We start from the raw sequence: 286163 nt of genomic DNA on the forward strand, positions 1-286163 counted from the left end.
AAAAGAGCCTTTAAGTAATTACCTTTAGGGCTGCATTAGAAATGAAATGCGTGATCCCAAATTGAACATTGCAAGATACAGCTGTGCTCTTTTGAGTGCCATCAAAGCCCCCCCCAACCGTGACTCCCCCCTTTCTCTGCCTTTCTCTGTATACCTCCTCCTGCTTCCCTTTTGCCTCCTCTCTCCTTGCATTCCAGCTCTGAAGTCAAACTCTGGCTGCAAAAGACAACACTAGTCAGCCATGTGGCAATAAGCTACCTAAATGATCACAGTACTCAGATTCCAATTTCAATTTTCTGTTAGAGCTCTAGAAGCATTTATTTGTACAGGGAAAGACGAACACAGTAAGAAGTGTTTTGCTTTGAGGAATCACATTAAATAAAACAAAACTTTTGCTTGAAGTTTCAGGAAAACTGAAATCTAAAGTGAGAAAATTTAGCAGTGGTGAAAGAACAGCTCAGAAAACCCCCATGGAATCCCTCAGTGTCAGCTATAAGACCTGACTGTACGGACATTGCAGGGAAATTATCAGCTTCTGGTTCGTATCTGCGCTTCTCAGACTTCAGTCGCTCAAGACACTCCTTTGGGTGTCTCAGAAGTGTTCGAATGGGGACAAAAAGTGCAAGAACAGCTTGAAAATGCAGAAACATGAAGGGTCTTGACACTGAGTTGCTGGCAGAGGCTGCGTAGCATGTATACTAAGTTAGCTGCATTTTTTTCCTTTAGAAGTAAATACTGGGAATAACCAGTGTTAGAAGTTAGGTTGAATATCTTTTAGCAGCGTTTCTTGGGCTGATTCATCTCCTTGTCATAGTCAGTCTAGAACATCAGGAGAGAAACTGATGCCACACTGATGTAAAATAGTTCAATAGACAAATCAGACCCTATTTGGAGGCACACAGAGCCTATTTAGCAGTCCTTCATCAGGACTTATGCAGGAAGTGCTGGTTCTGCCCAGTCTAAGATCAGGATCAGACCCATAAGTTAGTTGAAACAAAATTATACTTGTTAATGATGCTGCTGTTTGTCCAGCATCATCCAGCAAAGTCCCTTTGCCTGTACTACTCTATTGCAGCAAAATAGGAATAACATCTTTTATTCAAATATATAGTTTACTTTCAACTCAAGCTTGAGGGTTTATTTCCTGCCTGTAGAATACAGCAGTTGCTTATCTGAAATCTGATAGAACTACAAAATATTCACTTCTAATATCCTGTGAGCTTTTGTATGAAGTGAGTAATTGCTACAAGTCATCAATCAGCCTGGAAAGGATCCTTGTGCTAGTTGGTTTTGCTTTCCCATTGCCATAGTCAGTTTCCTCCTGATTGCCTGATAATTTGTCTTCTGTGGAGTTTCAGGAGCAACAATCTCAGACAGACTTACACAGAAAACTTAGCTGTCGCAAAGCAAAACAGTACCTGGCAGGACTTACTGCTTTTACAAACAATGACAACAGCTGAGCTTCCAGTCTGTCATCTGAGTGCTTTAGGAGGAACATGTAAACAGACACCTGACATTTCCCTCTTTGCTGCTTCCGCCAGATGAGAGTAATTCTCTACCTTTCCAGCTGCTCTAATCATTCCAGGCCCAGTGACTGGCCTCCAACAAGCTGAAAAGGACCATATGGAGTCTGGTTTTACTCCTTGAGGACTTGCTTTTATCAACCTCCTCTTGAACTGTGAAGGAGAGAGAATCACCAGACAGGTCAACCTTGATCTTGGTTTCAGTGGCCATCACAGTAATTCCTCAGTGAACGAGAAAACTAAGGCAAACAGGTAGTACAGCACAAGGGTGACCATACTTTCAGCTTGAATAGCTTCCTGGCTGTAAAAACATAATAACTGAGCAGGCTGATGAGGGAACACACAGATCTACAATGTGAAAACAAACCATGCAAAGGTGACTCTCACAAATTATTCACTTTATAAAAAAGGCCTGGTTCTAATTCACTCAAAACAGGAGCATGCAGAACGACCAGCAGGTCACAATCATCAGGCAAGACCATTAAGGAAGCATTAAAAACTAATTATTAGGTTCATCCAAATAGTAATAATTAAATTTGAATCAATCTGTGAGCAATGAATAAAATGCAAAATAATTAAAATAGCAGTTAAATGTGAATTTGACTGCACCTTACCATTTAAAACATGTTTCTCAGATTACTGTTAAAAGGACATTCACCCATGCTACATTCTTAATGAGTACGTGCAATGTTACATGGTGGTTGTTACCAAGCCAAGGGATTTGGCAATCCTGGATGTTAAGCTGTAATGCAACTCCTGTCTGGCAGAACAGAGTCGAATTGCACCTCCACTCACACAGGCTCAGCCTGAGACTTGTGAATGTGTATTTAATATTTAATCATTGACCATTTAGCACAACATACCACTTAAAAAGTACTACCAAAATAAATATATTTAGCATAGCTTTGGGAATCCTAAGACACTTGGCAATAATTTACAGTTTATAATTTCAAAATCTCAAAATACTTCCCAAACATGTAACCATACATGGAAGCTAAGGATTAATACTTGGTTCACAAGTGATAGGGCCATTAGAATTTCACAGGGATGTGATTGTAGAGTAAGGGTTAGACTCTCAGTACCAATGAAAATAGTTGAATTACTCATTGGCTTTGTGCTGATGTGGGAGAAGGGCGCACAGATGACTACAAAGCAGCTCTACTGGAGAGGCAGTAACTTTTAGGAAAAGGTAGCAAACAGGTGGGCAACAGTAACCTCCAAATGTCTGTAAGCATCACATCCACTCAAGCTGAAAGTGTATTTTTCCATTACCTAAACATAAATAAATCTGTTTCTGATATATGGCTACCTATGAGAGCTCCACCCTTCCCCACCTATTTTATTTTTTATTGTGCTTTTGGATTATCAACAGATGTAATTTTCAGTGCTGAGTCTCCAAAAAGGTTTGAGCCAATATTTCTCTGAATTATTTACAGGCATGGAATAAGAGGTATCTATAAAACTTGAAACTGCAATGAGCTTTTCTAGAAATGCACCTCATGACAAGAAAGATATAATAATAGACTCTGTTTTGTTCTTCGCAGCAAATTATTGCTTTTTCCTGCTTTCGGTGCCCTTCTGTATTTCCTGATTCTCAGCAGACTTCACAAGAATGACTGAATTGTTTTTTTCAGATGGGTATCTGTAAAAAGGTTCTTAACAGTCCACTATACCTATGTAGAGATTAAACCAGCAAATCAGTAATATTCTCATCTTCCTGAGAAAAGGAGTTACAGTTTTTCATTAAGCACATTGACTGGTGTTCTGAATGGGATTGGTTTTTTAAATTTTTTTTTTAATCACATGTTGTTTTCAGATTAGATTCAAGCATCAAATATTCCTTTATGTGCAATCTAATGGGAAAAAAACCCCAACAAACAGCAATGGAGCACTGTTCAAAAATTTCTCAGTTAGATTTGAACAAAACAAGTCAGGAACCAGAGCAGAATAGTTAGATTGGCACACTGTACCCAGGCTAGATAGCCCTGCTGATCTACTTCCAAAGTGAGTATTTTCGTGCCGTATGAACGTACAAGAGCATATAAACATATAGAGCATATTAAACACATAATTTAATATGTCTGAGGATGTTTCAAAGTTCATGAGATGAGCAATGAGCCAATGTAGGTTCATTTGTAGGTGAACTTGCCAGTTGCTAATGGCATACTCAGGCTGATTAAAGCCTTGCAATGTCAGATCTAAGATATTTCTTCAAGTATGAAGGTCTGATTCATTTCTCATCTGGAGACACCTGGGATTCATAAGGTAGATCCTTCACGGACAACGTCAGTAGACCTGAACTGAGAACTTGATATGATCACTTCACATGGCAGAGGCCCTTTTCTCCCAAACTGTGCAAGTTTTCCTTGCTTTCAGGATATTCTCTTAGTGTGGGTCTGCATTTGCACAGAAACCTTTACAAGAGCAGCCTCAACATCACCACTTAAGGGGAACAGGCCGACTGGCTGACAGAGATGGAATTTACCTTTCCCATGCTGCTGTGTGGTGGCCTCTTTGTAGTCTGGTCTGTTTAAGGGCAGTGACTCCATGGCTTTGTGAGGATGCAGACTATTGTTGGAAGCAAATATCAGATTCCTTTTTAGCTTTTTATTCCAGTTTCATGTTCGGCCAAATGCATGGAGGTTTCTGTCTTGTTTCTAATCATCAGTTTGTATGCTTTACTTGACAGATTATTTTTTTAAAATTCTCTGTACCATACTCTAAGGGTGATATTAAAATGTCAGGCAATGAATTAAACCCATGCTTCCACAGACTTTCTAGAGCTCTGGTTATTGAGAAGGAAGAAGGAAGCATGCAAATTGGTAACAAATGAAAATGGGAAAGAACATAGCAATAAACCCAAAGCAAAGTTAGGCCCCATTGCTAAAAACTAAGGTTTAGTCTGTCTAAAAATTAAGTTAACATGGTGCTAAGGCAGTATATCCATGTCCCATGGAAAGAATCCCATTAACTTTCATCCATTCACACCTGTGGAAAAAAAATGTGGTCAAAGCAAGGATGAAAGAGGTTGGTTTGCCAGTAAAGTTAGTTTTGCCAGATATTATTTTCAATATAGTTCCAGATTACCTGAAAGCCTGGCATATTTTGCTAAGAGAACCTGGCTGCATATTTCTTGCTTGTAACACTAATGCCTTTGTTTAGAGGTGGTCCTGAACTAAAAGTCCTGATTTAAACCTTCTGAATTCTGAAGTGTTCACAGTTGATCTCCAGATGTTCAGGCTTGCATTCATACTGGGTCTGTGCTTTTTATAGGCTGTTTCTGATCAGTTATTCATTAGCAAAAATGCAGGAATCCAGTCTCGTCTGAGCTGACCTGAAAACTCCTATTAACACAGAAGAGCTTGAGTAATGACTTATTAGTAATGAACTTAAGGAGTTCCCTTTATAGGGAACAAACACAAAGGAAGAATATGTACTGTAATGATGAGGCCTTTCTTCCTCCAGAAGGAGAATGTAGAGAAGCTGTGGCATTATTCTGTCTAAAGAGCTTTTTCTCGCCACTTTGGCCTGCAGTAGTCTGTCACATTCTTCATTAATAAAATCCATTATCAGCATGATTTCTCAGGCTCACAGGCAAAATGAAAAACAATGAGAATTTCATCTAAACCTGATTGAAAGTAGTAGATTATTGAACTACCTCTGATTTTAATGAGCATTTAAATCTCTGGTATAACACTGTTGGCAACTTCAACAATCAATTCCCCAGCTGTATAGGAAAGCCTCTGCCAGTCAGATAAGTGGAGAGCTTCATAAACTCATGCAGTTCAACATCAGATGTCATTAAGTTGACTAGAGTCACGCATCTGAGACTGCTGTACCTTCAGGCTATTCATTTAAATCCATTTAGTTTATTTTCTCTGTGAAAATCTTTACATATAAGCTGCAAGTCCAGCCTGAATCAGACCACATAAAGGTACAAAGTGCTTTTATCACTGGTCAACATAAAGGCTAAGATGTTTTATTCCTTCTTCACCACATTGGAAATCATTTATTACCTGAGGACATCACAGGCACTCTGGAATGAAATACACTGAGGATGCAATGAAGACATGTTTCTGCAGACTTCACTGATGCTGTGCACTTAAACTCTGAACCAGCATTTCCGGGGTTCTCCATAGTCACAGGTTGACCAACACCAGAAAGAAGATCAGCTTTTAAGTCCGTTCACAGTCAGATAATCCTTTTGATGCAACTTTGGACTTGATTGTGAATGGGAACAAATCCCATGGGGGTAGGGAAAACACAGCTGAGCTTAAATAGAGTTCAAGAGCCATTAATGCCTATTGGTGCACTCCGGGCCCAGACAATTGAGAAACAGTTGCAAATCCTGCTCTAAGTTACCTATCTGAAGACAATTAAGGATTCTTTCCTTACAAGACTTATTGATTTGTGCATGTATATCAAAGTTGTAAGATATGCTCCAAGCAAGGCCTTGACCCACTTGTTGAAGAAGTAATTCTAACTGCAAACTGACCTAAATGTGACACTTTCCACATAGCAGAGATTAGTGGCACAATTCACATACATCTGGAGCTGTTTCACTATTCTACATGCCCTAGCACTCCAGTTTTAACAGTAGTGTGAAAAGCATGGCCTATCTGAAACCTGTCTAGAACAGAGCAATTTTGCAGTGTCACCTTTATAATTCCAGTAAAAGTCATTTGAATGAGCCACATTCTGGCACCTTGTCTTGTCTGGAAGCATGGTACTCTTATCAGTGGAGGAATCTGTCAGAAGCATTGTGATCTCCTTGAAATTTCAACTATATGCTGGGATGTAGAGCCTACAAATTGTAATAGGATCACAGAATCACAGACTGGTTGAGGCTGGAAGGGACCTCTGGAGGTCATCTGGGCCAACCCCTGCTCAGGCAGGAACACCTAGAGCCAGCTGCCCAGGACCATGTCCAGGTGGCTTTTGAATATTGCCAAGGATGGAGACTCCACAACCTCCCTGGGCAACCTGTGCCAGTGCTCAGTCACCCTCAGGGTGAAAAAGTGTTTCCTGGTGTTTGAGGGAACCTCCTGTGTTTCAGTTTGTGCCCATTGCCTGTGGTCCTGGCACTGGGCACCACTGAGAAGAGCCTGGCTCCATCTTCTTTGCAGCCTCCCTTCAGGTATTTATACACACTGATGAGATCCTCCCTGAGCCTTCTCTTCTCCAGGCTGAACAGTCCCAGCTCGCTCAGCCTTTCCTCACAGGAGAGATGTTCCCGTCCTTTCATTGTCTTCGTGGCCCTTTGTTGGACTCTCTCCAGAATGTCCATGCCTCTGTTGTACTGGGGAGCCCAGGCTGGACACAGCACTCCAGGTGTGGCCTCACCAGTGCCGAGCAGAGGGGAAGGATCCCCTCCCTCGACCTGCTGGCAACGCTTTGCCTCATGCAGGCCAGGATACCATTAGCCTTCATTGCGGCAAGGGGAGGTTGCTGGCTCCTGTTCAACTTGGTGTCCACCAGGACCCCCAGGTTCTTTTCTGCAAGCTGAAAAGATATTCCCGTATGTGTAGTGAATCTCTTTGCAGTACTATGAAATTAGAAAGTCTTTTTGTGCACCACGATCAACTCCTTAGTTTCCTATTAAGACAAAAGCATATGCCTGTTAACTGAAGTGCATTGCTTGCTGTGCAGTGAATACCTCACTTGTAACACAAACTGACTCACTATGTGATTGAGTTAATTTATGTTTCATACACAGCTGACTGCAGTCCATATGCATCTTGAGCTCTGTACTCTCCACTGCTGTTAGAAAGGAGTCTGTGTGCAGGAATAGGCAAAGGATGGGGCAAGAATCCCACAAAGGTTCAATCAAATAATAGCACATCATCAAATGTGGATATGGAGCTATTTCTCTGAATTGTACATCAGTCTACATATTGAATTTGCATCGTAATTGTCATTGTTCAGTGGACCTTTTTTTCAACAAATAAGAACAATGTAGATTTCAAGAGATGAATTGAAACAGAGAATATTCCTATTTACCCCAACCTTGAATCACCTACTTACTTTGCAAGGTCTTTGCTACAGAGAACATCATTCTTTCACATGTAAACAAAGCGCAGTATGCCAGCACTTTCTGGGGTGTTGGCATACTTTACTGTGTGCATCTTAATAACATTTAGCGCTTAAGTAGCTCTTTCCAGCTCTGGTCAGGAAGTACTTTTCCGTGTTGTTGGTGGGGAAACTGAAGCACAGAGAGCTTAATAGCCATCCAGAATGCCACAGGAGGATAGGATGCAGCTGAGCCAGGAATATGTGCTGGTGTGTTTAAAGCTAAAGTGTTTTATCTTACAACTGGAAAGATCTACAAGAAGGCATAACCACTCTTCAACCATAGTAATTCAATAGCAGTCAGTTGCATTTCTGTGTCATACTAACAGCCCAATGGTCTATACTGCCTCATTCTATCCTTATAAAGAAATGTTTTTCTAGTTTAGAAGTGACCATGGAAGCAGGAGACATATTTAGCTGCAAAAAGGGCATTTCTACCTGTATATTTTTAGTCATTAGCTAGCATTTCTCACAGTGAGTTCACAAGTCAGTGGAAGAGACCTCTTTCAAGTTTGCCCTCATGAACCATCACTGTTGGATGGAAGAGCTAGTGCAGGACTTGTCTGACAGCATTACTATGTTAAAGCAGACAAAAGAGAAGCTTGACCACTTTATTTTCTTAGTGAGAAAGGCATGATCCAAATTATGTACCTGTGCTTCATAGGTTTTATGAAGGTTTTATTCCTGTTGTCTCTGTAGCAGGCAGGTGCAAGAGCTTTCAGCTGCATGTGTAGTGGTTTGACCCTTTGTCCCACATGAAATTCTTTATAATTCAGTTTCCTTGGTTTGATTTTACTCCCTTGACTAAGGAAAAGAGTTTTGTGGTTTGTTATGAAATTGTCTGAGCCAATAGCAACAATGTGCAGATTCTCCCCATAATTCTTCCTGCTGGCAGCTTCCCCCCCACTCCCTGCCTGACTATGCTTTCTGGGCTACACACTATCTGGAGGAGGTATTCAGATATTACGGCAATGAGTTCCATGCCCCAGCCACCCATAGCTGCTTAAGTTACCCAGAGGCTGGGAACACGCAAACATCGTTCATCACGGCATGAATCAGGCTGAAGTCATAGGTGTCATGACAGGAGCTCTGGCATGTTCCCAATGTAACTTATTTTGCTTGCTTTGCTTCCAAATTCTCATTGCATGCCAATGAGAATTTAAATCTTCAAATTTGTCATGCACTTAATCTTTCCTTAGAATTAGCAGAAGTGCAAGATGCAGAATAAGAATTCCAGGAATAAAACACTTTTGTTTTCTCGCAACTTTTAATGTTTAATTGTCCCTGGCTCCAGTCTATTTGGAAGACATATTAATGGATAAGGTCTGCAGGTAGTAGAAACATGAGCTGTGAATTGCTTTCTGCAGCTGAGACATAAGTTAGCTGTACATGCTCCAACTTTGATTACCCTATCCTCCTTTCTCCAACCTGCCTTCTCTGCCTCCAGCATCTGGCGCACTTTGTCATTAACTAGGACCAAGGAGACCTTGATTTCAATATGTGTCTGAACAGTGACTAACACACTGAACCTGATTATGGCCTTTAGGCTCTGCTGCAGTTATAATTAATGTGATGAAATAGTTGAACTGAAGTTAGTGGTGAAATGAATTCAAAATACAGAACTATTAGCCAAGGGCTGATGGACAACTCATTTGTAAGAAGGACCACAAAGCCTCTGGTGCTGCAACATCAAGGCAACTTGACAAGCCTGGTTACTGAGTTTTCTTTGTGTGTTAAAACAATGTCCAAACCCAGTGTTTCCTAAAGGTAATTGCCTTTAGTTTTAAGTGAAGATTTGCCATAGATTAAAAATTGAATTAAATAACACTTTTAATGAGATAAAGATCTGAGGACAAGTAAAGTTGTATTTATACTTATCACTACCTAATATAGACCTGCGTTATGGGGTTGTGTTCTGATCCCTTTGCTCTAATCAGGTGGGCTATTCCCAAAACAACATACTCCCAAAACAACGTACTCCTCAATATGAACAAAAATGGCACAATTTCCCATAGGTGCTTGGTGCTAAAATCCCAGGACTGGGACTACAACCTATATTTAGACTACACGCTTTGTTGTCTGAATTCAGGAAAGTAATAAGTAATTCAGACCATCATACATTTAGTGCTGCTAGGACACTGAAGCGTGTGAAGTCAATGGAAAAAAGTAAGTAGGAACTCAGACTCATGTTTTGGATTCTTAGCTGAGATTTCATAGTTCTTTCCTCTTCACTGGAGGTACAGGACCTCAGGTTATGACAGGCTAAGGGTGGTCTGAATGACTTAAACACTGTCTCCTGAAATTAGCCATATTTTTTCCGTAACAACTCAAACTAATAATATATGGGAAGGAAAAGGCTTTTACAATGTCACTCACTGCTAAATGAGTGAGTGACATTTTACCCACTACTAAGATACAGTCTCTGGGAAAGCAAAAGCTGTACTTCATGATACTTTTAAATCTCTGGTTTTGCTCCAAGACAGATACTTTGGCAGTAGCTCACAGCAACAAATTCAGCTGGAGTGCAGTGAACAGGTTACCCATCCTAATTCTCACAGGCAAGCAACTTCTTTGGAAGCACAGATGGGAACTAAAAAACATGTGCTCTGTTTGGCCTATAAAACAGACCAGGAAAGAGATTTAGTCTGTTGACTTAGGATTCAGGATGTCTTTTGTGGGACCAGAAAACTGACAAGACGACATGGCATGCAGATGATCAACATAAATCAGAAAAACACACTCATTTCTGAATGACAACAGTTCAAAACACATGACTAGGGTCTTGGGCATGATTTACATGGACCATCTGAGCACCCAGGTCATACTCCTTACAAGGCATTTAATCTGAGAGCAGCTTTGGTTCTAATGGCAGACTGTTCATAGAATTACAGTTAATGTGATTTGTCCTGGCTCACCAATATGCCATGAAAGCAAAGCTTTCTAAGTGCATGAGGTTTAATTAAGAATGAAAACATGTACTAGGGGAAATATTTGTTACCATCACTCTCTTTTTCTGTACTTATTCTCACCAAATTTTCTCCATGTTGAATACTATTTCTGCTGTAACCCCAGCTGCCCAATGTCCTTCTGTACTGCACAAGATAGTTGGTAGACATGGAAGCAGCTGTACAAATGATGCAGGCACAGTCCTCTCCTAGCTCTGAAGAGGGAATACATTTCACTGTTGGCTAGTACAGACTAAAAGAGGACATAGATGGAGAGCAAAGGAGTATGTTCAGACAGACAATCAGCTATTGCTCTGGGCAGCATCTATCAGGACGTATGGGAGACCTAGGGTTATAAGCACTGTAGGACAGCTTTTGTGAATGGGGCACCGGTACTGTTATTGTTTGTATGAGTCCAAATATGACTTGGACTTTACCCAGAAAGGATTTGCATTCCTCTGTTCTAATGCCAGGTTTTATAAGGCAGCTGCATAAGTATACAAGTGCAAATATGCGTGCTCAGCTTTACCCTGCTGTAAATCTCAGATTTCCCCGGGAAACTGATTTCAATGCACTTCTATTTAACATGTATAAATTGGCTAATTGCGTGTAAGTGAGATTATGTGCAAATATTACCTGTGGAAGCAATAGAGACCATCATAAAAGGTGTTTCTTACTGTAACTCTAGGCTAGCAACTCATTTTTGTATAATTAGAATATATTTCCAATAGCATGTGTGATTGGCTGAGAATCTGCCTAATTGGAGTTTCCCATATTTATGGCAGAAGTGGGTTTCTTCTCACTTTTACCATTTTAAACTACACTGTTATGAGCTTTATTCATAATTTCATTCAGAACTACCTCTTTCATTTAATTTAATTTAAATAAAGCACAAACTCTTAAGAAAAAAACATTTTTTCTTTGTAAGAAAGAGCATCTTCAGAGCATCTTCATTTGCATCCTGACCTTTTCTGCCTGTTCTTCTTTGAAGAATCTTGTTTCATTTAAAAAATGAAAGCAAAAACCAGAAGAAAGCTGCTTTCACATTATTTCATACATAGGCTGATTTCCAGGCAGTCATTCCAGATGCATAATGACTGTTCCATCTGTGAGAATCAGAATCATTTATTCAGAGGAGAGCATGTAGCCCAAGTACAAGAAGTGCTATAGAAAACCAAATTTCATTCTGTTTTATAAACACTCCTGAATATTCATGACTTTTTTAAAATGGAAAAATAAAACCTGAGGGCATAAAATTTGAGCTGAAGGGTGGTGAAGAAATCAAGCAGTAGAAGTCCCTCTACTGCAGTGCACTAAACTGGACTCAAATTGATTTGATTACTCTGAGAACATCAAATCATCAAAACATAGTGATGCTATTGCTTTCATAATACTAGAGATGAACCCAACCCATGGCCTTGAGCATATACTTGAGATTTGAAGCTATTAAAACCCCATATCTGATATGTCCCTAAAAATGTGTAGAGGATATAATTTGTTTCCTCAAGATCGGTCATTACAACCAGAAGCTGCAGAACAATGTTTTGTTTTGAAAAAGCAAAAAGAATTTCAAGGTACAGCAACCACTCCTGGCAACAGCTGTGACCTGTTGATGGGGATGGGGTTTGGTTGTCTAAAGATCTTGCACTGTAATTCTGGCTTTGCCTTTTTTTCTTGTGAATAATAATAATAGCAGTTGCTTCAGAGATTTTCTGGAACGTTTAGGGTAAGTGGCCACTACAAACTATTTGTGTTATTTTATAGTGAAGGCAGAATATATGGGATTTTAATTTAGATTAGCGGCTCAAGTTCATGTTCACAGATAAGACTGAAGTTCTATGACCTACTCAAAATACCTGTACACTGGTTAGTGTGGGTGAAACCCAATGAAGAGAATGGCTGATTTTCAAGTATAAGCATGCATCCCCTAATGTTTAACATAGGTGAAACGGTATGTCCTGGAGCACTGGACAAAATGGCATAGTTAAGCTTCACTGAGCAGAGCTAAGCTAAGGGGGCGGACAGGTGACATAGGGTATCTCTACTCTAGCATTTTAGTTCAGGTCAGGAGGGCACTTTTGAAGCAAAATTCCCAATCATTTCCACTTAGGGCACTTGGATCACGTTGCAAAGCACCAGGACACAAAAGAAAAGCTTTCGTTTCCTGCCTCCTCATAGCTTTGGATTCTAAAAACTGAATTATCCACAAACTGAGTGCTCCTAAAGGAGTCCTGCTTTCCTCTAGAACTGCCTGGGCATTTGCAGCAAAGACTACTGTTTTGCACTTCAAGAACTTGAGAACATTTGGTAAGAAAGTCAGCAAAACCTCAGCATCTCTTGCTGTATTAGCTGTGAGCTGCTGGCACTGTTCAGTATCATGTGCTGTGTTGCTGCTGAAACCAGAGGTGCTCAGTGAATGGATTAGAAAGCAACAATCAGTAACTTATAGCAGGCACTGATTTCTGAGTTATGAAATGTGTAAATATTAATAGAATTAATATTTGCTTACAACCCAGCAAACAGCAAAGATTGCACAAGGCAGTACTTGAAGTGAAAGGAAGAATTGTCTCCCAGCTCAGCAGGAGCTAGGCTGCTGCCAGGCTTAGGAGACGGGACCAAAGCAGGGGTTGCTGGATCAGTGGAATGTGGGAGCTGGGACCAGCTGCCTCTCACAGAAGTAAAATCTTGCTTCTGGCTTCTTCTGACTTCTTGCTTTGGGATGGGTTGAAACAACAAGTGATAAGAATCATCTAGGCATGCTAGGGAGCATATACATGGTAAAGAAGTTGGTTCAGTGGTGGACAGCTGTGAGTTACAGCTGGTAATACTGTATTTAGATAGGGACATCTTGAAATGTACTCACAAAAGCTTTAGCAAGGGAAAAGAACCAAGGGAATTGTGCACTGAAGAAATGCATCACTTTGGGACAGAGAAAGCCTTGAAGTAATGCAGATGTGGGTAGCTGACATTGGAATTGTCATCTGTTTTGTAAGGGATGTTGAAGGCAAAGGGGCCTAGGAGAGCCCCTAGTGCCAGATGCCTGTTGATGTGTGCAAATCAAGGGTAAATGTCCCTTTTACATATATTACTGTAGACCAGCCTCGTAGTTTCTGATCTGCAGTGGTATTTAGGAAAATGACCAGGAGCAGGAGTCTGCGTACACCTTGTCTATATGCTGTACACCAACCCTCGGTCAGGGGAAATCAGCATAGCTATGTAACGCATTAACCTTACTCCTGTGCTTACTGTCTCAAGGACTAGGAAACACAAGCAGCATAGGAAGTGTGTTTATACAAATACTTGTTATGAATGGAAAACAACTCTTAACACTTCTGTCCTGTTCTAATGGATAGCGCACTATGATTATCTTAATGTTCTCTCCTTTGAGGACCTAATTACTTGTGTATAACACGTTCATTTGAGGACTTAATTTGCTTTTAGATTCCGGTGATGGGAGCAACATTTCTGAAGGCACCTTCCAGAGAGACTTAGGTTTCAACCTTCCCAAGATGTTGGCATAATTATGTTTTTCTGCCCATAAAAATGGAAGGAGCTTTTACAGGTCTCTGCAGCTAATCTATGCAGCTATTGTGAAATGTCCATACATGAGGATATTTTCTGGGGTGATTCTTCTCCAGGGTTCCTTGCAGATGCTTCTAACTAAGCAAAGTGACTGGGCCCAAATTACTTCATCTCAATTCAGGGGCAATTCTCCTGGTTCTCCGGAGTGTGAGAGTTTAGACTTGACTTGTTCGAACTCTTATTTTTTTATTCCAGTAGTGTTGACACAAGCCCTGTAGCCTGTCTAGCAACAGGGACAGAGCACAAATAACAAACAGTTTCTGCTTGTAAAGAGACTCACACATCCAACAAAGGAAAAACGATCAATGACCATTTAGATGTTTCTGACTGAACAAGATGTCTTTAAATTAAGTCTTACTACTTCTCATATGAGACTTGAAAATAAGAACACTCTGACTTCCTAATTTAGCCACTAAACAGCAGAGAAAGAAGTTTTATTGGGTTGTTTGGCCAGGTGACAGGCCTTGTACTTCCACCAGGGTGCTTTGTCAGGGAAGCATTTTTCCTTAGGGTATCTGTCACAGTGAACAAACTACCTTTAGGGGAGCCTAAGGACTGAGGAGAAAACTAAAATACTCAATTGGTGACCTTGTAATTAAGCAGCAGTTGATGATAATTCTCAGATTATTATCTTGGTTCAAGGAACTCATTAGTTTTGTAACTAATTGCTGGTGCAAGGGACAGAGCACAGTCACACAGCTGGAGGCACAGAGAGGGTAGAACTGGGGCAGCCTGGTTTTAGATCAGCATCAACTGGGTCACTGTTAAGCGTAATCAGATCTAATTGCGAGTAATCACTGAAAAAGACAGTCTCATTCCCCTTTCTTCCTATCCATACCATATTCTTGCTTGCATAAATTGTAGGGACTGCTCAGTCACAGTTGATTTAGTTCAGCATACTGATCAGGTGGATCAAGAAGGGTCAGAACTTCTTGGCACAGGGCTAGACATTCCCAGGACAAAGACTGAAATAGTTACTCTGCCTTCATCCTGATGTAATAAGAACTGTTTCTCAGTGCAAGTAATTCTAGGATTGCAACAAATTGTGCTGTTGATCTTTGCTTATTTTATCAAGGGCAGGGGCTACTGTTATCTGCTTATTTAGAAAAGAAAGATCCCAAATATTTATTTAATTACAGCTTGCCAGAGAGAATCCCAGGGCCTCTGGGGCCACTCTGTGACATTGTTCTTCACAGGATGCCTCCAGGTAGAACTGGAACACAATTAACTCTATCCCAGCCAAAACCAGGACAACAACTCAATTATGTTTAACTATGATGAGGTAGTGAAGTGTGTAGTAAATGTTGTTGTTTCATTAGCAGCTCTGCATTTAATTTAGATACTTATTTCTGCACAAATGAGAAAATGTTGCACTTTCTGATGATAGCACTACCCCATGTAATAATTATGGTTTGTACCCCAAGCCAGACACTCTGACAGTGTGGGCCCACCCTGCAAAGCACTCAACCCCTGAGGTAGGGAGGGGAAGACTAAATGAAATTGATGTATTGGGAGCACGTCTCAGACAGCCATTAGGTGTTTGTTGGCAGAAGGAAATACCTTTTCTGATTCTCTCTTTGGCATAGGTCACAGTACCTGCAGGCAGTTTGTAGCAAGACTTCTGCCCGCTCTCTCTTCCTCCTCATCCACAGACAATGTGATGACCAAGCAAGGCCAGTGACTGTTGAACCAGAACTCTGTATTGGAAGGAGACAGTTACCTTTCAAACTGCAATGCCTTTTCTTTTTCTGTCCTTGGATTGGTTTGGGAGCTCCCTCTTCCAGCTGATAAAATTCCTCTTGAAGCTGTTGTATCAGGCATCTGAAAACATCATACCAATTACCTGAGTGCTGTTTTTTTAGCAATCATTGTTTTATCAGAAGAAAATCTAAATTATTTTCATGCACTGCTCTTTCTGCTTTGATAACAACATGCTATTTGCAATTGTAGGGTGGTTCAAACAAAGAATTTCTGAGAGCAGAAAGATTTTTGCATACAGTTTGTATCTTACAGAAGCTAGACAAAAGAAGCAGCCTAAATCCCTAAACAGGGTAGATCACAATAAGGAGAAATTATTTGTGATAAGTCACTGCTGCATCCCAGCTACTTCTACACTGACAACTCCAAAGAACTATTCACATTGCTTTCAGGGATGTTCCTGAGATCTTAGAGACTGGCACAACATGAGGAGCTATCTTCATGATGGTTTTTGAGTGAACTGGTTGACTTTTAGCCTTCCCTAACATTGGCATAGCTCCCTGGAAGTCACCAGACAGCCACAGAAGGACACACGGTGTGTGGCCTGTTGTGGCTTGGAAATGATGACCAAGACTGACTGACTGCTTTGTCATGTGCCACACTGTTATTTATGTACACTAGCCATGCTCCCGTGCATGGTGCTGTACCAACGTGTAAAACAGTATCACTAGGAAAATGTTAGCTGTAACACTTTATACAAGCTTAACTTCTCTCCCAGAGGTAGCTGTGGTCTTTCTTTGTGTCTAATTTATGTCCTAGTTTACCAGCTTGTTCTTCTCTCAGTCATGGCTCTTGGACACAGAAAGGAAAATCTCAGCTTTGCAGTAACTTTGTTATGTGAAATCTACCACTAAGCAATAAAACAGTACTTTCCACTTTCTTCTCCAATGGGTCAAATGCCTGTTTCTTTTAGGTTTTAATTAAAAGTTCCTTTATTAATCAAGTTGTTAATGTGTGCTGCTGTTGATAATTGTCGAGCAGAGGATGGTGGGCATAGGAATTCACTTGTGTGTAGGGAGATTACAAAACAATTTGTAGGGAAGCCACTGGGAACCTTAGCACCTCATAGCGCACATGTTTGTCGTACAGTACTGTCTTAGACCAGTGGTCCATCAAATTCAATCCCTTGCCTCCAGCACTGCACAAGATGTGCTGGTGTACTTTATTTACTCTGTTCAAAAACATTAAGACTCTTCAACAAAAATGTCTTACAAGAGATAAATGAAAACAACCATAGTGGAAATACATGAGAACATATATTTCCTTCCCACTCATATGGAATTCTCTAGTCAACAGACTTACTAAAAACTCCTCTTCATCCCAATGCCTGTCCTCCAACCCTCTTGAACATCTGTTAAAACAGATGTCTCTTGGACCATACCCAGCCAGAGAAGCAGACTGTGGTCCCAAAGACTGGGCATATTTCAAAGGTGAACATGCTGTGAATATCCTGGGGGTGGGCTTCTCTCTTCCATTTTTATCCTATAAGTGATGGTAGTTGTAGTGAAGTAATATAGGGAGAGAAGTGACTTCTTAACGGGGATGGAAGATGTAAGTTGAGCTTTATATATCAAAGTCTTACTCTTACAGTACTTATATACTCACACAGTGAAATAGGAAATGGTGGAACTATATGCTATCCACTCACATTGTGTGGCTTGTGTTTTCAGCAGGGCTTCATCCAATCATTTTTTGCTTGGGTGTCTCGTTATAGCTACTGGTTCTGACCTGAAATAAACCATATGCACTAGTATTAGGAATTAAAAGCCTTAAAAAACTCTCTTGGACCTGCTACTCATTTGAGCCACAAAAGGGGAGCTGCCAAGTTGCTCTCATAAATATCAAAAAGTTAAATCTGGTATGGAAATAGGAGCCAGAGTGATTAAAAATTGATTTGCAAAGCAAGGATTACAAACTTGTTTGTTTTCTCACACCTGCTCTCCACTTCAGCAGTACAATAAAGCAAGGCATATCTGATGCACCTTTCTCCTAATTGGATAATGTACTCAAGGGAATATGATCAACTGAGGCTTTTAAGATCACACCACCATTTGCCCAATTATACCTAATGACAACACATTGTTCCTGCAAAATGTGTCTTTATTCCTTGGTAGGTTACATTTCCTTTCAGCCTTTTACCTATTGATCCAGCAGTACCTCATGTAGAACAAACTTCTTTGTTGGCAAGTCTTGTTTATGAGACCAGAAAAACCTTTTATGTCATCTTCTCAATGTCTGACCAAGTCAGTGAGAGAAAAAGCTTGTTGTATGGAGCATGACAAATTTTAGCTATCTTTGTAAAACAAAGCAATTAGCAGAATGTCTGTATGGTTTGGGCTGTACAGATAATTTATGTTCTGTGTTCACTATTTCTTTGTGTACTTGCTGCTTTGATTTCATAAAGCATCTTCAACTATGTGAAGAAGGTGCCTGCACTACATAGCACTTAGAGTAAATGATAGTTTTAATCTTGGACTCCAAGTGGGTATATACTCACTTCATTACAGAAAATGAGATGTTTGCTGAGCAAAGCTGCAGCCTCATGAAGCTTGAAGCATATTTACTTCACTTTTTGTGGGGGTGGAAGGGCTTCAAGAAAGCTGGTGAAATGATATATCCCTAAATAAAACATTTTTGTGTCTGTCTTCTCTGAGCATTCATGACTACAAGTACAGGCTGATGAGTAAGGGCAGGGTTGGATTCTGATTGCTCTTACAAATTGACTCCCTAGTTATTTTTACTAGCTGTAAATTGCAACAGAATAAATACTTTTTTACAAATGCAGAACCATTTTATAACTTCATAGTTGTCACGCTAGCTCACTACAGTCATTCAGCATGTTCTAGTGGGGTTAACCTCAACCCCCTGCTCTGGTCTCCAGACCCTTGCCTAAATTTAAAAAATGCATTCTTGCCCTTTCCAAAAGTAATCCTGATTTTTGCCCAACCCTTCCTGCAATGTAGTTCCATTGCCAAGTGAATAGTTTCATTATTGGCCAGCACACTACTTATGTTTTCAGTAGTTCCCCCTAGACCCTGCTATGGAGTATGAGCATTCCTGTGTCACCCACATGTTGCCCCTCCTGTCCCTTTTCCCAGCTCTCCCCATGGGATAGCTGGAGCTGGTTCTATTGACTTGAGTGATTTTATTAGGTCTCTTATTGAATTAAATGAACTTCAAGACTGAACAACACATCCAGCCAGTAGGTCTTATAGTCAGATAAGTTATTTCTCAGAGCCTGTACTGGTATAATTGAGATCAGTGTCTGGCCTAGTGGGACTTATGGCTGCTCAGAATGAGCTCTGGTAGGAACTGTTTTTGGAGGAGTGGGTAGCAGTTCTGACTGTGCCATGCATGCATTAATTCCTAACTACTTCACCTCAAGCAGCCCAGCACACGTGCCACTTTATCAGGCTTTGAATGTACTCTGCAGTGTAGGCTGGCATGTGCAAATGTCTCACAAGCCTTGCTCAAGATCCTGTAGGAGCTCATTGACAGAGTGGATTAATGTCAAACAGCAATGCCCTTCAGTCAAAATCGCCCTTTGCTACTTATATACTGAGCTGATAGAAAGAAAAAAATAAATTGAAGAAGAGTTATTTTATTTAATGACAATTCACCTCCTCCAGCACAAATAGAAATCATAGATTTTATTGCTGCTTTTGGCTTGTAGCTGTGTTTGCATTTTCTCATTTCTTATTACACACGTGGATCTAGAACAAAAGGCCTGATGAACCTAAATTTCTCAGGATGTGGCCACTGAATAGGTAATCATACACTACTCAATTGAGTCTTTAAAATTTGCAACCTCATCATTATTGTTGTCCTTCCTTCTAGCATTTCTCCTGAGTGCTCCCTGTACAGTGGGCTCCTTCCTCTAAGAACATTCAGTTTTGTTCTCACAAAGGTTCTGACCAGTAAATTGAGCTGGGGGAGTATACATGGGCTTTGTACTTCCCTTGTGAAGCCTGAAAGCAGTGAGTCTCTGAGAAACGCAACTGAGTACACTGTGCTCACCTGCTTGAATCCATTTTGTTTCCTCCACAAACTTCATTTTCTGCATGCATCCTCAGGACGATGGCAAACCTGGCAAGTTTTACTTACATTGAAAAATGGAAACATGTTTTTTCTCTCCCAGTGTATGAGAACTGGGAGTTTAGCACTCTGTCACAAAGAGAGAAACTCATTATGCTACCAAATCATTCCTCCCAAGCTGTCTGTCCAAGTATTGATCGCTTGTTCCTAAGTAAGTAAACCCTGCAGTTGGTCATAATTATTCTGGGACATCTCATTCCAGTGACTGGATCAATAATGTCTTTCATGGCCTCCTGCTGTGTGTTCCTGTCATGCCTCGGCACCTCTGCATCACCTGCTGTTCATCAGGAGCCAAATGAAATAATTTGCCATGGTGGTGAGAATGCTGTCGGCCACTTCACACTCATTTAGGTCTCAGCCAGGACACAACATGAAGCCTTGAATGTACAGCATTTGTAATGAATGCCAGTATTGACTTCACACTGTCCCATACATTGAGGCTAGATTTCCCCTTGATGTCACGTTAAGTCAGGCATAATGCCTATAGGATGCTTGTCATGAACCTGCCTTTGAGCAGGGATAAATATCCAAGTTCCCCTTTTCATCCAGAGGCTCAGAGTAAACCTGTCAGGGAGCAGCAAGGCCAGGGGCTCACTGAGGGATGGAGAACCAGGAGGAGAGTGGCAACAAGGCCAGCAGGGCAGCGGCCTCACTGACCAAGGCTCACACGGCAGTACCCGAGTGCAGCAAGCAGGGCTGGCCTGAGGATGGCAGCCAGGGTGAACCAGATCATCAGTTTGTGGTGATAAGGTCAAGCCAGGAACTCAATCCACAGGCCAGGGTCAGGACCAGGTCCAGTGACGGTGACCAGGGTCAGACACAGTCCAGTGATTGCCAGGCAGGTCCATAGTGACAAGGTGGGTTTGAGGTGAAGCTGGGAAGTCAATCCATCGTCAGGATCCAGATCAATGAGGCACAGCTATGAAAGAGCGAGAAACTGTACACTTTCAACGTAGCTCAGGCAGGGACTGAAGGCCCAAGTGTGAGCCAAAATGGGGCTCCTGGGCCTGTGGGCAGGGATATGGGCGGAAGCTGCAGGTGAGGCTGTTCAGGGCCATTAAGGCCTATTAGTGCACTCAGGACCCTGACAAAACTTTTCCATTATATTCAAAGCAATCAGTTTTGCAGCCTGTTCTTCTGCTGAATTTCCTTGATCTTTTCCACTGCTGTTGCTGCAGGGTACGTTTTGCACAAGAGCCTTGGCCCTCTGTGTTTCCAGCTGCACAAGGGTAATGGAAGAATCTGCATGCCCAGCCTTGTGGTGTGCCAGGGAGCTTCAGGTCAACACTTCCCTCTACTAATGTTCTTGGTGTCCTTCCTGCTTCAGCTCTCTCTGTCCTCTGAGAACAGCCCTGGATCCAAATCTGAGAGCAGACCCTGATGCAAACCCAAGAGTCCCTCTGCCACCAGCTAGTCTCCCAAGTCTTCCTCCATTCTCTGGATCTTCTGGCTGTAGTACCCAGCTAACCCAGCATCCTGGCCCAGGGCTGCTGTGTCCCTTTTGTCCCACTTACCTTCTTGCTCTTCTTTCTCATAGCTATTATTTCTGCTTTTTTCTCAGCTTTTCTTTGATTATTGACCTGACTCTACTGTCTTCTCCCACTGTAAGTTAAAATCTTTCTTTGATGATTTGTGATTAATGTTTTTCTCTTGAGTGTCAGGGCCCTGCAGGCACTATAGGCCTTAACGGCCCTGAACAGCCTGACCTGGGCCCTCCACCCAAACCCCCTGCCTATGGGCACAGGGGCTCCGTTTAGGCAGGCCTGGCGTACTGGCCTTCAGTTCAGCCATAGACCTCCTTGGTCCAGACCCTGATCTGACTGGCTTCTCAGCCTGCCGTGTTGCCGTGGCCCTGCCTGGCAATCACTGGACCTGGCCTTGACTTGTGGATAGACTTCCTACCTTGACCTTGGAGCTGCCTCATCACTACAGATTTGTCTGGTGATCTGGACTCTTGGTAGGACCTGGACACAACCTCTGGGCCTCTCCTGTTTGTCTTGCTCAGGTACTGGGGGGTGGGCCCTGGCCTTTGGAGGCCTCTGCCCTGCCAACTGTGTTACTGTGTTCGGCTCCTGGCTCTCCATCCTTTAGTGAGCAGCCAGCCCGTGCTGCTCCCTGGCAGTGACTCAGTAAAGCTTTTACTCTTTTTCCCCTTTTCCTGCCTTCTCCTATTATAAAACATGCTGCTTAGGGATGGGGCGAGGTCTGAGCAGTAAGATAATTTTAAAGCTGCAGTTGCAAAACAGAGTGGTGCTCTGTCACCAATCTAACTTACCCAGAGAGTTAGACATGTGCTAATCTTAAATTATTTCTGAATCTTTCTGATAGACAAGGCCAGTTGTGTGTTTGTTATGCACAAACCTTGGTAATTAAAAAATTGCCAAACAAGCGTGTGGGTTTCTAAGCCCAAAGAGAGCTTCTTAGGTTTCTCAGGGATGTGGTCTCTTTATTTTTATACTGCTTTGGTGATAAAAATCCCATCTCTTGTTCAGAGGTGGTTATAGAGAAACCAGCTATATTTGCTATAAATTTCTGTTAGATCTAGTATAACTATATCCCCATGAAAGTTTATATTAGATAACTGCTGATGCCTCCCACCAGCTTCAATGTTTTTAGCACTCTTACACACCTGGAGACTAAGAAATATTTGGATCTGCCGTAGAAGTGTAAACGCATAAGTCTGTAATGGTAGTGCAGAAAAAAGCTTTATAGAAAGCATTATAAATTAAATTTTAAAATGCATCCTGCCCCATAATCTCTTAGTCATCATCACTTGAAAGAAAAGCTGCATTCTTCGATCATAGCATGGAGCATGAAAGAAATAGGCCACAATAAGATTTTGTTCTGAGGGAAGGATGCTTGGTAGAAATTTGATCTGCCAGCACTTTGCTGATCATATGTGACCACCAAATTTTTTGTCTGCATTGGTTTAATGCATGCATGTGGGATTTCTGGTCTCATTAAAAATGAGGCCCTGCAGTTTTTTGGTGTCCATCCCTTCCACTCATGATCTCAAACACAACTACAGCTAGCTGCTTCTGTAATTCTTTGGGGAGGAGTAAAGTTTAACTTCAGAGAATGGAAATACCAGTGTGTCCTGGTTTTGGCTGGGATAGAGTTAATTTTCTTCCTAGTAGTTGGTATAGTGCTGTGTTTTGGATTTAGTATGAGAATAATGTGATGACACACTGATGTTTCAGTTGTTGCTGAGCAGTGCTTACACTGGTCAAGGACCTTTCAGCTCCCCATGCTCTGCCGGGTGCACAAGAAGCTGGGAGGGGGCACAGACAAACTGGCCCAAGCGCTATTCCATACCATATGATGTCATGCTCAGTATAGAAACTGGGGGAGTTGGCCGGGGACAGCGATCGCCGCTCGGGGACGGGCTGGGCATTGGGCGGTGGGTGGTGAGCAGTTGCAGCACTTGGTTTTTCCCTGGGTTTTGTTCCTCTCTTTCTCTTTTGTTGTTTCCCTTTTCATTACAATTTTTTTCCCAATTATTAAACTGTTCTTGTCTCAACCCCCGAGTTTTCTTACTTTTGCTCTTCTGATTCTCTCCCCCATCCCACTGCGGGGAGGGTGAGCGAGCGGCTGGGTGGTGCTTAGTTGCCAACTGAAGCCAAACCGCGACACAGTGACGATCTGCTAAGGAAATGTACAGCACAGTGACCCATTCAACTTACACCCAAACAGCTGTTGTTCTGAATATATTTCCCCTGCATACATACACGTTCTCATGGCATTCATTAGCCTTCTTACTAATGTGGGCTGGACTGTAACAGACAAGGTATCAGCAGCACCTCATTATAGGCAGTTTTCTGGCTGCTTCCAGTCTGCCCAGGTACTCAGAGTGGACTTCAGGGAACAGGTCTCTTGCATGATAATCCTGCTTGCAAAGAGCTAGTGCTCGAATTGCAGCACACTCCTTAAGCTCTGACTGATTTCTGTGAAATAAAATGGCAAGGGCAGAAGCCTGTGTTTCTCTTCCTCCAAAATGAACCATTTTGGCAATCTCCTGTTGCTCAGTGATCGTCTTGCTAGGGACAGTGTCAGTTTGGTGCATGCAGCTCTTCCCAGGACCAGTGACAAGACTAGGTAGGAGTCAGCCAGCTATCAAAGACTGACAAAGCCTGACATAAAGCAATAGACAGCTTCCCTGCAAATGTCTCTCATTTTCCCGTGGGGTGGGGATTCACATAGAACTCATGTATGTTGGATTTTTGTCAGGTGGTCCCTCAATGACACAATCCCACAAACCCTTTCCTACATGAGACTGCTGCTTTCTATCCCATCTGAGTGTTTTATTTTCTCTTAAATTAAGTAAAGTCAAACTGTCCCACTGCAGTAGCACTGGGAATGCTCTTTAACAGCTCCTTAATGATCTTGGTCCCTACAGGATATATTTCATGTCTGACCCATTAGGCATTTTTGTATTTCTAATGTTGATACAAAAATATTTGAATATTTTATCTTTTCCAAAGGGTCAGTCACATCTGCTGTGGGCCCTGGGATATGTAGCTTATAGTATTGTCCCAGGAAATAAAGTCATGTTCTGTCCCTAGGTGAAAAACTGTTAGAGACGGGAAACAATGTGCTGGAGGTTCTGGTTTTCCCAGAGTCAAGCTTAAGTCAGATAAGGCAATAGGCAAGACATTACTACATTTGAATGTAGAACCGAGGTTTATTACAGTTCAAGGCAGCTCGAAAGAAGCAGTTTGGTTTGCACTTAATTTTATCCAGTGAGTATTTTTTATGACTAGCTCAAAACCCTATTCCATTATATGGCGAGGGCAGAATTCTAGTTACAAAAATGCTTTTGTCCTGTTTTGTGCTTTGCTTTATTACATGAACAATTTTAATTATATTTCCTTACATCTATTCCATAGTTACACTACAAATCTAGAGTAAGACGTCCTTCTTATAAATTCAGCCACAGAATAGAAAGTCAAATGGGATTATTGTGATCCCTTTTTCTTACTTCCTGCATAAAGGCCTTCATCTTTGATTCAGGTCCTGTAAATGTCGTTACAATGCCATGCCCATTACAAGCTGATGGTTCTTGCATCTAATGTGTAACGCAGGGAGTACCTGGTCATTCTCTTGCTGTAATAATGATATGACAGCTTAGAGAGCTGTTAAGACTCATGATTTTCCCTGCCTATATGAACTGGGCAGGTATCAAAATTAAAATCGCATTCTGGTCACCTAGATAGGCTAGTCTCTTGCTGTTACATTTCCAATTACTATGTTCATCTTCCAGTTTTCTTTCTATGCCCAAAATGATCACATGGAAAGGAATTTGGGACTAGCAGAAAGTGGACTGAGATTCAAAGAGGAAATGCCAAATAATGTACCCTTTCTAATTTGCATAATGCAAATATTTGAAAAGTGGGGGAAATACTAAATTAGCAGGAGGTTTACTGGAGGAGTGCAAGATAATGTTAGACTGCAAACAGTGACAATGAACTATAACTTAGAGACGCTGAGAGTAACACATTGTTAAGTAAGGATTACTTGGGTAATTAAAAGCAACTTAGTTACCTAGTTTTTAAAATCTTATGCCTCCTAGAGTTTCAGGCAGCCTCTTCATGTTTTGACTGCCTGGATGGGATACTTGGATCCTGTATTTTAGAACAGAAAAACCTACTCATAACAGTAAAGTTATGTGACTTGATTTCCCACTTCATCAAACTTGTGCTTTTTATGAGCCATGTGTAAGCAATTCAGAGGCTGCAGCTCATCTGTGATGGGCAACTAATGAACAGAACACACAAGGATGTAGCTGCTTTGCATTAGGGGCATTGAGCATCAGCTCAATGACATGAGAATTTAAAATCAGGCCATACACACCAGCAAGCTTAAAGGTGATGGGAGCTGGTGTAATGTAACTGTTCTTATTGACCTGTTTGTTTTGACACGTACAGATAATTTCCATTGAATGCTTTCCATTTAGATTTGATCTTGTTGGGCCCCCTTCAAGTGATAGGGTGTAAGGTGTGGTGAGCTACACTGGTCGCGGGGAAAAGTGTAAGGCTCAGAGTATGGGCAGGCAAGTGAGTTACCCAAAGAGGCTAAGGTATGCTGGCTGTTCAGTGAGTACATGTGTTTTCTGTAGTTTGTTCCTCTCCCACTGAGAGACCCATTACTTGTATGTGCCACAGGGCAAATAAACACGTGCAGGCTTCTAGCACAGAGTGCTTGACCCTGCGAGTTCACTGCCTGACTCACTTCACGGTCCTTTACACAGCACAACTGAATTGACCCCACAGGGCCTGGTCTTCCATCCAGTTATGTAGACTTTGCAGCTGAATTTGATCCGCTTTGACTAGGCTTGCACCCAAGTACTGAAGCGGGAATTGGAGTCTGACGCAGTGTCTACATGACAGACTTCTGTGCAGCTCTGCTTGTGCAGGGTGTGAAGAAAGGTCATTTCTGCCTGGCCTTGCGGCACCAACAGAAACCTCTGGAGCTCTAGCAGTGTACCTTATTTTATTCAGGTTTACAGTAGCTTTTTAAAATAAATTTAAACAAAACTACAAGAAGTTCTCTTAGCTGTATTACAAATGAGTAGTCTTCCTATGCTAGTAAAGTACTTCTAATGAACACAGAGCAAAAATTTTAAGGTATACTTTAAAAAAATTGCAAGTGGATTTGTATTACATGACTTACCTGTGAGTCAAGAATTGAGCTTGACCCAACACATTGTTCCCATCCTCTGTTCTTATGATGTTATTTTACTGCAAGCTTAATTCCACACTGGTTAATGAATTGGAGTACGTCAAAGGTAATTTTAGGTTAATGCACGGGGATTGAACTACATAATATTGCATAGCCTTTGTGTAGCAGTCTGAATAGAAGCCTGTTAAGTGCTCTAAAACGTGGTGCATCCCTAGATGCTGTAAACTGAGTGAGGTTGAAAATGCGGTGGACAGCTCTTAAAATGAGAATTCTGAGCACTTCTTTATTTAGCCTAGAAATGGAACTGTCACAGCCCTTTTTCATGCTGTTGGACCAACCACTGGTGTTTCTGCAAAGCCTTTATATGAGGATCTTGTCTTTTACAAAAACAACTTTTGTTATTGCTACTTGGAAACACAGAAAACTGAGTTACAGCAAGGTACCGTGACCTCAGTCCTATCTGTAGAATGTAATTTTAATTCTGGATTAAAATATCCCAAATTCAGATGTTTCCATCCAGATCTGAACTCATCACTGCATTGGGTTTGCATAGCAAGGTTTTGGTCGTGGGGGGGCTACAGGGGTGGCTTCTTCAGACACCAAAGTTAGTGAAGGAGGAGGGGGAGGAGGTGCTCCAGGCACTGGAGCAGAGATTCCCCTGCAGCTCCTGGTGAAGACCATGGTGAGGCAGGCTGTCCCTGAAGCCCATGGAGGTTAACGGTGGAGCAGATATCCACCTGCAGCCCGTGGAGGTTAATGGTGGAGCAGATATCCACCTGCAGCCCACGGAGGCCCACGGTGGAGCAGATATCCACCTGCAGCCCATAGAGGGTCCCACACCAGAGCAGGTGGATGCCTGAAGGAGGCTCTGACCCCATGGGAAGCCCATGCTGGAGCAGGCTCCTGGCAGGACCTGTGGCCCCATGGAGAGAGGAGCCCAGGCTGGAGCAGGTTTGCTGGCAGGGCTTGTGACCCCACGGGGGACCCACGCTGGAGCAGTCTGTTCCTGAAGGACTGCACCCCGTGGAAGGGACCCACACTGGAGCGGTTCATGAAGAACTGCAGCCCGTGGGAAGGACTCGCGCTGGAGCAGCTCGTGGAGGACTGTCTCCATGGGAGGGACCCCGCGCTGGAGCAGGGGAGGAGTGCGAGGAGTCCTGCCCTGAGGAGGAAGGAGCGGCAGAGACAAGGAGTGATGAACTGACCGCAACCTCCATTCCCCATCCCCTGCGCTGCTGGGGGGAGGAGGTGGAGAAATGGGAGTGAAGTTGAGCCTGGGAAGAAAGGAGAGGTGGGGGAAGGTGGGTTTTTAGTTTTTATTTCTCATTATCCTACTCTGATTTGATTGGCAATAAATTAAGCTGATTTCCCCAAGTCAAGTCTTTTTGCCCCTGATGGTAATTGGTGAGTGATCTCTTGCTGTCCTTATCTCGACCCAGGAGCCTTTTGTTATGTTTTCTCTCCCCTGTCCAGCTGAGGAGGGCAGTGACAGAGCAGCTTTGGTGGGCACCTGGTCTCCAGCCAGGGTCAACCCACCACAGTCACAAAGTCCAGCATCAGTTGCTCACCTCAGACCATCTTTCAGTTCACTGATACTCTACACTTCAGGGCACACAGTGTGCATAATGCTGTTCTCAAGGCAGTCTCATTCCCTTGTTCTCTCTCATGCACACAGTTGAAACGGAAGACAGAAAAAAAGAGCAGAAAACAAGGACTTCCTGCATTCTTGCATTTCTTTTTTTCCCAGACTGATTTGTGCTTCTAGGCAGACTGTGAATATTCAGCTCACACAGTACAGCCAAAGCAGAGCCTACACCCAGCAGTCTCTTGAAAATGAAGATAATATGCTCTATACAAGTCTGTACTTCACAGTCTGTTCCCTGAACCAGCTCATGTGGCCTGAATAACTCAAAGGCCTGCAGTTTCCACATTTCAGCTGCATCCCAGTGGCAGCTGCATTTTACTGGATAAAAAGTTCTTGGGTATTTCAGCTGAAGTTTGCAAAGAACTTTATGGGGAAAAAATGATGCAGAAATGTATTTGTGAATTAATAATAGGTTTGTTTACTGATTTCTAACTGACCTGAATCTCTCCGTGTTTCCTGAATCCATCTTAGCACTAAATTGGTTTGAATAAAACCCCATTTTTACTAACCCACTCTTGTCTGTGTCAGTAATCCAGTGTTACAAGCTTAGCTCCTTATACAGCCTTTACATGAACATGAAGTGTGAGGCAGGAAAAACCTTTAGATGGCCAGAGCAGCTGCTAACAAGACATTGCAAACAGGCAGTGAAGTCCCCATGGTCCCAGACAAGGATGAACACAATTGCTCTGAATGATGCAGTGCTGTTGGATATGTTTACAAGAGTTCAGGCTAATGAGCTGTGTGTTAACATTTGATTAATTGTCACTGGTCATGAGGTAGCCGAGTACGGCATCAGAGGAGCGGTATGAACGCTAGGGACAGAAGCATGAACAGTGCCTACCCACTCCTTTCCCTTAGAGAGGGACACCATGTGCCCGAGCCACTCTGAGTCAGATGCTGTCATTTATTCCACCTGAAGATCTGGCCCGTGTGGAACCCCGTAACCTCTGCTATGATACAGTTGTGTTGTGTGCCTCCCCCCGCAAATAGTGACCTGCTCTCAAGGTTTCATTAGTCCACCACCTCCGCAGTTCAGGCATTCTTCCCATTTTATACAACAGAAGGATTAAACCATTTATCTCTTGATTATCAGACATGAGTTCAACACAACAAAGTTTGAGTTAAAAATGCAAAACCAAGGACAAGTGCAGTAGCAGTGTGAAATAAAAATGGTGGAAATGTCCAGAATGGCTATAGATCAGATAATAGCTTGTTTTTTTACAGGAAATAGTACTGCATCCACTTCAAGTCCAGGGTACAGGTCTGTAGTAAGCAATAAAGGAGCAATATGATATTCTAGCCCAGACACTAGATATGAAACATAGGTTTCCGCCTTAATTTGAGTGTGCGCTCTTCCTGGAAGTTGTCACTATGTGCAGTTCTGGTCTGACCCCTTTTTCTTTTTTTTTTTTTTTTGCATGTTTGTTTCTCCCTAATACCCACTGTGTGCAATAATAGTGTCTTCTGCTGCAGATTAGTCATGCCAGAGCGAGCTATGGAGCTTGCCTACCTGTTTCCAGAGGTCTGTCATGTATACATACCCTGGGCAGCTATATCCCAACCCCTTCATTCTTCTTTGTTTTTCAAAGAAATAGAATTGTTTTTCGTCAACGGTTAAAAAAATGGTTATCACCCAGTTGAAAGATGGAAGCTCTAAGCTAACAGGAAGAACGAAGAGGCATCATGTGACAGGAGAGTGCTGTGAATTCTATATATGCTGGCCTTGTTCTTGATGATCTTCAGGGGCAAAAAGTGAAGTATACCCACTGGAAGTGATCTGTCCAGAAATGTGATATTTTTCTCTCTTTCTAACTTTTGCTTTCTCAGTGAGGATTTCTTTGTGTGGGAGACCTCCCGCATGCTTGGGGTTTGGGCTGGCCACTGCACAGGCTCCCAACTTGCAGAAAAGCAGCTAGGTATGCGAGTCCACCTATTTTCCTACTGCACCTCCCTGACTGACAGAACAGAGAGAGGACAGAGGAAAGCTCTATCTGCGAAGTGTTCCATCTTATCATCCTCGCCTGGCTGCCTTACCTTGGGCAGTCCGGAGACCACAGAAGTATTCGCAGAAGTGGCCTAACTTGCCTACGCATTTCTCCTTCCTTCCGAGGCGAGGGCTCTGAAGAGCTGCTCCTGGCGCATCGCGCCGCAGGGATCAGGACCGTGCGTGCCCAGCGGGGCCACGGAGGAGAACGGGCACGGGGAGAACCTTGGCAGACCCCCTTAGGAGGAGGCTCTGGCCTCGAAGTAGCTGACCGTGGAGGCAGCCAGGGAAACGGCCGCGCGGGGCCAACGCCACGGGCCCCCGTGCCCGTCCCACGGTGGTACCCGCTGCGCCCAGCCCGGGGACGCGGCCGGCCGGGAGCGGCGGGGCGCTGCTGCCCTCTGCCGCGGCCGCCCGGCAGTGCGCCGGCGGGGGACGCGCGGGGCGAGGGCGGGCGGCGCGGGCGGGCCTGCGCCCGCGGCGGGGGCTTGAAGGCGCCTGTGTGAGGGCTGGGCTTCCTCCGGCGCGGGTTCGGGCCTGCAGTGAAACAGGTGCGAATACAACCTGCGTGCCCGCGGCCTGCTGCCGTCAGGCTGCCTGGTGTGCCTCTCACTACAAGAGAGACCTTGAGGTGCTGGAGCGAGTCCAGAGAAGGGCAACGAAGCTGGGGAAGGGTCTGGAGCACAAGGCTGATGGGGAGCGGCTGAGGGAACTGGGGTTGTGTAGCCTGGAGAAAAGGAGGCTGAGGGGAGACCTTATCGCTCTCTACAACTGCCTGAAAGGAGGGTGTAGAGAGGTGGGGGTCGGTCTCTTCTCCCAAGTAACAAGTGATAGGACGAGAGGAAATGGCCTCAAGTTGTGCCAGGGGAGGTTTAGACTGGATATGAGGAAATTTTACTTCACTGAAAGGGTTGTCAAGCATTGGAACAGGCTGCCCAGGGAAGTGGTTGAGTCGCCATCCATCCCTGGAGGTATTTAAAAGATGTTTGGATGAGGTGTTTAGGGACATGGTATAGCGGTGGACTTGGTAGTGTTAGGTTTATGGTTGGACTTGATGATCTTAAAGGTCTTTTCCAACCTGTGTGATTCTGTGATTTCATGATTCTGTGCAGCGCACACCTGTATGGCTGCGCTCCTGGGTTGATGACCGGGCACATCCCCGATTCACCTTGTGGAAGTACACATCCGCTGGCCGCATGGATGCTACCGGCTCATTACGGGTGTGAATTGCTGGGTCTGCAATATCAAAGGGGCCCTCGGGTTTGTTATATATTTTAGGAGCAAGCATAGAACTTGTTCTGCCCAAACACCAGCGGGTGTGCACGTCAAGCCAACAGCACAGCCTTTGTATGCTGCTCCAAGGCTTGGCTTTCTCATGTGTATCATGGCACCCGAGGACCACGCACTCGCTGGCGATGCCTCTGCAGCACTGGTACCGTGGGCTCCTCAGCCAGCAGCTACTGCGTGGTGGTACCTGTGATCCAGGCTGTCAGCTCCCGCAGGGCGAAACCCCCGGGCGGCGGGGGCAGGAGGGCAAGAGGAGCAGTGGGATGGCAGGGCCCAGCGAGGCAGTGGGGAGCTGTGCCCCATGCCGCCCTCGGCACTGGGCCAGCCCTCGCCCCCTGCCCCCCGCCCCCGTGTGTGCAGGGGAGCCCCGGGAGAGGAGAGCCGGTGGGTGCTCCCGTGCGCAGCGCTCCAGGACGGCCAGAGACTTGGAGCAATGCTGGACTGGGCATGGGATAATGAAGTAGGCTCCTTTGTCAGCCCAGTTGCAGTGAGATGATGGCAGCAGGAGGTGGCACTGCTGGGTAAAAAAAGTAGATTTCACATGGTCAGGTTATGCTCACACGCTTCTTGCAGCAGCTATGCCTCACCAAGGGGAAGAAAAATGTTCAGGGTTTAATTCTAGTTCTCTGAAGACCGCTGGGAATCGACAGCAATCCATTCAGGAGACAAGGCAATCCACAGGCATACACAGCAAGGTGTAGTTCGCATCAGCTCTGGGGCCCAGACATGTTCCCTGCCGGGAGCTGTGATGCTGAGCATTACGCTGGACTGGGCCCCCGTCCTCTGAGCCTCAAACTCCCTATAGCTGGAAATTTGGGAAACACTCTCCCCCTACCTTGGCAGGTGTCATGCAGTTCAGTTAATAGTGGATGCATCAGCATGGGAAGTGTTATATCACGCTAACTATTCTACACTGATTTTTGTAGAGTTTGGACTTGACTGAATGAAAGGCCTTTGAAAAATGAGGTCATCCTGAAAGAGTGAGAAATGCATGAGATTTGCTGCAGTGTTATAGACAGAAACAGGGCTAGTCAGCAGGGTGCTAGGTGCCCAGGGAGGCAAACAGCAGATTTGCAGATGACACAAAACTGTGAGGAATGGCTGATATCCCAGAGGGTCATGCTGCCATCGAGAGGGACCATGTCAGGCTGGAAAAATGGGCTGCCAAGAACTTCATGAAGTTCAGAGTCCTGTCCCCGGGGAGGAACAACCCCACGCACCAATACATGCTGGGGACCACCCAGCTGGAAAGCAGCTTGGCAGAAAAGAACCTGGGGGTCCTGGTGGACACCAAGTTGAACAGGAGCCAGCAACATCCCCTTGCCGCAATGAAGGCTAATGGTATCCTGGCCTGCATGAGGCAAAGCGTTGCCAGCAGGTCGAGGGAGGGGATCCTTCCCCTCTGCTCGGCACTGGTGAGGCCACACCTGGAGTGCTGTGTCCAGCCTGGGCTCCCCAGTACAACAGAGGCATGGACATACTGGAGAGAGTCCAACAAAGGGCCACGAAGACAATGAAAGGACGGGAACATCTCTCCTGTGAGGAAAGGCTGAGCGAGCTGGGACTGTTCAGCCTGGAGAAGAGAAGGCTCAGGGAGGATCTCATCAGTGTGTATAAATACCTGAAGGGAGGCTGCAAAGAAGATGGAGCCAGGCTCTTCTCAGTGGTGCCCAGTGCCAGGACCACAGGCAATGGGCACAAACTGAAACACAGGAGGTTCCCTCAAACACCAGGAAACACTTTTTCACCCTGTGGGTGACTGAGCACTGGCACAGGTTGCCCAGGGAGGTTGTGGAGTCTCCATCCTTGGCAATATTCAAAAGCCGCGTGGACATGGTCCTGGGCAGCTGGCTCTAGGTGTTCCTGCCTGAGCAGGGGTTGGCCCAGATGACCTCCAGAGGTCCCTTCCAGCCTCAGCCATTCTGTATTCTGTGAAACACACCTTTCACAGTTTTAGGTACAGAAAGAGTCTGATACTGCTGAGTGCTGAGATCTTTCTGCTTCAACAAGAAGTGCTAAAACTCAGCACCTACAGAACCAGACCTAAAAAAAAAAAGGTTCATTCAGACCACAAATGCATTTGCCCTGGTCAGCTGAGAGTCTTGGCTGTTGCCAGCCTGTGCTATACACATTTTGGCCTGGGTCAGGCTCTGAGTGGGAGGGGGAATGACTTTCCATGAAAGCTGCGGTGGTGTTGATTCCTGAGCTGAGCACTGAAGGGCTGAAGAACCCCAGCAAGGTGCTGAAATGACAAGGAGCTGAGAGAGTTCAGCACAACCGGGTTCAGGTGCTCAGTAGCAGAAAGTCACTTGGCAGGGTCCTTGCCTTCGCTACTGTGTAATGCTTGAACAAATGTAAACAGTTTACAAAGCAAGAAAATAACGTCTCATTTGTAAGCCAAAGTGAATAATAAAAGGAGAGTCTGTCCCAGAGATACTGCATTTGGTCTTCTCTGGCAAATGCCACAGAACATCAACAATTTGGAATTAGCACATTTCTCTCCTGGTTCCCCTGCTATGGTCTGGGACAGGATGCCAGGGGAGGGGGAATGGTGGGCGTAGCACAGGAGCTGTTCTGCTGGTGAAACAGAGACTGGTAACTAGACCCAGCCACTGAAAAGAAAAAGGGAGACAAATTTTAGGCCCTACCAAAAATCTTCTGTTTTATCTTTCATCCTAAGAGTGCTTTTCCAAATTCTGCACCCAATGGTGACAGGTTCTCAAAAGCTCTTTCTTTTTATCCCTATCTTATCTTGGCCAGGCACTGATTTGCCCGGTTCCAGATGAGCTGCCATCTAATCAGTGTTGCATGTAATTTCCTCCCACAATATTACCTCCTTCTTCCAGGAGGTAAGAAGGAAGATACTGTAGTCCACACCCTGCTGTGAAAAAAAACTGATGTAGATGCAGAGTAGCTTGCTTTCTTGTCATATACGTTGAACAGAGCCTTTCACACTTAAAGAATCACACCCAAGCCGTTTAACCAGATTCATGCAGGAGCCACTACAAGTTGTTCAGAAGCACAGCGCTCTCTGGGGCTGAAGCGGCAGTCAGAGAAAGGGCTCATGGTATTCTGTAAAACAGTATGAGGCACAATGAGTTTTAGCCTAGCTGCTCGAGCCTAACTTCTAATCTTACAGCAATGCCATCATTTCATTAATGTGTAGAAGTAGCAGGTAAGATCTTTGTTTTATGGTCTTAGTGTGAATTAACGTACCAGCCCTATCTCAGTTTGAGGCAGATCAACCTGAATTGGAAAATGTGGTGCTGGCAAATTTGGATCTACCAGACTTGTTATATTGCACTATGCTGAAAATGATGGCAATGCCGTAGCTGTATTATTTGCAGGTCGGCTGTCCTTGCCATGTGGGTAGCCACAGCAATAAAGAGTGGAGGTGGCTGTAGGACAGAGGAGGGTCACCTGTGTACATTGTTCATGGTCTCAGTCATTAGCTGAAAAAGTCCTGTTACATTTAGCAGCTTCCACACTACATGCAGAGATTGTGCTAAGGGAAAAAGTACTAAGGGAAAAAGTACAGCACAAACATTAATTATGCTCAATTGCCTTTTTTCAAACTGAACAGAGCAGATAGCAACTAAGCTGGGGATTCCCATTTGAGCAGGCTCCTTTATCTTCTGCCACTTGCTTGCAGGTACAAGGAATTCACCAAGGAGAAGTCTGGGAAGACAGACCTGCCAAGGTGCCAGCATTGCCTCCCTAATGCCAGTCTGCATACCTGCCATTGCTCCAGAAGACTGAAAAACAAGGTGATGAGATAGTAATATCGCAAGAATGCAATAATGCAGAAATGAACTGTCCTCCTTATTCTGTGGGGCCAATAGTGATTTGAGCCTAATAGTCCATTGGTTTATTGTTGTAATTCCATTGAAGCCAGAGAAACACACCAGCAGAGAAAGTAGCCCAGTAACTTATTGCTCTGTCGACATCATCTAATGGAAAGGACACAGAATAACTTTCTTGAAAAATTCCACAAGTTTTCTCAAGTACTTAGCTGGTTGTTTGAAATCCTCTCTGCTTCTTTAGTGAACGGCAAGTGGATGATACTTTGCACATCCATGAGCCACAGGCATCAGTGTTTGTGAAAGGCTCAAACTTTCCTTCAGCTCAACATCACATGTTTTAATATAGCATCTCCATCTGCAGAGGAGGTTGATCATATTTGTCTAGCTCAAGAGCAATGATATGAGGCTGGCTTGCTTGGAAATGCCACATGGAAAAGGCTACATTTTTATTACTATTTGCATTAATTACTTTTCTTTTATTAACTTCCTTGGCTGGATTGGAGCACTTACAAGAGACAGAGCACTTCGCAAATGAAAGTACGTTATTTTTCATCTCATATTATTGCATTACACCATTATCTAGAGAGTAAAGTGCACCCTTCAAGTTATAACAAGCTGTAATTTCATTGAAGGCTCCCTAGGATTTCTGGGCCACAAAAGCAAAGCTGCAGCAATTTAGTCACAGGAGCCAGAAAATCAAATTACAACCCCTTTAATACCCAAGTGGGGATATGCTATTGCTCTGATATACCCCAGGTTGGATTAAGTGTTTCTGATAGGCTGGAACTGGATGGATTCTACCTTTTAAGGACATTTCAAGCCATAGTAACCATTCAGAACCAACCTTGGCATCACTGTCCTTTCCTGCTCCTTTGACACAGAGGTCAGAGCCAAGAGTCTGTTTGGCAATGAAAGGTGTGTTTTTTCCTGCTCCTTGGGAGGCTGTGCTCTACTTTGTAAGCCATGAGGAACAAAAGTGAAGAAGTACCTAGAGAAAATATTTTCTGCAACTGAAGGTAGCTGCTGACTTCAAGACCTATGGAAGCAAGCCACTTGCTGGCAGAGTTTATGGGAAGTCTGTTTGCTTACAACACAGTGAAAGAATCTCATTGCTCTACAATGAACACTTCACATTTTGCAGCACTCCTCTTCCACTAGCTTTCTTGCTAGTGTTGTAGCTGGGCGCATCTCGCTCTCACTATGGTCTGTGGATGACTTGTGTGTACTGATGGGTGTGGGATGCAATGCTCAGCTCAGTCGGAAACACAGAAGTGTTATGATACCTGGAGCTTGATTTGAACTCATTGCTGAAACATAAGCAGCTGGCTCACTGGTACAGTAATATGGCATGGCTCTCTCTGCATATCAGCATTAGAATAATTTCTGGTCTGGGGTTTTGTACATTGTTTATACATGTACCTGGGACTAAGTAAGCCCCTGATCAGGAACCACTCTTGGAGAATTTCAAAGCAAAGCACTGTTACCATTCTTGGACTTCTGGGATTTAGCCTGAAAAGATTCCCATTGAAGCACTTTACTTCCTGCTGATTCTTGGCCCTAAAGTCACTCTAGCCTTTTGTGATTTGGAAGTTTTAATAAAAATGACTCCATTGTGTTGGCCCTGGAGGAAAGGGGGGCCCAAGAAAGCTGGTTAATATTCAAGGATCACCTCCTCCAAGCTCAAGAGTGTTCCATCCCAATGAATATGAAGTCAAGCAAAAATGCCAGGAGGCCTGCGTGGATGAACAAAGAGCTCCTAGCCAAACTCAAACACAAAAAGGAAGCATACAGAGAGGTTGGAAGCAAGGACAGGTAACCTGAGAGGAATACAGAAACATTGTCTGAGCATCCAGGAATGAAGTTAGGAAAGCTAAAGCCCAAATGGAATTGAATCTGGCCGGGGATGTCAAAGACAACAAGAAGGACTTCTCTAAGTACATAGGAGACAAAAGGAAGACTAGGGAAAATGTGGGCCTATTGCTCAATGAGACTGGGTCCTGGTTACACAGGACCTGGAAAAGGCTCAAGTACTGTATGCCTGATTGCCTCAGTCTTTACTAGCAAGACCGACCTTCAGGAATCCCAGGTCCCTGAGACCAGGTGGAAAGGCTGGAGCAAGGAAGATGTACCCTTGGTGGAAGACAATCAGGTCAGGGAATACTTAAGCAAACTGGACCATAAGTCCATGGGCCCTGATGGGATGCACCCAGGAGTGCTAAGTGAGCTGGCAGATGTCATTGTAAGGCCGCTCTCGATAATCTTTGATCGATCATGGTGACTGAGAGTAGTGCCCGCAGGCTGGAGGAAAGCAAATGTCACTCTTATCTTCAAGAAGGGCAAGGAGAAGGAGGGCTCAGGCAATTACAGGCTGGTCAGCCTCACCTTGATCCCTGGCAATGTGATGGAGCAGCTAATCCTGGAAACCATTTTCAGGCACAATAAGGACAAGAAAATCATCAGGAGTAGTCAGCATGGCTTCCTCAAGGGGAATTCATGTTTGACTGCCTTGATAAACTTGTACAATGAAACGACTGGCCTGGTAGATGAGGGGAGAGCAGTGGATATTGTCTCCCTGGACTTCAGTAAGGCCTTTGACACTGTCTTCCATAAGATCCTCATAGACACACTGTAGATGTATGGGCTGGGTAAGCAGTCAGTGATGTGGATTTAAAACTGACTGAATGGCCAGGCCCGGAGGGTGGTGATCAGCGTCACGAAGTCTAGTTGGAGGCCAGTAACTAGCAGTGTACCCTAGGTGTCGATACTGGGTCCAGTCCCGTTTAACATCTGCATTAATGATCTGGATGATCTCCATCCCTGGAGATATTAAAAAATCCTCTGGACCTGGTCCTGAACAGCTGGCTCTAGGTGGTCCTGCTTGAGCAGGGGGTTGGACCAGATGACGTCCAGAGGTCCCTTCCAATCCCAACCGTTCTGTGATTCTGTGTTGTTAAGGAAATTTCTTTAATTCCAGCCACAGGCTTTTGAGAAAAGCAAGCTTTACATTTTACCCCTCTTAAATTCCTTCCAGTGGTGATTGTTTTATTAGGGCACTTCCTGTTTTAACTTCCATCTCTGTTATGCTGCAGCTCGCAAGACTTTCCTTCTGTTGTAAAGCAACATGATTTCACTGGGCTTTTGTTTAACAGATGCCTTGCAGGCTTTTTTAATGACACTAACTGGGACTTTGTTTATCATGTGGGTATCACACGCCTCCTAGATGTTAGCCATTGCTAAACACAAGAGGGGAAATAGGATGTGAATCTTTTAAGCTAATATTTTCCAGTAAAGATACCTCTTTGATCTTCAATTACTTTACCACGCATACAGAACATTTTTAAGAAGTCTAATTATTTTTTGATTCCTTCAGCTTCTTCAAACTTCTGTAACCCTTTCTAAGTGAGCAGTCCGAGTGTTGCAGTTTCTGTCTTGGCAAAACTACCACCCAGTATGGAAAGAGTCCCCAGATTTCTCATGCAGAGACTGAGACGGAAAATCAGCCATAACAACCACCTCCTCTGCATCAGCCCAGCACATAACAGAGCAGGCAGGATACAGAGCACTTTCTGGGAGGTCCTAGAATTTTGTGGAGCAAATTCTTAGTTACGTCCATCAGTAGACAGTTTTCCATCTCCCTCAAGTTACTTCTGTTGAAGTAAAGAGTGAAAGGCTCAACTGGTATCTGTAAAATACTTTGGCTTCATGCTTTGCCAGCATAAGTGTCTCCAAAAGCTGCAAAGGCAAGGTAAACTGTGAAGGGTTCAGCTGGGTTTTGGCTGGTGAAAGTGAATACTGAAGGGAGTCTGCAGAAGGATGCAGCACTCATTTCATCCTGTCTCCTAGGAGAGACGCTCATCCCTTGTCCAGCCTCTTTTTTTTTTTCTCTCCAAGGGAGGGTCTTCCCATTAGGCAGTCTTTGCTTCAGAAATCCAGCCTCTGCCTTGGTAATTTACAGGTAATAAATCTAAGAGGTAGTGAAGAAGCCATAATTATGCACCATAGGGTGTGCATACAGCACATGCTATCAGGATTTATGAGCCAGAGTGTTTGCAGACCTTAAATGTCACGTAAGTCCCACCCAATTCAGGGGAGATGCCTTTTTTGGCTCCCCTCTCCGCAGTGCCTTCTACACATGCAAAGCCACATGGAAATCAAGCTTCATTTACAGCATTTGTAGCATGCCCTGCAATCTCTGGAGCATGAAAAACAAGATGTTGCCCAGCTATGCTCCATTCTTTACTGCAGGATTTTCCGCTTCATTGAGAAGAAGTTTCAAGGCAAGTAGTGTTTCTTCTGCTCCGTGCCTTTTCCCCACATGTGGCATTACAGCATTATCACTACTGTGCCTGTTCTCAGCACAGGCCCTCCATGGGAGGGCAAGGCAATAGAGGCTCAGTGGACCTCTATGGGGGAAAATGTGTCCCACACAATATATTAACTGGCCCAAACACAGGGGTGTTTCCCAGCGTCACCTCACTAATGCCGTCAGTTCCCCAGCAGCACAGCCTGCTGCATGGCGGGGATGCACTGTGTCAGGTGCTGGAGCATGGGCTCTCCCCAAACTCCTCACAGGTGAACAACCCATCTCTAATTCTTTTTCCTCCTTGGTCCCAATTTTGTTACATATGTAGCCAAATTTGGTGTTTCTGACACTGTTACATCAGTAATTTTGGCCTGATAAGATATTATTGATACAGTTACCTAGATGAAGGTGGTCTTGCATCCCATCTCCCTTCTGACCCTACGGTCCATGCTGGTTATATTTAATTTCCATTATATGCTTTTTGGACAGAATTATCTTACTTTAGCCTTGATACCCCTACCTACTACTAATTAAACACAGTCTGCATACCAGAGAAATGACATAACCCAGTTAGTGCTCACACCATACTTCCGCCCTTGCACAGTTTTCATTGCACCTCTGGTTCCCATCAGAAGTCTTAGCTAGCTTTGAAGCCTAATATTCTAGTGGACGCTCTTGCTGACAATAGCATTGAGAAGTGATCACTCATAAACTGGCTGGCATTATTGATTTGGTCCCGCAGTTTCAAAGCGATGTAGTAGTTTTGGTTACTTAACCCATGGTGCCATAACAAGCCTTTGTGTTAGAAAATTCTGTAAACCAGTTCCTAAAGGCTGTTTTATATTGCAAACCCCAAAACAGAGCCATCCAGAATCCCTAATAGCATTTGAAATTATAAGCCACAAAGAATCCAGATAAGCACATGAACTAACGTGATCCTTGTTGCAGTGTACCTGACGTTTCATCCTTGAAAGCAAAGAAAACTCCCCTCCCTGAAACTTGAGTTGCATGGGTATGAATTAGAGGTATAAATACTAGCTGCTAAATTCAATCCCAATCAGTTTGAATCCAGTTTGCCCATAGCATTTGGTATCTGACATGTTAGACAAGTTTACTCTGTGGGTTCAAAGTCCACATCTGACATAGAGTCCTAACTTCCTGGTGGTCTTTCCTAGGATTCAGTACTGCCCTAAACACTGATCTGAGATGACTCAGTCTCTATTGGAATTGGTATTTGGGTCTTGCTGTGTCACATCTTCCAGTGGATTAGTCTCAGAGAACTTTATCTCCTATATTATCCTGTCTTTCCAGATTTACCCGATTAACAGGTGTCATTTTGTCATGAAAGCACTGACATCACATGTGTATTTGTGAAAATCCTCTTAGCGAACTCCTGACCCCCATCCTGCTTTCTGTACTTCCAAGTTGATGTCCTGTTTTCAGCTGAGCCCTGCAGGCTAACTCTTTTTTTTCCCTTCCCCTTTTTTTAATAGTGAGCTTTGCAGCTCAGCACTTTTTATTCCTGCCATGATAGCAAAAGCAATGTTGTTATGTCTGCTGACATTTTTGTCAGAGCATGCCAAGGAAGGTTAAAAGATATGCCAAAGCAGCTGCCATTGTATTTGCAAGCAAGGCTCAATGGTCTGCTTTATTTCTTATTTTCAAAGAACAGATACAGTTTCTTCCTGCTCTTGGGCAACTGCTGGTGTGGCTAGAATTTGTCAGAGAACAATAACTTATTCAACCTGAACAGCTTTAAAATTATTCTCCTGTCTTTCAGTATGCATTACCTCATTGCATATTTCAAATGTACATGCCTAATTTTGTGCTTGTGTACATGAGTTACTTGAATTATTCTTTATGCGTGCAATATTATGCATGAAACTACATTCACTGCATGCATAAAAGAGGTTTGTGCCTATGCAACTGTACATACCCATTGCCGTATGACCCTCTAGAGCACAGACACTGGTCTGTGACCAGTTACCTGTCTAATAGCAGAGAAGAAAGATTGCTGAATCCAGTAGGCAAAGTCCAATGGCAGTAATAGCAGGTAAATCAGAGAAAAAGAACATACTTGCCAATTTTCAGGGCCTTTTTCTTACCTGTAAGCAACAGAGACTTTGACTTTCTTTCTCATGTGAAAGATGATAGGAATTCAAGCCACAAGTGTTTCCTCCTGCCATTTGGACAAGGCACTGAGTCTGACTTGACTCACAGGGAAGTGTCAGCTGCTCAGTCATCCAGCATCTATTTTCCTAGACACCTCCAGTCCAAGTACTACTGCTTTCCTTGCTCAGCCTAGCAAACCTGAGCATAGTCTGGCTGTGAAAGAGAAGCTGGTGAAGTCATTAGGAGGTTATTTATTTTCTGAAGATACCTACCTGTGTCTTTCTTACTTTTTTTTTCAGTGTTTTTCAGTGGCAGCTACCAAACAAGAGAATAAGGGAGGAAAGAGGGAGAAAGAGGAACTCAGATATTGTGGTGTCAGCCAAGTAAAAATTTTGGGATGATTGCACTACTTACTACAACAGAGTAGTAGTGGTAGAGAAGAGTAGAGTAGTGTGTGGTCAAACCCTGTGGGAAGAAACCTCATAGCCCAGCCCCATCTGTCATCATATCAGTTGCAGTTTTTTTCCCAGGGCCATCTCCCTGGACTTTTATCATCCTCCAGCTGATGGTGCACCTTTTTCTTAACCAAGAGAGCAGCCTAGACTTACAGGCTGTGTCCTTTAGCATCTCTTTCCATTTACAACCTCTAGTGCTGTTCAGATCTTACAGTTTTGGCCAATGCTCATTTATTTATTTTTTCCTCCTGTGTTTTTGGCAAGGCCCTGCTCACATAAGTGGCTGTGATGCTATTCCAGTGTGTGATTGAAATTGCATGCTTTAGTGTATAAATCAGCTGGATGAGGAAGAAAATGTGTACAGAGAGATTTCTTCTGTGGCACTATCATATGATAGGCATATGAAATGAGAGTGTGACAGAGCGAGAGCACATCTTCCAGAGCTTTAGATCTCAGCCCATTAGGATGGCAAAGTGCTCATGCTCATGCTTCAGCAGAGGGTTACAGTAAATTCTGTGTTTCAACAATCAAATTTCATTGAATCATAGAATGGTTTGGGTTGGAAGGGACCCTTAAAGATCATCTAAGTCCAACCCCCCTGCCATGGGCAAAGACATCTTTCAGTAGATCAGGTTGCTCAAAGCCCCTTCCAGCCTGACCTCTAAAACTTCCAATGATGGGGCATCCACAACTTCTCTGGGAAACCTGTTCCAGTGTCTCACCACCCTCATAGTAAGAAATTTCTTTTACCCTTACTAGAAAAAAATTGACTTTCCCTACACAAAATTTCCTATTAGTCATCTCTGTGTGAGCAGGGTAGGCCTTCAGTGGACTGATTAAAGCACACGAGCTTTTGTACTGTGTAGCACCCAAGGAAGTAGTGTGGCTAACATTTACATATAGTCCTACGGACTAGTGACTATGGGAACTGTGTAGGAAGAGAAGCTCTGGCACTTGGCCCATGAGCACACACTGCCAGAAGGAAGATGCTGGGAGCTGGGGTGCACCCACACAAGGCTTAGGCAGCTGACGGGCAGCTGTTTTACAACTCCCATCACCCATGGGGCATGTGACATCAGGATCTTCTCTGGGCCCTGGTCCAACTTGTCTGTGAGCCACTTGAGGCTGCAAGGACAGATGGTAGCAGACTAAATGGGGCATACTCTACTGAGCTCACCCATACTGCAGGGGATGTGGTCTAAGCTTTGAGCTCCTGGGGTCAGTCACTCTACAAATCTGGGAGTTAAACAACTTGAAAACTTTCTTGTCTAACACTGAAGCCAGAAGGTTCATTGCAAGTGGTGGCCAAACAGGCCCATGCTCAGCCTACGTTGAACTGCCTGTCATCCAAACCCTGTAAAGTAACCCCTTGCAAAACATTGGAAATGGTTTGTGAACCATTAAAAGGAAAATCCTTTTTTCTCCTCTCTTTGTGCGGTATCATTCTGAACCCTGTCCCCAGACATCTGTTGGTACATGTCAAAGTAACAATTCCCTCATTGTGAGAGCACAAAACTGAACTACATCACATAGATATTGGGAGACATCTGTAATGTAGCCATCTCTTCTGACACTCTGCATGAAGGAATGAAATTGCCACGTGAATGTAAAGGGAATCAGATTCAGGAGGACGGCAGTCACAAAACAAACTCATGGTTGTTGCTATAAGGCCTCCCTGAGAGCTGATGCAGAATTAAAAGGTACATTTTTTCCAGGTCAGATCAGCAAAGATTTTTCACCATTCTAACCAGAACTGCCCTCCTGAGCTTGTGTTTCTCTCTGTAACAAACTCCCAGGGTAGCTCATGTCCTTTATTCACCATTTCTGGCAGTATAGCTGATGCCTGCTGGTGCTTCTGAAATGGTATCCCAGCAGTCAGGCAGGGTTAGTTTCTATAGTGACTGGAGATTAAAGAACTAAGCTTTAATCTGAATGTAATTTATCAGTCCATTACATTCAATTCACCTGGTTATTTCACATCCGTCTTCAGTCTGCTACTTGGTTTCTTCCCAGCAACTCCCTATTGAAAGAGCAAAAATTATACAAGGACAGGACCAAAAAAAAAAAAACATCTGGAGGCACAGTGGTTCATATCTGCAAGGCTGGGGACTCTCATCTTACTGAAGGGCCTGGCTAACAAACCAAGGGTGGCATCATAAGAACTGACCAGGGTAGTGTAAGTAATGCTTTGAGGAAGGCATAGAAAGGTAAATTGAATCAGTCCACAAGCTGGTTTTTTTTCCCCGCAGGAACCAAAATCAATAGAAGCACAGAGACCCTCCCCAGTTTCAGCCCCATGCAAGCTATTTGCTCTGGTATTTTAGCCCGGCTTTCATCCTCCTACATTCTATTTAGACCCAGTCTGTCACAGGACTTTCCTGTGCAAATGAGCATTAAGAGCTGTGCTGAATGCCACCAGCTCAGAAAAATAACTGCTGTGCTTATTTTGCATTCACTTTGCACTAGCACAAGCCACTGTGTTGGACAGAGACCAGTGAGGCCCAAAATGTTTTCTCCTGTGTGAGGAGTGAACTGATTTTAAGTTGGCACATTGATCACCTGAAACTCTAGAGCTCTATTACAGTGATAGCTCAGATAAGTGTCCAAAACAGAAGTCTCTGTAATAAGTGTTGGCTCTTGTCCACAGGTACATGTAGGTCTACAGATCTGGATTGTGCACGTCCAAAGACATTGTGCTCTCTGGCTTTCAAAGATACTGAGCCCCTTTGGCTTCAGTTGTTCTGAAAAAACAGAGAAGATGCTACAAAGCTATGCCATAAAAGCCATTCCCTGAATATCTATTCGTAGATTTGCAATGTTCCTCTCTTTGAATTAATGAATATAAAATATTTTTTGAAAATGAATTACACAATACAAGATCAAATATGTAGAAATATATTGCAGAAAGTCCTATTAGAAAGTATATAAAGAAGGAATATAATTAATAAGCTAAAACATCAATACCCAGTACCTGCAGAGAGAGATAATTGTACTCTAATTACTTCCTTGGCTACCACAGATTTCCTGTGAACTTTTGAATCTGATATTCTTAATCATGTTGTAGTTATTAGACTTTTGTGTTTAAAGCCAAATTTAATGTCAGCTGGAGATCTAACACTAACAATTTGTTACTTACTTGGATATTTGTTATTAATAAATAAGAAAAAATTGAATTAATAAATATTTTTAATATAAATGCCACCATGTATGCTGTTTCTTTACATTGTATATGCTGTGAAGTTAGCCATTGAAATTCAGCCAGTCAGGTTCACTTGCTGCTTTTGGTCAATCTCACTTTCTGTTCTCATGTGCTGACACAAGATCCCAGCACTTGGTTATTCAGCTTTGAAAAGGAGGAGCAGTGAAAAATGGTTTAAAAAGAAATTTTAAAAGATCTCTTACTAGTTCTGCAAAATGTTTTTTTTAGGAGATAAGGGAAGGAACAAAGTTCCTGTCAGCTTTAAATAAACCGTCCTCATTTCCTAGATCCTGCAAATCATGCAATGCCCAGCCAGACCTTAGAGGACCAAGTGTTTATGAAAAGGTGTAAGGCTTATTTGACTACTGAAGCATCAGAGAAGGAAGGCGGTAAGGAGGGAGAGGCTCTTGACAGATGATAACATCCATCACACTCCTCAGCGGAGCTCTGACTATGTCAGTGGTGCATATTCGCTCTAGTAGGCAAAGATTCACCATCTCTTATTTCCTGCCTTTAGGTTTTCTTGGCATGTCAGGATCCATGTCCTCTCTGCACACCCTGTGACTGTAACTTCAAGTGGCAGTGCTTGAATTCAGCGTGCTCTTGCCTTCCCTGTACACCCCAACGTGTCATAGCCAGGCTCTGCTCTAGCTTCAGGACACACTAGAGTGTGACCTGGGAGAAGGACGGGGGGAGAAGAGAAAAGATAGCTGGGGGCGGTGAGGAAAGGATTTGAGTGAGAAAGATGTTGGCTGGTGTTCATTAATTCTTGAGCTTTATGTGAAAAAATGTAAGAAGTAATGAGCACCACTGGTTTGAAATAAAAGTCAAGTTGTGTAAATTCCAACTTTTTTTGTGGCTAAATACATTAATTGCATCAGACAAATACAGATCAAGGCAAATTTTTCATCAAATCAGCTTCCGGAAAGGGTGCAGCCTTCTAAAAATACACAAGCACAGTCACCCTAGATAACATCACTGTTCAGATGAAGAGAGATGGTCAGGTCAACCAAAGGAGTGTCTCTGAGGTCCTGGTCTTTGGTGTCTTCTCAGAGCACTTCATCTAACTCACTGTCAGATGAACATGATGGTGGAAAACCAGAAGCAGCTGATCAAGGAGTCCTTCTGAAACAGGTACAATACAGTTGGACTATTCTGTAAGTTTCTGTATGGTCATCACAGCCCTAAGTACTATTCCATATGGCAAACTAGAGGTCACAAACCGATTTGCAGCCCGATGCCATCTATGAGTCCTTGCTAGAGCATATTGTTACATAGAGAACCTTGGTGACTGCCGCCCATCACGGACTTCAAATGGGAGTTGAGAGACCCGTGCTGTCAGGATTGAAGGAGCAACGCAACACCTGTGCTGAGATAGCTGGGGCCATAGAAGTTACTGCTCAAGGCAAACAGCCACGCAGTGGAGCTCAGACATGGCAAAGCTGTTCCGTATGCGGCCTCTCTCTGGCAACGGCTGCAAAAGCAGGGCCTGCAGGGCTCAGGGGTAAGTTGCGTGTATGGGAGAAGGAAAGAGAGTAAAAAAATACACGTTTCAGAAAGGTGCTAGGAGAGGAGGGGGCCGAAAGGCCTGTTGTCTACAGTTCTGGCAGCTGGGAAGATGCTTAGAAATCACGACGAATACAACTGTTTATTTGCGCCATGGCGATCATTAACACAGGACCGTGCGCACTGCTCTGCGGCCAGCCAGTACGTGCCTGTGTCCAGTAACAAACCCCCGGAGCGGTGGAGCGGCCGGCCCAGGCAGGCTGCCCCGGGGCCCCGGAGCCTTCCCGGAGGCTGGGACCGGTGGAAGGGACTCCCGCCGCCGCGGGTCCTGCCAAGTGGCACAGAAGTAACCTCGGTATTTCCCCGGGAAAGGGCTCAGTGAGTGGCTACCACGGGGCTGCCCACGGCAGAACGTGGGCCGCGGCCTGTTCGCGAACGGGCGCCTCGCTGCAGGCCGCAGGCGGGCCGCGCCGCTCCGCGCCGGCAGGGGTCCGGGCCGGGCAGGGCGGGCCTCGCCACCACTCGCAGAGCCGGGCCACCAGAGAGGGACGGGGGGGCGGACGGCGGCCACAGACCGGCGGCCACCGACCAACGCGCCGGCCCGGCCCGCACGTGACCGCCGGCCTCTACCGCCCGGGGGCGGAGCACCGTTGGGGGCGTGGCTTGGAGGCGCAGGGAGGTGTCGGGAATGGGCGTGATCGCTCGCCCCGCCCCGCCCCCGCTGGTGACGTCACCGCGTGCGCCCTGCCCCGCCCCTCGAGGCTGCGCGCTGACGTCGCGCGCGGCCGGGGCGAGCGGGGTGGCGGCGCGCGCGGGGATGGAGCAGCCGCCGGCGGCGCACTCGGGGCGCCTGCGCTCGGCCGGTGAGTGACCGCGCGGCGCGGGGGCCGGCCCGGGGCAGGCTGAGGGCGCCCCTTCCAGACCCCCGCGGGCCGGGCGGGGGCTGAGGGGGTCCCCGCGGGCCGGGCCGGGCCGGGCCGGGCGCGGCGGCTCCGGCTGCGCCCATCGCGGGCGGCCTCACCCGCTTCCAGACCTGTTGTTCGGCCGCGCTTTCCCGCCCCGCCCCCGCCCTGTTTTTCTGTGGCCGATTCGGAGCCCCCCGGGGAGGGGCCGCGGCCCAGCCGCCTCGGGGCCACCCGCCCCGGTCACCCCGTTCCGGCCCGTCGGGGCTCGCGGGCCTGGTTGCCGGGACCGGCGGGGGAGGGGGTGGCGCGGCGGGCCGGGGGCGCAGGTGCACCCCGGCGGGGGTGGCCGCCTCCCGCGGCGCGGGCGGAGGGCGGGAGCGCCGCCTTCTCGCCAGCGCCGGGGCCGGCGCCCGCCGCCGACCTGCGCGGAGGCGCTGCCTGAGCCGGCGGAAGGCGTGAAGCCCTCGCGGCCGCCCCGCGCCTCCCGGGGGGCGGTGGGGCCCGGTGCGTGCCTGCAGAAATGTCTGCGAAGGCGCTGCCGGTGCGTGGGTTCTTTGTTTTGGAGGAGTCGGCTGCGCCTGACCTTACTGCTTTTTAAGGTAGTTAAAGTTTGGGTGTGTTCTTCGCCTATTCCTCCCCGCTTTAGCTGTCTTTTATGAGATAATTACGGCACTAATTATTTCATTGTGCTGACATGTAAGTGAGATCAAATTTTGCCGTTCTAAAAACGGGTTTTCAGAGACAGGCCTTTAAACCAGAGAATTTCAGATGTAAAGTAGTGGCTTCTGAGCTTTACAAGTACCAAAAGTCATGAGGCTTAGGACCGAAACTATCTGTCAGCTTAACTTGCGTGTACAGCTGCTGGCATCGATGATACCAGAAATACCCAGTATGCGTTAGCAGCGAACACTGTGGCCAACAAAGCATGTATAGTGGGTTGAGGCATCACTTTCACTGCAAGATTCCATCAGCAAGGAAACTTAAGGAGGCTTCGTGCTGGGCAGAAGGTGTAAAGGTATGAACTGAAGGTATAAAGATCTGAGTGGAAGTGTAGAGGAGGGGGAGAGTAATGTAACTACCACTGCATTGGAGACGGTGTCCGTTGGCCACAAACCGCAAAACCAAATGTTTCTGCAAGGTGGAAGCCCTTAGTAACACACCTCTGAAGTAGTAATGCCCTGAACCTGAGCCAGTGCAAGAGGGTCCTCCTGAGTCTGGGGAGCAAGCAGTGCTGTCCTTGCTGCTCACTGCTGGTCCTGTCCTAAGCAGGATTAACATGTTGCAGATAGCTTCGTCTTTAGTCAACAGGACGATGCTCCTCTCAGGGTAGATTCTTTTTCTGTCTGGAAATGTCTGGAGGTGAGGAAAGGCAGGTGTACTAGCCAGGAGGATTGTTCCCCTCTTGGTGTGGGGGGACCTTCTCCCCTCTCTTGTCTGGGGACAGTGGGGCCCCCCAGCTTGCAGAATTTGCACTGCTCAGTGACCGCCGCAGCCTCACAGGGTTCCTGTGCCAAATGGACAAGTTTATTGGAGCTTTGTGTCCACTGTGTCCAGTTCAGCTACCTGATAAACCCACTCCACCAATCTGGAAGTAATTCAAAATATGGAAGCAAATTGAAGATGGAGGGAGATCTACGTTGTGTAGATTTTGCGTTAGAAATAAATTGGGACTTCAGGCTTTCATGCCATTTAAAAAAAAAAAGTTTTTTGCCATTCAAAAGTTTGGGGTTCCTCCCCCCCATGTACCACATAAAAGTTGCTGGGTTTTGTTTTTTAAGCGGGTCTCTGGCATGGTTTGGGCTCTCATGTCTTATTTAATCATAGCTAAAGATCCAATAATTAAAAGCTGCATCTAATTCAGATACGAAATAGAAATCATTGGAAGGCTACAGTGTTTTTCTGTGTGCTTAAAGAGGTACTTCCTTTAGGAAATGGGTTATATCTAGCAAGTCAGCTCCTGTTCTTGTCCGGTGAATGGTTTGGTGTCTGTAAGCTGCTGGCATTTGTATTGAGCGGGCTGCTGCAGCTTGCACTGGAGTTAGGCAAACCTTGTATTATTATCTCGTCTGGTTTTTCAGAGAATTGTTTTTGAACCGTTCAAAATTAATTGGCGTGATAATATCTTGGGCTGGGTTTCTAGGAATTTTTGCTTAGAGGTCTGGGGGAGGAGCCTTTTCTCCCCGCTCACTGCTCCAGTGTGTTTTCCCAATGTGGTGTGTTCTCCTCAGCTGGTTTCATAGCTGTTGTCTTCTAATGAAAGCTGGGTTTTGGGAACCGGAATCACTGAATTTAAGCTATTGCTCAGGCGAGCTGGTTGAGTGGCTTCCCCTTGATGGACCTGAAGTCTCCTCACCTCTGCAATATGGCTGGTGGTTCTCCTGTATGTCTGTCCTCTAAGGCATTGTGAAAGCTGATTAGTGCAGTGTGCTTGGATACTGCTTGACGATCACAGAGAAGATAGTACCCTCTTGATGAGGATATGAGTTTCTTTAGAACTAATAGGGGACTCACATTAACTCTCTAGGGTGAGAGAGAGGGTAGTATTTCAGTATGAACAGTGAGACTTGTTCAAGTGGTTTGTGGGCAACCGGCTCTAGGTGGTCCTGCTTGAGCAGGGGTTGGACCAGATGACCTCCAGAGGTCCCTGCCAACCTCAACCGGTCTGTGATTCTGTGAACTTGGCGCAATGTTTAATAGTAGATAAAGCGGCATCTTTGGAAAAAGTGAAGATACGTGAGTGAAACACAATGTGAAGGTGGCAGGCTAGACCTGATTTATCAGCACTGGTCTGCTATGATTTAAACACTTAAATTAAAATTCTTAAAACCCCTAACCAGTCGAGACACTGGATGTTGTCACAGCACAGTGAGCTGATTCTTTAAGCTTGAATATAAGCTCCGAATTCTTAAAATTGTTCCTCTGGCCAAGCATGTTAAAATGGTCACAGAAGGAAAAGGAAAGAAGAAGGAAACAAGTGATTGTATGGAGTTAAATGTCGTTCTTGCAAAATGAAATGTCTTCATATTTTCAGAAGCATTTTATGATAATGCAAAACTAGCTGACCTTTTTTATTTGTAAAGAAGAATCCTACTGTTGTACCAGAAGTAAAAAACTTGGTTTTTCAAAAAATAATAACACTGGACAGCTTTGATTTGGAACCTAGATCTGCTATACTATGTGAAATGTGAACACAGAATAGAAGGTCTCTGCCCCAAAGAGTTTACGTTTTATTAACTTAATCCAAATTAGATAAGCTCAGAAGTACACCAACACTCCTAAATGTTTATGCTGTGTAGGAACTCCCCTAGTATGTACCTTATATGCATGCTGTGTTGGACTTCCATCACTTGCTGTGTTGGTCCTCGTTTTGGACAGCAGCTTGATTCTTTAGTCTGGCACTGGTCACGCAAGCATTCCTGTATGAAAATACGCAGTGAACACCGAAGCATCTAATGAGCTGGGAAGTTTTGTCTGAAACAAGGCACTCTGCAGTTTGGCGTCGTGTTGTGTGCTCTGTTATGATCAAACATTATCTGAATGCTTAGGGAATTTTCCTCCTTGAAATAATGTATTAGGTTAAAGTACTCGGAATATGAGGTAACTTCAGAGGCTGCTTCTGATTTTAAATACGTCAAAGCTAGCAGAAACCCAATATTTCAATTAAGAGTTAATTCTTTTCTCTGAAGGAGACTCTGAATCTATGGTGCTGTTTTGTTGCTTATCAGATATTAATGGTGTTTCTTACCATGCTTGTTAATTTTGGCAGGTCTTTCTCCTCTACAAAGAAGCTCTGTTGCCAAGATTTACTCTGAAAATTACCTACACTACTGACTGCAGCTGTCTGCAAATGTAGAAGCCGATAAATCGTATCTCCTTCCCTCCCCTGACTTTCCTGTTTCCTGTGGAATTTATACTTCTAAGTATTTTTAAAATTAGACCTCTGTTGAAGACATTTGGATTACAACTGTGAGCATATCTATGCAAAGAGATGAGCTAGCCTGAGCAATTTTGAGGTATGTATGTCTATTACAACTTATAACAAATGGAAAGAAAAGGCCGTCTGATCCTAGGGCGAAGAGAACTCTAGGCATACATTTTCTATCTTCAGATTGATCTGTACCATTATTCGTGGTTTTAGCAATGGAATATACATATGCAGAGTGAGACTGTATGAGCACCAGAATATCCAGCTGGCATTGTGTGGAGGGTGACCTTGTTTGAACCTGCTGTAGGAATATTCAAAAGGTTCCTTTCAGAAGAGCTTGTGTTGTATGACCTGAGCCTTCACTGCTCACATACTCAGTTCTTAAATGCCACCAAGGTTGGCAGAGATTTTCATCTTCCAAGCTTTGACAGACATTAAGTAGTCATTGAAATGCACCTCGGAGGCAATGGTGGTTTCTCTATTTGGTTAGATAAAGTGTTCAGATTAAGTTAGAAGATATCTGCCTGGAATTGGAAAGCGTCTTCAATGAAGGCTAGAAAAGAAGTAGGTCATGCTTGCTTTTCTATGCACAGGTCATAGCGCAGTGGTCTCTTTGCTCACAGAAAGCAGCAGTCTCGTAGGGCAATCTGCCTGTAATGTACAAGGCTAGCAGAGCTGGGTGGGCTTTGCTGTGTGGCTGTGCAGCTTTGTCCCACCCAGGTAACAGAAGATGGAGAACCTTAGCTGTTTAAGAAGTGCAGGAATTCACCAGCTTGCACAGCTGTATTTTACCTTAAGGCTTTTAGCTGTACTTTCATATTGAATGCTAAACCTGGAATGAGGAAGTCAGCTAACTTCCTCTGTATGGGCTTAGAAGAGGCTGGTGTGCACTGATAACATCTGTTGACTCTCCTTTCATAAACTACATGGACATGGTTATCTCTTCTGTGACGTAGGTGTTCATGCTAACACTCCAGGGCAGTGGCAGTCTTATCAATTAATGTGGGTTACAGCGAAGGGTAGCCAAACACATCTGTCTTCTAGAAGAGACTGATTATTCGTTAGTCTTTTTCTTTTTTCCAAAAATGAAAACTAATATGCTGAAAGTAGACACCTGACTGAATCATTCAGTATGCTACATTGCTGTACGGTATGTATTTAGCAGACACACTTTTCTGAAGAGCTTTTATTCCTGAGCTCCAATGATTCAGGCTGAGACGATACTGGAGGGACACAGATCTAACCTACCTACCTGTCTGGCTTAATAGCATGATGTTATTCCTATAACAGGAAGGCAAAATGGACTGTGTCTGCAATGCTAGTGTAAACTGTAATTGGCAGTGAAGTGCTGTGGTTGAGAAGAGGATCCTTATCTGTACTACAGTTATTTCTCCTGTCCATTCCCCTACAAGCAAAGCTAGGATCAAGGGGTGGTAGCTTGGTAAATTTCTCTGTTACGAGTGGGCAGAACTTAGTGCGGGAAACTTTAAACTGTTCCTCAGTCTAACCTGGGCGTTGTTATTAGGCTGTGGTAGTATACTAAAATAGCATTGGGCAGAAAAGTATTTTTGTTTCCTGTGAACTGCTTTCATGAAAACTGGAGAAATGCACCAGAGCTTCAGTAGTGAAATGGTTTGCTGAGCTGCCCATTACGATCTTAGTGCGTTTTAGATAGTGTACCAGGACTTGGATTCTGTAACCCAACTAGGTGCCTTTTTTCAGCTGTATATAAATAAGTTATGGTCTCTGTAATTTAATCAATTAAAATCAGTATGCATTTCCCAAAAAAGCTGCTGTTCTTTGAAAATTGAACAATTCCTGCAGTAGCTCTGAAAACCTGTAAGAATATGTAGATTCCATAGGTCCCTGACTGTATATCCCTAAGCAAGGTATTAATCTTTATTTTATCTGTAAGATGAGGTTGATCTACCTTTGTAAAACATTCCGTTTCATGAAAAGCATCATTTAAGTGTTGTTTCCAATAACCGCAGTTTCATTATTCAAACTCATGTGACTAAAAATGAATACTAATGTGTGGAGTGGCAAAGAATTTGAGTATAAGGTAAAGTTTTCTTTTGATATAAAGAATGGTCTGAAAGGTGAAACTGTGTACATTGGAGAATGTTGCCCTAAAACTGCCCTACAAGGTGTCTAAAAAGTTTCAAAGAATGTTAAAGGGTGCTGAGGTGTTGAGATGGATGGTAGTGCCATTGATTCAACTTGTGTGATAGGTTATGATAAGTTTTCAGACACCTACTTAGAGTTTCTTCAGGTATAAATTTGGCAAACCAGTATTTTTCAGATTTCTGTGAGCTGGTTGGTCTCTAACAAATTCCTTAGTGGCCTGTCTTTGTCCTGGAGTTGTTGGCTGTTATTTTCCTGGAAGCTAGTTGCCATGGTGATTATCCTGTTAGCAAATAAATGTGTGTTTCATGATGTCCAGGTATACTAGTTTGGAGCAAAAAGACTGTAGTCTTTCCTGGGATTGATGGAAGTACTACACCCATAGAGGCTCAGTGTTTGTAAATCACTGCCTGTGGGAGAGCTCTGAACAAGCATCTTAAGCTTTAGTGGGTCGTAGCAGTAAGGTGTAATATCACTTGTTTGTAAGGAGCAGTGCGTGTGTGTTACCATGAGTCTGAGGCTGAGCAATGATTGAAATTGGAGAAATGAGAAAACAGCGACCCTTGGTCAGGATCTGTTGTGACTGAACTTACCTGATTCAGGCCAGTAATGGTTGACTGACTAGTAAGGTGAAAGCGTTGTTGGTGGGAAACAGTCCCTTCAAGGTGTGTGGTGCTGTGATCCTTCGCCATGTCAGCTTTCAGTTGGTATAACCTCTAGCTCTGGTATTCAGCATTCCTATTTGTGTTGCACCGCTGTTTATTTTCAGCTCCGTAAAGCCGGGGCAATGAGATGTGGTCCCAGCTGAACCTGCCTGTGCCAGTGCTGTGGCATGGGAGCTGCAGCTTGCTGCGAAACCCATGCACATTTGTCTCCTCTTACTCCTCCAGAAGTAGGTCTCAAAAGTGGGATATGCCTGTGTCGTTGCTAGGGGAAAGCCCAGGTTGATGTGGCTCAGTGGCCATTGATTAACATTAAATTATTTGCTGGGGAAGAACATGAACTGGACATGTGAGCCTTTTCATAATGGGAAGAGCTTGGTTAGTTTGCATTGAATACCTATGAGAAGTTTGACTGCTTGATCTGCAGAGCGTCCTAGAATAGAGAATTGAGGGCTTGTCGCGTGTGGTGGGGAAGGGGAGGCTGTAACAGCTACTGCTTGCTGGTCTGCAGAGCAGTTTCCATGCTGGTCACACTTTTGCTGCGGGTGTTGGTTTTCAGACAGTTTGTTGTGCTGAAAGAGTAAGTTTTGGTTCTGGTTTACCAAAGCCCTTTAAATGCTTCAGGTGCAATTCCAATTTGTGGGAGAAGAAAAAAATCCAAAGTGGTTTTTGGTTTAGTGTTGGTTTAACTCCTTGATGAGTGTCTCAAATTTTCATCTCTAAAAAGAGTCTGCTCTAGTTGAGACAGTCTAAGAAAACAACTTTTTTTTTAAAAAGCAAAATTTATGCGTGTGTGTCAGATGACACTCCCAAAGTCACTTGAGTTTTTAGGATCAGCTCGGATTTAACCCCGGTGCCCAAAAGATGCCAGTTCTAACTACTAAACTCTACTAGCTCCATGAACTCCTCTGGCTTCCTAAAGAAACGTGCCCACTGAGGGTTCTTTTGTTTTGGCATCTGTAACTTGCTGGGAATGCATCCATTTTCACGGTGCATTCCAGTAACTGCTGACTTCAGTCTTCCTCTGCTGAAAACAGGCTCCCTCTACTCTTCTCTGAGTGTGCTTTGTGTGTTCTCTAGTAAGCTTGCCCAAGGAAACCTTCAAATATTAACATAAACAGCAAATCCAACAAATTCCTGTTTAGAGAACAGTCAGGTATGTTTTTTGGTTGCTGCTAAAATGTGTTAAGAAATTGTTCTAACTTTTTTCCTGACTCCCCCTGCTCTGGTTCCTAAGCTAGTTTTTATTTTAAAAATTTAGATCACTTTAAAGAGCAGAGTTAGGGAATTGAGCAGACAACTAGCAGAACAGAGGGGATGGCAACCTGCAGTGGAGAATGACAAAGGGAGCAACAACCTTTTTGCTTGTTGGCTGCTGCCAGTTTGGGCTCATCTGTGCTCTAAGTTACCCTTCCTCTGTAAATAGTTTAAAAAGAAACTCCAGGTAATAGGGTACTTCTAGCTCATTAAGGGACAAGCATTTTTAGTTGTGATGACACAGTTAATACTTGTCCTTACGGTTTAGTGATAAAACCTCACAACTGTGGATATTCAGGTATACAAGGAAATATTTTCATTCATTTTGCAGAATTGTAAGCTTTTAATGAAGTATGCTTTTTATCCAGGAAGTAAAGTCTTTCTTCAGCATTTTTTAGATGGTTTTGCTGAAATAAAAGGTCAGACCCCAAACTTTCACCCAAAGGGAGACCAATAACCTATAATCCAATGACTTTAGCCACTTCTCATTATTTTTGTGTGTGTTTTTGTGGAGATAACAGTAAATCAGCTGAAGGCTGTCCAGAGTTGAGTGTGAAGCTGTACCAACAGTGAATTTTGGCCTGGTCTCCTCAGGTAGTCTCTGCTGATCACAAAATAAAACAATACAGTTGCACAGAGAATTGCTATAGGCACTAACGGTTGTGAAACTTAAAGGAGGATCTTTACCCCTTTAAATTGGCACTTTAAAAAAAAAAAAGCTTATGTTTTAGCAAACTCCAGAAACTGGCAGTGACCCACTATTGCTGACCCACCTTTTTTGTGCAAGGTTATAAAGGAAGTGCTAGAATAGCATGGGTTTGCGGTTCTGTGGTCATGTTGTATGAAACTTACAAAAGATAAGCACGTGTTTCAAAAAGAAAAGAACTGTCACTATCTGTAACTTTGTTCAGTTGCTTTGAGGATGGCAGCTCTCCTGACATCTGAGCCTCCGCTCTTTATTCATGAGAAAGTCCAGCAGGTGAATGTGATCGGTGTAGGAGCTGTAGCCTCACTTACTCCCTCATTAGAAGACAACCACCAATCATTTGAACACTCCTAGTTCAATGTTAGCTTCTTACTAGCTCTTGCAGATAATGGTAAAAGACAGGGTTATTATTGAATGGTGCCATTCTTGGGCTGGCAGAGTGATTTCATCTGCTCGTTGGTGGGTAATATAATTAGACTGTTCCAATACCTAGGCTAGTCTATATAGTTCTCTGTAACACAGCAGTTCATAGTGTGGTTATAACACACATGTCTATACATTAAGCAGAACTAAAAAAACCTACTTGATTTCAAAGACCACCACAGAAACTCAGTACTGTCTTACATCCTGGGAAGTGTATTTTTGTCCTGTTAGAAAAGATAAAAGGGAATAGTTGGTTGGAGTGATGTTTCTCCATTTGGAGTAGTTCCCCAGATAGGGATCTGTGTTACTGATGAGATGGCATAATAAAACTCATGATTTGGGGGCATCCTTGTATTACAGTGTTTTTTTTTTTTTTCCTCATGTACTCATGTTGATTCACTGCCTGAGATGTTTTGTCTCCGTGCTTTGTATCAGGATTGTGACTGAGTATAGCTGTTGGTCCTGTTATCCCTGACTGGATGATCTCACGAATGGATACCTGCAGTGTTCAGTGAGGCTGTGCTTTAAAATAGCAGTTGATGTGGCTGTCTTACGGAACAATGTTCTCTACTCCATGCCTTTGGCGCTTAATGTAATGATGTGCCATCAGGTTCTGCTGATTTGTAATGCCTCAAGTAGCACTCTAAAAGAAATCTGTAAAATGTCCTGTAGCAAGGATCGTAGTAAATTGCAGCTGAACTTCTGCATGTCTTTTGGTGGCAGTGGAGAGTAATTGATAGGTATTTACCGACAATTTGGTGTGAAAAATTGTATTTACTGAAAATGGGACTTCCTGAACAAATTTGGTCTTAAGTGGGTTTGATCTTAAGTTTCAAAACAACTTATTTCAGAACAGAAATGCCGGAAAAAGGAACCTATTGTGCAATAAAGGCAAAGATTACTTATTTGTCTTGTGACCAGATGCAATACTGGTGTGAAAAAGATGTGCATTTTTTATTCTGATGGATGAAAGTTTGTTTCTTGGGTTTTGGAATTGGAGTTACTAATTTAAAAAAAAAATTCGTTGGAATTCCTGTAAATAGCTGGTATCATGACCTTTCAATACCCATCATGTAGCTGCATCTGTGCTGCTCAAATTATCTTTGTTCTTCATCTTTTTTTGTTGAGGGTGTCACTACAGAAATATTTATTGTTTGCCACCAGTGCAGCGCCTTTAAAATTCTGGTGTAGGTATGGCTCTCTTACAATGGCAGTTGCTAAGGAAGAGCCAACCTGAGATCACACTACTTAGCTGCAAAACTGCCATCTAACGTCTCCAGAGACCTTGGAGGAGGCAAAGGTGGTAAAGAAAGCAAAGTTTAAAGCCACAACATCTAAAGGGAGGCTGACATTTCAAAATCTGCAACTGCCCATGCTTGGGAGAGAAATCGAGACTGTGGTGAGCAGGCTGGCTCCTTCCTGCTAGTTCCAGATTTAGGAATTTTCTGGCCCCAGTGTGTGAGAGCTACTTTGAATCTTCATTACCTTCTTTTTTTCCTCTTTTCAGTTTTACCTTTTTTAATCAGTTGGGGAGATGTTCACCTATAAAGGTGTTCAAATACTTGTGACTATTAATGTTTAATTAAAGTCCATCTGGAAAAAGTGATGGAAGGAAAGCTTCCTGAGATTTAAAGCTGAAACAATGTAGGAAATGTTAATCTCAATCTTCTGAAAGTTCTAAGAAATTAATTGATAACTGAACTATAAAGGGAAGTCATTAAAGTTTGGCTTGGGAAATGCTTAATATGATTGGGAATAGGCGAGAATATGGGCAGCTTGCAATAAAAATGTAAATCATGGGGAAACTTAGAAAGTGAACCACAACTACATAATGAAACATAACCTTATTTTGTCTTCATGTTCAAATGCTCATCAGTTCAATCTTGGGAAGCATTCACTTAAGTAAACCTCAGACATTTTATGGTTAAATGGGCAGACTAATAAGGATTTCTAAGGGTTAAATTATTCTAGCTGTGGAAAAAATTAATTCCTATTCTCTAAGAAAAGTCACTGATGGATTTCTTCTAGATGATAACTGTTTTTCCTTAAATTGCCCCTAAAACTATACTTTTGATAACTTCTAAAATTAGGAAGACATCAAGATACGCAGTTCAAGAAAAGAACTGCTGGCTTTCTTGGTGAGGAACATGGGTTCAGCCTCTTTGGGAGATGTTGATCACTCTTTGGGAGTGATCGATGTTGCCTCTCCGGACCTACTGCAGTAAATTTCTGCCCCTCACTGGGGCCTGTAAAGCAGAATGTTCTCTGGAGCTTTAGGTCCTTTGAGCTTGCTACCCATTTGTGTTTATTGGTATAATTTTCTCAATCTCCAGGACATGGTGAAAAGCCCAGGTAAATAATAGGTGAGGAACAGGTATAGCAGGTTCTAGACCAAAGATGTCAGAATTAGTAACAGACTTCTCTATTCTAAGAGCTCTTCAATTACATAACAGCCATAGCTATGTATTGATGATTTAAAAACAAACAAACAAAACCAAACAATTTGGTAATTGAATTTGAGTAGTGGGAAAAGTCTCTAAAGATACAAAACTCTTGCATATTAATCAGTTACATGTAAAAATTTCATTAAAATCCTTTGTGTGAACTGTTTCATTCTGTATCTCTAATATGAGAGGGTAATCTGAAATGATAGCCTGGTAGAAATGGTTATCTAAGACTGGGTAATTAGAGTGGTGGAAGGGCTGGGTGTTTTACAGAAAAAACCTGTAGCTGTTTGGCCTGGTCAGTTAAATATGGCTTTTGAAAAGTATCTGGTGATTGCTTTCTTCATCTTGGTCTTTAACTGGGAAGATGAGCCTTCAAGTATCCCAGGTCCCTGTGACAGTGGGAGGGTCCAGAGCAAGAAAGACTCCTCCTTGGTGAAGGAAGACCAGGTTAGGAAACACTTAAAACAAGTTCATGGGCATAAGCAAGTCCATGATACCTGATGGGATGCACCCATGAGCACTGAGGGAGCTGGTTGATGTCATTGCAAGGCCACTCGCTTATCTTGGAAAGGCTGTGGTGATCAGGGAAGGTGCCTGAGGACTGGAAGACAGCAAGTGCCACATCTGTCTTCTGGAAGGAATCTTTTAAGAAAGAGGGTCCAGAGAACTGTGGATGTGTCAGCTTACCTCCATCTCAGGGAAGGCGATGGAACAAATAATACTGGAAACCATTTCCAAGCATGTTAAGGACAAGGAGGTGACTGGGAGTAGTCAGCATGGCTTTAGGAAGGGGAGATCACGCCTGACCAGCCTGATAGCCTTCTATGAAAAGATGACTGGATGGTGGATATGGGGAAGGCAGTGAATGTTGTTCACTTTGACTTGAGTGAGGCTTTTAACACATTCCTCCACAGCATCCTCATGGACAAACAGGAAGTACGGGTTAGATATGTGGACACTGAGGTGGATGGGAAATAGTTCAGCCAGTTTCCCATCCACCTCAGTGTCCATATATCTAGCCTGTACTTCCTCAGTTTGTCTATGAGGTTTGTGGTGAGAGCAGCGTGAAGTCCTGGTGGAGGCCAGTCACTAGTGGAGTACCCCAGGGGTTGATACTGGGTCGAATCCTGTTTAATCTCTTCATTAATGGCCTAGATGATGGGGCCAGGTGCACTGTGAGCAAGTTCACAGATGATACAAGATGACAAGTTGATACACCAGATGACTGTGCTGCCATTCAGAGGTACCTGGATAGGCTTGAGAAATAGGCAGACAGGAACCTAATGAAGTTCAACAAAGGGAAATGCGAAGTCCTGCACCTGGGGAGGAACCACCCCATGTAGCATGTGGTACACCCTATATGGGCCACCCTGTATGCCTGTATACATGCTGGGACCCCAACCAGCTGGAAAGCAGGTCTGCAGAAAGCAACCTGGGAGTTCTGGTGGACACCCAAGTTGAACAACGGTTCTGTAAGGAGCCCTTAACATGGGTCTTGCTTGGTTTTGGCTCTGGTTATAAGCCTGCATCTCCTCAGTGGTAGGTAAACTTCAGCCTTATTTCAAACAAATCTGCTCCCTTTTTGTGCTGCTTTGTGTAAAGATTTTGTAGATTTTTTTTCATGTGGACTCTGCCATGAATGTGGGAGGAAACATTCTGATTTTGGCTGAGGCTTTAAATGTATGACTGCTTGATTCCCATTGGCAAGCAAGTCGTCAAGCCCAATTTCTTTATACCAAAATCACCGAGTTAACTACTGTCTTTCTGCAGTTGGATGTGGAGGTGGATGTTGAAGAGCTAGAGTATTTGTGTGTGTGGCTGCTTAGCTGTGCTGTGTTTGTGCAATTTGTGTGTGTTCTCTCTAAAAGGGCATAATTAGATCTATTAGAAGAAAAGGACCATAGATGGGCATCAGTATTTTTATTGCTCAAGTCCAAAAAGTGTAGGCCTTCACTCCTTTTAAAAGCCTTCTCAAGACTAGTCAGCTAAAGTTGAATCTGACCTTGCAGCAAAATATTCATTATGTCTGTGCCAAGAACGGTGATTAAAAGTAAACGTGGAACATTGATTATACTTCTGGTATATCAAATTGCACTAAAAGGCTCCCATATTAGTTCATAAGCAATAAAATAAACCTCAGCCTGCTTGGGATGCACATGTTGATGTTCAGTGAACAAAGGAGGGAAGTCACAATTCCCGTGTGGTAACAGTTGTATCCACAGCTAACAAGGACTCTGTTTCCAAATGCATGCTCTTGTGCTGTAATGGGGAGCTGCGGCTACCCTGGGTTCCTTCCTCAGCACTAGAGAAGAAGCCTGGCAGCATGCCTGTGTACTTCAGGACAGGTACTTATGACTCTGCTTGGACTGCCTTCCGGAGGCACAAGGGCTAGTTTGCCACTATTTCTACCTGGCAGGGTACATACATACTCAGTTATATAGTTCCTTGTCTCAAGCTGTGCTTGAGTTACCTGATTCTTGGGGAACTGGCTAAAATGAGTCAAGTTAAAAACATATTATGCCTGTATCCTATTTCTGCTGGCAGCAGATTCTTAGGAATGCGTGTAGGGTAGTCTTTTACTGGTAGGTCCTCCCAGCCTCTGTCAAGTGTTGGCTGAAGGACTCCAAGCAGTGTTTAATGGGCAAACTGAACATCTTGTTTGTGGCACTGCAGGGAGGGACTTGCTAATGCTTAATTAGAAAAAAAGAGACATTTAAACAAACCAGCCCCAGATTAAGTCCATTATTGTTATACTAATATAATTTTTTAAGAGTTACACTTAATTAAAAGCTCCCTGGACTAGCTCACTTGAAGAAAGATCAGGAAGGACAATTTTCTTCTGAAGAGCAGGGATGAAAGTGTCATACCATGTATATGAAAGACAGTTTGGAAGTGGTAGAGCAACGTAAGCCATCAGTTTGTTAGTGAGTCCTGTTACCTCTGATCAGAATTTGTGTATCTTGCCTGTTTTGTGTCTCGTTTTAAGCAATACTAACGCAATGAGCTGCCAGGTTTTGCAGCCTGCAAGCAGGTTTTTCCAATGACAGTGGTCTTCAGACAGTAGAGTTTTTCAGGTATCCTTCTCAACAGCATGGAGGGAACTATCACATGAAATGCATATTGCTGCTTTGAGTCCAAGTTTTATGTCTGTAGAGAATGATTAAGGTACAACTGTTTAGAGCAGACATGTTAAAGATCTGGGTTGCAGTATGGGGATGGTTATCAGTGTTTTGGATTAGCAGACTTTTACCCATTTTAGGACTGCATGTGGTTTGGGTTAGTCTTTGTAAACAGTTTAAAGTCAAACTTCTACTTTGTAACTCATTTGATGCTAAATACCAGTGGAAGGCTTTCATACACCTAACACCAAGAGCACCTGAATCAATGGGAAGAGCACTGTGATTTTGCTGAGCTGAATAAAACTTCTTTTGATCAGTCTTTTAGTCTCAGTAAGTTAAGTCAACACTTCTGAAAGATCAGAGAATTAATACTGGTTTTGAGTCATCAGGGGGAGTATTTTACCACTCTGTGCCAGGTTAGTTCTACTTTCTTCTTTCACGAGTCATTGTAAATATGATACTTTCCAAAATTCAGGGCTAAAAGCACATGTTAAAATTGCATGTAGTGTGGGTTGGTGGTAGATGATATCTTTCTTTACAAGCCTGCTAATTTAACTTGCTTTAACCCTCTTACAACTCCGAGCCTGGAATAAACCTTTCTTTTAGAACTGGAGGTGCTAAATCTTGCCAGCTTCTGTGCTGGCATTGTCACAGATGAATCTGCTAGGAGTTAAAATCAGAGGCCATCTCTTCTTTTTTTTTTTTTAATTACTAGCATGCTTAAAAGTCACTCTCTAATGCCTGAAATAGCTGTAGTGTAACCTTTTGTCTTCCCTTGGAAGTGGAATGAAAATACCTGTATTTCCACTTTGTGGTTCACTTGTTCCTGACATTTGAGTCAGCTTTGACACATTGAAAGTGGCAGCATCTCCTGGCAGACAGGCAATGAGGATAAGAGCCAGCTTTGATCTCTTCCCCCCAGCCCGTTCCCCTCCTGAGAAGGTCCTGCCAAAATGTTTGGCATGGCCTAGTAATGTTGCATTTTTCCAGAGGCTGGAGAATCTGATCCAGATAATACAAAAGTGGATAGTAGGAGTGCAACTGACCACATAAACATTTGAGATGCTTCAAGGAATTAAATCTGTTGCAGTGAAAGATTTCTTTAAAGAGGGGAAAGCTAAAAGAAACGGAATTACTCCTTTTCACCTTTGCATGTATATAATTCATTTGGTATTTGAAGGTAGGCTTTTATTGTTGCTGTACTACTCTGAACAGGCTCAGTATAGGCTCTTGCCTGTGAAGGAAATACCTCCATAGCTGGTTTTAACCACATTAATGAAACAATTGTGTCTGCTGCGGTAAAATTGGAACGTATTTCTGCTGCTATGTGTCCCTGCAATAGTGAAAACTGATAAAGCAGCTTCAAATGGTTTCTTCAAACAACGAACTGTGGCTTGTTTTGACAAACAGGATGCAGTGCTTAAAGCAGCATTTTAAATGAGACAGACACTTAGGAGTGCATATTGCTGTAGCAGTTTTTCCTTGTCATGGTCCACATAAGCCTGGAGCTTTCCCCATCTGAGAGAGGAGCAGATTGTGCCGATGACAACGTTTTCTCTCTGTTCCTTACGCATTTTCCTGAAACATCGTGTATCTTAACTCATCTTCACCCTCTTGCCATCCTCTGGGCTGTGGGGCTTTTAGCTTCTCTTTGATTTTCCCCTTAGCCTCAGTGAGTGTGCCTCCAGACAGCTGGGATGGACCCCGCCATTGCTGCATGGTTTGGGCTGTGCACCTGGGACTGATGTGTCTGTGTCATCGTTTTCCCTTCCCTGCTGGAGTCCTTGATAATCACACCACAATTGCTTATGACTTTACTGCATGCCGGAATGTAAAGAGTTAAGTCATGTTATTAAAAAACTCACAACTAATATGCAGATCTTCATTGTTTGTCTACTCAGTTGTGAGCTCTGGCTTCAAATTCTGAATATGTGCAGGCATGTAGTGAAAAATGACTTGTTGCTAATGATAATGTTAGCCAGTACCTCTCTCTTGTAATCCTGGTCTATTTGGTCCTCATTTCCAAACACACAGAACTCTCTTCTTTATGGAAGACCCAATATTTTGAATATTTGCTTAATACTTCTTCACTCTTTTCCTTTAGGGAAGGTAGTTTCTCTGTTTACCAAATACGGTATTTGAACTGTAAAAATGAAATTATTTTTGTTTTGATGAGTCCTTGCTGAAGCTGATGTGAGTTTCTGTTTCTCCAGCTGTTGCGGCCATAGCTTCAGATATGAGGTTTTTGATAACACCATTTTGGAGACAGCGCCCTGTCTCTGTACTGCCTCCTTTCTTTAACGTTAACCCAAAGGTGTTATAACCAACTCTGTGGTCAGATTCTTCCCTGAGTCCCGTTTTCCTTCAAAGCTGAGTTAATTTTTTTGTTTTGGTTCACATCACAGCCCCAGAAACAGCTGTGCCTACAACAGCTAAAATGGTGGTATGTCATACTGTGGGACTGAAAATGAGCCACAGGGGGCAAAAGAGGTTGGAAAGTCTTTAAATTGCTATTTCTGTTATATTTGTATTGCAGAAGGCCAGCCTCAGATCCCTGCTTGAACTGTGGCTGGAGATAGTCCCTTCAGATGCCCTCCAGTAAAGCTCTGACCTCAGAATATGCAGTTGACTGGTTTGTAGAACATGTAAACATGGTTACAACTTTTTTCCCTTTAGCAAAGAGCAGAAATGTTCTTGAGGAAATGCTGCAGTTTGGCTTTCCTTTCAATTTGGTTTTGAAGAACAACAGGTGAGGATGTGGCTTTTCTGAAACAGGTCACTAGATCAAGTGAAAGTGTCAGTTGTAGGTCTTGTCTTGGCAAACTGCACAGTGATAAATTGCAGCCTTGTGTAACTTCTTCTGCAGTATACATACTCGTGGTGGACACAATGTAAAACTACTAATTTTTAATGTGTCTTGTTAAAAAGAAAGACTTGCTATAAGCAAGTTTCCTCTTATGTCTAGTAAAACAGTCTTTATAAGAATCCTTTGTGTATACCCAGATCCATCAAATTTGTTTTTCTTCTAAAATACCTGCAGACTGCATTCTTAGTGTTGTCTTTGAACTTTTAAGTACATTCAGAAAAAGATTTCTAGAAAATGTGTATGGTATATGTAATTGTGAATGTTGGCAAATCAGAAGGCTCTAGTTAAATCTTTCTTTAACCTTGATTTAGCTTTCTTGAAGCATTGGTTTTATGAATTTGATGGAAAATAGACTGTATGTAGCCTTTTCCAGGAAAGGATATTTTTAAAGTGGCTTTGGTAGGTTCCAGATATGGTACTGTACACTATCTGTTCATAAGCAAATCAGAAGGTGGCAGCAGTGCGAGATCATGTAGGTATGACATTAACCTTACAAGGGTAAATTTTAAGTTTGCTTCTGTGCTCCAGAAGTCTTACATAACCTTAAGGCAGCTTCCTGACCTTTCTGTGTTTGTTTTTTCGTCTGAAAAACTAAGGAAGTAATAGTAACTCAAGATAACGTAGGAGCATTCCAAGGGTAAATTCACAGACTAATCACCTGTTATGGTAATGTAAACCTATAAATACTTTATGTAGCTAATAAATTCATTAGGGTTGAAGGAAGTGCTTTGAAGATAACCAGTGCTTTCTAGAAGGAAGAACAAGAATCTCTGCTAAACTGTGGAAGCAGTAACGTTGCCCCACAGTCAGACTATTATGGAATACCAGCTCTAGACGCAGCAGCACAGTCTTGAAAGTCTTCTAATAAATTTACAGGTCAGAAGCTATAGAAATATAGCTGAAATATTTTGCTTTGATTTTCATGTGATGTTTATAGCATATACCAAAAAATGAATGATTGTGTATTGGTACCTCTGCATGGTTCTTAATTTTGGAGAAGTCTTCACCTCTACTTCATCTCTTTGATTCAGACAACAGCGTAAACACTGAGTTACTGGAATGTTCAAAGAGGAATGGAAAATATTTCAGTGGCAATTGCTTGTACTGCAAAGCAGTAGAAACACTTCTGAAAACCAGTCATTCAACAAGTCACTGCAGTTTCCTAATAAACAAGGAATATTACCTAATCTTTGATATTTATGTCTATGGTCCTCTTACATTGTGAACTTCTAACTTTGCAGAAGAACCATGGGTCTTTATATTCACAGCAATCAATGAGCAGTACTTCTTGTAGGACAGGAGTAATTTAGAGGTTGTCCATGGGTGGTGTTGAAGATGCTTGATTCTGATGTGGGTGTGTTCAGGAAGAGGTTTCTTAAGTAATTGGAAGGAGAAAGGGATCTGTCGCTTGTTAAGAGAGTGTTTGGTGTGTGCTCATCTGTGGCTTGAGTGTGATTTTTCTCTTCTCTACAGGATTAATATTTGCGCTTTCAGGAACAAAAAACTGTGCATTAGTTTTGTTGGTCAGCAATATTAAATATAAAGTTACAGGAAGGAACTGTTTCAACAGGATGTGGATCTGAGAAGAGGCTGATGTTGAAAAAAATCACCTTCTGGTATGTCTATGAACATGTTACCCTTGCGCAGTACGAGCATGTGAACCATTAATGGATGCAGGGGTAGAAATGGCGAATACATTTTGGCGTGCCAAAGCATAAAATCTTCTGCTGATGACCATTTGTTAATGTGCATGGGGAAGGTGTGGGAAAAGGTGACTGTCCCTCCCTCTCTCCCCTCTTCTGCTGCAGAGAAGAGGAGGACAATTCTTAATGCCCTTTGAGTGACTTCAGGGATCTGCTCCCACCCCCTTTTCCTTGCAGCATACTCACCCCTAACAAATGAGTGGATGGACTGTCTAGATCTGTTTTAGTCTTGTGAGAGTTCTAGGAGAGAGGTTGTACGTCTCATGCTTTGTATGAGCTCAGTCATGGTGCCATTTTTGTCCTTGAATATCTTAAAAACCTTGTTAAGCTGCTCCTTGGTGATGATCATGTAATTCATGCATAAACACACTGCCAGCCTCTCTGTTATTTTATTAACAATGTGCTGGAGCAAGTTTTTGTGTTCTTTGGTATTCATACAAGTGACCTGTGGTTTGTTGTGCAAGTTGTGGGACTACTAAATGATAGTGCGTGTGTCAGTTGACTTAAATAATCCTTTTACCAAAGGAATACAGTTGGCTACCTTTATAAAATTCAGCAGCTTGGCATTCTAAGTGTGAGTTATTCTTAACTGATATCTGTACACATTGCCTTCAAAGGAATCGAAGTGGTTTGCTCCATTAGAAAGTGTTTTATTAATGTACCTTCACCAGTATTACCCTCAGTGTTTCTCCCCTTCTTTAGCTAGGTGGGTTGCTCATATTTTGCATATAGGAAAACATTAGGCACAGAGGCTGACTTGCTCAAGAGCTTTTAACAAGACTGACAAAGCTGGTTTAGCCCAGGATGTCCGGTCTCTCAGCTTGTACTTCAGCCACTGTGTTCCTGCTGAATCTGTGGTATGAGAAGGGAGAGCAAGGATAGCAGAGATGGCATCATTCAGCTGACTTCCTTCTTGACTTCTGGATAATGTTGGGAATATGTTGGAGGGTTTTAGGGAAATCAGTAAAACCTATTGTTATCCTACTATGTTGTTTTCGCCCTGTAACACTACAGTTGGATTAAAAAATAGGCTGTAGGTCTCTTGCTTTCCCCTGTGTTCCTTATTCCTATTAAGTGGCAGTTCTCTCCATCTGGTGCGGCCTTTCTCGCTGTATTGAATGGCGTGGACCCCTTATCTGGAACACTGTGGGTTAATTCAGTGAATTCCTTGGGCATGCCACCTGCCACTCCTTACTGTTTCATCAAAAGTAGCTGGCTTTGGGTTATTCCTCTTTTCTAAAATCTTAGATGCAGAACTTCATCAGAAATTCGGCTTGCTTTACACATACTTGAAGCTGGTTTTTTTTCCCTCATCTCCCAGATGCACTATTTAATATGCTGAGTCTTTCTGGTTTTGTCTTTTAATTTGCTCTTTCAGCCATGCTCCATCTATGTTCTTGCATAGGATACTGTCAGTGTCAGGGCTGTGGCCAGGTGAGGGGCTTTATATATATATAAATATAAATATATATATATTTATATTTTTATATATATATATCTATCTTGTCCCTGTTTTTTCTTTTGGACTTCACTAGAATTCCAGGAAATCTTTTCTTGGGTGAATTTTGGAGGAGGAGGAGGAGGAAGAATTCTGTCTTGAAAACTATAGGTATCCTTTCCATCAAAAATAGTATTGTTTTCTGGTCTTTATTAAGTTTTTCCCCTGTATTCTGCCATCTTACATATGTTCTTTGCGTTTAATTATTTCTTGTACATATTTTTCTTCCATTCTTGCCCCAGTGTTCCACTCTGACTTTTAAAAAAATTGTTCTGTTATATTATAATCGCTAAATACACCTGTTTCTCCAGGTATTGGGTAGTCATGCCACTATCCAATTGTTCTTTTCGGTCAAATTATTTACTCTATTACTGTTGTCTTCCTCTTTGAATGTTTTCCAAACCGCAGCCCCCTTGAATTTTACACCCATTCTGGTTTCTCATGAGTTCCTCTTTCTGACAGGATTAGCTGTGAACACCCGGAGCTTTCTCTCCTCCTTTGCTCTGCTGCTTGTTGCTGCTGAACAATGATGCTTTTAAAATACCTTAATCCTCCTGTGGACATAAATCACTTGCTAGGGTTCCCAGTTCCCATAATATGTGGTTTTCCAATGTGTGACTATTGCCTCTGTAGTCTTTCTTGCTAAACTGTTTGCCTTGATACAGAATCCATTTTGGGATGAGTTTCTGAAAACAATCGGATTTCTCAAACTAAGCTGGGCTGTTTCTTAATAAAAATCATTCTTATCCTGAAGCAACTGAAAAATGTATTTCTTTTGCCAAATAAGAGGAATTGGAAGCATCTCCTGCCTAAGATCCCTGCTAACTGTGGACTACAACTCCATGATGAGCTAGTAAACTGACCTGTTTATGGAATAAAACAAATGTGAGGGTTCCTTAGCTAATTGTACTTCAACATTAACGTTAAGGGTTTGAGATATTCAAATAAATAATAGGTATTTGAAATATTCTACAAAAGGCAGAATCTTTTCTGTTTTCTTTTGTTGAAAATAATTTTTCTTCCCTATTTCTACAATTCTGTGCTGTTTGTATCTGTAACAAGTACTCCAATTGCAGGTAAGTTGGCTCTGAGCTGGGTTCCAATGGTAACTTGAGAGTTCATTTTATTTACAAATAACTGTGGTTTTGAAGGCAATTGATTAAACTGATGCATTTAGAGTAAACTTTTACTTAAATAAAGTTTAACTAAATTCTCATGGGCCAAAGTATTTTCAGACTTCTGATCTTGATCTTAGATACTTGAAAAATTTTTGAAATTTTCATGTTACGAAGGATTTGATGAAGAAAAATGAAAGAGTGGGAAGAAACTTTTTCTCCCTATAGATGATCTGGCTGTCCAGAGCAAAACAGCACCAGCAATTTATTGACTTGTTTCTACCCCTCCAAGTTCTCTCTAATATGTATGTGTAGCACTCATGCGAAGTAAATGGCTCTGCAATAGAGCCATTACATATGCAAAAAAAAAAAAAAAAAAGAAAAAGATGCTAAGATTGTGTCTGCTCTTCGTAAGTACAGGAAAGTGGAGGAATTTTGATTAGCCCAGTGCAGTAGCTTTTCAAAGTTTAGGAAAAAACAGAGCTTCTGACAGAAAATGGGAGATATAATTTGTAGGTCAGTGAAGACTGTGATTCCTAAGGGAGAAAATACAAGTAGTTTTCATGACCTTACATCTCAAAGCCCATTTGTGGGCACTCTGGAAAGTGCACTCTGCAGTATAAAGGCTGGGAATTTGAGTCAAAAGCATCTGTTGACCTACAGGGTCCTATAGTGCTGTAAGGCATATCTATGAAGACCTCACTGGCAAAAGCTCTTAAAGTTCTTATAAATAAAAAATAACATTAAAACTAAAAAAAAAAAAAAGAAAAAGGACAAGTAGAATGGCTATGAAGTTACGGTAGCGACACCTCATATGTTAACAATACTTCACAAGTTGTGCCTAGTTCTCCACTCATACTATTGTAGAAATGTGATTTCTTCTATGTCAAGATCTTTTTCAAAAATGCATTCATTCATTTTTTCTAAGTTCATATTTGCTGTCATCACTTTCTTTATATCCTAGCATCCCACTTCAGTGGTTCTGATTAACATTTTCTTTATCTCCGCTGTCTTTTTGGAGGTGGGAATCTGGTGTGTAGTAAAATAATCAAAATGCCACAGTTGTGCAGAGTCTTGTGGTATTCTGCTGAGTGCTAATGTATTCTGAAGCTTCTGTCCTTGGTTTCAAGAACTACTTGAGTACTTAATGACCTTTGGAAAATCTGAGTGATTTAGCTGTGGTTCAGAATAATATGTGTGTCTGGCTAGAGAAATGCGGTCATTGTATCTGCTGTCCTCTTGTCATCCTCTCGTGTTCTTCTAGCAAGCATCTGGCCTTACCTTGGGCTCGTCACAGAAACATTAAACAGATCATCAAGATGCCCTTGAAATACTCTGTTCTGTCCTTTAGGAAAGGAGAGCAAAGCCAGGATGATGTCCTTGGGCGTGGTGTGCTTTGCCTAGGTTGGACTCAAACCTTTGAACACTTCACGCTCATTCTGTGTGAAGGCTGTGACTGGATCCATTACCATGTCTCCGTGTAGACGGGTTCAGCGTGTAGGCAGTCTGCCATTACGGAGGGGCGCTGTGCAGGGATTATTGCTGTAGCGGACAGGGGTTGGTTTTGTTGGCCTCCTGGCAGAGGTTGCTGTTACGCGCAGGAGTGGTTCAGCCATGGTGACAGAGCCTTCCTTGTGAAATGAAGTGAAAGGTGCTCGTGTTTCAAAGTGCTCATGATTCTCACGTCCTGTTAGGTGAACTCCTGATAAACAAGAGCAAGCTGTTTGACCTGTGCCCAGAACACTTGAATGACTGAATAGGAGGAGAAGATAAAATCTGTGTGGACCAGTCTGACCTTGCAGGCTAGAGCCCTGAAATCGACCTGTGCTTTCAGCGCATACTGATGGCCATAAATCCCAAGAGAAAACGTTCATTCACAAGAACTTCTTGATTAACTCTGTAAGATTCAGTTTTAACTTCAATTATATTTGTATCCCTTCAGTTATTTGAAAGAGTTAAAAATAGCCCAGCTTCCAGAGGCACTTGCATTTAAGTAAATTAAAAAAAAATCTAGAAGTTGGAACCATGCTCACTTTGTTGTTTGTGTACATCTTTCCTCCCATTTCCAAGAATTGCATCTCATACCCAATTTCTTTTGCAGTTTTGTTCAGTGGAGGGACTGCTGTATGTCAGCCATGCTAAAGGGCAAGTGATGGAGGCAAGTACTAGTTTATATATTCAGTTATCTAATATTGTTTTTGCCGGTTTCTCCTTTTGAACTGTTTTGTTTCCCAGTGCTGCTGTGAAATAATTGCACAAATGAAGGACTATATTGGCATGTTCTGGGATGTAATGTTATAACATCTGCTCAGTATGACTGCATATGGAATTGTGAATTTTGTCCCTGATGTGTTGTATTCTCATATGAATAAGAAATGTATGTTTTTGAACTTCATGCTATAAAGTACTCCATTTCCTCCCTCAAACAGAATTTAAAGGTTGTTATAAGTGGGGAAGAAAACAAGCACAAAACTTGAATCCTAATGCAAATAAATGTGCCAATTAATTCTGCTGATTCCCAGTTCTTCACATTCATGAGTAGTTTTTTCCCCAAAAGTAGATACTGGGACAAATAAGTAGTTTTAAGGATCTTCATACCAGATATGCAATTTGAAAAGCTCTTTTCAGGCTGACAACAGACTCTTCACATGGAAATACGAACAGATGACCACAAAGCTCCCTATAGGAGCCTCTTAAAGATATGAGTCAGTAATTTCAGAAATCAGTCACAGAATGCACAGGGGTAGTAGTGACTTGTTTGTGAGCTAACTGTAGGCTGATTCGTTTCAGGTTAGTTTGTAAATTGACATAGGGCTAATTTAAGCAGGTTAATGGTTTCCAGCAGATAATGCGTGGAACTCTAGTTAGACTGAAGTGGTGTTCTTTAAGATCAGGGGTATTACCAGTGGTAATCTGGATAGGAAGTGTGCAGGAAATGAAAAAGATACTGGTTAGGGAGTATATTGGGCATCTTGGATATGAACTTCAGTTCTTCAGTGAGTCCGGACTAAAAAATGAATACTGAGGGAATTAGCTAAAATGAAAAAGGCAGTTATGGGTCAACTGTCAGGTTTGTATTTTATACACCAAATAACTTTGGGACTCTTGCTTTTTAGTCAGTGAGATTTGTTCATTGAACCATTTGGTCTGTTGGATGGAAAGGAAAATCTAGTTTTGCCTTTTTTTTCCCCCAAAACTTAAATTGAGTGGAGACCCGCAGTTCAACTTTCTGGAAAACCTGTTACATGAGAAAAGAAATATTAAGAAAGAGTGAGCTCAAAAGTCAAAGTGTAATACTAGTCATAAAGGCACTTGAAGTCATTTAAGAAAGTGTTAAGTATGTAAAAATGCAAGGTAGGTTGCACATTTTTTTGATTCTTCCACACAATTTTTGCATGAATGTGGGTAAATATATTTTTCTGGGATGTAGTTTATTACTTTGCATTTAATGTTATTGATTAAACTGGCCAATATATTTAGACTCAATGCTTATAACATGTTCAAAGTACTGAGATAAAATTCTGTATGATTCCAGTGTTTTGCTTTCTGTAAGTACTGAATTTCATCTTGCCTCCAGCTGATAGCAACGACATTTGAAAAAAAGAGAGTGTGAGGCAGCTCTTCTGATATTTTTGGATGCCAATTTGGAAAGGATTTTGGAATATCTGTTTAACCCATTGTGTCAGGTTTCAGATGCACAAAATTGAGTGCTCTAATCGTAACCTCAATGCATTATGTTTCTGCAGCTGTTTTAAGATAAAAATGAATGCTCTCAAATCCAAACATATGTTGCATTTTGAATAAAATGGTTTTTTTAAAAGCACAGGCTGCTTTCTGCCAAGATTGAGGTAGACCTCTGTGATCTGGTTTCTGTATTTATAGAAGCCTAATCAAAGCTTTCTCCTGCAAGAAAACAATGATCAGCTTCCGAGCATGTGATCTCATGGTGCTGATGTGAAACTCTTTCACATACTGTGTCCTTTCTTCCTTCCTCATTCCTTTGCTGTACTTCCCCAATAGTGCGTTGCTATGTAAGTGCTCAGCTGCAATGTCGTATAACCAACTCCTGCCTGAGCCCAGCTGATAGGTAAGGTTGAGATCTCTTGGAGAAAAGCTGCGTGTTTCCTCTCTGCTGGAGACTGAGCTACACATACATGGTGCTGCTCCCGTTCAGATTGGTTGCTTAATCTACCTTTAAAAAGGCATTTCTGTTTTCTGAGAACTATGGACAAGACTATGCCAATTGAAACCATTTCACTTGCCTCTTCTTGCTTGAAGACAGATTTTCACATCTATTTTCCAGTGCCATCAGTGGGTGTTGGCAGTAATAAGCCATTTCTTACTATTTGTAAATGCATAACTGATTTGGAAATGTTCTGTTTTCTTGCATATATGAAATACTGTGAAGTTAGGCATTCTACAGGAAAATCAGATAGGCAGAGCAGACATTACATTTGAAGCACAAAATATCAGATCTTTGTCAAGGAACAAAAGTAATTCTGCCAAAGAGACTAACATGCTCTTCAGAAGTTTAACCTCATGTTCTGTTCAATATTATTATGGGCTTGTTCTTAATAAAAACTGGTTTCTCCTTGCTTCTCCCCCTTTTGAACAGCTTTTTTACCTTTCTTGCTTTCCTCTACCCTTTGTGCTGGGCTTTTTCCCCTAGGCAATGAATGACTTGTCTCATACAAGCTTTGGCTTCTGCGTACAGCCTAGATGCAACTAATACCACATGGAGGGATGCTTGGAAAACTGATACATTTTGTTTTGTTAATGGCATGTTTTGCGCATTGGATTTTTTAACCCACTACTTTCTGCATGGATGTATAATAATGACTCTTTTGTTTAACATTAGATAAGCATGAGATCACCGTGGCACAGCTGCATGTGTAGTCACTCTTGAAGCAATTGCACACCTAATTGGCTGACAATCTTGGCATTTTAAAAACAAACACAAGCCTTTTAAAGACAGGGGACGTATTTATGTATGAGTAGTCCAATAAACCTGTTGGGTGTCATCAATGGAGCCCTCTGGCACTGAACAGTTGTGTGATGACCCTGATCCTGGAGGCAAATCCCAAGATCAAGAAACCAAAAAGCAACATGAATCAGAGCAAAAATTATCCAAAATAACCCATAATGCTTTGGAGAACATTAATGTGATTGGTCAAGGCTTGAAGCACCTTTTCCAGCATCAGCGCAGGAGGTCGTCAGTTTCTCCGCATGATGTTCAGCAAGCTCAGGCTGATCTGGAGCCTGAAATGGATCTGGAAAGCCAAAGCGTCTGTGCTGAAATTGATGGTGTCTCCACCCACCCCACAGCTCTGAACCGGGTGCTTCAGCAGATCAGAGTGCCACCTAAAATGAAGAGAGGGACGAGCCTGCACAGCAGGCGGGGCAAGGCAGACGCCCCGAAAGGAAGCCCGCAGATCAACAGGAGGTCTGCCCAAGATATTCAGTCAGGTCGGCCCAGATCGTCATCTACTACAGATGCTCCCACAAACTTGTCCGTGATGGAGATTGCTTCTTCTGTCTATGTAGGTGGAGAGGAGGCCACAGCAGCAGCAGTAAGTTACTCAGATTTACCTTTGGTCTTTATCATCTCCTTGTATGTTTTCTTAAGCCTTTTGAATCTTGTTTTTTAAAAGGAATTTTCTTTCAGCAAACACTAATGCTACTGTGTTCAAAAGCTTCTTCAATGGTGAAGCAGCTTAAAAGATGCAAGCATTAGTCATTTTCTCACATGGCAGGTGGCTTATTTTATATGTATTTGATCAGTGAAATGAGAGCTACTTTTGAAACACATTTGGTTGGTTGGATGGCACACCACAGTCAAACAAGGAGTGATGGGAAGAGCAGCAGCCAGAGTAGTCCTCCTTAGCAGCTGTTATTTAGTTCCTGCAACAAAACCTTGCATTTATGTAGATGGCTTTTTGCTTCCCCTCTTGTTTTATTGTGTATTTTATAAAAGTGAGGAATTCTGGTTTGAGTGAATGGCACTGTCGATCTTTCAGGCTGTTGAGAAGCTCTGGGAACACTGGCTTGCAGCCTGCTATTGAACTGCAATGCCAGGTTGACTGAATCTGATTTAGATCAGCCTGGCTACTGTGCTGATATGGGATCACTGCTGCCTCTTTTAGTTTGTGTAGCCTGTGTGGAAAAAGCGTTCACCAAAATGACAAGTCTGTTCTGTGACGTGTTCTTGCAAAGCTGTGCATATCGGCTTATTGATGATACCAAGAAGTAGTATTTGTCTTACCATCTGTCTTCTTTCCCAGATCAATTTAGTTGAAGTTGACTCCTTTTTTTGAAACACGAGGTTTCTGATTTAACTTGAGCTATAACCTCTATTTTCCTAAAATTCTTCACAGGCTTGTTCATTGGAGGACAAACCCTTTGATAAAGATAGGAAGCATTGTGAAACTGATTTCTGGTTCGTATGCTCTTAATTAAGGAGGGTCTGACCATGACTCCTGGACCAAGAGAAACAATCCTGCTAGTGTTTGATGCTGTTAAGATAGCACAGTCCTGAAGCTTACGTAGATTTTTTTGTTACAAAAATTTGTTCTCATATACTACAGTTTCTTTGATGTTGGCTAGATGATGATGGATTGGGGCCGAATAAGATCTCCTCAGTCATCCGGAGGTTGCCTCACCTTGCCTCTGCAGCAAGATTGTTCCCTTGTTGTATGTTGTTTTTCTTGCCTTGAAGCCTACTTTGAAATACTCCAAGTGAAAACCTTTTCAGAGTATTCGGTGGTATAGTATGCTTTCAATGTATTTCCCTGATAGTCATCTGGAAATTAACATATCTTGCATTTATAAATGGTAATTACAAAGTATTAGCATAAATTACAATATCATTCTAAGGCAGTGAGTAAAGTTTCCTCTTGGGAGAAGCATTGAAGGAGTCTGCCTGGAGCTGTATCTGAGGTTTTTGTTTCTTGCCAACAGTTGAAAGAATAGAAGTAGTAATAATGTAGTTAGGAAAAGTGTACGCTTTCCTAGGATGGGTTAAATTTGCTATTGAGCCATGCCAATTGAGCCATTAAGAGGCCTCAAGAAGAGGCCTCTTAGTAGCTTCAGGTTTATTTGCTTACTGGCTCTCTTTTCATTGTGAGTGACCTCACAATCTTTGTTTCAGGAGAGTTTTGGGGAAAGTTAATAGTTTTCTGAGTTTGTACCTGAATCCAGCAACTTAAGTTTATGAAGCGAGCTCTGATTTGTTGGCTTAAAACTGTGGTTCCTTTACTTTGTGTATGAGCAGGGAGATTAAACATGCTTAAGCATATTAGGTAAGTAATACGGGAACATGGGAAAAGACCTGGGGTGAGGTGTCCTTTCACCCAGCAATGTCAGCTGGTCTGACAAAATGTTATCACTTTCGCCTAGATCAGTGGTCTCCAAAGTGGGGTGTGCACAAGACAATCCATTGGAGTGTGGGAGGAAAATATTTTTTGTACCATTAATAAGTAAAATAATTTTTTGAAATAATGTTTGTTTTATCTTTTCCTTTTTAATTTCTATTTTGTATATGTTTTATAATGTACATAATGTATTAGTTCAGTAGTACATGTATATAATTTATAAGTAAATATACATGTATTGGCAGTCCATACGCAAAAATTTTTTACTGATAGGGGTATGCAATCAAAGTTTGGAAACCACTGGCCTGGATGAATTGGATCACTTGGCAGGAGTGACTGGAAAAATGAGAACTATTAATCTGATAGTAACTGCATTTTGTTACAACAACTGCTATGTGTGAGAAAAAATTTAGGAGTAAATTTTTGGTCAATATGGCCTTTGATTACTGAGAAGCAGCAACTGTAGCCGTTCTTCCTGTTGAGAAGCATGGCATATTGAGAAGTGTTTTCTGTGAGCGGCAGCTCTTCTGCTACTTAACCAAGTAGTTGTCTCAAGATGGATGTGAGAGCGGTTCTCGTTGCCGTTTGTCATGTCCTCAGCGGGTATGCCCTGTGACTTGAAGAAAAGGGGCTGTTCAGGCTTTCTCCCCTTCATACATAAGAGAGAAGGGAGGAGACTGGAGTCTGAAAGAAGAAAATGAAATGCATATGAGGAAAGGCTTTCTTTGGTGGCTAAACTATCCAGAGATCTCTGTGACCAGTTGTCCCTCTGTAGAGTTTAGTGAATTTCCAACTGCTTTTTAATATTTGCATATTGCACCATTTTTCTGGCAGACAATAAAGATGTATACTAGGGGTCTGAAGTGACATAACCAAGGAAGTGCTGCCTTGCTTTTTCATCACACTTTGGGGAAATACACCTTTGTCTGATGTCTAATTTGGGCATTTCAGTCTAGTGGAGAAGCTTTGTACAGCATTTATAGTGTGCCTGAGCTGACCTCAAATTTAGGTTTTGCCCAAGAGGATTTTCCTTTGTGGTAACGAACTGATGGATGTAGTGGGGAGAAAAGGGGACAGACAGTGAGACTGTTGACCGGCGATCTCTGGATTGCACCTGGAGCATAGCCCTCTGGACTGTGACTATAAGGTAGGCTTTTGGAAGATCAAGGGTCAAGAGTGACTAAGATTCCTGATGGGCCTGGACAGAAATTAATCTTTTAAAAAATCTTTGGAACATGAGAATGGAAAATCTGATATACTTGGTGTTTTTAAATGTAGCTTGCTTACCTACAAACCACTATTGCAAGGAAGTGGCAGCAGCAATCTCCCCTATGCATATGAATAAGAGGGAGGCCATCAGCTGTTCTAGCAATGTTCACGTTTTCCTTTGTAGTGGTACTTGTATCTCTGTGGTATGTGCATGCAGGGTGGGAACCCTTTGTCGCAGGGCTGGGGGAAGCTGTGGAAATGAAGTTCATGCATTTTAGCATAGCTACCCTCTCTTGCATGATCCAGAGCACACATGCTGCTTTGGGATGTAATACCTGACCCTCCTTAACCTGAGCCCTCCAATTCCTCTGTTCTAATTTGGAATTGCTTCCTGATGTGCATTCTGAAAAATATGGGTGCATTCGTAGATAGAATCCAAATAAACATTTGGGGAACGCTGCAACATTTGTTGATATGGCTCTGAGTTTTGTTGTATTTACTTTACCATTCTTGTTCTGTGTATTTCTTAAAATCTCACTTAATTATCTTTTAGATCACCTAAAAAATGAAAAGCCTGATGAAAAATAGCTGCACAGAAATAAAAAAATGTCATCTTCTCTATAGAGTAGAATAAATAAAATCTGGCTTACTGGTTGCTTCATTCTTTAAAGGTATTTCATTCCTGTAACGCGAAGGTGGAAGACTTTCATAAGTTCACTGGAGTCCTGGCTTTGCCTCACTTATCATGTGTGTGCTTTCTTTACTCATAAACCTGTTCCCATTTGTAGCATAGATGGTACTTAACGCTTCCTAGCTAACAAGACCCTACTTGGGCAGAGGGAAGGAGCTGTTCAGCAGCATGCAGCAACTGATTGAGACACAAATAATGCATTTCTTTAATGAGAACAGCAGCGTTGGTGAAAGATTTAAGACTTGATATCATCTATTCAAGTAAAGAGTGGTACTGCTTTTTATCAACCCATTCAGTCACTTCCAGAAATGTAGCTATGAACTGGGATAGCATTTGTGAAGGCCCTTTGAGTTGCAAAATTAGAGTAAGCAGGATTTCAAATTGCTCAGAAAAAGGATTTTTTTATTACAGGTATTTTATTTAAAATAGTTCATGTTAATGAATAAGCCAGAGGACCATATAAAAAAACATATTTAGGTATCAGGGCAACTCTAAAACTTAATCTCTAATACTAATCTTCTTGTAAAGAACATTTTTATTTTCTTAAAGAAGGATTTTGTAGCTATGTGTAAAGTTTACCCATTCTTTTGACTGCTGTTAATTTCAATATTATTCTTGCATGCTTTATTTGGTGAACAAAGACTTAAAATGAGAGCACAGAAATTTGGGTTTTTTAACAGAACCAAGTAAAAAACATAGCTAAAGCAGCTCTCAAGTTTGTTGTTAGTTTAGTCAAGTTTTCTAAAGGAAAATGCGTGTTCCTGCTGTTCCTTTAGCATTATTGTAATTTCAGTGTTCGAGTGTTTATGCTTGGTTATTGGCTTTTGTTAAATATAACTATAACATTCTGCCCAGAGCTATGACAAAACAGGAACTTTCTTGATTGTGCATAGTCTTAAGTGGGCTCAGAAACCATTACTGCCTTCAGACTCATCAGCCTTTTTGAAGTAAGCTAAAGGCAAAAGCCTTAAGTTGTATAAGCTACAGTTTACTTCAGAGATTTGACGTGCTTGAGTGTGCACTCAAGATAAGGCAGTACTGATTCTGGCTGTGCACTTATTTATGCATGTAAAATTACAAGATAAATATGGCCTGTTGTTGAACAGCATTAAATTCAAGATGCAATTAGATGACCCATTGCTTACCTTATTCAGCATTCTGCAGATGTACTTTATGTGATGTAATTTTTTTTCTGTTATGAAAAAGACTATGGGATTAAATAATCTCAAATATAGTCTTTTCCCACCCCAGTCCTGCCTGAAACTTTCTCATATCTTCATGGAAGATTGGTGCGTGCATAAATTGTAAATGTATCTCTAACCAGTTTCAGCTATGATCAAAGTTGATTAGTGTCTGAAGGAACATCTGGTTCCTGCCTAAGGATGGTGATATAAACAGATGCTCTAAATAACCAAGAGGGTAAGGGAAGACAAAAAGTGCTGTGGATTCCAAACAGTGACTTTCTCTGGTGTGTAAAATATCAAAACAAGCAAGAAAGGGAGAAAATTGGTTCATACTCTTACTGGCTGTAATGATCTGACCAAGGGACTTTGAGAAACCATGGTGGCAGCATGGAGCTCTGTCATTCCTATCCCAGGCAGTAAGACTGCGTAGTCAAGCGCAGCATCTCTCATTTCTGTGCTTTGAAAAGTGCTGAAGTAAAAGCCATAATTGTTGGAATCTAGTGGCAATGTGGGGCTTTGCTCAGTTTTGTTTTCCATGGATGTCCATTTCCAGAGTCTCTGCACACTACATATCTTTGAGCTGAAGTAATTCACCGCTATAAAACATTACTCCCTCCTTTCCCGCCACACTTCCTAAATCCTACTTCTTTGTGCTGGGTTCTCTGATAAGAAAATGGAAGCACTTGAATAATTCACCCAAAGTCTGCAGAAAAAGGCAAGCCTTTTGGCTCAAAAGATGCTGAGCAAAACTGACATAGTCAACAAGGTATTCAACATGTTATTTCTAACTAGGGAAAGGGAGATCATCTGCTGAGTACTGATTAGTACAGTATCTTGGCTAATTAGTATCAGGTGACTAGCCATGAAAGCCTGGAAGACATTTGAAAGAATTTGGAATCCAGTTTGCTATAGAGTTATTTGCAGCACCTCTGGGGTTAGCAGTAAAAAAACCCCTGTGCACTCAGTTGATCTGAACCCAGACCTATGGCCTGACTTCCTTGGACCCGCTTCATTGCTATGGACCTCTCTGGTGATCCAGACGCTGGGCTGAACCCAGTTGCCAGCCTTGGACCTGGTATGCTCACCTTCCCTGGGTAGCGAGGGAGTCCACTCACTCACTAGTGAAGTTCTTCATCTGCTGCTGTGTGAAGGGAGCTAAGCAAGCATTACCTGCTGCTGAAGGCCATTTAAAGTACCTTGGCTTGCTTTTCAGTGATTTGGATAAGGAGAGGAAAAGTCTGCCAGTTCAGCTGTCGGGACTGTGATGTCCTGAACTCCCAGAGATGTTTTGGCAAAGGATGTCTGGCCCTCGTCTCAGTCCATGGACAGGGTCACTTGATGCGTTTAGATATTGTGGTGTATTCAGATATTTTTGGACAAAACCTGAGTGCTTCCAGAGAGGGACACTAATTTTTGGATAACAGTAAATCCATTATTTGCCAAGAACTCAAAAAAACTTTTCAAGAAAGTGTTTGGTTCACAAGTGACCATGAATTTGCTTGTCCCTTGGAAATTATTTATGGAGAGGGCACTGTCCACAGCTTGCCCAGATCTCAACTGCTATGGAGAATAAGATCTAAAATTAGGTGGGGATGCTAGTCTCAATCACTGGTAAAGAAATTATGTTGCACCTGCCTGTTATCTGTTAACTACCTTTTGTCCTTTAGCTGGTAGTCTGTAGGAAAGGGGAAAAGAGTTTGGTGGGAGAGTTGGATTCTTTCTTTTTCTAGGAAATTTTGCCAAGTCCAGGTGACATACCCCATTTTCTCTCCCAAGAGCTAGCAGCAGCACTGTCTCACAATGTGGCACAAGAATTGCAAGAGTTATTCAGGAGCTCAGTGCAACTCTACACCTCAAAAAGTGGGGATTTCTATTCCCTCCCAAAAGAGCTAGAAAGACTAAGACTTATAAGATTTCTGCAGTATTGCTGTTTGGAATCTATGTAATTTTGGGAGCTGTAATAGTCACATGCGCTATCCTTGACTTAACTTGCATAGGAAACACAGTAAAAATTGGAAAATACAAATGTTGTGGTTTTTTTCACAAAGAAGGACAGAATGTTGTCTGTTCAGTATTCTATGAAAAGCACCATGTATGTTGCAATGTTAACATAATATCTTGCAGTTATTCCAATCTGAGACATGCTATCTTAGCTATGGCATGTGTCTGTAGATATTAGGTTTAAAGTGTGTTGATTCCACTTGAAGTTACAAATTAATGGTAGACAACTCACAGGTTAAGTGCAGATGATTATACAGCTTTAAATAACATATGACAGCTTTTAATGACTTTACAGTATAAAGATGTAATGCATTTAAAAATCAACTACACGTACATTTTAAATCACTGATGATTACTAGCAGAGCTTCTTGGTTTATGATTCGGTGAAATCAGGAAAGCATGATGCAGCCATTTGTTAAATCAACCTTATAAAAAGACATCAGTGTTTTTGGCATTTGAGAAGCCAGCTTAGCATTCAGTCTGCCACACTGTCATAATTTTTTACTAAATTAATGAATTGCTAAATTGCTAGAACTATAACTCTTTGTTCAACAATGTGTATTGCAAAATCAGTTACAACACAATTCAAATGATGGAGTCAGTGAAGAGCCAGGTAAAATCTGAAATTATTAGAGCAAACTTAAATGCAACAGAGATGAAGTGTGAACTCAAACTTTGAACACGGTCTTGAAGTTACAAGACATCTGAAGTTGTTTCACACAGTGTTACTTTAACCCTATATTTTCCTAATTTACTTCATCTCATTGAGAATTATTTAATGAAGCTTAAGAAATAGAAATAATATATTTAATGTATCTGGCAGATAACATTGTGATCATGGTTGAGAGTCCTCTGGACCCCTGGGTTCTACTCAAGTTTGTCTGGATTATGTATACAGCAAACCTTCGCTTGTGTGTTTTTGTTTGTTTCATCTCACTTTCTCAAGACTTTGCCTATTTGTCTCCTTCAGCTCTTTGTGATCTTATTTCTTAAATAAGTTTGTTGGCTTTTTTAAAAATAAAAAACTACCAATTTCACGTCCTTGATTTTGGTGTTTGCTGATGACAGTGAAGAAACGCCGACTCACCTTGCCTGAGCAGGGAGTATTTCCTTTGAAATTCTTGAAGAATTTCATAAATCCAACTATAATTAGAAAAATATCACTGAGCTACAGCGTTGATCCATCTGTTGTGAACGTACAGGCTATACAAGCTACAAGGACAAAGAAACAACGTATATAATGGAAAAATTGTGATTTAATAATGACAAAAACTGCATAATATAGGAATTGTAGTCAAGCAATATAATTCTCATTTCTCTGACTCTTGTCTTCCATCATCATTTGATCTGCTGGCACCTATTGCTGTCGTGATGTAGTGTATTTTTGTCTGCAGTAGATGTCTGCCGTCTATTATGGAGCTCTTCTGCCCCCATCAGATACCGTGGCAAACTGTACAAGGCTGCTTCGAGTGCCTCCCTCCTCCCGCGTTGCCTGGGCATTCATCTCTACTGCTGTGGTTGGTACTGCTCTTGTAGCAGAAATTCCTGCTCTGCTTTCCCTTCTTTCTTTATTTTCCTTCCAGTGTTCAGATTTCTGTCATTTAGGAAAAAGTAATGGACATTTTGTTCTCTTTTAATGATTTTTTTGCTGTTGCGCTATGGTACATTGAAATTAGCGGCAATGTGTTCTGTTAGTAGGACAGCATCCTGTAGCTACTACATCATGCTGCACAGTGTCTGTGGTTAAGTCTAAAATTTGCCTGTGACTGCAGAAGATTTTGCTACATGTAGATGTAGGAAGTCAGCAGACTTGGACTGATGAGGAATTAGCATTCAGTTATATTTTATTAGAGGCTTGTAAAAGCCTTTGCAGGCTGCTGTGAAATTGTCGGTGCCTCTTATTGGAACGGCAGGAACTTTACCTGTTGCAAATATATTTGTGAAGCATGGATGAGCACGAGCCCTCGTGCTTCTATCTAGAGTTTACTACTGAAACTTAAGACCTGTTAAACACATCCAAGCTATTTGCATATCTTCCATTTTTTGCGGAGTCAAGCCCTGAGCTTCAGCCTTCTGTGCGAGGCAAGGCTGCACAGTGATTTAAGTTTATGCTTGACTCTGCCTACGTAAATGCTGTTCTGAGCTTAGTTAATGTTTGCAATTTATTTGCTTGCTCAGTTGGTCCTGCTGGAAACTGTTACACGTGCTTTTTAACACTAGGTGCTGTATCTGAGATAGTTTGGAGAAAGGAAAAAAACCCTTATCTTTAGCAGCATGGCCATGTTGATGAGGTAAGTGGCAAAAGTGAAAAAGAAATTTTGTAATTACATTTCCTGGTATACTTAAACTCAGGCCATACCAGCATGGGGCAGCTGTGGAAGGCCAGCACTCCTCACACCAGGAAAGACCTGAAACGGATCTTGAACTGGCGTTCTCCAACCTGCTCTTCAGAGTCCCCTTGTGGGGAAGACGTTTCTCATGCCTGCCTGATGCGCACGAGTGCTGCGTGCAAGTTCTTACCAGGGAAAGAGGCTAAACAGATAGGGTACTAATATTTTCTGGTCTCATCTCTATTCTGTCTTTGTTTAAATTTCTTAAAGTCCTCATCTATTACCATGCTCCTATCCTATCACCATTTTTTTTCCTTTTTTTTTTCCTGGTGTCTTTGTTCCAACTATATGAGCCAGACGGAAGTCTTCTTTCTTCGCATGCCGGGCACGATTTTATCATTTGTATTGCATTTTTAAAAATATCTACAGTCAATGTCTGTCTTTCACTCCTGATCCAGGGTTTCTGGCGTGCCACAGATTTCTCATTAGGCTTCATTCTTCCTTTTCCAGGAGCTTCCTCTTTCTCCAGCCTGCTTATTTCACGTGGCAGGGTCACTTTTCGGCTGTCTCCCGATTAGATACACCTTTCCTTTTCATGCTTATAACCCTGTTACATCCCCTCCACTAAACACACTGCCAGGAAGCTTAGGAGGTTAATCTCCTCAAAATATTCTATCATTAACCCAAGAGCATTTTTTGGTTGGTTGGTTTGGATTCCTCCCCCCCCATGTTTTAACTGTGGATGCTGCAAAGTTTTGGAGTCAAGAGTCCTTATTTCTTGTTTGTTCTGCAAAGCCCCTCGAACAAGGTCGGACTCAGCAGGGGAGCGAGTTCCCTGGGTAATCGGGTCAGACTGAAGCGTTTAGTGCATTGTCACTGCAGCTTACAAGGCAATAGAGCTACCTGCTTAGTGTGTTGATAGACTTTAGATTTGGTTCTCTTACCATACAAACAAAAGCATAATAAAATCTCTTCTGTATCTTTACAGCACTAGTTATGTGAAGAGCAGGGTTAAGTCTGGGGCAGCTGTCAGAGTTTATCAAGGGGTGGGATAGTCCCTTTCAGGTGAACTTCAAGAACTGTGGTACTATTTTAACTTTTCTTGTAAATAGGTCAATGTTGTAAGTGTTAACTCATCTTTGTATGGTTCTCCAAAATAATGAGTGCTGGATGAGCCTGATTTGGTGTGGTGCTGAGATCCTCTGCTCCCAGTGGGAATTAAGGACATTGAGTACTTTGTGGCATAAGAGAGAGTAAATTCTTAATAATCCTCTGCACACAAAATATTTTTAGTTCACAGTATTGTTCTGTTCTCTCAATTTGTTGTTGAAATAGAAGGGCAAAATGTTATCCCAAAACCACAGATTGGATTTGTTCTAACACCTCATTTACATACATTTGCATGTGTAATAATCCTGCTGCGTGTTGTCAGGCTTTGTATAGAAACTGAGAAATGAGATTGTCATAGCATGGAAAATAATGTAATAAATAAAGTCTTACCGAGATACTTCACTTTGGTCTTGTATTTCAAGCAGTCTAAATTTAAATATTTTTGCATAAATCTTTTCTTGTAGAGGCAGCCCACTGAGCTGAGAAATCAGGCTTGTGGTGGTTGGAAAATGATGGAGCCTGCATGGGTCTCATTTTGGTTTACTATACTTTCAGAGCTTTTTGTGGCGTAATGAGTTACATGTGAAGACATGGACAAACAGAACCATATTCAGGTTCCAGAGATACAAAAGCAGTGGTACTTTGGTGAGAAATTGGGTCTGCATGATTTTATCGGTGCCATGAAGGTAATGACAATGCCCAACTACTGCATTGCATTGCAGCCAGTGCCTCTGCAGTTAGTTCTGGTGATGGTTACCTGAAGGCTGATGTTTGCTTTCATAAAGAGACGGGGATTTCTGAATGATGTCCTGCTCCCTTCCCTGCTGGCAGGAAAATGTGTGGGAATGAACAGTCAACAATAAAGGCAACTGCTACCTTGAAGTCTTACTGTAATTTTAGTAGAAATAAAAATGCTTCGGGCACTTTCGGGCAGTAACTATGCCTGCAGTTCTGAGCGGCCACCTTGCAGAAGGTGCAATGCAATGACCTGAGTAGGTCTTTCCCTCGGGACAGGGGAGGAGTGCTTGATGCATCCATTTCATCTGCCTCCCTGGCCCCCCACCCGTGGTCAGTTGTTACAGCCTCCCGTTTGACATTTGAAACATTATTGGCACACTATATCTGGGTAATAAATATACTTTAACCAGTCATTTTCTTTAGATTAGATGAGCAATGTGCAGAAGCGTGGCAAACAGCCAGTAGGTGATCAAAAAGGTAACAATGGGATATGGGAGGCATAAAGTCAGGATTACCTGAAAGGAACAAAACCATTAAGAGTGTTAAAATAACGGAACAAAAAAATGGAGGAAATCACACTCTTCAATTGAAAGAAGAGTAAAAGACCTATCCACTTCTACTAGAAGGACTGGCATTTGTATAGACTTCCATGCTGGAATAATGAAGCCTTTTGACATTGTTAGGGTTTTATGGAAAAAATACAAAATCAATCTTATTGAAATAAAGATCATTATAAATGTGCAACACCCTGGGTTTTTTACTGCTGAGATCCTTATATGGTTTGCTGTCATCTGGACTTAGACACCAAGCTTTGGTGTTAGAGCAAGGTGGTAGTGAGGTCAGTTTATTCATTCGGGGTTTCTGTACAGTGAATTATTTTGGAATATTTGGTGGAAGCCCTTGGCTGACACCTTCTGGTATCACTAAGAAGGCAGACCAACCTGAATTAATTTAGTATCAAATTGTTTAGTAGATTGATTTGCAGCTTTTTGCCTCCATAGGCCCAAACATTTCCAGGTTGCCATTTGCTTGTTTCAGCATTACAGGAAAGATAGGAAAAAGGATTTGCTGTCCTGCAGTGAGAGCCCCATAGGGCAGCTTTCCAAGGCACCACTCACTTTGCTTCTGCTGTGTCCTGATGGGAATTCCTGTGTTCTCATCCTCTTTCCAGTTTTGGTGATCAGTTTTCATAAATATTTCAAATATCTTTGGATTTTGGTTAACAGCTTAAATCTATATTTTGTTACTGTCCACACTAAGAAATTACTACATATGCTTCTGGAATAACAGTTTCCAGTCTTTAGTTTGCAGACTCCTCAATATTTTCCAGTGATTATGTTGACCCTATGAGTATCAAAACCCTACTAATAGTAAGCTTGCTTTTCTTAGTTACTTCTAATGAGTCTTTTCAAGTAGTCACACTGGTCTATAAACTACATATTAACATAAACAAGGTAGCATATTCCACTGTGCCACCCTTTCAGTATATGTAGCAGAGTTGTGGAAGAATGAACAGTTTCCCTCCAACTGTAAACAGTGTTTTAAAGCAGTAATTTTTTTGCTAGAAAATTCTTTCACAAATTCTTTTGTCCTAAGCACTATGCAACACACCTGGGACAACCACCTGTGGAAAGTCAAAAGATGGAGTTTTTTTATAACATTAAAACTGTAGAAAGTCTGCTGTGGCTATAAACAATATGTCTTGGATCTATAAAAGATTACTTAGGCTTTAATGCATTTCCCAAAAGAACAAGCAGTCTTCTTAACATCATACTGTAGTTTTTGCTCTCCCATTCAACTTATGTAGGTGGTAAACATTTTTGAAATTTTTTCATAACTGATCCTGAGTAAAACATTTTGTAGCTTTGGCTGTAAAGGACTGAAAATAATATTTGTCATATAAATAGATCAGGTTAGTCACAAGTGCTTCTGGGAATAATATACATGATTTTACTTCCAGTACCTGCAGCTGAGTCACGTTAAAGCAGCACTAATCTCGCAGAGTTACTGTGAAGGGAGAGCTTTTACTCATTTGGGAGGGTAATGTAGGAGTTACCTGCATCCTGACAGCAAGGTGTACAAGAACCTGGATGGATTGGTGTATGAGGAGCATTTCAGGACAACAGTAATTTATTCTCTTTCTTAAAACTGGTGCTGCAAACACCTGGAGCTACAGATCTGGGCTTCCAGCAATCTGAATGGACAGCTGTGTGCTGCATGTAAGTGTGACTAATGCAGCTCCAGCCCTTGTGACAGCAAAGGCTGTTCTCCTCCCACAGCAGAAAAGCGCAACCCAATGTTGATGCTTTGTATAGGGATAGGGTTGCGGTTTGCATCTTGGAACAAGATAAGATACTGGCAGGTCACTGTAATGGCTTAACTGCAGATTGAGATAGGTCAGGAGTAGGCTGAGGATTATTTCACAAGCTGGGAAATTAATCTTCAGTTGCTTAATTGCTCTGAAAGACCATGCTGTACCAGGCACTGCTTTTCCCTGACTGGTAACAGTAACCTTTGTGAAGCACAAGAGTGGTGTTAGGCTCAAAGTCTTGTTTATGGACAAAGAGGATGCACATGATATATAAGGAGAGCCAAGAATTTCCTGTTACAATAATTGAAATCTTAAGGGTCTAATCATTATTAGTCCAGATCTCATTGTTACAGAAAAATAAAAAAAAAATAATAATGCTGTTGTTATACACACACTTCTTAATTTATAACCTCTTTCGTCGGGTTATGTGCACCCTTCCGTTGCTCCTCTGTGTCGTACCGTTGGTGATTTCATTCTGGTCAGGATGGAGGTGTGCAGGTATTACAGCAGGTTGTCAACATCTGGGGTCTTTCACTGGTAGGAATTCAGTGTTCAGGTTGATGGTTTCTTCTTCCTCACCCTAGGATGCACTTGGGGTATTTATTTTTTTTTGTGTTTGCAAACACACGTTTAGACCTTTCTCTTTCTTCATTGGTCTGCAGCTCCATGTGCATCCAAATTTACTATGTATGATGCCTTTTCTATATATCACATACTGTTTCTTTGTCGTCGTCCCCCCTCTAAAACAGCTTTCTGCAGCTCCACATCTACATTTCTTTGACCATTGGCAAGTTGTTTATAGCTGTGAGGTTTCCAGTGCCAAGTCTCTGCCCCATCTCTTATCAACCCATGCTTGCACTCCTCTGTGTCGCATCCTACATCTCCACTTGTTGCAGCCTCTCCTGTTGTGATTCAGGCCTGTATTTCATTATGCTACATCAGTACTATGGAGCTGTAAGTATCTCGTTCCATGTAGAAAAACTGCTTGCTACTGCTGTCTATGTAAAACTATGGTTGTACCTCAGGATGATAAACACAAGTGAAGCAGATTAGCCATAGACACCTGGTCAGTTGGGGAAATTGCTGTCACAGCTAAACTGAATGAAACAAAGCTGCAAGCGGGTCAAGAAAAGTTCTGATAGAGCAAGCTGCAGTCCTGAGGCATTGCAAACTCAGCATGAAGCCTGCGGCATGTTATTAGCGATGGCAATACTGTGTTACAGGGCTACACAGTGACTCTGGGAGCTCTAAAACTCTCTGGTTTTTTGTTTAACTGTTAATTATCTGAATACTGCTTATGTTAAGAAAATAGAGGTTAGTAAGACTACATAATATTTACTATTGCTGCAATACATAATCCAGTCCCAGACAATGTATTATTCCTTGGGTTATCATATAATTTAAACTTCATCTTAGAGGAACCAAAAATCCTAGAAATCTCTTAATACGTTTATCCACCTACAAGTGTGTGTGTTATCTATGATTGTTGTCTTTAATTTTAGAAAGTGGCAGCTATTTCTAGTTTTCTTCATTTTTTTTTTCTCTTCCAGAATTCAGTTCCATGGAGGAGAACAGTAGATCATTTGAGAGCTTTAAAGATTCCTTTCAAACCTGTTTTTTGCAACTTTTCTGCTGAGCATGCTTTTAACTTGAAAGTTTTCCAATCCAACTGTTTTTCTTTTCTCTCATTTTCAACTTGCAGTACTTTTCTCTGTGTCTGATTTCGGAAAGATATTTTTTTTTCAGCTGAGAATTGTAGGTGTGATTCTTCTGCACAGTTCTTTTTCCAAAGGCCCACAGACACTCTTGCGTCGGGGAGACTTTCCTTTCCCCAGAAGCCTGCATCCGCAGGTATCAGGGAAGCTCCTTGCTCTTGACAGGTCAGGGCACAAAAATAAGGAAAATAAGTGCCCTCTGCAAAGGACGTTTATACATCTGGAAATTTAGTGGCACTATAATTATAGAATTTGAGAAATATGTGCATTTTACTGTAGTTTGCGTTTTTTGAGTCAGAACAGGTCCTTGTGACAGTAACACGTTAACTTTCCATAATAAGCTTGCTAATATTTTCTTGAGCAAGTGTGCAATTTGGTCATTTGAGGATTATGTCCTTACTCTGAATACCTAATCTCATCTCAGGTTACTGGTTTTTACTCTACAGGTAACAGTTGTTTTGCTGGTAGGGACTAAAATGACAGCAAGGCTCAAGAATGCAGTGATGTAGATTGGAATCCCCTTGCAAGCCTGTGGGTTTCGCTGGTTACATTCAGTGTGGTGAACACCTTTTTCTGCCCAAGCTACCTTGTCTTCTAGAGTAACAGGGAGGCACTGTTTATGATATAATTACCTGACACTTTCTAAAGCTTTTGCTGCAGTATTATGTATTAGTGAATAATAGTAAATGCTGTAGAATGGGAAGAATCATTCATTATGGTTTAAATTGCTAAATGGTTGCTGGATAAGATTGTCTTGACTGCTCCTTGTAATGAAAAGTCACGTGTTTTCTGCAGACAGCCTCTAGAAGTCTTCATGCTGCTGACCTGGCCAACGTGGGGATTTTTTGTGTGTGGGTTTTTTTTTTTTTTATGTTCTCCTTACCTAAGTTCCACTTGTGGTGTTTCTATCACAAGAGGAGCAAACTGAGTTTTTGGCCTGACTGTGTAGGGGTGCTGCTCTGAATAAACAACAGAGGCATTTCACCGCAGAGGTGGCTACACTTAACAGTGTGTGGATCAATTCAATAAAAGCAATGTGACTGTGAAGTATTAGCTGGCAGCAGTTTCTCTTGTAATCCCGTTGTCTGTGGAATGTGCCATTTATTTGGTTACAAGCCTTGCCTGTGTGGGGACAAGTTCCCAGAACTGCAGACGCACAGTGGGGTAGTTCCGAACCAGTAGCACCCAGTGGAGCCTCCCATTAAGTTAAGGCAGTGCTGCAGTCAGGGTCCCTGCCTTTGTTTCTGCTAGGGTTGATTACACAGCACATGCTTGCTTTTACGCTTCTTTTGGCTAGATTTGTTGGCAAAGCTCTTAATAATGCCCTCAATTCTACTGCAAGCATTTTGGCCTTGTGTAAACTAGGAGAAGAGAGTACACCCTCTTGCAGAAACCTTAATTGCATCGTCTTTGTTTAACGTAGAAGTGCTGGTACTAAAAATCTACTGTTTCAGCAGTAAACTAAGCAGATGATTGTAACAACACACCTAATTCATTAAAAAAAAAAAAAGGTCAGGGAGAAAATTTTGATTTCTTCAGGAGGACAAGGCTTCTTGAAGTTTTAAAACCATAAAGACAATACCTTGGGTGGAAACAGATTAAAACTATAGAAGCCTCATGTGTGGATATTATGTTGATAAATGACACTGGAGTGTCTGTACACATAGCATAATATAAAATATTTCCTGATTTTTTTTTTCTACTCTTCCTTCCCTTTAATTTACACAACATATTGTTTGTTGTTTATAACCACATTTTATACTGGTTTGCATATAGAAAGCTTTCTGTTACTTCACTACTTTTACTTTTCAATATTTGCTAAATATTCTGATGTAATCGATTGTCTATATATTACACATTTATGTGTACTTATACATCTGTATATAATTTAATTCCATTGCCTCTAGGAATTCTGATGCAGTTAGAGTATCTCTTCAGAAGTTCGGTATGTCCAAATCTTTCACATTACTTCTTTAGTCTGTGGCTTTAGAAGTACTACATATTATAGGCAGCTTTGGAAGTGTTAGCATGATGAGAGATTATTTTGAATGGTTAAAGTGTTTTCTGTTCCTGAATAGAGAGAGAAGAATTCAACAATTAATCTATTGCACAGGAATGAATTGCTGTAGGAAGGTAATACTAGGAAAAAAAGAGTTATGATAGCCCAGTGAAAGGGGACTAAGGAAAAAAGATGCATGTGTGTCTACGTAAGAGTAGGAGCCATTCATTAACTATGCAGATCATAAAAATCAGTTTGGAAATGCTGAGTGTGAGGCCTCAGCTACAGAGGCAAAGGAGAATGTTGCTATCATCAGTTTTGCTAATCTACCAGTTCCATCTCAGTCTGATGTGGATTAAATTTCAGCCAGCTGGCTCCTTTCCCTTATCTATATCTCTGTCTCGCCCAGACTCTGAGCCATGCGGCCTGATGGGGAAAAGAGATCTGGGTGTCTGTGAATGAACTGAGGCACTATGTGTCCGAAGCATCCGACAGAGGAGGTAGCAGGTAGTCCTTGGGACTTTTGGCACTGAGCCCTGAGGGTGGGAGGGTGATTACACAGAGCCACCCATATCTACTGTCAGACAGCATGGAAACAGGAAAGTTCAGATGCAGCCGATAAAATGGCAGGATGGACCAGCCTTCCCTGGCTGCCCTTGTTCCAGCGTTTTGTTCTGATGCGGTCATGGAGGGAGTTTGTCTCCCATGCTGCACTACTGACTGTTTGACTGCACTTCATTCTCAAGCCGTCCGACTGGTCACTGGGTTCCCAAATGAAATACAGAAATCTTAGGTGTATCTTTGAACACACAAAAAAGACCGGGAGACGATGGAGAGAGAGTTCTTTGGAAAAGCTATTTTTGGCCCCGGGAGGATGTTGTCACGGGAATGCTGACAAGCGTGGTGGTCTCAGCAGCAGTGTGTGGGCAGCTTTCCAGACATGGAGACTGTTCAAGATGGTATAGATTTCCTGCAGTAGGAATTGAATGGTGTGCACAAGACTTCTGAATATAGTCAAACTGCAGAACAAGAAGTACTGACCCAGTTCAGGGAGGAGAATGGTGCAGCTGCTAGATGCAGAATCCCCTGAGCATCTGGTGTGTGCTCTGCCAGCACGAGGAGGTTTTTCTCGTGTCTCAGTCCCATCGGTTTCCTTTGCTGTCTGCTCTACATGGTCATTATAAAATTGAGACCTGGTAACTGGGTAATGTACTATCTATGTATTTCCAAGAAAAGTGAGCATTTTGAAAAGGAGTTCAAGTTCTGGCAGGGAACGCTTCCTCTGTACAGAACACATTTCTGCATTTTGAAACCTCTGAGTTACCACTGACAGAGCAGAATGCTACCAAATAATGCTCTCATGTCACAGCTGGGGTTTTCAGTGCTGAAGTATGCATCTATAGATGTTACTTTTGGATGACAGTTATAAAATAAACACCTCTGTTTAATCTTTTGTAACTTTCCCATCAAGTTCTATTTAGAGAATCGCACTGACCCTTCTCATAACCCTTCATGGCGCAACTGCAACTGTCTGCTCTATCTCTAGCCTCCAAGTAATTTGATGACTTTAAAAATAGGCTAAAAACATTTTTATTTAACAAGGCAAATATTTTGGCCTAAGTCACCTTCATTTTTCTACAAGACTATGCAACCATGCATGGCAGTGAAGTGTACTTTCCCAGTACATACCATAGAGAGTAATTTTGTGTGGAGTCAGTGCACAACTGACTTCTAACAGCCGGGTGCACGCCGTAGCATGCCATGGGATCCAGGTCCCTTGATTTGTTGTAGCTGGAGCATGCCATGGGATTCAGGTCCCTTGACTTGTCACAGCTGGAGCATGCCATGGGATCCTTTCGGCCATTGTGTCAGGGCTTCCTTCCCATTGAAACTAAGGTCCGAGGAGAGTGCTGGTGAGCAGTGGAGTGCTGGATAATCCAGCCTTGCCCTGATATGGAGTCAAAACTCAGCTGGGACATGCTCTGGCCCCAAGAGTTGGGAGCTGTTCCTAGTTCCAGTAGTTTTGCTCATAGACTAGAGTTATTCTGAAAATGTTTTCCTGTGTAGCTAAGTCCATGTACTGAACAGATCAATGCTATAAGCCATTTAAATGTCATGCAAAAAGGAGCCCTCCCTTTTGGATTCATGGTGCAATTCTGTGTCTGTGTTTGAGTTGTATTGTAAAAATTGTTCATGATGTATAAGTTCTGAGAATGAATGCTGAGAATGCAGACAAACGTTATTCAACTATCTGGGCCCCCAGTCATTTAATAGTGGATGGACAAATTAGCATAAAGGAAACAAAAGCATGCAGTTTTGGAGGTGTTCAGCATCAAACCAGACATTTCCTGACTTCAGCAGCTGTTCTGAAGCAGCTGGAACCTACTTTGCAGTGTAAGGTACATCTTCAGTCTTGAGTTTGACATACGGTTAAGTTCAGGTCTTGCCTGTTTGCCTTTTCTGTCAGCCCAAACATCTACTGAGAGTTAAGTACGTGGCACTGCTCAGGATGTTGTGTTCTGCTTTTGCTCAGATGAGCAATCTCCCTATTTTGTGAGCATACAGGTCAAGTCACTTGTCTGGGGGTAGTCATCCAGTGCCTTTCTGTAGTTTTCCACTATAAGCCCAGAAAACTTCCAATTCTTGCCTGTGGAAGAATACTACAGTGGATCTGTTCACTGCAGCGTATGATGCTGAGATGGATGCCATCAGGTCCTAGTTGTATGCAGCACATGTGATACCCTAGTCAAATGTGTGTCCATTTGCATCACGGGTACTCAGGCTCTGGTTAGACTAAGTCTGTATCATGCGGACTGAGCCTGCAACAGTGATGCAGTCATAAATTTTTTTCAAATTTTATTTTTTTCTTGCAATATCAAATCCTTTGAAATTTCTTGCTGCTTTAAAGTTTCAGGATGTGCCCAACATGTGAAAGGAAACGCAGTAAATCACTGCCTGATGCATTGATTTTATTTGCCTTTTTAAGGCTAAAAATACCCACATGTTCATTAAAGTAACTTTCTTGTGGCTGAGCGTGAAAACATTGGTTTGCATTGGTCTGCAAAATATGGATTATGGATGTAGTCAGGTCAGAGAAACACTGCAGTTACAAGTTAGCACTGCGTTCACAGAGCATTCAGATGGTGGTTCTGGTGGTGGTGCAGGATGCGTTTTGTGGGTTAAGTAGTAATAGTCAGTTGTGAGTACTTCTGCCATCCCAAGCAGGCTTTTTGATCTAATTCAATTTTCTTTGAGTTGCATAATGACAGCCTCTTTAAGGTTTAAGTTTTACTAGTAAATCAGGCTGTGTAGTTGGCACTGAATAACTGCTGCTGTTGTAGAAGATTGGAGCAAATGAGCTGAATGTTGTTTGAACAGTAAGCTTTTGTTTAATTAGACTTGGAATATGAAATATTTAATGATGGGTGGTTAGCTTAGTCTCTGCCATCTGACATCATCATCCATACTGGTCACGTCTTCTTTGGATGTCCTAAGTCAAAGAACATATATATGGGGAGGAGTAATTTATGTGGTTTTAAAACTGTGACACAGGAAGAAAGAACGTAGAAACAATCAAATAGAGGAAAAGTTTTGATATTCATATGAATGAATTCCTGTGTTTTCTGTAGTGAAAAAATATTTGTCTACATATTATAGGCAAAGCATGCCTATAACTTTGTCTCCAACATGAAAGGAATTTCTGAATAGCATTTCAAATTCACTGAGGTGTGGTTTCTTTTTCATTTCATTTTGAATAATTGCTTTTGAGAAACTGGAATTGAAGTCTTTATCTGTCATGTTAAAATGTCAATCTAGTACAAAAGCAACTCCACAGTGTCTATGGCCAATATTGAGAGTACTGGTCAAAAAGGAAGGTGCAATGTTTTTTTCACCCTCTACAAAAGTCTGGCCTGTGTTGGTAGTTTTTTAGTTCAGACAATGCATTTTTTTAGGATTTTTTGTCGTTAAGGACTGTCAAACAATACAAAACCAAAAGATTGTAAGGAAGCATGCATTGTTCCTCTCGTGTCTGTACAGAAGACCCTGCACCACGTTGCGGCAGCAGACTGGTGGTACTGAAAATAAAGCACGTGTGCTTTGCCTTTGAACAGAGGAAGGGCTGTACCAGCTGCTGAGATGCGGTAGTGCTCAGTGTCCCTTTTTACTAGAAGGCACCAGCAGTGTGAATGAGAAGAACTAGCTGTAGAAAGGTGATCATGCTGCTTAGGTATGTCATTTTTTTCCTGCAGTGTCCAGGACTATACTCATGTTCACCATTTAACAACTCCAACGCAACTTTTTATGCCTCGTTGTCTTCCACGCCAGGCAGAACTCAGCTGACAGGGTATTCACCAGACGTGAATCACCTTAGCTGTTAAACTCAAACTTGCTATTGAACCTTGTGTGTAAAGATAAACAGGGACTGAGAGCCATGAAGCTCATCTGCTTGTAGAACAAATACACCTGCAAGTCAGTCACTGAATTCTATTAGTATTAACAAAAAAACTAAGACAAAGAGAAGTGCTGTAGGAGTTGCACCTACTGTTTATGAAGCCTGTCTGCCGATTTGAGCCTTTTGCATGGCTTGTGATCATTTTTACAAAAGTTTTATATCTTCTCACATGGTGACTGAACGGAAGACTAACCTTGCTCTCAAACCTTGGTTGCGTGTGTTACAGCAGGATACACCCTTCTCCACACAGGAGGCTGAAGAATGTATTCTGGGAGGCAAATTTTACAGAAGGCTACTTTGGGATAGGATCTTGTGGTCTAAACTCCAAACCCTTTTCTGGTATACTACTTTAGCACAGACACCAAGTCTGGAAACTCACTATGTCTTTGCTTAAGTCATATGCTATTCAACTATGTAGGGGTGTGTGTAACCATCTCAGGTAGCCTCACAACCTCATTTCTATTGCTCTTATCTTTTCTATCACTTGCTGCATGGTTGCATCATCTGTCATATTTAAGTGATAGTCCGTTCATGTCAGTGAACGCCTAGCTTACCTGTTGGCAGTGTCTGCAATGATTGCAGTCATTCCAACAATGAACTACGTGCCCACACCTTGTGAGATACATCCTTCCAGCACAGGCTGTGGAGTCGAGTTCAGGCCTTCCCCTCAATTTGCCCATTTTTCCATCCATAAAATGGAGCTAGTAGGAGCACTGGAGAATTATGGAGCTGAAAGTGACGTTTTACTGGAATTCTCAAACCGTTGGCATTTGCAAAGTTTCATGCTTGCTGAATTCATGATGATGCTTTGAAACCAACCTCCCCACTTGTTTCAAACAGAATTGTAGAAAATCTCCATCAATTTTCAGGTGTCTGACTCTCTGGATTGCACCTAAATCCAGATATAACACATGTGCTATGGCTTGTATGCCATTTTTTTATTTTGTGTAAGAGGAGGAATGGAGAATGCAGGATATGTCTTTAAACTTCTTAAATTTTTGTATTGTATATAAAAAGTAGTAGGAAAGCATTCCTGTTGGCTTTTGTTCTATAGAATTTTATATCTCTTCAATGTATCATTATTTTTTGTTCAAATGTACTTGATGTTTTCACATGAAGTATTGCCTTACTGCTTCGGTGGATCGTGGTGGGAAAGCTCCTGCCATGAGTGCATTCCAGAAGGGCTTGGGGTGAGGCGAGAACTCTGTTATGGGAGGGTCATGAGGGATATTTTGACATCCAGAGCAGGAGCATGCAGTGGTTTTAAGTTGGAGGAGTAGAAAGAAATGAGAACAATATTGCAGGCAGGAGGCAATTACAAAAGGGCTTGGAAATAAAATCCTAAGAAGCCCAAAATGAAAATGCTGAGACAGGACTACATGAGCAATTGACTTATTTCCAGAGATTTTGAGCTCCTCATTGTGTTTGTGTTTGGGGTTTTCGGTTTCCCTCCTCTTTTATGAGCACCCTGGCAGACGCCCGAGCCAATTCACTGAGATCTGGACCTCTGTCTGAACGGCACAAACTGGAAATGCGCATGTCCTTGCTGCTGGTTTCTTGAAACCCCTTAGAGCATTGCTGCAGATACTGTAGTGAACTAATGGAGTCCTGTAATCCCCTTTTCTGCATGAAGATTGTACAGTGTCCATCACTCACAAACACTGTAATGGGAGAAGGAACAATTGGAGGATTCAAAAGCCACTCTTATAAAGACATTTGAAGAAATGAAAGTGTACCTGACTATTTCACCATAGATCTTTATTGCGTATTTGTGATGGGAAGAGAGAAATGTTTTCTTCAGGTATTTTCTAGTGATTGCAACAGGGTGTTCTGTGCTGATTCCCATAGGAGAATTAAACCTCATGTGCTGTAATACGCGAAGGCAACTGGAGAGCTGCGCAGGGCGGCCGGCGGAGCCTGGCCCAGTCAGTGAGATTTTTTCCTTTGAATCTTTTTTGGCGCACAGCATCTGTACTACCTTGGAGTTGTAGCTTGTTTCTACCGCAGCCTGCGCTAGCCCTGGGGTGGGTTGGAGCCACGTTGTCCCACGTGCTGTACAAACACTGCTGTAGGGTGACGTTTCTGTCAAAAAGCAGGCGTGGGTAGCTACTGCCGTGAGCCGTGGGGCTGGGGAGCGGTGACGAGCCGCGGCTGCAGAGCCGTGCTGCCCTAGCTGTCGGGAGGGCTCTGCCCTTCAGCGCGGAGCCAGGGGCCGGGGCTGGGCCCGCTCCTGCTCCTGCCCACAGAGCGGCGCGGGGCACGGCTGGCCGCGGGCAGCGGCACCCCCGGGCCTCCCTCCCGAGCCCGCTTCGCGGGTCAGAGCAGGACCCGTGGGGGACGGGGGCGTGTCGAGGGTAGCCCTTCTGTCCCGAAGAGGGAAAGGCCGCGCTGGTGGAAAAAGCATCGAGGCTGGGGTAACCCTTTATTGAGGGTACCGGGCCACCCCCGGCGTCCTTCCGCCGGGTGCCGGCAGGGCCGCGCCCCGGCCGCCTTGCCGGCGAGCTGTGGAGGCGCGGCCGTGCTTCCTGGGGCCTGCTCCTCTGCCGGGGCCCGCTCCGCCGCTCGCTCCCCCGGCCGCGGCCCGGCCTTGCCGACACCTTGCCGACAAGGTCCCTTCCCGGGCACTCCGGGCCGCGCTCGGCCCGTCCCTGACCGCGGCCACCCGCGCCGCGCCGCGCCGCGCCGCGCCGGGCGGGGGCGCGGCTCTGGCCCGCGGGGGCGGGGGCAGCGTTCGATCCACTCCCCGCGGGGACGGGCCTTCCCGGCTGCCGCTCCGGGGGCTGCGGGGCCGGGCTGGGGCGGGGCGGGCGGGGGTGCCGGTGCCCGCCCCCCGCAGCGGCAGCGGGGAGCGCCCCGCCCGCCCGCGCCCCCCTCGCCCTGCCCTGCCCTGCCCTGCCCTGCCCTGCCTTGCCTTCCCCTCCCCTCCCTTCCCCTCCTCTCCTCTCCTCTCCTCTCCTCGGGGCGCCCCTGGACAAGGAAGAGCCTCAAGTTTGAGGGCGGGAGGGCCCCGGCGGAGCCTGCTGGCGGCCCGAGGATGCGCTGCCTCAGCTGATTGCAGCCGGCTGCCGCCCTGCTCCCTCCATGCCCCGCTGCGGACCGCTTTGTCCGAGGACCGAGGCAGACCATGGTCCAGCGCTTCAGCCTCAGGAGGCAGCTCTCTAAGGTGGGTCACGTCCGCAGCCGCGCCGTCCACCGCGTTGCTGGATATCGACAAAACCTCTGCTCGCCCGAGGTGGGCGAGTCCGTGTGGAGGAGGCAGCTCTGTCTTTTGTTCTTGCCTCTTGGAGACACAAAGGGGTTCTGCTTGCTGTGGGGTTTTTTGGTGTTTTAAGGCAGCGTGTCTATTAGCAGGTACAGGTTTTGTTCCTCTAACACTGCAATTACTATGTAGGTTTTGGGGGAGGCTGCGGCTTCCTTGCTCGGTTTAATCTCAGGACTGAAAGAAGGGGGTGTGTGAAAAGGGGGAACAGAACTAACAGTTGTGCCGATATGTGGGTGTACAAGGTAGTTGTCTGTGATGCTTACTTAAACATGTGCTTTATACTGGCTAGAATGTCTTTAGTACTTGGGAATATGAATTGTCCCAGCAACACACCTGCAAAAACAGGAGGAAAGCTTGCCCTCCTCTCTTTGAAGTGCTCAGCAGCACTTGCTGTTAATACAGTATTTAAGAACAAAGGAGTTGCTGTGAGCAGGTTTTGCTGTTTAATAATTATAAGTGTTCTAATTCATTTCAAGAAGCTGCTTTAGAGAATAGTTAATCCATGCAGCCTTGTAGTTTTGTCACTGAATCAATCCAATGCACGTAGTTTGAAAAACATTTGGAAAAAAATCAATCCATTAATAAAAGCAAGGCTGCGTAGTGCGCTACAGGTAAGAACACTTCTACAGAGCTGCCAGCACAGCCCTGTTCTTGCATCTGACCATTCCTGTTGAGCAGACTTGGCTCTGGACATAGGAATTACAGTATTAATTGGACACTGAAATGGCAAGCTGAATTTTCACTTTACATTTAAGCTTCCCTCCACCCCCACCCCATGTGTGTGTGTTTGTAAAGGTTTTAAAATGCATTCATCGAAATTTTAAAATGCTGTTATCAGCATTTAAAATAGGTCAGAATTCGCATCCTGCAGACTGTCTTGGGAGAAGCTATGGCTTTGTAATAAATTGGTATCTTTCTTATTTATTTGTGGTTTTTTGAGTATCTCCTCATCTTAAAGAAACTGATGTGGTCATTTCAAGGGGGTGTGAAAAAGTGAAACTTGCATCTTGTAATGGTGTACCTTGTTTCATGTCAAGAGTTGTGCCTGCAAGCAGTAGAAGTCTCTACAGGCGCTACCAAGTTTAATCATCCCCTCAAAAGAGACTTGATCTAGTTAGTAATGAACTTGGTATCTAAGCTCTGTTTATATGGGGCAGCCAAAATAGCTTTAAATTAACTCCTTTGGTGACTCTGTTTTAATTCTTGTTTATCAAGGTGGGCAAGGTGATTTGGAAAAATGTTTACACTGATTTTTTTACTATAGGAGAACTGTTTCCAATTTGTTTTTCTAGCTCTCCATTTTTGTGTTGTCTGATATAACTGTGTCTTGCACTGAATTAGCTCTGCTTGTGTCAAGTCTGCTTTAAACGATTGTCTAGACTTAACAGCTTCTTAACTTTTTTGTGTTAATTGTAAAAGATGCACAACTTTTACAGTATGATGAACTGAAGGAAAAAAGGAGAGCTTGGTCTGTATTTACCAAAACAAAAAGTGTAGTTGTATGAAGGAGCAATCAAAACGGATTGTGTTTATCTAGGTTTGGATGTAGGGTGAGAACTTCATCTCCCTGTCTCCTCACGGCTGTTTAGAATGGGATTGGGCAGTCCCTTTGCGTTTGAGTCTTTGGAGGGGAAAGGGTAGCAATGGTGTTATAAAGCACTCTGTCATCTAGCAGGGGGAAACTATAGAAAAGATACAGAATTTTGCTAATATATTTATCAGCCAAAACGTAATGACTGCCAGACTACATAAAATAAATCAGTACTTATTAATATTTCTTGTGCAAAAATCTTCATTCTTTCATGGTTGCTGACTTGGACTTCACAGTTGGCAAATGTCTATGTAGGACCTGGAGCACCTGCTCCCAGGATGTATTAACTTCTTGGGTGAAATAGGACATTGTTAAATGGTGTGCCTGTGTTACACAGCTGCAAGGTCAAAATTCCAGTTTCTAATCATATTTAATGGTGGAGGCTTCAAATAGAATGTGACTGTGCAGATTTGAGAGCTACAAACTGAAAAATGCTGCCACCAGCGCGTATAAAACGTGAGCAAAGAAAATGTAGGACTTCAAGCAGGAAGGAAAAATATGGCTTCATGATACAGGGTTTAGCCTCAAATAGCTGGTTTCCTTTTCCAACATGGCTATTTGCACTGCATGGCTTTGATCAAATCCTTTAAGCTCTCCCAGTCTGTGTCTTCCTTCTATGGATGGGGTTAATGCCTTTCTCTTATTTACATAAGAGCTGTCAAATTTTGAAATACTGTTCTGGGGAGAGCTGTATAAGCACTTAACTGTATACTAACTTATGAAATGTTTGCATTTGATAACCCATTTGTATCGGGAATTTTAGAAAGTTTTACTTAGACTTATCTACAAGCATTACTTCTTATTTCACATACACCAAATCAGTATTTAGTATTTCTGGGTTACTGGTTGGATTCTGTGTTAGTTTACCAACTTAAATGTCTTTAACTGTTAAAAATTTGAGTCATAAATTATTGCACCTTTACTGTTAAGATTTAAAGGCAAAATACTTGATGGCTTTTGGATTGGTTCAACAAATGTCTTCCCCAGGCCAAACTCAGATTGTTCACTTTGTCTCCCCCCTCCTCCCTAAGTATCCAAAGTGTTTTCCAAGTATTTTGGTTCAAACCACTCTCCATCTTGTACTGTTTGGAAATCCTTGGAGGGCCTGCAATTACTGTCACCCAAGACCTCAAGAAGTCGTGTTGCTGCTGTGTTATGTTTAGCTGGGGAATTCCCTCACTCTTGGAGTGATAGTACAAAACTGTATCCAACTTTTACTCAGCTTGACTTTGTCCAGATGTTTTAGCTGGGTTTATGAAATGAAAATAATGGAGATGAATTGAACTGTATTTGAAGAAGTTTTTCTAAGTTAAAATGCATACCCTTTCTTTTAAAGGTTCTGCTCTCCCAGAAGAGATTAAAGTGAGCCAAACAGTGCTTTCATATATGGCTGAAGTTTTGACTAGAATAAAGGCCAGGTTCAATTTAAAGAAAGAAAAGGCCAACAAAAGTATTTTTTGTGAACTGCAATGATACCTAGTTCATTTAACCAGCATGTTAAATGTTAAAAATATTGGACTGGACTGTTTTGCTCTTAAGTACTATCTGGGTTTATTAACATCTGAACTGATTCTGTGTTGTCATTGATGTGGATTGAGTTTGTTTATGGGAGAGGAACTTCAGTGGATTATGCTGAAATAGCCTTGGAATACTTCTACTTGAGCTACAAGAAGTTCCTGCTAGCCTGTCTAAAGGCTATAGCGGGTCAATGTGCTGTTGTGCTGATAGCAGTCTGCGCTCCTCCTTGTCGTTGATAGAGGTGAAGTTTCTTCCAGCAGTGCCTCCTCGGCTTCCTCTGGGTCACGCTTCTGTTGCATCACATTCGATCTCAGGCAGAGATGACCCAGCACTTGATGTCATACCCCAAGTGATTTGCTCTTCTTCAGCTCTGTTTGTTACCCAGTGTTTATGGATCGTTTCCTTTATTCTTTATGCTGCTGACCTTGTATTTTTGTGGGTATAGGGTCATCAATGGGAGTCTCTATCCACAGACAAAAACTGTTTGGTAAAGATGAATGTAGTACAAAATAACTTTTTTAGCAATCTAAATTTACTATGAGCAGATATGGACTAACATATAATATTAAAGCAATTAACCCATTAAGACTGTATCCCTTAAACCATCACCTAAAGACATTCCTATGCAGAATCATGATGCTTGGGATTCAAGAACTGTTTGTCTCAGAACAAAAAAGGTAAAAAATGGTCTTTGCTAGGTTCTGTGGATTTCCAAAGCGTATTGCTTGAATTGTTCATGGCTATATCCTTCTTTTCTGTGTCTGGCTCTGTCTTGAGGCGAGAAGGTCCCTAAAGAAGCTTGTAATGTGAAATAAAGTTACTCTGTCCTTTCTCAACTCTGTAAAATGGTTACCCAGGAAGTTACAAGTAGAGTGACTTGATACTTTTGAGCTCCGGGGCCAGCTGTTGTGTGGCGTTTTTCATCTATCAGTGTTCTACATGGAAAAACCGCATTTATTGATAAGACCCACTATTGGAGGTGCTCAGCTTTTAAGAATTTTTTCCGATCTGGAATAAGCTTATTTTTACAGCATCATGTTTTGTTGGTAAACCCTTGCAAACATCAAGAAATACAAGGCTGTGCTACCCAGTTTATCGGGGCAGAGCTCTCCTAATATTCAATATTCAAAGGAGAATTTATGTTTAGCAAAGATATGGTGCTGATTCCACTTTTATAGCTAAAATGGTCAAAAGGTGGATGCTCCTGTCTGGCCTACTTGATTTTTATGATACATAGCATCAAAAATCCTAGCTATGTTCAGAGTGCATCTCTTCACTATTAAAATATATAAAATAAGAGCTCTCATTGAGTTCTCAGTTCTCAGTAAAACTGTTCATAGAGCTGATATCTAATGTAGCTTGGCTACAGTTAATGGTGGGGGAGAGTGAGAAGTTAGAGGAGGGTTTGGAAATCTGATGCATTTCAACTCTATTCTCGTGTTTAATAGAGCAGCAGACAAACAGTTTTCCTGTGGCTCTTCAAATTCTGCACTGCTCACAGAACTGAAGGAACATCGTTGAACCTACGGCTGAGTGAAGCCGGCTGGTTCGATCTAATGGGACCTTCAGAGGGTAGAAGGACACATAAATTACCACATCAGTTGCTCAGTGGTAGATTACCTTTAGATTACCTTTTTCTTGTGGTAGATGTGATGCACCTGGAAGCAACTTGCTGTTTGGGGGAACTGATAGAAGGTTGCTCACCTTCACAGCAGACTTTCTGGTGTGCTGCAGGTCTGTCCTTGGCATACCTCACCATAACTCATGTATGTGCACTCCCTCGGGTCAAGTAGGGGATTAGTTTATCACTGTCAGTGCAAGGGCAGTTATTCAGAAATTTCCTGTTGCTCCTAATGGAAAGGCAGGTTTACTTGTGTTGGCTGTTTTGAGTGCCCTGTTGTAGACAGGACAACTGGAGCATCTCAGTGTATTGCTTCTCACATTATTTAGTTTTGAATCTGTTCCTGCATGGATACTTTGTAAGGTTTACTGTGCAAAAGCCTTGTCTAAACAAAGCTGAGAGGTGGTGGGATGTAAACAGCTGAGAGGTGGTGGGATGTGGCCAGCAATTCTTGGAGAATTGCTGGCCACACTGGTGTTGAATGAGTACTGGCAGTGATTAGAAATACAACTAACTTTTCTAGGCAAGATGGGTCCCTCAAGAAGGGAATGAGCTTCCACTGCATCGTGTTGCTCATAGGAACGTGTGGGAAAATATTGCAGAGCTATCACTTTCATCTTACAAAAGGAAAACGGGCTTCTGGCACTCTGTTTTAAGAAGTAGGAGTAACAGGTTTCATGAGGAGTTTGTCCTGTCTCACTGTAACAGCTTCATGAATCATGATGGTGCAGAAGTAACATAGACTTGAAGCATCTTCCTACATTGGTAATTAACAGGGTAGTGAGCCTACACCTGCAGAGATATTAGAGGTAGGACTAGGGACTTCTCTTTGTGAAAAAACTACTAATAATCCAGAGAATTACCCATATACATGCCAGCTGGGGGTCTGCTGAATTGCATGTGATAGCTTATTGCCAAATAGACTTATGATATTAAAGGATGTAAACACAGACTGCAGATGGAATGCAGCTTACATAAATGTATCTTTCCTTTTAATAATGGAATTCCACAGCTTGTGGCAGTTTGCTCTGCAGAATATCATCATACTTTATAATAGGTGCTTACATGGCGCTGGATAGCAATAACAATTGGAATTTCCTACCAGCAGTGATGAAAGGAAGCATTACAAGTGTTGGCATCTTAACTCTGAATTGGTTACCTTTAGGGGTCTTTTGTAGAGGTTTTGGCTTGTGTAGTATTTGCTCCTCTCCCCTCAGTTCCATGTGATAAACCAGCTGGCTTCTTCCTCAGCTAGTGTTTCTTCAGAGGCAGAGAAAACTTTGCTCTCATTTTGCAAACCTTTCCTTTCTGGATGTGACAGTCAATGATAAAAACACATATGTAAACTATGTCCTTTTCAGAAAGAATAGAAAAGCTTTTACGCTGGAGGAAGGCCTCAGAAGCTTAGGGGAAATGAAATAATGGGAGCAAGAGAACTCGAGTTAGTTTTCAACATTCACATGACATACAGTTTGGGACTCCCTATCTTGACAAAGAATGTGACAATGACCTCCAGAATAATTCTTATCAGAGATAAATTGTAAACACTTTTGTTTGGTGAGCAGAGAAACAGATGGTAGAGATTTCATTCAGAGGATTTTGGTTGTTCAAAGATGGGATTTGCCTGTTCTGTCGGTGAGATCTACTCAGTTTTCCCGAAGACATCCCTCGGAGGCGGCTGTGTCTGCTGTGAGTTGAGTGTTACAGTCCTGTTCTACCAGACCGTAACTGCGTCATAATACACTTCCACAATGGGCACATGAACACCTGACTTGAATAATAAAAGTTCTACAGTATCTTTTCACACCATGAATTTCATATTTGGGATTATATTTAAGATAAATTGACAGGTAGTAGCGCACCTCCATGAGTTATCTCTCCATTAAACTGACTTCTGCCTTTGGGGCTGTTATTCCAGCTTCCCTCAAGGTAAACGCAGTCTTTGTTTCAAGAAGAGAAAGATGCTCAGCACTGTGTGGTTTTGACTATAGACTTCCCCCCCAGCTTTCCTTGACATCCTGTGCCTGGTGCCTTAGGGTTATAAAAAGCCCACAATTGCATGGTCCGTTTCCCACCCCTGCCCACGCCCTGCTGTTGGTAGGGCTGGTGCCACCCGCTTGTTGGCACAGCTCAGCTTTGCTCCTTCCAGGCTCCGGCTGCGGCTGCTGCTCTGGGAGCTGCTCCTGGGGCATGGGCAGCTGCGGACTGGGGAGGTGCCAGCCCGTGGCACGGCCAGCGTGGTCGAGCTCTGCGCCACCGGCACGTCTGTGCCAGGCATCACCCGCGCAGCGGGGCCCGTGGTGGGTGCGCACGTGCTGCCCTGGGTGTCCACAGAAATCGCTGATGGCCAGGTCTGTGGAAGAAAATACATTGATGCTGGCAGTCCTACGTGGGTTAGCAGCTGAGATGTTTCCAGGGAAAAATGGTCAAAAGCATTCATAGCTCAGTGTAAATGATATGGCAGAGCTTCCATTTGGTTTGACGATCCAAAGACAGTCCAGAATGCCAAGGTAACCCCTCTCCAAGCCCACAAAACACTGGTGTTGGTAAGAGGCTGGGGATGTTTCTTTGTTCCAAGTGCCCGCTGAGCTGCAGATGGTATGGCGGCACTCGGCAGTCTGAGAATGCAGCAATGTTGCTGTGGGTCTGGCAGGCTCAATAAATCTCTGTCGTAGCATCTGTCTCCATCAGAGTTTGGCTAAAAAATGAAATTCCTCTCCACAGCAGCCTCTCTGTCTCTTCGCAGACCCCTTACTAAGTAAACTGTACGTGAGAAAAGCACACAGATGACACAGTGAGCAGGGATGAACTGCAGTGCTGCCTTGCGCGCAACTGCGGCTTCCCCGGGCCGGGCTGTTTCTTGACAAGTGTCCGTGCTTCTGTGGGGGGTGGTTTGGTGTTTTAAAATTTGGTTTGCTGGAATACTAAGGGATGACAGCACAGACTTTTTCCCTGACTACTGAAACCGCTGTAGCTGTCACTCCTATTCCCTCAACCCTCTGGGGTTCGTAAGAACACAGGACACCTTCCTTTTCCGTAAACTGTAGTTACTGGATGGCCTGTTATTTCATGTAAAAGTTCACAGCCCTCTATACTGTGTTAGCTCTTAAGTAAAGAGAAGAGGACAAGCATGTTCCATGGCAATTACGAATTAGCAGAACCTTGCAAGTGAAGTTTCTTGCCTGCTTTTTGTTTATTATTTTTAAATGTGGTTTCCTATCTTTTGTGTCTTAGAAAATATTTGGTTTTTTCAACACCTGATTTAGATGTTACAGTAAGTAAAATATTAATCCCAGTGCTGCATGCTTGCAGTTTAACCTTTCTTGTGTTTGGATTTATTCTTTCCGTCCCATCCTTAAACAGCTCTTCCAGGTTCTAAAACCAGTCTCCCTGCAAAATTCATGACAAGAGGAAATCTGGGCCAATCCCATCAAATAACTCGGTCCATACTGATGTTAAGTAAATTTTAAATCAATGGAATTTTTTGTTAGTATACAATAAATGAAGTTGTATGTGCAGTTCAGACTACTTACTTTGGAGGCAGTGTGTCTGAATAGCCCATCTTTTGAAGACAGTAATTAATTCATTTGAAAACATAGTCTAAGTTCCAGGACACTTTGATTGCCAAGGAAAACTAGAGGAGCAAGGTGTTTTGTTCTGTTGTTTTGGTTTTGTGGTTTGTTAAGTTTAAAAAAAAACAAAACATGCAATTTGGATACCACTGATATCAACTGGTATTTGAATAGGGAATTCAGCTTAGAAAACATTCCATTCTTGAGTTGTGAGCTTTGAGACTATTTAAAATAGACGGGAAAAATTGCTAAGGAAGTGAAACAAGGTTCTAATCCTTCGAAGAATTGCTGCGAACACTTTAGTATGCATTAAAAAAGAAAATTGTATTTAGATTTGAAATCAGAGTAATAAAATGTTTCAGCAACACGTTATAAGTGCTATCATTTGACTTTTTTGATAGGGCATTCAAAGGGCACATACTTAGCAAGAATGGAGCCCAAGATCACGGGAATGCAAACTGTAAAGTTTTACTGCAAGGGTTTTTTTGGTTTTTGGGTTTTTTGGTTTTTGGGTTTTTTTTCTTCTTTTTTTTTTTTCTTTTTTTTTTCCTTGAGTGCTGTTGGTAAACACTCAACTGCAGAAAAATATTTTCTCCATGTTATCTGCATACATCATATGTCATAGGTAACTCTCAGAAGCCTGTGAGTGCTGATGTCACATTTAGAAAATCCATAACTCGTAAAAGTTTCAATTCTAGAATCACTAACTACTCCCAAAGAAAATGAAATTTGAAGGAGTGCTTAAATTAGCATGGGATAGCCTTTATGCAGGCACATTTTTCTGCTTGTGCAAGCATGGCTGCCTTGGGGGTGCGCTGAAACCCACTGCCTACACCATTGATGTGGAACGACCCAGGATCCTGTTGGTGGTGAACAAAAGCTTACAGGGGAAAGAAGTATTTCTATCATCAGAAATAAATTATTTCAGCCTGATGACATTGTCAGCAGGACAATAGGAGCAGAGGAAATGAAGAGCTTCAAGTTGGTGTGGAGGAGGTGTTTCACTGGAGGCTGGATTGTGAAGCATGTGAAATATTAGTACAGAACTGTTGCCCACAGGTCTTCAGTATTTGGGACTACTGTTTTGTAATGGGACTAAAGTTTCTAACTATTTTCTCTATTTAAATAAGCTTTTAGTTGGTATGTGTTTTTTCTTTCAGTGAAATATGGGTTGCCTTTCCCTTTATGCTAAAGACCACCCCACCCCACCCAAAAAAAAAGAAAAAAAAAAAAAGAGGAGAGTCATTCCTCTGCTTTTTATGCACAAAGCATTAATTTCAGTAGGAGTTGGGCATATCTTGGGATCAGGCCCATTAATCTCAAAAATAATAGTGTATCGCAGAGGCGTGGAGACTCAGAGTCCTGGAATTGAGTAGGGAAATTATGTCTTAGTCATAGTTATTATGTGGTAGGATAAAGTGCTATAAATTTGAATGCTTGTCAGATTTGGTGCTATTCTCGCATTCGTTTAGTGCTTTCAATATTAATGTTCTGAATAAAAGAGTTGCTTAATTAAGGTAATGTATTGGCAATACTCTGATAACTTGATCTGTTCCATCCTTCAGTCTTTTCATTGGGTTACATGTGAGTTCATCTAATTTGGAATTTAATTCCCCCCCCCCCCCCCTAAAATGCTGTTTAATACCAGCTACAGGAGTTCAGAGTTATGCTGTAGCCTCCATACATTATGTAAAATTATCCTTTTTGTACCATAACGGAGCTGAAGAGAGAACAGGGTTTCTACATGGACTGCCAGAAATAAATGGTTGCACAAAATATGAGATCTTAAGCACTCAAAATGAGGCATTTCAAAAATTAGACAGTCCACTGAACAGGTAGAAAAGGTTGTGGATTATCCAAACAATTTAGCTCATCAGTAGTGAGGAAAGAATGTCTCACTGGACAAATTAGTCTCTATGCATGTTCTTTCACCTATATCTTGCTTTTAGAGTGAGGGAGATGTCCCAGCCTTGAACATCGCTGATGCTGCGCTGAAAATCTACATCTCCTGATCCCTGCTGTACTAAGGGGATACAGCTCTCTCTGAACACATGGTTAATTCTGCAAGAGAGGAGGCTATGTTCCAGCTACTCCTGCCATTTCATACTGTCATGTCTCTAGCTAATCAGATGTACCTCAGACACCATCTGTAACCAGCAGATACATATTCTTGATATATATCATAAGTTTGAGCAACTGGCACATTACTCAGCTGAATACTGTTTTTCATTCCCTTTGATGCAGCTTTCATCTAGCCATCCAGATCTGACTACCAAGACTGCTACCAAAGAGCAAAGATGTTTGAACCTTTTATGCATAATTAAAGAATTAAAAAATAATAAGAAGCTGGATGAAAAAGGCCTCCTGGTTCTGTAGTATCATTCAAGCCATTTTCTTCTAGCATTTTAATAGTAAGCAGTACACATTTGAAAGACTGTTGTAATTATGTTTTGTTGCTGGGCCTGAAATGTCGAAGTTTTGAATGCTTTCGTGACACTTGAGAAATGCATGTACTATTGATCAACTTTAACTTTGCTTTTCTGATATTTTTCTTAAGTGGATATATAAATATTTGCCTGGTGAATTGATGCTCTCTATGCAAGCTTCAGTGTCTGGGCTGTAAATTGAAAACCGTTCGTGAGTACCAAGAGTCAGTAGCAAACAAGCGGTTCACACATACCTGGGTCAGAAGTGTTGGCTGTGGAGTACTGTTTTTGATGCATGCTGATGGCTTCAGTGCTGTGAAGGGAGAGGTGCAGAGTGTGGGGGAAGCGGATGTGTGTGACCATCAGCAGACAACCGCTCACAGCCAAGGTGGTTCTGCAGTTACAACACCGGCTAACTCATCGCCCAAAAAGATGATGATTGCATGCCAGGGTATAAGACCAGACGTGGAAGGAATTCCAAGGTTTCTTTATCGTTTTTGAGTCTGTGGTATCTTGCAGATTTCAAAATCAGCTATCATTTAGATTGGCAGTTTGACCTGTGTCATACATTTAAATCAAACTGTCACAGTATGTTGCAACCATACACAGCCTCTAGGCAGTCTAATTAAAGCTCTAGCATTCATGAAGAGAAAACCGTAGGCGTTATTTACCGAGATTAGATTAGTATGGGGTTTGAAAAAACTGTGTGATAACTTTCATACTGAATGTAATAGTTACCTCTGGGAATTCCACACATTTCTCTTAAATCCAGATACTATACAGAATGGAATCCCTGCAAGAAGATGCATTTTTCACATATTAATGGAGGGTGAACTTCTTTTCATAAACCTTATTTTTTTCTGTAAAAGGTACATGCCAGTGGTTTGTTATAGCCTGAGATGGAGCACTTTCAGAGCACAGCTTAACAGTCTGGTGATAGCATTTGAAGAAAGAAAACATTAGTTATTTCAATAAAATTTCCAGACTTCAGCTTTATTAACTTCATTACTTCATTACATTAACTTCATTTTCTACATTTGTCCATCTACACTGGTGCAGAAAACGTGCTGCAGGTGACAGCCATGGTGGTACTTGTTTGCCAGGCAGAAAGTTGAAAAGAGCTGGTCTCTCACCAGCCAGCATCACTGCAAAGCAGCAGCATCAGTGAGAGGCCTTGTAAATTTATCTTGACGCTCTGCCTAAAGGTGGGATCTCCAGGAAGACCATTAACATATTTCTATTACTAAACATCGCTTTTCAAAAATATTACAGTCCCTCAAACAAGGTGGAAGCCTCCATGTATTCCAATGCGGGTGACTTGAGTTGTGTGTGATCTAGTGAAACACCCGATGGGCAGAGCTCTATGGCTCGGGATGCGAGCTGCCGAGCGTGGTGTTCTCCGCATCCCTGTCTGGCAGGGAAGAAGCCGTTGGGTTTCCTGCTTTTGTCTGGTTCTGCACTGTGGGGATTCTCATTTACGCAGACACCATCAGGGGCTTAATGCATGTGGCAGTGGGTAGAAGATCATTAACATGAACACAGTTCATCCTAGCTATTAGTTTCTTTTCTGAAGAGTTACAACTACAGTGTTGCTTTTAGTTAACAAAGCAGCCCTTCCATATCTGATCTCTCACATCTTTGAAATCAAAAAGTAGGCTGTTGGTGTCATTAGCAAATGTGTCTTTAAAAGCCAAATCAAAAGTTCCAATATCCACAGTCAGGGAGCAGTATTCAAAATTAATTTGATTGAAATTGGCCCTTGCAGCTGAGCAGCAGTGCTCTCTTGTGCCTGGTTAAGTGATGCCATGTTCCTGATTGTTCAGTGTGCGGACATCATCTGAGCTAAGACATGATGTACCCAGTCTTCGAGGGAGAGTGAGAATATAGGTTAAAACTGCCATATAACAGCCATTGTAAATTAAAAACAGTTGGGTTTCAGGCTCACTAACAGTAGTTCTACAATAGCCAGGTTCAGAGGAGGAGTATAAAACTGTTTCAGGGAACACTTAAAAAAAAGATCAAACTGATTTTAAAATGTATGCTTCTTTATATAAGCATTTAATAAACAACAGTGGGGTACATTGTGTCTTAGAGATAAAATGATGAATAGAAGCGACGTGGTATCATGATCTGTCTGTGAATTTATTGGTTGCCATTGCTTCTTGAGCATTAACCCAACTCACTTATGAACTCTGCCAGGCAGGGCTTTGGGTTCAGCGTGCCGTGTATGTCTCATCTCAAGCATAGGGGTTTAAGGGGCTGGTCAGTTCAATGCTTCCAGCTTCAGCTCTTGCAGGCTGCTCACGGCTGTTGCATGGTCCAATCCCCCCTACACCCAGAGGGATCCAGTTACCATGTTAAATGCAGAGTACTCCGTAATCTCTTTGCAACCCAATAGCATGTTGTCTTGAAGAACTGTTTGGGACTATTAACAACTGACTGGTCTCTCATATTTTTCAGGACTAGAAAACAGTGTTTCTAATCTTTTTGCCATTAATTATCCTAGATTGGTTGTCTCAGATATACTTGTGGATGCTGCAGTCACTCTTTCTAATTGTGGTGAGTAAATACCGTCTTCTGTTGCTTAGTTTTTCCCTTTTCCTCCCAAATAATCAAATGGGTAGATGGATTTTACAAAAGCATCTCAATTCACGTTTGCTTAAAATTTCTGTCCAAACACACCAATACTTTCTCAATCTAGAAGCAGGTGGATGAGACTGTGACATACACTGGCTCAGACCCCACCCTGATAGAGAGCTTTCTAGCGTTGGATCAAAAGCTGCTGATTCAGCACCCTCTATTTTATCAAGGCAATGAGAAAAAAGTATCCAACTGCATTTAGAGAGCTCAGCAAAAGTCATGTTTGAGTCATTTATGACCCAGTGGTGTAGGAATTAAAATCCTGTTGATATCTTGGTTACAGTTCAGGCTATTGATGGGGAAGAGTTTATTTTGCAAAGACGAGAAGAAGAGAGGTGTCTTTTTCGTGCCCCTCTGGTGTTGCTCATAAGTTAGTTCAGGCTGGAAGGCATCTCTGGGGTTCACCTGCCCAGTGACCTGCTCAAAGCAGGGCTATCTTCAGCATTAGATTATTTTCTCTTTTGAATCTGTGATGCAGCAGATAAGCTCCTACACTTACTAATGAGCTGTGAAATTCCAAACAGACCAGGAATGAAGATGTCTCTATTATGTCAGACAGTTGGCGATTTTACACATTTAGGTAAAATTCCCTGTTCATACACTCATTTTCTGAAGAATTTTCTATTTCCATTTCTGAAGTGGATTCATGTTAGTAAGTTTTGTGCTTTGGCTGTGATGGTGGTTGTATTCTGGTTTGGGAGTACACAGTAAGCCAACTGTTGACAACTATTTTGGTAGTTAATTTTTCGAGGGAGATTTGCACGGCACAGTGTCTTTCAGTTCTGCTGGCTCTCCTGGAGGAGAATGGAAGGTGCTTTTGCCACTTCTTCATGAATAAGGCTCTCTTCAGAGGCACCTTACTGGCACAGAGGAGAGGGAACAAAAAGCCTCCATTCTTGGAGTGATTGCTGTTTATGAACTTACTGTGGGACTGGCTATAGCAAACTTCTGGGGTGCTCCACTTAATGAATTACCTGCTGGTAAGAGGGAGTGTGGGTCTACCACACAGTTAAGTTTTCATAGATCAGTCAGTCACTTTTCCTCTTAACACCCACATATCTTCCTCCCCCTCCACTTTCTCTGAAACTGTTGGACTTGTAATGCAAAGGACTTTTCAAAGCGGGGCTCCTTTTGCAATTTAGCATTGTCATAAATAAAAAAACCTGTACAAGCAGGCGTTGCACATCTTTTATGCATGTTTTACCTGTGATGATCAGGCACGTTGCAGGTAGCTTCCCTGATGTTTGACTGTGCAGCACCTGTGCTGGAGCTTGATCAGAGCAAGCTATGAATTATTGAGCACTCTGCTTCAGTCAGACAGGGGGAGAATGAAATGCTGCTCTCTTCAGCATTAGAAGCTTTAACCCAGTTTCTCACTGAGAGATACCAGTTCTTATTAGAGTGTTTTCTTACAAAGATATGTAGAATACAGTGATCCTTCAGATCCACACAGTTTTCCTTGAGAAATAATTTAAACACGTTTAAACTCTCCTTTTAAAGCTAGAAAGAAAACTTCCTATACATTTTGACAGTTTATAATCCTTAGGAGGTAGTATTGTATTGAGAATCTTATTCTGTGCTGTATTAAACATCCATTAAAATGATCTCTTACCAATCAAGCAATTGCTGAAAAATCACAAACTTTTTTACCTTTCAGGTCACTTATTCAAAACAGGCCCAGTTCGCAGGGGACTCGAAGTCTGTTGCAGCCTGGGCACTGCTTAGACTTGTACAAAAAATGGTATGAAAAGGTATTAGAAACCAGAGAGGTTGTCCAGCACCATAAGCTGATTTGGTTTACGTGGAAATGGAAAATTAAATACATTAAGCATGTTTTAATCGGATGCATCTAATGAAGATGCAGAGTGGCTAATACTCCCTGTGCATGGTAATTTCCTGTGTGTGTATTTCTCTTCTGTTTTGATGTAGAAGCTGGCAGAGGCTTTTCTCTTTGTTTTTCTTGGTGATACTTTTGGAAATCTTAATTTCAGTAAGGAGTTCTTTGGGTATTCTTAATGATCAGAAGCACTGTAGTCCACAGGTGAAGAAACCACCCTGGCTTCCCCAGGGGACGATGGATAACTGATGTTACAGCCAGCATTGAAATCAGGTGCAGTTGCAGAAGAGGAGGGAAAGCGAAAGAAATGGCTTGATAAAGAAGTCAGTAGGCATCTAGCAGAAATATGATGTGGACAGACATTACATAGTCAAGTATGACGTCTGCCAACAGAAATTAACATATTAAAATCTCCTGAACAAACTGGAACTGCCACAGGGATGTTGGAGTAGGTCAGCGATTAGAGGCTTTGGGCAATCATAGGTTCGATTGAAACTATGAACTGTGGAACTGCAGCTCACAGGTTGTGTGCCTCTCCATCTTAATGATCTTGAGCAGATGGCTTTAAATTGTTGTGCTTCAGTTTTGTGGCCTCTGAGACCAACTGACCCCACTGTGGGAGATGTATATTCCCCTGCTGCTGCTTCTCTTTCCTCCAAACAGTATCCAGTTAAGAAGCTCCATATTGGCTGCACTTGTTTTCACACACTCGTGGAATTGCAAGCTAACGTAATTATAGCTCAGATATAGTCTTAGCAAGGCTTTGATTCAGAACATTTAGACAAGTATCTACCCCCCTTCCCATTTCCAAGGATAAAGAAAAAAAATTACCTGACATTTTGTGTTAAAGTGCTTTTGTGCAGCAGTACCTTGACTGTTAAACACGTATTCTCCAGTGTTCTTTGTCTATACCTTCTTTGCCTCATAACTTGTAAAGCAGTCTTCTCTTTGAACGGAATATTTATGCTAAGTGACTTTTGAATGACTGCTGTAATCCACAAACAGGCAAATCCAGTTCAGTACTGCAGTTTGCATTAGTGCAGCCGATAGAAGCAGCCCAGAGCTTTGAAACAGAAAAGGTCTTACATGCATCGCACCTGATCCCTATCTGCATTGTGGGAGTACAGTGACATTCAGGTACAGGACTCTTTCTTTTCTTCCTTTTAACCTATAAATAACATTAAAGTATTTTTTTAGCAGGGGAGAATGAGGCCACGGCACCTGCCTATACATTGATAGCTACACTTGCTGTTACAGCTTCAAGAAAATGCCTTGCAGCATTAGTATGTCTTACTGCTAGGTAAGGTCAGTGGTTTTCTTCCTGCTCTGCGGTATGTCTCGCTGTTTCTCCCTCTCTATCCCTCTGTCTCTCTTCTGAAAGTTAATTGTGGTTGGATGTATCCTGTTTAAAAATAAAACAAGAAACATAGTTGGAAGGGGAAAAATAATAATGGGCTTAAAAATCACATTGATTTTTAACATAACCAAATGCATGCTTGAGCCCATTTCTTAATGAATCTTGACACTCAGAATAGCAGAATATAAATTTCAGGGAACATCCTCTCTGTATCTTGGTATCCTAACTCCTTTACTGTTGGAAACAGTATGAAGTCATGGGAACCTGAGCTCATTTACTGTAATTTGAAAGTAGCGAATATGTATATTCACCATTTCTACTGAAATTCTCTGAGCTTTTTTGCCCACCAAAAAGAAGGTATCATTTTAAGTAGTCTAGCCTATAACAGAGAGAGCTGATAAATGGACTGCCATGCTTTATAAAGAGACTTGGTCCTTACTAGCATATACTGACTTCTCTTCATACCTGGCCAATTTTGACTAAAGCTAGAATAGATACCCTGCCTTCATTATGCCATGTAGACAAACTTACAAAAATTTGGACTTATATATCTGCAGTTGCACCAGCATTTTTCTCTGTAAGTATGCTTCACACCTCTGTCCCTGTCCATAGCTCTTTTCACTTCTACCGGAATTCTTGCGTTCCACACGAATTTCATTTCTGAATGCTGCTGCTGCTCTCTGAAAACCCTGAGATTTGGGCCAAATGCTCTTCCAGGCAGGAGATAGCACAGAACAACGCGTACTCCACTGCACTCCAGGTTCCTGCTATTCTTAAAAATCCTGGACCCCCCCTTACTGTCCTTTGAGGAATTTCAGTGTATGCCTTCTGTTTATGTGCGGTGCTGCTGTGTGTTGCTTCAGGTGTAGCAGGAGCTGGCGAGTCAGCTGGGCGATGCGTGTGAGCATGTGCTTGTGTATTTATGCATGTACATTAATGTCTAATGCTCATGCCAAACTTTTTAAAAATAGCTTTCATCATAATCTAATACAGTGGTCGTATGAGGTCACACGATTGTGTTTTTTCATAAGTATCTGTCCATGCTTTCGGTCTTCTGTGAAACTGAAGTACACATGTTTTTGTCCCAAACCACAAATACGCGATGCGTTTCAGTTTTAATTGAAGAAATTGCTATGAAGTGTCTTAGGGTGCATTGTCTTACTAGAGCCAGCCTAACCACAGAAGTATTTGCCACTAATGGGAGCAGACTCCTCCTTCCCCCTTACTTACACCCGTGTGCTGCTACAGCTGCCCTTGGGTTGGGTCTAGAGATCGTGCAACTGCGGGGAGTCAGTTCAGCTGGTTTATCCAGGGAGGACAGTTTTCCCTGGGATCAGCTGCCGGAGCCAGCTCACCATGCCATGAGTGTCTGGCAGGAGGGGACTGGCAGGAACACGTGGAAGACGGGGTGTGCAGAGGAAGGGACCGGGAGCACCCCTTGCAGTGGCAGTTTTCTGTGTTAGATCGGAAACACCACCTTAAAAAAATTAGTAGTGGTGGCTACTTTGGAGGTTGAGGAAATAGAAGCACACTGCTACATGTGGCATTTCTCGCTTGCAGGGTGCAGCTAAAAGGACAGTGGGTTATATCCTTGGTTTGCATGATCAGCAAAACTGACCTTACAGGAATCTTTAAATAAATTGCTTCTTTAAATTAGCTTGTGGTTGCTATCAAAATGTTGATCCTCTATTAATATTTAGTGACTTGTATCATACATACATAATAGGCTTTGGAGCTTGTTGGTTTGTGCTAAGAGTAGAGATGAAGAAAGAAAATACTGCTGTTTGTGCCAGCAGTGAGCAAAAAAGCTGAAGACTATGCAAAGAAATCATTGTGCTGGTTTAGACTTGAAATAATTGGGTCTAAAAAGGCCAGGCAAGGAGCTCTCGTTGACTGCTGCAGTTCAGTCACAGTTCATGTAATGTGACTGCTTCTCCCATTTATTCATAGCTCGATAAAGAGGCCCTGAAAACGTGTTCTTTCTCCAGGGCAGCGTTGAAGGCTTGCAGGACTTGGGAGGGACTCGGGCACCACTGTGGCTTCGATGTTACAGGTTTCTCAAAACAAATGCCTGTTGCGTGGTCAGCTGGCAAAAATAGAAAGCTAGTTGCTGCACAGTTTTGGTTTCAGAAATCATCAGCTATCATTAAGCTGTTTTCCACACTGAACACAATATAAACATCTGCTTTAAAAAGAAATCCTTCCTACGTAAAGAATATGGTTATAGGTCTGGTCTGGTGTGGAGGGATACTCATTCTTCCTTTACAAATTTTCTTAAAGCCATTGAGATATGTTGATCTCTTCTAGTTCTTCACTAACTACTTAATTTCTACATATTCTCCCAGAGTTTTCTTATGTAAAATACCATGAGAAGGTCTTCACTCACTGTGTGGGAAAAATTTCTGTGGTGAACTATGAGGGACAGTAGGTCAACTTTAGTGTTTTATTGTCAGTCTGTACTGGTGGTTTTATTGTCCATCTGTGTTGATGGAGGCAGGAGAATTGTGACGATTCAGAGAGTATGCTTTTACATGAGCCTAGACCTAAGCGTTTTGTTAGATATTTAAAGTTCAGGACCGTGCTATGTTTCATATTATCTTGCTTAATATTAATAAAATTCTGTATGCACTGTGCTTTACTGATGTGTATGCAAAAATATGGTCTCCTCTCAGTATTTTTAGTATTAGACTATCCAAACCCAGCAAGAGTACAAATGGTGGCTCCCCAAAAATGGTCAATGATACTAAGTGATTGTCTGTATAGGAAATTGTCTTTTGTGTATCTGAAACATTGAACCTAGATTATAGGCATATAGATCATCTCATTTCCTCAGGAAATATGGAACTTGATACTGCTGCTCAGGAATGTAGAAAAGGGACCTTGCTGCAGATGTCACTGGAGAGTCGCTGGAAATTAGTCAGATGTTTATCCCCCTTGTTAAACTTTGAAATTGTATTCTTTCAGAATCTTCTTGTCTGGCAAAATAAATATACCTTGGGTAAGTAAAAATGATGAGTTCAAATGGATGGAATTATTGTAGATTTGTAGTATGAGTGTGAAAACCAGAGGACAGCCATTCGCAGGCACTCCACTGGCACTGCCTTTCTCCAATAGTCCTGCTGTTAGAGGTTCATGCTACAAATACTTTTCTACGGTGTTTGGTTCTCTTTGCTGTCGTGAGAAACAACCTCTGTCTGCATGAATTTGCACCTGAAGAATAATACACTTTACACTTGGTGCAGGAGCTGTTTGCAGTCGTTCCTTGGAACGGGTCCTGTTACTGCTGCCACAGTCCTTCTGCACTGTAGCTCCTCTACTGATTGCAACGTAATTTCCTCATTAGCTGAGCTGGAAATATTCCCTTCCTCATGCCTCAATCACTAAAAAACACTGGATGAGTGGGGGAGAGAGACTAAATAAGAATTCTTAATTATCCGCCACAATTGCATGCTTTCCTATCTTTGGCATGCAGTCTCCTTCCCTTCTCCCCCTGTTCTGGTGTTTTTCTCTGTAACTGTTGGGCTCCGCTGCCTTCCAGAGGAGTAGTTAACTAGACAGATGAGCTTCCCAGTGTGTTTTGGAGTGATGTAGTTACTTACTTTTCTTCATCTTCTCCAGCCCAAACACCCTTCCTGCCTTCTCTCTCCCATAGCAGTATTTTGAGGTATGGTTTCTTTTCTGGTGCTATTTGGTTACATATTCCAGATATTATTTAACAGAGCCTTGTGCCATTTACATAGCTATTTCATCTTCCAGTTAAATGAGGGAGGAAAAAAACCCAACCCAAACCTTCGTTTCTATCAGTTTCGTATTTGTCAGTAATGAAGCTGATCTGAAATGTTTAGAGAGAGAGATTTTAAAATTAGAAAGTTCAAAATTAGACTCGTTATCAAACTGAGGGGGAAGAACTTCAGGTTCTTCTACTGTTCTGGTCTCAACAGTGCAGACTTACATCTAGTAATGTTTGTCATCTTCTATCTTTAATCTATTTAGGGAAAGACCCAGAACTCTGCTGTGGTAGCTTAGGAAAATTTACTAATCTGGCATTTAATTTCTAAAGAAGCCCATATTTTTAGGTGCTTTGGTATATGGTGCTGTGCACAGTCTTCCTGGCAATGTCTAGCTCAGTCTATGCCTGCACTGCACACTGTAATTATGTGTAGGGGAAGTAGAAGCCCACACAAATTTGCCTTGGTCAGAGAGCTTCATGCAAGTGAGTGAAATGATTATACACATTTTGAAGTGTGAAGTTTGGTATGAAAATTCAACTTTAAAGTAATTTAGTCCTCATTCTGCTGTGTTGTTTCCATTGTAGTTCTTCCAGATTAGATGTACTCTCATTCTCCTGAGTGGGGTGTTGCTGTTGCTCAGGTTGATGGTTGAGTTGCTAGCTGGCATGGGCTGGATTTTTTTTTTTTAACCTTCTGTGTAAGCTGGGTTAAATGTATATATTGGTGAAAATAGGGTAATGGAAGGGATAAATGTTAATGCTGCTTTCAGTGCTTTTAACTAAAGAAGCTCTTGCATTTAGTTACTGTGGACAAACTCATCTGCAAGTCCTTTTTTGCTGACGTTGATTGTCTGCGTCCATATTGTTTGCTGAGTTGCTTGTATAATTGGCCCTGCTGTGTCGACGCTGGTGGAGCTGGGATCAGGTTCTTGCTGACAGCTGTACTGGATTGGATTACCAAAGAGATCATGAGCCCTGGCAGGGGTAGGGGAGCTTGGCTTTCCCTGCTGGGGTAGGGCAGCCCTGCAGCTGAAGGCTCATTCCTACAGGCCCTGGCTGCTTGGCTTTGGAAGGAAATCCTGCTGGTGTAGGATAGAGAATGCAAGACTGGTTAGTGAGCCTGGGGGAAACCCAGGGAGAAAAGAGACCAAAGTGCCAACTCATCTTCTTGCATACAGTCTCGGTGCAGAAGCCAAGAAGCTCTGACCAGTCTGGCGTATGATGAACGATTAGTGAAATTTGTGTAGCTTTACAGTACCAGCGCTTTATTTAGCATGCTTGCGTTTTGCTGACTATGGTGCATTAAACCTGATTGTTCAGGCTGTTCTGTAGTTTCTAGATACCATCCCTGAATTCTTGTCACAGTTCATCTAATGGACAATTTTTAGTACACTTGGACACTTTTCAAGGATCATCCTCCTCTCACCTGCTCATGCCCTGGCCCTTCATGATCAGGTTTCATTGACGGTGTTTGTTTCAAGAAGTTTTTGTTGATCCAACTGTCTGGAATGTGACCTTTGTATTTTTTTTAACTGTATATAATTAATGGTTTTAGCAAGGTAAAGGGAATTTTGACATTATTTAACTTCAAAGTTTACAGAGAAAAAGCATTTAAAGTATTAAGATTTGTTGAAGGGCATATATGTATACTATGTATGCTGAAGACTTTATAAGCTTGGATGGTTAAATCTTACCAGTCAGTGCGAGGACCTGATCCTGTGTCCATGACCTCCTCGGGGCCTCTGCTGATAGGACATCTCCCAGACCAGGGCCCCATGCTGCCACGTCCGCACTTATGCCTGGAGTAGCAGATTCTCTGCACTGGAATGCTGTAAAGGCAGCATTTAGCTATTAGACTGGCGTTTACCACCTGAGTAGTCATTTACTGTCTCCTCCAGGGAAAAGGCAGCAGCACAGATGAGATGATCTCTGTTCTTTACCACTGAAATATTGCCATACAGTTGAATGGCACAAACACGCTCCACAAGGAGCTGGTTAGTACTGTCTACTAGTCTGATGTCTGCTTACAGTAGAGCTTCTTAGGTTTCATAAGACTGTTTCCTTCACAGTTAATCATGCTCTGTAGACGTTAATGTTGTGAGGTTGGTATAATTCATTATTGATAAATGATGATCTGGTGGCTGGATTCATTTGGCAGTAGATCCAAAATTATGTATACTGAAGAATTTAAAATGCATCCCAAAAGTTGGAGAATCACAGAATCACTGAAGTTGGAAGGGACTTCTGGAGATTGTCTAGTCCACCCCCCATGCCCAAGGCCAGGGCAGCTAAAGCAGGTTGCCCAGGACCACAGCCTGGGTTTTGACTGTCTTCAGGGATGGAGTCTGGGCAACCTACTGCGGTGTTTGATCACCCTTGCAGTAAAAAACCTGCATGTTTCTTTGGGGGTTTGGTTGTTTGGTGGTTTTTTTGTTTTGTTTTGGGGGGTTTTTTGTGTGTTTTGTGTTTTTTTTTTCTTATGTTTGAAGTGCCTCCTATGCATCCTTCATAACTTCACAGTGAACAGCTTCAGCACAGACAAATCTTTAAGATACTTGCTCTCCTTTCAAGACTTAAACTTCCTTTGAAAATTGCAGTTGATTTAATGCTGAAACCCAGGAATCCTGTTGGACTGAGACTTTGAGGATCAGAATTGTGATGATAACATGGGTTGCAAGGAGGATGCAGAGCCCTTTGTGCCCTCATAGACTGAAAATGGTTCCTGACATAGCAGGGGGAGTAGGAGCAAATACTTCAAATGAAAGAGTACATTACTGTATATGGCTGTTAGTCCAGGAGGCCTGCAATAAAGGTAAATAACTGTTCAGTACTTCATGTAGTATATTCCAGTTAGTATGTGAAAGAGGGCAGTTTTCTGAAGTTTCTCTAAATAGAGATGAAATGCTAAGAAGATTTGAAAAGAAAAACTCAACTTGATTCTGTGAAGTACAAGCAGTTTGTGCAATATGCAGGGTCTATGTTACCGTGAAGATTGCATTTTACATGTAGCTCTTTTAAAACGGTACATGTACTTTTTTAAAAAAATCTCAGTGTGCATCAGCTACTATCTGTCACTCTGACCAGCCATGTGTTTCAGGTTACTGAGGATTACCAGTCTAGAGTTTCTTCTGCTTCCTTCTGATTAAACCTGATTTCTAGATTAAATGACTGCTCTTGTTCCAGGAAGTAATTACCTGAAAGATTAAATAGCTTGTGTGTAGAGAATGGTGCTGATGTCTTGGCAGCCATGGTAGTATTTCAGCTAGAGGCTTGCTGTACAGTACTATAAACCTTATTTCTATTAATTTCATTGCTGCAAAATTAGCAAACAGTATTTATATCACATTTTATAGAAAGGGCAGTAAATTGCATTAGATACTTTGTTAAGCCATGGAGAAGCAACACTTAATTATTCAAGTGGCTCAGTGGATATTTTGACTTGAAACTCCATCTGCCAATGCAGAAATTAGTTCTATTTTTAACAACATGAGACACTCTTCTGCAATTATTCAGCAGAGTTGCTTCTGAGAGGGTATTTTCATGCACTACTTCTGACTGTCTCCTGGGTGAGGTTTGTGTGTGATCTTCTGTGTATACGCTTTGTTGTCTTACAACAAAGCTGAGCTGTCTTCAGCTAATCAATGACAGTTTTCATTAAAAATGTGTGGAAAAACTCCCGTCAGGAAGCACAAAACAACTAGGTACTTTCAGAAAAGTGTTATTGTCTACTTTGAGGCCAGGTTTTTGAGTGGGGAGAGTCGTTAAGCAGTTAGAGTTGGTACAATGAGAAGGCAGGACTCCGAGCCTGCTCATCAGTACATCGCTGCTGTGTTTGGACATGGCTCCCTTTCACGAGGTGGATGCAGAAGGTTGCACAACTGGAAAATGGAGAGTGTGCTTTTGGTGGAATTTGCTATGTAACTTCAGCTGTCCTCTTTTAACTGCCAAACATGAGTTCCAATAAGTTGGGTTAATGAAAAATACTCTATTGTAACTGTTTTGTTATCTGGGGTGATTTTACTGAAAGGTCAGTGAGCGACTCCGGAAGCAGCTGTGAGCAAGATGGTGTTATGGAGCTGGGGTCGGCACGGACAGATGCTGCCTGGAGGGAGCGTGCATCCGTCGGCTGAGGAAGATGCCGCCTTTGCCATGTGGTTTATAAGCTATTGATTAAAAGCAATAGAAGCTTAAGAATTTCTCTATGAGCTAATTCCCATAGCAACAAATTTTACTTTAGCGGCGGTTCAAGGTTTGTATGTTTGTTTGTGTTCTGTTCATGGTAATGCCATGCAGCCACAAAACCTTTTGGAGCAGCATGTGCTAAGGGCGTTCGTGTGCATGTGGAGCAGCCATGGTCTCGAGTGGGGTTTTAGAAGCGCACAGTGCCGGTGGGCAGTGGCTGTGGCGTCCCAGTCAGGCTGGTAGTGGCCTGGCATGACTCAGTGCAGCTGTAAACTCTACTTACCAGCAGTTTGGAGAGGTGACCTTACCTGTGTGGGCTCATTGTGACCCAGGTGGGACCTTACCATCCATCTGAGTAGTCATCAATACTGCATATTAGGCAGAGCCTGTACAGTAAATTGAGAGTAAGAATGAATTAATGTGTATTGGGATTGATGCATTATTACAGTACACCCTAGAAATGTACCAACCTGTGTTGGACCAAAGCTTTCTTAATTAATTGTTATAGAACATGCTTTAAGTTGACCCAGACTGAGACATCTGAAATTTTCTAATTTTAATTTAAAAAAAAAAAAAGAGGGGGAAAAAAAAAGAGGTGGGCACAAGAAAGGACTTGCATTCCAAATATTCTGCAGTATAAAAGCTTAACCCATTTTGAGGGAAAGGAATAATATAACTCTGGCGCATTGTAGGATTATCAACAGTCCCTCCACTGTGGTGGCTTCTGCTAAAGTTCACGCTCTCATATGGATTTAGAGCATGCCAGTCCTAAAACTACCTATACACTTGCTGAGCAAGATGATGGGACAAGGTTCCCTTTAAAAACTGGTTGTAGTTACTGATCAGTTGGCAGGGACTGCTATAAGAACACAAGGTGTGCTCAGTGGCTAAACTTGAGATGTGTTTCTTTCCCCAGTAAACCCAAGTGAGGTAGCAGTTAAGTCAGAAAACCGAGCTTGTGTTTTGACATTGAGGGGAGTGCAAGGAGGAGCACAAGACTTGTTGTTTTTAAGGCCATCTTTTGTTGTTATCAATTTTTTAAAGTATTTCTGCAGTTCTTGCACCTTTTTCGTTTTCCTGTCTTTAAACAAGGCCTTTGCTCATGTTGCTATTGAGCAGGGCTGCGAAGCAAAAGCAGAAATCGGGTGGGTGGGATAACTGGTGTTGGAGGCTGAGTCCTGGCGGGCTGCCCTCGGGGCAGCTTGCAACAGAGCAGACTTCCCCTGAAACAGGATCGTCATAAACTTGTCAGACTACTACTAAGTAGGTACTTACTACAAATCCAGAGAATATACTAATGTAGATTATCCAAGTTTGTGACCTTAAAAACTGTGAGGGAAATACACAGTGTGGTGTCTCTTAGACTTAGTATCCACCTCTGCTTTCCTTGAATGAATACGGTACAGACAACCAGGCCGATTAGCAATTAACAGAACAGAATCCATGTGAAAACATGCCTGGTGAATAAATTAACATCTCTTAAAAATAACTTTATTTTTAAGGATAGATCTGTTATGAATAGATGGTGAACACAGTTGTCTGACTGCAGAGCAGTAAGCTATAAAGGAACTTCTCTCACTTCTCCTTCCCCAGAAGAATAAATTGTCTCGCCACCCAACAGTTTCTCAAAACATACGGGGTATGCTTGCTATGCTTACTCAAGGCATAAAATAAAAGCCTCATCTTGACGTGTTTTCCCCAGAGGGCTCGTTCACACCGTCAGAGTTGATCGGGATCTGTTCTGCCCGTCGTGCCTTGTGGATTTGCACTTGGCAGAGGAGGGCAGGAGGAAGGCTCCCTACCTGCTTCCTACCAAAGAACCTCACGCTCTCCCCTGCCAGGGAGGGACAGACCAGATGCATCATGTCTTTTAGCCACGTTTCCAGTCCGATGGCTCCTTCGACTTTTCTCTGGGCAACCTAACTGTAATAGGGCAGCCTAAAGCTGCGCAGGGGGCACTGGCCAGGTGACGGGTGTTTCATTTGTCTCACCTGGGACTCTACAATGCACAAGGTTTCTGTGCCGTCTTCAGCAGGGCAGGCTTTGAATTTGTCTGCAGTTAGCTCTTTAACTTGTAACAGGAGTCTGAACATCCTCCTGTGGCAGGTTACAGCGGAAGAGATTTCTGAGGTTACGCCTTGCCCGGAGCTCTAGAAGAGGTGTAAAATGTGTCATTCACCCCAGCACTCTTCCTGTTGGAAGAAAATGTGAGGTGTTTTTCTGTTCAAGACTACGCTGGGTTTTTGGTTTTGGTTTGTTTTTTTTTTTTTTTAATTAACTTCCAAGACCGTTGCCAGCAGATGTGTTTTGCTTTTTGGTTTTATTATTCTCCAGAAAACAAGACTCTCACTTCAGAAGTGTTCCTGATGGGGTCAGCAATGAAGTATTTTTAGCAGACTTGGTAACTCTTCTGCAGTGCATTCATGCCTTGCTTGTTCAGAGCTGCAGTTGCTTTCTCAAACATGCATTCGGGGCTTCTGCCAACACACCCAGGGTACTACTGCTTCGTATTACAAGGTCCTGCTTTGTCAGGGCAGAATTCAGCCTGGCAGGGCTGGAGCTGGTCTCCGCTAACGTAACTGCGGTACAGCATGTTCGGCCGGCGGAGGGGCACTGGGGTTAGACTGCATGCTTCCCTTGCTGCGCACCCAGCATGGAGGGCTCGCTGCCTGCCTCCGGAACCGTACGTCTTGTGGCTTTCTCCTTTCTCAGATGTCAGCAGTATTAGGGTTGTGAATGCACCTGGTTTGCTAGGCAGAGAGCAGGGTCACCGGTGAATGCCTAGGCTCAGCATTTTTGTTAGCTGCTGCTGCTGGAGTTTGCTTTTTAAAAATCAGTCTGCGAGCTGCTGCGTATTGTGACGCCAAAGGGGTGAAATCGAGTATCTTCTGTCCATCCTCTCATGAGACTGGGTTAGATTTTTTTCCTCTGTTGTTGCTCTGTAGTAAGCAATGTTTGTGGCCCAGCTTGGGCTCAATATTAAAATAAGGAAAACTGCTTGCACTGCTGAGGTGCTGTTTGTCTTTTAAGTGTTTGATCTGGTCTTGCTGTTGGGGGTAAAGTTTTTGTGTTGGAAGATTCCCCGTGAATGCAAAGAATCTGTGGTTTGAATGGTTTAGTGATGAGAAAAGATTTCTAATACTAGAATTCTCTGTCTTTTGGGCTTATGGTTAGAGCTTCTCCAGTTATGATAAGTGATTTCGTCCAGGGAGCTTTGAGGTCAGGCTTCCTCGTGGTGTTCCTCCACAAAGTATTGTGAAATTTGTCCCAAACGGTACAGAATGTAGAGGATTTGTCAGAAGGTGTTGTGTACAGATTTAGAGAACAGCAAGGAATGTGAACGGCAGAGGAAACATGGCTGAGATCAACTTTTAATAGTGTTTAGAATCTCTTTAGCATTTAATGATTGTGTTTTATCAGGACAGTAAGGCAGTTCTAGGAAAATTCCTGTTCTTCAAGGCAGAAACGCACTTTTTTGAAAGTCTGCCTGCATATCCTAGTTTCACTAGAAATATTTTGGTTGACTTCAAAATTGGGTGCTTCATTAAGAAAACAATGCTGAACCGCATAGCGGATCCCTTCCCTCGATCTAGAGGAAATTTCATCAATCCTTGGATTGCTGGTAGCATTAGCACTGATTTTATCTCCCCGTTCACGCTGTGGTGCTGTGCCTAGCTAACTTTCTGCCTTATGCTCACTCTTGTGAATGCAGGCTTTGTTGGAAGCAGGTTCTGCTTCGCCTTGGGATCTGCTGGTCGGTGGGGCGGGGGACCTTTCTCCGAGGTTACAGCAGGTCAGGCCGGGCTGCGGGGCTCCCGGTCCGGCTGCCGCAAGGACCCGGAGAGCTGGGGGAGCGGCTGCGAGTCAATGGCGCTCCGTAGGGACGAAAACGGGAGAATGACATACTGTGTTTGGCCCGCATACGCTCATTCCCAGAGGACAGAGCTGCATTGTTGGGACAAAGAAAAGTGAAAATACTAAAAGCATTCAAACTATTTTCTTTTTATTTGGGGAGCCTTTTTCTTTTGTGGAGCTCTGCTGAGTGGCCAGACCAGCATGCAGAGCCGCTGACAGAATTTAAAGGTGAGCTGAGAGTAGAAAGAAAATCTTGGCTTGTACCATTTTTGCTTTTTTGCAACTTACAAGGAAGAGGTTTTATATTTTTATATGAGACAGTATCAAAGCTAGGCTAAGATGCCTGGAGAACTAGTACAAAAGATAAGTGACGACCGATCTATTTAAAAGGAGAAAATATTTTTAGTCAGTCTGTTTTCAGCTTTTTTTGTGGTACATATTCTGTTTCAATGACTAATACTTTGGGTTTTAAAAATTCAGCTTTCTTGTGTCGTCACTTTAGCTGCAAGTATCTGGGTCTTCAATACCTCTTCAACAAAGCCAGGAAAGATTAGATTTTCTGCTATTCATATTCCTACAGTTTAAGGAAATGTGGGTTAAAGGGAAGAGTTTTTGTAGCGGAAAGGACATGTTATGTGTGTTCTTTTATAAGCTGTCAATGGAAAAAATAGCACAGTGCTACATATTTAAAAAACTTTTTTGTAGGTCATCTGCAAGGAAGAATTACGTATTTGTTGTTGAAAACAGTTTTGAGTTGGGGGGGTTCTTTTTTTGTAAAACAGCATAGTGGGTGTTTGGGTTTTTCTGCGTAGTTTGTTTTCTTGTGGTTTTCTTTTTTTTTTTTTTCTTTTTTTATACTGCTTTGACATTCTACTTTCACCAAGGCCACCAAGAAGTATCGACCCAGAACAGCGACTTATTGTTCAGGATGATTTGTCATTGCTATTCAGGATCCTGCAGCTTCCTCACATTAACCAAGCTATTAAATTAGCAGGATATTATCAGTTGGAAGCTTCATTGTTATCATTAACCCAGAGAAGATAGCTGTTAAAATAGCCAGAGCAAACAGTGGTTCTTTTTTTTTACAGAACTAGGATCATATCCTGAACAATTTAATTGCTAGTCAGATTTCTCTGTACTGTGAAACATCTTAAGAGATGATAATAAGCCAAATTAAAATAAAATCTTTAAAAAAAACCCCAACCAAAACACCACAACGGTCTTAAAACAATGAGAGGGCAGCAGGGGAAAGGGAAGTTCCAGAGACAGAAAAGCCCTAATAAGCACACCTTCACAATGGGGGGTTGAAATCTGGGAGAAAAGAACTGAAATTAACCCAGAGTTGAGTGTCTGGAGCATATGGCTGGCATGTCAGGAAGCAGAAGAGAATGCCTGTCAGAGAAGGGCTCAGGCCAGTGGGGATGGGGTTCAGGGCGAGGCAGCAGAAGCACTTGGGGCATTCGTGTCGGCTCTGCTTCCCAGAGCCTGGTTGTTCGACTGAGGACATGCTCTCATGTTCGGATCTAGGGTTTAGCAAATGACAGAAGCAGCACAGAAGTTCAGAGGGGAAGCAGCATGCAGATCAAGCTTTCAGAAGGAGCAAAACTGAGTCGAGGATGAAGCCTCTGAATGATGACGCGATACAGTAGGTTCAAGGGATATTTCCTGTGATTTTTGACTGTAACAGTGAAGGCAGAGGTGCTCTCAAGGCTAACACTAGATAAGAGAGCTTCTGGAAGAAGAGTGTTGTCTAAAAGGTCAGACATAGAAACGACACATTCGTAAGGTGTTCAAATGCATAAAGCAACACCAAAAGTCAGTACTGGCAATGGGTGTAATGTAGGAGATAAACCAATGAAAAAAAGGTTAAAGACAGTGGTATCTTCCTGAGCAGTCCATAGTATTAAAAGATTTTTAATCAAATAAATTAAAGAGAAATGCAAAAGCAAATGCTTCCTGCTTTATCAAGAACTTTATTCCAAAGACAACATCAATTTAGCCATTTCTTCTCCATCAATAATGTATCAGTTTGGATTTAAGGTCACATACGCTATGACCCGTAGACCAGTATTTATTTGGAAAGGAAGGGGATGCTAATTTGGGGAAGATTGATGGAGAAGACAAATATAACCTGAAAATATTCAAACACAAATGCTAGTTTCTGTGATAGCCACCTGCCTCTAGTCTGTGGGAAGGGGCAGAATTTCCTGCTTTTTGTCAGTGAGTTGAGCTTGAACACATCTTGAGAGCATTTGATCATTATACGGCTCTCTGCCCACATACAATGGTCTGATATGATGTAATTTCGTAAGCTTCTGGATAGGATCACCGTGAGCAAACATTATCAGAGCTCGTGACGTTTGGATTGATCAATCAATGAAGTCGCTCAAATTATTATGGTGTTCTTTAAAGAAAGGAATAAATAGGGATTGTTGTGTGCCAGCCACTGACTTCGGCAGCCTCTTGCACATCACGAACCCGGAGCACACATAGAAACGGAATCCTTATTTTGTTCAATACTCTCTCTGAAACCTGCAAGAGCAACAACATTTTCTTTGTCTGAATTCGTCCATATAATCAGTGGCCTTCTTCATAGTTTGCGTTCACATCTAGGTTTTGTATTCTGGAATAAAGGAGCCTTCTCTAGAATGTATTCACATCTTATTTATGGCTTGTGGGGAATCTGCTTTCCTCCACCCCAGTCTGTTGTGACATTATTAGTTCTAATTATGTAACTTAAGAGTTTACTTCATGAATCATATTATGCAAATCTGATAGATGGGCTTGCTGAATTTTATGTGCTGCTATCAGTGAGTTTCATCGGCTTTTCTGGTTTTAGGATTTTTGTAGAAGTTCTGCACGTTCCAAATATAGCTTCAAATTTTCAGTTATACTGTGGCTTTCTTCTGCTTTCATGGCAGAAAAGCATTCAGAAGCAAACAAAGAGAAAGAAAGAAAGAAAGGAAAAGCATACTGCTTTCCAGAGGAAGTACAGCTGCAAATGACTGTGGACATGAAGCTCCTTTAGAAATCAAGAAGCATGTTCTGAGATTATCTTTCACTTTTGAGCTGAGAGGAGAGCTATCAAATTCAATGTATCCAAGCCATTTTAATGAATGTAAGACCTCAGATAGATTATTGAGTTAACAAATTAGCCTATGCAGCTAAGCTGTAGTAACCCATGATGTCATGTGCTTATTGCACACTTTAAGCTCGTTGCAAGGTAGGAACAAAATCTTAAATCTTGATCTACAGATTTAGGTTCAGGCAGATGCATCCTGCCTCGCAATTGCAATGGCCAAAACAACTCATGTTTTTAAATACTGTGATTAACACACGGCAACTCAGTATGTCAGTATGGGTTCTTTGTTGACACTTTAAAGAAAGTCACATCACTGGATGGTAAAAACTAAACCACCAAGACAGTTGCTAAAGGATGAGAAGATGCTTTTTGTGGGTTCTTTTGTTTTTCTTTTCTAATATTTTAATAAGAAGAAAGTGTGAGAGGGTAAAGTTTGGTAATTCAAAAATCTTTAACAGTGTGATAACCAGAAATAATCAATTTGATACATAGATATCCAATAAAACTGAAAGCCGACAAGTGGAATTTTGTTTAAAGGAAATGAAAGTGCAGCTTTCAGCCACAGCTGTTTGCCTTTCCAAGTTGTTATTGGAGAAATCATAGTGCTAAGACTAAAAGAAATGGGTTTTTTGAGGAGTGGGTGTGTTCTGTATCAGTTAGACTTATATCAGACACTGTGATGATGTTCATGCCAGCAGTATTGAGGAATGAAACACCAAACCTACTTGGAAATTTTCCATTTCATCACTATGCAGTTTTTAGGTTGCAGCTTTATTGGTAAACTTAATCCTTTACACAGACTGGGCATTTTGCCTTGATTGTGGTTTCTGCTGAACCAGAGTGATGTTGCATAGTATGCTAAAAGTCTTTATTTTGTATTTTACCATGTCAGGAAGAAGGAAGATAGTTTTTTATATGCAGATTTCTAACAAGTTAACCAATTCAATGCTTATTTAAAAAAAAAAAAAAAAAGACTAAAACCATTTAAAGACCATCACCCATTTACTAATCAGGTGTATTACACCTTAGGCTGTGTTGAAAATTGGAACTGGACTATGAATGCTCAAATTTTACATTTGGTGCCATTTGAGGAAAACCAGAGCTGTGAAAGTAGATATGCACAGAATGAATTACATTGTCAAGACACTCTTTGCACTGTTCTGTATACAATGGTGGCTGTAGTGTGGCTCATGGGATGCTAGCGGCAGCCTGTTGTGGTTTCTTGGAGACAGGGAATAGCAGCATAAGGTGCCCTCCAAACTAAGTGCTGTTTCTTGTCAGCAGCCAGGTGCTTCAAGCCTGGTCTGCTATTACCTCCTGGTAAGAAAAGGAGTGGTCCTGGAGGCACACCTTCTCCTGTTTGCAGGCACAGCTTGATAGTTACTCCTGGATAAATGTTGCTCTTGCATCTGTGCAGCCAGTGAGAAATTTTTGTGGCTTGTGGCGACGATATGAGTTCTGCAGACTTGAAGAATAAGCAGAGGAGTGGTTCAGAGTGTCAGTGTTAAACTCCGGAGCACTGGTCAGAGCAAGGATAGAGTATTATGCTGAAAAACGAGAGTGGGTGCCAGCAGCTGCCTTCCTGATCTCTTAGCTGGTGAGAGCGACTTGAAGACAGTGGGTCTGTTCAGGACAGATCTTGGGAGCTCAGTGCGTCTTCCCACATCCCTCTCATTCACCACCATCAAGAGAAAGTGCCCCAAAGTCTGGAATTGACTGCAGCTAATGATCCACTCTTGCTGTAGGGATGAGCAGAAACACCCCCAGTTTCGTTGCTGGACCATGTTTACCTTTGGCCAGCTCAGCGCAGCATCAACACCGGCACGGTGCGGGGCAGCAGGGCTCCCAGTGCGTTGGCAGTGCTGCCTGCCTGGCGGTGGGGACTGCGGGGCCCTCCTGGTGAAAAACGGGACCCCGCCGTTCTCAGTGGCCCAGTTAGGTGGCCTGTAATGATTGGCCATTGAGTATAGCAGAGCAAAAATAATTGTGCTGCTACACACCCGCAGATTTACGAGCAAATTCTAAGCAACATCCTAAAGGGATATGGGATTTTATTTCCCAGTACAACAACTTGTACCTTAGTGGCGTAACGTGTAAATGTTCACCATTCCAGGATTTTTCTAGTTGTGGGGTGTTGACATGGAGGTGGGTGCGATAGCGGAACAGCTGGGTGTGCTGGCAGGGCGCCGGACTGGGCCAGGCTCCAGAAGCTTCTCTGGGGGCAGCGTGTGAGGGGCTGAGAGCAGCCGGCCATGCAGTGCCCCAGGCTCGCCCAGAGCATCGCCAGCGCGTGCACCGCCTCTGCTGTGGAGAAATGGGAAGTAGTGCGAGGGTCTGCCTTCTGCCTATCGGGATTGTACCTCAAAACCAGGTAGTGGACGCCTATGCTGACAGCTACAGTTGCCCAAAGAGGATTGTTGTTAGCTGCTGTCAACCATAAGGTCACAGGAGAAAAAAGTAATAGCTGGGAAGCATATAGTGTGGGGACACCTGAAGGCGCTGATCCTGCACCTTGTCTGAGGAGAACTGAGCCCCTTTCTTCCAGAGCCGCCTTCTCCCTGAAGGCCTGTTCCTTGCTGTTGTCCCCCAGCAGCTGGCGGAGAAAGCACACAAGCCCAGAGCGGTCCCTTCTTGCTGTAGGTCACAGCTCTGCCGAAGGTTCACTTTGTTTTCCCCTTGCTTTCCCTCATGGCTGGAAGTGGAGTGTATCCCAGATGGCCGTGAAGCAGCAGCAGTCAGTGAACTCCCTGACTGCTAATTCTAGGCTGAGATGCCAGCAATCATCTTGGATTTGTCAGTTTTTCCTGTACCTGGAAAAATCAAAGGGAATGGAGGCTGAGGACAGGTGACTTTCTTCCCCTTCCAGAAGGGTGCCAAAGGCTGCCTCCATACTGTCTGTGTGCAGAGCACTGTAGCCCCCGGGCGGGTCACTGAGGACTGGTCCATGCCAGTGTCCAAGCACAAGCTAGTTCGCACAGCTAAGGGCTAATGTCCTTGGGAGGGATTAGCCACATGGCAGCACTGTGCCAGGGCTGCCCCTAAGCTCCCTGCAGCACCCTGCTGCCCTTGCTATTTTTGTGTGCCTTCTAAGATGACGCGCTGAGAGCCCTCCCAAGTACACAGCATAATACTGGGGGGGTGCGTTGGCTACCCTGGGAAGTGACGTGAGGGACTCTGAGCATGGAGACCTGCTGGGCAATGTCAAAGGGCTGACCCAGGCAGTGACTGTCCAGAGCCAGGTATCAAGCCCAGATGTCTTGGTCAATGTGACTCCAGATCTCCAGATGTTTTTCTCAGAGGAACCATTTGGCCTCCTCAGGAATGCAGCAACAGGCGTGTAAGTGTAGACCAGGGGGAACACAGAGCTTGTAACTAGACAGGATCAGGCTCCACTGACAGCACAGATACATCGAGAGGATTGAACAATTGGTTTCTGATGGGGAAGAAAAAAGAAAGTCAGTCAGCCATTTCTACTCAAGACCAGCAAACTTCTGACTTGATCTTATACCCCCAAGCTAGAATTTTCTTTTGCACCAAGATCTCCTTTGCTTTAATGGGATTTAGTGCAGTTTTGCAAGTCCTTTGGATGGAAGTCTTTAAAGTTCCATTCTACGTTTGGAAGTGGAGCTTAATCAGTACTAACAAATTAGCATAAAGTGAGGTTTTGGATCATTGCATGAATAGCTGGAATAGACAAGCTCAGCAAAAACTTTTAAAAGTCTCTCCACACTAGGTTATAAACATTGAGAAGTCCTTTTCTAAATGGACATGATTTTAACCGTGTATGCAAATCTGGTCTAGTAGCAATTTGGCAGGCAGCAAACAGATTTCTCTCATCATTACTGTGGTAAAGTTGATTTGATGCAGCAGTAATCAGGGAAATGCCCTTGGAAAATGTCCTTGTTGTTGATAGCCTCCTGAAGGATGATCTGCCTGAGCATACGCAAGTTTGCTCACTAACCTCGTCCATGGAGCCATCTGCTGGCTAGTAACAACTCCGACTATGGGTTGTCATTTGGTAGTGCTTCAGTTCTGAGCTGCATCATCACAGCCTGCCATGGTCTCTTCCTCGAGATTCAGAGTGTTGGTGTTGTGTGCTAAACTGGTTATCAAAAGCACCATCAATATGGCCAAACTTCACATCAGGGCTACAGGGTGCAATATTTATGGACTAACCTTTCTCTCTCTCTCTCTCTCATTATTAAGTGCTAGTAGAAACATTTTGAATACTTCTGGAAAGGTATGTGGGGAAAGGAAGGGCTGTTTTTCTTATGGTGATTAAAACTGGGGCAAGAAACTGCAAACAGTAACAAGGAAAGCAAGTCCTATACAGAGCGTCCTTTGAGTGAAATCTAAAAAAGGCAAACATAGTCAAAACTAACTTTATCCCAGTGGGTATGTGCAGAGGAGGGGAACTCCAGTTCTGTGCAGTGACTTTGAAGTCTAGGAGCTTAAATTAGAAGGTAAATGTTAAATAATACATTAACTTAAAGTGCTTCTGATCCAAATGGTACCTTATACCATCAGATTATTGCAGCTTTTATAATCACACATGGTTTTGTAATTTGTATATGCCAGCAAGAACATTACGGTGGCTTTAGCCCTTGTCCCTGGGCGGTAAGCATAGGAACAGACTGTCGGCTTTCAGTTTTGGGGGTTAATATGGATCAAGCCCAGATATCTGAGTAGGTCTTCTTGCAGCTGTGAAGAAACTTACTGCTCACCACATAATTAACCAGAAAGCCTTACGCAAGATGCCTCATATCACTGAGATTATTGATCCAGGAGTAGCGTTTGATTATTAACTCTTCACTGGCAATATAAAGTTCTCATCAATAAAGGGAAATCTTGTGGCTTTGAATTTTCAGTAATCTGTGTTCATTTTAAGGCTTTGTGGTAGCAAGTCATAACTTTTCCACCTCTTTACTTAAGCCAAATATTGTAAATTAATTAACTGTGTAGGTACTCTTAAAGTCTGTTAGTATGCATTGGTAAGTTTAGAGGATAGAAATCTCATTTCTAAGTGTTGCCTTTTCTAGGAGTTCTGTAAATTTAGGGAAATTATGAATTTGAAGTTAACTATAACCAATCTCTCTATCTGGACAAAACTTCAAAGTGAACATCCAGTTCTTTGAGAGCTCTTAAATATTTAATATGACATATTGCAGAAACAGATGCAAAGATTCAACTAGGTATTTAAATAAAATTATTTTGGAACTCCGTTAGTTCCTTCCACTACTTGCCAAAGTCTGATTTTATGGTTTTCCATCTGCACTGAGACATTGGAAGACATCAATACCTCCTACCAAGAGACATCCTTGTTCAGCTTGAAGTGCTTATAATGTTGTCAGCAGCTGTAAAACAGGCACGAAACCTGGACTGAAATGGCTTATCAGATCGTATTTTCAGCATTGTCAGTAGTTGGCTTTCTGAGATCTTTACCTGAGGGCTTAGGGCTTTACCAGCTGTGAAGAGAAATAGTAGGTAGTATGGCCCATTTTAAGCCTTCACTGCAAACTATCATTGTGTTGTATCATTTTATACTAAAGATATCTTTTATTTGTCTGACAAGTAAGATTTTGAAGTCAGTGGTTTTTAAGGGGGATCCTCCTTGCCCTGAAGCCCTCATGCTTTGAAAGCAGTAGTAGTAGCTTTTAAAAAGGTTAGGGAGAAAGGTTTCCTTTCCTGAGAGAGAATAGCTGTTCGTGAGTCCAGAAGTTTTGTTAAGCATAACAAATGAGGTCCGTTTTTCTTTCCCCTTCTGTGTTTTATCGAGCTGATATTTTCAGTGTGGCTAAGATCCCTTTAACTCAAGTACAAGGAAAACTGTACTCAGAAAACTAGGACCTGCAAATAAGCAGTGATGCAACCCCAGTCGATGATAGCCATCGCAGAGGCTGTAAGACAGGAAAACTTTGCTGTTCACTGTGTCACGCAGCACTTCCCAAACTGAGGTGAAACATTTTAAAAAGATGAGTCATGTCTATCGCAGCTCCCAGCGTTAAGGATCCCATTTACCTTGACTTAGAAAAAGCCACAGAACTGAACTGTTCTGCAGGAACAAGCTAATGAAAAGGGAAGGAGGATGACATTTTTTGTTGAGGGATTCAAGTGCCATATCAAGAATAAGGCTTGCAGTGTTAGTAAGAGGTGCGAGAGAGTTCCTGAAGATCCACATTTCTAGGGAGCCCATGTTTTGGTTAAGGAGTTAAACTGCTTGAGCATCTTCCTGCCTGCTGTCTGTCTAAACAGAGTCCTTTGGAGCTGAAGTGATCTTTAAGTACCCTGTAAAGCAGACCTTTTGTACTCCTTGTATAAAAATACAGTCATTTTGGATTTATCTAGGGGGGATTTCCTAGTTTAGTTAGAAGAAAGCTAAGCCTGTTATGTTTCAAGCAGATCAGGAGAATTATGAATTCTTTGGACTTTAGAAAGAATGTTTTCTTTCTGAAGTCCTGCAAATGAGTTGACTGATGTTGAGAGCGCAGTCCCAGTTGAACTCTGGCAATGTTTGCTGATTTTGATGAGCTTTGTTTTTAGTCCATGTGCTCCGTGCTTAGTTGCTGACACATACCTCTTTAGTTGAACAGGCAGAAAAACCATATTAGACAATATAGATTATGAATTTGAAAACTGTGACAATGTTTGCAATAATGTTACTATTTTACAATTGCAAGTGGATAAAACTAATGTATACACTGTACAGTTCACATTTATTCTGATAAATACTCGTATGATGTTTAGCTTGGATATGAAAAAGTATTTACAATGTGCAACCACAGATTTAGTCAGGCACAAAAAGTATGTGATGAAGAAACTGATTTAACTTAAAAAGCTACCACTCCTGTGAGTATCACGGGTTAAGAAAATGAGAACCTAACATACACATCCATGCATAAGCTACTGGATGTAATACTTGTTGAAAATGTGTTGGCTGCCAAGCAAGTCCTTCTGTCTTAAGGTTTTGATAAGCAATTGTTCCTTTGCTTCTCCCCTTCCTTCCTTCTCCTCATATATGCATTTGTGTGCGCACACTTCCCTTCCTTCATTACTATGCATACATACATATGTACGTACACACCCTTGCTTTCTGCTCACTGTCTCCTTCCGACCCTGCCTGCTGGTGATGACTGAGTAATTGTCTGGAGTCTGGAATCGCTGCGCACGGGGCAGTCGTGTGGCGTTTCCCCGCAGACTGTGCTTCCTCCAGTGGCCAGCTTTCCGCCCTCAGCTACACCTGCTCTTTTATCCTACGCAACTGTGTAATTCCACTTTCCTTGGAGGGGCGGGCTGAAGCTGCATTATCCATATGTAAATGGTTGACTAACGCTTACATTTAGAAGAGATTTTCTATCTGAAGTTTTAGTCTTGAAACTACTGGGAGTGACACAGTGACAGAAGCAGGTTCTTCAACTGGCTTTTTACAGTTAACATTCAGGATTTGTGAGCTGTACACCTATTTAAGTGCCCCCTTTGAGGACAGTCAGAGGTGGAAATTTTTCCCTGACATAACTAACTTAAAGTTTTCCCTCTTTATAACTATACTTGGAAGTGTGAAAAATTTCCTGATGTGTAAAGAGACAGAAGTTGTGTTGCAGGAGTCCTTGCATACCTGGAAGTTGATGAGTTTATCTTGGTCTAACCCCATTTTTAGTAAGACCTGTCTTACACATGCAGTTTTGCTTGAGTGTGTCTGCCCTGCATTTGTGTCTGTATACAGAGTTGAAAGAGTCCATCACCTGTGAGAGTCTTCTAGCCTGTTCTGGTGTTTGTGGTTGGTTTTGGTGCAGATTGCATGTGATTGCATTTGGTGCAGAGAGGAGATGAAATCATTTGGGCATGAGAGAAGGCTGAGTCTGATTTTTTTTTTTTTTTAAATCTATTATGTCAGTCATGGGATGTGTCTAGATGTCTAATCTAATATTTGTAATTTGATGTGCTGATACCAAGTGCTTGCACTTTACTGCCTAGTAATTTGGTTTGTACCACTTGCTTGGCTTTCCGGCTCTCCTCCCTCTTACCTGTCATCCTTCACTTGGAGAACCTGATCCAGAAGGTTCAAAGCAGATCTTGATTTCATGAGCCTTGCAGTTTTCCTGTACCCAGAAGGAATGAGTGAAAGGGGCTGATACTCCAGCTTACTCTCCTTTGATTGAAGTGCTGTGTGCAGGCGCTAGGTTGGCCTCTTAGTAATCCATCCCGAATCACTAAGAAGCAAGACCTGTACAAGTATAAAGCCTGTGTCTGAACAGGTGTTCCAAACCCAGGATCTTAATTAATGACTAGTTTCAGTACTGGATTTAAAAGGAAAAAAAAAAAAGACTATCCATTTACTTTGCCACAGATTACTGAAGCTTCTGGTTTGCACTTGCTGAATTCAGAGCTCAGCCTCTATTTCTCCAAATGTTGCTCTCCGATTTTATGTAGCTTTGTATTAAATGGAGTGATCCAGTTTCTGCTGCACAAGAAGGCTGTGCCAGGATAAGCTCTGGAAAGGATATGGTTTTAGCACTAGCATGCAGGGTTTGAGCATGTGCTTGCTTTTCCTACTTACCTCCGCTGTGTATCACTTGTACCTTGTATTCCAGTGTCTGTACATGCAGTGGTCTCAAAAGCAAGTAATGGAGTTTAGAAATCTGAAACATGAAGCTTTAGAAACAGTAATGCCCCAAGCTTGACAAGACAAAGTTGTATCATGTATATCACACAAACTAGCAAACTGTGAATCTGATTTTTCTCTTAAACGTGCCCACAGCACTGTGGGCCTCAGATCACTTGAAATACGGCTGGGGGCACACCTGGTGCACCGGCAGTACTGGCATTCAGCCGTGCTCTCCCAGACTCGGTTTCTGCAGTGAGCAGGTTAATCCTTCAGCAGGGCTGCGTGTAGGGTCCCAGGGAGGCAGGTCCCAGGGGTGGCAGGGCAGCCGCCCTTTCCCGCCTGTGCCCCTGCAGTGCCCAGCCCTGGTCCTGAGCTCTCTGCTCCTGATGTCTGTTGAGGACTTGGAGCCAAATCGAGGATGTCCTGCTATGGTGCTGGCCCAGTTTTCTTCTGGTAATTATATTCTGCCATGTCAGACTCCTCTGCTGTTGCAGTTTCAGGGTTTTGTCTTCCTGTAACTGTTACTTTTGTGTCCTCATTTTCCCAGTTCACTGATGCAGAGTGTACTGTTCAGTTGTTGCTATGAGGAGCTTGCTAACACTGGCTTCTCTTCCCATCAGTTGGATGTGCACCTCAGCTGTTCAAAAGAGGCATTTCACATGTGAAATACTCCAGATGAGGGAGAGGGCGTGGAGGTTGCCTTTTCTCCACAGTCTAAGCACCGCTTTAGGGAACAGCACAGTGAAGGAATGATCACAACTCAGTTCCCGAATTTTCTATCAGTTTCTCACTCTCTTGCTTCATATTTTGCATTACTTAATATTTGGCAGCATTCAGATTTCCCCAAATATATGGATCTAGCCCCTACTGTATTTTTTCCCTAAATTTCTTGGTTTTAAGGGGCCTTGGAAAGAGTTCTCATCTTGTTATAGGGGTCATATGAGCATCTAATCTCCGTAAGTTTTTAAGCTGCATCAAAGGTCATTTGCCTTCCCCTACTCCCCCCCCATCCCTCCTCTTTCCAGTTTTACTAAGTAACTTCAGGAAAGAAAAGCTGTAGAATGCAAGCGAGTTACCCATAGCTGCACCTCCCTTGCTGCTGTTCCAGCTGGGGGGCTCGCTGGCAGAGGCCGAGGGAAGGTGTGGGGAGACCGCCTGGAGCAGCCAAGGGCTGTGTGCAAGCCTGGGTGCTCGGTGCCCCCATCTTCTCCCTGCCATTCTCAGTGCTGTCTGGATTTATGAGGCTTTTTCTGTTTTTGGCTTGGACACCTGGGAACATCTGTGTCTCCCCACGTTACTGAGGCTTGATCCCATCATTTGACTTCTGCTGTGGTAGTCGTCGTCATCTGCTGTGCACGGCTTTCAGAGAACCGAGGCGAGGGCGGCAGCGCCACGGGAGTCGTTGCAGCAGTGAGACTTGCACAGGCTCACAGCTGGGTTGCAACTTGCCAGAGTTGTTTGAATTTCGTTTGCATAAAAGAGTAGCTGTCAGTGCTCTTTTTATGATGTTTTTATTTCTTTGTGGGTATAGAAGTTGACTTCTAACAGCACGGAACATCAGTGCACTGTTGTCATGCTTTGGGAGTGTAGCAAAACTTACTGAAGAAAGCATGCATTCCTCTTTGAGGAGTGAAACTGATTTCTCTTAATGGAAGTGATATTCAGCCTGGTACGTTGGTTTTGGTTTTATTGCTCTGTAAAGCTCATGAAGGCTGTATGATTATATTAAGTAGAATAATGAGCATATTTTCATGTGTTTTCATGGATTGGTTTGGTGCTTTATGTGGTGAAATGATCTATCTGAATAATAGTAGAATTCCTGTGAATCAGGCTCAGTTGTACCCAACAAACTACTTCCTAAATAAGGCTAATGACATTCTGTACAAGAAATTTCACCTCCCTTCCCTTTCACCTCTGTTAGATGGGATCTGCTATCGTTGAAAGATAAAAGGTCTTAGAAATCTGGAGGTTTCTCAGTATAGATACTGTTTTTCAAGAGTGAAATCTGCTGTTAAGAATGTAAAACAGTTCCTTGAAAAAGTGAATTGTGACCTTTTTTTAAAAAAAAAAAATCTTGTCATTGTGTTAGATTGCAATGCAAAATCTAGTGTGTACCCTGAACTTGCGCAAGTATAGAAATTGTTTCAGTTTCTGCATTTAGCCTGGACAGGTTTTTTTTAGCAGAGGTTTCTCACTGGACTCTTGCAACAGGGTGGATGCCTTTTGGCCTGGTTCTTGCTTCTAGTTGGTCTGGAGCACAGCTGATAAAGGCAGAAGTTATCTGGCAGACGTGCAGCGTTGTGCAATGCAGTGCAGTGCATTGTTGTAAAACTCCTCTGCATGCCCTGGATGACTGGCTGATTTCCAAGATTTTGCAGATGTGGGGTGGGATCCTCATTTGGTATAGGTCAGTGAGTAATACCAACGTTTCTTTTTAAAAGCCTTCTTTACAACAGCTTTGCTAGATTGAATTCTGTGTGCCATTTGTTAGACCAGTGCTCTTGTGATCAGAGAATCTCAGTATCTAATATTTCCATAAGGTAATCAATTTTTAGAGACACTCTTACCATTTAACCCTGAGAATACCCACAGAGAAATGGTAATACAAATGGCAGTTGAATTAGATTTCCTGTAATTTATGTTTTTTGCAATAATTTTCATGGCACTACCTTGCAGTTTTGAATATATGGTAATATGGTAAGTTACATTGTTTTCATTTTGAGTCATGTTCTGTGCACGTTTCTGCCTCAGTTATTGCAGTAGTGCTTCCTGGGATCTCCTTACCTAATGCGCAGACTGGCTGAACAAGGAATGGCTTTGAGGCAATTTATGTTGTAGCAATGCATTAAAGAATGGGATTAGGAGCAGATGTTACCGATACAGCAATTCTGGTACTTGTTGCTGCATGTTCATGCTAGGCAAAAAGACAGTAAACTCTCCACTGCAGAACCCAGATCTATACCAGAGACTGGTGCAATATATTACAATTTGGTGACTGCGTGCAGCCCAGTTGCAGCATTACACCACGTACTGTTTTGATTGCCACCTTCTTTTTTCGTTTCCTGCATCCTTTGCCCTTCATATCGTGTTCTGTAACATCGCAAAATGCTTTTGTGGATGTATCTTTTAATGCCTCCACACCAACATGGCTTGTCTTCTGCATGAATCAGACTTTATTGTTCTTTTTCTATGTAATGTTTTCATCCTCAATTCCTGTTCTAAATGCCCCGTACAATATACTTGCTCTTTCATCACAGTGCTTTTCCAGAAATGCCACCTGACATACCAGGACAATTTAAGACAATAGGTTTTAGATGTTTTTTACTCTAACCCTGGTTCCTACAGAATGCATTTTCAGGTTTCAGTTCTTCTTTTTTCTCTTTTTTTCCTAATGAAAATGGAATTTTGCTCTTAGTAATATTTTCTTCCACGTTGCCCATGTTTTGAGTCAGTCAAGAGTTTTCTCCTTGGTTACGTTGCTGAAATTTATATTTTATGAGTTAACATGTCACTGCAGAATTTCTTCACATCGAAAAGGATTGGACTTTGGAAAGCAACATGGGGTCAAACTTGTACATTACCTGTGCATTACTGCAACTTAAGAGAATGATTAAAAAAACAAAAACAAAAAACCCAAAACCAAACCTACCAAACCCAACCACCGTATTGTCTGTCAGAGCCTCTAAGAGTTATCTGGCCCAAAGGGACAGACAGAAAGGAAAAATTGAAAGTTACGTCCTTGTATCCATGCTGGCTGCAAACATGCTGCATGGCTAACACCATAGGAAACTCCTAAAAGCTCACTTTCATTCTGTTGTTTTTGGCGGTTCCTGGTATTTTAGCCTTGGGAGTACCTTGCATACTCTGAATTAATGGTTCTGAAGATCTCAAACTTACATTATATGTGGCTTGGCTTTCTGATCATCTGTCTCTGTCCTAGGTGAGTAATAGTATTTGCTACACACAGGAAATATCAGTGAGACAGAGAAGAGCAAGGGGAGAAGCAGCCATGAGGTCAGGGTGGCTTTTTAAACATGAGTCTGAAGGAGTAGGGCTTGGTGGCATAAGGTGCTGTAGGTCAGAGCTGTCACAAACAGGGTGATGAGCCTTTGCTTTATGTCTTCTAAATATGACAGTAAAACACTTTTTGTTTGACAAGGAGGTTGAGGGTAGTGGTTAAGAGGTGGTGAGGTTTCTTCTTCCACCAGCGACAGCTGTGGATAAAATGCTGTTGCTGACTCTGTTTTGTACTTGAGTCCTTATGTGAAAATTACTTTCTAATTAGAGTTTCAGCTTTCCAGGAGATCACATTAATCTTCAGAAAATTTTATTTAGTGATTTTTAAATAGCAGTGTTTCAGTGTTGCTATAAATAGAGCATATAGTTTATAGGTGGATTTATGTCCTGCTGTGCATCTTTTGAATCTCCATTTTCAATTCTGCTTGAATCTTGCTACCAAGTGTGTTGTTTTGTGTGTGCTGAGGAATGCATATGTCGCCTTGATTCTATTGATTTGCTCCCGATTTGGCTGTCTGTTATCCTATCCGATTTTTTTGGCTCAAAGGTGCAGTTTTAAAAATAGCGTCATGCGTTGAACACGGAATGGAAAGCCCTGTAGCTTTAAATCTCGCAGCCCTGGCCCTTTTCTGCGTCTGAAGCAGATACTCCCAGCTGAAGGAGAGGTGCATAGCCCGCCTGTGAGCTCTGAGCCTAACTGTTGGTTTGCATCAGCAGCACAGGAGCTCTGCACACAGCGATGCTTGTTTTGGCAGAGGCTCTCTGTTTATACAGCGAGTGCCCAGAGCCCTCTCAGTCTGGCAGATGGATGGAGCTGGGTAGGCAGTGCGGGAGGCTGCCCGAGCAGTACCTAGCACTGGGGCCAGGGCTGCAGATGGCCACGCGGTGATGTTTATGTGGTGCTGCTGTACCTGCGTGTGCTGTGAAAGGGACTTCTGTGAGCCTGTGAAGGTGAGAAGATTGTGGAGCATCACTAGAACAGCATTAGTTATCTTATTTGGCTGTTTTCTTTAAATCTCCAGTAGAACTTGACCTCGTTTTGTGGCATCAGCCTTGTTAAATGCTGCGTTTTCCTCCAGGCACTGCTGTTGAATTTCTGTGGTTGGTTTTTTATATAGCTTTTCTTCACTTCAGAAGCTGGGAAGTATGAAAAAGGCTCCTGTCTGAGTGAGTGTAGCAATCTCTAAACAAGATCAAACGTGGTGCTGCTTTTTTGGGTTTTCTGGTTTTGTTGTTTTGGGGTTTGGGTTGTATGATACAATGAACGATGAAAGAAGGGGCTAGTAAATGCAGCCCGATGTCAGAGAGATGTTTGGATTGGTAGCTTTTTAAATGTCACCTCTTGTTTTGTGGTTTTAGCTGTGCAAAATATATTTTCAGGAAGTAGTAAACAAACTGCAGAATCATATTTTTCCTCCAGGTAAAAAAAAAAAAAAGAGTAAGAGCGTGCTGCTTCCCATGGAGTCGGTGACCTTCAGAAATGAATAAGTACTTTTCTTTGGTTTCATTTAGCTGTGTAGCTACGCATTGCCCTTTCACAAGTCTGAGTTAACAGTAAGCTGTATTTCCCCCCCACATTTATTAAATATTGAAGAGAGACAGTAAGGGCTTTGACACTCTGATCTCCAATGCAAAAATAGAAGGTATTTCTCTTCAAGTTGTTGCAGTTAGCTCTCCAATGCATTGTGGCTCCAGTGTTTGGAGAAAAAAGAAATATGGGATCTGGACTTTTTTTTGCCATTTGCCTTTGCTGTAGACGAATGTTTGCCTAGGGTTTGTTATCATCTGCAGAAGACATTGTTGAGAAATTGCGTAGTGTTACTGTTGTGTTTGAAGCATCTAATCACATTTATTCAACAGACTCATCATTTTCCTTTGGGAAGATCTGGATCTCCTATACTGAGACGTGTACTTTTCTCACTGCATTCATCAGTCTTCATAATAGAAGTGACACACAGGTGGCTCTTGGGAACAGCTCTGTTAGAAATGCAGAGTTGAAGTGGTACAGACTGCTGAGGTAGAGGGCAGTACGAAAGGAGGGGTTTGTTTACATTCCACATTCCAGGCTGATAGATCTGCATACTTTGCATCTTGGCACGTGTAACATCAGGCTAATACATCGCCTCCTGAGAGCTGGAGAGAGGAGTAGTGAGCATAGGATGCCATGTTCTGTGCTCTCCAAATCGGATACGGGCAGTTCTGCTGTCAGCGTAGCCTGAGCTTTTCACCTTGTGTTGTGAGATGCTGCTGCAGTAAGATGTGTCTGTAGATGAGGCTTCTTGCTTTTTACAAGAATACTGAAAGCAACATAGTGATGTCGGTATTTAGTTAATTCAGTGTTTGCTGTGGATTTCTAGACAAGTGCCCTGTTGCCTTACTCTGCTGGGTATTCGTCATCCCCTGAACGCACCTTTCTCTTTGATGTCTCATTGGTTAGCGTTTTCTTCTTCCCGGTTTCTGAAGGCACACATCCCGTGTGTCTGCAGCCCCGGGGAGTGTGCGTGTTCTTGTGCTGTAGTGACTGCCCTTGCCTACATTGCTTCTCCTTGTCCTTGACGAGCTAAGCTTGCCACTTCGAGCAATCTTACGGATTTAGCTGGTGCTAATGTAGGAGCACCCTGCAGCACTTGGAGCTAAACAACAAGCCACGTTTGAACAGGAAAGGATCTCTGAAGCCGGCTCTATTGCGTAGCTTTCTGGCAAGTGTAATATTAGCTGAGGTACTATGTGTCTGTTATATTAGAAAAGCTTTAAATAAGGGAACAATATGTCAAGAAATGCTATGCAGGAATGACAAAGAAATATGTTCATAGGAAACATGAATCCTGCTGATTTGAAATATTTATCTTTTTGTATAAACTGTTGATTGGATCAACTGCTTCCAGGATGAATTTTGGTTACAGTCACACTCTGTGTTGTACCTGCAGAAAATACTACAACTAAAAATAAATACAAAGAAGTGAAGTAAGCATAGAAGTGCAGTTGCTGTGCTCATGTACAGGAGCCCTTTAGTCTAAATACTTGGAGATGACTTACATGTTAAACTTCAACAGAGGAAAATCTCCTGAAAAAAAGGGGGAAATCCTTGCTCTCACATGTGGCTATTCTGTGCAGAGTGATCAACGCAGAGATGTTTGTTCTCCCAGACTCCAGACCCAGTTTGCTCCATTGCTTTGCAAGTCAAATTTAACTTGCAATCTGAAAATTAAACTCTGTTCTTTACAAATGAATATGTAAGATGCAATAATAATCTGTATTTATCATATAGCAGCTTGAAGCATAAAAAAACCCTCAAACTGCTCTCTGGGAAGTGTTAACAATCACTTTGTCTCTAAGGTAATGAGATGTGATTCAGACATAGTCGGGAAACCAGAATGAGGGGTGTTTTTAAAAACAAAAACAAACCAAAAACCAACCAAAAAACAACAAAAACCAATGCAAAAACCCCAGTCATTTTACATAGTCACTTTCTGATAAAAGCTTGTATAAACTTGTTTCCAAACCCACCCTCTCCTCCCAGTTCCTATACTTAATTTTTGTTCAGCTTTACCTCATTTCCTATCCTTATTATTGTAACTTCTGGCCTAATTGGCAGTCCCCCCTTGATTAAAAATCTGCAGCTGCTAAAATAAACATCCATGAGGTGTTATTTTGGCCATATCTTTTGCTGTGTTATCCTTTTTCACCTCAAAAATCAAGTTCCTGCAAGCCCTTGTGTATAATTCAGTTCTTTCCTATTTTTCCATTCAGATTGTTTTACTCATTCCCTTGGACTTGCCTTACCCATAATGTCGGTGTTAATGCCCCGTTTATTCAACCAGCACCCCTGATTTTCTTCTTGGCTAGTCTGTAGCTTTGGAAAACCATTACTGAATTGGACCACCAAGCCTTACTCTTTTGCATTCAAAAATATATTTTCTCAAGATGTCAGAAGTTTGAGGTCAATAAGGTAAGGTCTTTGGCAGCAGCTGGGTTTCTAAAAATAATTAAAGGAGCCAGAGACATCAACTTCAGGGAGATGTTACCCAGTGTTATGTCAGTCCCCTTCTGTCTCTAGGGTGTAAGTAAATACTTGCAGGCAGAGCTGGTGCCTGGTCCTGCGTGTCTCCATCCCACTTGAGGAAACAGCTTGTGTGGTGTTCTTTGCCTCAGACCAGACAGGCAGTCAGGGATACATGTGCGTGAACTGCAGGTGGGAAGCTGTAAGTCAGCTTTGTAGCTTCAGTTACCTCTTAACCAGTTAGTAAGTGATAGCATTTGCTTCCCGAGAGGCATGGTGCCCCAGGCAGGTAGATTCAAATAGGGGAAACGTGTAGAGCCCGCCGAGCTCTGCCATGCTGGAAGCACTGTGCTGCAGGGAACGCCCATGATCAATGATTGTACTGTACTAACAGAGACTTTCCTGAAGCTCCCCTTTGGAGTAAGTTATGTTGGTTGTGGCGGATGCCACGTGCCATTCTTTCTGATACCGCAAGTCTGATGTCACGTGGCAGCAGCGTCTTCCACCGTTCCCCCTGCCCCCAGCAACTGCTGAAGTTGAAACATTGGTCTCCTTTGGAGATTTCTGACGCTGACGGATATGAGGAAAATACAGTGGGTTGCTTTACAGCTGAACTCTGTTTCTGACACTTGAAGCAGCATATGAAGTCACAACTCCATTTCATATTGAATTAGGTGACAAGGCCGTGGGAGAGTCAAGCTGCAGCTGGCTTTACCAGATATCAAGTTGTGGGTGAGGTTTGTATGTGTACCTCAGGCCATAGCTTGATGTATGTTTCTTTTGGCACCGGTGCCAACTTAAGCAGTCCCAGGTCACTTTTCCCTCCTGTTGTGTTCCTGCAGTCCTGCTGGTGTACAGTATGTGGAGCCTTATGGTGAACCAGGTCTGGGAACTTAGTAAGAATAAAAACATCTCCAAGTTCCTTATTGCTGGGTTATTCCTAATGCAGGTCAGTCCCCAGGTTAGCTCGCACCTCAGCCCCGCAGGGAGTTGTGGTTCTTTCTGTCCCCTGCTGTGCCAATACAGAGTTGGGCAGGGAGCTGCTTAACTTGGCACCACCACCAAAGAAAGGGAATGCTAAATCTCGTGCGAGTGTCTCGAGCATATTGTAAAATGTTGCTCTGTTGCGGTTGCCAACTAGCCCTTTTGTCCCTTGTTAGGTATCTCCCATCTCTTCCCCTTTCTGCAGGGTGAGGATGTGCGGGAGTGCTGGGAACCACACATGTGGCTCTGGGTTGGCAGATGCACCATGAGCACACACATGTTGTAGTAATCATCACTCTTGATTGTTTAACTACTGTGAGTAAGGTATAAAGCCATTTCCTCTTGGTGTTACTAGTGTTGGTTCCTTGCTCTGGCTGTTATCTTAGGCAGGCAAAGGGATTGTGTTAGAATTTTTCCTTGCCATTTTTTTCAGGGTCATTTTTCATTTTTGTTTTCTCGTGGTGTTTTTTTTCCATAACCAGGATGATCTTCCCACCATTTTGAGGGTTAATTGCCTGCAGGCAAAGGCTGTTTATCTCTTTTAGAAACCCCAATTATAATCTAACCAATGAGCTGTACTATGAAAAATACACAGCAAGACTTCCTTGAGCTGTCCATCTGTTTCTATGCTTTCCTTAGCCAGTTTTGGTTTTGATCTGGATTTAGGAGCGTAATAGGGACAGCTCAAAACAGTTGCTGGCAATGATGACCAGCAGTTTCTGTGGGTAAGTAGATGGAAGCCTGTTAAAATGCAAAGCTGCTATAGTTTCTGAAGATTCAACCAGCCAATAAAATATTGCAGGATAACTGCACAGTGTGGCATGAGGAATCACGCTGGACCTGTTCTTTGTTTTTCTTTTGTATTCTTCTTGGCAGTAAAGCCAAGGCAGATGTTACATAGTGCAGGAACACATATGCATACTAGGCGCTTGCTGAGAGAAGGTGGATTCTTAAATGAATCCACATCTGAGTGGACTGTTGTGTTTCTGCGGATGGTTCAGTACAGCAGTATTTGGATCTTCTGTCTGTATTTAATCAAGAGGTGAATGAACAGAAATCTTCTCCCTTACATACGCTATTACCCAGGATTTGCAATGATATAAACATGCAATTTGAAATAAATAATGAACCAAAGAGTTGGTAGTATCAAATGTGTGGCAGTGTTGCAGGAGACAGATGAAAAGGATTACAGGTCCAAGTTTTTATTACAGACATATCCACATATGTAATATGTGGGTGTGGAATCTCTGTTCTTGGAGGTACTCAAAAGCTGCCTGGACATGGTCCTGGACAGGTGGCCTTTGGTGGCCCTGCTTGAGCAGGGCGTTGGACCAGATGACCTCCAGAGGTCCCTTCCAACTTCAACCGATCTGTGATTCAGTAACATCCTTTAAAAAGCAAAGCATTAGAAAAAGCTATCTCAACCATAGGTCATAAATAGCTTATTGCATCACCCAGGTGAGTCAGGCAGAGTAATCTGTATTACTTTTTTTTTTTTTTTTTTTTTTTTACTTTGCCCGTGATAAATTTTGCAATATGCTATGGCTTTATCAGATCCGGTAGGGACACTACACGCTGTCTACTCACGGGACAGTAGGGTTGATATCACCTTGACTCAGGTGTTTAAAGAATCATGTGCTGCAGGTGTCACGCAGGGATGTGACTTCTGGCTGTTGATTGCATTTAATTGAATATGTTGAAGATACCTCATAGTAATTAGTGATGTTTAAATATCTCTTCATTGTACCTCACAGGGATTCTGTGCATGGCTTCATACAAATGTGCCTTTACAGATCTGCATTAAACCATCTAATGATACGGAGGCCTAATTGGCCTCAGCACATTTTTTGCACTGTACAAATGCTGAAGGAGAGAGAAATGAGGAAAAATGCAGGGCCAAATGAGAAATTACAGTGTCATTACAAGATACTGAGGTTAACAGCCCTGTCCCTGTATCAAGAGTTGTGGTTTTTCTACAGCCATAGATTGTCAGGCTCTCAGTTTCATACCTCTTAAAAAGACAGCTCTTCTTGAAGTGCAGGACTTGTGGAACTAACGTGAATTTGAGGTTGTTACTGATTCAGTGGAAACTGCAGCAGCATCCAAAAGATTGATTCTGCTTCATGTAACACATGGTTTGTTGAACAGATGTTTGTGTACTGGTGTTTGCCACCCCTGTATGAAAGCAGTAAAAGGTATTCTCCTTAAGCCTCCTTTGCCTCCTCAAAATAAGAAATACTGCCAAGAACATGGTGGGCTGGAAACAAGAAAATTAAAGCTAAATTTGAGAATCATGCATTTTAAGTAATCTCAGCCCCCCCCCTTTCTACGAATATCATTCTACTCACAAAATTTCTTGAATCTAAAGGGACTTGATCCTGAACATTGTCAAGATATACTTTCTCTAAATCTTCTACTTAGTGCAGTTTGCCATGTTCTTCTTTTAGAAGGAAGAATAATATACAGTATTCCACATTGACAAATATACAGGAATAAGTCCATTGGAAACATGAGAATTTACCAAGGTCCATTCACCCAGCTACGGTTTGCAGCAAAGCAGCAGGTGAAAAAAAACTCCTTTTCCCTGGCATTTGGTTTCTCCACCAGCAGCAGACCATAAGCAACTGGTGAAGTACAATATTTTCCAAAATAATTTTGGTCCTATTTTTATGGTAATACTGTCCATTTTCAAAACCCACTGTTTTGTGTGGGTTTTGGTTGTTTTGGTGTTTTTTTTTTTTCCCACTGCAAAGAACTTTCTCAAGCACTTTTATTTTTCACCATTTTGTTTATTTGCATTAATTTGTGGTGGATTTCCCCCCCCCCCCCCCCCCTAAAAATTTCATATAAAGGTACCTTAAAATAATTTGTCAGTTTGGAGTTTGGAGGCACTGCTCAGCAGACAAGGGCAGGAAGTAAATAATTCTGTATCCAGCTGAAATTGTAAGGAGACTTGAGGGAAGTGAAAAGTAGTTACCTATATCGAGCATTCAGTTAACAGTTCTAATAAATACAGGGCATGTTCTGGGAATACAAAGAGCAAGCAGTCAGGCCCTTGCTTCTTGTCTCGGATCAGAGAGGGCACTCCACGTACCTCCCGTGTCACCTGAGGTCTCGGGATGTGCGGGTCGGCAGGACATGTGCTCTGCAGGGTGCTGGGCGAGCTGGTCCCAGCCTCGCCGGGGTCCAACGGAGCGGGGCCTGGGGGGCCGTGTGGCAGACACGCGCCTTTGGGCACTGTAACTCTGCAGAGGTGGTCAGACATGAAGAACACTCTTTTTTTTTTTTTCCCCTCCCCTGTAATTTTTATTCCCTGTAAGGTGTTAATTAGAGATCTTATTTACTAATGAACTAACCATCTTGTATCTGTCATTGGAGACTGCAGGTCTCCACTCCTGTGCGTGCCTGAGGCAGGAGACCATCTGCCCACCCAGCGTGGAGGGGTTGGCCCGAGTGCCCATGCCTCGGCCTCTCCCGGTGCCCGCCGAGCACCTGCAGCACGCCGCCTTGGCCAGCCGTGCGCTAACGACGCTGTTAATGAGAGGTGTTTCCGAACAGGAAGTCTACAACTTAGGACTTTCTATGAGTCGCCTAGATTTTTCTGATTGTATGGCTGTACTGCCTTCAGCACAGTGGGGAAAAGGAAACAAAACAACTTCAGAATTTTTTCATGATTAGTTTTCACTGCAGCTCGGGGTGCTCAGTCACCGGGAAGCGTGATTAATCCAGGCGTCTTAGGCACTGTTAGCTGCCTTCCGGGGCTGCTCTCCACAGTTGTCATTCTCAGCTCCCCTGTCTCACCTTGCCCTATATATTTTTATTCCAAGTAACATGACGCTTTTCAGTCACATTTTTAAAGCTCCAAATAAGGGAGGAGGAAGCAGGAGCTGAGCAATCTCCTTGCAGTAGGCTTGCTCTGAATTCTGCTGTTTGCTTAAGCCAGCTGCCCTGCTTGTTTAAAAAAACCAATCCATCTTCTTGGTGAATGACTCTCTGGTATGTGTATTTACTGAAGTAGTTTTAAAAGAAGGGTGAAACACCTTTAAAGGAACTGTTGTGTTTAATCTTCAGCAATGCCAAAAGGCAAAATCATAGGTTCTTTTTGGGCAGTGTGTTGCAGAATAGATACGTAGAAAAACTTTTACAGGAGGGAAAGCCTGACAGTGGCGAAAGTGCTAGGAATTTGATAAGATCTTGAGGAGGAGAAAGCATAAAGTCCTCATGTGATTTCATTCGGTTCATGGCATAAAGCCAAAGCAGTTTTCAGTATACCTCCTGGTAGGAGGTCAGGCAGGTCTACTCTATCTGGACTGACTCAATATACTGGAAAATTGTATTGCAAGAGAGATTGACTAATTGAATTGTAATCCCTATTTTTATACAAACATTGACCATTACGGTATTTAATTTACCAGCATCTTTTCAGGACAGATTGCCAGTCATCTTAAATCAATAATATGTCACCAGCATTTCCCAGGGACCCAGTTTGTGCTGAGTTTTCCCTTTCTAAAACCTTGTCAATATGGAGAAAGTACTTAAATTATCTCAATTCTTGTCCAGAATACTACTTTGTACAGCCGTTTGCTTTTTAATTGGAAAAAACCCTTCTTGTTATTGTAGAATAATATCCACACAGCTGGTAATTATAAAGTAATTATCCTAACATGGTTTATTCTACTACAGCTGTTCTGGTTTATTTTCTGTCACAGGTATAGGAAGATAACCTGAGGAGATAGGCTGAAGTCAATTGACTTTAAAAGGGCGGGAAGAGAAAGTTTCTACAAAATTTTTCTCTCACAAAACTCATGTCTGAGAGGAAGAGTGTCCTGTTAGTGTAATTTATAGCAATTATACACACACACACACACACACACTAATTAGACCCAACTGGGAGTAAATTAAGCCAATGGAAACTCTTTATTGCAAAGTAATGTTGAAGTCCCATCTACGACACTGAAATGTGCAAATTCCAGCTCAGAGCGCATCTGTGCTGTGGAAGAGCTGACAGCCCAACATGATCAACAGTTGTTTGGTTCTGGGACGCTGGGTCAGTCCCACTCTCGCTCACCTTTACCACTGCCCAGTACAAAAGTATTGGGGGGGGGGGGGGAAGTTATTTCAAATTACTTTCTGAAAAATTTGCATCAGATTTGTGGATCTTTCTTCATCTGCCACTAATACTAAAATTTCCTTCCTCTGGAGTAGATACAGATCATTACAAATGGATTGATGGGGTTCTTTTTGAGAAGCCAGATTGTTTTGTGAGGCAATTAAGAGGAGTAATAAGATTGTATCAGTGTGCTGAATAGAAAAGTCTATGCTGTGCTGCTTTATGGATTACGGCAAGTTGGCAAGCAGTAAATCGAGCTGTGTGCTATTGCACATAAAGGGTCTGTGGACAAGGAACTGGGCAGTTATGCCACGGGGAGTTGGTTGACACTCTCTAGGTCAGGCATGCCCTGTGCACACAGGATCTTTGTTTCCTTTTAGACCATGTGAAGAAATCAGATCAGTGACAGTCCTAGGAAAATCTTAATGAAATTACAAATTTCAAGAAGAGGTATCTTACCGAATATATACTACTACAAAATACACATGTCCCTATATCTCAGAGACAGCATATTCTCTGCACAGTACTAATGTCATGCATATTGTTGGTCCCACTGATTAATATGAATTCTCAGCACTAATTTGCCATTAATCTATCCAGAGATCCAGGGTTTCTACAACTAAACCGGCCTAAGAGAGCAGTTGATATTTCTGCAGTCACTACAGACTAAAAATGGATATTCTGTGGTTTCCAGCAACTGAACTCCTTTAGAAATAAATCAGTTGAATGTTCCATGTGTCTAATTGGTTTTCCTATTGATGGTGATAGCAAACGGAGAACCTCAGCGTAAAGCTGCTAAGAAGGAGCCTTGCTGACCCTGCTCGACGCTAGCTGTTGTTGCTGCAGCACGAGTGCTGCCTGTCTACTGCAGGGTGTTAATTTTGTTGCGTTAAATATAGAATATTGAAAGTAGGGAGAGGGATATGATTAACTCTAGTAGCATTTTTTGTTTTGTAAAGTATATATTCACAAGACAAATATGGAACTGTGTTCTGCATTTGGGGAGTAACCTATGAGTTAGCTGGCAGTTGCTGATAAAATAATCTGGGATGCCGCCCAGTGTTTAAATCGAGCTGCTGGGTCCAGGGAGAAATAGAAACACGGACCATTAAAGCTTGTTTGCTAATGTGTAGGGCATGAATCACAACCTGTTTATCCAACCTGCTGTAGGGCTGTGTGCTCTGTCTACAGAAGCCAAAATGTGTATTTGGTTTTGCACGGTTTAAAACCAATTTATAACAGATTTCTTCTTTGAAAAGGTAAATGGCAGTGGTACCAAATATCGGGTTTAGGCTTTACCTTTCAGATCACTGCTAGACCTCAGCGAACACAACAGTGGGATGCAGGAGGAGTGATGGTGATGCGATCTGGAGGTGCGGTGGTTGGTAACTGATCGAGTCCCGAGGGTGACTAGGGGAAAGACGAGGGGCTCCCCGCTCCGCAGCAGCCGCTGCCCGGCTGGGCCCAGCGCGCTCCCCCGCCCGGCCCTCCCCTCGCGGTAACGGGGCACGCGCTGCCCGCCCTTCCCGCACCTTCGCGCTCGGGGGCTGACGGCCGCCGGGCCCCGTCTCCCCGCAGCATCCGGCTCTTGCTCCCCGCGGCCCCGCTCCTAAGCCCCTCTGCGGCGCCGGGGCGCTCCCGGGTGCCTCGGCCGCCTGTTACTCTCCGACACGCTGTCGGACGCGGTCCGCATGTGCCCGCGGGAGCTCGGGGCCGCCCCGGGGGGCGCAGCCGAGCCGGGCGGAGGCTGTTGCGGGCCGCGGGGCGCGAGGCCTCCCTCCCGGAACGGGGCGTCCTCCGCGGGGCCGCTCTGCCCCGAGGCGGCCCCGGCCGCTGCGCCTTTAAGGGGCGGGGCCGGGCGGGGCCGGGCCAGGTGGGGCGCGGCGGCGGTGCAGCCATGCGGGCGCCCGGCGGGAGCCATGCACTGGGAGCGGGCGCTGCTGCTCCGCCGGGCCAAGGTACCGCGGGGCGGGCCGGGGGGCTCGGCGGGGTGGCCCCAGGCTGGCGAGGGGCGCCGCGGGCTCCCTTCGGCCGGGGGACCCACCGCGGCGCCGACCCCGGGGTTGAGCGGGCTGGTCCCGCGGCGGCTCGGCGCTTGCTGACCCGGGGCGTTGAAAGCGCGCTTGGCCCGAGGAAGGGGAGTGCCGCGGTGTAGCCGAACTGGCCGGTCCTTCCTTCTTCCAGCCGAGGGAGAAACGTCGGCGCTCGTTTTGGTTGCTTCGTGTGGTTCGTTTGCGCTGAAATAGCGTTTAGCTGCTTTTTTGGCTAAAAATGGGGTTTGTCCTTTGAAACTTGCTGTCTGTTCTCCTTCCGCTTGGAGGCACCTGCTCGCAGGGTTTATCGCTTACTGCAGGCCTGGCAGCGTGAGGCAGGGCATCTTTTCAGAGGTCTGAAGGGCTTTTTATTTCTGTTTTAAGTACTGACGTTAGTAGATCTTTTGTTTTCTGGTAAGTTTCGTTATTGCTTGCTTGCATACAAACAGATGAAGCATTGAGAATAACTTAGGTTTGCTGTATACTTGATCCGTGTGACTTTTGCTCTTTCATGGTTCCCTTCTCTGTCTTTTTACTCGCCAGCTGATAGAGCTACTGGCCTTATACCAAAACTCTGGAGAACTCAGCCTGCCAAACTTGGGTGCCCTGTCTTGCTTTGTGCTTGAGTTTTTGGTTGTTTGAGGCCATTAAGTTGGCTTAAGTATGAGGTGTTTTGCTTTCTTCTCAGCTTTTACTAGATGTCTGTAAAGCACATGAAGCTCAATTTATTGATACCCTACCCTGGTCAGCTGAAAAAAAAGGTGCGTTTTTGGAGCATTACATCCACTTGTCAAGTTGGTTGGCACAAAGAAGGAGAGGTTTTATGTTAGTGAAGCTGGTAATTAGTGCTTATATTTCTCTCTCTCCTTGCCTAGATCGAGCGACTGGAAGTCAGCAGCTTAGCGCAGACCTCCAGTGCAGTGGCCTCGAGCACGGATGGCAGCATCAACGCAGACTCTGTTGATGGGACCCCAGATCCTCAGCGTACAAAAGTGGCTATCACACACCTGCAACAGAAGATACTGAAGTTGACCGAACAGATCAAAATCGAACAAACAGCCCGTGATGACAATGTGGCAGAGTACCTGAAACTGGCCAACAATGCAGACAAGCAGCAGAGCGCCCGCATTAAGCAAGTGTTTGAGAAGAAAAATCAAAAGTCAGCCCAGACGATCTTGCAGCTGCAGAAGAAACTAGAACATTACCATCGAAAGCTGCGAGAGATTGAACAGAATGGGATCCCTCGGCAGCCGAAGGATGTCTTCAGGGATATGCATCAGGGTTTGAAAGATGTTGGAGCAAAAGTCACTGGCTTCAGCGAGGGAGTAGTAGACAGTGTAAAAGGTGGGCTTTCCAGTTTCTCCCAAGCCACACATTCAGCGGCAGGAGCTGTGGTTTCCAAACCCCGGGAGATTGCCTCCCTCATAAGGAACAAGTTTGGTAGTGCAGACAATATTGCTAATCTGAAAGACTCCTTAGAAGAAGGCCAGGAAGATGGGACAGGAGGCAAGGCTCTAGGTGTTATTCAGAACTTTCAGTCAAGCCCAAAATATGGCAGTGAAGAGGATTGCTCCAGTGCCACATCAGGCTCAGTGGGAGCCAACAGCACAACAGGGGGCCCTGTGGGAGCTTCTAGCTCCAAAACAAACACTCTGGATATGCAGAGCTCAGAGTTTGATGCAATACTGCATGAGATTCAAGAAATTCGAGAGACACAGGCAAGACTGGAAGAATCATTTGAAGACCTTAAGGTTCGCTATCAGAGGGATTACTCATTAATAATGCAGACTCTGCAGGAGGAGCGGTACAGGTAAGTGCTTTTGTACTTCATTTCAGAATTAAATACTGTGAGTTGCAGAGCACCAGCGTCCTGGATAGTACTACTCAGCAGGCTGTTCCCAGCAGCCTGATTCATATGGGAAGTTCTGTGGTCTTCTCAGGATTTCACCCTCCCAGCTTTGTCTTTTGTAAATATTGTTATCTTGCTACTCATCTCCCTTTCTGTACAAGAAAGAAATAGTGAGGAAAAAGGTTATTTCATAGTGTTTTCAAGATAAAAAGTCAAGCCAAAGAGGTTTAGAAGGGTGTCCCAAAGGACCAGGAGTACATTGATGCAGTTACTATTATCCAGACAGTGCTTTGCCCTGCAAAAATCCTCTAAAGGTTTGGGTCAAGGTAAGAGACAGGGAACTACATGTGGACAGTATCCTGACCCTGCCTCCTCCAACACTCAGATCCATATCTACCAGAGAAAGAAATACCCAGCTTTCTTAGGGCTCTCCAAAAAGACATGATCTTGCCCATGTGCCAAAACTAGGATATCCCCTTCCATTCTGCGCTCAGCCCCACAGTGGCAGGGTTCAATGAAATTAAGTTAAATGTCAGATACTGGCAGTGCTCTTGTCATGGGGGTCATGTGGCTCTGGAAGTGGGTAACCCATGTTTCCATCAGCCTTCCCCTTGCTGGAAGGAATGGGAAGGCCGAGGAGTTGCTGCAGTACTGCCAGTCCCTGATCAGGTCACAGGGGAGAGGTGACGGTGGCTCCAGGGAGGCAGCCTGACAGTATGGTATGGCAGCCAGCTCCTCCCACCACCCTGAGGCTGCCCCCACCTACCCACCGGGGAAGGCAACCCATGGAGAGGTGCTGAAGGAAGCTTTCCCTTCCCCTTCCTTGCTGGGTGGGAGAGAGCTCTCAGCAGGCTGCCCCATGCTGTCCAGCAGAACAGCTTGCATCCTGCCCATCACATGCTGCAAGCAAGGGCTCATCCCCAGGCTCCAGAGGGAAGAGTTACCAGCTGCCCTTCTGCAGCCGTTCAGGACACTGCAGTCCAAATCACCAGGATCCTTAAACTGCACTTTTTAAACTTTAAATAACAAATGCGAGGGGCCCGAGTCCTCGTTCTGATGGAGGACAGCAGGCTGTTGTAATGAAGTTGTTTATGGCCTTTTGTCACTTAGGCCAGGCTGTGAAGCACAACCTGTGAGGCTCAGCAGAGCTGCTGGGTGTGGGGACAGGCTTTCTGAAATACCATGTGCCACTTGCTGCGTTGGTTTGCACAGTACGACATGGAGTTGCCCTACAGCTCTTTAGACATGCTGGTGCCAGATCATTGGAAAAACATTTGAAAAGGCTTAGCCTACTAGGATTTTGTAGAGACAGCAAGCTTTCTGTGTGCTTTGCAAAGCTTGGATAGACAAAGCCAGACCAACACCGCTTTCTAATCCTGCTTTGCAACAATCAGCAATTTGACTGAAACCGGTGCCCAGCACAGCAACTTTGGTTCCTAGTGCCTCATTGTCATGAAGTCACATAACGAAGCAATGTGGAGTTTGATCTTCCGCTCCCTAGCAGAGAGGGTTCCTGTTGTCTGTTGCTGTGTAGGTTGTTGTTTCACACATACAGCAGCAGCCATTCATGGTGGAACGCCATATGCAAGCACAGTACAGTACTGTAGAAGCGGCCTGAAAGTACAATAGAAGATCTTGGGGACTGATGTATGTTGTCAGCTAAACTGGCTAGTTGTTCCCTGAAACCATTTAGCAAGGTTCACGTGGGTCCTCATACTGGTGCAATATCATATCTGTCATGTGCCGTTAACCTTTAGGGAGTACTCCCCTGAGGTGAGCCCAGAGCCTAACCACTAACCGAGGCAGCTTGGAGTAAAAAGCTTCTGGGAGAATCTGTATTTGGCTTATAAATGCTTAAAAAGATAGTAATTTAGACCTGCCATTTGGAATGTTGATGCAAATTAATTAAAGGTGTGACCTTTAGAGGACCAGTTAAACCACACTAAGTGCTCTTGCCTCTGCAGGCTTTGAGGTGAGCAAGTAACTGCACGATCTGCAAGGAGCTCGTGGGTTAATCACAGTGAGATTTAATACCTTATTGTACAAATCTAGATTCTTGTTTGATAGCTTCTGTATTTTAAAACATCATGAAGATAAAAGCCTACATCACCCTGAAAGCTGGAAGGTTACATGATGTGTCCCAGGGCAGAGAGGATGCTGCTGCCCCGGCAGAGAGGGCTGGCACCTGTTCCTCCGATTAGGAACCCCTCTTGTTCCTCAGCTCTCTTCAGGAAAAAAAGAGAAGATGGGAATGGAGGTTGTGGTTTGAAGCTGGGAGGCTGGGGATTCAAATTAATCATAATTAGTTTTAGAAGCTACAAATACCTCATAACTCTGCTCTGTTTCTGGGAAGCTTTCAAAAACACTCACTGAGCTCAGAGCTTAAAAAAATAAGTATTTTGGGGAAGCCTTTGCTCGCAGGGCAACACTGAGTATTTGTATTGTACCTGGAAGCTGGAACAAAGCATGTGCCATGACATTTTCTCACCCGGTCTCGGTCCATTTCCTCTTTCTTAGATGTTCTACTTTTTTGCAAGTTCTCATCTTTTTTCCTTGCGTGTTCGTGCAGTTTCTGTTTATCAGCCATGGCTTGCCTCACAGGTTTTCCGTGACCTCCTCAATCTCCTCCCTCCCTCTCCCTACTTCCAGATCTTGCCTATCAATCCATGTAGCTGCTGGTTTGCTAACTGGCTCCGGGGCAGGGACTTGCTGGTGCAGTTGCTCCAGTTCTCCCACCCTGGTGCTGCAGGGTGCCCCGGCCGGCCTGGCAGCACCCCGGCAAGGCCGGGGCGGGCTGTGCTGCCCTGCCCACCAGCTGGCAGCATGTGCCGGCCCCGGAGCACTGCGCCGCTCTGCCGGGGCTGAGTCATCGAGGAAGGAAGATTCTGACGGCGCCTTGGCCGTCATTGTGTTTCTTCTGCACCGGGAGCGGGCGCTGAAATAGCCTGTTGCTTATCTCATCGGTTGGAAGGTGGTGCTTGTTTACTGATACGAGCAGGGACTTTCTGTGCTATTGAGACTGAAATAAAGTTCCTGCTGAGTATTTTCATCTTGCGTGTCCCTTTAGGAACCTGTTTGTACGCCATGAAATCATGAGCTCACATATTTGGAGTGTGGCCAGTCTGAGGGTTTGGGTTTCTTCCCAAGCCCGGCATCCTTGGAAAGGGCATTTAGGTCTCCCACATTCCTGTCAGGAGAAATCTGTCAGCCAAAATGCTAGACGCTGGTGCTTTCATGTATCTGATTTTTGCTGTAGTCTAATTGTTGGACTTCATTCTCTTCTGATGATTTATTTTAAAATAGATCAAAAGTGCTAAACTTTTGAGGTCTAGCAGGGTTGAAGAGGCCTTTCTGGAGTGCGTCATCGCAGCGAAGGCAGTGTGTTGGGTCAGGCGGATCCTCACCTGGCTGTGAAAGCACTGAAACTTCCCTGCAAAGCTGTCATCTCCTGCCAGGGGAGGTTCGGAGCTGGAAGCACAGCATGATGTGGGCACCAAGAGCAGCTCGTGCTGCCTCTGGAGCAAGCTCTGTCCCTCACGTACCATCTAGATAGAAGACTTGAAGTATATTACAGATAGATACTGCTTTTAACTATTACTCTGCTATTGAAAGCAGTGCGTTCAGTAGCATAAAAATAAAGGTCAGATGAGATTTTGTATGACATAGCTATAAACAAAAAGGTCCATCTTGAGAGATGCTTGAAGAAAGGTATTAAACTCCGTTCACAGTGAGCTGTGAAGATCTTTTAGCATCAGTTAGGTCAGTTTCTTTACTTGCCAGAGGACTTACTGAGTGCAAATAAAAGGTCTTTGTCATCATGTCTCTCACTTACATACGCTGTATTAGCCATGTATTTTGCAGCTATTACTTTAAAATGCCTTAAAGCTCTTTAAAAAATGAGATGGTCATAATTGTGTTTCTTAGCCTTTTTCAAATCAGTTCCCTGATTCCCAAACAGTGAGCCCCAGAAAATGTGTGGAAATCTGACGTGGCTTTTTTTAAATGAAGTGTTCCCATATCCCGTACTTCAGCCGAGCACCCCAGCAGTATACTGGGTGTCTTCCATATGAATATCTCTGACAATGAGATACTTGTGACAGTCGGCACTAGTCTGTTATACAGAAAAGTTTCTGTGCTGAAGGTTGTTAATCTAGAGGCTAGTAATTTTAAGGGGAAATTTCACATTTTAGCTAGTGAAAAAATAATTCTTGGACTCTAATGGGATGTTTTCCATACCTGAAATAAAGTGGGATTTGATCATTCAAGGCACTGCTATGTTCACAGACGAGTTTAGAGTTTGTTGCATAGACACTGGCGCTCATATGTTAGAGAGGGAAGTGTGAGTATAATCTTAACCCTCTTGACAGGTGTCCTGTCCCTTTTATTTTTGTGATACCTCCGAGTTAAATGTGAACCATCCTTCAATAGGAGAACCCTGGCTTTGGGCCCTGTAAGTCACGTGAACCTCTCTTAGCTTTTCACATTTGAACACCAGTTGAAAACAGCAGGAAAAAAAAATAATTTTCTAAATTGTAGATGATTGGACAAGGAGTGAGGAGGAGATGAATGGAGGAAGTGTAATTTCAAAAATAAGTCTGGGTAGGTTGGTTTGTTGTTGGGTTTTTGTTTTTTTTTTTTTTTTTTTTAAATAACCCAGTTCCAGCAGTTGCCTCACATGCCAGTTTCTGAAAGCGCAGATGATTCTTGGGTGCAAACTGCAAAAGCTCTGGGGTCAAGCAGGGAAATGAAGTGTGGTTAGGGAACAAGCCGATAGCCCTGCATTCAGGGCAGGGAGGACTGGAGCCAACCCTTTTGCTAATCATGTTATGATTAAACTCTTAACTATATACGGATTTGCAGGGTTTCCTTATGTTTCCTGTAGATTGAGGTAGTTTTGAAGTTAATAAAATACAATTGTTTCTTGTTAGAGAACAGGATTTAATCTGCCTGGCAACAGCTGTTTTATGAAGGGTGTTCATGTGGGAGGAGGTTAAAAGACATAATAATGATATTTTCAGAAATGCTTAAGTCCCTTTTTGTGTAATAAACCCACTGGAGAATTTTGTAATATATTAACAAACTGAATATATTTCAAGTAATTCATGCTGCCTCTGGGACTTAGAGTGGGTTTAGTTGTGATTTCTTGGTTGTTGACAAGTTGGGTTTTTTTAAGTTGGGTGGGAACAAATGGCAATATTAATTATCTGGGCTCCTTCTTCATTAGCCAGTCTTCACGTGGCTATTCCCTTGTTTGCAGCTTGTCGTTCTTGGGAAACCAGTTCTCTTGTGTGTCCTGTCCTGGTTGCACAGCTATTGTGGCACCTTTCTGGGCTGAGCCATGTCAGCTGGTGGCTGTCTTAGTCTCACTACTGGTTGACCACATGTGTTTCATTGTTGGAAATTGTCATGCGATGTCTGACTCCTTCTTAGTTTAAAGCAATATTGCATTGGGAATGTAAATGAAAATTCTCTTCAGACTTTTCAATTAAAAACAAAACCCCAAGACTATTTTTAAAGGCTAGCTTGTGCCTACAGATTCTGAATATTTAGCTTGTGAAGCACTAAAAATCTTGGGGAAAAAAAACAGAAATGGGATTTTTGTCTTAGTTTCAGAACTTGTAATTAAATTCTTTGTTCTAGATAAATATTGTTTATTAATTTTATGCATGTGTGTGTATAAATTAAATGCAGATGGAGTCAGAGCAGAACTGAAATTAAAATGAGTTATCTCTCTGTTGAATTCCTTAGAAATTTCTCGGCTATTAGTATCAAGGGTCAGTTGATAAGAGCTATACGGTAAGCTTTTTCCATGCTGTTACAATGAGAAGACACTCAGTGGAAATTAGAGTGGAAAAACACCAATGGCCACAATAGCTGTACCCATTAGATACCATCAGAGCTGTCACTCCTAATGAACGAAGAATGAGAAACTAGCAGGAAGCGTGGTAGAAGAGGATGGGATGAATGGTGCCCAATTCGCCATTCCTGTCCCTTGAGCTGTGGCTTTGCTCTCTGTGTATATTTACCTTTTGGAAGTAATACAAATAACTTGCCTTATTCTAAAAGGGTATTGAAGCATGAGTTGCTTGTAAATTTGGACTTGAAATTCCAAAAATGAAGTGCTACATACAAATGCAAAGTATCCCCAATGTATTTTGCAAGTGCTAAAATAACATTATGGAGCTTTCATTGAAGTCAATTTAAAACTTCCTCAGTGAGAGACAAAACTGCGTCTCTCAGAATTGTTGTAACTCAGTTTTTTGGGCAGCCCTCTTTCTCAGGACTGCTCCCAGTCCATTCACCAGTAGCAAACTGAAAAATAAGCCTGCAGGTTAATGATTCATGTGCCCTCCTTATAAATAATATGATGGTCTTTGCTAGTTAAGCTGAATCATTCATGAGAGGGTAAGTCAAAGATATCCATGTGACCTCACATGTAAAGATCAGACAGGACCATCATGTTCTCTGAGGCATCGGTCACATTTAATTTCTGTGTCATTTTTATGCCTGTTACTGTTCCGAGTGTAGATGAAAATGCTTAAGAGCTTATGGTATTAGAAGGGAACTGTTTGGTTTACACAAAAGTTTGGGGAATGACTTACTCTATTCTAATTCTGTCCTTGACTTCTTGCATCACTTGACAATTGTCATTTAACCGCTCTGTGTGTTTTTCCCCAGGATAGAAACAGGATTAACGTACCTTACCTGGTAGAAAGGATTTCCTTAACTCCCAGTGAGAGAGCCTTACATTGTAATGCGTGCTTTTGTAATGACTGAGATAGCCACACTAGTTTTCAGTAAAAAGTCTATGATGTTTGTTGCTCAATTGTTACTGGTATAATTTTGCCATCCTCTTCTTCTCATTAAAGCTACTGTACCATGTATATCACTTCTAGATGTGAAAGACTTGAAGAGCAGCTAAATGACCTGACTGAGCTCCACCAGAATGAGATCCTCAATTTAAAACAGGAGCTGGCCAGCATGGAGGAGAAAATTGCCTATCAGTCTTATGAGCGAGCCCGGGACATCCAGGTGGGTGACAGAAACAGGGACACTCAAGTCCTGTCTTCCACCTGCTCTTTCTGTAATTAATTCACTTCTGAAATACTTTTATGATTCAATATTTGGGCTTAATCCTTGTAGCTTTATTGCTAAACTGCATATTGACAAGTTCTGAAAGGGCCTTTATTCCACCCCTGACCCTCGGGTATCTCTCCAAGTAACTTCTTTTGTAACAAAGGGCTGTGCCCATGCACCAGCAGGCGGGTTCATCTGCAGAGGGAGCCTGCCACTTGGTCTGGAGCAGAGGTTTTAAACAAGTTGTAGCAAAGTGGAAGTCTGCATCCATTTTTTGTACAGGGTTTTGTAGGGTATTAGAAACTAACGGGCCATGACCTGAACACTGTTTTTTATAGTAGCATTGCCAGTAGACTGACCCCAGGGTGTGTTTCTGTGTCACTAAGTTTAGAGCAATGATCACATATGTCTAAGGAAAAATGGCTTTGTGTATCCACTGCATTGAGTCAGGAAACAATTCTTTCTGTTGGTTTTGCCCAAATAAGGAGGTATTTTTAAAAGAGAAGTTTCTTTCAGTCTGTGAAAGACCGAAGCTATTGAAACAGAGATTATGGAGTTGGAGGGTCTTCCACAGAGCAAAAGACCTGGGAAATGATCTGCGCAGCCGTTAACCCTGATAAAGAAAGGCCTATTCAGAAACAGATCTATCGTCCATTTTAAATACTTGTGCTAGTTTTAGCAGGCATCTTAGTTTTGATCGCTGACGTGAGATATTTATAGCATGAGCAGAGAATTGTAGGTCAAAGTTCTCCTTCTTTCCTACCCCCAAGGAGTTTCAGCCAGGTGATTTCCTCTGGAGACAGAGCAGGCTGTGCCTTTGGCACACTTGTAGATCCAGCTGCAAGTCCAGTTGAGTCAATGTCCTTCCAGGTTGCTTGCTGTTAGAGGCGGCTGATCAGCTTTACCCCATACTTTTGGGGACCACAACTGAAGAGAAGCCCTCACGTTTCATTGACCTCCACAAACATGATGCAGGTGACAATGACCTTTAAGTTAAGGTTAAAATAAATCAGTGTCTGTGGACAGTGGAGCCATGGCTTCCGACAGAGTAAACAGAAGGCTCTACCTTGGGGGAATGTTACAATATTCAGGTTTTGTTCTCTTCTCTAATTTAACGTGGCAGGAAGAAGTAAGGTTGAAAACTTAAATTGAAGTGGGGATTTCTCAATAGCTTTTTTTAATCTTCATTTTATGATTCAGCGCTTTTAGTGTAAACTTGCAAATTGGGACAGACTATTCCTCGGCATTGCTGGGGAAAAGGTAAGTGTTAAGTTTTCTTGCATGAAAACTAGTTAAGAGCATGGGCTGATGTTGCAGAGGAACAGTGACAGAGTTCAGTCTGTAGGAAAGGAGTCCTGGTTCCTATTTCAGTGACCAGTCTGAAAGAGACTGCTGCTTGCTGCAGACTTCTAGATGTTACCCGAAGTTGTCCTTTAGGTCTGAGAAAAGGAACTCTGAGGGAGGATTAATGGAAAAATTGTAACTTTGTATCTCCAAGAGCAGAAATGTCTCATTGCATTAATTATCTTAAAAAGACCTCCTCCTTATCCCTAACCCACCCTCTGCATGTTGCCAGTGTTGTACTGCGGGTTCGGTTGGTCCACTTGAGGTTCAGCATGGTGAAAAGGTTTGAAAACAATCACCCCCAAGTCAACAGTGCTTTAGAGATGTTGTTTTGTACAGGATAGTCTTCTCCTTCCACGCGCTTTTGCTTTGCCTCTTCCTAGAGGCAGTTTCATAAATCTCATGCTTCTTATCCTTCTCCTAGACATCTCCCTTTCTCCAACCCTTGCAGTGTCACCTGGAGTTATGCCAATGCCACAGCTTGCTGCAGTCTGGAGGAGGAGATCTTCCTCCTGTGACACAAGCTGTGCAGTCCCAGCCCTGGTGCTCCTCAAACCTTTCCCTGAGCTCATTCAGCTCACTAAGGAAGCAGAATGCAGCCAGGCCTTTTTGGTTAGTTATTTTTGTTGACTTAGTTTTCTGCCAGGTTGACTAGAGAATTGAATGGGCTCATAGAGGGTTGGACAAGCACAAGCCACTTTAGGAAAGTGATGGAAATGGGAGGCCCTGGGGATGCACATCCCAGAAGAGGAGGAGGAGTGCTGGCTGGACACAGCACCTTTATCCCCTCAGTGGTCTCTTGAAACTAAAGCTGAAGTGAGCAGCTCACTCAGTAGCCACCCGCCTGCTCCCCCCCGCCCCTTTCTGGACAAAGGCTGTCTGATTGCTGAGGGCTGTCATCATCCTCCTCCCTCTGGGTCTGACGGCAAGGCAGGAAGGATGGTAAGGTCTCAGGTGACCATTGCACCCACGTGCAGGGACAGGCAGCTGACAGTACAAAGTGGCAGCTGAAGTGTGTGTTTTAACAAAGCCTGACTTCTACCCAGCCTGTCATCTCTCTTGAGCCTCTCTGGTGTAAATGAGATGAGGTGGTGTGTTAGAAATGGCAGTACCTAATTAACGAAGGGCTCCTCACCCTCAATCACATTTCATGTGATGGCACAGCTTCCTCTACCCCCACTGCAGGGTATGAAACCAGTGTAGTGACTCATGTCCTGCAGGAGATACATAAGGCATGAGGAGGGTGACCCTGGTCTGGCCTAGTCAGTAAAGTAGGAGCCGTGGGCTGTCCACCGCTGGGGTGGACTTGTGGGGTGCTGGCAACCCAGCGGTGTGTTCTTGCCGACAGGAGGCACTGGAAGCATGCCAGACCCGCATCTCCAAGATGGAGCTGCAGCAGCAGCAGCAGCAAGTGGTGCAGCTGGAGGGGCTGGAGAACGCCACGGCCAGGAACCTGCTGGGGAAGTTCATCAACATCCTCCTGGCTGTCATGGCTGTCCTCCTCGTCTTCGTCTCCACTGTGGCCAACTGCGTCGTGCCCCTCATGAAGACTCGCAATAGGACGTTCAGCACTTTATTTATAGTGGTTTTCATTGCCTTTTTGTGGAAGCACTGGGACGCCATCACCGGCTACTTGGAACGGTTCTTGTCTCCCCCCAGATGATGGCGGCAGGAATTGGCTGTGTTGCCCTCCTCCCGGCGCTCTCAGTGAGCAAGCGTGGCAAAGATTAGTCAGCAACTACTCTGCTGAAGTTTTAAAGTGTCCGAGTGAATTTGTTTACATTTAGAATAACGTTTTTTCTCTGCGAGATGCATTGCAATAGTATTTTTTAGATTTTATTCAAGAACTCTTTTTGGCGAGAATCCTGGATAATTTTTATGTAGCATGGTTCTCTTTGGATGCAAATCTTAAGATTCTTTAAAGTGTACAAATGAAATAAATAAAATACAGAAATTTGGAGCATACCAATGGGCAATTTAAATTGTGGTTTGAACTACTGTACTAAACCTGTCAGGAAGAAGAGAATGTGGTTAGCTTAAGATGAGCAAAGCTAAATCTAGTGCACAGCCTTGAATGATGGTACCACAGCAAACCTGTAACACTAAACTTGTACTGTGAAGTCTGCTCACATTCCATGTCCAAATGTATGCGTTCAGAGTGGTTTCTTTCCTTAACAAGAGAAAAAGAGCAACGCGTGGATCTCTCTTCCCAGCTCAGCGTCGGGGTTCACCATTTGTGCTAACCTGACTTATAATAACTTTCTGTAAGGCTGGCTAACTTTGCTAAGCATATGAAGTGGAAGCCTCATGCCATACACAGTAACTGCACAGTGTGCTACAGTATTTTGAAGTAGTCCTTGAAATACTTACCTTTAAGCAGAAGCCCTTGGTCGCACTTTTAAGGTTTTTTTATATATGTATAGTCACAGATTTAAAAAAAATCCGAACAGCATACTTGAAGAGTGTAATACTCAAACTCTCAGTGCTTCCTTATTGTTTCTAATAGGATTTTTTATTATTATTATTATTATTATTGTTATTATTATTATTGGGGTTTTTTTTGGAAGGGGTTGGGAGGGTCATTACAGTTTTTTTTTTTTTCCTCTTAAATAAAGAAGTGATGTTTTTAAATGAAGAAATGCGTGAATAATTGTGAGCCGTCTTGTCCTGAAACAGTTTTGAGGAGGGCAGAGAGTAGTTTCTAGTGCCAGCCTGTCTGGAGCACAGCGCTATTCATATGCCATTTATCTGTCCTCCTGAGCATCCAGATGCAGCATCATGAAAAACATTTATCTTCTTCACACATTTTTGTCATGCAGGGCTTTTTTTTTTCTTTCTCCAGATGTGAAGGAGAGTGTGTTTCTATTTCTCATTTCCACATCCTCTCTCGTTCCTGGCCTCAGGATAAGAATAAGGAATTTCTCTTCATCCCTTCCTAGGGAAAAGACAGGTTATTTTAAGGAAAGAAATACTGAATCAACAGTCCACTTAAAAGAATGGTTGTCTCAGAAATATCTCTGATTTTAATTTTTAAACAAACCCCTAAAAAGTGAAACCAAAGTTTTCCTCCTGTCAGGCTCTGGTGAGATCATTTGTGTGTCTGTGTAGAGATCTTCTTTGTACACTGTATCTGTGTGGTGTGCCATAGAGAACATCCTCTTCTTCAACCATGGGGGGGCAAGTACTTGGCGTAGATACCTTTTTGAAGCTCTAAAGGAAATGTCAGCTTCAAATGTAACTCTCAAGTCCTAGCAACATGTGATTGCGGGTGACCTGTTGGTACTGGCAGGCAGGCTTCATGTCCAAGGAATCTGCGTTCACTCTGTGCTGTTTTTTTAACTGGTGTCCCTTGCACTGTAACAAAGCCAAGATTCAACTTCCTTCTCCATGAAATCCAAAAAGACTCCAGGATTCTCTTTCAAAACCATTTATGGTGTTTAGTTAGATCTTACTGTTTTCCTTCCTTCTAGGCTTAAGTTCCCTCTAGGAACCAAATGTTGCCCAAGTGACCTAAGACAGTTGAAATCATACATATACATGTATGGAACACATACATCACACACATACATATATATATATACACAGAAGCCTAGGACTTTATGCTATCATGCAAATTCTGAGAAATTCCCTCAAACTAGGTTAACAGCCTTGAGGGTCTTCTGATTGCCAGTGGAGGCAAGCCCTCTGCCATCCAACCATCCTTCTTCCTTCAGAGATTCTGTCTTATTTTTTTCCAGTCACAGGAGACTCAGGTACCCCTCTCCCCAGGATCCCAGCACACCTCTCTCTGTCACCCTGTGCACTAATCTGCTCCTGTCCTACTTAAAACATAAATTGCCAATTGCAACTGGCTCAAGCCAAAAATAATCATGCTTTCCACAGAGTTGCAGACAGAGCAAAGATTGCATAAACATTCCCTCCCTAGGCCATGCTTCTAGCTCCAGCGAAACTCTATTCTGTTTACCACCCTTCTCTGGCAGATTCAAATTATATGGGTAACCATCGTCTTCCCATTACATAGTTTTTGTCAGAAACAAAGGTATGAATAACAGTAAGAACTGATATGGCACACAATTGAAAAGCTTTGTTGCCTTTATTTCTGAAACCTGGCCTTCGCACCTCTGTTTTTTTAGTTTTGATCACACTAGAATTGCTCATGATAGTTTTTTCTGTGGTCAAAGCAGGAAGGAGTTGAAAGCCAGTGGATCTAGACACTCAGTGCCACTCATCCATAGTATTTGAAGGAAGTGTTTGTCCCTCTTCTTCTTTATATCCTAATTTCATTTAGTGTCTCAACTCCGTGTCGTCTTCAGTAAATACCATTTGCTAATTTGCCAGAAGGCACAGGCTTAATAGAAACTTATCACCTCAAAACTGTTTGGTGAAGGCCATGTACATATGGTTCTGGACAATGTCTGTCTGTCTGTCTCTTTCTCTCTCGACAGTTTCTTCCATTCCAGAAAGTTGTCTGCAGTAATGCCATATATGATGCTGCATCCACTTTTCATATCCTAACACAACTGCCATGTGTTTGCCTTTCGCATTAGCAGAATGTTTTGGGGTTTTCCCTCCCTCTTCAGTTTGAAGGTCTGTGATGATTTCTGATAGCTTAACAATGATTATATTGTTGGAAATGTGATTCTAGCTTTAAAGCTCCCTTTCCTTGTAAGTGGTTGTGTTTGCTTTCTTGATGAAGCGTTTCTGGATGACGCATAGAAGACAGTTTCCACCATGGATGTGAGTGTGCATGTGAGTACCTTTTATTAGCCTTCCTATGGATGTAAACTTTCTAGTGACCATCTCTGAGTTGCAGAATGTTTCCCAAAACATTTCATATTCAGAGTTGAAACAATTCTGAAATTGCTTAGATATGTTTAGCACTATCAACTTGGCATATAAAAAGGGAAGAATATAATGGACTGTGTTAGTTCAAAAAGCAGCAGCTCTTCATTGAAATTATATGGTTCAAATTAAGTTCATCTGTTTTCCCCATTTACTTTCTCAATGTAAAGAAGAAAGAAAATCTTGATGCAAAAAAATTTACCATTTTAAATTTTATAAAGTTCTCTTTTCTGTCAGCCTTATTAGTTTAGTTTAATGATACTGAGCATGCTCACAGCAATTATTTCATTGGTTTATTCCAATTCCATGAGTTCTTAGGGTCTGATCAGATTAAATGTTGAGTTCTGTACATGTTGCACTGGGACAGAAAAGCACTGTCTTTCAGCTTTGAAAATATGCATTTTTTTAATTAAAAAAGCAGCATTATAACAAAAGAAGCCAAGCTACAAAGGGGTTCAAGATTGGGTAGTTTTGCCAGTTTTTAAGTGAATTCTGAGTGTGGCTAAAGAGTTAAAAACCCTGTGTGTCTGTGTTGTGTATGCCAGGTGGTATAGTAGTAGGCAATTGACTTAGCTGTAAGTGTGTTTTAAAAGTGTAAAAAAATAAACAGAAAAACTCACTTGCACGGGTTGAAAAGTACAGAAATGACACTTGTGAACGTAACACTGTAGTTTATAGATCTTAAGCTGCTAATTGTTGAGAGAGATTTACATTTGTCTTGTCTGATTGTTGCAGATTTATCTGTGACACTTTTACTGTATATAAAAAACTTTAAATAAAGACCTCAGCTATTAACACTGGCCTAATTTGGATGTTTCCAAGGGGGAGGGTGGGTGGTCAGGAAGAAAAAGAGGGGTATGTTAAAACTGTGCTGAGCCCTAATAGCTTAAAATTTGAGCAAGTTCTCCATAGATCCGATCATCAGACTTCATCCTATAATCAGCCATACACCACCTGGGTATGGCAAGAATAAGTTGGCTGCTTTGTTTGGTCTCTGTGGGCAGAGGAAGAGGAAGAGCAGCACTGCTGCCTTCCTCATTGTCATGGTTTAAGCCCAGCCGGCAACTCAGCCCCACCCAGCCGCTCGCTCACTCCCCCCCAGTGGGATGGGAGAGAGAATCGGAAGAGTAAAAGTGAAAAAACTCATAGGTTGAGATAAAGACAGTTTAATAGGTAAAGCAAAAGCCACACACGCAAGCAAAGCAAAGCAAGGAATTCATTCACTCCGTCCCATGGGCAGGCAGGTGTTCAGCCATCTCCAGGACAGCAGGGCTCCATCACATGTAACGGTGACTTGGGAAGACAAACGCCATCGCTCCGAATGTCCCCCCCTTCCTTCTTCTTCCCCAGCTTTATATACTGAGCATGATGCCATATGGTATGGAATAGCCCTTTGGTCAGTTTGGATCAACTATCCTGGCTGTGTCCCCTCCCAGCTTCCTGTGCACCTGGCAGAGCACGGGAAGCTGAAAAGTCCTTGACCAGTGCAGCAACAACTAAAACATCTCTGTATTATCAACACTGTTTTCAGCACAAATCCAAAACGTAGCCCCATACTAGCCACTATGAAGAAAATGAACTCTATCTCAGCTGAAACCAGCACACTCATCCGTTTCCTTCCAGTCCACCTGGATTCTGGGACAGCCTCTCTGCAGGGTCACCGCCATTCCCGCAGATGCCTGACCTGTTTGGGTGGCTCGCACATCACGGCATTTCTCTACCCTCCCTACCTGCAGTGCTGTAAGCCTCAATTTGGAGGTGGGTACAATTAGATGAGATGACTTGACCAAGAGGCGTCTGTCTTTGGAGAACTGGGAGTTGGTCCTGTACTTTCCACCTCCAGGCAGGTCTGTAATCTGGACTGCCCTGGTTGAGAAGGGGTGGGGGCTGGCTCTTGCTTCTGTGGACTTTTTCCTTACTGGGATTGCAGGATCAGCTCTATGCTGATATGCAAAGCAAAGGGCAATTCTAGCCTCACCTGTATTTCTCACGTGGATCTCGTGATGGAGCAGCTCTGGGCCCCAGCTCAGCTTTGACGAGGAAGAATTCAGCTGGTAGGACAGCATTCACCAATCAAAAGCCCACTCCCTCCTGCTCTGAGGAAAGCTGAGAGCCTATATGATGTTGATTGGGCCACCACTCTAAACATAAGTATTTTGGCTACCAATTTTCAGAGAAAAATTTCTGAATTCTTTAGTATTTGTACAAGCTGGAAGTGAGCAGATTCCTCACTGACATGGAGAAAATACTCGTTCCTCTTGGGTTTTGGTAATGTGGCCTCGAGAACACAGAACCGAGAAGGGAATGGCAACAACTTTTTTACGGGGAAGAGGCTGAGTAATTTTCTCTGTTTTCACAAAAAGATACAAGTGCTGTAAAACCAGCAAGAGATCAAAAAGCAAAAGCAGCTGTTTGCAGTGATTTTCTCCCCGTAGTCTCCCCACAACCAGAATGCCAATTCCAGCAGATTATCGATGAAGCAAGTGCGTGGGGCTGCTTTTGCTAGAGCTGTCTGGCTCAAGATAGGACGTGGGTGCTGGTGGTGAAGTTTAATGTTTCTGTGTTCTTTTGGGGTGGTCACCTGATAGGTGCTGGTTGGACTCAGTGTGGTAGTTGAACGTGGCTCAGGATCAACAGGGGGGCATGATGGCTGAGGGTGAAAGCAGTGGCTGCCTACTCCCACGTCAACAGTTTTAAAACCATCGCTCAGAGGATTAGGAGTCATTACTCAGCTTTTTGGTTAGTCTGTGGGAAGTGGTTTGATAGCTCCACCCAGGTCCTGGGGGACAAAGAGGGATGCGGCATGGGTATGGCTATGCTGGGTTGCCACAGTGGAGGCAAAGAATTGGCTGATCTTTCTCACTGGAGCAGTCATTTTCCCAGGTCAAATCACAACACACTGATGGGTTGATAGTGGAAATTTGGGCAAACAGACAGCTCCCTACCACAAGACATCTGTCTTCAAGTTGTTCTTTAACAAGCACTAAATCCACTTTCTCCTTGAAAAGACAGTGTTGGTTAGTGGTTTGTTGGCCTCAGTGGAGCCTCCCCCACTGACTGAAGTTCAGCAGAAATGGGAAGTGGGTTCTCTGCTGCCTGAGTTACCATGAAATGGAACATCCCTGGGCAAACCACCTCTGCTGGGTGGTTCATCCCCTACCCAGATCCCCAGCCAGATCCCCTCTGAATTTAGGATTAAGAGTCACAACGTATGTGTGCTCTGCCTTTGTACCAGCCTTGTGCCAGCTGTGGCCCAAAGGGGCAAAATAGGGAATGCTGATGCAAAATAGGGACCGCTGCCTGAGGAGAAATGCAAGAACAGGACGGGAAGCTGTGCTGTGCTTTCAGCCTCCCTCCCCAGTGCAGGTTTGCCCTTAGCCCTGCCTGTGCACAGCTGATATTCAACTTGCCTTGCAACCAAGAGGTCCGAAGGAGTTCAGAAGTTCCTCCACTACACAGAAAAGCACTTAAATCCCACAGGGATTAACTATCAGATGTCTGCCGTGACAGCCTTGAGGACATCCCTGTCTCCAATTTCATTGCTTGAAGAAAACTTTTATGCCTAACACTAGCTATGATACGTAGGGAGTGGGAGCCCTAAGAAGTGACCCGCGAGCCTGTCCAGCCAGCAGAGAGAAGCATGCGAGTGTGACACCACATTGCTCCAGCTACTCACTGGGCTCCTCGTTTCCAGCTGGTTCGGGCATTGCTGCCGCACCTGCGCATCACCCACGTGTTTCTCCAGCCCCTTAATGTGAACACAAGCTCTGGGTCAAGACAACTCCCATTCCTCCTTGGCCTTGCTGAAAATGTCACTCGAGGGGAGACTGCTGACACAGGTGAGCGGACTGGGGGGGAGCTTTTTGGTTTGCTCGGGGAAGGAACTGTGAACCAGGAAGCACTGCTCACCTTCCTCTCAGGCACACCCTGAGAGCTAAGCGGGGTATTTGGGAAATGAACGTCCTGCTTACGTGGGGGAGGGATCCTGAGAAGACAACAGGGGTCATATGAGGATCAAGTCACGTTTCGGTGCTGGAGCGCTCCTCGGCAGAAAACATCTTCAAGGAAATAACATCCCTCTCATCCTCCTGCTCTGTCTCATGCATCCTGAGGCGGTTACGATGCTCAGCATGGGCGTAACAGCGCTCTCCCAGACGCCTCAGGAACTTTGGTTATGTTCCTTCCAAAAATGTTCTTTTGAAAGATCTTTTGCTTATTTCAAATCAACTCTGCTCTTCCATTGGTAACATCTGCATTTCCCTCCCTCCATGGAGACAGACCGTAACTAAGTATCAGCCGGCATTCCGTCTGTCCCATCCATTCCTTTCCCAGCTGGGAAATGCTGCTGATTGCCGGGAGAGGCCGGACAGCGTGTGTGCCGCCCGAGTCCCCGACGTCCCGAGTCTGAAAAGCCAGTCTGAGGGGTGGCTGGGCCCGAACACCCCAAACCTGCGAGTGAGGGGCTGGAGGCTCTGGCAGCACCAGCGGGGAGGTGAGCTCTAAGCCTGCAGATATATGCAGAAAAACAGGTGACCCTTCCGAACTGTGAGAATCCCGTTTTCTCCCGGGAAGCCTGGGGCGTGGGCAGCCGGGACGGCGGCAGAGGCCCTCCCCCCAGCGCGGGACGCCTGCCCGGGGCACCGGGGCTCCTCACAACACACGTGCTGCCAGAGGGCCCTTCCCGGGCCTAACGCAGGGATGTGATCTGAACCACTCTCATCTAAATCGTTTTAATTACAGGGGATTAACTAAAAGATTTTAATGGTTCTAATCTAATTTAGGATAATCTAGAGAACGCAAGACCCGCCCCAGCAAAAAACCCTCGCCGAAGCCCTCCCGCGGGGCCGGCAGCGCCGGGGCCCTCCGCCCACCCCTGCCGCCGAGGCTGCGCGGGGCCCGCCCGGGGCCGCGTCCCGCGGGGGAGCGGGGGCCGAGCTGCCCGCGGGCGCTGCCGCGCTCCCGCCCGGGCCCAGCCGGGCCGCCGGCGCGAGGGACCGCGGGGCCGCCGCCCGCCCCGCCCGGGCTCTGCCGCCACCTGGCGGCGGTAGCTGGCTCTGCGCACGCGTGCTGCCCGCCCCGCCCGCGGTCTCTGGCGACACCTGGCGGCGGGCCCGGCCCGCGCCCTCGGCCTCGGCCTCGCCCTGGGCCCGATCCCGGCGCGGCGCTGCCGCACGGCCCCGCAGGAGCCTCTGGGCCGCGGGGTGTCAGCGGGGCCGGCCCCGGCGGCCGCAGAGCCCTCGGCCTGGCGGCTTTCATCTCCTCCCTGGGGAAAACGTGCCGATGTCCCTGGCGGCCGCCCTCCCGCTTCGCACGGGAGGGGACGCTGAGGCACCGGGGACGTGCCGCGGCCCCGGCCCACACCGCGGGCTGGCGGCCGGCCAGGGGGCCGGCGGAGGCGCCCGGCCCCGGCGTGGCCTGATCCCACGGGCCCCTTCTTTGAACAGGGAATGCCGCCTGTGCGAGGCCGTGCGGATGGAGGGAGAAGCCCCCACGGAGGGGTTTCCTGCTCTGCCGGGCATATGGCGTCCTGAAGCAGAAGGGCTGGGAGCCACGGCCCGGGTCCAGCCGCTGCAGGCCAGATTCTGCGCTGGGCCGAGGGAGCGAGGATGGGGGCTGGCCTGGCTGGGGCGTGGGACAGGCCGGTGCCCCAGAGCCTGGGGCAGGTGCTGACCGTGGCCAAGCAGAGCAGGCTTGGAGCAGCCGCCTGGGCTGGGAGCCTCTCTGCAGCCACGCCAAGGGCCAAAGGAGGGCAGGGATCCCTCGGGGGCTTGTCTGTCCCACAGTGGCTACACTGGTTGCCAGCTGCATCCTGGCACCCCACCGTGCCACCGGGCTGCATCTGGCTGACCAGCGATGAGAGGATGCGCAGAGGGCATGGGAATGGCCATGAAGAGCAGCCCTGGGCGCTTGCACAGCCCAGCTCGCCCCACGTGCAGGCAAAACCGTGGTGTTCCCCAGCACAACTGTCTTCTCTGGTTTGTCATTGCTGTTTCTCCCAGAGCAGCACTGGGGAATGAGAGGTGACATGGAGAGCATGACCCACTCAGTTTCAGAAACACCTTGCTGATGTTGCTATAGGCTCTGCAGCATCCCTGCCGTACAAATGTCCCTGCCTCTCCTCTCTGTCACTGGGCCGCAGGCAACAACTGCAGCAGCACATCAAAGACCCTGAGTTGTTCCCGTTCTGTGGGACCCCTCTCCCCCATGGCTCAGTGTCACAACAGAAGTAACTCAGTAGTTGTTACTGCTTGAATCCACCCCTGTATCCAACGTTGGCCCAGGGGAGGAATAGCCTCTCCCTTCTCAGGCTGGGCAGTCCCTCTCCAGATCCTGCACACACACTTGCCAGCACAGCATCCAGGCCTGTGCTCAGCTCCGATGTCTGCACAGAAAGGGATCATATGACCACGGACCGTGGCTCTGCAACACATCATTGTCCTGGCCCTGGAGGGAGCTATTCCAAGGCATAATTGTTTATGGCACATGTTGATGGCTCTCAAACCAGCTTTCATGTAAGACTGAATGCTCTGGTTCTGTTGTGTTAAGCATGGCTGGGTTTGTGATTACAGTGAAAATTAGCCGTTTGTCTGCTCTAGAGCTTTCCTCTCCTCTCCTCAAAGTGAGGCTGGAGTCTACGAAAATGTGGTGGCATGCTCCTCCCTGCTTCACCCACCATAGCCAGCGTGCCAGACAGGTTCTGCTGGGCACACAGGCCTGACCCCTGCTGCTGCCTCTCTTGTTCCTGTTTGTGGCGTGGTGTGCATTTGCTGCCAGTCCTGGTCCGCGAGGCTTGGTGTCTCCTCTGGCTCCTGGACAACGTGTTTGCTGTTGTCCTGTTTGCTGACCTGGCCCAGCAGCAGAGGGGAACCATGCTGACCGAGGGTCTACAAGGGCCTGCGTCAGCCCTGCTCTGGTGGGGCTCTGTGTCCAGCGGCAGAGATCACACACAAAGGCACCTTTTCTCTGATGCAGGGTAGGCTCCTAATAAAAAAGAAGGGGGAAAAAAATCGTATTAGATTTGGAGGTTCTCTGGGGATAGGACAGAGAGAGTGCAGGAACAACGGCCACATTGATAAATTCCCCATTTCCTGACGCCGGCCAGGGAAGGAGGGACCTCCGCAGTGGCAGCACTGCAGAGCCGCGCAGGCTGGAGGTGGTAGTCAGGCCAGCTCCACAGGGAGATGGCCCACGGGGCATGCAGGAACACAGCAGTGATGGCAGAGCTGGCAGGGACAAGCTGCCTGCTCCCCCTGGGGCAAGATAAGTCTGCAGAGGTTCAGCCTGAAGATGCTCTCTCCTGTTAGCAAAATGCCCATTGTCTTTCTGCCATGTCCCACTCCCAAGCACCGCATGCAGCTGGCACCTTTTGCCAAGTGCTAATAATGCAGTTAATTACTGGGGACAAGGTGTGGACACAGCCAACACTGGGGAGGGCACGGTGTGCAGAGTGAGGGATGCCCATGGTGTGGGAACAGGGCATGGCTGTGAGCTGGTAAAAGCAGGGTGCTGACCAGGAAATGTGTTTTAACTGGGCTGCTAAAAATCCTTCCCCCTCTCCCTATCAGCAAAAAGAAATCTGGGGCTCCGCTGTCCCAGACGCGCTTTTGTTTTGCTCTGGCGCATGGACAGTCGCAGGAGCTGCCCGTGGAGCCCCACACAGGAATTCACCAACTCAGAGAGTGAGTGAGCCGGCATGTCCCGTCTGACCCCTGAACAACTCAGGTTCTTCTGTGGGGCCCTGTGGGGACAGCCCAGCCCCACAGTGTGTTGCCCAGAAAGCCTGTGAGCAGAGGCTTGAGCCTGGCGCTGAGACTCGGTGGCTGTGGGGACAGCGGCTTGCGACAGGGCTTGGTCCTGGCACAGCTAGCTCTCGCGAAGTGCCACAGTGGTGAAGCCGTTCCTGCCACGGGTGTTCTCAGGGAGGCCTGGAGCCAGCTGCTGTGGAGTGCTGATACATGGGGGAGTGTCTGCTTTTCCTCTCCACTGCGTTGGCTGATAAGCACGAAGTGTATGAAGAGGGGCGGGAAAGATGGACTTGCCCAGTCTCCACGTCTGATACGGAAACATGGGCAAGGCATGGTTTGTAGGTCAAGATAATAACTCTTGCGAGGCTAACCTAAACATGTTTTACACAGAGACGTAGCAGTGAGCAGGAGTGATAATGGCAGCAGAGTAGATAGATTGCTACTCTCTGGGTTAAAAAAGGGCTTTTATTTAATTATGCTCAATTTGCTTCCTCTGCCTCTGGATTCCTGCACTGCTGGCGCAGGGCTCGCTGGTGCCTGCCGCCGGAGGCAGCAGCAGGCAGCGAGGCAGCGGGTGTCCATGCCCCAGGGACCTGCCCTGACGTTGGGCAGGGGTGCTCGGAGCAGCCTCGCGTGGGCATCGAGCCCAAGCTCAGTGCAGCGGTGCCGTAGGACCCCTCACGCACCAGCCAGCTTCCCGGGGCACTGTGCGTGGCTGAAGCCCGCACCCCTCCCGGCTGGCTTGGCTCGAGCCCCACACTGATTTTATTGCAGCTGCGGCACCTGGCAGAGCTGGCACATGCTCCGCCGCCTTCTATTTTTAAGACTTCCCTTTGAGCATGTGCATGGGGTAGCTGCTGTCCCCACGGATCTCGTCAGGGTGACGGTGAGGCTCAGCTGGTGGGACAATGCTGCCCTCCCTCCAAGACGGAGGCATCCAGAAGAGTCATGGGTCCAGGGACAGCCAAGACCAGCCGGGACCATGAAGGTCCTCCCGGCTGCACCGCTCAAACCAGGCTTCACACTGGAGTTTCCCCTTGCTGAGGGGTCTCCCCCCGACAAGACCAAGGACAGGACGGGAGCAGGTCCGTCCAGGGTGCCCCTGTGTAGCCAGGGAGCCAGCGGCCCCATTGAGGCCCCCAGCACTGTGTCAGCTGCCAGCAGCTCACGGACCCAGCAGGGGAGTGGGGACACAGTGGTGGTGCTCCCAAGTGCCTCCCCCCAGTGACACCAGGCAGGGCCACATCCAGGCTCAAGGCGCAGACTGAGGACCAGGAAAGTCCCGATGGCCGACCGGGCAGTCCCGGGGCTCACTGCCCACCCCACTGGTGGCAGCACTTGAGGCCCCACTGGACAAGCCCCAGTTTTGCTCCCGGAGGCTGGAAGTCTGGTGCTGGGCCCCAGCCAGGAGTCTCAGCCTGTGGGCGCAGGCTTTGGGCAGGGAGCAGGGGCAGAGGAGAGCAGGAAATAGCTGCTTTTTCTCGCCACACTTCCCGTTTCCACTGCTTGTGGCCATCCCCGCAGTCTGAAGCCAGATTGCAGCTTTTAAAGGTGCTGTTTTCGCTTCTCTATTAGCACGCTTCGGCTCTGACTCACTTCCTTTCCCACCGCTGCTCGTCGTTGGCAAATGCTGAAGGAGGTCCCTCTGCGAGCTCCCATCCAGGAGGCCGGCAGAGCGGCTACTGGCATGCTTTGGTCTGTTTCCTTCAGCACAAGCAATTTCAGTAACTTGCCAGGTCACAGACGCACAAGCTGGGGTTCAGAATATATTTGTGCTCCCCTAAGCCTTGTTCCCCACCCACGAGCTTCTTAGGGGGAGCAAGCCAACACTAATCAGTGCTCATTTGTTTCCTTTTATTGTTGGCTTTGAGCTTGTGGGCTCTTGCCCAGGATGTTTGAATTTTTGTCTGGAGCATCTGGAAACCCTGAGAATTTCGGATGGTGCAGGTAGTTGTCACAACATGCAGGCAATCGATCCCTGCCCTTTCAGAGAAGGAGGATCTGGGGAGGGCTGAAGTTTTTCACGTAGGAAGCTTCTAACAGATGCTTGAAGCTCTGGCTAAGGATGCATTCATTAATCTTCAGGGATGCCTGCCAAACAGCCTGGCAGAGCAGCCCTCCTCCAGCCAGGCAGAGGGAGGTGGAATGACATCCCCGAGGTCACCAGTGGCACAGGTGGCAGCTCTGGGGATCAGACTCGTGAGCCCTCTGGGCGCTGGCAGGAAGCTGGGCTGCTCCTGTGCGAGTGTGAACTGGTGCCGAAGGGCCTCGCAGCGAGGAACTCGCCCGCTGCCGGGCGCTGGGTGCTCCTCCGCCAAGGTGGGCACGGGCTGCCCCGATGTTGGTGCTCAGAGCCTCCTGCTACGTCCCTCTGGTATGGCGATAAGCAGAGTCCCGCTCCCCCAAGGAGTCACACCAGTCTCCAGCCACTGCCTAAAGTCTCTTTGAGAGGTGGGAGAGATTTTGAAGCACTCGCCAGCCCCCAGTGCGTCTCCTCTGCCCTGCGAGCTGCAGGCGGGGGCAGAGTGCAGTTTTTATCATGCTCAGAAAAAAATCACATGAAGCCTGGTTGCTTTTCCACCTTGATTTACTATCAGCTTTGACAAGCTCTGTCTCTTGGCTCCTCTGATACTGCCAGCCGTGTCTAATGCTGTTGATTTGATAATATATCTAATCTGGCTTTCTTGAAAATGCCCGGTATCTCAGAGCTGCTGTTCTCCTACTTGAACCATCTTCCTTCCTTGCCTTCTTTCTATCTTTCCCAGCTGGGGCCAATCTGTCCGGGAAATAGTCCAATTTGCTTCCATCTGATGGGAGCGGATCCCAGCTCTATTCCCTTCATCTACTCTGGATTCGAAATCAGCCTAGGTCATTATTTTGAAATCTTTCATTTTCCTCCTCTGCATTTTTGCTGCTGCTTTTCTCCCTCAGTGGAAGCACTGGTGAAATTACCTCTAAATACCTCTTCCGTCAGGGTTTTCGCAGAGCAACCACCACCCACTCAGCACAACACAGACATTTGAGGTTCAGACAAGACATTCCCCACTTTTTAGACCCTCCTATGGTCTGAGGAGGAGCACCAGTGTCCCATGTTAGATACAACTTAAACAACCGGGTCTGGGCCAGGCCTAAATGTCTCTGCAGGCATCCCCTGAGGGCCAGGGACACCTGATGTGTGCGGAGCCCCTCGAGCCCGGCGCACGGTGCCCTCCGTCACGTGCCTCCCACGGCTGCCAGTCGCTGCATGGGGAGGCTGCGGTCTCCATTACATGGTGGTGTATGGCTAAAGGACCTCTTGGCCCCTCTCACTCCATCAACGCTCACTGGACGGGACAAGGAAGGGCTTGTCTGAGCTCGCTGTCATCCTGGGTGCAGATTTGGTGTCGGGCACCAACAGGCCTTAACGGCCCTGACCAGCCCTACCTGGAGCCTCTGCCCACATCCCTGGCCAGGGCCCAGGAGCTCACTTAAGCCCAGGGCTGGGTCCTCCGGTCTGGCCTGGGCTGTGTTGTAGGTGCTGCTTTCCAGCCCTGTCTCTGGCCTTGCCTTCTGGATGGACTGTAGGCACCTCATCTCCTGGGTGGGCCCACGGATGGCACGTTACAGCTTGTCTCCAGTCTTGTCTTTAGCCCTGTCTTCTGGATGGGCTTTGGACTTGCGCTGGTCATGTCGTCTTCTGCTCCTGACGGGACCCCCGGATGGACCCTGGGCCTGACGCATTGCTTGCCCCAGGGCTGTCGATGGACCTTGTCACCAGCACCTGCCTCTGCCTGCCCTGCCTGACTCTGCAGGGCTGTTCCCTGTCAGCGAGGGCTCTGCCTCTGCTGGGGCCGAACTCGCTGCTCCCCAGCGCTCAGCATGGGGAGAAAGACTCACTGCTTCTGCACTGCCGGCCTCCTTCCACCTTTCATGGTGCTCAGCCGGGGTTGCAATCGCTTGGCTCAACCCCCCAGAACCATGATTTAAGTAGAGCCATTAACTCAGCAAGTGCCGCATATCCAGGGTCTCTGGATGCAGTGTGAGCATGTTAACATTATTTACGTAGTATTTCCTGACCTGAAGCACTGCAGCTTCAGCCAGGCTTTGCAAAAGAGAGTGTAGCTTCAGAATGAAGCAGATGCCATCTCTGGTGTAAGAGACCTTGCAGGAGAGGGTGAGGCAGGGGGGCTGTGTCAGGGCCCAGGAGATGCAGCCAGCCCGAGGCACAGAGTTTCCCTGGCAGCCCTCTGACTGTTGGCACAGCAAAAGAGGGCACCTCGGTGCTCTGATCGCCTGGGGCGAGACCGCTGTGGAGGAGTCCCCCAGATGGAACCATTGCAGATGTTATGACCACGCATGGAGCTTCACCCAGAGCTTGCCCTCGTTTAATGCAAAGCCCACTGCTACGAGACCTGGGTCTCTTTGCTGCTGCTCAGTGATCCGCTGGAGGCGGGGGCTGCATGCACGGATCCATAATCAAACGGTTGGATCTGTCAGCCCCAAGAAGCATCATCAGGTGAGATCAAGGGAAACTCCTTGCACTGGCTCTGAAACACAGCTACACGGAGAGGCAGACGTGGCCTGTTGAGAAGCGCAGAGCAAGGCTGCATGGGGCCTGCGGGCAGGCTGTGGAACAGCTGGGTGCATCCCACAGAGCTGCTGGGAACTGCAGGTGAGTGATGTGTAAATACATGAGAAGCTGCCAGGACATCCTTCTCTTGCTTGGGGGGTCTTCAAGCATTACAATCACAGCAGCGCTGGCCATCCGCGTCTCTGCCGTCCTGGGGAACTGAAACTGGTAAAGTCTCTGAGGAAGTCAACCCGTTGGCATGACTTGGCATTTCCAGAGCATTGCTGGTCCCCATGAGGTGGCACAGGAGGTCCTGCTGACACAGCTGGGGGTGGCTCTTGTGCAGTTCCCTGGGATCAGAGCCGTGCCCCCGAAAACCAGCACAACCCTGCTTTGGGGGTCATCTGGGGAACGAGGCTTCCAGCACCCTCAGCTGGGGACAGGAGGGAAAGTGGGGAGGCCGGGTTGGCCCCTGCTCTGGGGCACTGAGTTCAGAGTGATCTTAGCAGGGTGTGTAAATCGGTGCTTGTGAAAATAATGAATTGGCCAGTGTAGCTGGTTGGACATTATGGGTAACTGTGTGTCCACTTTGGCCTGCAGTCAAAAGTGCTTTAAGCTTGTAAGCAAATGAATGCAAACCTATAGCAAAGTCCAGCCCTCCTAAAGGAGGGGGAGGTAACACGGTGGAAAGCGGGGAGAGCCGGACGTCGTGCACTTGTCCATGTGCGGGCTGAAACGTTCTCATCAAGTGCAAGGGGTCTCTGTGCTTCGGTTGCTGCGCTGCCAGCAGAGGACAGGCTGGCACATCTGAAATGGTCACTGAGCTTTTTCTAACTTGATGGTGGTGAAAAGAGAATCGCTGCTGAATTGTCTAGTTTATGGATCCACCAAGTTAATTAACCATGATTGATAAGCCACTGCCAGAATGAACCATGCTGTGGGCTTATCTGTATAACCCCTGTTTGTGTGTTTAAAGACTGATAGGAGAGCCAAAACAAAAAAATCCAGACAAAAAGATAAGGCTGAAGATGCATGGTGATGTCTTGGAAATTTAATTTAGCAGGGAAAATATCCCTTTTAAAACTACATTATTAACTGCTGTCAAGTGACAGCAGTTTGGCCTTCACGTGCTGTAGATGAATTCAGCCAAGTTGTATCAGACCTCTCTCGAAAGCACGGTGTTTGCCACTAACCAGGCTTCTTCCCTGGCGCTCTGGGTGCATAAAATCTGCACGATTGCTTTGTGATGGGGCTTGTCAACAGAGACTGCAGCTGGGTTATGAATCACTTTAATTTGTCATGTGAGCTGGTTTCACACCAATATCTCTGGAGGGAAAATGCTGGAAAGTTGGGGGAGGGAGGATAGGGGATGTCAGACGCAACCTCCCCGCCCTGGTTCTTGATGGAAATGTTTCTCCCTCTCCACCAGCTAATGACTAGTCCTAATTTAATAGAATGGAGCGAAGTGGCCAACATAAAATGTATGTGTTTTGTTTTCACATCTGAGTCTAACATGGCCACAAGTCATAGTCTGAAATGATTGGGGGTGTTATCAGTCACACAATCTGACATTTTGCCAAAAGGTCTCTTTTGTCTCTTCTCTGAAGTGTGAAAACAAGGGATGCTATTTCTTGTGTTCTGTAAAGAAAAATGTGGGTTGCAGACTCTTAAGGAGCCATTAGATGAAGGAAACCAAAGAAGGAAAGAAAAATCAAGACCTCTTCCTTGCGATAATCACACAAATACTGGACCTCTAGGGACACTTAATGGAAAACATTTTTAGGAAGCACCTGAAAAACTGCCATGGAAATTTCCCAGCCCAGCCATCGTATTGTCTCCTGCATCCTTTACCGGGATAATCTTGAGAAAAATCAAAGAATCATATCATCACTTGATTCTTTTTTAAATTTGGTATTTATTTATTCAGTTGCCATTAATAACAATAAAAATGAATTTACCCACCCCTGACTCTGAGTTCCCTTGACACTTAGTTAAAGTACACAATTATGCAAAATAGGCAGACTCCCACTGCACGTTATCCCAAGCAGCAAAAGCATAAACCAAACATAAGCCCCTCCACAGAGACAAATTACTCACCCATCAAAAGAATTACTCACTGTGGGCAAGTAGACTTTTACAAGGTTGATTTGAAGTGTGCAGATGAATGTTACAGCTGGTAAGAATTCATTAGTCAATGGATCTGCAGCAAAGGAAAAGATAAGGAGGCATAGATTTGTTTTTCCTAAGTGGAAAGGGTCTTATACTGTGCTGCTTGAAAATGAAATGCCCTATTCTCTTCCTTTCCCAAATCAGGAAGGTGTTTGGTCGTGCGTCTAGCTTTAAGGTCACAATTAGCCCCCCTGAAATTAAAGGAATTATTTGTTTTCTTCAATACAGTTGCATTGTTGGACACCTTGCAAAGACACACTGCTCCCTGCGAGAGGGGCAGTGAGTGCAAAGGTGTAATACAAATGCCTTTTTCTAACACTCTCCCTCAACATGCTGCCAGTTCTCTCCTGGGATGTGCAGAGCCAGGGATCTCTATGGCCACCTTGCAATCTGTCTGTTTTGTGGCTGTGGCTCTGTTGGCATTTGCCAGCATCAGGGCTGATTAACACGCTATTGAAAACCATCCCCTCCTGGTCCTAAGCAGCCAGCCCAACCCTTCAGCTCTTCCCAACAAATTACCAACCTGGCCTTGCAACAAGCAGCTCCCCACAGCAGCCTTACTGCAACAACATATATGTAAATAACGTATACGAGCATGAACTGGTGAAGCTGCTGCAAAGACATTTGCTGCTTTCAAATTCCGGCTCCCGTGTTGCGCACAGACCTGCTGTTACAGCAAGCAGAGCCCACCTGTTGGCAGCATGACCGCAGAGGCTGAAACTCAGCGTACGTGCATGTGTGGTGACCGTAGAGTACCGCTGAGTCCCTCTGGATGAGGATGATCAGATACTGCAGCAGCAGAGCTCACCTGGGCATCTGGCTGCGTACCTCATGCTGAAGCCTGTTTTGTGGCTAGCGGGCAATATTCACACTGTCCGTGTCTAGCACCTTCACTGAGCGCTGCATAGACATAATGCTAACAAAGCTGCGCTGGGACCAACTGCCTCGGTTACTTGGTATTTCCTAAATCCATCCATTCTTCGGTTGCTTCTTCTGATGCTTCCCTCCCCGCTCCCTCCGCAGTCTGTGTCCATGGAGGATATGCACATGAAAGGAGGGAAGAATTGGCCCCTTAGGGAGGAAGTAGACATTGGCTTTTTTTGTCTGATTCTGGAACAAAAAGCTCCAGCCAGGAGCTGTTCTGATTAGGTCTTAGCGTAAAACAGATGCAAAGTTTCATGCAACAAGTGAAGTGGCATAGGGAAATGGATATATTTTTACATGCTGTCTTTCCCTATCTCTTGCATGGGATCAGAGCTATTAGATCTGAAGCTGATTAAGTGTGAGACCCCAGCACAATATCAAAAGTATTGGCCACCAGTTTCTTAATGATCGTCTGGGAGCTGGAGTGCAATGTTCTTTTGAAATACAGGCCACAAACAAGTTCTTCCCATTTTTTACTCCTCCCCACTTTCTATCTCAGAAAGAATGAAAGAAAAACAGGTTTGCTAGTAGTGCCAGATCTGGAGGCAAGAGGTACATTTACATTCAAAACCTTGCATGAATGTCCAGCTGAGAGAGTTTCCAAGCAAAGCAAAAGCTAGCGAGTGAAAGAAGTTGGACAATTACACTCATTTGTCTGCCTTGTTTTCATTGAAATAATTCAGGCAAGGCCAACCGTGTTACTTGGATTCTCTAAGGTATAATTTAGGCATGAGATGTTTACAATCAACTCTCATTTGCATCAACCAGAGGAAAACATGGGATCTGTTGGATATTTCAACTGGCGGGTTAATTACTAGTTTAACCACTAATATTTATTCAACCTTCTGCATGTGAACAGCCACCGGGCCAGATCCTGCCACTCTTGCTACTGTGCTTACTCCGCAGGTTTCATGCAAGCGAGAGAGGAGTGCAGGACAGGGCCCTGCGAGTGCGGTTCTAGTTTTGCTAAGGAGACTTGGTGCCAAAGATGGATGTCTGACTGAAAGCCCTAGAAATGTTAGATCTGCTGGGAACAACATGCCTTTCCTTTTTGCAGTCCCAGGAATGAGCTTAAACAAAGATACTGTTTACTATGGGCCATGCTCTGTCGTCCCTGCTAGTGATGATTATTGAACCGCTTAGCAAATAGCTTGATAAAATCAATGGGACCATTCGCGAGCTAGGAAACCCCTCCGTGTGTGCAAGGAGCCCAGGGACTGACCCCCAGACTCTTTCATGAGTGCTGCGCAGAGAAGTCTAAACACTGCTAGGCAAGGCTAAAATGAGCAAGGCAACTGATTGACAGTTTTGATTGAAACCAGAAGTAAGTTTTGCTGTTTTTTTTTTAAACCCAGGCTTAAATAGACACCACTTAGAAGAAGAACATCGATCAAAAGATAAACCCAGTGCATGAGAGGACCCTGAAGGTGAAAAGTACCATTAAGTAGGTTAAAGGAGCCTGCCCTCGTATGACAAGCTGTTCTCTGTGCGAGAGGACAGAGAGCACCGAGAGGGAGATAAGAAGATTACAAGGTCAGATTCCAGGTTACGGAGACCTCTGTGGCTCGCTCCGTCTTGGGCACCTCTGCACGAGTTGCAGGCGAGAGCCTAATGAGTGCCAGCTGTGATGGTTTTGGTGCTACCCGCACCTCTCCTCCAGGAACTGACCCAAACCTGTCAACTAATTCCTGTATGCCAGCAGCTCTCCGGGTGGGTATTTAGCTGCCTGGCCTGAAAGGACTCGCTGGCGGGGAGGAGAAAGGCCCCATATTTCATGACACATCCTAAAGTCACCTAGTGAAATGTGTGTTTTCCCACCGTGACCTCTGACAGACCCTTGGTTGCCTCCCCCGGCTGGCAGGGATGGCCGAGGCACTCGCCAGGGAGGAGTGGAATAACACTGGGCTCGGGCCCGAGCCCTCGGGGCCGGGTGGCCCTGCAGAGTGGGAGGGAGAGAAAACCAGGTCCTGCCCCGGATAGGGGTTTTGCTGCTGATTGCAGGAGGTGGAAGTCAACGGGTGGGAAATCCCAGGTTCATGTCTGGAAGGACACAAAAGCTGGCGGAGCCCAAATCTCACCCGATGGTGTGAGTGAACTGGGTTTGTCTCTGTCCAGCCTCCAGTGATCAAATCTTCCCAACACACACCTCATCTTGAGAGGCAGAGGAGCTCAGTGCCCAGGCTGTCACCTTCAGCACAGAGCCAGCGCCTGCAGCTCGTTAGTCCTCATTATTGTTAAAGCTCATTATTGCTCTCTCTTCAGACGAACGCCATGAAGCGAAGGGTTTCTGCCATTTCCCTAGCCTTTCCAGGGCTGAGCAGGCCGTTTAATTCAATGAAGCTATTGCTCTGCACCCTGTGTAAGCGACTACATCACTTACATTGAACTCGGGTAAGATGGCAGTGTTATTTCTAGGATTCCTTCTACCCTTATGGGGCAGAAGATGCTGAGAAAAGGGAGTCCCCTGCGACATCCATGACCCCTGAAATACACAGCACGCCTATGTACAATGTGATACGTGGATGTGGAAATAGCAAAAAGACTACTGCTTAGATAGAAAGATGGAACAGCTGACATTCAAGTGATAAAAGTACCCCAATCTTAACTGTATGATGTTTACATTTTAAAAAAGAGTGAGCTTTGAAAGGTCATTTTAACTATTTAGGCTGTCTGATTACCTTTTCTTTTCCACTTTCCTCAGCTGTATCAGCAGATTGCTCCGTCTCTCTTTGCTGTTTCAGGGTCACATTCACTGGTGGGTGAAGCGCTTTGGGTGCCTGTTCTACTGGGTTATCCAGATAGTCCAAAGAAAAAGCTGGTTTCACTTGTATAAAGATTCATGTGAATGTTTCCATTAGTATGCAGTTTTGTAACATCGCATATTTTACATCATTGATGTTGTGGTGAGTTCAGACACAAATACATATGTATGCACAGAAGCATGCAGCTTGTACATAGGCAGTATCCTTGCAGGTTAAACTGAAACTGCCTGATAGCTCTCCTTTTCTGCTACAAAATTCAAAATGCTACAACTAGTCCAGTATAGGACTTGCTGACATTTTAAATGTGTATGTGCACACGTCTTCTTTTTCTACATATATGTGCGTGTGTGCAACTTTTAACTTTTGGCTTATCTCTAAGATTAATGAATGTGTTGACTGCACATGAGAAATGTGTAAACCTTTAAGACTGTTGGGGTCACCAGGGAAATGTCAAGACTGAGATCACACTGTTTACAATATGTCCAAAAATATACAACACCAGACGACACCCCACAAGTGACATTATAATGAGAGACAGCTATTAGAGGCAATGTAAAACACATGCTGCTGGACACCGCACGTCAAAGATTTATCTCGAAATTGCAGACAGCAGACCATTGCAAGGCATAGGTATGAAAACATTTCAGGTTTCCTATTAAAAAGCAGTGGGCACATACATTTGTAACTAATGCCTGCTAATAAGTTACTCGGAGAGGCTGACCCTGCATCTCAATTCAAATGCCAGGACACGGCTCAAGAGCTGTAGGGCCTGATCAATCCACGTGGGGTGCAGCGAGGTCGAGGAGGGTCTTCCCGTAACGTCCGAGTACTGCCTTGCCTTTACTGGAAGTGGCATGGGCGCATTGTGGGCAGGGTTGGGGTGCAGGTGGGGTGCAGGGGTAGGGCTTGGGGCTGGCTGCAGGCGGGTCGCTGGCAGGGACCTCTGGGCTGGAGTTCAAGCGGGGATGGCGCAGGGGGCGAAGGTTAGGGTGCTGGAGGACGGGACCAATGGGCCAGGGCAGGGTAAACACCAGGAGCGTCCCTGGCGGGGTCAGGGTTCGAGGTGCTGGTACCCAGCTCAATTTGCTGATGAGCGCGGTAATTACTGCTCGGGTAGGTTTTGGGAATGGTGCTGTCAAGGGCTATCTGAACAAGGCTTGGGGCTGGCGCTGGCTGGCGTTACAAGGCTGGGATTAAAACCAGCGGAGGCTCAGGCTAGCAGAGGCTGTGAGCACTACAGCTGGATGCAGAAGCTACGGGACAGCACGCAGGGCTGCGTTTGGCAAGGGCTACATGCCTGGCCAAGGGTCATAGCAGTGACAAGTGACTTGAAGCTGGGGCTGACCTTGGCAGAAGCCCATGAATTCGCATGGGCCCTGGGTCCGGGAGTGTCTGTGGAGCTGGTTCAGGGCAGGTGGCAGCCGTGGCCGCGCGGCTGGGATTAGGATGGGGCCTGTCAGAGGGAACCGAGGATGAATTGAGCCAGGAGGTGCCACCTGGGGTGTGCAGAGGTTTGCCAGCAACAGGCCCTGCCAAGCTGAGGGCACATCTGAAGGTGGTCTGGGGTCTACTCTGTTCGGCAAGGTGGAGACCAGAGATGCTTAGAGCTGGACACACCAAATACAGAGCTGGCTCAGAGCTCAATATATCTTTTAAAGCAATTGTGAGATTTTAACCAAAATGCTTAGGTTTGTATTAAGATGTGCAAAGAAATCAATAATTTTACGATTAACCACATTTAACCCTTTCACTTTAAAGCATGTGATGAGCATTGACACTGAAGCCTCAACAAGCCCAGTGAACATGGGAGAGAATAACGTTGAAGCCACCGAGGTGAGTCAAATTGGTTGGAATTAACAAGGGTGGTGTGGGCTGTAATAATATATTTACAGCCTGGTGATTATACTGTGAGAAGGAAGGGAAGGGGATTAAATCCCTGTTTAGTTTAAGCTGCGTTTTAGTGCAGCCAGTTCTTCAGTTGTACACAGTTAAAAATGTAGTCTGTCAAATCCTGCTGACATATTTTGGCAATAGATATTTCCTCTAATTGAAAGCAATTGTTGTGTTGTAAAGTTTCCCCCTTTCCCATTTGTTTTGGTTAACGGGTAGTGGTGGCCTGTCTACTTAAGCACGTATTGAGCAACTGCTCACTGGAAAGTTAGCATATTGCAAAGAGTGCGGCACGATCATGCCTGACTTCATAAGGAAAAACTTCCTCCGGGCTTCGGTGGAGGATGTTTGAACAAAGCTGGTAGGATCAGCCTCACTGGTTGTTATTGCAGGGCTTCGCAGTTTGGGTCAGCTAGGGCCTTCATGTGTGAATCCTGGGGTAAAAACCAGGCTCACTTCCAACGCAGCCATGCTTTGTTTTGAACAATCAGCATGGCCCCCGCTGTGAATCCCACGAGGGGATGCTCTGCTTTATGTTGCATTCGCTTCCTTTGCTCGGAGCCAAGTACTGCATCCTACACTGCTGGAACGCAGTCAAGACGCGTGGGGCCTGCGCGGACGGCCTGACGCAGACTAGACGTGGCCGGCCCCTGTTGTGTCGGGCGCTGCTGCCGCTCCAGCAGGAGCTTTAATGCTGTGGGTGGGCAGGGCCCTGCAGCCCTGGGAGGGCTTAACAAGCCCCTGCTCGGTCACTCCAGGCAAAACTGTGCTAAAACCACCGCTGCCCACAGCGACTGCACCAGCACTGCCGCTTCCCCACGGGGCTGTGCCCTCGCCTGTCCCGCGCCCGCGGTCCTGCACCCTCGGACCCCAGCACTCTGCTGGCTGGCAGTCCAGCCACGGCGCGTCACAAGCTGGGCAGCGGTGTTTGCAGCTCTCGGGACCCGGTGGGGAGAAGCTGCCCGGCCCCAGCGGGGTGTCGAGGCCGGTGCTGGGATGGGACCCGCAGAGCAGGGCCTGTGCACCGGGGTGCCGGGGCCTCGTGTCCTCCCGTCTCTGTGCTCGGAGAAACGCGCCTGTGCTGTCCTTGCAGGACGTCAGTCGGGGCGCTCGGTCTTGAAACACCCTTTATCTGACACCCCTCTGAAGCTCAGAGAGGTGCCATACACCTCAGTTTCCCCAGAGGTCAGAGCAGGACTGGATGAAACCCTCCTTTACCCTGTAGTCACATTGACTCTGATCATCTGGCCAGAAACCCCCTCAGGCTGGTGCTGGTCGGGATCCAGCCGAAGAAGGGACTTATTCTGCCGTGCATACCTGCACCCACGCCTGCCTGTAACACCCCATGGTCTGCATTGACAAGGGACAGGTACGGATGAGAGACCATTAGTGTAGCGAGGCTGGGGCTCGAAGGGCTTGTGTCTTCATCCAACCACCAGCCCCAGCACGTGCTAAATTTCCCGCAGAGCAGAGCTGGAGAGGCATTTGAGCTCACCAGCCATGTTTCCAGCCCTGACTGGTGTGAAGCTGGGGGGAGTAAGTGCTGAGCCCTTTCTAAGCCTCTAAAGAAAATAAAAGCAACAGGTCACCAAGGAGACCTGCAGGAAACTGGGGAACCTGCTGCTTTTGCATCCCGGCTTTCCACCCACAGAGCCTGGGTCAAACCCCAGCGCAGGCTACAAAAGACACATTTTTTTATTGCCTTGTGATAAACCTCCTGGTCTGGAAAATCCTGCCATTATTGTGTGTGTGAACTTTCACCAGCACCGAATCTGTCATTAACCTAGAAGGAGACCTTTTCATGCTCACAACCTCTGTCTGCACGGCTTCTCTCTGGAGGCGAATCCCTCACAGTGAACACGTCAGCCCGCTGCACGCTGCAGACAAGGTTATGACTGCATTACATACTCTGAAGGGAGCAATGCTCTATAGTACACTGGGAAAGGTTCATCTTTGAAAACAATGAGGCTTGAGGGAAAAAAAATCATGATTTTACTCAGAGTGTGTCTCAGGTCCCCATAAATCCCTTTCCTCCTTGCTCAGAGCAGGGCTGGAGGCCGGCAGCAGGGTGGCAGCGGAGCATGCCGCACCGGTGCGATTCCTGCTACAGCCATTTGCAGTGAAGCTTGAGACCGCACCGGAGCGTGTGCTTAGATTAAAGGACGTTTGGGAAGGGACCTTGCCTTAATCTTTCTGCTGAGCACCTAGCAGACTCCCAGTGTGCTAAATCATTAGTAATAACAGTAATGACAGTCTGGCCTCCTTCTCCATGAGCAGTGCCTGCAATACAGATTAATAACAATAAAATAGGGACTCGGTCGACCTCATCCAAAAATATATCGGGGATTGCTAATCAGTCTATTTCCAAGCCCTCTGTTATTTCTGAGTGCCCTGAAGTGCCTTAGCGAGCACTTTGCTGATGCATCCAGCCTGATGACACAAGGCACTAACAACTGACTGGACAAAGGCAGGGTGGCAGGCAGGACTGGAGAGCATCAGATGAGTGTGGTGAACAGCTCTTGTTCAGGCAATGATTTCTCTGTGTCTAAGTGCTTCTCAGCTCCCCTTGTGTTTCCCCGGTGTGTGGCTCCCTTCCATTCAGAAATGCTGCTCCAGGGAGAGCCCTGTCCTGGCCGGCTCTGGGCCGGGCCAGTGGAGACCAAGCGGGACCGCTCCGCTCTCGCCTACCTCTTACCCTCTTCTCTCGGATAACCACTAGCAGCCTCTCTCAGGATGGAGAAAAGGCATGAATTGGACCCCTGGTCTTAGCCAGTACAGCTATTCAATGGCCATTTTCCATCAGTATGGGCTTCTGAGAGAAAAAGTGAGCGGCCAAAAGCATTCAAAACACGTGTCTGCTAAGCATTTGTGAATGCACCTTATGGTCTCCTGCCAACCTGCCCTGCAATCATATAGAAAATGACCCAAATAGCACACTTAGAGGCAAAGAGTGAAGGAGATGGAAAAAAAAAAGAGGACTGGCTGCCTGGGTAGGAGCAGAGGGACCTTCTGACCTGCTGTGCAGCAGCAAACGGGACTCTCCCTGCATCAGCTCCCGGGTGGCTGAGGCTGTGTGTTGGCTTTTCCTCTGCTGGGGTGCCAAGTGGCCCCTCTGCAGTGGCTGGCTCCCTGGGGCTTGTCTCTGCAGGGGGGCCGTGCGGGGCAGAGGATGGGCGGCCGCTCCGTGCGCCAGCCCGTGTGCCCAGTCAGGCCTTCCCGATGCGCTCAGCATCACAAGCAAGGACACGAAGCGTGCTGCTCTTCTCCCAGGTGCCAGCTCCTGAGCCAGCCCTCTGTGCCTCCGCACGCAGGCGGTCCCCAGGGGGTCTCCACCACCGGGTGTCGAGGCAGCGGTGGTCCCGCATGCCCGTCCCGTAGGCAGCACCTCTCCTCCGCCCCGCCGCCAGCTGCCGGCGTTCCCTGAGAGCTACCGAGTCAAACCTGGCCACCTCCGGCATGTGAGGGTGGACTTTCTTCCCAAATCCACAGAGTGCTTTATGGTTACCTTGCAGATAAACCCCGCTAAATAAATAGATGTTTATACTCCCTATATTAAAGCAATTAGATCCCGGTTTTTTACAGTGTTGAGTCAATATAACCTGAGTAATTGCATGAGTAACTCATGTTTCCCCTAAAGGGAAACTGTTCTCGTGTAAATATATTTATTAATAATTAAAGTGTTTTTGAGTTCTTGTGCACACAGCCCCTCTCCCCCACAGAGATGTCTGAAAGGCTGTTATCTTTAAACCTGCGCAGGAGTCAAAAAGGAAGGGACTTTGGCAGGGGGGTGATAGTCTATGGCAAGAGGCATGTGGTTTAATTTTGACCTTTTTTTTCTTCCTGAACAAAAAAAAATGGTGAGATCTGTCTATGAGAGATTTAAAAACCTCTACTGTTCCATTAGGAGCATTACCCTGAAATACTCACTGAAGCTTCTAACAGCCCAGATAATAGGGGTGGGAAATCATTTCTGGAAAATATTCCCCTCAAAGCATCTTACCAGAGGATTGTTTCCTAACAACAACAATAACAATAAAATCTTTGTCAAATAATCCTTCAATACCACAGATATTTTGGCTTTAATTGTATCAGTGTAGATAACTGCTCAGCATAGGAAATGGGAGTCAGAGCTCCTGGGGGATTTCTCCTGACAAAGCCAGTGCTGGATACCTTTGGGTAAGTCACACATTTTTCTATGTTCTTTGGCCTAATTTTTTTTTTAACTGACTGTAATCTGGAACGTAATTTGATATGCCTTAAAAGGCTGATTTCACATGGAAGATGCTCTACTATCAGGATAAGCAGCCATAAGAAATCCTAAAATAGGCAGATTAAGGGTTTGGGATCATGGGGGGTTTATTTCTATGCAATTAAAGACATGCTCACACTTAAAAATTGCTAACTTGTAGTTTAAAAAAACCCCACCAACTGGGAGTCCCACATTTAAAAACAGCTAATAACTCTATTAATTAAGGATATGATTAGCAGAGACAATGAGTTAGATAGCACGAAGGCACAGCATTTAATTCAATGCACATTTTCGGTGGACATGGCGTGGCCAAGGCAGTTATGTATTAATTAGTGCTCTGAAGAAGGCGAGGAGGACAGGAAGGGGGTGAGGGAAATTGGCAGGTGTAGAAATGAGATTAGACAACAACAGAGGATTTTTCTCTCCAGAACAGAAGTCGTGCAGAATCCTCATCAGCCTTGCTAACATGTTTTGTATAAATGAAGATACATGCCACGAGAACAGGCAGGGCAGTAAGGCAATGCTTGGGGACAGGGAGAGGGAGGACAGCTTTCCAGGGCTCACCTGCAGAGCACTTCCAGGCAGTCGCGACCAAATACCAGCCTTGATTTCCCACCCTTGCTTTAAATGCTGCTGGCTATTTGCAGATGGCAAAGTGCCTCCCTGCTCAACCCTTACAAGGGGACCTGTGCCATTGTACTGATGTACTGCTGTACCAAGCCTATGAGCTTCGCCTGTGCTTTCCTCCACCGCGCGGGTGCTCCAGCTAGGTCTCTGCTCGTAGTGGAAACTCAGGCTTGGGACAAGGATGCTATGCCCACATCCTATAACCACTCCACTTGGTTGTCAGCTCTGCCGTCACTTCGGCTGGAAGCGTTCACGCAGTGCTGCGTGCGCCACGACCAGGCTACCTGCCGTGTGCTGGAGCCCACCCGTGCCCCCTCTTGCACGGGGACCTGGAAGTGCTGCCCAAGGAGCCAGGTCCCTCCTAGGTGCGCTCTGAGCCTACGGCTGTGCCCTGTGTCGCGATGGTGCAGCAGGAGGTCGATGCTGGCCTGGGCAACCGCTCAGGGCTCTTTCACTTAGACAGCAGGAACATAAGGTACGTGGGCAAAGCAAGCACCTGCTGCAGAGAGCATGGCCCCGGACACTCTCCTGTCCCAGGACGGATCCCGACTTTCTCTGCAGAGCCTCACCCGGTGCTCCTTGGTCTCGGAGCACATTCCCCTCCACGGCGAGGGGGTAAGTTCACATGCCCGTAGAGGAGGGAGGAACTGCAGCGGATGTGAACTGACACCTTCACCCGCGCAGGTAGAGCGTTCCCTCGCCGGTAAGGGAGGGTGGATCAGAGGCTGCGCTGTCTCGGGGCTGTTCCCCCCGCTGTGGATTCCAGTGGGTGGAATTTGGGAAGATCATCACTTCTTTCCCTCTTTCTTTTCTCCACAGTTAAAAAAGAGCCCGTTGGAGGGCGGAGGAGATGCACAGTCCTATTTTGAACTCGGCTCTTGGCAAGGCGTGCGGGCAAAGCTTCTTTGGGGGTGGAGCCCGGCGGCGGCCCGCGCTTCGCCCCCCGCCCCGTTCCCCGGGGAGCTGTCCCCCCGGGCGGGCGGCAGCGGGGCCGGGGGGCGACCCGAGGCCGCGGCCGTGGCCGTGGCCGTGGCGGGCGGTGTCCTGGAGCCACGCTGGCACCCCCGACGCCCCGCTCCCCCCAAGCGCGCAGCCCCCAGCGAGCGCGGCCGCCCGGACGGGACGGGCCCGGCAGCCCCCGGCGCGGCGTCCGTGCTGCGGGGGAGGTGGGGGGACACCCCGGGGGACCCCCTCCCCTTACGTTCGTGTCGTATTTTTCCACTCGACGTGCTGCTTGCCCCGGGGCCGGCCAGCCCGACCGCCGCTTCCTCGCGTCCCTGTCCCGAGCCCGGATCACGGGGCTGCGGGGGGGGATCTCTATGCCGGCTCGCCGTGCGGCTCCGCAGCTGGGAAAAGCGCTTCTTCCCCCCGCACCCCCCCGGCCCGTTCTGCTCGAAAACGCGAAGGAGACAGCGGGGAGAAAGGCGGAAAGCCCGGAGGAGGCGCGCTGCCGGCAGCGGAGGAGCCGCTCCCGAGGCGGGGGGGCCGCCGTCCCGCCCGGTGCTGCCCGCTGCGCGGCCGGCCGGCGGCGCGGGGGAACGCCGGTAACTTCATCGCACTCACATGACGGGCCCGCACCGAGACCCAGTGAGTAACGCCGAGAGGGCGGGGGCGGGGGCGGGCGGAGGGAGGGAGGGAGGGAGGAGGGAAGCGCGGCCGTGAGCGCGCCCCGCCGCCCCCTGCCGCGCAGCGCCGCGCACCCGCGCACCCGCCGCGGCCGCCACTTCCCGCGGGCGTCGCTCGGCGGCGGGCGCGCTGCCTCCGCAGGAAGCGGTCCCGCGGCCCGGCCCCTCCTGCCGCTCGGCGGCGGGCTCATGCACTCTGCGGCGCGGCGGCGCGGGCGGCGGGATGGCTCCGGCTCCGGCTCCGGCGGCGGGCGCTGAGCCGCGGCCCCCCGCGCTGCTGCTGCTGCCGCCGCTGCCGCCGCCGCTGCTGCTGCTGCCGCTGCTGCTGCCGCCGCTGCTGCTGCTGCCCGGCCGCGCCGCCGGCCTGGAGGTGCAGCGCAAGTTCCTCTCGCCCACCCCCACCAACAACTTCGCCCTGGACGGCCCCGGCTCCCGCGTCTACCTGGCGGCCGTCAACCGCCTCTTCCAGCTGTCGGGGGGCGAGCTGGCGCTGGAGGCGGAGGCGGCGGTGGGGCCGGTGCTGGACAGCCCGCTCTGCCACGCGCCGCAGCTGCCGCAGGCCTCCTGCGAGCACCCCAAGGTGCTCACCAACAACTACAACAAGATCCTGCAGCCCGACCCCGAGCAGGGCGTCCTCGTCGTCTGCGGCTCCATTTACCAGGGCCTCTGCCAGCTGCGCAGCATGGCCAACATCTCGGCGGTGGCCGTGCGCTTCCCGCCGGGCGGCAGCGACCCGGTCACCGTCTTCCCCAGCATGCTGAACGTGGCGGCCAACCACCCCAACGCCTCCACCGTGGGGCTGGTGCTGCGCCGCGGCGGCGGCGGGGCGCGGCTGCTGGTGGCCGCCACCTACACCGGCTTCGGCAGCCCCTTCTTCCCCCGCAACCGCAGCCTGGAGGACCACCGCTTCGAGAACACGCCCGAGATCGCCATCCGCGCCCTCAACGCCCGCGGCGACCTGGCCAAGCTCTTCACCTTCGACATCAACCCCTCCGACGACAACATCTTCAAGATCAAGCAGGGCGCCAAGGCGCGGCACAAGCTCAGCTTCGTCCGCGCCTTCCTGCAGCGCGGCGCCGCGCCGCCCGCCCGCCGCCCCTACGCCTACCTGGCGCTCAACAGCGAGGCCAACGCGGGCGACAAGGAGAGCCCCTCGCACAGCCTGCTGGCCCGCATCTGCCTGGGCGAGCCGGCCGAGGCCACCCTCAACGGCAGCGGCGAGACCAAGAAGCTGACCGAGTCCTACATCCAGCTGGGGCTGCGCTGCGGCGGCGCCGCCGACGCCTTCACCCGCCTCGTCTCCGTCTTCCCGGCGCGGGCGGCCTGGCGCAGCCCCGCGGCCCCCGCCCCGGGCCCGCCGCCCGCCGAGGAGCTGCTCTTCGGCGTCTTCGAGCGGGCCGGGGCCGGCGGCGGGGGGGGGCGGCCGCAGTCCGCGCTCTGCGTCTTCCGCTTCGCCGAGATCGAGGAGACGATCCGGGCTGCCCGCAACTCCTGCTTCGTCAGCCCGGGCGCCGGCATGGTCACCGTGCTGGACAGCGTGGTGCAGGGCACCGGCCCGGCCTGCGAGAAGAGGAACATACAGGTACGGGCGGGCGGCGGGCACCTGCCGGCGCTCTGGCGGGGCGGGTGGGGGAGCAGGGACGGGGCGTCCCGGGACGGGCGCGGGGAGCCGGTGGCCGGCGGGAGGCGGCGGCCCCCTTCCCTTCCCTTCCCTTCCCTTCCCTTCCCTTCCCTTCCCTTCCCTTCCCTTCCCTTCCCTTCCCTTCCCTTCCCGTCCCGTCCCGTCCCGTCCCGTCCCGTCCCGCTGCTGCTGCTGCTGCTGCTGCTGCTGCCGCGCCGCCTCCCCCGAGCGGGAGCGCGTCCCGCGGCCGGAGGCGCTGCGGGCGGGAGGGTGCGCCCGGCGCTCCGCTCCCCGCTCCGCTCCCCGCGCTCCTCTCCGCTCCCCACGCTCCGCGCTCTCCGTGCCCCGCGCCGGTCCGCGCTCGCGGGCAGCCGTGTCGCAACGGGTCACACCGTCAAAGCCGGTTGGGTGCCGGCTGCTTCCCCCTGCAGCCGAGCCTGCGGGGGGGCTCGTACCGGACAGAGAACGTGTATGTGTGTGTGTGTGTCTGTGTGTTGGGGGGAGACCCCCCGCCTGTCAGGGGACGCCGCTGTTCCCACGCCCCTGTCCCCGGCGAGCCGCGGCGTCTCGCGGTCCCCGCTCTCCGCTCCCCGGTGGGTGGGTGCCCGTGGGCAGCCGGGCGGGCGGTGAGCATCGATCCCTTCCCACGTCCTGTCCCGCGGCCGCGGCCGGACAGCCCTGCCAGGGGACACGCACACACAGGCTGCCTTGTTTCGTGGCGTTCGGGGTAAAAGTTTGCCATTGTCACGATTTGTTACCAAGTGGCCGTAAATGTTAACGCCAGATAAAGACGCCTGTTTTCCCTTTCACTAAAGATATGCAATGCCTGGGAAAAAAAGAAAGAAAGAAAAAAAGGCTGCTTTAACACTGCATTTTTCCCTTCCTCTGGGAAGGACGCATAACTCAGCTCCATCAAAGATCGTAAAAACATCTGTTTGATTTCAAAGGCAAGATAGAGCGTTTGGGCTTGGGCTTCCCTGTGCAATGCCAGTGGCAAAGAGAGAAAGGTTTCCCATGGTAACCGAAGTGTTTAGTGTGGCATCTCCACGCTGTGTTAAAATACGTAGTCTTAATGCACTGGTTCATAGACCTACTCTAGCAAAACTGAATAGTTTTGCCCTGGTGGCAAAGTACAAGCTGCCTGACAGCCAGGAAATCTCGTAGTTGCCCTGGCTTTTGAGTTAATTCCACAAAGACTTGGTGTGTTAAACACTGGGAACCCAGTCCCGAAGCCTTGGCATGGTCACGGCTCTCAGAAGAGTCACTGGGAGTCAGGAATCCTATTTACAGGACGAGAAAGCACCCACAGTTCTTGTTGGCTGTGGTTGAAGCTCAGCACCCCTGCGAATCAGCCCCTCGCAGGACTGAACTGTCTCTGCCAGGCGGGTCAAGAGGAGGCGTTGTGGCTGAGACTTCTGGAGGGTGCTTAGAGAGCTAACAGCCTAGTTGTAACTGAAGGTCAATGGCGAAAGACACCCGCTTCCCCTGAGCTTCCTCAGTGCTCCAGGGCTGTTGGGAAGATACTGTTTTTTCTAACTTTTGTCCGGTACAGAAAATAATAATGACTAACACCACTCTATTGACATTTAAAATACAAAGTGCTACATCCAGTAAGGTATTTAGACAACTAATTCCCTAGTGACTCCAGGGAGACTCAGCACAGAAATGAGATTTCACTCCATCTTTGGGTCTGGCCCGTAATGCTGTTCTGCTGTAAAGCGTGCTCCTGGTAGCAGTCCTCTCTGAGTGCTCCCTGGGTAGGCGAGGAAGGCGACTAGGAGTACGTCTGTGAAGGATGGCTGTGTTCTTGAAGGGGTAAGCGATAATGGATGCGAGGTTCAGAAGAGCAAGCTAGAAATCACTGAGCCTCTCCAATCCTATAGAAGTCCCTCCATGCTTACTGCTGTGGTGACATCAGGCTGTGAGAAAATTTGTTTACATGGAGACAGCAGTATGGCTGGTGGTTATATAGGGTGGACAGGGAAAACCGAGTTCTAGTCCTAACCGATGCTGCTGCTGTGTTGCTGTCCTTGAAGCAGGCATTTAACCCTAGGCGCCTCAGTTCCCTGATTTGCCGCATATTCCTATATTTATTACTGTTATTCAGAAACCTAACTCACATGTAGCCTAAGATTACATTTGTAAAGCTGCTTTGAGATCCTTTGATGTCAAGTACAGCAGGATACAAATGAAGCATACCATTAATACTCGTTCATGCCTAATATTTCTACACTTCCCATATATTTGAAGCGTATTCCTCTAAAACCGCTGACCAAGCCTGCTGGGAAGCCTTCCTACCAGTCAGGAGAGCCTTTCATTTCTTTTTGCCTTTTACTTAATCATTAGAATTGCCAACAAGTTAACGAGTTGTTTTCCTTTTCAAGTCCCAGAGTGGCAGTGTCAAGAGAAGAGTTGTAATATTGTGTTTCTTTGTGCTGCAAAAACCTAACATCAATTTCCACCTTCAAGACAATGAAATACTCTAATACATTTTGTGTCCCAGCCCTGGGAATGCAGCAGGAAAATGTATTAAAGCAGCAGCTGGTTTGGCAGAGCAGATCAGCATCTAGCTGCTTTCCCATGATGAGCTCCACTTCTCCACCCATTAGTGGGTTTCCAGGTTTTCTTTTGCCTATGCATCAGTGATAGGTGCTCCGGTATTATCAAAATTGTGGTTCATTAGTTCTTCCTGTGGACTAGGTGGTTGGGTTTTACGCTCCTTCTGGAAGAAAAAATGAAAACCTAATGATGGCCTGATTCATTCCGAGCGCGTGTTCGGCTGAAGTAGTCAGTTGTTACAAATACGGAGCACGGGCTGTTAGGCGTAATGTGGTGTGAAAGGAAAATCATTGCCCCCTTGTGTGCTCTTCTGTCTAATTGAATGCTCCTCTCCTGCAGCTCTCGGCTGTGACTCAGCCAGGGAGCTGCAGCACTCGGCCGCCAGCGATGGGTTTCGGCAGCAGGCCCTCGGCACACCGGCCAGCCCCGGCTGTCCCCGCGGCACCACTGCGGCAGCGCTCGCCAATGAGGGGCCAGGCTCGTTACCCCTCAGCATGGTGATGAGAGGTCCGACGGGAGGCCGGCACTGAACGGAGGGGCTTCATCCCCGTGCAGGGGAGCGCTCTTGAGCAGTTGCAGTCGGCGTGGTGGCAGCTGCTTGTTCGGCTCCCGCTGTAACCACGCAGGACGGGCCACGCAGGGGGCTGCGGAGGGCAGGTGGGGCAGGTGGACCTGGGGACAGTGCGTCTGTGCTGGCTGGCAGGGGAGCCCGGGTGGCCGGTTGCCCACTGCTGGGCAAGGGGAGTCGCCAGCCTGGCCTGGGAATGGGCCCGTCGCTTTAATGGAAGCCCTAACTTGCAGTTAAGCACATGCTTAATGGCTTTGTGAGAGGTGGAGAAAAAGTGCAGAGGAGGATGGTCTGGGTCAGGAGTGGAGGCTGGTTGGTTGTTCTCAATGAGTGCTGCTGAAAAGTCACTTACCAAGGAGGGGAATTCGCAGCAGCAGCTTAGGGGAAGGAGGATGTATTATGGAAGGATTTAGTTTGATTGGGTTCTTGTACTGAGAGTGAGTGGGTGAGTGCTAGGATTGCTTTCCCTCAACAGAAATAGCTTTTTATAATGAATTCTGTGTCAAATACTGGGCTGTCTTTGTAACACATGCAGTTAAAATGAAATACTCACACGGGGTCACTGCTGCATTTTGCCCACTCGAAGCCCGGGTGGAATTTGGACCCGAGCCCCAAGGAGAGGAAAGGAATATGAGCTTTCTGTAGCAGACTGTCTTTAGCGTCATTTGCAGCAGTGTGCTGACAGAGCTTATCAAAGCCCGAGGACACTGAGTGGGTTTACTTCATATTTGAACTATTCTGCCCCAGCAGGATCATGGCCCAGTAGGTTTGAAGGTTACGCCGTCTGCGTGGCTGGAGCGTGGCGCAGCTGTGGTACGCCAGAGCCCTTGCGAAAGCAGACCAGGCAAGACCCCGTTCCCGGCTTCCTGATGGCCTGAGAGGAGTGGCTGTGCGGGGTGTCCTGGAACCTTCTCCCTTGGCATCACTGAAAATAAAGGTACAGCCCTTCCTGCGGCACAGGCGGCCATGCTGCATCACCGCCACATCCCAGCGGAGAGAAGCCCCCATGGCATCCTCCCGCCACCACCCCATCTCTCGGGCTGGCCTTTGGGGCAGGGAGACAGGCTGGGTACCTTTGTGCTGCTCCAGCTGGCAGCTGCCTTTTTGGCCAGGGAAATGAGGACGGCTACCAGACGGTCCCAGCCCCACTCTCCCGGCTGTGGCCGCAGCAGAAGGGCAAGCGAATGTGGATTTCCAGGCATCTCTACAAACCTCCCTGCCCTGAGTGTCCAAACATTGGCTGACGTGGGGGTGCAAGTTTAACACAAAATAAAACACACTGTGCGACGAACAAGCACACTTGAGGAAAAGCTGAGCTGGTAACCCCATCCCATGCTCCCAGCTATGCCGGACTCCTGTTCTCGTCTTCTGTGGTTTCTGCACCGAGCCCCATGCTCTCTTTCTAAAAGCTGCTGGAGAGGTAACTAGGGAAAGCAGACTTGTATTCATTAGGCTTAGATTTGCTGGCCAGGGATCTGCATCTCTCCTGGGAAATGTTTTGGGGTCTACAACTCAAAAAAGGCTGAAAATCCGGTTTGTTTCCTGTGCTGAAAAACATAGGCACAGCGGCCTGGGATAATGATGCGTTTCAGCATTAATTCTCAAGTTTCTGGCTCTTGTGGCTTTGTGTCAGATCCTGCATGCTCATTGAGCACAGTGTTTTGTGGTGTAATGATGAGATACCCACCAGTGAGCTTTACTATAACGGGTTTTTAAATAAAATGAACTCCTTGGGTAGACTGTATAAACAGTCTCAGCATATATGTATGCCTGGGCATAGAAATGTGGTTTGAGACCAGTCAGAAAATGTTCCCGAAGAAAAAAACCTCATATACACGTGGGAATATGACAAAGCATCTACTTACTGTCCAAATATACTGTGGCATCTCCGTGGGATTGGGTTTTATAGGAGCTGAGTTACTTTGAAGTGCTGGTTTATACTAATTTAGAAATTCCAAATATGAAAATAAATGTGCTCTAACCTTATATCTACTCAAATAAATCTGGAGGATTAGACACAGAAAGGAAACTGGGATTTTACACTTAATTTGTACATTAAAAATGAAGCAGGAGTTCTTGTAGCAGACTTAATTTCTGCTTTTCGCAGAACACGTTGTATTTGGAGTTGCTAGCACACACCTGAAGGTGCAGATGCCTGGTTACTGCAAAGGTGCACCGTGCTGTCGTATCGCTGTAATCCGTTTTGCTTCTGGAAGTTGTTTGACAAGCAGTGGGAAGTCAGTGTCCCTCCAAGGGCTGGGCGGCGAGGGGCCAGTCTGCCCACGGAGGGGCTGGCAGGACCTGGGATGGCGCAGAGAGGTTCAAGCCACAGCCTGAGCTTTGCCGGGCTTTGCAAGACTTCGTACGTGGACCTGAGTACTGCGTACCTGCTCTGTCTCTCAGCTGGTATTAGCGAGTCGTGGCCAACTGTCGGGTATGTTTCCTTGGGAATTTATGTGGAAATACAACCTTCTCCTTGCAGTCAAGGCACACGCAGGCAGCTGGGAGCAGAGAGCGGGACCCGTGTGAATCTCATCCTTCCTGGGAAGGCAGGCTCAGCTCCGTGGGCTGCCTGCGCCCGGGGGCTTTCCCGCTGCTGAGTGCCGGCACGGCTCCGGCGCTTTGTGCCGAGCAGGGGAGTCTCCTGGGGAGCGGCTCGGTGCCCCCGAGCCGAAGGTGGGTGGTGGGAACATGCCTCCCGGGGACCCCGGGGCTCCCCCCTGCTTTGCATCTCAAGCTCAAACAGATCCCAAATTGCAAAGGGAAATTCGGTCGAAGTGGCAGAAGTTTCTGTGCCTGGAAACCAGAAGTTGTGCTGCTTTAGGTGAGAGAACAGAAAACGGCTCCTGGCCGTGGCAAAGCGCCCGCCTGCTCCTGGGGCGCTGGGCCCGTGCTGCTGGCTGGTGCTGGCTGCCCCGGGCGAGGCGGGCGCCGGGTCCCTTTGCGGAGGGGGATCAGAGCTGCCCCCTCGGGTTTCTGGAGAGCCGTAACCACAGCCGGCTGCACAGACCTTGTTATTCTCGGTAGGTAGAAGTTCAGATTAATTTTGATCCATTGAGCTCATCAAATCTCCTGTAACTAAATAATGGTTTAGGTGGAAAACAGAAAAAGGATCATTTTGGCCAAGTCTGGTATTGCACCTGGAGGTCCGTCATGGCCGGGAGGACACTGGAGCGCTCTGTGAGGTGCTCATATGATTGTACGGAGGTGGTGATCGTATGTTGGCAGCAGTCCCTTCATTCGGGGGTTTTCAACCGGTTTTTTTTGTGTAGCCCCAGACGTTTTTTAGGGCAGGTGTTTGGCTCCCACACGTGAATGCGAACCTGCTCCCCGGGAGCCCCGATGGGTGCTAGCTTGGCTGCGGGGTCTCGATGGGTGGAAATGAAGGGATTTGTCATCTCTCTCCTGATTTTTCAAAGTCTGTTTTATAGTGATTGAGAGAGAAGATTGGTGGGGCTGAGGGCACCTGGGGAGGTGAATAAGGCACCTAAAGATGTGGACGGGTGCTTGGGGATGCTGTAAAAACACCTCGCTACGCCTTGAAAATCCCAGTAGGTGTCTATTTAAACTCGCATGCAACTGCACCGTTGTGATATTCTGGTCTGATGACCTCTTCCAGCAAGTTGTTGGAAACGTAATAGGTCTGAGCCCCTAGCTGTGGTAATTTAATGCAAACACGGGGCAAGCCCGAACCAGCAGCGGTTGGAAACAATCAATTATAACCACCTGAGTGCCACCACACGCTACCTACAGCAGCACGGCTGCACCTCCCGGCTCAGGCTCGTGTGTGGCACGCACGAGGGGTCGCCCGTTGGGGCCGGGGGCTCCCCAGCTACAGGGACTGTGTGCACAGGCGTGCAACCGCTCGTTTGCACCGAGGAGGTGATGGACGGGGGTCAGCGGTCTTGACCGGGTGGAAGAAATGGCTTCATGGTCAGGGGCACGTGGTGATGCCTGGAGGCGTTACTGCCCGTGCTGTGCCCCTTGTGCGAGGCGCAACCGGGCTGTGCCTGCGGCGTTGCTGCAGCCCCGTGCGCTCGCAGATCCGTTTGTCGTTGTGAACCCTTGGTACAGTGCACCCGTCTGGGCTGGGGGAGCGTTATTGCCCTCTTTTCATGGGGGAAAGTAGGTGGTAAGAGACCACCTGATCAATGTCTTGTTGTTGATCAGATGAGTGGCACCGTCAGGATTTGAATTGAGGTCCCGAGTGCTGGAGTGCTGCTGCGTCACCGTCCCCAGCACACATACCCAGGGGCATGGCGTGGTGGGGGGGGTGGACTGACCACTGCATCTGCAGGAGAGATCTGCTTTGCTTTTTTTTTTTTGTTTTTGTTTGTTTGTTTGTTGGTTGGTTGGTTTTTGTTGAGTTGGTAAAGAAATTATTGCAAGTTCTGGTTTTCTTTTCAAGTTGGGATCTAACACCTTGCAGCAAGTGGAGGAGGTGGCAGACTGTCTACAGCAATCTCCCACTTGAGAGACCGGTAGAATTTATTGACATTTTTGAGCAGAGGGAGCAATACTAATTTCTAACATCTGGACAGCAGTTCTGCTGGCAACCGCCGCTCCGGCGGAGCGAGGCCGGCAAGGGCGTGGGACGGCTCGCTCCCGAGAAGGCCCATATCAAACAGAGGCTGGATGAGCCCCTGTTAGATGTGGTACGCTGATGAGCAGGGCTGATATCAAAGCCCGTGATGATTTCGCCTTGTTACCCGCTGAGTGTCAGCAGGGCTTGTCCAGCGTGGGGACTGTACGCTGGCTCCTCATGCAGATCCGTGCTGAGGGTTGGGACCGGGACGTCCCCAGGGATGGGGGCATGGGGGCTGTGGCGTCCTGCAGCAGCAGGGGTGCAGCAGTGATGGCTCGTGGTCTGAGCAGAGCTGATCTGCTGTTGCCAGCCCCTGTGTCTTCCTCTCCAGTTCAGGATGCGTTGTTTTTTGGAGGAAGGGACCTATGGATGAGCACAGCCTTGCAGGCCAGGGGTGGGACAAGAGGCCCCTTGGCTCGGGGTGTTTCTCAGGTGGGCTATGGGACAGGGGTTAACTTGGATATTCAGGCTTTTTTCCATACTGGGTGTCTCATTACGCTGTACCCTCCTCTGACGGCGGCATGGCCAGAGTCGCAGTCCCCGGGTTTGCTGGCATGCTCCCGAGGGTGCTACTGCGTGGGTGAGTGGCAGCCACGGGAGCTGCAGGACACAGAGGGAGCTCAGGGCTCGTGGTGGGGCTGCTCAAGTCTAGGGCGCAGACCCCAATTCAAGTCTCAGGCCTCAGCGAAGCTGCATGCTTGCGTTTGGATCTGCGGTCACCAAACCCGTGCTGGCCGCTGTGCCGGTGGTGCGGGCAGTGGGAGGCGGCTGATGTCGGGCGGCAGCAGCAGTCTGGCCAGACAGGACCAGCTGCTGGAACAAGGCTGCCCATTTTTTGGGCCAGAACCATTGGAGGGTCATTGCTCTGACAAGATTTCTGCAGCTTATGCGTTGCAAGTGGCACTGGAATACAAGTCTTAAGATTCTAACCCAGAAGCAAAATTGCCTGAAAGTCTGGATTTTGCAAACACGTACCTCTATTATTTGAAGGAAATTTGGAACTTGTCTTCCTGTTTCCGTCTCATCTCTGTTTAAAGTATTATGCAGCTTCGTAGTGCTCCCTTCTGGAGCAAAAACCCTTTGGCTATTGGATTTGCATCCCACCGTCTGCTGACCGCTGCCAACATTCGACGGTTGTGAGCTGCTAGTGGCCAAAAGCCATCTCTGGTGGATCACCTAATTAAAAGGGGCCACTGAAAAGCTGGAATGTTCTAGAAAACGGCTGTGTGTAGAGTGATCTTTTTAGGAGGAGTTGGGAAAAGTTTACAGTATAACGATAGCACTAGATGAAGAAGGGGAGATGTGAAAGATGAAGGGGTTTTTAATGTAATAGAAAATAGCAGCTTCCAAAGTTGTTTGACTCCTGAGTCCTTGTCATGCTTCAGTATCTCTCGTAGATCAAGATGTTAACTGCAAGTGGTATAGAGGCACCAGGGATGGTGTGCTGTTGCATGTGGTTCCTCGGAGGGTGGTGGACCACCACCCCAGTCTGGGACCCAGCTCACGCAGGCAGTGGTCTCAGGTCAGGCTTTTGGCAATCAGTGTGGCAGGTCATTAAATGGGAAGGAAATTGTGGCTAAATCTCTGCTTGAGGGGACAGACATCCGCATCTGGAGAGCAATCGATACAGATGATTTCCTCCCCGTGCTTTTTTTGTTTGGTTTGAATTGCACGTGTCCCTGGGGCGAGCCACATGGCAGAAGGCTGGGATGGGTGGAAGTGCCCCTGCATCCCTCCTGGGATTCCCCGGGCCAGGAGAGCGCTCCGGCTGGAGTGCCGGACACCTCGATGCACTGGAGCTCCCTGAACACAGAAAGGCTACTTGGCCACTGTCAAATAAGCTGCTGGAGAAAGGTTTCAAGCTTTGGGGAGGAGCTGGGGTTGCAATGTTATGTCCCTGGGATCACCTAACTGTAGTGCCATTTTTTGCTGAGATTTGGTACCACAGCAAGCTGCAAAGTGCAGTGGATCTTTCCAAACAGCTTTGGAGACATCAGTTTCTACAAATCTTGAAGACAGGCAGGGAAAAATAAAAAATGGTAGAAAAAAGGAAAGCCTTCCATACTTTGACCAAATAAGAGAGGTGCTCAGTTGCTGAATCCAGTAGGACCATTGATTTTTAACAAATTTTGAAATTCTTCTGCTGATCCTAATTTCCTAATTTGGGGGGCGGGGTGGGGAGGGAGGACTGCCAAAGAAGAAGCTGCAGAGATGCAACACTGGCAAGTCAACAAGCACAGTGCTTTCAGAGAGATGCCTGGAGAATGTCTTTTGCTTCGTACAGGTGCTGCCTGCAAGAGGAGACTATGTGTGTGAGGCCGAGGGCTCACCACGGGTCGGAGGAGCCTGTGCCCACACCTTCATTCTTTGCACTTTCCATAACCATCCGTTTAACCTGTTTACTTGGATTTTCTCAGTCCCAAAAATGAGGACAGAGGTCTCTATCTCGTGCATTAGGGTGGAGGAAGAGGATGCCTGTGAGCTGGGGAAGCAGTGCATCTCCCTGAGACCACGTCTTTATGCCTTGGTTGCTTCCACATTTGGAGTGCTCGGTTAATGAGCAAAAAGGCTTTTTTTAACCTTTCCATGCCAAACTACCACAGTGGGCTGGGTGCTGGGAACAAGTGGTGTTGTTTTGCTTCTGGAGGCTGGTGCTGAGGCTGCTGCGCGGGCGATGTGCGCGGTGGTGCCCATGGAGGACGCCTCAGCGGCGGGGGGCAGCGCTGCTGTTCAGAGGCGGGTTTTACAGGGGATGCATAGAAGAAGAGTAGAGTTCTGCTCATTATCTCAGAGCTTAATTGATTCGGCAGAACTAATGAGGAAAATACAGGAAAACATTTACTGTAAACTATTGCTAAATGAAGCAGATTTGAACTGACACATGCAAAAGACTGGTTGTGTTAGGTAAGAAGTTGTTACTTTAATGGACGCTTTTTTCAGCCCAGAATGGCACAGATACGCCTTCAGAGCACTTTGAGCATGTAAAGTGCTAAGTGTTAGTAGTAGCAATAATAAAAAAATAACCCCCGAAGATCGAGGAGCCAAAGTCGCAGTTCACCCAGGACTCCTCCCTGTGGGAAGGAGTTTGAATAGTTTGAGATTGGTTACTGAAGCCAAAGCTCAACATAAATGAGAAACACAGCTTGAGTGGTGGAAGGGGGGGCTCTCCCAAGGAAAGAGCAGCTAAGAAAATACGGCCTGAATAAATCAGGCGTCTTACTCCAAACGGTTTTGAGGGGGATGCGTTAGTTTGGCTTTCAGAGCAGCGCGAGCGTCCTTGGGACGAGGCGCACTCGGCTGATCCGCTCTGCTCCTTGTCCCTGGGGAGCAGGGCAGAGGAGCCGCGTTTCCAACAGGCATGAATTTAAAGGACATACAAACTCTCGCTGCTTAAATGCATGCTATTTTGACTATGACAACCCCTTTGGAGCCTGTTGTTTGTTAATCCCTCTGCCTGCCCATTCCTGGGGGATTTGATTGTATAATCTGAAGTATTGTATTTAATGCAGGATGAAGGCTAACATAATAAGCTTGACCAGTCTTCCTGGCAGCATGAAGGATGTGCAATTTCAGTTAAAAGACTGCTACTTTTTTATATTTCTCTGCTTTAAGCAGTTCCCCGTGCAGTCGCACGTGCTGCTTCAGCTCTCTGCAGGGTGAAGCGCTGGCACGTGCCAGACCCCCGGCTTGTGCAGAGCAAGGAAGGGGCTGCCTGGGCCAGGGGGAAGGTGTTTTGGGGGAGGCCTGTGCAGAGCAGGTCCTGCCAGCCTCCTGTCAACATTGCCCTCGGCTTTCTTTACCAGTAGTTCAGCCTCAGGGTCAGCACAACGGGGTTGGGGCTTGTGGAGCGATGGGTGGCCGTGACTCCGGCCAGTTCCTGCAGGAGGAGGTGGCGGAGGAGACCGAGGGGGTAATCACACTGTCTAGCTGCAGGCATCCAGCTTCGGTGCCACTGCTGGAGCTGAGGCTGGAGCCTCCGGGGACTCCTCGGAGCTCTTACATCCTCCCTCACACCCCGAGGAAGGCTCCTGCTTTAGACACCTCCCGCCCTTTCCTCCTGCACCTGAAGTGACACAGTGGAAGACGGATGGCCGCAGGAAGCCTGTGTTTGTTCAAGCCGTTGTCGGGCTTTGGCTTCACCATCACAGCTTTTCCTACAGCCCGGCTGTTCCCCGGTGCTGTCCCAGTCTTTCAACTGCGTCTTCCCTCCGAGACGGGTTCCTGCAGGCAGCAGCCGAGCAGGCGTACGTGAGGTTTGCCCACGGCTGCGGCTGCTGAATAGCAGCCAGAGCTTGGGTTTTGCCCTCTGAGGTGAGACGTGGTGCTGAAAGCATCTTCCGGCGTTTCAAACCACCTCACCTCTGGTGGTTTGAGGTCTGCGGCTGTGGCAGAGGTGAATGTGGCTGCTGCTGCTCAGATGCAGCAGTTTGGCCTGACCCAGGCTTAGCCTTGGACTGGCTGGAGATCTGTGTCTTTGCAGACTCACTGAAAACAGTTTCTGGTTTGCTTTCAGGGGGCTGGTAGGCTCAGCCTGTCGGGTCAGCTCTGGCCCTGAGTCCGGCTTCAGGCACGTGGTCTGCCGAGCCCATCACCTTGTAACGGGCGAGCACCTCGACCGTTGCCGAAAACTCAGAAATGGGTGAAGGGCAGGACAAGTGGCACGGGCACCCAGGGCTGCCAGGCATCTCATGCCTCCGACTCTGCAGATTCCTGAGTATTTCTTGTGCAGCACAGAACAGGTCTAAGGCGATGAAAAGTCCCAGGAGAACCACTTGTCTGCAGAGTGCTTGCTGCGCCCTGCCTTCCCCAACAGCCATCGGTCCTGTGCTCGCTGGGCTTCAGTCCCGGTTTGCTCTGCTCACTTCATGTGAGGGACGCAAGCCTGAATTCCTCGGTCGTTTTAATCAGGTGAATGTTCAGTGTGAAGCTGCCGAGAGTGAATGTCAGGAGCTGGCAGGAAAGAACAGGGTTGGAGTCGAGAGTAGGGAGAGGGAAGAATGAGTTTTATAACATGGGGGGAAAAAAACCTTCCTGTAAAATAAAAATGAATATAAGAGGCTGAAAAACTGCCAGGCATCAGGAGCTCTGCAGAAGCCGAAGGAACACTTTTTGGCACGGGAGTCACATTTGTTGGCGGTGGAGGGAGGAGCGGGTGCACCGACACCATCATTTTTCTCTCCGCACGACCAATGTGGCTCTGCTGCTGGTGCCAATGGCTGTGGTGCGGTGGATGCACATTTGGCCGGGGAGCGGTGATTTGCGGGGGGAGGGTTGACAGAGGGAATCTGCTGATAGTTTTTCATTAGCGATTACTCCTCTTCAGCAAGATATGAACTTTTCTGATCCAGGGATGGAGGCAATAGGCATCCCAGCTATCGCCCCTGCGGGGGCGAGGCGCATGGGGCTGCACATGGATCATTGTGGTTTCCCAGGGCATAAACCAACGTGGAGGTCTGCAGGAGAGGTCCCGAGGGCTGCTGCCGAGCGGCTCTCACGCACGTTTAGGGGAGCGTTTGGGCGGGTCCTGTGGATGCTGACAGGCCCCCCGGCATCGGTCAGGCGGTGCTAATTTGGTAAATCAGCACCTAGGACTCTGCCCCCGCCATGCCTAGGTGCTGTTGGGCTGGAAAAGCCGCTGGCGTGGTGGAGCCAGGGCCGTGGCTCCCTGCGGGCAGGACGTGGTCCGGGCTGCCAGTGCAAGCAGACAGATGGGTGTTTGGACAGCCCATTCCTGGTGTCATGCTGGTGGCTCGCAGAGCACCGTGGGCCAGGGCTGGCACTGTGCAAATGTGCAAAACACAGCAAAACCACCGCTTCCTCGCTCAAGAAACTTGTGGTCTAAGTAAACAGTGAAACCAGGGTGCAAATCTCATTTTAAGCCTTTTTTTAAGGATGTCTGCTGTGCTAGGGGTGTGCTGATTGCTTAGTGTGGATGATTCTCGAGAAAAATTCAGCAAGATTCATTTTATCAGAGGTTCTCAGCCCGAGTGCCTCGACTGGCCAAGAGTGCACGTTGATTTGCCTCCCATTGCCTAAAAAATATGATGGGAAGTTAGAGGAGCTCTGTGATAATGCCTGCCCTTGCGGCAGCACTACAATTAGGGACCGCTTACGTCTCAAGTGCCTTAACAGTAGAGTCCTCTTCTGAGGATGACATTTTCCTCCAGGCATCCCAAAGAGCCTGTTTTTGACAGCTCTGGTTGCGACACTCCAGCAGATAAACGCGTGATTGTGTGTACAAACTGCTGGCAGCGCGGGGGGCACGGGGGGGCTCCGGGCTGAACGGGCTCTGCCTGGGAGGGGTTTCGTGGCCAGTCTGGGCTCTGCCCGACACAGAGGAGGGCTTGTCCTTTCTGTTCTCCTAATGCAGCCAGGCCGGCTTGCCGCCATCTCTCGCTCTGCCCATTTTCCTATGGTGTCTATGCAATATTTCCACGCTGTTTTTTAGCCTCTCTCTACTGTTCGAGTCCATGTCCTGCTATTCTCTTCGGACAGTATCCGAATTGTTTTGCATATTCTCTCTGCAATCAGAGATTTCCCTGAGTCATACCTAAATGTTAATAAAAGCCTAATGGTTTATGTTAAGGAAGGCAAGAGATAAAACTAGAGCCCTTTTATCACAGACTTTAATGGCCTGAAAATGCCAGTTGTGTGGGAGCAACTGCCAAATTTTGAGCCTATGAAGATGATGGCTAAGTCCCACAAATCAACAAGTTTGGAGCGGATTATCAGATGCTGGCTGTGTCATTTTCCCAGGACTCCAGGCATGCTAGAAGCCAACAGTAATCCACTCTGATACGAGGCATGAAGGGGGCTGGACTCCCTTTCCACTTACTGCTGCTCTGCGAAGCTTTCAGACCCGCTGTAGCGGAGTCAGAAGAGCCTTGCTGAAAGCAAAAGCTGCAGGGCTTTTTTCTGAACTGCAGCCTGCTTTTGATTCAGAAATAAACTCCATCTTTGCTTAAGAACTATTTTTGAGGTCACAAACACAGGATGCAGAAATCAGTACGTTTCATGGTTTTCCTGAGTGCTGCCTCACCACTCCTCTTCCTCCTTCTGTTTCCAGCAGACTTCCTTCCCGAAGGGACATCCTGCGCGCCTGCCTCTGGGGCGCAGCGCCCACGGCTGGGGAGCTGTAATGGAAATTCTGGGAAATCGCTTTTTCTGCTCCTTTTAGGCCTGGGATAAAGAACTGAACTTGTGCCGTGAAAATAGCTGAACTCTTGAGCTCTGATGTGGCTGGAAATCTTTTATCTCTGTCCCGCTTTGTTTTTGCAATCACGCTCACGGGTTAATCTGACTAACCCTCCTCTTAGATGTGGCTCCTTGGTTTGAATTAATTTGCATCACTTGTGAAATTTTGCAAAAATACCGAGTATGCCCTCCTTGCAAGTGCGTGGGGTGACAGCAATGCTGCTCGGCCGGTGCCGGTTGTGGGTTGTCTCCAGCTTGTGCCCGAGGTGGCTCTTCGTTAGCATCAAAGTGGCAGAGTCAAATGTTTTGAGAGCAGAAGGATCTGAATCTAGACCCACCCAATATTTCCCTGAGTTACTGAGTATCCAGAGTGTGTAGCAGAAAAATAGTGGCAATACACTAAATGCCCACAGGGTTGTTTCAAAATGCAGATGATAGAAAGAGATTGGTTTTGGAAGAAAACATAACGTTTATGCTTTCCCCACTTTAGGGTAGGGCAGATTGATTTAAGATGGAGCGAGATTTAACCCATTCCGCATGGAGAAAGCGTTTTAGCACAACCTTGAAGTGTGATTTCCCAAGCTGCAGTGATTGCCTGGTGCTTGCAGAAGGATGTGACTCGGCCGTATCCTGTTTACCGTAATGTGGCAGAGTTAAGATGTCCCCTCGGTGCTGTGGTTTACAGACAGCAGCAGCGCAGTGTGTCACCCCACCCTGAGACCTGAGAGAGGGAAACACCATATGTTTCCTCCTGCCCATCAGTCAGAAGAGCTGATGTCATTTAAAGAAAGGTGTTTCAGAGGAAGGATGTATGTGGCCAAAATAAAGCTTGGCCTGTGTTAGAATAGTTACATCCTGTTTACCGTGGAAGACACTTTGCGCTGCTATTGGGTCAGAAATGCGTGATTTACACACAGGCAGGCGCAGCAGATAAGGAACTTCCCGTGATTTCGGCCACCTGTGAGAAGAAAGGGCTGCATCCCTTGGGCTGGGAGGGGTGAAGCTGCAGGCAGAGAAACGCCAGTACCAGCTCCCCGGGCAGCTGCTGCGGAGACGAGGTGCTGAGCATCCCTCGGGCCCCCACGCACCTGAGGTGCCTCTGTGCCTCAGCTTCCCAGCTGGCAGGAGCCTTGTGAGCTTCGGGTGGTTAATAGTGGTAAAGAGTAATGAAGAGGGGCTAGAGATAACCATCCCCAAGACAAATAAATAAACCCAAGTGCATTTCTAAAAGTCTGGCTGTGAATGGAAGGGACCATTAAATCAGAAACACGAATGGCTTGCCGTATCCTGTGTATGGTATAAAAAGGTTGTGTTGCCCAGTTACAGAGGGAAACATACACGCTTAAGAATTTGGGCTACGGTTTTATTTTTTAATAGAATGAAATACCGTAAAACTGCAAAATGCATTTAGCAAAGTCACTTACATCTACAACACTTGATCCTTTCGTCTTGGTCCCATGTGAACCAAGCTGCAGCTCCGAGCATGTTGCCTCCTGCTTGGCACTCTCTTTAGCACAGGAAGTTTTTCAAGTCAGTCTTTGTTACTTCACGTCTGACGCGACCGGCAGCAGCAGCGGACGTGGGGTTTGGTGTCTGCTGGGGTGCAGGGGACCGAGATCAGGGTTGTTTCGTGGAAAGGACCCAGCCTGCCGTTTGCGACAGCACGCTTGTGCTGGTCCAGAAGCAGGGAAATGAGTCCTGGTTGCGTCTGCAGCGGCGCGCTCCCTCCGGGCAGGGGGGATGAGCCGTTCTGCAGAGCAGGGGAATTGTCTGCTGTGTGTGCCATTGCACAGAGGATGCTGTGGGTCTGTGACGGCACCAGGTACTCGGGAAGCCAGTGCTGTTTGCTGACCAGCTGCTACAGAAGACCGAGAGCTGGCTGGCACCTACAGTTGACACCCAGCCCGGTGGGGTTTGCTGCTGTCTTCTCCCACGCAAAGACGAGGAGGGGGCAGTGCCACGGCCTGCGGCGCCCGCGCCGACTGCCCCTGCAGAGAGGTCCCCAGCCTGGCCGTGGTCTGGCGGGGGGACGCCATCCCTCGATCCCGGAGACGCAGCCCAGTTGCTTCGCACATGTTTTGAGTTTCTTCCCCATTTTTTTCCAGGGGCATGTTGCTGTAATGTGGCACCAGCCCAAGATGTGTGGTCGTGGCCGGGAGAGGGGACAGGCACAAGGCAGGAGGTGCGCCCCAAACCGGGGTCCGGGCACAAGGTTGGAGCAGAGGGGTGGTCCTGCCTGGGTCTCACGCGCTGGCTGCAAAGCCTGAAGATTTGCCTAATCTCCTAAACGGGCTGAAGAGAGGGGAGAGCTGAAGATTTAGTCTGGTTCCATTAATGAAATAATAATGATAATAAGGGAATTAAAATACAGGCCCTGGTGTACTCAGCCCAGGGAGGAAGGAATATGCTAAACAGGCTGGTTGTCAACTTCTCCTGCCTGGTGGAAGGAGAAGCATGTGGTCCAGGTTTTTAACAGATACAGCCTCAAATCCCTGCATTTGTTCTGCTTAAATTAGCACTCCTGATGATTATTTTGGAAGGGATATCCACGTTATGGTGGAGTTCAGAAAGGCGTAAAATGTGCTTAGTTTTAGGGGTGTGGGTTGCAGTCCGCCAGCGGTCTCTTGTCTAGAGTTTTGTATAAGCACTTCCCACAATCAGGGCCTTAATTTGGTGTGCTTTCAGGCAGCCTGCAAATACCCACAGTCGTCGGCACGTCAGCCCTGCAGCTGCATGCCCGCACCCGGGAAGGGTGACAGCGCAATTGCGGCTTCTCTTAAGATGAGCCTGAAATGGCACTGTAGATGATGTGGTAATGGCCCTTGAAACATGCCCATCATTTGAACAGCTTCGGCTGCACCCACAGCACTTCATAAAAGCTGCTGTAGGAGTGACAGCAGGTGAATTGTTGGCAGCCAGACTGTTGTGATATTCAGACGTTGTTGAATCCATCCACATTGTCTGAGCGGAAATTATAAGGAGAGTCTCGGAAGATTCAGGGTGAGAGTGGTCATAAATCTTGGGTGCATCTCAGCAGGGTAGGAGGAATATGAAGCATCAGTCCCATTTTCAAATGCTGCTGTCATGCAGCAACTGTGCTAATTAATTTAGCATAGGATAGTAAAGTCTGTTGTCTTGCTTTGGTCCAAATGAGCCAAATGCCTGCTCGCAGACAAGGCTCACGGGTGAGGAGTCCTTAGCAATCGTCCTCTGCCTTCGCCCCTTGGCACCTGATAGAGAATTGACATGGCAGCCTTGATTCCGGCCTCATGTCTCCAGTTGCCAGCCCTCGTGCGAGGCGGCTCGTCCACCGGGGCCAGCCCCGGCAGTGCTGCTCACCGCCCCAGTTCCTGCCAGAGCCGTGCGCCTGCTCGAGCTGCGGCGCCTGCTGTCCTGCTGTCCTGAATTTAACTTTTCTGTAACAAAGGCAGTTCCTGCTCCCCCAGAGCTTTGGGGAACAGCTTGAAAGCAGAAGCAGAGGCAAATAATGAACATCTTGTGGTCTTGGGCACAGGACACAGCTGTACTTGTTCCCTGGGGCACGGTGAGCGGCTGCGGGTTGAGGCTGGACGGGGTCGGTGGCTCCAGCATTTCTGGGCAGAGTTTTGCAGCTGCTGCTCTTCCCTCCATGTCCCGCAGCACAGTGCCTCCTCCCACTCGGCAGCTCCTCCATCCTGTCCTGTCCCAGTGGAAGACCAGTGGAAATTTTGCTGTTGACTACAGTAGCAGCAAGATCAGAGCCAGGATTTACAGTCCTGAGAGTCTCCAGCAAGCTTCCCCCCCCCCCTTGGCTCTGTTCTCACTCACTTCCTTACTTACTTGCAGAAATAATAATATTTTGAGTTCTTTTATTGGAGAAACTTTTGCTTCACCTTTTGTTTGAGAGGGAAGGAGCTGGAGATGGCTGCTGGGCTTGCAGCTGCCTCAGCTGAGCGCGGCTCCGTGCGCTCCCAAGCGCTGATCCCGAGGGCTGACCAGCGGGAAGGGGACCCATTGCAGCACTGGGGCCACGCACGGGAAGGGGACCCATCGCAGCGCTGGGGCGGCGCATGGGAAGGGGTCCCATTGCAGTGCTGGGGCCATGCACGGGAAGGGGACCCATCGCAGCGGGGGTCGCGCATGGGACCAGCCCTCTGCGGGCAGAGCAACTGCCTCTGCAAGGGCAGGCGGCCACTGGGGACGGCTCATCTTTGGCAGGCTGAGAAACCTCACCTGTGGCGCAGCCCCCGCTGGCAAGGGGCTTCCAGCGCCGTGCCAGAGAAGAGACCTCTGACTGCTTCGGTGGGAGAGGGGAGCAAGGAGACCCCTTGTCCCCTTTTACCGTCGCACCTGACCTTTGTATTGAGGTGAGGGTGCCGCTACAGTAAATGGGTCTTTGGCTGGGGACGCCCTCCTGGGGTGCCCTGCACCTGGATGGCTCCAGCAGCGATCCTGGTGCTGCCCTGGTCCTGCCCATAGCATGAGCAAGGGCAGAGCTCCTCCAGCAGCTCATCTCCAGCAAAGCCTGGTCTGGATTTGGCTCTGAGGGTAGATCTGGTAAGCAGAAAGGAGGCTCTGTTACAGCTCTTTGCTCCCATGTTAACGAGTTACATTTTCCCATTCCATGACTCGGTAGTGAGGAGCTTTCCCTGGGCGCAGCAGGGCCATCAGCAGTTTGTCCACACTGAGCCCGAGGCAGTGATGGCGGGGGGGACCCGCTGGCGTTTGCTGCAGCCCGTTGACGTGCATGTCTCTCCGCAGCTGCAGCCGGAGCAGCTGGACTGTGGAGCTGCGCACCTTCAGCACCCGCTGGCCATCGTGAACCCCGTCACAGCGACCCCCGTGTTCACCTACAGCGGCCTGACGGCGGTAGCGGTGGCCAGCGTCAATAACTACACCGTTGTGTTCCTGGGCACTGCCAGCGGAGGACTCCTGAAGGCAAGTGGAGCCCAGCAGCACCAACACGGGGGAGGCAGGGCTGGGGGGACAGGGAGGGTGGCGGGGCTTCCCCTTCCAGCAGCCCTGGTTTGCACAGAGGACAATGTCTGTTGTCGAGTTTGTCTGAGCACCTGCTTTTGCGTGGCAACGAAGAAGTAATTGGATGCTGCCGTAATCTGTACAGTGATGTATGCTGCCTGGTGGCTGGTGGCCGTTAATTACTGTTCAAGGCTGCCATGCAAGCAGGATGTTCTTGATGAACCCTATGCTGGAAATGTTATTGTGCAGCATTTAATTATTAACAGCTCTTCTAATAAATTCCCCCTCCAAGCTGATGGCTTTTGAAGGCTTCATGTAGACAGGGGAATCACCGAGAGATGCTTCATCACAGCTGAGTCCAAAGCAGGTGTGAACCCACGCATCTGATGGAGTATCTGTTTTAAATAACGTGCCAAAGGCAATGTAGGGCAATGCAATACCCTGGCTCCGGAGCCAAGATGCCAGGCCAAGGTTTCAGTAAGTTTAGCAGTTGAAGTTTGCCAAAGAAGGTTTTGATTCCAGCCAGCCACAACAGTTTGGTGTACTCTCAGCATCAAAAGTCCACAGAGGAGAGGGGAAAAAAGCCCTGGAGCAGAGACACGGCTGATACCTGCTTTGTCTCAGCCTGGGGTGAGTGGTGTATAATGTAGAATATTGGATCGAAATGCTTGGAGAGAAGAAAACTGATCCAATCTCTTCCCTTGCGTCCAAGCGCTCCTGTTAGAAATGTGGGAACGATCACAAAGAAACTCACTGCTTTGATTTTTGCCCACAGGGGCAGGTAATTCACAAGGGTGGGAGGAAGCTGGCACCCCGGCCAGGTGCACCGGGCTGGAGAGGCACATGCCACACGCAGCGCAGCCCTGTTCACACAGTATTAACAGCTCTGCTTCCATTATCATCTCAGAGAAAGCAGCCTTATCTGCTGAGCCTCCATTAGGGAGAGGCTCCTGGCTACCCTTTGCTGGGATAATTTGCTCAGATAGCTCTAATCTAATTCTACAACACAGCTGCATAACCAGAAGCCCTTTTACCTTCGGGGCTCCTTGTTATTTGGCACGGGCTACAAGATACTTTGCACGAGTTATCATTCAGATTTGCTGCCTGAGAAAAGACAGCAAAGGGGCAGAAATAGTGCTCGACCAGCTCCTGCCAGCAGCAATTATGGCTGCCAGGGGTATGCATGGGGAATTAATCAGATAGGCTGCAGACGGGTGTTTCGTGAGGGCCATTATCAGTGCCACGTCCAGCAGTCATTAAAGGAAAAACAGCCCTTGGGAAGCGGTGGCCAGGGCAAGGTGTGCCAGGGTGCAGTGCCCTCGAAGGAGACGGGGTGGGAAGGGCCTGTTCTGGCGAGTCCCCACGTGTCCAGGTCTGGAAGGCCGTAGACGAGGAGCTGTGGTGGGGTTACCCAGGAGTTCGGCCCACCCTGCTCTCACCAGCCCCAGTGCAGCACGTGTGCCCCAGCACGCCCCGGCCCTGCTCTGATGAGAGGACTGGTGGTCTCTGCCCCTCTGCGCCGCTGCGGTGGCTCTCCCCTGGGCGCCCACAGCTCACGGGGATCCAGGGAAAGTGCCCGTGCGGTGAAAGCGTAGGGTAAATGAGCCCAGGAGGCAGTGGGACCTAGGGACAGGTGCCTAGAAACAGCCAAGTGTAGAGCAAATCTCAGCAAGAAGGGAGAGAGGATGGTCACAAAGCTAAAGTGGAGGGCGTTGGGACTCAGTTCATGGACATCTTGGGTGATCCCAGGCAAATCATTTAGATTCTGGATAGCCACCTTTTAAAATGGGGATAATGATAGTTCTCTTCTTTTTTGTAAATTGTAGCTTGCAGTGCTTGCATACGGTTCTTAGCAGAGGGAAACCCTCTGCTTTAAGCTTGTGCTATCTTACTGGGACATGTTGGTGCTGCTCTAGTGTAAGAATTAATTAATCCTATGTTAATTAATTAATCCAGACTTTAGAGAGCAGAGGCACACTTGGTCCTTACAATTATTACCTTCACTTGCTAGTAAGGAGGTAGGAATTTTCCTTGCTCCCTTTCTGTTTTAAGCTGAAAAGTGACTGTCATGCGAAATTGTGTAGCCCTATTGTTATTTCCTCTCAGCAATGCCACATTTAATTTGCTGAGTTTCAAGTCAAATGCCAAGACATTCTGGGATCTGAAAGGCAGGCTGATGCTTTGCAGCCTCTTCCATCACTGCCAGCGCTTCAGCTGGTGATTCATGAGGCAAGGTAGGATTCGGCTCTCTTGCGGCAGCTGCCATGGTCTTCTGGAGTTAGCAGGGATAAAAGCTTCTTTTGGCCAGGAATGACAACACTTATTTTTCAAATATGCAGGGAGCAGGGGATGCCATGTTGTATAGCCCCGTTGCTGATTTTCACTGTTTTTCATTAAGCTTTGGAAATGCAATGTTCTTTGTAATAGAAATGCACATATGTATGTAATGAGGGCTGAAGGCTGGTGCCACTTACATTAGGGTAAAGCGAGAGTAACACTGCTGTGGCCTGCTGGAAACAGCCGCGCAGTCGAGCTGTGCAGTGGGTAGAGCCTTAGACTAGAAGTTTTGCAGGCAGCCTCTCAAACAGAGGGCTTTAAGCAGAGGCACCAAGAGCTGCGAGGGTTGTTCACCACTGGGCACTGCTCCTGGCCATGGCCGGGGCTTTCTGGACCACTTAGTGCCTTCCCAGAGCTGGCTTTTCAGTAAAGCTCTGTGTGTGCAGCTTGTGAAGCGTGTAGAGATTTACAGCACTTGAAAATGTGGAACACCATTAGATACCACTTTGGTTCTTGTTTATAACCGAGGAAAAATAGTCTTCTCCCCGTAGTGTTTGAAAAATGGTCTCGATGAGTGTCTTCTTCTCACTACAGATCAATCTGGACAGTACCATGAAGGTTATTAGCAGGAGATCCATTTCGGTGGCTTACGGAGAGCCTGTCCACCCCATCATGCAGTTCGACCCTTCTGATTCCACCTACCTTTATCTGATGACCTCCTATCAGGTGAGACCTTTAGTCTTCAGCAAAATAGTGCTTTGAGCATCATGCATTTGATTTAGCATTCAGCACTAAGCTGGGAGCAGGAAGGGACAATAAAATTTGCTTTAACATTAATGGGCAGAGCCAAGAAGTTCAGAGCTTTGGCTGAGGTGTTGAAGGGCTTTCCGAGGTGGGGTACCTGTGCCTGTCCATTCTCCTGCACGGGGTGGGGGTCATGCCGAGCAGACTGGCTTCTCGTCTTTGTGGTGGCAAGGTAAAAAGAAGAGTGAAAGATATCAAAAGCAATCCCACTTACGGGAGTGCAGAAATAAGCAGAGGTTGTTCCTGTATAGAAACCCAAAAATTACGGTACACAGTCTGTAAGGAGGCTTTTAGGAGATCCTACAGACAAAAAGTCTGCCTGTCAGAAATGATCCCTGGGGGAGGTTTCTGCTCAGCTTGGCCAGCAGGAGGGCTGGATGGGAGGAGGGCTCTCTGTGGAGACTGGGAACGCCGCAGCAGGTAGAAACAGACGGTCTCATCTCCGTCAAGTGAGCAGAGGAGGAAGACGAGAGCTGAGCGCTCCAGGCACTGGTGGTTTGTCCTGAATTACATTTTAATCTGTCAAAACAGATGCACAACCACAAATGTTATATGTTGCATTTGTATTTTCCAAGCCCTAATTCCCTGCAGATTGGTCATTATCATTTCACAGAACCCTCCCGGGATGCCTCTTTAGCCGATGTTCCAGGCTGTCTCATCTCAGCTCCCAGGCTGGGCCATGCACCTTACTTGGGCTTGATCAAACACCCAGTGCAGCACTTGTGATGCTGTCCTCTGTCTGTTTCTTTTCCAATTAACGAGATGAGTTAATTTTTCCATGGTGGAATTAGCATCCTGGGAAGCTCCCTGGGAGCTCGATGGGGTTGGGTGGGTGCTGAGCGCCGCAGGGCTGGGAAGCAGCTGAGTGCTTCAGGTAAAGTGGGGGTCGGGCCGAGGAGCCCGCAGTCCAAGGTGTGCTTGCCTGGTGGGAGCTCTGGGTTCTCAGCACCTCATGTTGTCAGTCCCTGCTGTACCAAATGACTCAGTTTTCCTTCCCAAATGTTTAGAAATCGAGGGAGGAAAAAGCAGAAACTGACACATGCTTTCCCTCCAACTGCTCCTGCCAAGCAGGTCCCCAGAGGTACTTTGATTTCTTTAGAAATTTAGGTTTCCAGAGCGGTTTTGCTTTCCAGTCGTTTTGTAAATGGCCAGATAGCGTTCAGCTCTCTCTAGAAAGGCACTTTCTGCAGGTCTGAGTGAGAGCTTTTCACAGGGAGGGACAAGCTGTGAAACCATCTCCATCTGACGCATCAGAAAGGTGTGGTGTTGCTCTCCATAGCCTGACCATCACACATCTATTGCCAAGGTGCTGGCTGAAAAGGAGCAGCTCAGCTCAGCTTAGTGCTGCCGTGCACCCCGTGAGGCGACTACGCCGGCAGCAGCAAGCCCGCTCCCTTGGGCACCCCTACCTGCCCTGGGGCGTGCGGCCCCCAGGCTGGGACGGGCTCTGCTGGGGGCACCGGCAGGGCAGTGGGCAGCGGGCAGCTGCCTGTCCCGTCCCCGTGTGGGCTGGTCGTGCACAGAGCGCCCACCTCTGAGCGGTGTGGGGTGGAGGATGGTGGTGCCAAGGTCTGCTCATTGTTGTCCATTCTGTAAGGCTTGGTCCAGGCTAACAGCAAAAGTAGCCTGAGATCCTGGTGTCTCGTCGCTAGCTACACATGGCCATACCAGCGCACCCCGGTCGGGTTGAGTGTTGCTGTGGTGTTGTAAACCATTTGGAAGCAGTTGTGCTGTTGTTGTGCAGATGACGCGGGTGAAGGTGGCTGCCTGCAACCAGTACTCGACATGCACGGAGTGCCTGGCCGCCGCTGATGCTTACTGCGGGTGGTGCACGATGGAGACCAGGTAGGACTGGTTGTGTCCTAGTGCGCTTTGGCATGTCCTTTGTCCTTCAAGCCCGGCCAAGAGTTTTGGGTGCCTTTTATATTTCCACACAGTCACACTACCATTAGTCTTTGTCCATTCCTTACGAAATACGTGCTTTTAAAAACAATTGCATCTGGTCTCAAACGGTTGGGATGCTCTTCAGAGCCAGGATTTAACTGTAGCTGCATTGTTATGCTGCAGTCAGCTTCCAGTGCAAAGAATATCTTGCAGGCATCCAACCATGGGACTGAGAGAGCCAACACCCTGTTAAAGACCGTCTTTTGCCCTTGCAATTATTATTTATGTGTAGGAGACAATCAACACTCAAAAAGGGATTTACAAAATTACACTCCGTGTTTACAAATTGAAGAAGTCGGACAAAATGTCACCTTCTCCACTTTGGTTCTGGGTTCAGCCTGCCTGCTCTCGCTCACCCTGAATCCTGATGCTCCGTTGATGATGGTGGGAGTATGTGCTCTTATCGTGGCAACCAGACACTTTAAATATAGCAGCAAAGCTTTAGGCTTAGCTGCATGGATGGAGGAAAAAGGTGTAGGCACAGGATTTTCTCAGGATCTTCCCTTGCAAGGAAGTCAACATTTTTATCACCTGTTTTGAAAATAAGCAACCATTAATTGTTCCCCTGTTCATTGCAGGTGTTCTCTGCAGCATGAGTGCACAAACTTCACAGGGGCCAACTTCTGGGCGAGTGCAAGTGAAGGAGTGCAGCAGTGCCCTTCCATGACCATCTTGGAGCCCGAGATTAATATCGACAAAGACAACCCGGTGCGTTTGATGTGAATACCAAATTAATCATGCACAGCGTCCCATAGAGTCGTTACCTGCTCTCAGGGCTGATAAATATCCATGCTCCTCTGGCGTAGCAGCACGGCTCCATGTGGCTCGGATATGGGTCGTGGGGATGCTGAGCTCTGTTGTATGCTACCAAGTCAGGCCAAGGTTCTCAAAAGCGCCTGGAGGTGACCTCCTGCGCCTCGACATGCTGGAAGCCAGCAGGACGTCAGCTGCTGAGCCTGTAGGTGAACAGGACTTCTAAGCTGCTGCACTAAACACACTGCAGAGATTTGTAAAATTTCAAAATACAGAAGACCAGCTGCAGACAGCTAAATCAACCCATTTTCTGGTTTCATATTGTCGCTATTTTTAGCAATATTTTAATGATATTTTAAATATTTTCATCAAAATATTTTTCGTTTAAAGACAAACTCTCTCCCAATGGCAAAAATCTTTATGTTCCAAAGTTCTCAACCAGCCCTGACATGGGGAAATCACTCGTAAACAGGCAGCGGCTGGGGCAGAGCCCAGACCAGAGCTGGGGAGAGGGATCCCACAGGACCCTAGCACCGGTCCAGCTCCACTTCTGCCGTGCAGGAGCAGTGGGCTGGCGGTCCCCAGGGAGTCACCCCGCTGACGGCGAGGGAAGCCAGCCGAGCTCATGGGCTGCGCGTTTTCCCGAGTCGCCCTCCTGAAAAGCATTCCCTTCTGCAAAACGTCCCGTCCCTTCTCCTTGGAGGCTGATGGCAAAAAGAAACCCCTGCAGCCAGCCCGCTCGGCCCTTGTGTGCCAGGGGAGGCCGCTGGCTTGTGGCTGGCCCCCAGCAGCCCTCCCAGCAGGCTCCCACGAGACATCTCCCATCACCGGTCCCTGGTATGGACTGGTGCAAGCTGGGAGGTTCTGGCACTCAGAAGCAGGGGTTAATATTTTCTGCTCGTGCAGGCAGCGTGGGTCAAGGACAGCCGGGGCAGCTGGGGAGGGCTTAGCCTTTGCGTCCTGCTTCCTCCGAGTGGTCTCCCCAGAAAGCCCTGGACGGGTTTTCGTGCCAGCTGGTAACACAGCAGCCACGGTTGTTGGAGCTGGTGGTGACGGAGCTCTTAGCACTGAAACAAGGTTTTGTATGTGGATGCCTTTTAGAGTTCAAAGTGCATAAAATGAAAGAAAACAGCTATCTGTGGACTTGTTTTGGAGTCGCTAGCCTATGAAAAGCTTGTAAAACATTGACAAATTCTAAATATAATTTTCTGTCATAATAACTGGGGTGTTTTTTTTTGTCCAAATATAGGCCCTGATAATACAAATAAATGGGACTATCCCGAACCTGAATGGAACAAATATTTCATGTGACTATGGAAATAATATCCACACAGTAGCCAGAGTTGCTGGAGATTATGTAAACCAATTTATTTATTGCAGTTTACTTCCACGTGAGAAATATCCTACGTTTCCAGACAACCAAGGTATGCAGAGGAAAACAAGCTCGGGTCATTCTAGCCACTTTTGTGGACATAATTTTTCATAGGCTTTTTTTCTTTTTCCAATTGTATGTGCAGATAATGCATACAGGGAAAAAAAGACCCAAGCTGCTTCTGTTTTGTAGGGCATATGACTTTAAAGCATGGGAGTTCCACTGTCTTAACATGAATTGATAGTATTTCAAAGCTATCAATTTTTGTTTTAAACGTCAGAATTTAAAAGCCAATTCATGTACTTATTTTATTAAGACTTATCTGGTTAGAGCTTCTGCTTTAGATTTAGTAAGTACTAAACCAAAAATATTTTAGCCCTGGGCAAATAATGTTGCTACTTATATTGATATTTTCAATTGCTCTTGTTCAATTTCCTTCCTGAACGTGCGCTACCTTTCAGGAGAAGTTCTGGAAGAAGAGCAAGTGCGTACCTAAAGGCAGCTCAGAAACTCTTAATCCCATTTATGCAATTAAAAGCCAGACGGAGGTCTTCTAGTATCCCCCTGTTTTCAGATGGTGCCAAGCGGGATGCCTGTCTTGAGGCCCCATGGAGCTGCGTTCTGGAGGTGACAAGCACCTGCGGATCTGGTTGAAGTCAGCTGAGCCTTGACGGCCGAGCTGACCAGATCTGATACTGGCCCTTTGGCGATGGAGACAGCCCCATTTTATAGCTGCTTCTGAGAAGTTCGATGCTTCATTCCAGACTTGAGTGCTTGTTAAATCTTCATCTTTCAAGCCTGGAGTGAATGCTCTATTGAAGATGGCTGACTTCAGTAGGAGAAGAATTAGCCAGTCCTTTTGAAAATCCCACTTTTCATAGGCAAGTTTATAAAGCTACATTGTTTTTCTCCCTAGCTATCCAAAGAATGGGAGATCATTAACTGTTCTGTATTGTTGGTTACAGCAATGTCCAAATGAATTTCTGGAATCCAATGCACTGATTTATTGTACATATTCTGAAAGAGGCATTGTCTCTTGTCCCTGGTGCTTATATGGCAAAATTGCAAAGAAAAAAAAATGAAGCAATTTTGGGGGAAGGGGGAGTTAGTATAGCGTGTTAAGGAGCCAAAAAAGGGATTTCCACTCTTCTCTGCGGGTTTGTTGTCATGGGGAAAGTGAGCGGGGTTTTAAAACATGATAACTAACATGTTTTAATTACCACATTTTTTTTTAAATATCATTTAGCACCAACTGTAAGCAGAGACAATAATTAACTCTGCTAATTAACACTTGCACAACACACTGGAATTTTCTGCTGAAAGTTGCAATGTTCTTTTCTGGTGGGGGTGATGTAAAGCATTGATTTAAGAGGGAAGAGCTGAAAGTCAGAGGGCAAAAGATGAATGGTCCAAGCTCTGAAATGCAGCTCGGAGGAAGCCCTAGAGAAAACAAATCAGAGTTAGCCCTTGTTTTCCCAAGGGTCTGTCTTGTCTTCTAAGCCTGAGTGCGAGCGAGAGGCTCTTGCAACCCAATATTCTTTGGCTTGATTCTCTCAGACCACGTGGTTGTCGAAACTGCTCTCCGGGTCAACAGCAAAAACATTATCCGTGCCAATTTCACCATCTACGATTGCAAAAGAACTGGACACATTTACCCGAAGAGAGCGTAAGTGACCCCGGTGCGCAGGCAGCTGGGCCACCGCGGGCAGGCGGCAGGCAGGCGGCAGCAGGGTGCAGGTGGTGCCGCGCTGGCCACGTGGCACCGGGGTGACGAAGGCAGATGGAGCGGTTTGAAGCCGGGAGGGTGCACACGCGCAGCCGGACGAGGGTCCCCCCGCGCAGGGTTAATGGGGGAGCACAGCCTCCCTGCCAGTGGGGCGGCTGGGGCCCGGGCAAGATTTGGCAGGGGCGTAGTGGCTGCGCTGCCAGGGATTTACAAAGGAGGGTCCTCGCGGCATCTCGAGCCATCTGGACATGTTGGGGTTTTTTTAAACGTGAATAATATTTTTATATAAAGCTTGTTCTGTTAACACTTAGGCAGCAGAGCCAGCCTCCTCAGTGATCCCTGGGGGGTGAGGGAGGGGTGTGGGGAGGGGTGCATTCCTTCTGCTCTCTCTTCCCTGCCAGCCCCAGGTGGGAGCAGCCTTGTACCCCTCATCAGCACGGTGGGCTGGAGGCGAGGGGTCTGGTGCCACCTGCAGAAAGTCACCCACCTTTCAGGAATGTAACAACGGAGACTGACCACGGGGATCCTCGCGTCCTGCCCACCAGCGGTCCCATGCCCTGTGCAAACCGCGGGGGAGAGCCTTCATTGGGCATGAGCGTGCCTGGCTCCTCAGGGAGATGGATGGGGGGAAAGAACGTTTTGGGGGAAAAGAGTGTTTTTCGCTAAGCAGGGGAGGAGCCAGAGCCAGTGGCTCCTGGTCTGCCGTGGCCTGGGGCCAGGCAGTAGCACCAGAGGCAGTGAAACCGTGGAGCTGCCTCGGAGTGGCAGTGGGGATTATGGGCTCTGCTTGCCTCCCCTGACAGCTCCCAGGGAGAGGAGGAGAGGACAGCCCAGCGCCTGCCGTAGACGGGTTTTTCTGGGCACCATTAAAGGCTGAACATAATGTGTGAAGATTGATTGCATGGCTGAGGTGTGGCTCCCCTGAGCAGCCTAAAATCTGCTTTTCTCACTGCACCTTTGCCATTTCAGATGCACCAGCTGCCTCTCAACCAAGTGGAAGTGTCACTGGTGCCCCTCCACCTACACCTGTGTCTCCAACCACTCGCAGTGTGACGACGCGCTGCGGATGAAGGTAAGGGCTGTCAAACTTTGCTACTTTGGGAGACCTTCCCATGTCGCTGTGCTGTGGCTGTTGTTTTCCTGCTCCCGGGGATGGAGGCAGATGGCCTGGGTTTGGCAGCGCTGCCCCGGCGGGTGGGGGGCAGCTCCGAGGATGGCGCTGCTCGGTGTCGCTGAAGTGCTGCATGGCCCTGGGGAGTCTCTGCAGTCGGAAATGCCGCGATACGTGTCTCACTTCCAAGGGCTCAGCAGATGGAGAGCTGGAGGGCCGCTCTGGAGTGCTGCTCTGCATGTGTCGTGTTCACAGCACTCCGCAGCAGCGTGGGTGAGCGTGGCGCAGAGGCCAGGCTTGGACCCTCTTGCCTCGAGGTCCCCAGGCTGAGCCTCGCTTTACTTAGCGACCCTGGGGGCTCTTCGGGCACTGGTGCTCAGCGCAGCCTCAGCCACTCCTCCCGGCAGGCTCTGGGTCTCCTCCATCAGCAGCTGGCACTTGCTGGCCACAGCTTGTCCTGGGCTGGATTTGGGGCACCCTCTTCTGCTGGTGTCCAGGAGAGGGACGCATGTGGGGCAGGTAAGCTGCCGCCGTGCAGTGCTGTGCCGTGCCTGGAGGCACGTGTGTGTGAGGAGGCTGGCAGCCTGGCTAAAGCATTCGGCTGTCCCGGTGCTCTCGGCGGGCTCTGTCCCTTGGCTCTTCATCACCTCTCACATCTGGAGCAATGCCGCTACTTCTTTGCATCCTGGGATGCCTGGGTTTGAGTAATACACTAAACGTAGCAATACTTTACAATTCGTTTAGCTTTGACTAGGCTGTTGCAGTATGTTAATAATTTGCTGGAGCACCACTGGTGGTGCTCGTCTAAAGGAGAAAATCGCCCCTTTCCAAATTATAGCTTTAATAACCCAGAGGCTCAGTGTGTTCCTGCTTCTGAAATTTAAATTGAAGTTAATTTAAATGAAATTGGCTTTTTAGCAATCAATCTGCCGTAGATCCAAGCCAAGCTTTTACACTGTAAATTGAATATCCCTTTGGCACCGGTGCTCTTGCTCTCATCTTAGCTCTTCCAGCGGTTCCCCGTGCTCGTCGCTGGCAGGAGTTTGGCCCCGTGTCAGATGTCGCACCCTCACCGCCCGGGCTCAACCCTGGGGCCAGCCCTGGCGTCTGCTCCCCTTCAGTGGGGAGGAGGTGGGTGCCTGCAAGTGCAGGGGATGGGGAAGGAGATGGGGCCACCATGTCACAGCTCTGCGCCTTCGTGTCTAGTGTGAAACCCGGGGAAACATTTCCTGTCCCTGCTGGCTGGCAGCGGGGTGACGGCTCCTGGCAGCGCAGGGCAGCGCTGGTCTGTTCCCTGGCTTGTGAAGTGTGTCTGGATGGGTTGTGCTTCTTGGTGAATGTCTGGGCTGCTCCCACCGGGCGGTTTGAGGAAGCACCCTCCGCTTTGTCAACTTCCCAAGTTTCAGAAAGTATCTGGCGTTTTCTCTTGTTGTCTGGATGGGGGCTGGGCACTTGAAAACCATCACTGATGGCTGCCCCTGGTGTGGGACTCACGCACTGAGGCTGCACGGTGGTGTGTCTGCCCTGTGCCAGGACACGGGGAGCTGTGCCGGGTGTCTGGCAGCGTGCTGGGCTGCCGGGGCATGAGGCCTCGTGGCACAGAGGGCCGTGAGCCACGGATGCTGGTGCTGCGCCTGCCCCCGGGCGCTGGGGCTGCTGCTCGGGGCGGGGGCTCCGGGGGCTGTCAGCCCCGCCGGTGGCACTGGGTGACAGCAGAGCTGTGGGGGTGGCTGGGGACCGCTGCAGATTGGTCCTCCATCAATGTTTGTAGTCACGGCTGGTACGCCATGTGTTTCTCATTAAATCTAGAGGAAGAGATTGGGCTGTGAGAGGACTTCTGAAGAAGGTCCCATGTTATTGGATTGACTTTTTCCTTGACAAAGCGCCGCATAGCCTGCAACTTGGCTGGCAAACGCAAAAATTACCTGAGATAATCTGTGTCCTTTGACTTAAGTGTAGCTGCTGCTTGAAAGGCAGGGGCAGAGCGGTTATTCAACGGAGCAGGGAGCGGTGTGTTTTCCTGCCTCAGCCCAGGGGTCCCTGCCAGACTGCATCCAGGGAGATGCCGGAGCGGATTTGAGAACCGGATCTTGCCAAGTCCGGCTGCCCCTCGTTCCCTGCCCCACAAGGCAGAGCCTGGCCTTGTCCCCTCCGCTGTGCAGGGCTCCTGGAGGGGGAACAAGCAGTAAAACCAACGATGTCAGGGTAAAACCCTCCTGCAGTGCCCATGCCACTGGTGGGAGGGCGTGGGTCTTCTCGCACAGAGCCTCTTGGGGCCAGACCCAAATGGTGCCTTGTAAAGCCAGACTCGAGGCTGTGGCTGTCAGTCAGTGATGCCTCCCACAGTGCTGGAGTCGCTGTGGGACCTGGTGTGCCAACCATCAGGTCTGGTGGATCTCCATGGCACGAGGCCAGAGGACGTTCCAGGACATGGGAGCAAGCGGAGAGCGGGGTGAGGGCGAGGTGGCATTGCCTGTGGTGCTGCAAATGGGGAGCAGTCCGAGCCAAGGGCTGGAGGGACCGTGGCTGCCTGGTCCCTCTGAGCTGGCAGGGTGTCCCTGCCCTGTCCGAGCTTGTTCCTGCCCCTGTGTGTGTGCCGGCACTCCGTGCTCATGCAGCCACATGCTGGAGGAACCGGTTCCGCCAAAATCAAACCCAGCAGAGACATTGTTCTGCTCCTGAGCACCAGTGCCGGTGTGAAGGGCGGGGGACGCAGGTGCTGGGACGGCTGGACCTTGGCAGCCCAGCGTCGGATCTGCCTCCCTGGCCATGGGAACCGTGCGGGACAGCGTGGCACGGGGTGCTCGTGTATCGTCACAGGGAATAGCTGCTCTTCTGCCTGGAGGGAGGAAATTAGGGTTATGAACATGAGTCTCGAGGAGCGTTGCGTACATGTTAGGGAGAGCTGCACCCAGTCTTCCCACTGTGCTCCCATCACCTCGAGCAGACGATGAGAGCCAGGGTTACCCTCTGGCAGGGATAACTGTGCCTATCCTTCTTTAAGATATCCGTGCCTATCCTCGCTTTCTCACCTCTGATCTCCTACTCCAGAGGTGCAGTTCAGTTGGATGCTGCACCTGGTTTGGGCACATTCCTGTTTTATCTCTGTGCCTTTCTTAGCTCTTCCCGCTGATTTCAGTGAGCAGCCTGCCAGACAAGGTGCTCTGTAGCCCTGGAAACATGGTGCTTCGTCCTACAGTCAGAGCTTTCAGTAAACAAACCACTGCTGGCGTGGCTGCACCTGAAAACTGGTCCACCGGGAAGCCAGCATCATACTGGCTTCATCCACAGCATTTTAAACATTCAGACCCTTTGCCCTGATCCAGACGAGAATGATATAATCAGCTGGAAAGCTCTATTTCTAGCTGCTGATGAACAGCAGGAGAAGGGGCTACAAGACGACAAGTTAATCAGTCCTCTAAAGTGTATTTATCTAGCAAGCTATGCCAGCTGCTGTGACATGCAAGGACACACCAGGCCATAGGAGCTTTTGCATGAATTTTCAGTTGTAGCCCTGCTGGTTTTATTTTAACTCTTTTGATTCTCCTAGAAGAGGCTTGGAACTAAAATCTCTCTCCAGTGCTTTGCTTTGTTGTTTTACTTCTCTTATCATGTGCATCTCTGTTATTTAATCTCCTTGTTTAGGCAGCACCAACTGTGCTTGGTTAAGATGAGTGTCCTGATAGAAATGAAGTGTGTTTTCCACAGTCAAACAGGCACTTCCAGATAGTTCCCTGACCCCTAGCTAGGTCTGGGGAAGGCAAGAGAGAAACCTCATGCTCACTGTGTGTCCAGCACCAGCGATGTGTCCTGCCGGGCATCTCGGCGCTAGGAGGGCAGGCTCTACCTCTCGTCAGAGCAGCAGCAGCACCATCATCAGCAGAGTCACAGTGCGGTAACCCTTAGTGCAAGTGAGAAAGGAAATCTTGCTTGCTGCAAATTACTCTGCATAATGCACCAAATATTTTGTTGTCTTTTACCCCAATGGCTCCACTGTCAAAGGCATTAATCTGGATATACCCTGGGGCAACGGAGAATCTGGCTTCATTTTTGCTGTAGTTTTGCAGTGTGATTTACATCTCATGAGAGAACAGGATGGGCTTGTCATACAGACTTGAATTCTGAGTCAGCTCCGGTATCTCAGCCATCAATTTAAAGTGAGAACAAAAGTAGGGGGACAGATGACCTTTTAAAATCATTCTTCAGTTTCATTTAGGCCTTTCATTTCAGCTGTCCTACTGCTACAGTCCCCTTGCTGAAGCCCCTACAGCTCATTATACCCTTTCCTCTGCACGCACACGCGTGCACACACAAACCCCCGCACACTTCTGAAATGACACTGTGCAGGAGGGAGACCGCTGGAAAACGAAATCTCTGCAGGGGCTTGCAGAAATGCACATTGCGATGTGTGAGACATCGGCTGGCTTCCAGCTGGCAGGAGGGGGGTCACACCAGCAGATTTGCCATTGTAGGCTGCAGTGCCTCCTTTTAGTGTCACTCCAGCCCCGTCTTCTAACATTTAAGTGCATGTAATGAGGGAGCTGCCCAGAGTGGCAGCTGAGGAGTGCATATGGATTTGCTTTTTACCTGGGAGGACATTTTTTTCCAGTGCAGGAAGATGAAAGTGCAGGCTTGGCAGCCCCACTGCCCGGGGCTGGGAGCTGCCAATGTCCCCGAGCTGGCGGAGGAGCCAGGCAGGACCGAGGGGGGAATTCCTTCTGCACTCTTCCCTCCGCTGGCCCATGGCTGCTGGCCCGCTGCTGCAGATGAGCCCTTCTGGAAACACGGCCACCCTGCCGTGGTTGTCTGACCGCTAGCAGAGGGGTGGATCTTAAGGCAGTGCCAAAGCTGGTGACTCCAGGGTGTAAGGCTCCACGTGGTGTTACCGCTCTGTGCATCATGGTGCCATTTTGGTATTTCACTTTCTGGGATTACAGTGTGATCTGACTTTAAAGATGTAGTGAAATTAATCTTATCAAGGGCCCCGATGTGTCTTCTTGCCTCATCATTGAGGATGATCAGCATATACCCAGCTAACCTCTCTTTTTTTTTGTCTTGTTTTGTACCTAACAGAAGAAAATCGACTGTCCGCGAATTGTACCTGCCTCATTGGACCCAATGCCCACTGGAGTATCTCGGGACATTACGATCTCACTGGCTAACGCGACTTTCTCTAAGGTAAATGAGTTCCTGGAGAGATCGGGAAGGCTCAGATGAGCCTAGGCTGCTGTGCAGCAAGGTGGCCAGGTCAGCTGAAGGGAGTTTAAGTATGAGCTGGTTTCTGCCTTGGGAACGGGTGATGGTGTTAGCAGCTGAAATCAATATATTAACAAAAGATGGTGGTGGAAAGCAGCCACCCCGACAGTGAGTGAAGTTGCATGGCAAAGCCAAAGGGAGATGCTCTTTGTGCACGGCATTCTCCAGGGATCTCCCACAATTAGTGACAGGCTTTTTGCATTCGGTGGAAAAAGGAGGTTTATACACCTTGTAAAACAGTCACTAGAACAAAATGTTTGGGGGAAATAAAATTCCCAGTTTCCTTCTGGGTGTTTGCTCTGCCACAGAGCGTGCTGGTGTTGCGCTCTGCCAGCGCCCTGTGCCAGCCCGGCCCCACCGCCCCGCACTTAGGAATGAAGGACAAAGCCCAGAGCTGTGGGCAGGGAGCCCTGTGCTGGCTAAGCCACTGCTTGGAGTACAGCACCGAAATATGTTTTAACTTAACTTCTGGTGGCCACTGCGGAGCTCTTTTTTTTTTGTGAAGAAAAATCTTTTCTGCGAAATTTTCTGGCATGTGAATTGTAACAGGGGGAAAACCAGGAGTGGACATCAAATAGCGCCTTCAGAGACACATCACACTCCAGGAGGAACCAGAGGAATTTGGGGCAGGGAGGCTGGGCACTGGGAAAATACTTGACTCAGCTCTGGTATTTGTAGAAAGCCACCTTGTGTCATTTTGGGTCAAGTCTTCAGCAGGGCTCATGGGGCCTGGATCGCCGTGCCTCTGCGGAGGATACCTGCACACTGGAGAGCCAGGCAACTCCTTTTTCTGTAGGGAAAGGAGAAGGTTTGAAATGCTGGTGGCACTGCCCGGCTTGCTGCCCTGGGGGCGGCGGGGGGGCTGCCAGGCACTGCAGAGGCACCTCTTCTGCCAGACCTCGTGCCCTCTGACACAGGGGCAGAAATGAGCTCTTCCCGCCTGGCTGGGGCTGCCGTTTCCTGCACGGGTCCGGCCTCTACAAACAAGGATGTGCCCTCCACAATCAGCAAAAAAGGGCGAGAAATCCTTCTTCCTCTGTGGATGCTGGAGGTGGCTGAAGAGGAAGCAATACTGCATGTAACCCGATAGGAAATGAAGTCAGCAGGAAAGGGGCCAAGGCACTGCCGCTCCCGGGGCGGCTGGAGAGGCTCTGGCAGTCCAGCTTCCTCCCACCACCATCCGCAAACTGTCCCAGGGTGCCGGGAGGGATTTCTTCTCCTTTCCTCTCCACAGGAGCTCACGAGCGCTGCCGGAGCTTGGAGCATTGGAGACATGTGCCCTGGCGCCTTCGCTGCTGCGGGGGCACTGCCCGGACGGCGGGCAGGAGGCGAGGGGCAGGGGCCAGCCTGCAGAGCAGAAGCTGCCTGGGCACAAGCGATGCACTGGAGTAGATTCCAGTTTCCCCCTCGTGGCCACGTGTGTGTTCGCTGAGCCAGCAGCTGCCTGCCAGGAGTCTGGCGCTTTCTTTCATGTCTTCTATCAGATCTGTCAGTTTTCAAAGGGTAGTTAGACCTCAGTAGTGGTGGAGCATCAACCTGCTTGGAGATAGGATTTTTTCCTGCAGGATGGGGGCACAGCAGTAACTCGGGGCAGGATATCGTCCTTGTGTTATCAGGAAAATGACACAGAAAGTCTGCCTTTGAACGCACTCCCGGCTGGGTCCTCATTTGAATTAGAGATTTGCTCTGTGCAGTTGTTGGGAGGAGAAGGAAGGTGGCTTTGAGCCCAAATCACAGACTGGTTTGGTCTGGTTTGGGCGAGGCGGCTTGGGACCGTGTTGGCTCTTGGTCTGCATTGCAGCATGAGCTCTGAACACCCCTGGTCCAGAGGAAACCGGGTACCCTGCTGGCGGGGGTTACAAGAGTGTAGCCTGGCCAGGTACATCTCCTGGTCTGCGTGTGCCGTGGGTCAGGCACGTCTCCTGGTCTGCATGTGCCGCATGTCCCCGGCTCCAGGAGTGGCTGCCCCACGCCTGGTCGTGACACTTTACAGCAGCACACGGCCTGAGAGCAAGGGACACGGCTTGGCTCCACAGGCGACGCTCAGCCTGCAGCAATTTTATGTGTAGGTGTGTAACAGAGCAGGATTAACTAGGCACAGATCCCAGGCCCATTTACAGTATTGGGTTCTGATCTCCTATTTGACTTGAACACAGCTCAGGTACTGACAGCAGAAACAAGGAGAGACACAGCACCTGCCGTATCAGATGACTGAGACGGAGGACTGCACAAAAAGGTTGTTGCAGCCATTCTGCCCTTGTCTTTCCTCTCCCAGGAGACAGCTCTGGAGTGCCATTTTGGGACAGACAGGACGTTTGAAGCCCGGTGGGTGAACTCCTCTGCCGTGGAGTGCGTACATGTGCTGGTGAGTTGGGGGGTGAGGCCGCCAGCCCCTGCTCCCCCGCGGCAAGGGGCAGGTCCGAGGGCAGGGAAGGTCTTGCCCCCAACCTCCCACTCAGTGGCTGGGATGCCGCCTCTCCTCCTCCCTCCCTCCACTTCCAGCTGAAAAAAGTGCAAACCAGGTTCACCCCTCCGGCAAGAGGCTCTTTGCATGTGCTGATGCTGGAAGGGCATTTACGAGCCGCCGATGCTGCGTTGTTGTCTGCTCCGTGGGTATCTGCAGTGGCCCCAGTCCCTGGTCTGCTGGGGTTTGGGAAGGAGCTGCTTGTTTGCCTTTCTAAATGGGAAGAGTTCAGTTCAGGCAAAAAAATTGGCCACCTTTCAGTGTTGCTATTTCTGTAGCTTTTATTCTGAACTAGGAACTGGCCTGAGAAAATGCTCAGACGCTCGCCAAAGAGCAGTGTGTGGTTGTTGGAGGGCAGACTGCACCTTGGAAATGCAGCAAACGTTTGAGCTTCCACCAATGGGAATATTGCGAGTAGAAGCTGGAGAGGAGCACTTTCCCATCACATCACCTGCAAAACTCTGTATTGTAGCTCGGCACTGAAAACGTGCAGACTGGCCACTCTGTGAGGTTTTCCTGTCCGTTTCTACTAAAAATAGCAGCAAGCCAGGGTTCTGCTCTCACGGCGATGCGTGCCATGCCCCAGTGCCCTTTGTTGGGACCTCAGCAAAACAATTAGAAAACAGCCTTCCCTCTCCTTCTCTCTGCTAAAGATGAGACCCTCCTGTACTGAGAAGCAGTGGTCAGAGAAGCCTCATGAGGAATGTTAATCCATGTAGTGTGTGTATGGAACCTCGTATTTTGCTAAATTTTCTAAGCTTTTGTATATTTGGTTTTTTGTGTGCAGCTCCACACATCAGAAAAAAGCCATCTCTTCCCAGTGAACCTTCAGCTGAAGGACAGACCAGACAGATTTATTGACAGTCCAGAGATGATGACAGGTCTGAGTTGAAAATATTTTTATTCTGCTCTCATCTGGTCAGCTTGAATGACTCTCAAATCCTGGCAAAGTTTATGGGTTCAGGAGAGAGACCATGGCTCAGCCGGGCACAGCTCGGTTCTTTCTGTCAGGCACATGCAAAAAACGTATTTACCCAGAGTTACACCCATGTGAACATGTGCCCAGAAACCAGACAGACACCCGCGGACATCCCCTTTATGCCCAGGGAAAGTCAAGCGCTGTCCTTGAGTGCAGGCAGCGGTTGAGGTCTCGCCTGCCAGCGGCGCGTGTGACAGGGTGTGCTGGCGCCCTTGGTCACAGCAGAGATGTGGGGCATCCCCAGGGTCGGGGAGGAATTCCTTCCAGAGGAGATAAGGGATGGGGAAGGGCTCTGCCATGACCTCTCACAGGAGCATGGCATCAAGGTTCAGCACGCTGTAAAAATGGAGTCTTTTTTTTTACTCCTGTGCTGAGAAAGAATAAAATGTGTAAACACATTTCACCCCTGGCCCGCTGTCTCTGGGAAGAACGCTTGGATTCCCAAAAAAGCCCTTGCTACATCAGCAGACTAAGGCAGGCAAGCAAAGAGTCAGATTAAGAGTGCACTCAGACAAGGCGTTTAGATAGGACGAGCCCAGCCAGTCGGCCAACAGAGCCAGCGTTTGCACAACAGCCGCCCCCCCCTGCCCTGGCCGGAGACTCGGTGCTGCACCTAGCTGTGTGCTCTCGCTGCAGGCAGCAGCTTTGGGCTCTTTTCCCTCTCAGCAGTGTCAGCAATTGTAGTAGAAGGAACTGGTTTACCCTAGATGCAAATGAGAACTAGATGCCTGAAGTGAGATTTTCTTTGGAGGATAGCTGTAATAGGTAGAGAGACATTAAGACCATCAGCCTCTGACCCAGGATAAAAAGGTTTCCCCATAGTAAATCCCAGTGTATAAAGGAGGCTTATCTTGCAAAGCATTCCATGTTGGTGAAATAACCATTGAAATACCAGCATGGGTAGGCGTGATACATGACTTCCTTGCAGAAAGAAGAGGGTGTCCGTATTTTTGAGATACAGAGGTAACCCCAAGGAGAGGGGTGGGAGATCTGAGCTAAGACTATTTTGATGTACAAGAAAAAACTCTTGGGTGGTGGGTGGTGCTGGGAGCAGGAATGACAGCGGAAAGAGTGTGGAATCCCCTCCCCTCCTGTGTGGAGAAAGAGCTCGGTTACACAGACTGTGTTTGCATCAATCTGAATTTGCCAGAATATTTGGAGATCCTGTGGGACCGTTAGACTGCTCTGGCTCCTCCTCACCTTGATCAGATTGGTGCGAGTAAAATTAGAGAGGCTGACTTGCAAGCAGAGACAGAGATCTGCCGAGCCAATTATAAATGTGTGCATCTTTTATACTGTCTTTAATGGAATTACTGTTATTAGTGTTTATTATTTCAATATTTATTAGCTTTTATTGTCACCTGTATTTTGGTAGTCCACTGAAGGAATCCCAGCTCTTTGCAGTTGGGTGGAAAACCAGCCAGTGTAACCCAGTGGGTGCACTCAGGATGAGGTGAAATAAGCTCATTTTTTTGTGGAGAATGGGAGACTCCCTCGGTGCCAATGACGTTTCATTAGCACGAGCACAGGCAGACCGTTGAAGGCTGAGGGATTCGTTAGTTGCTTATGAAGCGCCTTGAGATCCTCCCGTGAACAGAAGTGCAAAATGTGACTGTTTCTTTGTTTTATGTTCTCCTGCAAAATCTCCTCTGGGGAAAAGGGTGTGAAAGCAACGTTTCCTGAGTGTTTCTGGCTCTTTATCTCAGCGGATACCCACACTCCAGCGGCAGAAGTCTTTAGGCTGGAGAGGAAATGTAACCTAGGGCACCAGCTAATGAAGAGGTGAAAGCGGTGTAGGAAAATGATGTGGAAGCTGAGCTGAGCAGATCTGAAGGGAGAAGTCAATAAAAGGGGCCCATGGTCACCAGGGGGAAGGAAAGGAACTGTAAACACTGTACAAAGCACTGTAACCATCCGATTTTTGTCAGTGTGGAAGCAGTGTGATTGCTTTGCTAAGAGGATGGAGCCAGCTTTGCAAAGCAGCTTCCCATGTGGATGCTGAGAGTTGGAAACATGTAGAATAAATTGACAAAAGGTTCCGAGTTTGGGTGTTGTTTGTTTTTCAAGGGGAAGAAAAAGGAAAAGAAAGTGCTAAATTATATTGCAGTGAGAACAAGCACCCAGTCCTTCTGGGAAATCTTCAGGATGGCAGCCAAGCGCTGCCTCATCTTGCTGTATGTGCAAGCTGCTCTGCTCATCCACTGGATTTCAGATGTTCCTTGGATTAATATAGCCAGGGGGTGGGGGGAGTGGGGGATATTTGACTGCCTCAAGCTAAGCAAAGCTATGAAAGTCTCAGGCCCAGGAGCTCACATTTTCTGTTGTCTCTGGTGGTTTAGTGGAGGTGTACAACTGTGCGACTGGGAGTGCTGACTGTTCTCAGTGCCTGGGGAGGGAGGACCTGGGGCACCGCTGCATCTGGAGTGAGAGCAGCTCCAGCTGCAGGCTGCACAGCGAGCCCCCCCACATCTCAGACGTCTGTCCAGCTCCGGAGATTAAGAAGGTAAGACCCGAATGCAACGTGGAGGGCAAGTGTGGCATGGCAGGCGGTGTGGAGGGCTGAAACCGGCTGCACTGTCCCTGGCTTGGGGCAAAGGAGGAACTGTGCTTTGTCCCTGGCACAGGACAGGGTCAAAACCAGCACTGAATTATTCGCTGACTTTCTATGCGGTTGAGTCACCTAATGCCAAGGACATCTTGCTAGTGACAAGGTCCAGTCTTTGTCATGTTAGTGGGAAAAACAACACCAGCACAATGAAAATGTCCCAGAGTTCCTGGGGTTGGTAAAAGCGAGAAAGATTTGTAGGCTTGGCTGAAGGATTCTTATCAGGAATAGCGTTTAATGGAGCATAGCTGAAATGTGAACGTGAGCTCTATCTCCAGGCACATGTGCTCTGCAGTTCTGCTGAGATTAAGAGTGGCAGAGGGACCTTTTGGCATTATGCATTTTGCAATGAGCTTTATCTAAATTATAGTTGAATGAACGTTTGTTGGGGGCATTTGGATCTGGGGTTCTGCACAGAGGTATGGTATGAGCCAATAAATTTGTCCGGGACAAGTAACAAAGAAAGTGTATAGAGCAAATCTTAAAATGAGCTCCCTAGGAAAGGAGAAGCTGGAGAGGCAAAACAGCTAATGTCAACATCAAAATCGGCAAGGATATGGGATTTCTGTTCTTAGGGAGGTGCGTAGTGATAGCTGCTCAAAATCCGGGTGCTGTAACACTGCATGGAGGGACTGCAGGATCCCCATTGCCTTCCTCTTCTTTCTTGTCACCGTGGGATAGGGGCGCTCCCCCGTGAGCCTGTCCTTCCCCAGCACACATCAAGTGTTATCAGCACCTCACCAGAAAATAATGGAAGGAAACCGCAGTTCAGGGCACAGAGCGTCACAGGACTCTGTCGCTATTTCCTTAGCAAATAGTAGCTGGTAAATCCAAATCCTCCAGTCACGTGAGCAAACAAGCCCTCGCAGAGCCCTTCTGGAGGGGGGGGCAATGCAGCAGGTGAAGGAGGGCACCGAGCCTGGTGGTGGGTCCTGATCAGCCCTGGCCGCCTTGGCCAGCTGGTGCCACCAGGCACATTGTGCTGGCTTTGTGTGCCATTGCCTTTGCAAAGGGAAAAGAGCCATTTCTGAATTGGAGGGATTTGTCTCACCCACTGAATAATGCAGTCACGCTGCCCGGGGATGCCCCTCGTGCAGTGGAACAGCATCACGCCCAGCGCCCTGTCCCCTCGCAGCGTGGGGTCAGCAGCTGCCAGGTGAAAAACCAGTGGCATAGGAGACGGATGGGGAACAGCCTTCTCCTCCCACGGCGCTGGACTTGTCCTGCGCCCCAGGGTGCCGCGGTGCTGGTGTCTTGGCCATGCTCCATGCGTCAGGACACTTCTTGTCTTGTTTTTGTGCTGAAAGGCCCCGCTGTGTTCAGGACAGCCCTTAAAAACGTGATGGTAGGACTCTCTTCCCAGCACACTAGCATCCCTCCTCTGGGTTTCCAAGTCTCCGGGTTTGTCTCTGCCCCAACTCCGAAGCTGTGAGTGATGTTTCACCCCAGATGTGCTTGCAGCTGGAGTAGTCCCTGACCAAACCCCAGTACCAAACCCAGTGATGGCTTCTTGTTTGCAAAGCTGCAGCAAGGGGAGCAAGGCGGCGGGCCCGCTGTGGGGGGAGCAGGAGCGTGAGGAGCAGTTATGTCTTCTTCACGGGGGGCCAAGTGGGACGTGGACACAGGCACAGGCTCAGGGATGAAGGCCAGAAGGTTACTGGTGGTTGTCCTCCAACCTTTCCCTTGGTGCCGCAGATCGAGCCGCTGCGCGGGCCGCTGGAGGGGGGCACCCTGCTGACCATCCGCGGGAGGAACCTGGGCCGCCGCTTCAGCGACATCCTTGGCGCGGTCAGGATAGGCAGCGTGCAGTGCGTGCCGCTGCCCGACAGATACGTCGTCTCCGAGGCGTGAGTGTCGGGGGAGCCGGGGAGGAGGTCCCTGTCCCCTTCATGTCCCCTTGCCTGTCCCTGTCCTTCCCCCTCCCCGTCGCTCGCCCCGTTCCCGCCTGCTGGCCTCGGGCCACCTGGTGTGCTGGGCCCCTGGGCAGGAGCAGGGCGGTGACCTGGCCCAGGTGGGACGCAGGTGCCCTCCGCCAGGCACAGGGCAGCTGGTGCTGCCCGGCCCACCCCTGCAGCAGGCGCTGGGCAGAGCACGGAGGAGGAGGAGGAGGAGGAGGAGGAGGAGGAGGAGGAGGAGGAGGAGGAGGACGTGGGCTCTGCCCCTCTGCTCTGGTGGGGCGACACGACCGCCAGCCTCCCCTTTCCTGTCCGCAGGATCGTGTGCCAAACCGGAGAGGCTCAGGAGGCGTTTTCTGATGTGGTGACGGTTAACGTGAGCCGGGAAGGGAAGTCCAGGGAGCGCTACTCCTACGTGGTGAGTAGCTGCCTTCTGGATGTTTCTTTGGTGATTCGCACACTGACGTTCCCTGCACCCCTTAAAACAAGCCTGCAGCCCCCGTGCCCCCAGCTGGCTTAGAAAAAGAGGATCTACGACAAAAAGCGTCAGAGTCCTCGCAGAACAGCTGACGTGATTCCTCACCTGTGGTTACCTGAGCGAGGTCTGGCAAATCCGGGCTTGACTGTGAGGGGCAGGATTGCAGCCAGGGTGTCGTCACACACAGCCTCGCTCCCAGTCTCAGCTCCTGCAGTGGTTTATCACTTATCCTGGCTGTATTATCATTTCTCCTGCTATAAAAAGGAGCTCATTTTTCTTCCTCCTCTTTTGCTAAAGTGCCGTTACAACCTGTGAGATTTTTTTGAGACTTGCAAAGTCTCTTTGTGCTATGTAAGTTACGTACCATGGACTCACATTATTTAGAACTGATATTTTTTGCTGCAGAGATTGTCTTAGTTTTTGCATGAGAATAATGTGTAGGGATTAGATTTGAGCTAACCCCATGTCATTATGCAAAGAAAAGCCCTTTATAGCTTTGTGCTGTACTACCTCACAAAGATAACTTTCATCTCTATAAACCTGAAAGAAATGCATGCAGCTCTTCTCTTTCCTACAAGCACCCTGGTCTCTGGCTAGACGCTATTCTTGGGCAGCCTCATGGGTCCAGGGCAAACACAACAGGATGGGTGCCAAGGACATGCTGTTTACTGGGAGCCTTTGTGCTTGTGCTGGGGAAGAATAGACTGTGCTGCAGTCTAGTGGCGTGAAAGAAGACTTGAGCCCCAGGAAATGACATTTGATTCCTGGTAGCCATTGTGAGGAATTTAGGGCAGGATCATGGAGTATAATCCCCCACCCTGTAACCGATCACATGTTAGGTATTTAGTTCAGAGAGGTTTACACAGAGTGCAGCCAGCACAGGCATGGCACATCCCAGCAGCCTGTAGCAGAGCCAGGCCTGGCAGTGCACGAGGAGGGGACCGGTGAGGCGAGGGCACTGCCAGGCTTGCCTCAGCGGTAGTTCCCGGGAGGACGTTTGCTCTGGGACCCGTTCCCATCGTTTCCAGGCGTCCATGTTCACATGCGAAATGTCTTAGACATCCAGCAGTCTGGAGTGGAGCAAGGTACAGCTGGGGTACGACCCAGTAACGGACCTTAGGTTTGGGATGTCTGGTGCATTGCCATCAGGATGTGTGTGCTGACTCGGCCACATGACCTGCTGCCTTGCCGATTGTCTTCTGGACAGAGGAGAAGGGCCCAAAGAGTGAGAAAGGGCTGGGCAGCTTCTTTGCCAGCTTTCGGCGCGCGAGGAAAAGTCCTCTCAGGAAACACTTGTAAAAGCACCAGCGCTAAACAAAGCAAGAGGAGCAAAAGCCAGTCGCTGAGCTCAAACCAGGTTTTGTGACAGCTCTGTGCTGGCAGCTCCTGAGCAGGCTTATGGCAAAGGCTGTCCTCCTGGGAGCGGGAGAGGAGTCGTTTTCTGCTTGGGTGGCACAGCAGAAAGCTGTCTTATGTCTATCTCAGCAAAGCTTGGAGAGGAGATGAGACTGCTCTGCTCTGTGCATGCGCATGTCAGGGAGTGAAGCTGCACGATTTGTAGCTGCTGCTGGGTTCCACACCAAAAGTGGTTTCTGCACCATTTGCAAACTAAGCAATACCGTTTAGTTTTCTTGATTCTCCTCTCTCACACAATGGCATGAAGATGGAGTAGGCTACACCATGCAAGGCTGGTCTGAGACCAGCTTGAGCATTGACAGCAGTTTACCTGAAAAAGTCTAAAAGACTTTTAGAACTGCCCTTCCAAAGCAAGTCCTTTGTAAAATACCAAATATTGTTTGTGTGCGACATCTTTCAAAGTCCCCGTTAGACATATCTAGAAGAGGCAGTATTCAGCTGTAATTCTGCTGAGGAGGAGGGAGAAATGTGATCAAGAGACTTCTCCAGGACATTATAGCATGCTATGGATACTGAATTTGCCAAATGAGCTGAATTTGCAAAAGTTGCGATGGAGGCAATCAGTGCTGGCAATGCACTGAGAGCAGTAGCCACTAGCTCTTGCTGAGGGGAAGAGCTGGAGGGCTTTGGGGAACATGAATAATCCTTTCTGCTGTTGTTGTAACTGCAGATTTGAATGCATAGGTTAGGGGCCAAGGGCAGGAGACAGCTGCCTGCAGGCACTCAGAGAAATACAAATTAACAGAATGAATCCTGTGGAAATGGGTTATGATCAGAAACAACAGAGGAAATGGCTGTAGAGAAATAAAGCAGTCTGAGTCTAGGACAAGGGCAAGGATAGCTATTAATAAGCATGTTTGTGTGGCTAGGATTGACAGGAAAGGGCATTAGCACCAGGCGGTACGAAGCAGCTTAGCCCATGTTCTTCAGTCTGCCTCGGTGTGGTTTTGCTCTGCGGCTGCAGCGAGGGATGGGCTGTGGCGGGGAGCAGGCTTCAGTCGCACTCCGCAGCCCGGTGGGTCTCCTGCCTCCAGAGTTTGCAGTGTTTGACAAGGAATTACCAAGTGCCTCATGGAAGGGTCTTGAAATAATTATTTGCTCTGCCCTTAGTGTCCTATTCAAACCAGAACAGGGAGGTTGCCCAGCAGACTCTCCTGGGGAGCTCTGTGTAGCAGGCATGAGGGTTCAGCGCTGCATTAGTTATCAAAGCCTCAAGCTCATGAATCTCAGGAAGATTTCCAGGGGCTGCAAATGCAGATAACATACATGCTAATTTCTGCTGAAAATGGTGAGAGGCAAAGTAACTTCCCCCTTAGTTCCTGTCGCCTCAAGAGATTCAGATTTGAAGCTTCCTTAAGAAGGAGTCTGATACTCAATTATCTAGACCCAGGTGGCTGTTTTCACAGATCTCAAGGCCATCATCCAGCAGGGCTTTAGCATTACCTTCGCAATCAGGAGGAAATGGATCTGGAAGGGCAGAGATAGTGGGAGCTGGAATGAATGAGAAATTTCCTTTTGCTGATGGACCTTGAGCTGTTGCCAGCTCTGGACCCTCCAAGGGAAATCTCAAGAGACTGGTGGGATCCTGGGCTCCAGTTTGGACTCATGTCTCATTTATTGCCAGAATTTAGGGACTGCAGAGAGTCACAGAGGTTTTATATGAACTCACTCCTCAGCACTTGTACCTCTCTCCTTGTTCTGAAACCCTGCCAGTGAAAGCTTTTGTTGTGCTGCTGTTTCAGAGCCTCACAATACTGGATACTTAAATTTACTGAAGCAATTCCCACATGCAGTGTGGAGTATCCAAATGTAAATTTACCAGGCTGGAAAACAGATTTCCCCTTTGTTTTTAGCTTCCTCTGGTGCAGTCCATAGCTCCCCTGAATGGCCCGAAGGCTGGAGGAACCAGAGTGACCATCAGAGGCAGCAGGCTGGACGTTGGCTCTGAGCTCCGTGTCCTCGTCAATACCTCCAAGCAGTGCACTGACCTCAGGTGGGACCGGGTCTGGGGACTGGCACTGGACTAGTGACAAGAGGCAGAGCGTTAGGAAGGATGATATTGTCCCCCAGGAGATCAGGAAGAGCTGGGGTTTGGGTGGGGGGCACCACTGCACGCTGCTGCTAACCTTGGAGGCAGCGTAGCATCGCCACCGGCCCGCTCGGCTGCCACCTGCTCCATTTCCAGCGCCCCGTCAGCCTGGTATCCCCGGAGCGGTGAGGCAGAGCTGCGGTGCGGGTGCCTGACACCAGGATGGGTTGAGTTTCTTTGGCAAAGTGATGGCGTTGGTGTTGCCGTAATGGGGCAGCAGCGACCAGCAGCAAATGAAGTGCTTCTCGTGCACCATTCGCAGGACGCTGCCTAGGCCCCTTGGGTGGTCTGGGACCAGGACCAAAACCCTGTGAGCGAAGCAGATGTGGGCTTCGTTCCCAGATCTGCTGGAGGCAGAAGGCACCTGCATGCCCAGGGTCCCGCTCCTGTGGCAGCTCGCTGGTCAGAAGAAATGCCTCCTCCTGTATGTTCCCATCTCATCAGCGGGAAGAAGTAGGAGCCTGCCCTTTTCCTTTGGCTGTATGGGAAATCAGTCTGGCAGCCTGGGATGGTATATGCTCAGAATTCCTTGTCAGTACGCAATGTAATTAATAGCTGATTGGCATGTGACTGGAAGCTCCTTCTTGCCTGTCTCTGCTGACCGCTTCACTTCCCCGGGGGTCCTCAGGTCCGCAGTGCCTGGCTCCGGCCGCTCTGTCTGCCGTGGCTTTCTGCAGCTTACCCTGCCTTTCCCTGTGCAGCCGCAACGACAGCATCATCACTTGCACCATGCCGTCTACGGAGCTCACCACAGCTGTGCGAGTCTGTGTCCAGTTTGAGAACAAGTCTTGTGCCAGCTACAACATCACGTTCAAGTATGAGAAGAACCCGATTATATCAGACATCAACCCCAAAAAGAGCCAGATCAGGTGAGATCCCTCCCCCAGCAGAGACAGCCAGGTCTGCCAGGATTCGTGGCCTTCGTTGAGATCAGCCTCTTAATTTTTGCCGAATGCAAAAGTGAACAGTGCTCTCCCATCAAAGCGCAGAGCTGATTGGAATATCCTGGTGTAGCCCGCTGCAGGCAATGCGAGCTCACCCTGTCTGTGCTTCAGGCCATCCAGACGCAGAGTAGACCCTGAGCAAACCCCACGTCAGGAGCCCCAGGAGTCCTTGAAGCACAGCCAGGAGGCAGGGTACGGTATCAGGGCCCCATGACATGCTGTTGTAGCATCATGGCTTCCATTTCAGAGCTGGCACATGTCTGCATCTGCCTGCAAAAGAGAGGGTCAGCTCCAGGCTGGTGGGAGAGGGTCCTGCAGGGAGAAAGGGGCTTTCTCAGCTCTGGGATATGGCACATTGCCTTGCAGACAGGTACAAAAGTGGCACCGCAGAGTGCTCTCAGGGTGCTTCGGGGTACCCCAGCACTGGAGTAGAAGAGGTCTCACACACCAGGACTGTCCGTAGCTCATTCCAGTGCATTTAAGACAGGGAAAAAATTCAGCCTTGGTAACTGTACTGTGTACACCTGGTGGGTGCTTTAGGGAGGTTGAGGTGGGGGGCTCTATGAGACCCTAAGGATTTTTCTTGGCAGTAAAACTGCTGGAGGATAAGCGGAGATTTGTAATTTTGGATTTCAGCCTTCCCCAAGGTCACAGTATTTCATTTTTAAAGCATGTTGCTTTTAATTTCATGTCTCTCTGTGGAGCTCTCAGGCTCCTGTTCCTTTGGATACCATGGTGAAATCCCACCTTCCTCGGCTGTGGAGCCTGGAAAACCCAGGGCTGACCAAGAAATCTGAGAGTCCAGCGCCTGTGCCTGCAGGACCACGCTGAAAGCAGCATGCTCAGGCGCGAGCACGCAGCAGGCTCTGACGGTCTGATTCCCTTGGAGCGAAGCCGTGTCTCGGCATTCCCAAGCGCAGCGCCAAAGATGCAGGCTGTGGGAAAGTTAATGACAAGGCACAGCAGTGACTCAGCCAACCTCAGCTCCTAGTAGGCTTGCGAACTATGCTGAGTGGCAAGAGCGGTATCTAAACACAGAGACAGTGGAAGAATGTCACTGCCCATATTCACAAGGGAAACCACCAGGGTATTTCTCCGTCACCTTAGTCTGCTTTCTTAGCATTTACAGCAGTTTCCAAATTTCAGGCCACTGAGAACATGACAGCAGTCTCTCTCTTCCGACTGCTTGGTGGCTCGTGTAGCCTAACTGCTTCGGTGCATTGCTGGGCTGTTGACCATGAGGGTTCAATAACTTGTGTAAAAATTTAGCTGGATCTGATTTATCTTACCATATTGCTAAAATAATCTGTGTAAGCAAAGTTTAAAGCAAAACAGAAGTTGTAAACTAGTCTGCAGATGTGACAGGCTTTTAGTTAGAAACTTGGATCATAACTACATGGTAATATCTACAGTGTTGTAAAAGATTTCAGACAACCTGACTTTCAGGGCCTTGGACCCAAAGTCACTGTGTCTGGAGTGGTCTTGAGATAATGGGATTTGTAAGTCCTGACTGTTCCTGACAGATATTCCAAACAGATCAAATGTGATACGGAGGAAGGGGAAGGTAAACGTAGAGTATAGCTTCTGCTGTCCAGAGCAGACAAGCAGTGCCGATTCTCCACCCCTTGCTCTGCCTAGCAGTCTTGTGTGCATCAGGGCCCTCATTACTGTCGTTAATTGACTGCACATTGCGAGGCCCATGTTTCGCATTCCCCAGGCAGCAGATCCAAAACACCAAACAACTTTCACATTTTGATCTAAATCAGAAGTGTCTGGGAGATGCAGGATCCCTGTCAACCTTAAAGGGGTCTCTTTCCTCCCCAAGACTTACAGTTCTCTGCGGGTCGCTGCGGGGCAGGGGCAGGGGCAGGGACAGGGAATATCTCCTGGCCCTTGCTTTGAGGGGTTGGAGGTTAACCTCTTACACTGCCGGTGGCCTGGGCAACCTGCTGCCTACCCCTGGCATGCAAAGGCAGGCTGCTCCTCTGGGGAGTGGGAGCAAGGGGGACAGTTTTCTGCTGCTGGAAGAGGTCCCCCCCTTTCCACCACAGCAGCTGCTGCTCCTCCTTCCTTCCCTGATGTCTTGGTAGCAGTGTGGGTGCTTGCTGCAAGTAGGAGGAAGACTTTGGCTGTTGGGTTACATTTTCTGCTCAAGCAGCTGGGAAGTGTCCTTGGGAAAATGACAGCAGGCAACACCCAGCCATTGCACCTCACTGCTCTGTGTTGTCCTCTGCAATCACCCTCTCTTTCTTCCCTTCTCCTTGAAGTGGGGGCAGGATCATCACCCTGGAAGGAAGAGGCTTTGAGCTGGTCCAGAACGTGTCCATGGTGGTCCGTGGCATCGGCAGAGAGCAAACGGTGGGTGTCCCCGCTGGGTATTGCCTGGTAACTGGGAGCAGGGCTGCATGCCCGGTGCCTGAAGGCGTTCGGAGTGTGAAGCTGAGGCCTTAGCCCGTGCTACGGGTTGGGCTGGGAGCAAGGCTGGGTGGGAGCACTCAGGATGTTGGTGTTTTGATGTGCATGCTCTCTCCTGCTTTCAGAGCTGTAAGGTTCACACCGACACTGTGATCACCTGCCCCTCTCCAGCTGCCTCCAACATCACTGCAGGGAGCAAGCCCGCACCCGTTGATTTCTATCTCAACGGTCGCCTCTATGCAGATGACCGTCCAGCTCTGGATGAGGAGATGTACCCCGAGGAGGCCTTGCACATCAGCAAGTTCAGCATGGAGTACTACGCTGACCCCCAGTTCTTCACGGCCAAGAAGGAGAAGTGGATCAAGCACCATCCTGGAGAGCCCTTAACTCTGGTTATACATGTAAGAGGGTGGCATTTACAGCTCTGCTTCTTCACGGGTGTTGCCTGCTCCCCACCGGGAAGCTCTTCAGTCCTAAGTGCCAGCACAGTGACTGTCCACAAATGCAGGAGAAGGAAGGGGGGCAGATGAGGACAGGAGAGGCAGGAGCCACGCAGGAGCAGGCAGTTTTTGCTCAGCCTGCTGGACCTGCATCAGTCTTCACCAGGAGATGCAGCCTGACCTGAGGATGCCCTTTGAGGCATGACGACAGAGAGCTGTGTTTGAAGGATGTAATAGCAAGAAGCTAAATATAATACTGGACGTACGAAAAAGAACGATAATGCACCGGCCTGAAATCAGGCAGGTACTCCAGAAGGTCCTGACAATAGATATTTATTCCTGCAGAAACAGGTCACGCATTCTTCTCTTTTGGCTGCTGAATTCAGCTCAGTTAACAAGGAAGTCGGGGTACAGCAATTGAGTGGCTTGGACAATGCGCAATAGTAATTCAAAGGCCATTGTTCACTGCAGGATATCCTCACTGGTTGCAATGTGCTTCAGAAATGCACTCCTCCTTTCTCAGGCTCTGCAGACGCATCCCCCGGCTATCTCCTCTGTTGTACATCCTTCCCCCCTCCCAGGTGGGCGCTTAGATCCTTATCTTCCGTGCACAGCCAGGGCAGATCAAAAGCAGATTTTTCCAGGTTCCACAAGGGGTTTGCTCGTTCAGTGCCCCATGCTGAGTGAGGAATGGGAAACAGGAAAATGGGGAATGGCCCGGTTCTGGGTTTCCTGTGGAGTGCTGGAAAAATGTCCTTGGTGAGCAAGAGTCGTCCCAGGTCTGAAAAACAGCAGGGAATATGGAAAGTGAAGCAGGAAAATCCATTGCAATTCCGACTGCTACTCTAAAGACTGACATCCTGATTCTATTTTTGTCATTAGAAAGAGCCTGACAGCCTGGGCCTGGAAAGCAATGAGTACCAAGTGAAAATTGGCCTTATCTCGTGTGAGATCCAGATTGTTTCGGACAAAGTCATCCACTGCTCTGTCAACGAGTCGCTGAGCACCTCGGAAAGACAGTTACCCGTGACGGTGAGTTCCAGGAGCCTCCACGCTCTGACCGTGCAGGGCGGAAGGGGTCCCTGTTGCAAACCCTGCGTGCGAAGGAGTCAGCTGTGTGCACGGGCAGGACCTGCCAGGCATGCTCACAGGCAGCCTTGCAGAAAGCTGCACGGGCAGGAGGGTGGACAAAGCATGCTGCGCCTGCAGCTGTCTGCAGGGCGGCTTGTTGGTGGGATGCAGGCATAGTCAGCGCTAAGGCTACCCTGAGTCATGGAGAGGGGCTGCCACGCTCCGAATTGTGGGGCACCGGCAGCTGCCTGCTGAGTTAACTGGGCTGTAAGCTGGGGGGGAAGATTTTGTCAATTCTTGTAAGGCACTGTGAAATCCCAGGCATGTGAGGTTTTGTCACTTGCAGTAATTTTCTTTCTGGCCCTCATGAGATACGTTTGGGGATTTCCATACAGTTTTCAGTCAGATGGCCTCTTACTGCCAGCAGAAGAGCTACAAGTGGACATGAGAATGTCCTTACCAAGCTCCACTAAGCCACTGGAGATGTGTCCCTGTGTGTGACCGGGGAGGGCAAGAGGAGTATGCAGGGCTGGAAAGTTTTGTGTTGCTTCCCAGGGGCTGCCGTTTTGTCACTACGAAGGGTTCAGTGTTCAGGGTTGTTGTTCATCTTTGGGTCTGCAAAATTCACAATACTTTGTTACTGTCCTTTTTGCCACAGAGGGCTTGACATACTGCTCTTCTCACCCTCAGTTTCCCTCATGTCATATGCAGCCCATTGCCACGCAGGGATGTGACTATGGCTCTTCATATCTGGAGAGAAAATGCCTCCATCTCCATGGTCTGAGACCCTGCAGCCCCCCTCCCAGTCCGTGTGTTAACAGTGAATGCGTGGGAGCCTGCCATGTGGGCAGGGAGGAGGAGGAAGGCTGCGAAGGGAGTTGAGGAGGCTGTGGACTTGCGCTGCCAGAAGAAAGGCATGAAGATGCACCACCAATTCACTGACAGGGTTGTCCAGTTTACTGGTTTCACTGTGTCGTGTATGAAATTCTGTTGCAAACTGGAAACATGGAAATGCAGAAGTAGCAGAATTTCCGAAGTCATTTTAATGGAAATTCTAAATAGGGTAATTTTGGTTTTAGTGAGAACTGAGAAACAGGGAAATCCCTTTGGGGAAGAAAAGGAATTTATGAGTTTCCTAGTCTTGGTTTGACAGAAAACATTCAGGGCAATGCCCTGGCAGGTCCCTAGGAAGCAGGAGAATGATACCCAGCCCTAAAGTATGACATAGCTATTAAGAGTGTACCAGCCGTGAGAGTGCAGCTAAACAATCAACTTGTATGCATGTCTGTGTGCACTTATTAAGCCTTCATACGTGGTTTGAGTTATCACCTGCTGGCCATTTCATAGGCAACAGCTGCCTTTATAACATACTCGTAATAGCTTTGATAACATGGGGCCAGACTTGCGCAGTGATCCCTACCTGATTTGCATCAAGGACAGCTCTCGGGACCTGCAGAAGCCTCGCCTGCTGATCCAAATTCTTTCTTCTGGCGAGCTGAGATGCCTGTTGTTGTGACTGCCCAGTTCGTTCTTGTTTAGATGGTAGAGCTCACATGTGCAGTGATCAGAGCGCAGGAAAACAACCCTTTAAAATGTGTCCCACTGTTGATCTTAATTCTGACCATGATTTTGATAATGCCTGTTCTGTGAAGGTATTTTCAGGCCAGGTCCATGTTAGCAAGTTGCATAGGGCAGCAGGAGCTGTCTGTAGAGGGAAGGAGCCAGTGATGAAGATGGGGCTTGTGATTCTCCCTGTGTTTTGGGGGTCACTGTCGAGTAGCTCTTTTGCGAGTGCCTTAGGCGAGCTGGAGCTTGATTTGGTCTAGCTTGATCCCAAGGGGATCCCGTTTGCACCCTGGGAGGCTGCGAGATGGCTCCATCCCGTAAGCCGGAACACGGTTCCCAGTGAAAGCCAAGGTGGCCCCATGCCCCAGGAGTCCTGCCCAGCCCCGACACCTCTTCCCAGGAGCGGGGTGTCCTCCGGCCCTGGCCCCTGCTGCACCCCACCACGTGCTGGTGACAGGAAATGTTGCCATTTAACCTGCAGCCTAATTAATTCCCCTTACAAAAAATTGTATTGCATAGACCTGTCCAAATAAACAAGAGAAGTTTGCCGAGGCCTTCAAACCCATTTTTGTTCATGACCAAAGTGTTTAAACACTGAATTAAACAGCAAGCGTGGGATTTCTACTCTGGAAAATGCAAAAGGTTGAGTTGGTGGGAAAAAAAAGACTCAAAATGCGTCGAGGACTTGCCTCATTGCAGCATTTCAGACAAAAGAGGTGGAAATCTTGAGGCTAGGCAGGGTGCTGTGCAGACTGTCAAACAAACCTCTGCGGGTGCTTGCACGGCGCTCATGGCTCCCCATCCCCATCCAGCATCTCGGCCCATCCAGCACCCCAGCCAGTGCGCACCGGCTAGGAGACCAAAGCTCTTAGTGTTGGATGCTGCCCGGAGACACCACCCCAGAAACCATCAGCGCCAGAGGCCATCTGAGGGCTCGTACAAGGGCACATTGGGGCTTGGAGCCACAGGAGCCTGGCCATGTGGTCTAGCACTGATGGTTGGAGGCATTGAAGGTTTTCCTGACCCCAGGTGACAGCAACCAGCGTTGCCCGCAGCAGGGCAGTCCTTCCTCTGTTGCCTGTGGAGGAAGCAGTGCAGGGGCAGACCTCCAGGCTTGTCCAGATGCCTTCAGCTGGCAGCATCAGTGCCCTCACCAGCGCTCCCGAAAGCAAGGGCTTGGATTTCCCAGCAGGCATGGAGCTGTGCGCTACACGGTGTTTGATGCACGGATGTGGTGGGGAGGCCCTGCTTGTGGCACTCCTTTGGCCCAGCTGCTGAGAGATAACTGTGATTTAACCACAGTGTGCACCTTTCCCAGAGGTGCTCCTTGACACAGATGTAATAATAAGATTATTCCACCTCTTCCCTACCTCGTTTCAGGTTTTTTTGCTCAAGTTTATCTCGCTTCTCATTCGTTGAGAGAAGTGAAACTCGCATTTCCAGAAGCGAAAGACTTGTGTAGTCATGAGTTTTCCTTATCAGATGATGCTGTTGAACCCTTTCATCCCAGGGGCCTAGACAGCCGTTCATAAACAGTGCCAAGTAAACTCATCAGCCTGCCTGTGATGTGTGTTGGCCTCTTCCCTTCTGGTGATCAGGAGACCGAAGGACTGAGCTCAAGTGGTTTGTGCTTGGTGTCACAAGAAGTACGGGTTGGGAGCAGAGCCAGCACCTCCTGACACCCAGCCCACTGCTTTACCCACAAGATCATTACTTGTCCCTGGTGTCATTATTATTTATTTTTATTCCCTTACTTTATTTGGATTTCAAAGACTTTAAAATTTCTTTACCCTCCTTCTCCTGAGTGGCAGCAGTTCTGCTTTTGGAGGAGAAAGGACAGTGCAGCTGGGATTCAAAGGCCATTCAGAGGCATAACAAAGTCAGATTAGTGGAAGTGGTTTTCTAGTAAAAGTAGTACAGGCACTACTATATGGTACGGTGAGCTCTCTGAGAAAGGGTTGTCTCGTGCTCTGGGCTGAGTACAGCTGGGGCTGTGACATGGGCTGGAGCCTGTGGCTCTGCCACCAAAGCCCTATGGTGGCCCCAGGATGGGCACCACTGTGGTACCACAGCCTGCTGTGAGCCGGCCTCAGCTTTCCACCAGAGCGCACGGGAAGGCAATTGGGCTCTTTTGAGACAAACAAAGTCCTCAGGGTCCAGCAGTACCAGGCACAGCCCGGCCTCCCCACAAAGCCTGGTGGGCTGAGGCAGCGTGGTCAGTACGCCCTTGGGCAAAGGTCTGCCAAGCGCTGCCCCATAGTCCCTTCTTGCTCGACCTCTGAGCTGCTTGGCAACATGCTGCTCAGCTCCTGCTTTTCCTCCCTCCTTCTCCCTCTCTAGATCCAAGTTGGAAAGTTCAACTATACAATTGCGATGCTTCACCTTGGGGGAGGAGAGACCGCAATCATCGTCTCCATTGTCATCTGCAGCATCTTGCTGGTCCTCTCTGTCGTAGGTAAGGGAACAGAACAGTGAGTTTCCAGACTTTGCCGAGGTTTTTTCTCATTGCATGTGGAGGGGTGAAGATGCCTCACTCACACGTTAGGAAACCTCTGAGTGCTGCAGTTGTGCAGTGTCTGAAACCGGTCTGGGTGCAGCAAGTAGCCACTCTTCTTTGTACAGGACCGAGCCAGTACCCAGGATCAAAGCTTCCTGCAGCATGGAGCATTTGCTGGCTGAATCCATAGTTCAACTCTGTTACTTGAGCCTGTGATATTTGTAAACTTACCCTTTTCCCCCAAACACTTAGTAGCTACTATAATACAAAATAAAGAAGGGTGTAAGAAAGTGGTCTTGGACTCGTACTGACTTGAACAGGGCTCACTCACAGGCATGACTGTCCCAGACCATCCCCAAGGTCCACCTAACCCAAGGTCCTGTCATCAGTAACAGGCAGTGACACATGCCTGGCAAAGAGTATGAAGAACAGAGCAAGCGTCCCTACCTGCAGATCTGGAGCAGGCACAACAGTTTGCTAACCTCACTGGAAGCTGTGCAACACACCTGTGTCCTCTGGCTAGAGTATCTTCTCATCACATGCCCAGAATGACTGTGCAGCAAGAAACCTGTCAGTTCACAGCAAATGAGGTGTTTCTAATAGGGATTTAATTTATTTTTAATAAAGGTTATAATGCACACTATTTATTAAATGCACCACCCGTTGTTAGAAACATATTTCTGGAGGCATAGGAAGACTGTCAGACATGAACACTGTAATACAGGTGGTAAATGTCTTAAAATCTGTGTTCATTAATCAGCTGAAATACATTAATATACAGTTAAGCTGAATATAAACAGCCCAGACCTAAATTGAAGATGACAGTTACAGCATAATCATTGAATTCCAGCTGGTTGTACTTATTTACAGATAATCGACAACTGCCTGATCAGATACCAGTCTTGTAGGTGTTAAACCAACACTGAGTTTAGCTTTCTGCACCCGTGTCAGCAGAGGACCGCTCTGATCCCAGCTGCAGCTGCTCCTAAGCCCTAGTCCCAAAGGCTTGTTCCCTTCCTCTTTTCCAGCTCTCTTTGTGTTTTGCACAAAGAGCCGCAGAGCGGAGCGCTACTGGCAGAAAACCCTGCTCCAGATGGAGGAGATGGAGTCGCAGATCCGGGAGGAAATCCGCAAAGGTAGGTCACTAAGCTGGGCACCGAGGAGGAGCCAGGACTAGGAGGGAGATGCCAGAATAGCAGGGTTGAAGCTGTTCACTTGATACTCTGTAGAAGTTTATAGAATTATTTATAGGAGAATTTCTGTCATCAGCTTTGAGCTTCAGCAGGGTTTGTGAATGAGGCTCAGTGGCTGGAAGTGTGGCTCTGCCGCTGTCTTGCTGCCTGACTTGGGCAAGCCATTGATCTTCAGTGCCACTGGTTTCCCTGTCTCGGGGTTAATGGCCCTTGGCCATGTCAGAGGGTTGCTTGAAGGCCACGCTAATCTTTATGTGCTTTATGATTGGGTGCAACAAAAATTGCAGCACGCTTCTACTAGAGCAATGGGAGAAGCAGTCCAAGTGTCTGCATCTGCTGTCCCCGTGGTATGTGACTCTCTGCAGCATAGGCTGAGGTCTCCTCCTGCAGAACCAGACTGGAGGCTGCTGTCCTGGAGGCAGGGGAAATGCTCTTTCTGTCAGTGCTGCGGGACATGATGTATAGTGCTGACGGTTAAATCCTGACAGTAATCTGCTGCTCCTTGAGAAACCCTGCTTCAGCCCACTTGAGGGAAAGGCTTGAGGAGGCAGAGATGAGATATGCCACGTTTTTCAGTGCCAGCCTGCTTACTGTCTCAGCTGGTAGAGTATCGGAGCTCTTACCATCTGCGGGTCTCTTTGTGTAAGGTTTTGCGGAACTGCAGACAGACATGACAGACCTGACCAAGGAGTTAAACCGCAGCCAGGGGATCCCATTCCTGGAGTACAAGCACTTTGTTACCCGGACGTTCTTCCCCAAAGTAAGGCAATACCGCGTTTCACGGGCTCCTAATCGCTCCCAGGTCCTTCCAGACCAGATCAGGGCTCTACTTTCCCTCTGCTAAAGGGTTATTACAGTGTAACAAAATCATTCCACTGTTATATATTTAGTTGTCATGTATTTCAGCCTCAATTATCGTCAAAAGTGGAGCTGCAGCTCCTGGGGTGTGAAGTAAGGTCGGGCTTGCTTGCACACGATAGGAGCCCGCCGGCGGCACCATCCCAGGAGTCGCTCTGGCTCACCCGTTTGATGCCGTTGGACACCCTCTTCTGAAAGCGCTCTCTCACATGAGCAGAAAGTGCTGGGGACTAACCCGTCTCCCCAGGGGCTCCAATATCACCCCACTCTGTTCGGCAGAGGCTGAGGCCGAAGGGTGGCTGAAGGGCGTATCTGCCGTCAGCATTCAGGGAGAGGGGGCTTTTTGTTCCATGCAGTGTGCCACTGAGCATTCCCAGCTGCTCTGCTGGTCCTCAGGAGCTTGTTAGATGTCTCTGTCTCCCCCTTTCTCTCCTCTCTGTCAAAGGCTGGACGCATGGTACTCCCAGTAAGACTCCCCTTGGGCGCCCAGTCCCAGTCTGTCTACCCAGAGTCCTCCTCCAGGGCCGCACCAGACGCGCCGGTGCCATAATTCCCATCACCAGCTGCTCTGCTGTGTCGCTGTGCGCCCTTAACAGCGGCTGTATTTCACCCCTGAGGCAGTTGCATTTCAGTGGTGAGGAGTGAGATGATGATTTATGACTGCAGAGTGTTTCATTAGTAGTTATTACTCAGGTTTTTAAGTTATCCAATCTCTATATATCTGCACACTAGAGTCTTTAAGATTCAGGCTGCTATATGAATGTTAGAGATTTAAACATTTTTCCCATCTGTTTCAAAAGTTACATATGTTAAAACACCCAGTACTCCTCTATTTTGACTTAGTCTTCTATAATGCTTTCTCTTCTGGGATTTTTCTAGCTGTCAAATTAGTCTATTTGCAGTCTCCCTACCCTAACAGCCTCATGTCTGCTCAGACATCTGCCTCCCCTCATTCTTGTGGTGTTTGCTCATTCAAGAGGGTCTTGCAAAGTGTTTAAAGGCTTTGTAAACCATACCAATGCATTTCTTCATGATGGGTGGTCTTCAGTCCTGATGACATGTCTCTCTGTCTCGTTCCCTTGCGGTACATGGCAAACAAGGAGGTCCCCGGCTGGCTGCAGCCACCCTCCCCTAATGCTGTGCTTGGTTGCAGTGTTCCTCGCTCTATGAAGAGTGCTACATCCTGCCGTCACAGCAGCTCAGCTCCCAGGTGGGCTCCCAGGTCCAGGAAACTCATCCACTCCTGGTGGGGGAATGGAAAGTGAGTAAACCACTAACAAAACAAGTGCTCTTGAGTGGTTGCTAACCATACTCATGTGTGTTGACAATGCCATGCGTTTTCTTGTGGTGCCTGGGGGATGCTTGATTACTCAAAACAATTAACACATACCAGCATCAGATCAGCTTCGGCTGATTGGAGAATTGGATCTGTGGATCTGCTCTCACACGAAGGAGCTCTGTCCTGAGATCCTCCCTGGTGCCACTGTGGGCTTTTCTTCCTGGGTGTATGGTATAGTATGTCACTTCAGTCCCATACACAGTTCATCGTAAATGAGATTCCTCCCAAGCAGAGACTTGGTAAAAGCTGTTGTTGTCCCAGAGCTGGGTTTCATGTGGACAAGAAGTAGGAATTGAAGAATCAGAGAGCTGCTTAGGTTGGAAGGGAGATCTGCGTAAAGCAGCTCCAACTAGATGAGGTTGCTGAGGGCCTTGTCCAGCTGTGTCAGATATCTTCAAGGATGGAAATCCCACAGCCTCCCGGGGCACCATTCCAGTGTCTGACCACCTTAAAAGTGAAAACATCCTTCCTTATATTTAATCAGTGTCCCATGCTCTGGCTAGTGTCCCTTGCCTCTTGTCCTAGCACTGTGCCAGCAGAGAAGAGCCTGGCTCTGTCTTCTCTGCTCTCCCACAGGGCAGCTGAAGACTGCGGTAAGATCTCCCCTTACCACTTCTTCTTAAGGCTGACCAAACCCAGCCCTCTCCACCTCTACTTGTACGCCCACTAATTGTTTTGGCAGCCCTTAGCTGCACTTGCTCTGGTTTGCCAACATCTGTACCATAGTGGGGAGCCCAAAACTGACCACAGTACTCCAGGTAGCCTCACAAGTGGTGAACAGAGAGGAATGGCCACTGCCACTCTGCCACTGACCAAGCTGCTTCTGATACAGCCCCGAACGCAGTCGTGCCCTTGCCAGGAAAGCATGCTGCTGACTTGGGTCAAGCAGAGGGAGTAAGGGCTCTTCAGCTCAGTACCTCCACGTTCAGCAGGGACATCCGTGTAGTCAGGAACAATAAAAGCTGGAGGAAAACAACAAGTAGGCTTTTTCTCACTCTGCTTTCTGAATTTTTCTTTAGATCCCTGAAAACTGCAGACCCAATATGGAAGAAGGAATCTCGCTGTTCTCCACCTTACTCAACAACAAGCACTTTCTCATCGTGTTTGTCCATGCTCTCGAGCAACAGAAGGACTTTGCTGTTAGAGACAGGTATGAGCTTCAGAATGAAGGGCCTGGCAGCTGGAGGAGACTGATTCATTCCTAACCTGTAAGCAATCCAGCCCATGCCTGGAGCCGTGCATTTCAGTTGAAGGTTGAGTTACACTTGCTTCCCACTTTTTTATTACAAATGGACGGCCATAAATCTCCGTTATCCTGAAGAGCACCAAAAGGTACAATGGGTGAATCACTCGCGAGTGTTTGTATCCCTGAACACTTGGTTTACCAGTAAGAGGGTGTGAGCTGACCCAAGGTCCTGCAGCACTGAAAGAGGGGTTGAAGTTTTAACACCGTTGAGAAGGCTCATGAAAATTGTCTGAAATACTGCCTTTCTGTTCTGGGGTTTTTTATGCCAGTCGGCAGTTTAGTCTTGTTGGATTGGTGCTTGAGTCATACACAATTCTGTGTTTCAGATGTAACCTGGCCTCCCTGCTTACTATTGCGTTGCATGGGAAACTGGAGTATTACACCAGCATCATGAAAGACCTCTTGGTGGATCTAATAGATGCTTCAGCTTCCAAAAACCCCAAGCTGATGCTGAGGAGAACAGAATCTGTGGTGGAGAAGATGCTCACCAACTGGATGTCCATCTGCATGTACAGCTATCTCAGAGTAAGAGAACCAGATCACTGCTGTTGTGGGTGCAGCTGTGTTGTTGTGCATGCAGCGGTAATGAGGGATGCATGGGACAGCTGAGGACCTAAATACCTGCCAGCATTGCCACTTGAATGGTCACTAGTGGTTGACAAACTCCAGTGTATCGAAAGGTTCAAGTATGGAAAAGCAACCTTAAGTTCAGTTGCTTCTCCACTTCTGCCTGGAGATTTGGTGAGATCAGACTTCACGGCAGGCCTTTCCGAAGGCCAGTGCACGTAGTAATGTGCTTGAGAAGAAAGGCGTAGGGGAGTTGAACAATAACCAGAATGGCTTGAGGTTTTGGAAACCGTTCCAGTTATTTGTTGTTTTCTCTGACCAGCTCACACAGCCGTACTGATGGTTGCCAGCCAGTTCAGCATTGTCTGTCTTGAGCACGAGAGCCCCGCTGTTGGGAGGGATGGTGGCGCCAGGGCAGGGGGCTGCTCCGTGTCGGTGCCCGTTGGTATGTGGGGCTTCTCGTGCGGGAGGCATCCTCATGGTTCCACACTGGCCAGACAGATCTTAGCAGGAGAAGTGGGAAGTCTGTCCCAGAAGCCTGACTGTCTTCCGATGGTAACGAAAAGGAATATATTTGGCATCTCAGAGCACATCAGCAGTCCATCTGCTCAGTGCTTTATCTCCAACATTTACCAGTTCTGGTTGGAATTTCCCAGAAGAATTGAGCAATAACTTAATTGATTCCACGGCAGTTAATTGGAGGACACCCCATTATACCCACAGGGGAGAGCCTTGAAAAAGCCTTTGAAAAATCTCTTTTCCCAAAGTGTTTGCTCTAGCCACAGAAGCAATACTGTATTGTCCTCATACATATCCTAATGTCTTCTGATCCCAGCTGATGATCACTTTTTGTCCTAAAGCCTGTGGTTCTGTAGTTCATAATCTTTCATTTTAGCTCGCATAATTAGCCAGTAGAATGAAAGAAAAGTTACAGGAGCGAATGAGGATGGTTGTGCCAATGCAGCACGACTATCCAGCCTGTAAGAGCAGAAAAGAGTGAATTAGTGAATTTCTTTTAATCTTCAGTTTTTGTGCCTGTAGTTAAACCATTGGAGAAAAAAAGTGCTGATCTCTCCTTTTGGAGAGTGGAGACCACATGTGAGGCATCTGATCCAACTCCAGTTTGTGCTAAAAATGGACATTGTGCAAGAAGGCTTTCTCAGGGGGAAAAAAAAAAAAGAGGAAAGAAAGTCAAGTCTTATCACGCGGGCCTGAAGACTTGGGCACGTTACATAGCTAATTAATGGCGAGGAGCTCTCGAGTGCCGGCACACTGCCCTTCCCTGGGGCGCCTGGCAGGGAGGTGCCCATTACCACAGGTTTGTCCAGGGTCTGTGGCAGGGCCGGTGGCCGTCCTGCAGCTGGGGCAGTGCAGATGATGCTGGTGCAAGCTGTGAGCTGGCTTTCCTGTGCCGTGCGGCCCTGGCCCCATGGAGGGAGGAGGAAGGACAGGGTACAGATGGGAGAGGGTCTGCGGGGCGGCAGTGGCCCTTTGCAGAGCTGATGGGCCGCCAGCCGAACCTGCATTTCCATCCGCCTGTGGATGGGTCCTCAGCAGGGTCTGATGTTGCATGCTGGGTTTGCAGTCCTCTCCTTGCTTCACGTGCTCAGCCTGAAGCCACGGCAGTGAAGACCATAGCGGCACTTTCTGCCGCAGCCTATTTCCCATTTCTGAAAAGCAAACAGTTTCCATACTGGAGCGCAATAAAGAGTTGATTTCCAAGAGACTTTTACATCACATGTGCTCCACAGTGAGGGTGGGGGACCTGATCAGAGGAGAAACCGTGCTGCCTGCTGAAATATGGAGGAGGAAGAGATTTGATCAGACGAATGTCCGGAGAGGTCCTTTGACTGTCCCAGGCGGACACGAGCTCAGCTGTGCAAAGGGACGGGGGGTCTCAGTCCAGATCAGCAGAGCCGGGACCTTCCCCACCGCGCAGATGAGCACGGAGCCGCTGCAGTCAGACAGACAGCACCTCCTTACACGCGGGCTGGTTTCAGCTCAGGGCTGTGATTTAAATACTAGCGATAGTCAAATGCCTCCCATGTGCCTTGCGTTCCTCTGGATCAAAATCTGTTGCCTTCAGAGAGGCATTTCTTGGTTAAAAAGAAAGGCTGCCTGCCTGCCTGTAGCACTGGTCTGTCAGACGTGTGACGATGGGTCTGGTTTTCATTCCTGAATAATCCCCATTAATCACAACATCTATTTGAAACAGCTGCTGCAAAGGTCCCTGCCGTTGTGCAGTGGAAAAATTCCAAGTGCTTGTATTTTCCCTTGTAAGTCAACGCTACATGCTCAAAACATTTGTTTCGTATTAATGCTCTGCCTAACAGTCCGTCCATTTGTGTTTTGGGGGAAAATGATTTGAAGGAGCTGTCTTCAACTGGGAAGGAGTTGCAGGCCACAGTCACTAGTGGTCTGAACATGTGGAGGGCACCTGAAGGCAATGGAGTCACCGCTCTGACAGGGAGAGGTTTGGCTTGGTGCGTGCAGGAGATACGATGAAGAACTAGCAGGAGGCTTGCTGCTTGGGACTGGTTCAGAGGAAGCTTGCAGCATTTGCACAATCGATGCAGACCTCTGTTTCTGCAGAACTGAGTGAGAAGCGTAGATAAAATGGTCCATGTCTCTACTTTCTGCTACAGCTTTGGTGGAAAAAAAGCCTTCCCCATGAGATACCGTGGTACCATTGTGCCTGGCTCCTAACAGGATCAGGGGACTGGGAGTTAAAGGAAAATTAAGGTCCTGGACGTCAGCTTTTAGGTCTGGGTCCAAGCTTCCCAAAGTTGTGCATGTGGGATGGAGCTGAGGTTTGGTTCTTCACAGAATGCAAATAGATAATCATCCCAAAATTAGCAGGCACTTGGGATAAGCAGCTGTTTTCTGTGCTTTTCCCACCCCAGCCTCACCAAGACATTCTGGAAATGGCTGTAACGTGTTCCTGGGGACATCTCTAATGACTTGTCAGCCTTGTTAATAGGGCAGCAACATGTGAATCCAGTCTGTGCTCTAAACCTTTTTTTTCTTCCCAAGCATATAAAAACCAAGCCCTCCCACGCTCGTCGTGCGTGAAACAGTTCAAGTAATGCCAGCCTGAACTGTGCTTTCCATTACTGCAAAGTTATTTCAGTGCCCTGGGTAGCTTTAAGAGCCCGTAAGAGTTCAGTCAGAAATGAAAATGAAGTCTCATTAAAATACATTCACAATAGGAGGAAAAAAGACCCCAGACTGTGTTTTTTTAAGTATTTTTTTGTCCTGAATCAGCACTGATCTCTTCTAGTTAAACTTCCTTTCTCCCAACTAGCCAAGTCCAAAGACAGTTTTGATTCATTTCCAGATGAGTTTTCCGAACAATGCTTGAGGTTTCCAAGTTTGCCATTTTATCTCTAGCCCCTGCCTGCCAGCCCTTCTTTCCCCTCATTGAAATTTGCTGTCTGATTAGCACTTTTGCAGATTTCCATAACATCCCACAGTTCCTGAGCTTGAAAGCCAAAAAGCCAAACAGAAATAGCATCTCGCCGGCAGAGCGCTGTTGTTGCTTCCCGTGTGGCCAGTCCTGGGGCTGGTCCTGCTCATGCACACTGCGGCGGGTCCGAAACGCCTGCTCCTCCGATTCCCCGGGCTGCCCCTTCCAGTGCAGCTTTACACGTGCGGGAAAGTACCACACGACCCGTGCAGCCCATGCTCGTTTCAAGCTGTAAAGAGCTCCTGTATCAGCAGGACTCGCACTTTTTTTGTTTTTGGAGGAAGCCGTGTAGCCGTTGGCAGCCCCCTCACGTCTCTGCGGCCAGAGCTGCGGCCAGGGCCAGAGCTTCCCACGGGGGGGGACGGGGCAGGCTCCAAAACCCGGCGCTGAATTTAGCCTTGGGTTCATCCCCGCTGTGTGCTCACGCACATGTGACATAAACAGAGTTCCTGTTCATAGCAGGGCCATCATCAGGATTTGTCAGCAGTTGTGTAGGGTCAGCTTGGCAGTGCTCCACAGTTCACGTTGCTTTATGGGGAAAGCAGGTACTGCAGCCTGGGGATGTCTCGGTGTCAGTGTCGTCCCCTTGCCTCTTATCTCATGCTCCTGCCTTTGTCTCAGAAACTAACTCTTCTTTCTGTCTTCTGACACTTTCTCCACTCTGTTCATAATCCTCAACTTCTCCGCATCCCCATGACTTCATGTCTTTCTCTGCTTGCTGGAAGCCGTGCCTTCTTCCATTTCCAGCACCAGCAGCTCTGCTGCTGAGCTCGTTTTATGCTGCGTGCACAGAAGGAGCATTGCAGGAAGTCATTAAACGCCGGCAGAAGGCCCAAGGAGCTTCCCTGTGTTCATAAAAAAAGTTGCCCTCAGAAAATAAAGCGGGTGCACCATTGGCACAGATGGTGCATGCCCACCTACAGTCCTGCTGTAGTGTCTTATCATCAACTGCGCTGAATGCAGCCGAATCAAAATTGACATCAAACTAATTGCTTTAGCAATTATAAGGCAATTAGAATAAAAGAATCACCAAGTCTTAATTAAGAAGCAGATTGAACAGGATTTAGCAGCTCCTAGCTGAGAAAATATCAAAATCATTCGATATCTGTTTTCTTGAGTAGGATTTCAGATGGCAGGAATGCTTGTGCGGGGTGTGTGTGATGCTCAGAAAGTACATAAATGTGCAATAATTTGCACTTGCCTCATTGAAAAGAAATTGCACATGAACATTAGGGAGAATGGGATGTGCTCCAGTACTGAAAAGTTTCTTAAGAAAAATAGCTTATGTTTTACTTGCACATCAGCGTAGCAGACAGAAGTGGATCAGAAATCTGGCATTAAACCACTTAGCTGAACCGCATCACAAATAGCTGGTCCCTGTTATGTTTTTTGTTTTCATTGCAGTGTCACCATTCACTTCTCTCCTGTAAGACGAAGTTTGATGAATGTAAGGAGTTAAATGGTGTGTTTGCTTGCTGTCGCATGGGAACAGCTTGTTGACCCTGATCCTTTCTGTTTTGCTGTGATCAGGGCTCTGCTGTGGTATGAGAAGTATGAACACTAGTTCCCAGAGCCACAGGCACACACAGTGGGCTCACTTCCATGGATTTCAATGGCAAACCAGCCAGCACAAAGAGGGGTTCAACTGATACCATCATGAGAAAGCTGGGCACCCAAATATCTCTGTAGACCTGGATTTTTGTGCACATCAGCCCTATCCTTGTCCTGCTGAGTGCAGTACATTGTACAGTATGCGCTCTGTCAGATTGCAAGAAACATCCCTGTACTGGAGTATGCCAGCTTCTCCCTGAAGTTCGTGTGCAATTTCACATGTAAATTAATGCACATTTGTATTTTGCTGAGCATCGTGCATGCACGTACCCACTCAGCACAGCTACACATATGCCCCTACCTTCTGAGCAGTACCCGAGCACCCTGCCCGTGAGACAGCAAATGCTGGCACAGCCTGTTGGTAGCAATCCACAGCCCTGCAGTACTTGCTGTAGAAGTTGGATGGGTATGTTGGTGCTGACAATCACAGTTCACCCTCCCCGAAAATCGCCTGTGGCTGTTGTCGGCTGTTTTGTCCTCTTTCCCGTCTGCGCTGTCACATTGCCACAAGCCTGAACACTTCTGAGCAGCCTCAAAGAGATGCTGGTGGGCGACAGCACTGAGCACCCGCCGGGGGTTTGCAGCACCTGGCGTGGACCAGTCCTGCTTCCCAGTCCGCGGAGGCACACCAGGGTTTTCGCTTGCCTTCAGTGTCCATGTGGCCTGTCCCCACCACACCGCTGGAAGGAGTTACTGCCATCAGGTCCGGTTTGCTTACTTGGTCTTCTTTCCTACCCCCAGGAGACAGTCGGAGAGCCCTTCTTCCTGTTGATCTGTGCAATCAAACAGCAGATTAACAAAGGGTCCATCGATGCCATCACGGGAAAAGCCAGGTACACCCTCAACGAGGAGTGGCTCCTGAGGGAGAACATCGAGGCAAAGCCGAGGGTGAGTACCTACACCCCGGGGGTCTGACGGACACGTACCCTGGCAGCGTGGTTGCACAAGCGGCTGATTTGGTACCTGCGCAGGTGCGATAACCACGTAAATTATACACCTGCGCAGGCACCTTGCCACTGCTTAAGCACACGACTACAGAACAAGGCTTGTAATGACTGTTTTCATGTCCGTCCCTTGGTGGGTCACCTAAGTACCTCAGATTAGGGACGGAGGGAGGTAAGAAAATTTGGTTTGCCATATTCAGAGAGTTAAAGCAACAGGTTTACCGTTCCTGGCAAAAGAGCATCTTTACTAGCTGTGGGAAGGTGCTGGCTGCAAACCTGGGTCCCGGGGTGAGGGCTTTGCCCAAGCTGTTACAGGACTGGTGCTGAAAAGCGGTTCTGCAAAATGGCTCCTGTGGGAACAGGGCAGACGAGGGCTGTGCGTGTGAAGGGCTCGGTTCCCTCCAGTGTCTGACAGAGAATTCAGCAGACGCCTTTCCAGAGCCTGGGTCAAATCCTGCTTTCAATTACCTGGCATAAATCTGGAGCAGCTTCACTGAAGTCAGTGGGTTACCCCAGATGTGCATCACCGTAACTCAGAGCGGGTTCAAGCTCCACATCCTCTGCAGATTCCTGTTACCAATTGACCTGTAAATTTACAGTGCAGACCAAGAGGGGTTAGCAGCAGGGCGCAAAGTATTAGCTTTCTTGGCAGAAATGGTAACTTCATAAGTCTGAGCAGGGGAAGTGTGGCTGCTTCCTACTTTGTTTGCAAGAAGAGAAACAAAAGTGAACAGGGTATGTTGGAGGAAGGAGAGCAATGCAGGTTAGTGCTAGCTCACCGGCAATCCCTGACGTTGCTGGTAACTGAACCTCTGCTTTAAAAAACACCTGCACAGTATACAGTGTGAAAAAACATCTTCATTTAATGCTATGGAAAAAAATTGGACTTCATCTGTGCATTCACATTGTTCTCATAGTCAAGGATGCTGACTCTGTATCCTGATACTTAAAAGCAGTGTTTGCAAAGGAACCTCTAGGCTGTGAAAATCCCAGCCGTAAATCTCATGCATACCAGGTGTCCGTCTAAGAGGCAGCTGTGCCTATGCACAAGTACTGCTCTGGGTACCTGCAGCTGCCTGGGCTTGCCAGTCAGGCAGTGAGGTGGCTTCAGCGTTGCATCCACCACTAAATGAAGGTGCAGCGTTGCCCTCAGGTTTGGGCACACCAAGGGGCAGAGGACTTAAGCAGAGGCAGAGCTGAGGCTGTCCCAGGGCAAAGCCCCCAGGCAGGAGGAAGATGCCATGCTTGTAGCGTTTGGGTCTGCACAGCTTGCAAGAGGCACTTGGACTCTGCCTCTCCTCGCTTGACTGGCGTGGCAGCAGCTCCCAAAAGAGGAGAGGAGTTTTTTTATAGGGAAAGTCACTCTCATTGCCCTGCAGCTTTCTGCTGCAACTGTCGCAGTATCTGGGCATCCCTGATGTCCAAGCTGGTGTTTGTGGCAGCCTGCAGCTCCTCGCAGCTGCTTGTCCTGCTGTTCAGTACGTTCTCGAGCAGGTTATTGGGTGGTGCTCATGGTGGACTCCAGTGTTGCAGCGGACCCAGCCTGCGGCATGCTTAAAGCTTGTTTAAACAAAGGAGCTCGGCCCATTGCGTCAGGGAGAGGCTGAGCAATGAGCCTTGGCGGTCCCATTCGTCACCGGTCGGAGCCAAGAAGCTGAGGACATGACTGGTTATGGGGGCTGACCTTTCCTCCTGCCCCCAAGGTGGTCTCTGCGTGTCAGGGCTAAGGCCCATTAGCAAGACAGCCGTGAAAGGAGGTTGCAGTGTTGCTCCCTGTGCCTTCCTGGCTCCATCAACAAACAGGGGCCTTCAGCCTCCGAGGGCTATAAATCAGCGCCCTTCACTAGTGCTAAAGCTTAGATAACTGCATTTGTTCAGCCTGATTTCCAGCAGCACGGGGCCCAGAGCGCACCAGCGAGAGCTGTGCGGGTGCAGCAGCTTCCATGCATCCTTGGGAGCCAGCAGAGCTGGGCACGTCACCCCTAACCCAGCCTCTGCCTGCAGAACCTCAACGTCTCCTTCCAAGGCTGCGGGATGGACTCCCTGAGCGTCAGGGCCATGGACACAGACACACTCAGCCAAGTGAAGGAGAAGATTCTGGAGGCCTTCTGCAAGAATGTCCCCTACTCCCAGTGGCCAAGGGTGGAAGACGTCGACCTCGGTAAGGACCGGATGCATTGGACCAGCCAGTCCTTAAAACCAGATGAAGCACCTGATGTTGCACGGTGGCTCTTGGTGTCTGTCAGAGGGCAATGGGTGAAGCAGCACTAACGAGAGGGCAGACGTCAAGGCAGCCTTTTCCTGAGGATGGTCTTCAGGAATGAGTGATGGGACCAGATCCTAGTGGGCAGGAGGGAGCCACGTAACTGGAAAGCAGCTTTAGGAAAGCCCAGTTTGAGCAGAGGGGTGCTTGGACTTGCACCCTTTAAAGCCTATAGTCTTAACCCCAGAACAGGCACCCTCTAAAACAGCCCTGAGCTTGCACATGCCTTGTTAATACACATCTCTCCATAAGCAGCTATAATTGAGCCCATGGACTCCTGTCCTGCCATTAGATTCAGATCTGTCATTTATCTACCCAGTGGCCAACTTCTTATCCCAAAATTTAAGAAGGCTCCAAGCCCAATGCTGGCAAGAGAAACCCATGCTGTCTGTGGTGCCTCCATGCCACGCAGCGGGCTGTGGAGACGCACCCTGGCTGGCAGCAGTCACAAGGCATGACATTCAATGCAGTCAGTGCCAGAGGGAGTCTCCATAGAAGAACGCCCTGGGCTGGAGCAGTGACGGGGCCTCTCTGAGCTGGCGCACATGGCGTGTCCCCAGTCACAGCTCTGCCCTGCGGGGAGCTGCCACCAACCTTCGGTGGCCACATGCAGTCCATGCGGCATCTCCCCTGCTTGGTGCTCCACAAGGCAGGTCCCACACAGCCCTCAGGCGAGAGAGGAGAGGGGAAGGGGGAGATGTCCTCCCTGTCTCTCCGAGCGGAGCCTTTGTCACTTCGCCCAGCTCCATCCAGGTTTGCTCTAGTCTGGAAATCCCCACTCCAGGAGCTAACCCTGGAGGCCATTGCTACACATCTGGTCTGGTTTCACAGAGCCCTGGAGGCCGTGGCAGCGGGGCTGTGCAGCCCCCGAGCACTGCGTGGCTGGTCCCCGGAGCCCCAGGCCCTGCTGCACGTGCCTCCTTCGGGCTGGTGTCTCACTTCTCCCTTCTCTGTGTTCAGAGTGGTTCGCCACCAGCACCGACAGCTACATCCTCCGGGACCTTGATGACACCTCGGTGGTGGAGGACGGCAGGAAGAAACTCAACACATTAGCACATTACAAGGTAAACCTGCCAGCGCTGCAGGAAAGCTTTGCTTCCTCGGAGCCTGCCCGGCCTCAGAGGCAAGCTGCGGTTCCCCCTCCAAAAACAGGATCATCAGGAACAAGCAGGGAGGTTGCCATAGCTCCATGAGAGCTTCCGGGGAATAGACATCTGCCCTGGCGAGAAGCTTGTTAATATTGCAACACACTGAAACTAATTAAACACTCTTCATGCAAAACAAGTTATTACTGACAACAGAAGGAGGAGGGAAAAAAGCTCCTATTCCCAACGGCCACCAGCTTGGCTGATTAGTATCACCCTGCTCTTGATCCATGCTCCTGCTGAAAATCCCTGGCACAGTTGTCGCTGCCTGCCCTGAGAGCAGGGGCTAGGGATGCCATCGAGGAGCGGAGGCCAAAAATGTGGGGAAATGTGGTGAATCAAATTGTTTTCTTGACCGTTTTTCCTTTTAAAATTAAATGAAACCAGAAATTCTTATATGATTTCCATACTCCCTGGTATGCCTGAGAGCATAATCCTCACTGGTCTGTAACAGTGCATGGAAAATCAAAAACGGAGCTGAATACTTATTAATATTATTATTTGGGTAACAGCCATGCTGCGGAGCCCCACTGCTGGCACGGTGCCCCGCTGCGCTGAGAGCCGGAGCCACAGCACAGAGAGGCAGTACCAACCCCGCGGGTCCAGGCTGCGGCTGGGCTCCTTCCCTTCTGGGGAAGGGCAAAACAGCATCTGCACAGCCTAACACTTTCCTCTTTGAATTACCTGGTGTCAACATCCAAAAATATATCTATCTTGGATGCATATATTTGCTTGTTTTTCATCGGATTTGAGAACCTCACTATCTTGTATTTGCATTTAAAAAACCCTTTCCATGTAGGGCAGTGCTGTTACTGCCAGTTTCCAAGCCGGGGAGCAGGGGCCGGGCAGGCGCAGAGGACGCTTGTGGCAGAGCAGCGACTGCACCAGCGTCCCCCAGCTCCCGGGATCTCCCCGGGGCCGTCCCCAGCTCCGTGGGACGCACCATTAAGGCCCCTGTCATTGACGTCTGCTCTTCCCTTCCTCCACAGATCCCCGAAGGGGCATCACTGGCCATGAGTTTGTCGGACAAGAAGGACACCACGCTGAGCAGAGGTAATGTCTCACTTCTCTTCCTCTGTTGCTGGTGACCGGGCAGAAACACTTGTGTTTTTAGAGGGGTGTCTCTAGCCAGGGATGCTGAGAGCGGGCTGCCAGCCCCCTTGCCTGGACATTGGGCTGTGGTGTTAGCCCGTGCAGGGCTGGCTCTGGTGTTACCAGCACTCATAGAGTACCCTTTCGTAGTGGCTCACTGGGCAGAGCTGAGCATTGGTTGGGCCACCTTTGTGCCAGGGCAGACACCGAGCGTGGTCTGGGACTGCCACCACCAAGTGAGCTGGCCAGCTGGCAGCCCCGGACGTGCTCAGGAAGCCCTCCGGGTCCTGCAGGGTCTCCACTGCTCTCCTGCAAACCCCCTTTGCCCATGTTGTGGCGTACGTTTGGGGCAGAGATAGCCGTGGAGCTGCAGGAGATGTACCTCCCTCCTTTCCACGGGGTTCAGCCTTGCTACAGCTGAGCGATGTGCCTGTGCTCCCCGCGGGGAATGCAGGTCTGAGTCCTGCCATGCAGGCAGTGGTAATGCAACTGTCCCAGGTGGGACCGATGGCGAGACAGACAGGTGGAGTGGAGACACTTAGAGCTTTAATGACGGCCGTGCGTGGTGGCATTGCCTGAACTGCAGCCAGCACCCAGCGGGGAAGAGGGGTACGGGGAGCTGGGAGCAGGGCTTCTGCAGGGCGCGGGCAGAGCAGGCACACTGGCCCACAGGCGGCCGAGATTGTAACGGCCTCGGCACAAGGACACCCATGTCAGCGCTGCTGAATAGCCCTGTCCGTCACTGCCCATCCCTGCACGGCTGCTGCTGGGCTGTGCGCTGCCCCTTCCCCTTCGCAGCAAATGCCCCCCACCAGGCGTGGGCAGGGGAGCTCCCGCCGGGCTGCGGGGACGGGCAGCAGGTCGAAGCTGCAGTGGCCACTGGAGGGGTCACAGATCCCCGAGAGTCTGGGAGTCATCCTGGAGAGTGGGCAGTTTCCACACCCCTTCTAACTTTAAGGCTTGTCTATGTCACTTGTGAAAGTGGGGTTTTGCGCCCACTTTTCCTTCTGTAGGAGAAATGAAGAAGGTCTGGGAAGTACATATTTCTGATATACACATTGCGGGAGATGCAAGTATCATGCTTGTGGTTTTGCTTTAAAAATGTGTTATCCAGTATCCTCCTCTCTCTCCACTTGCTGGGGTGCTGCGTGCTTTCCCAGGCCTTAAGATAGAGGTGTTTGCACCTTTCATCTCACATCCTCATCAGGGGCTTGCATTCAATCTGTGCTAACAGTGAAAAAAAGGAAGGATCTGAAACCACTTGATTGGAAAAGCCCTTTCCCTCCCAGTTACACATGTTCAGTTTCTTGCCAGCATATTTCTAGGTTTCAGGCCGTGCAGAGAGTCAAAACAGACCAAGGGAGACAAAAATTCACATTGAACAAGGAGTTTCAAACCCCGTCTCCAGGCCGCCTGCACCGAGCCTGTCTCTGCAGCAGGAGTCCTTTCGCCTGCTGGAGCAAGGAGCTGCTCGGGGCTCAGCTGCCCCGATGACAATGCTGGGAGATGGCGCGGGGCGCGCAGGGCTGCGGGGCATTGCGGGGCACAGCGGGGCATTACAGGGCATCACAAAGTGTCACGATGCAGAAGTGCCCCTGTGCTGATCCTGCTCTTGTGCCCTCTTGGGTCCCTCTTAAAAGACCCCTTGGGAGACCTCAAGTCCTCCTTAAAGTACTTCCCGAGGTACTTGCCACATGCCCCAGAAGGCAATAAACAACCCCAAAACAAAGAAAAACACTGAGGTCACTTGGGGTGGGAACACCAGCTCCATGTTGGGGTTCTTGGGGAAAGCGAAATGCCTCCTGATGTGGAGGGCGTCTGTGGAGGTGGGTTTTGGTTTGGGTCCCCCAACTGAGCCACTGTGTCTCTCTCTCTCTTCTTCACAGTGAAGGATTTGGACACTGAGAAGTACTTCCACTTGGTAAGTATCCCTCCTGGCTGCGGAGGCTGGTGGCTGCGTGGCCAGGGACCGCTTTCCTCTCCTGCCCTCCCCGGGGAGCGCTGCTGGGGAGCAGAGCCATCGCTCCAGGACACCCGCTCTGCAGCGCGGCACCGGCACACCAGGGGACAGGTCGCAGCGGTGGCTCTGCTCCCCCAGACCCCTCCTGCTGCCGTGACAGCAAGGACGCTGGCGGAGTGTGGGTGGGCAGCATGGCCCAGCCCAGGGGGCCCAGCGGGGTGCTGGAGGAAGGGCTCCTTGCAGCAGTGGAGGGGTGCCCATCTAATCTCCTGCGTATTTCAACATATTTCACCTTGATGATGGCTGCCTGCTAGCAGACAACAGAAGCTGTTGCTTTTGTCCCTGCAAACAGGTGCCGAACAGGCCATTTTGTCTCCGGCAGCAGCCGGTCCCTGCCTCGGTGGGGCAGGCAGGTCCTGGGCTGTGGTGAACCCTCAGCCAGGCAGGGGGGCCAGGTTGTCCTCTGCTGCCAGGCTGGCTGTCGGGGAGACGTCCCCCCCAGAACACAGCAGCCTGGAAAGCACTGGGACCAAAGAGGTGACCAGTCAGGCTGTGTGCATGCAGCGATCCTTCGTCTCTCCTGCACTTAAGTCTATGGGTCCTGTTTTTTCAGTGTGTGTGATGAAAGAAGAGAAAATCTTCTCAGCCTTGCTGATATTAACTTAATTCATCTCTGTGGGCTGGAACGTCAGATGTGATGAACAAGCTGGATCAGGGCTCATTAGTTTTTTTCAGAGGGGCTCAAAGAGGCGCAGAAAGGTTATCTGTAGACAAGCTTTAGTACTAGGGGACATCATAAAAAATTACCAGGATGGCAAAGTAATTGTTGTGCCTGATCTAGCTGTCAGCAGCCACAGAGAGTTCAGGAACGCAGTCAGAGCGGTAGCATCCCGCACAGCCTTGGTCAAGTCACCTACCGGGAGCTCCTGGCTCACTGCCTGCTTCCCAGGGCTGGGGAGATTTATTAGTTCCTGCTTGTGCGCCACGCTGGAAGTATGAAGTGCTAAATGTTGCTAAAAGCTGTTATGAAAAAAAAGTGTTATGGACATCAACAATATTTTATAGCCTGATTTATTTTTTTTTCTGCTAAAATTTCCATGCTCAGAGTACAAACACATAATGCATGCATGTACGTGCACACACACACACATACTCGCAGAGCAAGGCGGGAGAAGGGACGGGAAACCAAATGTGCACATATGAAACAATGCCAAGATGGACTTAAATGGCTTGCTAGGTCATTACAGAGCAGTAATTAACTGACCTGACCAGTGGATTATTTTTGTTTTTAAAAAGGCCAGGGTAGGAATATTGGCTGATCGTTCTTGCACTTTTTCCAAATCTAAGAAAAGCTGGTTTCTGTGGAAGCCTTGTGCATTGCTTCTGGGAGCCTAAACTGCAGCCACACAGGAGTACTGCACAGAGACCAGGAAGGCGAGCAGACTAACATGCAAAGTGAGATTGATTGTTTCATTTTCTTTGTCTAGCTTGAGAGAGGCAATAAAGAGCACAAGAGAAACAAATGTCAGAAAAACTGAGTATTATTAATCACTTTTTTAAAGCCTTATAAGGGTGTATTTATAACACAGTAACTGCTTTTTAATTGAATTTTATATGCAGTTGAAATTCTATACTTAAAGGAAAATTCAGTGTGACACTTCCAGAGAGGAGCGCTCTGAACATGTGTTTTATATCGGACCAGGTTCTCCCAACCGATGAATCAGTTGAACATAAGAAGTCCCACAGACAGAGCCATAGGAAGAAAGTCCTACCAGAGATCTACTTGACCAGGCTGCTCTCCACAAAGGTAGGAGATGGGACGCCCTCGTTCGCAGCAGGTGGGATTGTTGTTTGTGGTCTGTAGCAAGAAGCCTGCTCTAGGGACGAGTGCTGCGGGGCTGGTTGCTCTTGAGACACGGTGGGACTGTTCTGTCCTGGATGGCTGGAGCGTGTTTAGCAAGGCTGCTGGGCACCACTGGCTCCTTGGGTTCCCTCCAGCTTTCCAGCTCGCCCTCTGAGCAGCAGTGCTGCTGCGTGACGCCCCACACGATCTCCCCGGGCTGGTCTGGGGTCTGTGCACATGAAGGGGATGCTGACTGCCTCAGGGCTCCTGATGCACAGTTTAGATCTGAACCCGTCTCCCCAGTGAGAGATCCTGCTGGCAAAGGAGATGGAGGTGCTCAGCTCTGGGAGCAGGGGGAATGTCTGTGCGATCTTAATTCAGATTTGAACTTCCCCACTCTCTGCGAGTGCTCAGCTCCAGCAGTTGGGCTCCCAGCCCATCTTTAATCCCAGCATGATGCCTCACTGGAGCAGAGATCACAAGAATGGCCAGCAGTTTCTAGTCTTCTTTGTGTTTACTGTGCAGAACAATCACAGATGTGAGATCCTAGCAGTAAGAAAGAAAATCTCGATGCCAAAAGAAATTAAACCCAAATGCAAGCTAATTATACCGCTATGCACAAACAAACCTTTCCCTCCCTGCTTCAGCATCCCCTTTCTCTTCTGATTTATCCGACTGGCAGCAAAGGATTTCCCCTTGTGCGCAGCCGTCGCAGCCCCTCATGCTGTTTTCCTGGGCTCGGGTGCTGCTGCTTTCCCCAGTCACCGTCGTGTGCGCTTGTCCCGCAGGGCACGCTGCAGAAGTTCCTGGACGACTTGTTCAAAGCCATTCTCAGTATCCGAGATGATAAACCACCTGTGGCTGTGAAGTATTTCTTTGACTTCCTAGAGGAGCAAGCAGAGAAAAGAGGGATCACAGACCCTGACACTATGCACATCTGGAAGACCAACAGGTTTGGAAGAGGAAATCTCTTCTTTCTTTCCTTCCTTCCATCTCTCAGGAGCAGCAGCTGCAAAGCCTTGGTGTCCTGGACTAATCATGAGGTTGCTAAAAGTAGAAGAGGGACTTGGAAAACAGGAGGGGTGGTGGAGGGGGCAGTGGAGGATGAGGCCAAACACAGGCTTGAAGAGCTTTGAACAAACACAGAGCTCAGGAGAACGGCAAGCTGGAAGAGGAGGCATAGGCAGATAAAGGGCAGAACAAACTGGCACGCTAATACAAATAATTAAAGGAGAAATAGAAGAGGGATGGGACAACTGGAGACAGCAATGGTGTTAGCTCCAAGCACTGGAGATCTGAGACAGAGTCCAAAATCATGTCAGGTCTTAAAACATCATGGAGATTTTAAAAACAGCATATTTGGCTCCTTTTCATTTGCTTTCTGGCTTTTCAGCCCTTGGGGGCCCTTTTCTCGACTTATCTCTGTAACCAAGCTGAGGCTCCAGGGTATTCACAGGACTCCAGGAGCTGGTGCTGTGACAGTAGCGTGCTGGCAGGCACTGCAGCACAGGGGACCAGCCGGGAGCAGTGCTGAGGGATGTGATGAGCAGCAGGAACGAGGTGGAGTGAAGGGGGGAAATAGAGCAGGGGAGAAACCAGGAGATTTAACCGGGGAGAGCAGGGAGCTTGGAGGGAGCATTGAGGAGAGGCTCAGTGCTTCTGAGGCTGCAGGGACAGTAACTGTTTCCAGCCCAATGTGTGAAAATTAAAAACAAATTTGGCTAGGATAGCAGGCATGCAGATACAACCACTGAGCTACAGATTTGCCTACCCTTCATTACCTTTAATTGCCAGTAGAGCAAAGACTTATAGCGGCTTTCACTCAGCTGCTCAGGAGGGATGGTAGGAAGGGCGAGCGATATACTGAAACTGTGGTGTGGCCAAATGAGCAGTGAAATAACTGGAGGAGAAAATGATGAGAGAGCAGAAAAAAAGACTCATGAAATGCATTTCACGGGGCCAGGCTTACCATCAGAACCAGATGATGGTTACTGTTGGGGAAGAAGGAAAAGGAGCTGACACCATTGCTACAAAAATCAGTGGGGAAGCCTGATTCGACAGCCCCATGCAGGCAAACCTGCCCATGGCTCTCCTGGACCACAGCTGGCTCAGGGAGCTGCTGAAGGAGCAAGGGTATGCGCTTGCCTAGACAAGGCTGTACATGAAGTCTCCTGTCCGTGCCGCATGCTTCAGCCTGAAGAAACGTCTCTTCAGGGCGAAGACGTGTGCCTGCCCCTCTAGCTAGGCAGAGGGCCGTACACTACCAGGATGCGATTAAATAGCAAAACCTGGCTCCTCATTTTTTTCTCTCTACTATTCACTTTCTATCGTCATCTTTCCTTCATTTCTTCCCCTCTCCCTCTGGAGTACAAAAATTCACCCAGTGTGTGTTCCTGGCTTGTTTCCCTTGCAGCTTACCTCTGAGGTTTTGGGTCAACATCCTGAAGAACCCCCAGTTCGTCTTCGACATTGACAAGACAGACCACATCGACGCCTGTCTCTCTGTGATAGCCCAGGCCTTCATTGACGCTTGCTCCCTGTCTGACCTGCAGCTGGGCAAGGTACCGTCCAGAGAGGACATCTCACTCCTGCTCGGGCAGTCATAGACACAGACCAGTGTGGGTGGGAAGGGACTGCCAGAGGTCACCCAGTCCAACCTCCCCAGCAGTGGGGCTGGCTGGGAGCCACTTGCTCAGGTTCATGCAGTTGAGTTTTGGCTGACTCCAAGGATGAGTTCTCTCCCTCCCTCCCCCGCCACCTTGTTCAGGCTTGAGCTTTAAATTTGCATTCCCTCTGTCACAAACAACGGTCAGGGAGTGGGAACAGACGGGCACAGGCAGGATGGACAAAGGGCAAGGCCCCAGCCCAGAAGGCTCAGAGGATGGAGGGAGACCCAGCCACTGACTTGTGTGCTCGGTGTTACCCAGTGGCTGTATGAGTTGTCCTGCGCTCGCAGGAGAGCACCCAGCTTACTCAGCTCAGCGTCTGTAACGCTTTCTGACAGGGCTGAGCTGGTGCGTGAGCAGAGGAATACTCTCTCTTGTTGGCTTGGGCAGGGGTCTAACATACCAAGGTGAGCACAGGTGGGTGTCAGCTCTGCTCTGGGCACAGGCAGACTTGGCACGGGAGCTCAGCTCCCTCAGTCAGGGCTGGTTTAGGGGACAGCATTGGCATAACAATCCCGCAGCAGCAGTTGAGGGACGATATAAACTCCCAGTGGCAGGATGGAAAATTATGTAGCTTCAGGTGAAGCTTTAAGTGGTTTCTGTCAGTGGTTTCTGCACAGCCTCTCACCTGGGAGGGCTGTGAGAAGCTCAGGAGGCAAGCTGAGCCTTCGTGACTATGGGCTGCGCTTGCCCAAGCAGCACAGACCCAGCCTGGCTCACGTGGAGGTGTGGGGACTGCCCGGAGCCATCCTGTTGACACCATCCATCAGCACCTGGGAAGCACTTGGCGGGTGCTGCCGCAGCCCTGCTGGCAAAGCAGTCGGTGCTCCCCTCCTGTGGCAGCGTCTCCGTCACACGCTGGCCACCTCTGGCATGCGGTCGGAGCCCGGCGGACTCAGCACACCCACCTAGGAAGCTACGCCTGCTCCGAGCAAACGCGAGGCTGCACGGGCCATGCCTCCTCTCCCGCCATTGGGCTCCCACGCACCATCCTGCGGGGCTGGCAGGCAGCGAGACGTCCAGCACGCCTGTTTTCTGTTCTCCCGCTGGCTTGGCTGAGTGCGGTGTTGACATTTGAAACTTCCCGACATAAATAAGTTTTATTAAGAAATGCTGTAACTCATCCCCCGCCGCCCCCCCACCCCAGGGGCTGGCAGCAGCACAGTGTGTGACGTAGAGGGGACCCTACAGAGAGAGGGGTGGGGGGCGGGCGCTGCTCAGTGCATCCCCCAGACTGAGAGCAACAGGAAGCCTTCACTGGGAGAGGTTAATACTGGAGGAAGATCTAATGAGCGCTTGATTTTTTGTTTGTTTGGGTTTTGGACTTCTTTTTGCATGTGTTACAAAACATCTACAATTTGTCCTTGTCAAGCTGTGGATGAGGGGAAGAGGGGTCAGCTGGAGTCAGACAGCAGATGGAAACATTTTTCAGGAATACAATAGCATAAGTGAAGGAATTGTTGAGTAATGTGGGAAGAATAAATCCTCAGCATAAAAATCAGCTTGCATATACATGCAGTATATCGCTGAACATTTTCCAGGTTGGATTCTTCCCCTGGTTTCAGCATTTTGCTCTTGATACTGCAAATGTGAGAGCAGACTCAGACTCCATACATCTACAGTGCGCAAGCAGTTAATAAACCAGTACCCATCTCTTCATAACACAGACAAATCAGACACAAATTAAAAAATAACTTTAAAAAAGAGGCAGCATGGGTTTCTTTTGTGTTTCCAAGAGAAAAAAAAATGTTGTGAGCAGGCTCTGTAACTTGGCTATATTCCTATAATGCCTTGTCATTGGGTTTGAAAATAAACTGCTGTGGGATCTGGTGCCACAGCTTGGTGCCCATTTCCCATTTCCCCTGCAGCATTAGCCACGCTACATATTGCAGCAGCAGATTGCAGTTACCCCGGGCTTCCTTATTTACTGCCCGATACAGCTGAAGATGCTGCCTCCATGGCTAGAGCCCTGCCGTGCTTGTCTCCTCTGAAGATCCTCCCTCCCCTCTCCACCTGTTAGAGCATCAGGCAGCAGTCCCTCACTCCAGCGTCGGGGCGGCAGGACACGTCGGTTTTACTCCCCTCTGTGTCCCCGAGCCTGGGGCTGGTTCCCTTCGGGATGCAACGCTAGGCCAGTCAGCCAAGTTCATTCCCAGGGTAATGATATCAGCGGGGCAGGATTGCCTTGAGGTTAAAATCATTCATGCTTGTGTTTGCAAGGAGTGCAGGCGGGGTTATGCCTTCACTGGTACAACCCGATTGTGTGGCTGGGAGGTTAAGACTGCTTTGTCCAAGCTGACATTAATCAAGAGAACTCAGTATTTTCTGTTAATTACTTTATATGCACTCAATATAGGCCGGGCAGGCTGGGTTAGCCAATGCAAAATAAATCAAAGCTACATGAAAAATCCAAGAGCAACATTTCAACTGACAAAGTTCAGCTTGTAAGACAGCTTTGTTCTTCAGTTTAAATCAAGCTGGCTGCTCAAGAGACATGAGTAAATGCATGCGGAAACCCTTCCCTTGTTACCAATTTCCACACGCAGAGCCACAGAGCACAAGTGTTTTATCTAGCACAGTTGTGCTACACTCATCTGCAGAGCATCACCTGGCAGCAAGCCACCTCGCCTGACCCTGTGCATGCTTTTTAGCCTGCCCTTGCTGCAAATAATTAAAACACATTCACATAGACCACCTTCACTGGCATTGTAGCTAACAAACGCTTAGCTCATGCTAGGAAGAAGGGCAGAGGGATGGTGCTGTGGCTCCGCAGGCGGGTGGTACCTGTCGGCAGCACCTTGATGTGTTTGAGCAAGTGCCTCTGTCATTAGCTGGTTTGTGCCTCCGTGCCGTCCCACCACACTCCCATCTGTGTAAAGCCAGGACCAAAGACATAGCTGCTTCCTGAACCCAGCTGTAGCTGAAGTCGCTGTCTGATGGCTAGCGCTTTGGTCAGACAAACAGGATAAAAAGTTTTCAGCCAGGAACAATACAGTGTCTGATTTCGGTATCTTGCCCTAGGACTCTCCGACCAATAAACTACTGTACGCCAAGGAGATCCCCGAGTATAGGAAGATAGTGCAGCGATACTACAAGCAAATCCACGACATGCCCCCGCTCAGCGAGCAGGAAATGAACGCCCACCTCGCGGAGGAGTCACGGGTAAGGCACATGGGGCTGCAGCGGGTGGGGGGGCTCGGCTGGCGCGTGCCCCTGTGCCGGGGATGGAGTCGGGTCTGCAGGCTCGGTGCCCTGCCAGAACAAGGAGCACCAAGCCTGCTCTGCTCTGGCTGACAGCAGGAGTCTGGGAGCGTCAGGGAACGCAGATAGGCTGCAATCAGCTACTGCTTAGATGCTGGAAGGAGCAAACAAGAAAGGATATTTTGCCTCAAACTTCCACGCACAAACTTCATCTGACCTAATTCCAAGCATCTTCAATTACTGCCGGAGCTGCAGTAAACACCCACGAGTTAGCTTGAACCTAACTAGCTTTGGCACCACTGGGAGTTGAAAGCAAAATTCAGTGCCAAAGAGCCAGGAAGTTTGGAAAAGGATCCGCGCAGTCCCGCAGCCCCCCGGCCAGCTGGCCCCTGGGCACCAACTGCCAGGGCCGGCCCCGAGTCCCAGGCAGCCTGCTGGCAGCTGGCCCTGGCAGCTGGCCCGGGTGCGGGATGCCGGCCCTGGTACCAGCTACAGGAGCTGGCAGCCACACTCCGGATCCGAGTCCTGCCAGCGATGCGCCACAGCTTCCTCAAAATCAAACCATCTCCTCACGGCATTTTAACTTCAGCCACCGAGCGGGTTTTTTCCATCAGCGTTCCTTGGCCCAGCTCTTGTGCTGCCCCATCCTTTGAAATGGCTTTGAGCATGGGGGGGTAAACAGTGCTATCGAGCGTGGGCATTTCAGGCTGGCTTTGAAAAGACTGAGACCGTTTCTGATGTAAGCAAATGCACCTTCCTTAAAGGACTAAGTCAAAAGTCTGGCTGCATCAATGCAACAGTGACAAAAATACCCAGGCAAAACCTTCTTTTAATCTAGTTAATGCCTGCTGATTGGGCTTGAACTTGCTTGCTGCATCATGTTAATATTCCTCCCCTCTTTGTTCTGTCTTTTATAAAGAAATACCGGAACGAATTCAACACCAACGTCGCCATGGCTGAGATATACAAATACGCCAAGAGATACCGCTCCCAGGTAAGCGGGTTCAGCTGCACTCAGGCCCCAGCATACCTGTGAAGGGAATAACAAGCAGTATGTTGTAACCAAACAGACACCTGCATCCAGTCCCACAGAAAAGGGATTATCGTTTTTTGCATAATCCCACACACATATGTAATAGATGCACACACAGATGCACCTGCTCTCCTGTCCCTTGGCTGACGACTTCTTGGAAGAGAAGGCCAGCTATTTCTTGCTGATTTTAATAGCATTTGGCTGGGCTGGACTGAAGCAGGGCTGCCCAATGTGTAGACCCACAGATGCTTTCAGGAGGGCAGAGCACACTGATACAGTCCACACACAAAATAACTTGCCACCCGCCACCCCTGGCTGAGGCACCGGCCCTGGCTGGCTCCCGACCCCCTGCACCCCCACGCTGCGGGCTAGCTCTGTGCCAGAGCTTTATTATTACAACGGCTTTTGGTTGCATCCCCCTCCTCTCCCACCCCCAGCCCAGGGACTCAGCTGTGCCCTGGAGCAGCCGGAGGGTGCTGGGGTGTGTGAGCACAGGGGCTGTGGGGCAGGGTGGGCTCTCCCCGTCAGAGGTCCAGCTGGGATTTGGGCTCAACAGGGCTGGCGGGGGGAGCTGGGCTGGCAGGTGGGCACGCCTGCCCGTGCTGCCTCAGCCACCCACCTGCCTGCGTCTCCTGCAGATCGTGGCCGCCCTGGATGCCAATCCCACGACAAAGCGCACCCAACTCCAGCATAAGTTTGAGCAAGTGATTGCGCTCATGGAGGATAACATCTACGAGTGCTGCAGCGAAGCCTAGGCTGACTGCAGCCCTGAAGTGACCTTCTCTGCAGCGCAGTGCCGTAGGGAACCTGCCTTCAGCCGCAGATACACCGTGGATCCACTGTGGATCGCCTCCACCAGGGTGGGCCTGGCCCACGGCTGAAGGGCTCCTTCACCTAACAAGAAGCCACGAGACACCTTTCCGAGCAGCTCAAAAACCCTCTGGTCTGCACTGTGGCACCCATAATTTATTTGCTGCCATCCAGAAATGGAGATGTGACACTTGTGGCAAGCTCAGTTCACCACTTCCCTCTGATCAGCGCCCAAGCTGTCAGTGGCTCCCTGCATCCCTGTTTGTGGTTCCTCAGGACGAGAGACGGGGCTGCAGGAGCTGTAACAATAGACACAAAGCAGAAGGGTAGCCTCAGGGAGTAACGAGCGGAGACGGCAAAGGCCATCAGAGCAATGCCTGAGCTCCCTTCCACACCATCCCTCTGACATCTTTGTTTTTCCAACACCAGGGACTCTATCAACTGTTCACTATCTGCTGCATTCTGTGTATTTTTGTGCCTTTTAATTTTTGTACTGTATGTGTAAACATAACCACTCCTCCATCTGAGACTTGGGCAACACAGGGAACTCGGGGCTGAGACAAAGCAGTTGCTTCCCAAGTAGTTAAGGCATGGTGAAAGCACTTTATCCCCTAGCAGAGACAGCTGTTTCGGAGCCAGAGGGAGCATGTTATGTGTTCGTGTGGGAAGGGCTGCTCCCCCTTCCCCAGGTTCCCAGATCTACGTGCAGAGTGAGCTGGAGTTGCAGTGGGTAGGCAAATACCCCTAACGACCCACCCTTCGGCCAGCTGCTCACAGGCACGGCTTCTGCCTGGAAGCAGACACCAGATGTAGTGATGAGGGGAAGGACTTCTGCCTCGCACTCCGGTCTCCCTGCCATGCTGGCTGCACGTACACCTTTGGCACTGTCCCAGCTCAGCCCCGATAACACCGCGCATGCCAACAGGGGTTAGCTCCTGCTGACAGCCCTCTGACAGAGCGGGTTTGAGCCACGTGCAGGGCAAAACACCAGGTAGCATCTTCCTTCTCTCTGCCCCACGTGCTCCAGCATCTCCCCGCGATCATCACCGAAAACAAGGTCAGTGCTAGAGGTGTCTTCCTAAAGCAGCTTGTTCTGCTTGCTTCGGACCCAGCCCACAATGGTTGTCGCCTGAGAGCAACCAAGAGAGTGCAGTTTTGCTGCGTATCCAGTCTTTTTTTTGGCCCATAAAGGCAAAGGGACTGGACCCCATCCCCCTGGCAGCACAATGCTCTCACTCACGCAGGTCAGCGGAGCAGCTCCAGCACCCCAAGCTGCAAACAAAGGCAGAACATGTCCTGCACCTCCTTACACTGGGGTCAGTGAGCAGGGTCCTACTGCGCAGACCTAGAAAATTCACTGACATCCCACGGCATCCGAGCTGGGGCAAACCCCCCATCCCAGCTTGGTGGCCTATTCTCCTTTCTGCTGGCCACTTGGTCCTTTCTGCAGCCAGGGGAGCAGTGACCACTCCGGTCTTCCCCAGTGTCACACAGGCCCCTCTGTAGAGGCTGGACCGCAGCTAACGCCACGTGCTTGAAGCCAGCATTCACATGCAGACAAAAGCAACCTGCCCATGAAAGCTAAACCCAGCCATAGCCACCGCATTTTCAAACTGCCAAATAGGAAAAGAAAAAAAAAAAAAAAGAAAAAAGTACTACCTCACTCCAGGCAGGGTCTAAGGTGAGCCTCCATTACTCATCCAGCTGGCAAGGATGCAACCTGGTATTAGATGACTTTGGTCCACCAAAACTCCTCCTGGGTGACTCATTGCCATGGACAGGTGGCCTCCATCCCATCATTTCCAGTAATGCCACATTTGTCAGAAATTGGAACATCAGAATTGTGTATGTGTATATAGATATCTATTTTAAAACAAATGATAGACTTTATCCAGTATGTTAAAAGGGGGGGAGGGAGGGGAGGGAAAGGGGAAGAACAGAAGTTTGTTTTTTTTTTTTTTTTAAAAAGAGAACTACAGAAGTACATACACTGTGGAGGTTTCAATGTCTTTGCTGAGGATGTGGCTTCAGAATAGAAACTCTAAGAATGTAGCTGGGCTACATTTTATTTTGAAAGTGATTTCACAAATAAATCTTGAAATTTTTTTTTTTTCCTTTAGAAACTGTGAATAGCTGCCAGAGATATAGGCAGGCCCAGCACAGGGAAGGTGAGGGTGAAAAGGACCAAGGTAGCAGAGAACGTTGAGCTTGGCTAGAGGTGGGGAAAGAGCCATGGAGCGACAGCCCCATGTTGTTACAAGGAAAGGATACCGGTGAGCCGATAGTATAGTTTGCCTCCAGGTGTTGTCACTGGGCCATGTATTGGGGCCTATTGCTTTATTATTTAATTTTTTCCAAAGCAAAAAAAAAAGTAGTTGCTACAACCATTTTAAATAAACAACTTTAACGGAGCAGAAGCTTAAGGGTTTGTAGTGTTGCCTTGAACCCCCAAGCCCTTTGTAACATGTTTTTAAACTTTGGCACGTGTTGTGGGTGTAGTGCCCTTACCTGCTGTGTAGTGGAAGTGGCAGACTCTTGGAAAAGCCTATCTTTGTAATAAAACAAGGTGCTGAAAGCTGTGTAGTGAAGTTCCTGCCTGTGTGCACACAGAAGACACACAACATTGTGGAAGACGCCCATTGCCACCGGCAAGGTCAGGCTGCTGTCCCTTGCCCAAGGACAGGGTGCCTCTCCTCCCACATCCCCTCCGGCCTGCCGACCACCATGGTCACCCAGCACAGAAGCACAGGGAGGAGGGCAGCTCTCGGGTGAGCGCAGCGAGCTTTGCATGTATGAGACGTACCGTGCTTGGGGTTGGCAGCTCAGCTGACAGCCACCTTATTTCCATACAAGTCGGGTTTTTACCCCTCTGGGCTGCAGAGCCCTGGTTTCCTGCAGAGCACACTGCGGCCATGCACTGCTCCCCCAGAACAGGAGCTGGTGTGGGAAGCGGAAGATCCCTGTGAGGACACAACCACACACCTGAACCGACCACGCTTTGTGCTGCACACGCAAAGACACCAGAGCAGCGCCCGGGGCCAGGCACCCTTACCTCTGCCAGGTGCCATCAGCCCACAGGACGGTGTCTTCTCCCAGCCCCAGGGAGCCCAGCGCCTGCTCTGCCCCACAGCTGCTACCAGCCCCCGAGGCTTCTGGCTTCAGTGTCATGACACCAGCCACAGCCCATAGGTCTTAATAACCATGGCATTGCTAAATCCTCTCTCTTCCACCTCCCCCAGTAAAAGCTGCTCTTTCCAGGCACCAGAGGGATTTTCTTTTCCCACTAGAAAGTTGATTCTTAGTAAAGCTAAATCCAGCCATTAAATTATTTGGCCTCTCTCAAAGCAGAAGAGCCTTGTGTTTCACACTGGGTGCCTGGTGAGAGAGGATGCAGCTCCTGCCCGGTTCTGTTACGGGACATTTCCGTGCTAGCAACCAGTGCTTTGTGAGGTTAACCATCACCAA

At 46.9% G+C, this 286163-nt stretch overlaps 2 protein-coding genes across 9 annotated transcripts; both read left to right on the plus strand.

The window, feature by feature from the left end:
• The first annotated feature begins 47686 nt into the window (after positions 1-47686).
• TMCC1 (transmembrane and coiled-coil domain family 1) lies at positions 47687-172131 on the plus strand. 8 transcript variants are annotated; one of them, XM_072875662.1, is made up of 9 exons: positions 47687-47807; positions 51616-51862; positions 71389-71593; positions 71796-71852; positions 74553-75264; positions 157100-158034; positions 164970-165105; positions 166919-167106; positions 167843-172131. In XM_072875662.1, exons 5-9 carry the CDS (start codon positions 74719-74721, stop codon positions 168039-168041), a joined length of 2004 nt encoding a protein of 667 aa, XP_072731763.1. In that variant the 5' UTR covers positions 47687-47807; positions 51616-51862; positions 71389-71593; positions 71796-71852; positions 74553-74718; the 3' UTR covers positions 168042-172131. The 8 variants fall into 8 exon arrangements, with proteins under 8 accessions (XP_072731763.1, XP_072731768.1, XP_072731762.1 ...); XM_072875667.1 differs by having other exon boundaries at positions 75020-75264; XM_072875661.1 differs by lacking the exon at positions 71389-71593.
• Positions 172132-197935: 25804 nt separating this feature from the next.
• PLXND1 (plexin D1) lies at positions 197936-284598 on the plus strand. The gene is made up of 36 exons (XM_072876153.1): positions 197936-199458; positions 219144-219320; positions 222231-222362; positions 224185-224285; positions 224963-225092; positions 226387-226561; positions 228067-228175; positions 229205-229307; positions 234420-234524; positions 236878-236967; positions 237854-237947; positions 240385-240548; positions 242346-242497; positions 242864-242963; positions 246293-246432; positions 247230-247397; positions 249740-249830; positions 250013-250288; positions 251210-251359; positions 255305-255419; positions 256490-256597; positions 257302-257414; positions 258666-258773; positions 259871-260001; positions 260424-260622; positions 266483-266629; positions 268690-268846; positions 269909-270012; positions 271083-271146; positions 273072-273106; positions 274848-274952; positions 275777-275940; positions 277402-277549; positions 280676-280816; positions 281775-281849; positions 282527-284598. The coding sequence occupies exons 1-36, from the start codon at positions 198100-198102 to the stop codon at positions 282641-282643; spliced, it is 5847 nt and encodes a 1948-aa protein (XP_072732254.1). The 5' UTR covers positions 197936-198099; the 3' UTR covers positions 282644-284598.
• Positions 284599-286163: the final 1565 nt, after the last annotated feature.

This window comes from Ciconia boyciana, chromosome 11 (genome assembly GCF_034638445.1).
Source record: "Ciconia boyciana chromosome 11, ASM3463844v1, whole genome shotgun sequence".
Lineage (NCBI taxonomy): Eukaryota > Metazoa > Chordata > Aves > Ciconiiformes > Ciconiidae > Ciconia > Ciconia boyciana.

Excerpts from the sequence above, each read along its gene's own strand:
- PLXND1 (XM_072876153.1), top strand. The coding sequence starts at position 198,100 with ATGGCTCCGGCTCCGGCTCCGGCGGCGGGCGCTGAGCCGCGGCCCCCC. Across the intron at positions 226,562-228,066 it reads TACGTTTCCAGACAACCAAG|ACCACGTGGTTGTCGAAACT; the intron begins GTATGCAGAGGA and ends TGATTCTCTCAG. Across the intron at positions 256,598-257,301 it reads CCGGGAGGAAATCCGCAAAG|GTTTTGCGGAACTGCAGACA; the intron begins GTAGGTCACTAA and ends TCTTTGTGTAAG.
- TMCC1 (XM_072875662.1), top strand. The coding sequence starts at position 74,719 with ATGGAGCCCTCTGGCACTGAACAGTTGTGTGATGACCCTGATCCTGGA. Across the intron at positions 158,035-164,969 it reads CTGCAGGAGGAGCGGTACAG|ATGTGAAAGACTTGAAGAGC; the intron begins GTAAGTGCTTTT and ends TATCACTTCTAG. Across the intron at positions 167,107-167,842 it reads AATGCAGCCAGGCCTTTTTG|GAGGCACTGGAAGCATGCCA; the intron begins GTTAGTTATTTT and ends TCTTGCCGACAG.